This window comes from Pipistrellus kuhlii, unplaced genomic scaffold (assembly GCF_014108245.1).
Source record: "Pipistrellus kuhlii isolate mPipKuh1 unplaced genomic scaffold, mPipKuh1.p scaffold_m20_p_1, whole genome shotgun sequence".
NCBI classification, from domain to species: domain Eukaryota; kingdom Metazoa; phylum Chordata; class Mammalia; order Chiroptera; family Vespertilionidae; genus Pipistrellus; species Pipistrellus kuhlii.
Window position 1 is genome coordinate 137,954,432 of NW_023425404.1, and position 288,358 is coordinate 138,242,789.

A 288,358-nucleotide genomic window follows, 5' to 3' on the forward strand; every position below is an offset into this window, starting at 1 on the left:
TAAAAGCAGCTCTGGTAGGCATCAGCAGAAAAAAAGGATTTTGGTAAAGGATATTGGATAGCACTCAAAAATCTCTGGAAAGAAAGGAGAATCAGTGTTGGCAGCTATACAAATAGAAACCAAGTATAAAGCCAAGTTAATTCTATAGCGATACCACTGCCCAGACGCTGCATCTTTTTTTCTAAGACTTTGTTTTATAGAAATTTTAGGTTTACAACAAAAGTGAGAGGAAGGTACAGAAACTTCTCATACATCCTTTCCCCACTCATGCATAGCTCATTACCATCATCATTCACTGGAATAGTGCATTATAAAATTTTTTTTTTATTGATTTCAGAGAGAAAGGGAAAGGGAGATAGAAACATCAATGATGAGAAAGAATCACTGATCAGCTGCATCCTGCACACCCCATATGGGGATTGAGCCCACAACCTGGGCATATGCCTATGCCCTTGACCAGAATTGAACCCAGAACCCTTCAGACCGCAGGCCAATGCTCTCCACTGAGCCAAACCAGCTAGGGCAAGAATAGTACATTTTTAAACCAAGGATGAACCTACATTGTAACAGCATAATCACTCAAAATCCATATTTTAATTTAGGGTTTACTCTTAGTGTTGTACATTCTGTGGGTTTGGACAAATGTTTAATACACATTCTTGAATGATTGTTTGACTGGAAATACAATTTCATATTAATAGTCACTTTTTCTCAATACTTTAAAGCTATTACTATGGAGAGTGGCCACAGAGTTTGGACAGGTCCAAGCCTCGGACTAATGAGAGGGCACAGTTCTCTCATGGCAAAGCCAGGTGCAAGTCCTAGAATAGAGGGCAAAGCCCTCCACACAATTATAGCCAAAGTTGTAAGCTTGAACCTATGGATCGAACCTGTGGTTCCGCGTGGCTGAGTGATGTGGGCTTGATAGAGTTCAGGTGCATGTAATAGAGTAGATTCAAAACTCACAAGAATGTTGTAACCACACCCTTACTTTGCCTCATGGAATCTGGCTATAAAATAAAGACATGGCTTTCAGGCTGTGATGTTGTCACTAGCTCTCCATCAAAGAGGACAGTGTCCCACCCAGACCCAGCTTTTTTCTCTTGTCTGTCTTTTCTCAATCCTTCATTATCCATCCCCTCTTAGACTCACCGAACCTGGCTGAGCTGACTCAGCACAATTACTTTATTGCCTTCTTTTGCTTGCTGTTATTTGAGAGTTTAGTGTATAATGGCATGTACCCATTATTATAAAATCATACAGATTCAGCTCTGCTTCTCTGACTTCTATCAATCACTGAATTTTTATTTATTTATTTATTTATTTATTTATTTATTTATTTATTATTTATTTATTTTTTTAAAGAACAACGTTTATTGCTACCAGAAGCTTTTATCATCATCAGTACATGGCTTGTTCTGGCTGCAATACCTTCTTCAGACTGCACAGGGAGCTCAGATTACAGGAGTCATTAAGAGAAATATAGGTGGCTTGGGAGGCGAAGAATGACTTTCATCCAGAAAATCCTAATAGCTTAACATAAAACTAGGGAACTAAATTCAGCAATTATATGTCACAGACCCAATCAAAGAGCTGCCCCAACATCACGAGTCTCTCCTACTGGTTACAGAGTGAAAAGGAGGTGATAAATTACAAAAAAATAAAATCTAAATTTTAGTTGTTACATGTTTCTTTGATAAGTACCTAACCATACTTACCACAAATTTCTTATCTAAATGTCAAAAATGCTTAGCAAATCTAAGAGTATCCTAATTACATGACACTTTTAAATTTCAGTTTAAGATCATAAAAAATAAAAATAATTTTTCCCCCCAAATCCTAGAAACTGAAATGAGACAAACACAAAAATCAATGTGGCAAAGTGAGTCCTTTTTCTATCATCATCTCTGATTCATTTGGGGCAATTTTGCAATACCCTTTTCAGATTAATTTGAATTTGAATCATGGGTTAAATATGGCTGTCAATCTGAAATAATCTGTTCACTGAATTGCTAAAAAAATAATTTTTAGGGTTTCCTAATCAATGGAAGTCAGGCTAAAGATCTACATGAATAAAATTTATTAAATATTCAATAAAAAAGCAAGCAAAAGCAAGAGGAAAATTAAGTCAGGACATGGGATAGAGTTTGTTAGCTATAAATTTTGGAAATTAAAAAAGAAAAAAAAAACACAAAACTGAATTCGAACTTTAGTCACTGAACTTTTTATTGTCTTTATACTTTTGTCTTTCCAGAAAAATCATATAATCACAAGCGTACAATATGTAGTCTTTTCAGATTGTTTTCTTTCACTTAATAATATGCATTTAAGGTTCCTCTGTGTCTTTTCATGACTTGACAGCTAATATATTTTTAGTGCTGAATAATATTCCATTGACTGAATGTGCCACAATTTATCCATTCGCCTACTGAAGGGCATCTTTGTTGCTTTTAAGATTAGGCAATTATGAATAAAGATGCTATAAACATACATATGTAGGTTTTTGTGTGGACATAAGTTTTTAACTCTTGGGGGTAAATACCAAGGACCACGATAGCTGGATCATATGGAAGAATAAGTAAAGCTTTGTAAGAAATCACCGAACTTCCAAAAGTCTCCCAAACTGGCTATACCATATTGCATTCACACCAACAATGTATGAGAGTTCCTGTTGTTCAATATCCTCTCCATCATTGGTGTTGTCATTGTTTTGGAATTTGGTCATTCTAATATTTGCTGTAATAGTAACTTATTGTTTTACTTTCCAATTCCCTAATGACATACGATGTGGAGCATCTTTTCATATGCATATTTTCCATATGCATTTTTCTTTGGTGAGATATTTGTTCAGCTTTTTGGCCCATGTTTTAATCAGGTTGTTTGTTTTCTTATTATAGTTTTACATTTTTTATATATTTTGAATTAACACCCCTTTATCAGATGTGTCTTTTGTAAGTATTTTCTCCCAGTCTGTGGTTTATCCTCTTGAATTTTTTTAAATTTGATTTTTTCAAATATTATATTGCTAAAATACCATTTTTTTTTTTTTTTTTTTTTTTTTTTTAGCTAGTACTTGCATAAGATATCAGGTATCTTTATCTTTTGTTTTCTACTATTTTGTCTGGTCTTTTAGTTTAGCATATTGTTAGCAGCATAGAGCAGGATTTTGTTCTTTTATCTAACCTGTATAATAATCTCCACTGATTTTTACCATCTTATTTTATATTTTATATACCTATCATTCTTATTTGTTGCTTAAAAATTTTTATTCTACTTCCCTTGATCCATCAGTTTTCTACTCACTACTTTTTGTTGCTGAGTCACTTATTACTGATTATATATTCTGTTTTTTAGTTGTAAGTCTTATTTTTCAACATAATATTTAACTATAATTTGTTCTCACAGATTTTAAGTTATTTGGTGTTTCTATTCTTCTCCAAACATAAAAATGATCTTAGCATGCTTTATCCATTATTGTGCTCTTCAATCTTATGACTGTTTGATTTTTTTTTTTTTTTAGAAAACAGCAGTAAATTTTAATGTTTCAAATGCAAACATTAATCTATCAAGTAAAAATATAGATTTATAAAAGAGGAAACCAAAAAACCTTGACCTTTCTGATGTAAACCACTAACCACTGCTGACCCCAGCATAGCCTGAGGCTACAGTTACAGGCCTCGCCTCTCCCCCATGGCTCCCAGAATGTAGTGCCTGTCTTCAGGGACCTGCCCAGCCTCTGGCAGTAGGCTCTCTGTTGCAGAAGCTGAGTGGTAGAAACGAGAGGCAAGGAGGGCCATGGTGAGGTTGTGAGGGCAGGGAATCAGAAGCAGCAAGCAGGCCTCATTCTCCTGGAGTTTACATTCCAGGCAGCATATGCAGAGAGGGACTGACCTGGTTGGCCATAGTCAGGGGTGGTCCCCTGGAGACAGAGGGTGAATGAGCCTGAGTGGGGGACGTGGTAACTTGTATATACCCAGGCATAGTAGGGGAAGGGCAGTCAAGGTAAGTGGCCCACATAGGAGTTTTGGGGTGAGAGGCAAGACCAGCAGGGTCAAATCCGCCTGAGATAGTAGGTATGTGTGGGGTGGGGAGAACAGATGGATGCTGGCAGGGAGGAAGGTGTCTCGTCAGCCTTTCAAACAGTAAAGGCCATGGACTATGCAGGCAAGGCCATGGCAGGGAGACTGACACACAGCCCTGGCGCCTCTCCATAGCAACAGCCCAGAGAGACCCCCTGGAAGTCTGTCGGGAGCCCCTCTGTGGTGGAGCCCACAGGAGTGTACCTGTCCCAAGAGGGTGCTTCCATAAGTGGGGGAGAAGTGGGCAGGGCTGGCCAGGGCGTGTGACACTCAAAGCATCACATCAATTCATGACACCAGTGCTCCTTCCTCCTTCCCTAGACCCACATCCAGGCAGGTGCCTTCCGTGTGGTCATCAGTGCACTCTCACCAGGTGCACCCATGTTTGTCATGGGGGTGGATGAAAAGGACCATAATACGGTTTCCATGAAAATGGTCAGGCAACGGGCAACAACATCCAGAAGTGGGTGGGTGATGTACAGAGAACATGCCAGCCTAAGATGGGAAGGGATCTGATTCAGCCTCCCCACCCCAACCTCCATCCCCACTCCCCACTGGAGCTTCTTTCACATTCCTCTACTTTTCCCTCCCGAAGTCTTAACAGCCACCATGTTAACATTCTCCTAGAACTGTTAGAAATGCACAACTTCTGGAGAATATGCTTGGGGAGCTTCCCCCAGCTCCACCTCCAGTGCCACCTTCAGTCTGAAGGCATTCCCAGTGATCTTACTCATTCCCATTGTGACTTTTCACAAATCCAAGCCTGGGCAAGATCTGAGCATATCCCCAAAATGAGGTAAGGATGGAAAGGTGGATCTACTACTCACTTCAGACTTCCCTTGCTGTGTCAGCAATGCATCTTGCACCACCAGCTGCCTGGCCTCCCTTGCCAAGGTCATTCATGAGCGATCTGGGATTGTGGAAGGACTGATGGTGATTTGGAGAGAGGGCTGAGCAGGATGGATGGAGGGAACCTGAACCTCTTCCTCTCAGGATCTGCTTAGTGTGTGACTTTACTAGAAAGAGACTGGTTTCAGGAGGAAAGGCCCGCCAGTGGTGGAGTCTTTTAAAATACTGTGTAACTCTCAGGCAAGGATGGACCCTGGCATGCAGGTGCCCCTCCAGGAATCTGTGGTGACCCCATCACCCTCCACACCTGGCCCATCACTTCAGGCCTAAAATAAAGAGGCATAGGAACTTAGGAGCAGGAAGGCTTCACTTCAGCCCTCTTCTTCACCAAGACCACAGTCCATTCCTACACGGCCACCCAGGAGACGGTGGACGGGCCATCAAAGAAGGCCTGGTGAGACAAACCAGAACATCATCCCCGCTTCTACAGGGGCTGCCACGGCTGTGGGCAAAGTCATTCCAGACCTCAAAGGGTATGAGGGTGGGAAAGCTGCAACCAGGATGGGAGGCACAGCTTGGGAAGAACAGACAGGCCCCAATCCTTGAGGTATCTAATGAGAGGAAGACGGAGGTGAGGAATAAGACAGAGAAGTCCTTGGGTTCTGACTTCCGCCTCCATGTGGGACTGTCCAGGAAGCTGAAGGGAATGGTGTTCCGGGTGCCAACCCCACGAGTGTCTGTCATGGACCTGACCTGATCTGCCTCCTAGCTGGCCTACACATACTCAGCCATCAAGGATGCCATCAAAGCAGCAGCCAAGGGGCCAATGGCTGGCATGCTTGCCTACACCGAGAACGAGGTAGGGACTAAGGAGAAAAGACCGTGGGAGGAACCCTCTGGGGGGAGAGCGTGACCTCCCACTTGCCAAGGAACTGCTCACAGTGTATCAAGATAGCAACTGCGGGGCTGGAAAGTCATATCTCCTGCCTCAGCATCTTTGCACCTGCTGCTCCTCTGAACCGGAATGCTTTTCCCCCATGTGGCCATATACCTGTCCTCACCTCCTCCAGTTCTTTACTTCGGCCTCCCTCCTCAGCAAGATGTTCTTTTTGTGGCTCCTTTCTTCACCTGAAATTCCATTTCAGTCACTGTTGATCCTGCTATCACGTGACTCCAAGAAGGCAAGGATTTGGGGACTATCTTTTCACTTCCATAGCTCCAGCCATCTTCCCAGGGCTTGGCACGCAGCAGATGCTCAATACATGCTTTCTTAGAAACTCTGACACCCAGGTTGCCTCTGTGGACTTTGTTGGTGATGCCCACTCATCCATCTTGGATGCTAAAGCTGGCATCGTGCTCAACCACAACTTGGTGAAGCTCATTTCATCTGTGCCCGTGTCTCTGCGCTGTTCCCAGCAGGCTGGCCCCCATCTCTTCCCCCAGCAGGTGCACAAGGTTCCCCGGTTGATAGTCTAATTTTTTAAAACACAAAGTAGTGAGATTTTTTTACAGGCAGTACTAATTAAATTTTTTAATTAAATGTTAACATACCATTAAAAATGTCTCAGGTATTCCTGCTGGTTTTTCTTTCCTTACTGCTGAAAGTCATCCTTTATTTGTTCTTTTAATGAGAGTCCATAAGAAGTAAATTCTCTGAGTCTGTATATCTGAAAATATCGTTATTTTGACTCACTCTTTTAAAAAAATATATATATATTATTGATTTTTTACAGAGAGGAAGGGAGAGAGGTAGAGAGCTAGAAACGTCCATGAGAGAGAAACATCGACCAGCTGCCTCTTGCACACCCCCTGCCGGGGATGTGCCTGCAACCAATGTACATGCCTTTGACCGGAATCGAACCTGGGACCTTTCAGTCCGCAGACCAACGCTCTACCACTGAGCCAAACAGGTTTTAGCTTGACTCACTCTTGAATGATTGTTCAGCTGGACCTAAAATTTCAGGTTAACAATTGTTTTTCCTCAATGCTTTAAAGCTATTACTTGATTGTCTTCTGTTGACAATTATTGAGGAGAGGCCTACTATAGGTTAAAATGTGTTCCTTTACTCTTTGGTAGCTTTCAATACTTATTTTTCTTTATTCTTTATTTTTAAATTCAGGTTTATCAATGTATATTTTACATACAGTAAAGCTTACTCTTTTATGTGTACAGCTCAATAATGTAGAACATTTGCACTAACCCACAAAGTTCTTTCATGAATCTTGTTATTCAATTTCTCCCTCATCTCCAATCTCTGACAATGATCTGATTATTGTCTCTATTGATTTCCTTTTTCAGAATGATATATAAATGGAATCATACAGAATTTTGCATTAGATTTTTATGATCAATGTGATCATTTGAAGGTTTAACTATATTGCTGACTATATTAGTACTTTGTGTCTTTGTATTGATGGGTTGTATTCCATTGTATAGATGCTCCACAATTTGATTATTCATTCATTATTCCAGAGTTGATGAATATTTGTATTGTTTCCAATTTGGGGGCTATTATATATAGACTAGAGGCCTGGTGCACAAAATTCGTCCATGGGATGGAGGGGTGTCCCTCAGCCCAACCTGCACCGTCTCCAATCTGGGATTCATTGGGTGATGTCCAACTGCCAACCCACAGGGATTGGGCCTAAACAGGCAATTGAACATCCCTTTCATAATTCAGGTCTGCTGGGTCCCAACTGCTTGCCTTCCTGCCTTCCTGATTGCCCTTAAACGCTTCTGCCTGCCAGCCTGAGCACCCCCTAACCACTCCCCTGTCAGCCTGATCAATGCCTAACTGCTCCCCTGCCAGACCAATTGTCCCCAAATGCCCGCCCCTGAAACCCTAAACACCCCCAAATGCTCTCCCTTGCATATTCCCTCTTTATTAGATAGAGTTTTTTCTTTAGCATATTGGACAGTCCTAACTGGTTTGGCTCAGTGGATGGAGCATTGGCCTGTAGACCCAAGGGTCCCAGGTTCGATTCTGGTCAAGGGCATGTACCTTGGTTGGGGGCACATACCTAGTGAGGAGTGTGCAGGAGGCAGCTAATCAATGTTTCTCTCTCATAGATGTTTCTAGCTCTCTATCCTTTTCCCTTTCTTTCTGTAAAATAAATAAATAAATAAATAAATAAATAAATAAATAAATAAATAAAATATATATTAAAAAAAGAAACATTTAAAATTCCTCCATATCTGCCTGGCTGGTATGACTCAATGGTTGAGACCCAAGGCTACCACCACTGGAAGGGAATCGTACCCTGGGTAGGCTGAGACCCCAGCCCTGGCTGCCTCCACTAGCCTGAAGATTGTGGTGTGGGTGCATGGCCCTACTGGTCTGAGACCCCAGCCCAAGCTGTCACCACGGCCGGGGGGCGGGGGGCATGCAATGGGGGTGCTCGGCCCTACTGGCCTGAGACCCCAGCTGAAGATGTTGCCATGGCCAGGGGATTGCGTGGTGTTGGTGCATGGCCCCAGCCCAGGCTGCTGTGCCATGGGGGTGCATGGCCCTGCTGGCCTGAGACCCCAGTTGGGGCTGCAGCTGCTGATTGGTTGATCGCGCAGTGGGGGTGCACAGCCATGCTGGCCTGAGACCTTAGCTCAGGCTGCCGTCCCGGCCATGGTATAATGCAGCTTGGATGCTGGGCTCCGCTGGCCTGACACCCCAGCCCATGTTGCCCTTGCTGATTTGGTGCAACGCCCTGCAGGTCTGAGACCCCAGCCCAAGCTGCTGCTGCTGGCTGGGTTCACATCAGGTGCTGGCGCCTCCCAACTGGACACCCCGGGCTGCTGCCACTGGGCAGGGATTGCTCTGTGAGGGGCAGGTGCCTCCCAGCTAGATACCCTGAATTGCCGCCCCTGTGTGGACTTGGGGACTCCAGCAGGGCTAAGAGGGCTGGGCACCACCATCTTATGGCTATGGGAGCTGCCATTTTTGTCGCAGAGTGATGGTTAATTTGCATATTACTCTTTTATTAGATAGGATCTTCTATAAACATTCTCCTGCAGAAATTTGTGCAGATATATGCTTTCATTTTTTTTTTAGGTTAATATTCAGGAATTTGATTGCTGGTTCATGAGAAGCATTTGTTTCACTTTATAAAAAATTGCAAAGGTATTTTCCAAATTGGTTGTCCAATTTTACATTCTTATCAACAATGTAGGAGAGTTCTAGGTGTTCTTTGTACTTTAACCAATTAAAAGTATATTTTTAATCTTTATTATTATTGTGATCTAGATTTATGAGGACATATCTAGTATGAATTTATTTTCATTTTTTCTACATAGTGTTTAGAGTGTTCTTAATCTGAACATTTATATCTGTCTTGAAATTGGAAATTTCTCAGCTACTATTTTTTTCAAGGGCTGTTTTCTCCTTTATATTATGTTAGAATACTTATTAGATACACATTAAACTTTCACACTCTATTGCCTATTCTCTCTTTTTTAAAGAAATATTAACTCTTAGTTGACCAGTGTGGTTCAGTGGTTGAGCATTGATTTATGAACCAGCAGGTCACGTTTGATTCCTGGTCAGGGCACATGACCCAGTTACGGCTCAATCCCCAGTAAGGGGTGTGCAGGAAGCAGCCGATCAATGATTCTCTTTCATCATTGGTATTTCTATCTCTCTCCCCCTCATTCTTCTCTGAAATCAATAAAAATATATTTAAAAATTAAGTAAATAATATTAAATCTTACTCATCTATGTCTTTCTTTTTAAAGGAATCTCTTTGCCCCTAACTTCTATTTTGGGGAGAATTTCTCAATATTATGTTTAAGTGTGATAATTCTGAAGAAAATTATACCTTCATTTACATAAATGATTGCTAAAGAGTTATTTCAATATCTTTGTTAAGCAAAATCAGAAATGCATAAGCAGAAAACATGAGTGAGTGAGGTAGACATTTAAAAAATATCATAAAAATTAGGAGCCACTAAATGAGCCGAAACCAGTTTGGCTCACTGATAGAGCGTCGGTCTGTGGGACTGAAAGGTCCCAGGTTCGATTCCGTCAAGGCCATGTACATTAGTTGCAGGCACATCCTCGGTAGGGGGTGTGCAAGAGGCAGCTGGTTGATGTTTCTCTCTCACCGATGTTTCTAGCTCTCTATCTCTCTCCCTTCCTTCTCTCTATAAAATATCAATAAAATATATTTTTAAAAAAAGAAGCCACTAAATGAACAATTAATTTATCATGTAAATATTTATATGGAAAAATCATCTCAAATACAGTAAATGACAATCATTAAATTGCAAAATAGAGGACAATTTTGTGATATATTTGCTAAACAAAAGGCCAGTATCTAATATACAAAGAACTATTTTTAAAATTGGTTTGAGAGAAAGAGAAACATCAATTTGCTGTTTCATTTATTTATGCATTCATTGGTTGATTCTTGTGTGTGCCCTGACTAGGAATCGAACCTGAAATGTTGGCATTTCAAGATGATACTCTAACCAACTGAGCCATTTGGCCAAGGCACAAAGAACTCTTAAATCAACAAAACAACGGCAACCAACCAAATGGAAAAGTACAAGTGGGCAAAGACACAGAATAGTCAACAGAAATATGAATGGATACCAAGCATATAATTTTTTCTTTCACTTTGAGTATGTTTGATTTTATAACTCAGAAACAAAGTTTTAACGTAGGTTTTATACTAGGTAACTTGTAAGAGTCCTTCTTGTTCTAGCAAGGATTCTAAATTTTATAAGTACTATGTGAGATTGCTATTCATATCAATGCAAAAAGATAATATATCAGTATAAGTATTGAATAATGTATAAGAATTTTAACTACAGAGATCATCACAAGTTGTGATATCTTCTTAAATTCACAGAACTATCTTTTCCATTGGATACATTAAAATATAAAAACAAATATCACAGTGATTATAATCTACTAGTAATTCAGGAGGTAGACTAATTATCATATATTAACATTTTAAACTGTAAACCAAGATTAGAGCAAGGATAGTTTATACTGTTAGAAAACTACTTAAAATAAAAAATTATTTTTTCCATGCTAACTAGTCAATGAGAATATTACCATAGTGGTTTGGTAGGTATTCAAGAATTAAAATCTGGTAAAATGTTTTTAATAAGTTCTCCCTTCCTCATTTGCAATGTGCTTTGTTTTTTATGCAGTGGCATGATGCAAATGTTTCTCATGGGAACTTTTATGTACATAGTGATGAAAATATTCTCAAACCCCATGGGATTTATTATGAACATTAAACTTGCCTTAACATTTTTCAGGTTGGTACGGCCAAAATAGGGAGCTTTTAGTTTTATTACATTCATTAAGTCAAATGCTATCATAAAATAATACTTAAAAAGAAAACAAAACCAAGATAAGCAAAATAACTACAGTAATCAAATTTTATATGAGGGATATATTCTTGAAAGTAACTACTGCAGTCCCCCAAGAGAGATAATGCTTTAAAATTATAATGCAAATAATTTTACTTTCATGATCCTGAATTCCTTTTTTTGTGTTAGCATTTTGGCTTAAATTCTTGAACACAATTAATTTGATGTGCTTGTTTTGTAGATGTCCTTTCCCCAGAGGATGTTTTAGGATATTGCATCAGCTTGTGTTTCCCAGGTTCTCATATCTGAATTTGAAACCAGGCTCCCAAAGAGATTACTGTTAAGTGAGACCTCATTATTTTATATATGTTTTTTGTTTAATATCTACCCTAGGATTTGAATCTATTTATCATTATCCTTTTGCTAATCCTACATTTTCCATTATTGAAAGAAAAACATTTTAAAAAATTGCATACCTATTATATCAGAATTGTAACTGATTCTATCTTCATTGTAACTGTAATTAAAATATGATAATATTGACTTGAGGCTATCTATGCAATCATATATACATTATATTATTCCTTTTTCTTTATTTACATACTAAAATGATTGGAGTATTTTAGTACATAACTTTTCACAATTCTCTAATTAGACCTCAGCACCAAGAAATTACTCTCCTGTGGATGTTCCACTGATCCTATTTGTTCTGCAAAGAGATGCCGGTGTTTGTAGTCTTTGAATTGTCAATGATAATAGTAAGGTGGCATATTGCAGATGCTCTTCTCTCTCCTGCCCCACCTCTACCTGTGATTCCTTTGCTGTCTCCAAGTAGGAACCAGAAGGAGAGAGAAAATCTGCTCCTGGCCTACCTCATGTCTTTCTACTAAAACCCACAAGACCGGAAGGGGCAGACTCTGCCAACTTAATCCTCCTGACTGGATTGGTTCTTCCTACACACACTGTATAGGATGGCTTTTGAAATATTAAGGAGAGAAATCAATCAATTTAGAAAACCCTTTTGTCTCTTGCAAAACCTAGCTCTCTCAATACTCTCTTCCTAAAGAGATCAAGACAATCTGCTTTGAGACTTATAGCTCATCAAAGACCCCCTTCATTTTGCAGTATTTCTCCTACCTTCACATGATGAGTAAGCCTCACTGCTTGATTTTGAAAGTAAAAAAATGCAAAGGAATATGCTTTAATTGAGATATTAAAATGCAGATTTAGTATTTGTAAAATATGTTCCCTACTACATGAAAAGAGCACATCACAATCTGATCCTGATCTGCTTTATCATTTTGTCCTCATTCCCTACTAGGCTCCATCTGCTACACAAATCCTCTTCTTTTTATTTTTTCATTGGTTGATTTTGAGAGAGAGAGGAACATTGGTTTGTTGTTTCACTTATTTATGCACTCACTGGTTGATTAAATGTGCAACCATGGAGTATTGGGAAATGTTCTAACCAGCTGAGCCAGGGCCCACATATCCTATTCTTTAGGCACAATAAATTTCTTAGCATTTTCTGAACACAGCATATCCATGAATTAGCACAGCTGTTTATTTTACCTAGAATGTTCTTCTTCAGCTTACTCTCTTCTCTGCCTTGCAAAGTCTCTCTTATCTTTCCAGATTTGGCTCAAATGTCATCTCCCAGTGAAGATTCTATGTCCAACTTTTCTTTTTAATAATGTCATATCAATATGTAAATTTCACCACTGTAGCATGCATCATATTATAATTACTTCTTTACCACTAGATTGTTCAATACTTCAGTAGCAGAGGCAGAGTTAATTTAGATAGGAGAACAAATTTAGTGTTATATAAGAAACGGTTAGTAAATTCCTACAGTGATGTAATTCTGCCTTTAATTTGCCACATGAAAATGTGAAAACAACTCAGTAAGAAAGACCATTGCTTTATACATATAAATTTTCCTCATATTACCACTTTCCTATTTCTTTATACAAAGGATAAAGAATTTACATTATGGAAAAAATTGGTAATGTTTTAAAAATCCACAATTTTATTCAAACTTCGAAAAGAATTATAAACTAATATTTTTAAAATCCCACACATTGCATTCTTCATTAACAGCAATCAGAATGTTTTAGATAAAGTAAAATATTCTAGTCAAGTTTCAATGAATAAATACGATGAATTAGAGAAAGAAAAGATCAAGATAATAACCTGATTGATGTTTTTTGTACAATGTTAATTGTACAACTTAAAACATCAATTAACAAGAAAATAAAAGAGTTTTGCTTTATGAAAAGAAAGTCAGATACCAAGCTTGCAGAATTATACCCTATTGTCTTCCCTTCCTTTCTGTCCTTCATAAGCAAATAAGAGCAGGGCTTGTCTTAGGAAAAGGTCTGTGCATAAGAGTCATCACTCAAGGGAAGGCTATGTTCTCCAGCGAGTGACGCAGGAGCTTAGAGACCTTGCCTTTTCTTGAATGCCCTGTGCTGTTTTGTTCAACCAAAACGTTTTTTGCTTTAGCCATTCTCAGTGTAGCCTTTTGGTTATTATTTTCCTATTTGAGCTTCAGAATCTGAACATAATGTTTCTCTACCTTTGTAAAGCTCAGCAACTGTAAAAAAAAATATAACATTTTCATTCAGAGATGTGAGAACACGTCGGTGGGCATATTGAGGTTTTCACTTAGGTATATGCAATGGGTTAAATAGTGGTCCTCCAAATTCATGCCTACCTTGTTTCTCAGAATATAGTCTTATTTAGAAACAAGGTCATTGCTGGTGTTAGTTAAAGATCTTGAGGTAAGGATGCATTGGATTAGGGTGGGCTCTCAACCTAATAACAGGAGTCATCAGAGGAAGAGGCGAGGACACACAGAGGTGCACCTAGAAGGCTGAGGATGAAAACAGAGATCAGAGTGTTGCAGCTACAGTCTCATAACATCCAGGATTGCTGGGAGTCACCGGAAGCTGGAAGGGGTAAGCAAGGGTTCTTCCTTAGAGCATTGAGAGGGAGCATGACAGTACTGGCACCTTGATTTTGGATGAGAGAAAAAAAAAATTCTGTTGTTTTAAGCCACCAAGTTTGTGGTATTTTTATTTTGTTTACAATAGCTCTGGGAAACTAATGTTGTATAGTAGATGATTCTTAGTCTTTATCTTAGAAATCAGAGACATCAGGAGAAAAAGAGTACTTCGTTCTTTGAACTTTCCTATCACTGTTCACTACAATGTACTCCTATTTATTCTCCTATTGGTAGCCAATCTATGAAGGACTGCCCCCTGGGGAATTAAGGAGTCCTTGCAAAGTATCCCTGAAGCCCTTTTGAACTACATAGTATCTGAGAACTGAATAAATGGGTTTTCTCAAGTTTTACTAAACAGTTTTCAAAGACATGTAGGAACTATAGACACCTTCACTATGTACACTAGGGGAGCTTGTACACTGCACAACTCCAAGGGTAGCATTCAGATCAGTGTCAACATACAAAAGACCCAAGCAGTACACACTGTTAGCAGGCATAAGGTGGCTGTGATTCATGACATACAACTTTATCTAAAAGCAATATTGAGTTATTATGTACTCTTCTCCATCATTGGATATTTAAGTTATAACAACTATCCTGTAAGCAGCTATGACTTTCTTAAAAAGATGTCCTTAAATAAAAAAGATCATTTTTAAATTTTGCTGTATTGCCTGAGAGTCTCTTTTATCTTTCCTTCTCATTTGTTATCCAAACCAATCAGTTTCCAAACTTTGTCCGTTTATTCTTTATAATATACTAGAGGCCCGGTGCAGGAAGATTCCTGCAAAAAGGGCTTCCTGCAGCTGAAGCGGAGCAGAGAAGGGAGCGAAGCCCATTTAGGCCATCTCACCTCCCTCTCTTCTCTGCAGTTTCACTCCCTTCTGTAGCACTTGGCTTCCTTCTACACTGTCTCCAGTCTTCACTCCTCAGTGCTTGTGTATACAAATTAACCAGCATATTTGTTTGGTTAATTTGCATACTCGCTCTGATTGGCTGGTGGGCATAGTGGAATGATGGTCAATTTGAATGTTTCTCTTTTATTAGTGTAGATTTTAAAATATATTTTTATTGATTTCAGAGAAGGAAGGAGAGAGAAAGAGAGAGAGAGAGAGAGAGAGAGAGAGAGAGAGAGAGAGAGAGAAAGAGAAACATCAATGATGAAAAAGAATAACCAATTGGCTACCTCCTGCACACACCTTACTAGGGATTGAGCCTAAAAACTGGCATGTTCCCTGTCAGGGAATCAATCTGTGACCTCTTGGTTCATAAGTCAACACTCAACCACCGAGCCACACCGGCTGGACCTTCATTATATTTATTAAATCCTCTCTGCCTCTTCCTAACAACCACTTTACTTCAGTTGGTTAGAAGTTCTGGCTAGGCTATAACCAGATTTCTTTATCATCTTCTTTTCATCTTTTTGACTTCTGTTAATATGTGACAGAGTTGCAGATTAATCTTTGTAAAGATAATTTTTTATTATGTCAATCCTTTGATCAGGAAATTTCACTGACTTTCTTTTACTTATAAAATTAAATGCAAGTTTGACAGCCTTTCATTCAAACCTTGGTTTACTTATTCTATCTGATCTCTTTTCTCACCATTTCATATCACTGTTTTTTTTAAGGTTGATGAAATGACTTTATAATGGTATAAATAGCTGCAGTGAAAATTTGATTTCTCTCCATTGCTTCCCTCTTCATGTTTTGACTTATTGACACTTCAAAGAAAGTTCTGGAAGAAGAACATACATGAGGCATATAGAGAAAAAAAATATGGCCCAAAATTATGTTTTCAGCTTTAGAAACTTTGTTTTATAAAGGTACTTGAAAAGAAAAAAAATTAAATGCAATGTAATAATTGTAAATATTCTTTGTCAGTATGCTTTGTTTTTGTATTTATTTATTTATTTATTTATTTATTTATTTATTTATTTTAAGAGAGAAAGTAAGGGAGATGGATAGAGAGACAGAAACATTAATGAGAGAGGAACATTGATTGGCTGCCTACTACACATTTCCCACTAGGGATGGAGCCTGCAACCAGGCATGTGTTTCCTGAGAATCAAACAGGTGACCTCTTGGCTTATTGGTTGATGCTCAACCACTAAGCAACACCAGCTGGCATGATTACTATTAAGTAAACAATAGGCAATTAAAATTAGATTTAAAGAAACTTACAATCCATAGTCCAAATGTATGTATCTTAAATTTAAAAACCTATTTTTACAATGATAAAAACATTTTAATTTCCCATGTAATCATATTTCTGAAAGACATACAGCATTATTGTCACTTCCCAATAATTATGTCACCAACTAAAATTTTAGTCTTTCCTTTTACATCTCAGATAAAATAGATCTTTACTTATAAAGTGGTAGCCATCCTTCTGAGACTGGTTGAATATTAATTAAAGACCTATTGTCAATATTTCATATTTCTATGTTAATCGTGAGGTTTACTATATATGAAATAGTCATAGTACAGTATATCATTCATTACTCAATATATGAAACTTCAAACTTACAAAACTGATAAGAAACTTGTATATTACTTCAAGTTAAGAAAATTTTCCAAGAAATACACTGGCAGTCAGTCACCTGTCCACAAGGGTCCATTAGCACATTTTAAAAGCATAAGAGATAGGAGGATTCTATGTAGTATCTGGAAATATTCTGGCAAAACAGACATTCCTAAGGTTTTATCATGGAAGGAGATGATGAAAGGATAGAGCATGAAATAGGGAAGACGCTGCTAAAATTTGTCCAAATGTTCAATACCTAAAGGCAAAAAGAACTAATCTCTCCATGCAATGCCGGCCTGGAAAGCTATTATCTGACAGTGCACAGCAAACCGCAGGATGATCACCATAGCAATCTTTTCTTTCCTGAAAGCTTTTGACTCAGGCAACTGGAGGATTTGTTTTCCATGGTAATATCTCCAATTCTGTAATTAAAATATCAAATATGATTTAATCAAATTAGCTTTCAGACAGTTTTATAGGATCTCATCAGTCCTTAAATAGTAGGGTACCTGAATAATCATGTTAATAAGTCTTAATATAATTACTGAAGAAAACAATTGTATTTATCATTTTGTTGAAGCAAACCACATTTGTTAATTGGAGTTACAATGCCACTGACAATGGCTGAAGACAAAAACATATGCTGTTAGGCTGGTTCTGAGGATCTGTTTTTTTCCCTCCTCAGTGTTTACCCAATTGGAGCGGAAGAGAGCATAAAGGCCAAATGGGAATCTGACAGTTATGCAGCCAGAAGATGTCAACAAATCAGGACATTTTAACCTAGAAAATTCTGCTCAAAAATTGATGTTATATGTAAAGGAAAAAAAAAAAAGGTTAAAAAAAGCATGAATGAGTTTGGACATCAAAAAATTGACACATACACCTATGTACATTGTTTTATTCCTTGTGAAAATGCCAAGAATGTCATAACTTATTATTGGCTATTTGTTAACAGCTCAGGGTAACCTATCATAGTAGCAGAGATGAAAAGTACTCAACCCAAACCTAGATTTGAGAGATGGGAGTAATGGCTATGAAAGTGGGGTTTAAGAATGGGGGTGGGTGGGTGTGGAGAGATTAACCAAAGAATTTATATGCATGTTATGCATAACCCATGGACAGAGACAATAGTGTGGTGAAGGCCTGGGAAGGGGGGAAAATGGGAGTATCTGTAATACTTTCAACAACAAAGAGCCTATCTAATAAAGAGGGAATATGCTAATTGACCCTCACGCCATCAAAAAGATAGTGGCACCCACAGCCAATAAGGAGGTAATATGCTAATTGACTGCCACACCCTCAAAGATGGCGGTGCCCACAGTCACTAGATGGTGGCACCTAGTCCCCTCAGCCCCCAAGCCATCTAGGGCCAGCCCAAGGTGCAGGCAAGCCTTGGATGGTGCTGCCTAATCACCCAAGGCTGCCCGAGGCTCAAGTAGCCAGGGACAGCTGAGGCTTGCATTGCCAGCAGTGGCAGCAGCAGAGATGTGATGTGGGTGTCACCTTCCCCTGATCACCAGGTAGCCTCCCACCCCTGAGAGGGGCCAGGCCAGGCTGAGGGACCGCCCCCCGCTCTAGTGCATGAATTTTTATGCACTGGGCCTCTAGTAAATAAATAAGAATGGTGAAAATAAACCAACTATGAGGAGAAGGGTGGCTAACAGGAAGATAAGAAATTCTTATTTGCAAACGACGTATTTCCCCAAGTCAATCTGAAACACTATTCCCATATATTCTCTGGACTGTGTGGCACCAAAAATAGGTCTAATGAAGGCCAGTAAGAAAAAAATTACCAAACCATCTACTATTTTTGTAATTGTTATGTCTGTTGTATGATGTGAGTAAATTCTTCCAAGCAAGGCATGCATCCATTGCAGGGCATTTTGTTCTGTCAAAAATGTCCACAGAGACACTTGGCCCATGCAAAAAGATACTTTAAATTAGATCCTGTTCTAAGTGTCCATGGTCACATTTGGTCTTTGTCAAATGGTCCTTGATTTTGGTTCAGTCAAAAATGTCCACACTTAGAATATGTACCAGGGTTCAAATAGCCCATAACATTTATTTATGCTTTTGGTTTACAAGATTAACACATAGAATATATATTATGTTTCATTGGTTCAATAATTGTGTTGTGTCAGTATCGCCAATAATAACCCTTCTTGCCTCGTAGCCTAATGTAATGGCACGAGATTAGGTAGGTGTGGCCAGGGTTCAAATGCTGGAGAAGAGCAAGATTTATATCAACTGTGCAGACCCAGTATATCCATGGGTGTTTTGAACAGAACCAAATATCCAGGACCTTTTGGCGTGGACCAAACGCCTCTATGAACACTTTAAAGGGACCAAATCTTGCTAATTCATGAATCTGCTCAAAGAGCCCTAAAACATAAACTTCATAGCAATCTATAATTTCACAATAAAAGTATAACAACAAGGAGACATATGTAATACCTTAAACAATAAAGAATTTAAATTAAAAAAAATATAACAGCAAGAACAGCAAGCAGTTTTTAATTTTTAACTCTAAGTTAGATGCAATATAGTTATTGAGCATCTTAATGAAGTCAGTTCTATTAGATTTTACAATATTTTTTCACAACAGCATTTCCTAAGTGATGATGTTGCTTGCTTGCACTTGGAAGTTTGTGGAACTTTTGCCCGAGCCTCTTTTGCAGGCCTGGTTTGGATCCCAGTAATGCAGCTGATGGGGCACACAGGGTAAATCACATAAGACGGTTGCCTGCAGTGCTAAGAAGAATAGCAAGTGCAAATGGAGTCAGAGTACTGAGAATGGAATTCAGAAAAACTGCCCAGCTGGCGTGGCTCAGTGGCTGAACATTGACCTATGAACTAGGAGGTCACAGTTCAATTCCCAGTAAAGGACATATGCCTGAGTTACAGGCTCGATCTCCAGTGTGGGGCATGCAGGAGGCAGCTGATCAATGATACTCTCTCATCATTGATGTTTTTATCTCTCTCCATCTCCCTTGTTCTCTGAAATCAGCCAAAGTATATTTAAAAAAAGAAGCAAAAAACAAATCTGTTGTCATTTCCAAGAAGTAATCTTAGACCAGGAATGGGAGACCGGCCCAGGAAGTAGGAGTTCAAAGCCACTGATGTAGAGACTGCACATGGAGTGGCATTGATATTCTAGAAGACTTTATTTTCTTGCTTTACTTTAAATTATTGTTAATATTATAGAGAATACACTCATGAATAAAAATTTAATAACTTCATAGAGATATAAAATGAAATATAAAATATCCCGCCTCCCCTCACTTCTACTTTCACTCTCAGAGATAACCATTGTTAACAGTTTCTTATGGATACTTTGAGGAATTTTCTGCCATATCTTAGTACAGTTTCTACTTTTTAGAATTATTATCATATTTATTATGCAATTATATTAAAAATATATGTAAGAAAAGGAATATTTTTAAAAGGAAGGGATCCCCAAAGTAAATCTAAAAAACAGGCAAAGTTCTAAAAGTTAAGCACCTAAGTAAAAGGAATCATTCATTAGCAATCATTTTTTATTATGTTCAGTGAAAATTATAGTGAACAAATCAGTTAATTAGAACCAAATATAAAGAAAATAAATGTCCTTAAAGCAAACACACATGTGCCTTTCTAATTCTTTTAAGTAACAATGGAATTATATTATAAGCTGCTTTGATACTTAATTTTTTTTAACTAAAAATGTTTTTTGGAGCTATTTCCATGTGAGCCTATATAGATTTACCTTAAACTTTTTGAGTACTGCACAATTTCTATTATAGGAATTTGCTGTAATTTATGTAATCAGTCAAATTATATTTTGTTTAGTGAACCCTAAACAAAATGCTGAATTTTTACTATTTCAAACAATATAATACAAAGTAATTTTGTTTGTTTTTCATATTTGTACAAATATATTTGTATGTTCATTTCCTTTTAAATGCAATTTTGTATCAACTTAAACATTTTAATAGGCATGGAAAATTGTCCTCCAAAGAAATTTACATACATTAAAAGCAGAGGAATGTGTGTCTATTTCTTTAAATATTCACCATCATTGGGTGTTTCAACTTTTTAATCTTTGCTAATTTCCTAGGTAAAAAAGGTAGTATATCAATTTTTAAAAAGCCCTTTGAATTAATTACAATTGAAGTTGATTATTTTTTCATAAGATTCTTAGCTATTTCTGTTCTTTATTTTCTGTTAACATGAGATAGATCATATCAGTCTTCTCTCAAAACCTTCCTGTGGTTTTTCCAAAGTAAAGATCTGGTTCCTAACTTCCTCTCTGACTTACTAATAGGAACTAATTATTGATACTAATAGCTCGCTCTCTCTCTCTCTCTCTCTCTCTCTCTCTCTCTCTCTCTCTCTCTCTCTCCTTTTTCTCCTCTTCCTCCTCCTCCTCTGCTCCAACAAATGTGGTGTTCTTGGTTTTCCTCAAGCATGCTAGACATACTTATGTTTCAGGGCCTTTGCTTTTGCTGTTCTCTCTACCTGGAATCTCTTTCCTCAGTAGCAGCATGGCTCACTTATGGGTTGCTGTTCAAATGGCATCTTTTCAGAGCTCTTACCTTCCCACCATACTGAAAGTATACTTGTCTTCTCCCTGTTCTGCCTCTCTCTATCCAATTGTATAGCACTTGACCTGCTTGAGGCATTAGACAATGTCTAGAAACAATTCTGGTTATCACAACTGGAGAGGACGAGCTGCTGCTACTGCCATCTACTGGTTAGCTGTCAGAGACACTGTTAAACCTCCTGCGATGTACTGGACAACTCCCAATCCAAAGAATTAACTATCTGTTCCGAAATGTCAATACTGCAGAGGTTGAGATACTCTGCTATATATTTTTGTTGGTTTATTGTTAGTCAATCCTCTACTAGCAGGGGTGATATTAAAACTAACAACTGGAAGGGGCATGGGTACTGACCAGAATAGGCACAAGTTGTAAGCAACTAATATAGCCATACAAGGGCCTTCAGCTGAGTGTCAAGCCTTTTAACTAGAATTAAAACTCACGAAGAAGGCTTTTTTTTGTGCCTGCATAATTTTTTAAATAAAATATTTTAAAATGATTCTTAAGTCTATATTCTATGTCAATTTTTGTCTATTCTCTTTCTTTTTTAATGTAAATTTTTGTAGCATTTTATTTTTTTTTAATAATTCTTTATTCAGATTATTACAGTTGTTCCTCTTTTCCCCCCCATAGCTCCCCTCCACCCAGTCCCACCCCACTCCATGTCCTTACCTCCCCCCCCCCGCCCCATCCTCATCCATAGGTGTAAGATCTTTGTCTAATCTCTTCCTGCACCCCACACCCTTTTCCCCCCAAGAATTGTCAGTCCACTCCCTTTCTATGCCCATAATTCTATTATATTCACTAGTTTATTCTGTTCTTCAGATTTTGTATTCACTTGATTTTTAGATTCACTTGTTGATAGATATGTATTTGTTGTTCATAATTTTTATCTTTATATATTTCTTCCTCTTCTTAGAGAATAACCTTCAGCATTTCATATAATACTGGTTTGGTAGTGATGAACTTCTTTATTTTTTTCTTGTCTGTGAAGCTCTTTATCTGACCTTTAATTCTGAATGATAACTTTGCTGGGTAGAGTAATCTTGGGTGTAGGTTCTTGCTATTCATCACTTTGTATATTTCTTACCACTGCCTTCTGGCCTGCACAGTTTCTGTTGAGAAGTCAGCTGACAGTTGTATGGGTACTCCATTGTAGGTAACCACTTGTTTTTCTCTTGCTGCTTTTAATATTATTTCTTTGTCTTTTGCCTTTGGCATTTTATTATGATGTGTCTTGGTGTGGTCCTCTAGATTCCTCGTTTGGGATTCTCTGTGCTTCCTAGACTTGTAAGTCTATTTCTTTCACCAAGTAGGGGAAGTTTTCTGTCATTATTTCTTCAACTATGTCTTCAATATCTTGCTCTCTCTTGAAGTTGTCCCAGAGGTTCCTTACACTATTTTCATACTTTTGGATTCTTTTTTTGTTTTGCTTTTCCAGTTGGGTGTTTTTTGCTTCTTCATATTTCAAATCTTTGATTTGATTCTTGGGATCCTCTAGTTTGCTGTGGATCTCTGTATATCATTCTTTATTTCAGTCAGTGTATGCTTAATTTCTGATTGGTCCTTTCTCATATCCTTGAAGGTCTCATTAAATTTCTCAGAGGTTTCTAGAAGATTCTTGAGTAACCTTACAACCGTGGTTTTGAACTCTATATCCAGTATTTTGCTTTCATCCATTTTTTTCATGTTTCTTTTTTCTTTTTTTAATATATTTTATTGATTTTGTACAGAGAGGAAGGGAGAGAGATAGTTAGAAACATCAATGAGAGAGTCATCGATCAGCTGCCTCTTGCACACCCCCTACTGGGGATATGCCCGCAACCAAGGTACATGCCCTTGACCGGAATCAAACCTGGGACCTTTCAGTCCCCAAGCCGACGCTCTATCCATTGAGCCAAACCAATTTCGGCTCTTTCATGTTTCTTTGTCTCTGCATTTTGGCTGCTTCCTTGTGTTTGTTTCTATGTACTGGTTAGCTGCTAAGTCTCCCTGAGTTGATAGAGTGGCCTTGTGTGATTGGTGTCCTATAAGGCTCAGCCTCCCCAGTCACCTGAGGTGGACACTCTTGGTATACCTCTTTGTGGGCTGTTTGCACAGTATTGTACAATAGTTAACCCTTGATTGCTATTGATATAACTGGGAGGAATTGACTTCCAGACCAGTTGGCTGTGAGGAGCAGCTGTGTCTAAACTGAAAGATCTGTTTTGCAGGAGACACCCTTATGAGGCAGGACTTGCTTCTGTAGGCTTTGGTGCTCACTAAGGCTGCCCCTTGAGTGTATCTCTTATGGATGTGAAAGTTGTAATCTGATATGGTCTCACTCTGACCACTAAGTAAACTGCCTCTTGGATCTCTAAGGAGGTACAAGGTCAGCCACTGTCTGGGGCTGTCCAGCAGGAGCTTCAGAGACATCTGCAGATTCCTCCTCTTTGTATGGGGTTTGGAAGTGTCTAGATGAGGCCCAGCTGTGAAGCAAGGCCACTGCTGCTGCCAGGTAGTAGGCCTTCTTTTGGAAGCTATAGGGCTCTCTGACCCAGCTGCAGTTTATTTAGGAGAAAGAACAGGCCATTCAATGCAAAAGCCTCCATGAACAGCTTGGGTGGGGTTGTAAATTGGGTGGGGCGGGTTCTCTTGGAATCACCAGGGTAGAGCAAACAGTAATGGCTTCCCTGAACCTGAGAACCTTCTCTGCATCCCACACACTGTGTAAGCACAGTGATCTCTGTGAGCATCTCTAAGAGTAAGCTGCCTTCACATTCCTGTCCCGATGCCAGACAGTCTAGTTTCTCCCTATATGTGACTGGGTCCCCCAGAGTCTTGCCCGGAATTGGAGTTCAGAGCAAGCAGGAGCTTGTATCTCTCAGTTTCAAGAGCAGCACAACCAGGTGTCAGCACTTTCCACGCCTCTACACCTCTTACCGGTCTCAATGCGCTTTCTTCACCTCTCTGGTTGTGGAGTTTTCTACTTAGCCAGCTTTCCTGTGGTTTGGAGTGGTAGTTGTGCTGCTGTTTAGTTCTGGTTTTGATGTGGTTGTGAGAGGCAACAAGTATAGGTGATTACCTATGCCACCATCTTGGTTTCGCCCTCTTTTTTTTTTTTAATTGATTAGCAAGTGTTAATTTTATATTAAAGAAATTAGAATTTTATTGTCATTTGTTGAAATTTATTTTTTCTCCAGTTAATTCGTTATATTTAGTCTTGATTTGTAGTATTTTATTTTGTCTTGCAGGATTTCTTGGTTTTTATGTGATCGTAGATATTAATCCTTTTCTTAATGACTTCTGAATTTTCAACTTTCTTATAAAAAGTTACTACACTAAATTATAAAAAAAAGTCATTTTATCTTTTCTTTTAGTTCTTTTATGACTTAATTTTTCATTTATATATCTGGAATTTATTTTCAGATCTTTCTAAATTGCTAGTTTAGTTGTTCCAGCAGCATTTATTGAATAATTCATTTTCCTACAATAATTTTAAGGGATATATTTATTATATTCTAAATTCCTATTTGGGGGTTTATTTCTGAATTCTCTTTTAACAGACCTGTTTGTTTTTTGGCTAATAATAACATTCCTTAATATTGAAGCTTTACACATATGTATGCTGGTGGTCATGTTCCCTCCACATTCATCTTATTTTTAAAAAATTTTCTGGCTCTGCTCATACATTTATTTCTTTGATGAATTCTAGTATTATTTTTTCAAATTCAAAGAGGGAAAAAAGAAACCTCTTTGGATTTTTTTGAGCAATGGCATTGAATTAACATTAAATTTTGGGAGAATCTTTTTAAAAATATATTTTTATTTATTTTAAGGAGGAAGGGAGATGGTGAGAGAGATAGAAACATCAATGACGAGAGAGAATCATTGATCAGCTGCCTCCTGCACACTCCCTACTGGGGATCAAGCCTGCAACCCACACATGTGTTCTTGACCAGAATAGAACCAGAGATGCTTCCATCCACAGGCCTATGCTCTATCTACTAAACCAAACTGGCTAGGGCAAATTTTGGGAGAATATTTTTGTGTATTTTAAAATATGTTTTTATTGATTTTTTATTTTATTTTAAATATATTGTATTGATTTTGTACAGAGAGAAAGAGAGAGAGTTAGAGAGTTAGAAACATTGATGAGAGAGAGTCATCGATCAGCTGCCTCTTGCACACCTCCTACTGGGGATATGCCCGCAACCAAAGTACATGCCCTTGACAGGAATCGAACCAGGGACCCTTCAGTCCCCAAGCCAACGCTCTATCCATTGAGCCAAACCAATCTCGGCTGTTTTTATTGATTTTTTAGAGAAAGCATAAGGGAGAGGGAGTTAGAAACATTGATCTATTGCCTCCTTCACACCCCCTACTGGGGATCAAGTCCTCAAACTGAGCATGTGCCCTAACCAAGAACCTGCGAACTTTTGGTGCATGGGATGATACTCAACCAACTGAGCCACACCAGCCAGGGCTGTTTGTGTACCTTATTGAATCTTTCTATACCAGATCAAAGTATATATCCATTTACTTATATTTTTATATCCCCCAGTTTTCCAACAAATATATCTTAATGTTTTTAAATTTACTACTAAGTATTTTATTTTTAAAATCTGATTTTGAAAGGGAATGCTTTCATTTTGTTTTCAAAGTTACTTTTGTTCAAAGCTTGTTTTTTATAGTGTATCAGCCTCATAAGGAGTGAAAGTGTTTCTTCTTTTTTTAAGCACAGAGTTAAGACAAGCAATTTTAATTTCTGGGCTATATTTGGCCTTGTTGTTGTACCTGTACTGCATTGCCAGAGGAGCATCTATTTTCTGCTGCAAAAATGTCCTTTCCTATCCAGAGCTCTCAGCCCTGTAAGGTTTTAGCACAGTTAGTCCTCTCTTATTGCCACCTATCTTTTCTCAAACTGAAAATGGCTTTCTCTTATCACTCAGTCAACCTTGTGTCTCAGGATCTTTCTCAGTGAGCCAGATCCTGACTGTTCACATAATCACTTTGATATTGTTATAAATCTATATAGTTTTCTTTGGTTTATAAAAGTCTTCCCCTATATTTTGAGTTATTGGGTATTTAAAAATAACTACTTAAAAAAAAATATATATATATATATATATATATATATATATATATATATATATATATATATATATTTTTGACTTCAGAGAGGAAGGAAGAGGGAGAGATAGAGACATCGATGATGAGAGAGAATCACTGCTTGGCTGCCTCCTCATGCCCCTCCCTGGGGATCAGGCCTGTAGCCAGGCCATATGCCCTGACCAGGAATTGAATCATGACCTCCTGGTGCATAGATTGACACTTGATCACTGAGCTACATTGGTGTGGCACAAAAAATCACTACTATCACCAAACTTCTCTGTTTAATTTTTACATTCCATAAAAAATAATATAACTTTGATTTGCGTTTGCAATACTGTAGCTTATACTCAGAGACATGAGAGTACAGGGAAGCTTCCAAAACTCTAGGAGTGAGCAGAACTGAAAACACAACTGAATTTGTCAGCTTGCATACTTCATTCTCATATTAGCAGAAACAGGAATGTCTGCCTCCTGTGGCCTCCCCACAACAAATGGTCCAAAATGGTCAGTTCAGTTTCCAAAAAGAAGTGAGGAGAACAAAAAATCTTTCACGGCCTTTAGCACCAGAGATTTTGTTGTTGTTATTGTACTTGGTGTCTCTACTGAGTACCTGTACTGCATTGCCTGAGGAGCATCTATTTTTTGCTGTGATAATGTCCTTTCCTATCCAGAGCTCTCAGTCCTGTAAGGTTTTAGCACAGTTAGTCTCTGAGTTTATTCTTGAACACATTCAGCCATATTTCGCCACACTGATAGGATGCTAGGCCATTACTAAAATCTACTGGGGTAACTTCCTGCTTCTCTCATGTGCTTTGATCAAAGGTCCTTATTTTGCATATCTAGGTTTTTGAGTTGCTAGGTCTTAAACACAAATCACTAAGAGAGTTCTATTTCAAAGACCTTAGTGCTACTTTCCAATGAAAAATCTTGGACGGAACCACCTCAATCTATCAGTAAAATTTTAGCAATGTTTAGCCTCAAAAAGCAAGTTGTTCTGATCCTACTTCATGTTTTCCCAAGTGGCTTCTTCAGTATGTAAATTTCTCCATACCTTACTTGAGAGGCAAGCTCTGTATATCAAGAAGTCTTTCTCTTTTAAAAATATTTTTTTTTATTGATTTCAGAGAGGAAGGGAGAGGGAGAAAGAGATAAAAACATAAATGATGAGAGAGAATCATTGATCGGCTGCCTCCTGCATGCCCCCCACTGGGTTTCGACCCTGCAACCCAGGCATGTGCCCTTGACTGGAATCGAATCGGAGACCCTTCAGTCTGCAGGCCAGTGCTCTATCCACTGAGCCAAACCCGGTAGGGCCATATATACCAAGAAGTCTTGACAGAAAACATCAGGTTATGAGACTTACCCCAAGGGAACAGGTGCTTGAATATCTAACATAACAAAAAGCAAAGCAGAGATCTCCAAGGGAACTGGCTATAGATACCAAAACCAAGAAATTCTGCCAACTTCTCACTCGGTAATCTACATTCAGCCTCACCTGGACCCTGTTACATATGCAGGCTATCAGGAACCAAAGCAGGACAGAAGGAGGTATGAGTTTTGGGAGAGACAAATAGGAAAGTGAGGAGGTAATTGCCTAAAACAGTATATCTTTTTGGTATGTGGGTGGATCAGCCAGGTGCAAAAGACTAGAGAAAGAATGGCCACTGTCTAGATATAATGAGTCTAGTATGCAAGTTGTTAAAACAGTACACATAAGCTCTCTTATGATTAGAATGTGTCACTTCTTTTCAACCTTAACAGAATTATAAGTCTATCCCCACATTGCTTTAGGCCTCTCATTTACCAACACATTTAGACATCAGATAGACATAAATTAAAGTATATAATTCATGGTACATAAAAATCACAGAAATGCTTATTGATTCCTTAGTTAGGGTAATATATTTTAGCTGGTGCAGTCTTTTATCAATAAATCTTAATTGAATTTTCAAGTTAAAGCCTGCAGGGAAAATGTACTCTAGTTTTTGTGTGTGTGATTTTTTTTTAAGTTTCCAGAAACACTGAGCCCAAATGTTGTGAATGTTCCTTGACTAAATGTAATAGCGTCACTTTGCAACAAAGATGAATCAATTCTCTTAATTTGTTCAAATGAAAATTTTTCGCATATCATTTAAACTTTTCTGTAAAAGTAATTGGCTTTTCTTGTAAACTACATTTCAATCAGTAGAATATTACAGAATGTTAATCTTATTTTTTGAAATGCATTCTAAAATTTCAGCACTAAGTATTAAACCTTTACCTCTGTAATAAACAGAAAGATGACTTGATATATGAAGATGACTGTTCCCTCTAGGAAATTTTGCCAACATCCTTTTTTGTGGAAAATAAATAATGTGTGCCAGATACCTTAATGGCATAGAAGTTGTGGGAATTATCTCAAACTTTAAAAAAATAAAATATCATATTTTATCATTTTAACTTGAGGAAGACAATGGTAGGGCATTTACTTTGGAATTTTAGTTTTAAATGTCTATTTGTATGTAAAATGTTCAAAGTCAATGTGCAACTATTTTCCTGAGATTGGACTTCCACTCATAGGATCTGTCTTCATTGGGTTCCCTCAAAAACCAATTTAGAGACATGATTAAGCAAAAAAAGGAAGTTTATTAATAGGATATTGATTGACTCATAGAATTGTTGGGAGGCCTGGAGAACTAAATTTGATGCAAGGGTCCTAGGAACAATTCTGCAAACCACATGGCACAGTTGGCCAAAGAGGTAACTGCCCCCTGTGTTGCTGTCTTACAGAGCAGTTGAGAAGATGCTGCCAACTCCCAGATCCCATCTAGGCTATTTCTGTGCCAGGAACTTGACCTAGAAACCACGCACTGCTGTTGCTGTCATTTCAAGAAGCCTCTCATGCCAGCCAAAGTGGATTCTGACTGAAGCCTCCTTCCTCTCATTGCTTACTGGTCGAATTCTGGTCAGTGTGAGTCAGAGAAGCCATAGTCATTGTCATATCCCTAGCCTCAGTTACTTGAGAGGCTGAGAATTTTGTTTTCTACATTCTACCTTGTGGAAGCAAGGACTCTTAAAACTGGGAATATTCCAGTATGGTAAAGATGTTTTCAAAATGTGCTGTGTAGTCAGAAAACATGCAAAAAAATATCCATGTCCAATATAGAAAGCAACTTTATTTTACCTGGGAGGAAACTGCAAATCAGGAACTTTCAATGACATGTGTAATGTTACACAGCAAGAAAGGGTCAAGTTAGGCTGTCAATGCAGGTTTGTCTAACTCTAAATCCCATGCCCTTATTCACTACTATTTTTGTGTACACCAAAAACATATGAAGTACATTCTCTCATACATAGAATTTTAAAATAAGAACAGTCCTGCTGCTGTTATCAGAGGGTTTACAGTGTAGTTCAAATGAAACTACGTAGTGAGCATCTTCTGTTTCTACTCATCATCCCTTTCTCCTTCGGTAATGGCCAAGACTTTTTTTTGGAGCCATTCCTCTCCAGTTTCTATGGACCTTGTGGGACCATTGTCACAACATTCTCATTTCATCTTTCAGGAGTGAGCATACAAATTCAGCTAACCAACTCTTGACACCCCTTTGGCCGTGATGATTGGTACAGAGATGGGTTTGTTACTCAAGTTGTGCCAATAAGAATGCTTCCTAGGGCTTTACAATTAAAGTTGGTGTACAAGACATCTTCTGTTGTTGGCTGAATAATGCCCCCTAAATATGTTCATCTCTAGACCATCTGATTAAGGTAAAAGAGAGTTTGCAGACATGATTAAGCTCTTGAGATTATACTGAACTATCTGGATGTTGCATTTTGGGTGGGCCTAGTGTAATCATAAGTCATTTTAAGAGACAGCAAAAGATCAGAATGAATAGAAGGCAAAGTGACCATGGAAGTAGAGATTGGAGTGATGTGGCCACAAACAAGGCAATGTTGGCAGCTTCTAATAGCTGGAGGAGGCAAGGTAATTTGCTTGGATTCTCCAGAGAAACAGAAAATAATATGTAAAGAACTGCATTATGAGGAATGGGCTCATGTGGTTATGGAGGCTAAGAAGTCTCAAGATACTTAGTTGGCAAGCTAGAGAGACCCAGCAGAACAGATGGTATAAATTCCAGATTGAGTTCAAGTCTGAAGGCAGAAGAATACTGATGTCCATCTTGAAGCTAGGCGGAGAGGGGATTCTTTCTTACTTTGCCTTTTTGTTTTATCCAGGTCTTCAATGTACTGAAAGATGTTCATCTCTATTGGTGAGGCCAATGTGCTTTATTTAGTCTACAGATTCATGTTAATCTCATGCAGAAACACCCATACACAAGCACCCAGAATTAATATTTCACTAAATATTTGGGCACTCTGTGGCCTCGTCAAGTTGATGCACAAAATTAGCTATCACAGCAAGAATCAAATTACTATCTCCTGGAACCTCCAGAAGGAATTAGCCTTGACCACACTTTGATTTTAGTCCTGCAGAACTTATTTTGCATTCTGCCTTCCACCTTTAACAGAATAAATTTGTGTTTTTTTATTAAGCCTTTAAGGTTGTGGTAATTTGTTAAAACAGTGACAAGAAAACCAATACAAATTCCCCACTCCCCACGAAAGATGAGAGAAACAGAGAAAGAGACACAGAGAGATCAATAAAGATGATAAAGGTGACAATTGTGATGATGAAGTTTGAAAACCTGAATTCATTTGAGTCTAGGCCAGCCCCATTCCTGCGCATTGCAGTTATTTGGCCCACATATTTGCTTTGAGTATCAAATAATTTGTATTGTATTTCTACTGCCTACAACTGAAAGAGTCTTAAGAACACAATGTATCTACCTCATTTTCAAAGTTTTCAATTTGTGGAATATAAGGGAAATGTGAACATAGGGCAAACAAGTTTCTTCTCTTTCATGCACACAGAGAAAGTAGATTTCTTGAAGAATAAAGGATGTTTTCTAAATGCATTACTGCACATTAACTAATCACATTCATATGAAGACAATATTAAAGGTTAAAAAAAGTTAAAGAAAAGAAAGTAAGTCAATGTTTAATTTATTCAGCACTGAATATAAACTTGCTTATTATTTTTGGATAAAATAGCAAGCATTTAATGCCAATTATAAAAATACTCACAGGGCTCAGGCTGGTGTTGCTATTGGCCCTTGCATGGACGGGTCCTGAGTTCAATTCCCAATCAAGGGCATGTCCTCAGTTGCAGGTTTCTTCTCCATCCCTATCAGGGTGTATATAGGAGGCAACCAATTGATGTGTCTTTCTTACATCAAATTTTCTCTCTCCTTCCCCTCCCACTCTACCTTCCACTGTCTCTAAAAATCAATAGAAAAAATATCCTCAAGTGAAGATTAACAATAATGACCAAAATACTCAACATAGGGAATATAGTCAATAATATTGAAATAGCTATGAGAAGGTTCAGCATAGGGAATATAATCAATAATATTGAAATAACTATGTATGGTATCAGAGGGGTACCAGAATTATTGGGTGATCTTTTCATAAGATATATAAATGTCTAATCACTATGTTGTACACCTGAAACTAATATAATATTGTATGTCAACATAATTAAAAAATAAATTATAATTATTTTTTTTAAAATAAGTATTTAGCTTTTTAATTATTAAAAGTCATTGATTTAATGAGTGAAGTTGTTATCCTGGCCAAGTACCCATTAGTTTTTAGTTTAGGAGAATTAATTCCTCAGAATTATAGTCATGTGGAACTTAAAAAGGAGCAATAGCTAGATCTTTTGGCTTTATGATTGTAGCTCATTACACGAGTAGCATACACTTTTGCATAAGTCATTTTAGATAGTACAATTCTCCCCTGGTTAGGAAAGCATATATTACTTCAGTTACATGTGCAAAGGCAGTCAAACAAGAAGCATAGCTACTTATATACTCTGACAAAGTGATGGTTAGTCTATGTGGAAAATTCATCCTTATTTTCATTTTTGGGGAAGACACATGGAAAAAGGAAACATTCAGAGTTGAATCAGTTTTGGTAATCAAAGGGGTGAAAAATGTTGCAACTGGATTCCCTCTGGCATTTAGACATAGGGAAAAGGTGTCTTTAACTTGAATCCAATAGCAGTTTGAATGTTCATACCAATATTACCTTCATGGAATTTAATTGGTCTGGTGTTATATACCTTTTCATATTTGAGTACAGTTTGTCACATGCCTGACACTTTGCTAAGAACTTTGCACACATTATTTCATTTAATTGTTACAGCAACCCAATGGAATAGGTATTGCTGTTATTTTCATTTTATCAATAAAAAAAAGGAAGTGTTCAGAGATTAAGCATCTTTCCCAATGTCATACAAATAGTGGAAAAGGCAGGACACAATTGGACAGTCATATTCTACAACCTGTAGTTTTACTTCAGAGTCTACTCTCTAAACCAATAATATCAGATCAACTTTGACTTAAAATTATATATGCTACTTTCGTTTCATTTATATCCATTTAGTGTTTTTTCTACTTATGTTTTGAACATGTAAATCTTTATGGAAATACATGATTAACAGCTACCTTAATTAACAGTTTGTTAATTTAGAACTAAATGAGAAAAGATGATAAAGAAATTAACCCTGGGAAGAAATTATTTTTTCATGGAATAATTGGAAGAAAAACAGGACTGGAAATTTGTTTGATTTATGAAGCAGTATACCATATAACCCAACAATTTTGTACCTTACATATGACTAGCGGTCCTGCACGCAAATCTGTGTGGGAATAGCTAGTTGCCACTTGCCTCAGCTCTCTGCCCGCCCTCCTGCTGATCGGTCATTACACATCATGGCGTAATGACCACTCGCATATTACCTCTTTATTACATAGGATGAGTGCTTATGTTCATCAAGTAGATGTACAAAAATGGTCATAACAGCTTTACTCATAATCTCAATATTCTGGAAACAACTCAAATCTACATCAACATGACAGATAAAACAACTATAGTACATTTATAAAATGCAAATTATTCAGAAAACTGCCCCATGCAACAAATTGGATAAATATCACTACATATAAGAACATTTATATAAGGATCAAAAGCTGGAAAAACTAATTTATGGTTATTATGGTCGGGAAAATACTTAGGAGAGGCCTTGTGGAGCTTCCTAGACTGCTGGAAATACTCCTAGAGTGCTTGATGTAGGTGTGGCTACATGAGTAAATGCCCATGTGAACGTTCACTTACTTATAATAAAAAACACTTTCAGAAAAAATAGAAATTTAGAGAATTAATCAACAGTAGGTATGCATGAAAATAAATAAAAGGGAGTTCTTCAGTACAAAATAAATAGTCCTAGATCCTGGTTGGGTAGTTCAGTTGGTTAGAGCATCACTCCGAGATGCTACGGTTTCAGGTTTGATACCTGGTCGGGTCACATACAACAATTAACCAATGGATGCATAAATAAATGAAACAACAAACCTCTGTTTTTCTCTCTCCAATCAATCAGTCAATCAATCAAGAAATAATTCTAAATGAAAGCATGAAAATTCAGGAGGCAGTAAATAGCAACATAAAGGGTCAAATGTGGGTTAAAATTAAGTGTATAAAACACCGAGAGTAATGTCAAATGACATTTATAATATCTAGAATTAAAATAGTTGGCAGCAATAAGCACAAAAGGATGGAAAAAACAGTTAGAGTAAAAATGTTCTAAAGTTCTTGCATCCTTGCATTGTCTAGTAATTTGTAAAAGTACTAATTAATTTATAGTAGACTCTAATAAGTGATCAATGTATGCCATAAACTCCAGAAAAGTGATATCTAAGAAATATAATGCAAACCACAAAAGAGAACTACTATTTCCAGCGGTTATATTTTTAAAAAGTAAAAAGAAGCAGGTAAAATAATGTTAATAATATATTTTCTCACCTAATAATACATCTAAGATTTTATAAGTCAATATAAAAATTAATAATGAGGTTTTAAAAAATCATGTTGAGTCTTCAAAATTGGGTGAATATTTTACCGTTAGAGCACATTTCAATTTGGACTAGCCACATTTCAAATGCTCACATGTGGTTACTAGACAGTCCAGCTCTAATATAGTGGTTTTTAAGGGAGATTCCCCTCTCCCCTCCCTAGAATATATTTGATAATGTCTGAAGTTGTCATGATTGTGGGAGGGTGGGTGGTGCTATTGTTATCATCTGGGTAGAAGCCCTGGATGCTGCTAAACACTCTGTATTACACAGAGAATAGCACCCCCATCCCATAAAGAATTATTTAATCCATAATGTCAATTGTAATTTGGTTGAGAGACCCTGCTCTAGAGTAAAACCTTAAAATAATAATTTAAAAATATATAACTAATAAGCTAATGGTGGGGAGGGAAAGAATGAACAAAAATTTACTTGACTAATTTAAAAGAGCAAAAAAAATGGAAAGAAAAAAATAGAGAAAGGATGGGATAAGTAGAAAGCAAACAGTTGTATTAGTAAAATAGCATTAATTATAAGTGGAATAATATTCTAATTAAAGACTAGGATTGTCAGATGGGGACAAAGTCCCTACCTAAACGTTGCAAAGGAAACATTTTACATATCAGGATGCAGAAAAGTTGAAGGTAAAAGTAGCTGAAAAGTCTAGACCATGAAAACTCTAATCAAAATAAAACCAGTATAGCTATACTAATATTAAAATAGGTTTCAATGCAAGTGTATTACTAGAAGCAAAGAAAGATATTTCATAATGATACAAGTGTCTTCCATCAGAGTGTTAGAACTGATTGATTTAAAATGCCAGATGACATTATTTCACTGATATAAATCTTCCAGTGTCTCCCATTGACCTTGGATAAAGATCAAACTACAATTATGGCTGATAAGAGCCTTCATTAATCATCTGTTTTACTGCTAACATCTCAAGCAATTTCTTTCCTCACAATTTGTGCTTAGGAGTGTTGAAGAGCATGCAATTACTCAAAATTACCCTATTGTTTTATACTCTCTGTGCTTTTGCTCACATTGATCCCTTTTCCTGGAATGTTTTTCTTCATGAAAATCATCTGAAAAGGCTCTATTATCTTTCAAAATTGTATTATGTTATATTCCATCTAAACCTTTTCTGAATGACCTCCACATATAATTCTTCCTTCCTCTGTGTACCTCTATATCTCATAAACACTTAAATACTAGCTATAAAATTCATTTCTTATATTATTCTGCCTTTTCTGATAGTCAGCAGAAAGATATTAGGCCCTTATTAACTTTTGCTGAACTTAATTTATTTGTGTTGGTAGCTGCAGTAGTTTTGGAAAGATACTTGCTATAATCTTATCTAAAGTTTTTACCAATATATTTTGCCAATTAATATAGCCCTTTTAGGTTCAGATAAGATAACTTGTAATTTGTTTAAATAATTATTTCAATGAGCATTTTTAAACTAAAAATTTATTCCCTTGTCATTTTATTAATTTTAATACAGATAAATGGAGTCATGTGAGCAGTTACTACAATTAGTTGCGCCAGTAAAATGTCTGAGAAAGAACATCTATTTATATTGTTCTTTTATAGATTCCTTGATTCTTTTTCACAGCATTGTTAATTTTTCTAGACTGACTTTGTCAAATTGTAATGAGCACATGAATTAACTTGAAAAACTCATGTTTCCATATATTTATAAAAAGTATGAATCTATATTTTTTCTGATAATTTAGAGTAGAATTTTAGAAGTTATCCAATGTAGCCTTATCGACAAAGTGCAATGTTTAGAAAAAACTGCAATGCTTTAATTTTTGGATGCTATTCAGCTGATTCTACAGTTCTTTTTGCTAAACTAAGAAATTAAAATAGCCAAAGTACTTTCTTAAATGAATTGATTTATATAACCAGGCTAATGATGTTTTCATGATTTCAAAAGGGAGGAATTTCAGATTTGTGTTTAATCGACCAGTTAAGGATGAAACCTTTGAATCAAACTGCCTGGATCTAAAGTCAAGCTTTGGGACATCCTAAGTATATAATCCTATGCAATTTACTTACCTCCCATAAGGTGCAGTTATTTTTATATGTAAAATGCAGGTGATAATAATAAATTATTTTGAAGTTTAAATGACTTAATATAGATAAGATATTTAGCATGGTTCCTGCCACATAGTAAATGTCCAATGGAGATGAGCTAATACAAAGATATAGCTAAGTAAAATCAATAAATCATACAGTTAATCAAATGGGTTATTTTACATCATTTACCATGTATCTAAGTACTAATATTAAAGCTACCACTTAGTGAGCACTGTGTTAAATATTTTGTATGCATTACCCCCATTTAAATTCTATGATAATTTTGAGAGTTGACTATAATGTCCTTATTTCATAGAGAAGTTAACTGAGGCTCAGAGAGTATATGTCCAAAGTTATATATTAGTAAGAATATTTTGTCATGGTCATTTGAGCAGACTTTGAATATCAACGATATTTTGGTGCAGCCCATAAAAATAAATTTTTAAACTTTCTGTTTTTCCCACAAATGGAAATAGCTTTATTAAGCTCCTTTCCAATTAAACACACACACACACACACACACACACACACACACACACACAGACATTGAAAATAAAGCAATACAAAAAAGTATACTCATTCATATTCTTACCATTCAAGTATAAGTACTGTTAGTTATTATATTTAGTGAACATATAAAAAGCAGAAAGTAGTTGTTGCCTATTAAATATACATTCTTCCTCTACTACCATCAAAAATCCTAAATAGTCTTAATATCCATTCTCAACCAGGATTTCTTTATCACAAATGTATGTTATCTTATAGAATTTGCCATCTATCTGGGGAGAGGGTAAAACAAATACATAAAATATTAGAGAACAATCAGGAACTCATAATGAGATACCAACTAATGCTTTCTCTGGTTTTGTTTGTTTTGTTTTTAAGACTGTGTACAGATGACCATTTAACAGGAGCAACAACTGTTGACAAACAAGATTTTTGAACTATCTAAAGACATAGAGTTTGCAAGAGGGTTCTGGTCCAGGATGGAAGCTTTTGATCTCACCTCCTCCCACGGATACACCAAGTCTACAGCTATGCACAAAGCATTTTTCTCTGAAAGAAATCCAGAAATTGTCTGAGTGACTCCTATAGATTGGGAGAATGAAAAAATGCCCAAGTTGAACCCACTATAAACCCCACGACAAACCCCACTGCTGGCACAGTCACATATGATTAGGAAGAACTCACAACTCCCAGATTATCCCCGAGGAGTGAAGAGTTTGAATTTGACATCTAGCACTACATCTAGCAAAACTCCTACCTGAGGGACAGCACACCACTACACCCCCAGAACACCTAGTTCTGAAAGCCAGTGGAGCTTGTATCCACACAGCCACAGAGCCAGAGCAACCAGAGTAACAGTTCTTGGCAGGCTGGAAAGGACTCACTGTGGCCGTCCCCGCAGGACGCAGTGCAGAACTGGCAGACAGAAAAGCCCAGTTTCCATCTTGTCCTGTTTGCACATTTTAAAAGCAGCTGCCTGAAGGTCAGGCTCCTAATTCAGCACATGTGAAAATCTGAATGCTTTCACACTTCTTAATGACGTCGCTGTGTTTCAAATGTCAATATGTCATGGATTTTTCTGTATGTAGTTTAGTGACCTCTGCTGGCATACTTCAAAAGGTTATATTGCCGAAACCGGTTTGGCTCAGTGGATAGAGCGTCGGTCTGCGGACTGAAGGATCCCCAGGTTCGAATCCAGTCAAGGGCAGGTACTTTGGTTGCAGGCACATCTCTGGTGGTGGTGGTGGTCCGGGGGGGGGGGGGGGGGGGGGGGGGGGGGGACGGGTAATGTGTGTGTGTGTGTGTAGGAGGCAGCTGGTCGATGTTTCTCTCTCATCGATGTTTCTAGCTTTCTATCCCTCTCCTTTCCTCTCTGTAAAAAATCAATAATATATATATATTTTTTAAAGGTTATATTTCCAGGTACACACACAATAGTGCAGTAGAGGCCTGGGGTGAGGTGGAGCAGGGTAGTAGCGAGGAAATGGGGGACAGCTACAATACTCACAAAAATACATTTTAAATAAATAAGTAAATTTCTAATTTGTAAGTGGTGGGGAAAAGGTTGTATTTGCAGTGATTTTGAGACAAGATTATAAATACTCCCATCACATCTCTTCCCCTGGGACTCTGGAAGAAGGCCTTGCAGCTGTCTCATCAAAAAGAATGCAGTGAGACTGATGCAACAACTTCCAAGGCTCCGACAGAAAAGGCAACATGTTCTCTCTCTGTCTCGTTCTCACTCCCTTTCCCGCCCTCTCTTTGGACCCACTCACTTTGGAAGCCTGTGTCACACCTGAAGTATCACGATAAAAGACCACGTGGTAGAGAGATTACAAAAATGTGCCTGAGAATCCCAGGTGTTCCAGCCTCCCCAGCAGTTTTGAGTCTTCTCAAACCAGTCACCAGATGTGGGATCATGAGCAACCTTCAGAGGATTACAGCTCCAGCCACCACTTGACTGTCTCCACCCGGGAAGCCAAGAACCAAGAACCAACCCAAGAGAGAACAAACTAGCTCAGCCCAGTGAATACCCAGAACTATGAGAGATGATAATAAAATGATTGTTGATGTTCTAAGTCTTTACATTTGAGGGAAGTTTGTGGTACAGTGGTGGATAGCTGGAAATTTTATATATTAAAAAAATTTGTAACAATAGTACAGTTAAGAGATAGCTACAAAAAAATGGAAAGCTTTAAATGCTACATCTTAAAAATAATGGTAACCCAGACAGGTGAGTCACCATAGATGTTTAAGGTTGCTTTTGACTTCTTTTACTACATGGGTCCTTCAATGAAATTGGCACTGAAATTAAAGATAGCCTTGGAAGACACTGTATGGAAGCATCTTTTGAAAAATGAGAAGTAAAAGAGTTAGAAATGAAGTGTGTTGTTGTAAAGTTACACCAAGTGTGCCTGCCCGTCCTGGCTCCCCTTCCAACTTTCGGCCTCTGCCACCTCTGAGACAGCAAGAACAACTGCTCCTCTTCAGCCCATGCAGCGTGAAGACATGAAGACCTTTATGTTGATCCACTTTCACTTAATGAAGAGTAAATAATCATCATTCTATAGAGTTAATAACCGTACCTGTTGTGAATGTGTGTGCTGTTTCCATGTAAAAACCTGGGTCATCATCCTTGCCTAGTATTCATCTACCTTTTGCTTTCTCCACTTACCATTCAATGCTCTGACTGGGCACTGACGCATTTACTTTTGTTAAAGAACAAGGGCTTGCCTCTCTGTGTGCAGAGAAGCCAATACTATGACATCAGCTTTTGAGAAAAGAGAAGGCTTTTATTTGCAAGTCGACTGACAGGGAGACAGGATGCAGGATGCTGTCTCCCCAATGCAGGGTTCAGGGCAGGTTTAAGGGGTTTCAGCTTCCTGGACAATGTATCCTTCCCTCCTGAAAAGGATCTGGTGCTGAGTTTCTGGTCATTTCCAGGCCCTTTGGTTTCCCTGAAGGGAGCAGTAAAGGGTTCAAAATGTTACCCATTAAAGGTGTTCAACAGTGTTACTCTTAAGTGGTATATTCAAGGTTTAAACTTTGGTTCTGGGTCTTGTTAGAAATAGGATAGGACCAGTTTGAGCTGGTTCTGTACTTTGAGGTGTAGGAGTTATGTTTTAACTTTAAAAAAATCTTTATTGATTTTAGAGAGGAAGGGAGAAGGAGAGAGAGAGAAACATCAATGATGACAGAGAATCATTGATTGGCTGCCTCCTGCACACCCTCTATTAGGGATCAAGCCCACAATCCAGGCATGTCCCCTCACTAGAAGTCTAACTGTGACCCCCTGATTCATAAGTCAATGCTAAACCACTTATCCACACTGACAGGGCTATATTTTAACTTTAGATTGATTTCTCCTTGGACATAAATGTGAGCAATGGCAGAAGGGATCAGCAATTTGATAAGGGGTATTGTGCCCACCAGGATGTCTATGGAATAGATTCCACTTTTTCTGCTGCTATGGCTGAGTTGTAACTGTAGCCTGGGAGCTGTGGAAAGGTGCTGGTATGTCCCACAAAATACAGCCTTTAGATAAATATGCAGACAATCTTGGATGAACTTGTCCATAGTGGTCATGAAGTGATTGTTCTGACATCTTCTGCTTCCGTGTTTGCTGGTCCCAACAAATCATCTGCTATTAAATTTGAGATTTACCCTATATCTTCAATAAAAAATAATATCATGGTGTGTGTTTTCACGTACCTGACCAAATAAAGGGACATATGGTCTACCAAAAGACACATTTTGGATGTTTTTTTTTCTCTTCACGACGTGTTTTGGAAATTGTTTGATTTTATTGAAAAGCTCTGTAAAAATATCATTTTTAATAGGAAGCATAACAAAACTACAAGAATCATTCTTACAGATGCCATCATTCCCTGTGGTCAGTTGCTGGCTGACTTACTGAAAATACCTTTAGTGTAAGCTTTCTGCTTCCTTCCTGGTTAGACAATTGAAAAGTATAGTGCCCTAACAATATTGGCAGCCAAACCCAAAGTTTTCTTGTCTTCACTACAGTATCTCATTTGAGATCCCAAGATTTGACAGGTAGAGCATAAAAGAGAATTGCTTATTGCAGCAGTTGTTCTCTGCCATGCACCAAACCTGTACGAAATTCCAGGAAAGATGTCTCTATGAACATGGTTCTTGCCATCATAGCTGCCTATCAAAGTGATCTAAGAAAAAATGTACACTATTATTTAATAAACACCATGAATTTTGTATATTTAATAAATACCAAATAATTTCTATCACTTCTATCTAAAAACTGTTCATGTTAAATTACAGAATAGCCCATCCAGTGTGGTTCAGTTGGTTGAGCATTGTCCCATGCACCAGGAAGTCACCAGTTTGATTCCCACCCAGGGCACATGTCTGGGTTGCAGGCTTGGTCCCCAGTAGGAATGTGCAGGAGGCAAACAATCAATGTATCTCATCCATCAATGTTTCTATTTCTTTCTCATCTCCTTTCCTCTATCTGAAATCAATAAAAACATATATTTTTAAAAAATACAGAATAATTCTGTGAATATATAGGATATTCCTTATGGAAGAAAGAATCTATATACTGTAAATTGATATATCTTTAAGACATAAATAAAAAGAAATCATACTTTACTGAACTATTAAATGATTACTTTTTTTTTTTTTTACTGTAGTTTGATAAGGCCACAATTTATTCTTTAAGATTGTGGTGATCACAGTTCATAGTTGCTAAATAAATAATTATTTTTTGTGTTAATCCTCACCTGAGGATATTTTTCTATTAATTATGTTTCTTATAGAGAATGGAAGGGATGGGGAGAGGCAGAAAAAAAGAATCACATTAATGGGTTGCCTTCTGCAAAATAAACATATGGGACTACATCAAAATAAAAAGCTTCTGCACAGCAAAAGAAACCATCAACAAAATAACAAGAGAGTCCACTACGTGGGAGAAGATATTTGTCAATGATAGATCCGATAAGGGTTTAATCTCAAAATTTATAGGGAATTCATACAACTTAACAAAAGGAAGATAAACAATCCAATTAAAAAATAGGCAAAGGATCTAAATAGACATTTCTCCAAAGTAGACATACAGAAGGCCAAAAGGCATATGAAAAAATGCTCAATGTCACTAATCATCCGAAAGATGCAAATCAAAATGACAATGAGATATCACCTCACACCTGTCAGAATGGCTATCATCAACAAATTAACAAATGACAAGTGTTGGCGAGGATGCGGAGTAAAGGGAACCCTCCTTACCGCTGGTGGGAATGCAGACTGGAGCAGCCACTGTGGAGTTTCCTCAAAAAATTAAAAATGGAACTCCCATTTGACCCAGTGATCCCACTTCTAGGAATATATCATAAGAATTCAGAAACACCAATCAAAAAGAATATATGCACCCCTATGTTCACAGTGGTGCAATTTACAATAGCTAAGATTTGGAAACAGCCCAAGTGCCCATCAGCAAATGAGTGCATACAAAAGCAGTGATACATTTACACCATGGAATACTATGCAGCTGTAAAAAGGAAAGAACTCACCATTTGCAACAGCATGGGTGAACCTGGAGAGCATTATGCTAAGCAAAGTAAACCAGTCTGAGAAAGATAAGTATCACATGATCTCATTCATATGTGAAATTTAATGAAAACAAACAAACAAACAAACACTGATGAATAAAATAGATCCAGAGACATAGAAGTATGGAACAGACTGACGAATTTCAGAGAAGAGGCAGTATTAGGGGTGGATGGGAAGGGAGTAATTAACTGGGGAACTTATATGCATAACCCATGGACACAGACAATAGAGTGGTGAAGGCCTATTGGAGGCGGGGTGTGTGTGTGTGTGTGTGTGTGTGTGTGTGTGTGTGTCAATGGTGAAAAGAAACACAAAGTGGACATCTGTAATACTTGCAACAATTAATATAAGTTTCAAAAAACCTGTTTTGATCTTATATGCGGTTTAAACTTGATTACACTCACACTGACGAAAACATTTATTTATTTATTTATTTATTTATTTATTTATTTATTTATTTATTTTTAAAAAGAGGGTGTTAGGGCTGTGAAGGAGGAACGCATGGGGCCAAAGTGGTAAGAAAGTATAAATTTTGGGGCTAGATGATGCTGAGCCCCCAAATGGTGCCAGCATCCAGGCATTGGGAGTCAAAGGTTTTAAAGGACTACTATTGGAAGGCTTTTTCAGTGAAAATCTCTGGACAGGTCTAGATGCTGGGAAAGTCTGGAGAAGAAAGATAATAGTCTCAGCAAGTGGAACGTGGTGTAAGCAAAAGGGAATGTCAGTTGTGAAATGGTCTAACGGTCAGTTCCCAGGAGAGGGGGTATTGATTCAATTATTTGATCAGATCTAACAGAGAAGAGAGATTGGTTGCTTCCTGAGTTTGTCCTGACCTGAAAATGAACCCAAAACTTTAACCCAAAACTTGGGTATGTGCTCTGACTGGGAATGGGACCTGCCACCTTTTGGTGTATGGGACAAGGCTCTAACCAACCAAGTCACACTGGCCAGGGCTGATTAACACACTGAAAAATCCAGCATCTTGGATTCCTACTTCACAGACTTATGAGAATTAAGTGGCTCAAATTCATTGTTGAAAATAAACTGTATCCCTCAAACCTCTCTCCCCATTATCCAGTCAAGCAGTCAAGAATCAGACAAACAAGACCACTCCTCTTAAGCTCCCCCCCACCATAGGTTATGTCATTACTGAAGAAAATGGATCAGGAAGAACAAAGTACCCTGTTTCCCCCAAAATAAGACAGTGTCTTATATTAATTTTTGCTCCCAAAGATGCTCTAGGTCTTATTTTCAGGGGATGTCTTATTTTTCCATGAAGGATATGGTACACATTTATTGTTAAATGAAAATAAAGGAAATTTATTACCTGTATACGGTACCGTAGTACGGTAGTTGTCAACACAAACCAGACAAACTATGAATCCTACAGTATCAAGAATTTACTCATTTATTCAATGACAATCATTTCATCATCTTCTGGAACATCATCATAACTGTCATGCCCAGACTTCATGATCCCCAAGGACCACCAATGCAATAAACAAGAGAGCCTCTTCCATGCTAGCATGGGCTCTGTCCCACTCACAATGACCCCATGGCAGAAGAGAGCAAATTTCACCAAGCCCTGGGGTTTTACTCTGGTGGTGATGTCACTGCTTTGGCTGACCCTGATTGGGCTAGGGTCCAGTTAATGGAAGATAACTCCGCCCTGCCCCACAGTGGAATCAGGAGTTTTATCCTCGCCCTACCCTGTCCTCTCAATAACAATCCAATTCCTGAATTTCCTGGTGAATTTCTTGTGACTCTATTTCTTTCAGAATCAGTAGACCAAATCTCTCACATTTAGCAATAGCATTCTGAGACAGAGCCTAGGGAGGCCTTATTTTCGGGGGGATGCCTTATATTTCACTCAGAAGGAAATCTGTAAGTAGGTCTAATTTTCGGAGGATGTCTTATTTTTGGGGAAACACAGTAGGTGGTGGGAAAGGTCTGGGTTTCATTTATTCCTTCATTCTTAGGCCTAGTGTTCAAGCTTTGGACAATTTATCATTATGTCTTTTCTCTGTTTCCTAAGGACTTACCTGAGACTATAAGGCAGCACTGATGAGGCTCTGAAGCAGTGGATATATGCCCAGAGTTGAGAAATAATTCTTGCTCAGCTTTTCACAAAATGCAAGTGCTAGCTATTGTTTTTAGCTGCCAAGGACACCAGTCACATTACTGGCCAGTTTCCATCACACTTTTTTTCTAATGGCAAAAGCTTTTCTATCCCTGAGCATGAGGCCCAGCCCAGGTCAGTCACAACACTTCCCCCTCTGCTGAGGTAAGTCATGTGATCCAAGTCATACTATTTCACCAGATGGAGATAGCAAGGAAGGCCTTGCTATCTCAAGCTTTGGAATACTGAGAGTTAGAAGGCCAGTGAGCCTATTTCTTATCTTGTGGAGAACGTTTGTTTGTAGTGGGAGATAATAAAATCCCCAGAGAGATAGCAGAGATTAGAAATACAAAAAGATAGGGAGGAGAGGGGGAGAGAGAGAGAGAGAAAGAGAGAGAGAGAGAGAGAGAGAGAGAGAGAGAGAGAGAGAGAGAGAGAGAGGAAAAGAGAGAGGAATATATATATATATATATATATATATATATATATATATATATATGAGAGAGGGGAGAGAGAGAGGGAGAAGGGGGGAGGGAGAGGAAGAGGGAGAGAAGAGGGGAAGAGAGGGAGAGAGAGGGAGAGAGAGACATCAATTGCTGTTTCCAGGTCTGAGATTCTAAAAGCTGACACTCCTCAGCATGTTAGTTGATGAAAGATTCTGGGCAGGGAGTCTGCCTCCTCAGCTGGGTATCACACCTCACAATCTGGAGCGGATAGCAGCACCTTTCAGAGAGTGTCTTATGTAAACAGTTCCTGCAAACCCTCCCCCCCCTCCCCCCCCTTGTCTGTGGGCAATGTCCTCAGCTCACATCTCCCAGGAAAAGCAACTCTTTTCAGGTGCAAAGGAGTGTACTCTCAGGGGAGACATTCACTCAAGGGAACCAAATCTGTGGAAATTCAACTCCTGTCTACCAAGTGAACAATCTTTTACATAATTAAACAAAACCTCTCTTTTTATATTTATATTTGCCTTATAGTCACATAACAAAAAAATGCAAGAGCGTTATCAGAACAAAGGAGCTGTTTGTTATAAATTTGTTGCCAAAAACCATTGGTAGCTTTGATTTTTTAATTTTTTTTAAGTTCCTATTCTTCTAAACCGGGGTAGCAAGATTCAGCCCTTGCTCTAGGTCAAGGTATCTGTACCTTTCTTCCTCCTGGCAGTCTGTGCAAAAAGCTCTTCACAGCTTACCTGCTACAAATGGGGGAGATAAGGATATAATACCTTAATCAACAAAGAAATTAAAAACAAAACAAAACACAAATTGGAACCTAACCCATAGGGGCGGTAATGCAGGTGCCTTTCCTTCCCGCTTTGCTCCCAATATCACACTATTCTTCCTGTGCAGATCAGAAACCATGAATTGGGCTTGCCCTGTGAGGACTTAAAAAGGTAGACCTGAAACAAAGTAAAATGCCAGGGAAAGAAATAGAAATTGAATTGAATTAATCTGTCATGAATTGGGTTCAGAGTGCTGTGACTGATAATTGTGGCACATTCTTGGAGGCAGGACAGAGCCTTCTGAGAACAGGTTCACGGATAATGCAGATTAGGGCCCAATGCCATGCAAACAACTCTGTTTGGGTGTAGTATAAGCCCTTTGCATTTATGGCCCCGCCTATTCACGTTGCTGCCAAGTAACAGCTGCAATCTTGACCAACTCCGTTCAACATAAGTTTTCACAATAGGCCTCTCTTCCCTAGACCGGGCCCCACTCCTCTTTCTGTTTTGGGTATTAAAAGCATAAGGGGGAGTTTGATCTACAATATGACTAGATATTACACAAGATAGTTTTGGTATTATTTTCATTCCTATGGAGGGATGGACATTTAAAAGAAAGAGCAGTGATAATCATAGGTAGGATTGTGTTAGAAAAGATGAGCTGCAATAGGATGAAATTTCAACTAGAGAGTGAGAATTAATAGTTATCCAGCTGTTGAAGAGGCTAGAAGCAGACACTGGGGTTCAGTGAGATATCATAGGTCCCTCGCATGGTTAGGAATGTCTAGTCTAGGGCATTGAATTCTGCTACATCCTATATAATAAAGAGGTAATATGCAAATTGACTGTCACTCCAACACAAAAGATGGCCATCCCCATGTGGTCAAAGATGGTTGCCCCCAGGTGAACACAAGATGGCCTACAGGGGAGGCAGTTGGGAGAGACCAGGCCTGCAAAAGGGGGGCAATTGGGGGGAAACTAGGCCTGCAGGGGAGGGTAGTTGGTAAAGGGACCAGGCCTGCAGAGGAGGGTAGTTGGGGGGGACCAAGCCTCCAGGGGAGGGCAGTTAGGGGGAATCAGGCAAGCAGGGGAGGGCAGTTAGGGGGAACCAGGCAAGCAGGGGAGGGCAGTTAGGGGTGACTGGGCTGGCAGGGGAGGGCAGTTATGAGTGACAAGACTGGCAAGGGAGGGCAGTTAGGGGTGACCAAGCCTGCAGGGAAGGGCAGTTATGAGTGACCAGGCTGGCAAGGGAGGGCAATTAGGGGTGACTGGGTCACCAGGGGAGGGCAGTTGAAGGCAACTGGGCCTGCAGGGGAGGACAGTTAGGAGCAAACAGGCTAGTAGGGGGGGGCAGTTAGGGGCAATCATGCTGGCAAGGGAGGGCGGTTAGGGGTGACCAGGCCTGCAGGGGAGAGCAGTTGGGGATGACTGGGCCAGCAGGGGAGGGAAGTTGGGGGCTACCAGGCCTGTAGGGGAGGACAGTTAAGGGCGACCAGGCTGGCAGGGGAGGGCAGTTAGGGGTGACCAGGTTGGCAGGGGGGAAGGCGAAGTTAGGGGTAATTGGGTCTTCAGGGGAGCAGTTAGGCATTGATCAGGCTGGCCAGGGAGTGGTTAGGGGCAATGAGGCAGGCAGGCAAGTGGTTGGGAGCCAGCAGTGCTGGATTATGAGAGGGATGTCCGATAGGCTAAAAGGGCAGTCAGACCTTTCTCGAGGGGTCCCAGATTATAGAGGGTGCAGGCTGGACTGAGGGACACACACCACCCCCATCCCCATCCCCTGTGAACAAATTTCATGCACTGGGCCTCTAGTATGATTATATTAAATATTGTCATCTTGGAATCTCAGTTTGTCACTATTATAGATTGGCTCATATAACACTCATTCCCTGTCTTTTTCTTACCTAACTCTATTATAGCAGCTGTAAAACCTAAAAATTTAATTTCCCAGCCTCTCTTGAGACTAAAGTGCCCATGTGACATGATTCTGGCCAATGAGAGTAAACAGATGTGACCTGTGGTTTTGAGGCCTGGAAGCACTGACACCATTTAGTACAGTGTGGCAGCAAGGATTAGGATGATGAGAGCAAGATAAGGATGACAGACCACAAAAATAGAAAGAGCCTGGGTGTCCAGTGGCATTTCTGAGTCATAGCACTAGCCTGGAAGCTAGGCAGTAATTTTCTATTCTTTTAAGCCAGAGCTTCTCATCCTTTTCCATATCCTAGCACACACAGAAATGATAACAATTATATGCCACATGTAGGTAGATGGACGAAGCTGCTCAGTACTGGAGACAATCATTCACACCTTAAATACCTACTCCAAATATGAAATGATCACTATCTTAGCTTTTAACCATTTGAAACTCTCAGAGAATTTAGACGTAAACCACTTTTAGTTGAGGTTTTTCTTTCCCTGAAACTGAAAACATTCCTGACAGTCAAGTTTGAAAAAAGTCTTAGGAGCCTCATCCAAGGATATTTTTCCATTGATTTTTAGAGAGAGTAGAAGGGAAGGGGGGAGACATAGAGAAACATTGTGAGAGAGAGACATGTCCATTGGTTGCCTTCCCCACAAGCCTTGCAACCCAGGTACATGCCCTTGACCAGAATTAAACCTGGGACCCTTCACGTCCACAGGCAGCACGCTATTCACTGAGCCACACTAGCCAGAGCAAGGAGGGATGCTTAGATAACTGCAAGTTGTGACGTAAAAAGCAAATTGGCCTCTGTATGGTAAAAGTGGAAGTGTGGCATGAAAAGAGAAATTCTGTTAAAGGAGAGGAATTTTTGATGTAAAGAATCTGAGGATTGCTCATTAGGATAAGAAGATCAAAGTAATGGCTCTGCAGGTGGCTGGCTGATGGAATGGAGATGGAGGTCTGCAAGTCCAGGAGGGAAATAGGAACTAAGGGAACGGGAGCTAAGTTGCCTCAGGATGCAGAACATATTGACGTAGAGGGATGTATTGTAGGCTTGTGTATTGGAGGAGAAGGGAGAAATGGCTGCTAAATGAGAGCTATACTGCTGTGAAGTGGGGAGGGGACTTGGAATGAGGTTATATGCTTCAAATGATTAGATTGTTAGAGAAGGTCCTCACTTATTGTCAAGAAGTAGCATTGGGAATTCGGGAGAATAGCCTTGCCGTACTCCTATACCTCCCCCTTTAACTTTTCCCTTCTTCTGGGTAATTTAGATCAGGTTGTGGCACTGCAGATAAAATATATAGATGAATATATTTTTCTAAGCCTCCTTCCCTAATGACAAAGATTTTCTCCTTGACCAAACTATTCAGTCTCTGCTGAACTGTTTTGCAACTGTGCCTGACCTTTGCACTTTGGTGTTATTCTCAGCTTTGCCTAATTTTAGCAAGAATCCTGGTAAATCAGTTGAACTAGAATCTCTCATCTTCCATATCTGATTGTTCTCATCATTTAATTGCGTTTCTCATCTGCCATCATTCCCCAGCTGACATCTGATTATCCTGGCCTGCCTTTAGCAAGAATTCTGTTAGGATGGTTTGGCCAAAATCACCTCTTGTTTCCTCTAAGTAATGACCCTCATCCTGCCCCTTGGCTATAAATTCCCATTTGACTGTGCTGGATTTGAAGTTGAGACTACTCTCTCCCCTCTGCAAGACCCCACTGCAGTTTCCCTACACTCAGTGCCATGATCTCCCTTAATAGTCTGCACTACTGTCTTTACCAAGTGAGATAAATAATGTTTTCTTTAATAATTTGTGTAATATTTATTCCCTCACACTTATTAGGAATTAATAATCAGTAAATAATAATAATAATAATAATAATAATAGCCCTATATAATAAAAAGCTAATATGCAAATCAACTGAACTACAGAATGACCGGTTGCTATGATGCACACTGATCACCAGATACTCAATGCGGAAGCTGCCCCCTGGTGGTCAGTGCACTTTCACAGGGGGAGCACCGCTCAGCCAGAAGTTGGGCTCATGGCTGGCGAGCGAAGTGGCAGTGACAGGAGCCTCTCCTGTGCCTCTGCAGCAGCGCTAAGGACCCCTCAGCGGACATCTCCTAAAGGGTCCTGGTCTGTGAGAGGGTTCAGGCGGGGCTGAGGGACAAATGTCATCCACCAGGCCTCTAGTTATAAATAATTTAGGTATTACAGATTATTGAAATTGTAATGTACTAGATGTCTGATACCATTAAAAATAATCTACAATGCCAGGACCAGTTTGGCTCAGTGCATGGAGTGTCGGCCTGCGGACTGAAGGGTCCCGGGTTCGATTTTGGTCAAGGGCATGTACATTGGTTGCAGGCACATCCCCAGTGGGGGGGGTGCAGGAGGCAGCTGGTCGATGATTCTCTCTCATCGATGTTTCTCACTCTCTGTCCCTCTCTCTTCCTCTCTGTAAAAAAAAAAAAAAATCAATAAAATATATTTAAAAAAATAATCTACACTAATAAAAGAGAAACATGCAAATTGACCATCACTCTGCTACCCCCACCAGCCAATCAGAGTGAGTATGCAAACTAATCCAACAAAGATGGGCAATTAAGGAGATTATTTTATTTAAACAATTGCAATGGGGAGGAATGCTCAAAGGAAAGGGAGGGCCTGGGATTTTATAGAGGCAGATAAACAGTGGAGTCATCTGTCATAGGGGAGTTAGGAGGAAGGATGGAAGCATCTTGGAATGTGAGGGGCCAGGATTGTGCTTTCTGGTTAGCCATTTCCTGGAGTACAAAATGCAACAAGGCTTTCTTAACCATTGCTGTTCAAAGACTGAGCTCAGATAAAAGAATAAGAGAAATATATAAATGTAGCACTTAATGACAACTTTTTACTAAACTCTATGCCCATAATTCAAACTCTTTAACATGAATTAAAGACAAAACTGATTATTCTATGTGTTATCCTAAAATGAACTACTGTTAAATTTAAGGAGAATGAAAAAGTAGGATCATCCTCAGAGCTACATTTAAAAAAAAAATAAATATATTTTATTGATTTTGTACAGAGAGGAAGGGAGAGAGCTAGAGAGTTAGAAACATCAATGAGAGAGAGTCATCAATCAGCTGCCTCTTGCACACCCCCTACGGGGGATATGCCCGCAACCAAGGTACATGCCCTTGACCGGAATCGAACCCAGGACCCTTTAGTCCCCAAGCCGATGCTCTATCCATTGAGCCAAACCGGTTTCGGCCTCAGAGCTACATTTTAAGAGAAGCCAATATGTGATACATATCTATAAAATGCTTAAAGTTTTTAACAAGCTTCCCAATAAGCCGGTACAAAATGTCACCTGGGCAGAAATATGTGTATCTACCAACAGCTATGTGGCAATGGGTAGATACCTGGAGAACAAATACTTGGAGATAAGTATTGTTAATTAGGACCTCGCCCTGAGGTACCCTTTCCTCTCCTAGATTGTCTTTCTGGTTGTTATGCGCAGACTTCGTGATCCCCAAGGACCACCGGGGAGCCGAGTCCGATGCAATAAACAAAAGAGCCTTTTCCATGCTAGCATGGGCTCTGTCCCACTCATGCCAGCAGCATGTCGGAAGAGAGAGTGAATTTCGCCTAGTCCAGGGGTTTTACTCTGGTCAGTGGTGATGTCACTGCCTCGGCTAACCCTGATTGGTTGGGTGAGGGCTAGAGTCCAGCCACAGAATGGAGGATAACTCCGCCCTGCTCCACAGTGGAGTCAGGAGCCCATCCTCGCCCTGCCCTGCCCTCTCACTGGTCATTTGGGTAAGATCCTCCCCTGACTTTTTCTCTCCTGGTGTGTAGCTAGTCAAGCAGTAGAATTCTCTCCATGCTCCCCTTTCCCCCCCAGCCCCCCCCCTTCCATCCCTGTTGCTTTCCTCCCCACTCCCCCCACACACAGATACTTGGTGATACCTTGGTGAGACCAAGAAATCAGTGGAGACCTAGACCTTGAAAGGATACCCCTGGAAAACTGCTGAATATTCTATTGAGATCTTCCCCTGGGATCTCCCCTAAAATCTCCATTCTTAAAACCCTCAGGACAGGAGACCCAGTGGCCGGAGCCATCCCCCCAAGCAAGGTACCTGTCACCTTTAAACCGAACACCCCCCCTCCCCCACAACACACACACACACACACACACACACACACACACACACACACACACTATACCCCTAGAGAAGAACAGGGGGGCTGGAAAGAAAGCCATATCTGGTTTCCATAAAAGGGCAGGAGACATGGGACAGGCCCTGATTGGTCAGCCTGAAGAAGAAAGCAGTTAACTCCTTCCAAGAGGTTAAAGGAACTCTGGTGCTGACCAATCAGTGGAGATCACAGCCCTGGAAGAACACACCTGGAAAACTGCTGAATATTTTACGGAGCATCCCCTGAGACCTCCAGCTAAACTCCCTGAAGACAGTGCAGCTCTCTCTCCAGAGGACTCTGCCCCCCAGGCGCTATTTCTTCTGTTGCCTCTGTAACTTGTTTTCTGAGCCCATTTCCTCTACAGCTCACTTCTACCTCTGTGACTTTCTTAACAAACTTTCTCCTATAGTTTGAGTCTTGACTCTGAATTCTTTCCTAGCCAGACCTCAAGTACCAAGGTTGATGAACCAAGGTTCGTCTGACTCCTGGTGCTGTTTTCACCACTAACATAGCCATGCATTTAGCTTTTTCTTTACAGATATATTAGTAACTCTTCCACCTTGGAAACTGAAAGCCTGAGAAATGTATGTGCTAATATGGTTAGAATGATATTTTAGATAGATTTGTCAGGCTGCAGTGTGGGATTTAAGAAATACAAGACTGGATCAGGCAGACAAGCTAGAAGGGAGTTATTGAGATTTTCTAGGCAGGAGATAATGAATATCTGAACTAGAAGGCTGTACACGTGTGAAGCTGTGGTAGGCAGTTAGACAAATATAAGCAGAGCAAGGATGATGGGCTGGGCACCAAAGGTCACAGTAGAAAGCCCCAGATGCTTAGCAAAGGACTATAGGGTGGGACCTCACCCTCAGAGTGACCTTTCCTCCCCTAGCATATGCTGGTCATGTGGTTTGAACCCCTGACCTTTCTCCTCCCTAGAGATAACATATTGCCTCAATTGTATTCCAGCTCCAGGCCCAGAAAAGCAACAAAACCAGACCAGTGACCCCACAGCTGACCTCAGGACCAGCTGGGTTGGATAAGGATCCCCTGGAGAAACCAAGCAATCAGTAGTGATCTAGACCTTGAAAGAAAACACCTAGAAAGTTGCTGAATATTTTATTGAGATCTTTCCCTGGGAACTCCCCTAAAATCTCCATTTTTTAAAACCCTTAAGACAGGGGACCCAGTGGCAGGAGCAGGCCTAGCCTTTCTCATCCCCCTCCCCAGGCCCCCAGGCACAGCACCTTCCTCACTTCTAAACTTCAAGGGACCTTCTTTTACCGCTGTAGCTGTACTTGTTTCCTAAGCCCTTTTCTTCCACAAATTACTTATTATACCTCTGATTTTCCAAATAAATGTTCTCTTATTCTTTGAGTCTTGGCTCTGAATTCTCTCCTAGCCAGAACTCGAATTGCTAAACCAAGATCCTATCTGACCCCAAAGTCTAACACCTGGTGCCATTTCACCACACACAACAAAGCCAAAACAGGAAACATTTCTCTGCACCCTTACTGGAACTGGGTATTATTTTCTAAATCTGCTCATTTGATATTAGAACAATGTTATCTCAGTGTTTGGATTTCAATGTCTTTTTATTACTAATAAAAATAAAATTATCACTTTATTAATTATTTTGTTTACCTACCATTCAATTTTTAAATTTTAATTTTTCTTGCATAAAATACTTTAAATTTAAATGAATAAGAGATTTAAACTACCTAGAATTAACCAACAATGGTAATAGGGACATTTAAACATACAAAAACAAATAGCACCAGTTGAAAGTCAAAGCGATCCTATTTTACTTTAATGAAATGCAATCACTTTGTTCTGACCTTCAGCTTTGATTTACACAAAGTTGCCCGGGGACAAATAACTGACTCAGCATAGACCAAAACATTTGTGTTGTAAAAGAGTCCAAAAGGCTAATTCTAAATAAATTCATCCAGAATACAATCAGTTCCACGGTTCACAAAAATAATGTTTTTTACCTGTACATTCTTTCATTAATTTTTTTAAATATATTTTATTGATTTTATACAGAAAGGAAGGGAGAGAGATAGAGAGTTAGAAACATCGATGAGAGAGAGTCATCGATCAGCCGTCTCTTGCACACCCCCTACTGGGGATATGCCCGCAACCAAGGTACATGCCCTTGACCGGAATCGAACCCGGGACCCTTCAGTCCCCAAGCCGAAGCTCTATCCATTGAGCCAAACCAGTCCCGGCTCTTTCATTAATTTTTAAAAAATTATTTTCAATTACAGTTTACACTCAATATCTATATATAAAAAGCCAGCAACTTGAACACTGTAATGACTGGAATGACCGGTCACCATGACGCCCACTGTGGCCAGTGAACTCGCCTGATTGGGGTTGGGGCAGCTGGCCAACTTCCCATGGCCCCTCCCCCCAGCCAGTCCTGCTCCCAATCAAGGGTGGGGTGGCGAGCCAACCTCCCTCAGCTGGCCCCACCTCTGGTCATTCCCCCATAACGGAATAGGGGGTGGGACTGGCTGGCCAACCTCCTGCAGCCCTTTTCCCTGGCCTGCCTCATTCCCCAGGGGAACCTATCACCTTGATTAGCCCACAGCCCCTCCCCCCAGCCGGCACCCCTGTTAGCTCCCTTACCCAAATAGGGAGTGGGGATGGCCTGACAACCTCATGCAGCCCCTCACCAACCTGTCTCGACCCCAGACTCGCGCTAGGTCCCGCCCCCCCCAAAAGGGGCCGGGCTAGCCAGCCAACCACCCAAGGTCCCTCCACCTGGCTACAGGCCCCCAATCGGCCCCACCTCTCCATTTGAGGGTGTGGCCTGCCGACCCACAGCACCTCTCCCTGGCTGGCCCCATCCCGGATCAGCCCCACCACCCTGATTGGCCCTCAGATGTTATTGCAGTGATGTGCAGAAAAAATTTCTTTCCATAGACCCAAAGTTCTTACATTTCAAACTTAAATTGGAAAGATATATAAATGGCATATAAAAATCACTTTACAAATTATTTTGTCTGGAGTCATTTCTTCTCTTTCATTGCTCTCAAATACTTGTTGGTATGAAAATAATATGCAAGCCCTATGGCATGTAAAAAGAATTGTGCTTTTATCATATCTTAGCCTTCTAAGTTAAAAGTCACACATTCATCAGCAATCATTTTGAATTTTACTTCTTTTTTGTGTAAATAACAAAAATTAAACAGTTCGCTGAAGCTGGTTTGGCTCAGTGCACAGACCGTCGGCCTGCAGACTGAAAGGTCCCAGGTTCGATTCCGGTCAAGGGCATGTACCTTGGTTGCGGGTACATCCCCAGTAGGGGGTGTGCAGGAGGCAGCTGATGGATGTTTCTCTCTCATCGATGTTTCTAGCTCTCTATCCCTCTCCCTTCCTCTCTGTAAAAAAAATCAATAAAATATATTTTTAAAAAATTAAACAGTTCTTCTAAGAGATAGATGGTGCATTCAATGAAATGTTAATTTTCATTCTATGAGTTGTTTTAAAATATGTTGCTTTAAAATGAATCATGAATAGACTTTTGATCAATGCAGAAAAATTCATGCTTAGTTGAGCTTTCCTTAGCACATGTGAGAGTGACATTTGAATAATGGCTGTAATCAATATCTGAAATACCTTTATCCCCAGCATTGCCTTTAACATTTAAGATTGCTTGATAAACTGCAAAAATTGAAAACAAAACAAGAAACAAAATCCAACTTAAGCCTTATCCCAAGCAATGGGAAATTATTGAAGTCACAAAATTTAAGAAATTATAACAATTCTTTAAACTATCACTAATTGTACTGAAAGTGCTAGCCAGAGCAATCACTAATTGTACTGAAAGTGCTAGCCAGAGCAATTAGACCAAAAAAATAAAAAAAAAAAAAAAAAAAAAAAAAAATAAAAGACACCCAAATTGGAAAGGAAGAAGTAAAATTACCTCCTTTTATAGATTATATGATCTTATATGTAGAAAACTCTGAACATTTCACACACAAACATATTTTAACTATGAATGAATTCAGCAAAGTAGCAGGATACAATCTCAACACAAAAATCAGTTGCATTTCTATACACTAACAATGAACAATCTGAAAGTGAAATTTCAAGAACAATTCCATTTCTATCATATAAAAAAGAATAAAATACTTAGAAATTAAGTAAAAAGATGAGAGATTTGTACAATAAAAACTCGAAAACATTGCTGAAAGAAATTAGAGAAGAAAAATACATGGAAATACATTGCATGTTCATGGATTATACTAGCATGTCTATTGTAAAAATGTTAATATTACCCAAAGCAATTTATAGACTCAAACGAATCCCTTTCAAATTCCTAGCAATATTTTTGCAGTTTTAGAAAAACTCATTCTAATTCTATATAATAAAAGCCTAATATGCTAAGTGTCTGGGTGACTGGTCAGCTATTCAACTAATCAAAGGATAATGTGCTAATGATACTCTAAGGCTGCTCAACTTCTATGACATGCACTAACCACTTCGGGGCAGACGCTTTGATCAGTAGGTTAGCTTGCTACTGGGGTTCAGCCACATCCTGGAGCCCTCCCACAGTCCATCCCTAGCTGGCCAACCTCCTGCATCCCTCCCCAGCCCTGATAGTGCACTGGTGAGATCCCTCGACCTGGCCTGCACCCTCTTGCAATCCAGGACTCCTCAGGGGATGTCTGAGAGCTGGTTTCTGCCTAATCGCACAGGGGATCGGGCCAAAGCTATCAATCATATGGACATCCCTGAGGGCTCTTGGAATGCAAGAGGGCACATGCTGAGCTGAGGACCCTCCCCCCATGAGTGCACGAATTTCATGCACCAGGCCTCTAGTATTTATATAAACTCTCAAGATACTCCAAATAGTCAACATACTTTTGAAAAAGAAGAACAAAGCTGCTTGACTCACAGTTTCTGATTTCAAAACTTTTTATAAAGTAGCAGTAATCAAAACAGTTATAAAGACAGACATATTGATCAATGGAAAAGAATAGAGAGCCCAGAAATAAACCCTTTCTAATATGGCCAAATGGTTTTTGACAAGAGTAACAAGACCTTTAATATGAAAAGGACAGTCTTTTCAACAAATGGTGCTGGGAAAACAGAATATTCGCATGGAAAATAACAAAGTTGTACCCTATCTAAACACCATATACAAAACTTAAATAAACTGGACCAAAGACCTAAATTTAAGACTTAAAATAATAAAAATCTTAAAGAAAACGTATGACAAAAGTTTTGTATCATTGGATTTGGTATTGATTTCTTGGATATGACATAAAAGGCAGAGGAAAAAAATAAGTAATAGACACACTGCATTTTATGAAATTTAAAAAAATGTGCATCAAAAGACACTATTAACAGGGTTAAAAGACAACCCACAGAATAGAAAAATATATTTGCAAATCATATATCTGATAAGGGATTAAAATCCAGAACACACAGAGAAGTTCTAAAACAATAAAATAATAAAAAGTCAAACAACCTAATTAAAAAATGGGCAAGGACTTGAATAAACATTTCCCCAAGAAAAATACACATTTTCAACAACTCATGAACTAAAATTGAAGTGATACAAAGAGGATTAGCATGGTCCTGTGTAAGAATGACACACAAATTCATGAAGCAGTCCATATAAGAAAAACAGAAGCCAGTCATAAAGTACAAATAATGAATGATTCCACTTATATGAGGTACCTAGAGTAGTCAAAAATCATAGGCCCTGTCCAGTTGCTCAGTGGCTAGAGTGTTGGCCCTTAGACAAGAGTCTTGGGTTCAATTCCTGGTCAAGGGCATATACCTCAGTTGTAGGTTTGATCCTGGCCCTGGTCGGGGTGTGAGTGGGAGGCAATCAATCAATGTCTCTCTCATGTTGATGTTTCTCTCTCTCCCCTCTGACCTCTATTTCACTCCTACTAAAAATCAATGGAAAAAAATATCCTTGGGTGAGAATTAAAACAAAACAAAACAAAACATGGAAACAGAAAGTAGAATGTTGTTTTCAGGGACTGTGTAGAGAGAGAAATGGGGAATTAATGTTCAGTGGATATTCAATTTCAGTTTTACAAGACGAAAGATTTATAGAGATGGATGGTGGTGATGGTTGCACAATGTTCTGAAGATGTTTAATATCATTGAACTGTGTACATAGAAATATTAAGATAATAAATTTTGTTATGTGTAGTTTTACCACAATAAAAATAATTGAAAGTAAACCCACTTTAAGTAATAACTATTCCTAAAATTTCTCAAAGTTTTTTTTTTTTTTTTTTCCATCCTGAAACCATGTTTTGTTTTTTCCTAGCACCATACTGTCTAATATGGTTGGTATGACCTGAAGAAGTCCTATAGGAATGCTCTTTGCTACTTATCTCATAGAGGGGAAGCATGAAGAACATCTAATACTATTTGCCAAAGTTGGTTCTGGCAACTTGAAATGGATTCTGGTTCCCATTGCTGCAAGAACTAGAATCCTTGGTACCTTATAGATACTGACAGGGTACCAGGATATGCTACCCCCAAATATGACCCTTTGAGCACATAGATTATTTCAATCAAAAGGTTATTGCAAACCAAAAGATGCAGAACAATATAATAAATTTAATTTCTAAGGAGATAAATTAAATGTGGCAAAATAATTGCATCTGAGTAAAAGGTAAATGTAAGATTTTTTTTATACAGTCCTCTAACTTTTCTAGAGATTTAAATTAATTCAAAAAAATAAAAATGTATTACTAAAATTAATAACATTGACAACTTAAAAAAAATTTTAGAAAGCAGATGTAATTTCCATGAAGTGAGCAAGAATGGAAGAAGTCATTAAGCTAGGGATTGTCAGACTTTTTCTGAGCCAAATAGTATTTTAGGCTTTGCAGGCTTTATGATCTGTTGCAATTACTCAACTCTGCTGTTTTAGCTTGAAAGCAGTCATGAACAATATAAAAATAAAGGAATGAGGCTGTTACAATAAAACAGGCAAAGGATTGGATTTTGCCTGGGTGGACTATAGTTTGCCTACCCCTGTACCTATTAGTCTATAGTATGCTTGACACTAAGGATGTTGTCTCCTTATTTGTCTCTGTTTTTCTGGTAGTCCTATCCTATCTTGGCTCATGGCCTTTGTTTCTGAAGGTCTTCCTGCTATAGGTACTGCTTTTCTCTCTTTGTCCCCTCATGCTGGGTAACTATTAAAGTGGTTTTAATGACCTCTTGTAATCTTGATCAAATCACTTGCTACTTCTGTTCATAACCTTTTAGTTATTACCCTTAATTACTAATAATTACACCAGCTGTGACTACTTTGTAAGCTTGCTGTGAAAATCAGAAGAGCTTTAATATTATTTCAAGTGAAGGACCAAATTGACAGAAATTTCCATGAGGCCATAGGAAAGAATTTATTGTGCCATTTTGCTGGGAGCCCTGTTGGAATTTAGTTGTAATCCCTCTAGAGCGAATGATTTAAGAGTTTATTTTCCTTTACAATCTTATTATAAGTCCCTGACAAGAAAGAACTTGATAACATGGTTAAGAAAACAAAACAGAAGTGAAAGAAATTATAGAACATTAACAAATTCTCCCATATGCCTGATAACCTTTATGTTTATTCTCCCTGCCTCAAGATTTATTTGTCATTGATCAATTAGAAGTCATCTTCTTTTTCTCTTAATTGCCATGTTATTTTGACTATAGGTTGAATTATAATAGTTTCTGGGCATATAATTTCTATATTGATTTTCCCAATGGGAATAGTTCTGCCAGCAGGAAAAACATATTAATCCCTGTGTTTGCCTATATGAATCTCCTTTTACTCTACTTCTGTAGACAATTAATGCCCCCTTTTTATGGATATATTCTTTATTTAGCTATATTGTTGCAGAAGACAGGAGAAAACCAAGCAATGCTTAAAGAGGTGGAGTTATACTTTATTATACACTAGTGGACTCAGAGAAAAATGTCTTTCAAATCCTGAGCACAACATGGAGGAAGTTGTCCCTTTTTATGTCTTTTTCAGTCCTTTGTCTCCCAAATATGGGGTTTTCCAGTCTCCTTTGCAAGTTCTTAAAGAGCCCTATGTGTTGGGGCTTTGAGACCTCAACCAAAGGCCTGGCCTGGTGCCAGCACTGATAACTTCTTCTAGGGAATGCTTATGGCCTCTCTAAAATGGGAGTAAACAGCCTTGCAGGACCAGACAATTAAAGAGGCATTGACTAGATTCAGATTGCTAGCCCCCCCCAAGTCTCTTTTACCCCATCAATATTAATATATTATTAATAAAGTATAGTCAAATCTTACAGATTTGGCAGGAAGTCTGTTTTTATGGTGACTGCCAATAAATAAATTATAAATAAGTACATAGTTTAACACTTTAAGGATAATCTTATTTACCCAACAACCCAATTCTCATGAGATCACTCACTGCAACACTCTGTACTGACAATTGTAAATAAATAAGTTGATATTTTCTTATAGCTGCATTTGAGGTTGGTGGCATCAATAGCTATTCTGATTATGTAAGATGGTATTTTAGGAAATCTCTTAAGCATTACTACTCCTTGTAATTTCTTCACTTGAGCTTAGGTATCCTGCTATTGTATTTTTCCCATGTGCTCACGTTTGCGTTATTTCCATTGTGATAAACATCTGCATTCATCTTTATTTTCATTCTCTCCTATCTCAGAAGATAAAATGTCCCTACAACTGCCCAACCTATAACAATCTGGCTTCTGCCTATCCTCTACTTCCTTCACCCCATGAATGAAATTATCTTTACTATAGTTTTGATACCCAGTAAATTCTTTTTAATTTTAATTTTACTGAATCTCTCATTTATTTCTGATTGTTGTACAGGCACTTTTCAAAACTCTATCCTCTGTGATCTTGACATTATTTATTCTGATTCTAATCAAATATGCCTAACCAATTTTGTTATTTTTCCTTCACAGGCTCTTCCTCTTTTGCCTATAAATCTTTAATTTTGATTATTTCAGAGTGTCTTCCTGTCTAAAGGTCCTGCTTTTCTCTCTTTGTCCCTCATGTTGTATAAACATTAAAGTGGTTTTAATTACTTTTGTATGCTGACTTTTAAATCTCTATGTCAACCATTATCTCTCCTGAATTCATACTTTTGAAGACCAACCATGCAAATAATGTAATGTAATCATCACTTATATAACTAACTAGATACCAGTTCTCAAATATTGGTGATGTTTTGGGATTTTACACTATGGAAATAATTATTTTATTGACCAAACTTTAAATTTCTCAACCATTTGTATTAGGCATATTTTTTCATGTTAGAGATAGCTGCCACATAATCTTACTCTTTTGAATATTTTTTATTTCATTAGATATGTGGATTAAAAAGAGAAGAAAATTAGATACTTATTTTTAAATGTGTGAGGAATTAAATAAATATACAACTGTAGGTAGATACGTTACCTCAAGTTTCTCATTTCAATGTCCAGTATTCTTTTATGCATCTCTAGATATAACTATACTACAGATGTTCCTCTTTTAAGATTGAGATTATATCCTAACGAACCCATCAGAAGTTGAGAATATCATACATTAAAAATGTTTTTAATACACCCAACCTGCTAAACATCATAGCTGAGCCTCACTTACCTTAAAGTGCTCAGAACACTTACATTAGCATACAGTTGAGCAGTTACCTTGAGTTTAATCTCACAAGTAATTGCCTTCCTCTTCTCACCAGAAATAAGATATAAAGACAGGCATTTTGTTGACATGATGGCATAAGAAAACACATAATATAATATCCAAAAACTGGCAACACAGTACACTGTAGAGTATTGGTTGTTTACTCTCATGATTGTATGGCTGACTGGGAGCTGTGGCTTTAAACTGCTACCCAGCATGAGAGAGTATCATACTGCATTCTGTTAGCCCAGGAAATGATCAAAATTCAAATTAAAGTTTCTTCTGAATGCATATTGCTTTAGCAGTAATATAAAGTCAAAAAATCCTAAGTCAAACAATTATAAGTCAGGGACTGTCTTCAGTTTTATGTCAAATAAGCCTCTAAGTTAAAATATTTTGTCTGTAACAGAAACCCTAACTCATACTGGTTTAAACAATAAAGAAATTTATTATCCCACATATCAGTAATTCCAGAGGTAGAGTGGACCGCAGGGTTAGTCTCTTTACTGGCACAAAGACTTAATTTTGTTCCATCTTTAAATCTGCTTATGTCCTAGTAGGGGATATTCTATGATTGTCACTGTGATTTATTTTTAGGAATGCCATCAACATAATCATGCACATCTCCAAGTCAGTTGTAACCATTAGGTTCAGACAGCAGCACTCAAAGAAAAAGAGACACAATTTTGCCCTGTGGCTCTTTTGTAAAAATAATAAAATTTCCTCGGAACCAACTTTCCTAATACTATCACGATATATCACCACAAACCTAGTAGCTTATAGCAAACACTCATTTATTACTTCACAGTTCTGTAGGACAGAAGTCCAGGTGGGCTCTACCAATTCCTCTGCTTAAGGCTTCACAAAACTAAAGTCAATGTGAAGGCTGGGCTGGCCTTCTGACTGGGGGACTTGAGAGGAAAATCTACTTCCAAGCTCATTCAGGTTGTTTGCAAAATCCAGTTTTCTGTGGTTGTAAGACTGAGGTCACTGGTTCTTTGTTGGCTCTTAACTGCGTTTGATTTCAGCTCCTAGGCTGACTAGGTTCACCAAGGAGCCCACTTGAATCCTTCTCGATCTTCAAATCTCTCTGACCTTCCTTTCTCCCATCTTTCTCTTTTTAAGGGCTTGTGTGATTAGATTAGGCCTACCCTTTTTTGAAGCCCAACCAAGCAAATAATGTAATGTAATCATCAGGGTGATATCTATCATTTTCATAGGTTTCAGGGGTTAGGATATAACATTTTTTTTTTTTTTTTTTGGAGGGAGATAGCATTTTAGAATTATGCCTAAGATAGCCACAGTTGGGTCACACGCTCTTTCCTGAAAGAATCATTGTCAAGGGGGATGAATTTCCATAACGCTCTCATGAAGTCTTCTGGGATGGAATGACTGGGGGATAAACCACAATATATGTTATGTACTCACATTACAATGCTTCTTTGAGAATTGCCAAATGGGTTGCCATATTCTTTCTTTACTATATATGTTTTTCTTACAAAGAATACTATCTTATTATTAGTACTCTACTTTCCTCCTCATTTTCCATAATGTGTAATACATGTTGACTTGGATATTGGTTAAATATTATTTTGGGGGAAGAAAAAAAAGAGGCTTTTTGAAGAGAAGCCTAGCATTTGAGAACAAAAGGAATCTGTTTTTATTACCCTATCATGGTAAACAATCTTAAAAAGAGACAGCTGAGTAATTTGAGCTAATGGATCAAATTTAGAATTTCTTACAAATGTTTATGTAAAACATTTAGAATTATAACCACGAACAACTCTCTATTAGAAATCACTGCCTATTTAGCATTACCATTGATAAGGTATTTATAGACTCATTAACCTTCAAAGATCTACAGTATTGCTTTAAGAGTTCTTCTCCAGGAATTGTCTAACTGCTCTCTCCTCCTCAGCCCATCTTTTACCTCACTATAGTTTGTTGAAATGTAAGGGCAGTTTGGCTCTACAACATGTCACTACATTAATATCTAGTGTAGCTTGGGACAGTCTAGCTAATAACGTAGATGTCATTTTTTTTCCTCCCCTCCTTATATGTGGCCTTCCAGGGGTATTCCTTTTGCCCAAAATGATTTTATCTAAAGAGAACTTTTCACTCAGTAAGAGTACCTACTAGTAAGTGGAGATTCACCCTATTAGAATCTCTTAAACAAAGACCGACCACAGTTGATTGTACCATCTGGCCAGAGTGTGCACTCTGTAACTAGGCAAGAGTTCTCCGAGAATCCCAGCCAGGGGTTGGGAGATGATCCAGGTAAGGTGCACATTCTGCTTGTTTGGCTGATGTGCTGTCTTATATGCCAAGATATAGCTCAAGAGCTAATACACTTTATGAACTGTAAATAATTTCAGAAAATGAAGTTATAATGAAAACATTGGATAGATATGGTATTTTTGCTGTAAATATGGCATTTTTAGCAAGTAAAAGGTCATTTGGATGCTAAATCAGGTAGATTCTAATCATTTTCTATTGTTTCTAGATACATTTTTTTCATTGTTACATATGAGAAAACTAAGATCCTAATTGTGCATAATTTGCCTAAGGTAACCAATAAAGTAAGAAAAATTTATACTGTTGAATTTTTGGCTTGCCTACTTACCACATTTTAAATATGGATAATGAATGAAATCACCAGACAACTTTATTATGTTACAGAGTTTTATTGTATGTTAGTAATACTAGAGAAATGTTCATTTGATAGATATTAATGTCTAACTTCTATAAGTATTTGATGTATTTCACTGTAGAGAGTGCTATTTTCTTTGGGTTCCCTAAGTTATTCACCCAACACTGGAATTCTGATTACTCTTCATAAATAAGAACATAAAACATGTTATATTGGAAATATTATACTCTCAATAATTTTTATGGTTATATAATAGGTATAACTATTATTTAGGTATAACTATTTATAAAAACAAATTATTTTATTTGTGAATTGATAAAGGGATGAATGACTTTATTAGCATAAAATTGGTGAAATTGTGCCATCTAGTGTCCTTTAACAAAAAAACTGTATTAAAAAATTTTTTTTTTCTGTTCCCCAAATTTTAAATGTTACTGATTAAAAATGAGTCTAGGAAACTATTTTTCCAATTCCTAAGTATGAAAGATAAGCAATATGCCTACAAAATAAAAAAAAATAGGGCACATGTTACTGGAAGAGTGTAACAGAAGAAAATTGTAGCTAATCCCTAGAAATTAGTGTGTTCATTCCAAACATTTGTTTACTATATTTAGTATAACGTTTTCTAGGGAGTGTGTGTATTAATGGGAAGGAGAAATAAGAGAAGTATGAGACCAAAAAACACTAAATAATGAGATTCTTGGTGGCTGGTGATGAAATGAAGAGAAGATCTTCTTTTTCCCTTTCGGAACTGTTATTTCCTGAAATGTTGCAGATCAGTTACAGCTGACAGAATGTTCACCATCACAGAAAACTGTCACTCTGGCTTCTTTTTGCCTGCAGCAGGCACATGGAAGCAGCTACAGCACATGTGTCAAACACAAGGCCCGCGGGCCAAATCCGTCCCGCCAGGCCTTGCAATGTGGCCCGCACCGCGCTGTCATCACTGCACTCCGATGCGTTTCCATCACAATGACAGTTTATGACTGTTCAGTAAACCATTCGGCCCGCGATTTAGGCTGGATTTTAGATTTTGGCCCCTTCTCTGATTGAGTTCGACACCCCTAAGCTACAGCTTTGAGAAGGGCCATGGAAGGCAGGATCTTGAGGACTCTGGCTTCAAGATTGTGGTCCTCTTCCTTACCTTTCCCCTGTCTACCATATTGTCAACCTAGGCCCTATCCTGAGAATTGGGGAAAGTAGAGGTTTTTGTATGTGTGTGCATGCATGTTTTCATAAGAGGAAGAAGAGAGGAGTTGTGAGTTATGTTAGGGTAAATGGAAAATGTGAGGGAGAAGGTAGAGAAAATGAAAAATTATAGTTCAGTGTGCTGGCAGCAGAGATTAATTGACAGAAAGTTTTGAAGTTACTTTTATCTAGGTTTGGTCTTTTGTGACTTTGGCATTACCTGGTTACTTTTGACTACTTAATTTTCATACATTAAAAAAAAGGTGGGCATGGAAGAAAAATCAGATAAATACAGGTAGCTTTTAAAATAGTTAGTTTAAAATAGTTAGTGTGCAGAAACAAAATGATGTAACAAGTATCAATTCCTTTCACCACAAAACTTTAGGAAGAATTTCTGCAACTACCTACCTGTATATTGGGACATATGCAGGTCATTTGTATTAATTATTATGCCTGTTCAATTAGGCTAAAGATCTCTTTTATCTGGTAACCTTCACTTAACTGTTAATCACATATCATTTTGTGATTTGTATTATTTTCTTGAAAATTTTTGTATCTTGAATTGCTACTAATATTTTTAGGACCTGTGTCTACAACTATATATACAGTATATCCATATTTACATAAGTGTAAATGTTTTGCAGACCTCTCATGTTTTATTCATAGCGGGCAATTGATAAGTACTGGTTACCTGGTTTTCTGGATTCAGAGGAATTTTCTTTTATCCCAGTAAAAACATGTTATCAACAAATCTTATATATAGTACATCCATTGAAAGAAAGTATATTTCATAATTCTGAGATTTCACAAACGCTCATGTAACTTAAGGTATTTATTTTATTTTTCATTGTAAAAAAATACAGAACATAAAATTTAATACCTTAAACCAGTCAGTTCAGTAGTTTTAAGTACATCCATATTGTTGTGCAATGGAACTTTCTCATCTTGCCAGAGTGAAACTCTGTATCTATCAAACAGCAACTCCCCATTTCCCCTTCTACCAGTGCCTAGCAACTACCATTCTACTTTCTAAAATTTGACTACTTCAGATGCTTTATATATGTGATATCATACAGTATTTTATCTTTTGTGACTGGATTATTTCACTAAACATAATGTTCTCAAGTTCTATTCATGTTGTAGCATGTGATAGGATTTCATTTTTAAGGTTAAATAATATTTAAGGTAATTTTTAAAAAGTACTTACACTGGCCCAGATGGTGTAACTCAGTGGTTGAACATTGACCCATGAACCAAGAGGCCTCCAGTTGGATTCTTGGTCAGGGTACATGCTCAGGTTGCGGGCTTGATCCCCAGTAGGGTGCATGCAGGAGACAGCTGATCAATGTTTCTCTCACTGATGTTGCCAATTCTCTATCCCTCTCCTTTCCTCTCTCTCTCAAATCATATTAAAAATAATAAAATATTAATGAAAACATTTAAAAAGTACTTAGGCCCTAGCTGGTTTAACTCAGTGGATAGAGCATTGCCTGAGGACTGAAAGGTCCCAGGTTTGATTCCAGTCAAGGGCACATGCCTGGGTTGTGGGCTCAATTCCCAGGGTGCGATGTGCAGGAGGCAGCCGATCATTGATTCTCTCTCATCATTGATGTTTCTATCTCTCTCTCCCTCTCCCTTCCTCTCTGAAATCAACAAAAAGATTTTTTTAAAAAGTACTTAGATTGTAGCCAGCAGACTTATTTAATCAACTATAGGCCCAGTGCATGAAATTCTTGCACGGTAGGGTACCCAAGCCAAGCCAGCACTCAGGGCCAATCGGAGTCTCCTTGCTGCAGGCCAAGGCCTTCCTTTACTCTGCACTGCCCCCTGGTGGTCATCGCACATTATAGCGAGCTGTTGAACTCCTGAGGGGACAACTTGCATATTAGCCTTTTAATATATAGGATGTGAACTATAAATCAATTTAATATGGTCTACATATAAAACAGAAAAAAAACCCCACAGCTACATATATTTAATAAAGTGCTGTACAATGCTGAGGCAAAATTCCAACAATTAAACATCTTTTAAAGCTACAATAAGCTCTTTTGTGATGTTATGTAAGACAGTAGGTTTTAAAACTGTCATGTACCCTGCTTATGTGTCTCTGGATCTAGGGTGGTGAAGGCCTGGGGTTGGGTGTGCGGGCAGGCTGGTGATAGATCCTCCCTTTCTCCAACTGATGGACAGAGAATGACACAAACTCCACCTGCAGCCCGGACATTCCTGAGCACCTAACCAGGCACCTTATATGGACTGTACATTGAACCACCAATCCGCACCTGCCAAATACCCTAAGTCCCCAATTCCTAAGCCCCTAGGCCCCTAATCATGTGCCTTACATGAAACCACCAATCAGCATGTGCTGAATGCCCTAAGCCCCGTCCCTTCCTTTTCCTCCCCTCAAAAGGCGTGTTCACCCCCGCACGTGTGCTCTCTCTCCTTGGAAGGTAGCCTGGCAGGGGTGTTCTCCACCAATAAAGCCCGTGTCCTGGTATCCCAGTCTCCGGCCCCTCTGTTTCATCTTTCCGCTGGAAGGGCTAATGGGGGAAGAAACCTACTGGTTTAGGGGAGCGGACTGCACTTTCTTAATGCCTTTGCTTTGCTTTGTAAACAGCCATGAATCAATGTTGCTTTTGCCTGGCATCTAACAACAGAAGCAGCGTCTAGTTACCTGCACTTGTATTACTTGAGTTAGTTGGTGAGCTTATCCTCTCCTTTCCCCGCTCCCCGTTTCTTGTCACCAGACATCCTGGGTTTATCTAGCAGTTTCTTTCTTTCTTTTTTTCCTTTTTTTAAAAAAAAAATTTAAATTCTTTATTGTTTAAAATATTACATAAGTTTCCTTTTCCCCCATTAACCTCCCTGACCATGCCTTCCCCACCCCCATCCATTGATTATGCTCATAAGCATGCAAACAAGTCCTTTGGTTGATCTCTTACCCCCTCACCCCAACCTCCCCCCCCTCCTCACACACACTTCCCTCATAGGTTGGACAGTCTGTTTGATGCTTCTATATTTGTTCATCAGTTTATGTTGTTCATTATATTCCACATATAATGTGATATGCGGAATATAATGAATGAGTGAGGTCATGTGATATATATCTTCCTCTGACTGGCTTATTTCCTCTCTAGCACAGTTTCCATTACCGATGGGATCAAGTCCGGGGTGCTTCTCTGTGAGTGGAGGGGGCGGGGTTTGTAGTGTCTAGTAGGGGTCGGTGGTGAGCTTGGCAGAACCCAGGCTCTACCTTGCGCTAAGGCTTATCTTTTCATTCACAGTTTTTGCTAGTCCCTTCCATGTTGCCCTAATTCATTTATTGGGGAAATGCATCAGTCAAGTTAGCTCTAACTCTTTTACACTACCTGGTTTTCTAGAGCTTTTCTGAGAATCTGGGACCCACAGCAGTTGACCTAGAGAGCTCAGGGTGGGGCAAGTGGGCGGGCTCAGCGCTGTGCGCATGCTCCCTGGACACTGGGGGGTGGGGGGTTGAGCCTTCAGCCTTCCTCCGGGAACTTCCGGGCGGGGCCAGCGCCGGAAGCACAGGCCTGGAGACTAGGCCTTTAATCTCCCGCCAGGGCAGGGAGGGGAGCCACCGCGTTCAGCTGGTGGACAAGCGATTGTGTGAGATGTGTTAAGTCCGTCAGCTCCCCGCACGTTACCGCAGGGCAGAGATCTCCTCGGGAACCTCCGAACCCCGAGCAGCTGGGGGGGCAGCCTGTGCGGAGGTGCTGCCCGCTCCTCAGGCTGGGAGGCCTTCGCTCCGCTCCACACCTCCTCAGCCGCCCCGTTCCTACCCCCTTCCAGCCGCCCCGCCGCTATGTATGAGCGGGCTCCCCGCGTGCTCAGGTTCGCGGACGGCGGCAGCACCGAGGACCATGTGGGGCCCGGCTCCTACCAGGTGCCGTTCCCGAGGCAGCAGGCCACAGGTAAGGTGTGAGGAGAGGAGGCCTTCCGGAAGGCGCCGCACTGTCCTCCTGCTCCGCGCGGCTGTGCCTGGGAGGCCAGCGTGACCGCACCCCTTCCCAAGTGTCACGAAACACGAAGCAGGCAGGGCAACACCAGCCTTACTTTACAGGCGGGAACTGGTAAAGTCACCTGGCCCAGGTCACAGGGCCAGCCGGCACGTGGCGAGGCCTTCTGACTGCGGGGGCTGCCAGGTGTGCAGGTCAGAGGTGAGATTACGTCATTCTGCCAGGTGTGCAGGTCAGAGGTGAGATTACGTCATTCTGCCAGGTGTGCAGGTCAGAGGTGAGATTACATCATTCTCCCAGGTGTGCAGGTCAGAGGTGAGATTACATCATTCTCCCAGTTGTGCAGGTCAGAGGTGAGATTACGTCATTCTGCCAGGTGTGCAGGTCAGAGGTGAGATTACATCATTCTCCCAGTTGTGCAGGTCAGAAGTGAGATTACGTCCTTCTGCCAGGTGTGCAGGTCAGAGGAGATTACGTCATTCTGCCAGGTGTGCAGGTCAGAGGTGAGATTACATCATTCTCCCAGGTGTGCAGGTCAGAGGTGAGATTACGTCATTCTGCCAGGTGTGCAGGTCAGAGGTGAGATTACGTCATTCTCCCAGGTGTGCAGGTCAGAAGTGAGATTACGTCCTTCTGCCAGGTGTGCAGGTCAGAGGTGAGATTACGTCATTCTGCCAGGTGTGCAGGTCAGAGGTGAGATTACATCATTCTCCCAGGTGTGCAGGTCAGAGGTGAGATTACATCATTCTCCCAGGTGTGCAGGTCAGAGGTGAGATTACGTCATTCTGCCAGGTGTGCAGGTCAGAGGTGAGATTATGTCATTCTCCCAGGTGTGCAGGTCAGAAGTGAGATTACGTCCTTCTGCCAGGTGTGCAGGTCAGAGGTGAGATTATGTCATTCTCCCAGGTGTGCAGGTCAGAGGTGAGGTTGGGGTTGCCTGGCCCCACTGACCGGAGCAGTCTCCAAACGTACTTCCTACCGCCCGTCGTCTTCTCCCATTGTGACCCTGTCTGCTTCGCACACCTGCCCGCCCATTAGCTAGCGATAACATTTATTTACTAACATGTAACTTTTATATTTCTGTTTTTGCAGTATCATTTGAAGATGGTTCCACGTATTTTTTTCAGATAGACGCCTCTTGTATGAACACACCCATGTTCTCTTTGAGCATACTTAGTGAGAGTCCCTCTATTCCCCCATTCTGTGCAAAGCAAAGCTATACTCTTGAGAGATAAAGTGAGGATGGATAATTTAAATAATTATTCATTCTCCTCATTTGTTTGCAGTTAGTGAGTTTAGTAGGGGTTTTTATTAAATTAAATATTTTAATTTGCTTTCTGCTTTTCCTAATCTTCTGATTTTGTGGAGTTTAATACCATTAAAATTAAAGTCTTCCCCCCCCCCCTTTTTAATCTGTATTTTCCCTATTCCTACACTATGTCTGTATTTTTATTTTTTTATGTTTGTGGTTTTAAACAAATGCCAGGATCCATGACTCTGTGGATATGACTGATCAGATTAGTATATTAGGTTAATTTAGGTTTCTCTGGGTGGAGTACAGATTTGTCAATTGTCCTTGCTTTAATATTGAGTTTTAGTAGTTTTCAGCATCTGATTTAAATATCCTTGGAGCTTACCATGTCTGTCTTTAATGCATTTGAGTTAAAAACAATAGCTCCCTAATAATTTACTAGCTACCAATGATTACACTTATGGTTTTATTTTGGCACAACTGACCACTTTGTTTTTATTTTAAATGTTTTAAAATGGATTTTTAAAGAGGGAAGAAGGAAGGGGGAGAGATAGAAACATCAGTCGCTGTCCCTTGCACACCCCTACTGGGGACTGAGCCCACTACTCAAGCATGTGCCCTTACAGGGAGTCAAACTGGTGACTTCTTGGTTCATGGTTAGCACTCAATCACTGAGCCACACCAGTTAGAAACAGTACCTAACACATGCTGAGTCAGGGAATCCTTTTCTATTTCTAACCAACCCTTAAATTTTACATTTTTCTAAACACCTTTTAAGTGTTTATATACTGTACTTTCTATTCTTTGCTTGTTGCTTTTCTCTGTGTACTTTCTCATTTAAACCCATAGCTTTAACCACTATCCACATGCTGATTCTTCCCAAAAGAAAGTCTTTAGAGATATAGGTGATTTATATCTCTAAGGCGAGCTCTCTCCCTATCTTAAGTTCTCCGCATTGCCAGTTTCTGATTTGGACATCTCCACTTGGGTGGTTTCTGGCTATAAAATTCCAAGTGTTTGAACTCATCATTTTCCCCACCATTACTGGCTCCTTTAAAAAAAATTCCCTACCAGTCATTTATAAAATTTACTAGAGGCCTGGTGCACAAATTTGTGCATGGGGGGAGGAGGGGTTTGAGTTCACAAGCTGTCCTTTTATATATATAAAAGGCTAAGTGTCTGTCTGACCTGTTGCTATGACATGCGCTGGCCACCAGGTGGCAGACGCTCAACTCAGGAGCTGCCTCCTGGTAGTCAGTGCACTCCCACAGGGGGAGCACTGCTCAGCCAGAAGCTGGGCTCATGGCTGGCAAGTGCAGTGGCGATGGCGGGAGCCTCTCCTGCCTCCGCTGCAGAAGGGCGGTAAGGAGAGAGAAGTCCCAGACTGTAAGAGGGTGCAGGCTGGGCTGAGGGACACCCCTCCCCCCCCCCCCCAGTGCATGAAATTTTGTGCACTGGGCTTCTAGTTTTAAAATAAATGGCACCATGGACCTGGTGCTGAGAGACTAACACTCGGCTTCTCCCAAGTGGGATACAGGCCTCTCCACCACCCTAGAGCAACACCCCACCAAATCGCAGCCAATGCTTCTAAGACCCCCTGGCGCAAAATATAGCCCACAGCCCAGCCCAGCCCAGAAATGGTCACTGTGGGCACCAGGTAATGTCGTCACACAATAACGCCTGGCTTCCTCCTTCTAGTGACTAGTCTCCTTGGAGTTTCTTCAGCCCAGGAACAGGACTTGCTTTATAGCAAGTGGAAACATTATACACTTTAACCAAATGTCTGTGAAGGCTTTTCCCATGCCTCATCTCATTTGATCCTCACAGAAGTCCTGGAGTAGGTAGATAGGAGACTCAGTAGAATCGTATTTTCTTTTCATTAGCTGGAAAATGGAGATTTAAAAAGTTTAAAAACTTGACCCCACTGAAAAGAAGTAAGAAATGTCGGCATTTGAAATGACTTCAGATTTTCTCACTACACAGAATATAGTCAAACACTGCTACAGTTAAATATTTTACTCTTTTTTCTCCCTGCATGATCTACAAAAATAACCTGCTTTGTATTGCTAACAGTTACCTGAAGGAGAAGTTGGGGTGCTTCACAGGGCTGGAAAAAGTTTAGCTACGTCATAAAGCAGGTCTAAGTAAGCAGGTTTATTCTATATCTATAAAAGGCTAAGTTGACTGGCACATGCACATTACATATAAAACTCTCACTGGCTCAAATTGCACATGTGTTACAATCTGTCATTGTCGACTGTGAATTTGATTGACACTTCTATTATAGAGAAAGGGTGAATAGCAATATTAAAATATTTCTTCTAATTTTTTTTCAATGTGCATGAATCCATGCACCAGGACACTAGTATTATAATAGCTATGTATGGTGCCAGGTGGGTATCGGAAATACCAAGGGGAACACTTTGCAAAGTATATGAGTATCTAACCATTATACTGTACACCTTAAACTAATCCTATATAATAAAAGCCCAGCGACTGAACAGTTGAACAACCAGAACCACCAGTCAACTAGCTGGTAGCTATGAAGCGCACTGACCAAGACCTTGCTGCCTGTGCCCTGACAGCCCAGAATCTGCTTCACCTGCACCCCGGACCCTGACAGGAGGGAGGTGGGAGCCCGATTACTCATGGAATCGGCCACTGGTTAGCTTGCTTCAGGGGCAAACCTCCAGCAGTCCCTCCCCATGACAGTTCCTCCCCGTCCCGATTGGCCCCGATCACCAGCCAGGCTGAGCGACCCCACCCGTGCACGAATTCATGCACCAGGCTTCTAGCACAAAATAATATTAAATGTAAACTATAACTTAATAAAGGGTCAGGTACATTTTATAGAGTATGATGTATGAAGAGCAGCTGTGGGGACTTTATAGTACTTGTTACCTTGAATTACACAAGAGGAGAAGACCTGAGAGCAGTGGTTTTCAACTGGTGTGCCACAAGAGTTTTTAAAACACGCAATACCTTACTTTTTAGTCATGGGCACTGACTTCTCCTTTAGATTGTCAAGGTAAAAAACGTGACAAGTGCCATCACCACAATAGCTGACCTATTTGAGTGACTTAAAATTATAATTATACTCTTTTTCTTGTCAGATTGGCAAAATATATTTTTTGGTGTGTGTAGAATTTTAGTAATTAGTTTATATGTTCCATGAGCTGAAAAAAGGCTGAAAATTGCTGCTTTAGAGTCTTAGAACTTCAAAAGAAAGAAGCAAATACTCTTTGTTTTCAGCATTTCTCTTTCCTAATTACGGCTCTTTTTATTGTGGCCGTCAATCCTGCAATGTATTGTAAGATTTTCCTCAGGAAATTATTTTCACCCTAATTTTCAAACTTCATTGCCTTGGCTTTTGGCCATTTGATCAGGGAGACTTTTCTAGATTTGCAGCCTGAGAGAGGATTTGGCTGTTCTTATTTCAGGAGTGGGAGAGATAATGGATCTTCCAATTCCAGAGTAATGAGAGCTATTTCTGATTTTCTCACAATTATCTGAGAAGCAAGCTTATCTTATCTTATTAAAGCAAAATTTCCCAAGAGACAACTGGCCTGGTAAAATATGTTAAAAACATAATCCCTTTAATAATCTGACTGCTCCTGATATTATTGTGCTCAGAAGTATTTCATTGGTTTTGATTTACATAATAAATCGCACCTCACATTAGCTGTATATTAGTTATCTGTGTTGGTTCTATATTAGTTATCTAAACTGGATGACATCAGCCCCTAAATATATTCTTTCCCATTTTTCCCCCCTTTGGAGAGCAGTTAGCTTTATTTGCCACAGAAGCATGAGCTATCTGTGGTCTTGTACTTATGCCCAAGTGCTTATGCCAACAATAATGATTTTATTTTATTAGCTAATCAGAATTTAGAGAGATCATCTCAGAAAGTACAGTCTATTAAGTTTAAATAAACAATATTAATGTGATTGCTTAACATCGGTGATTTTCAACTTGTGCTGCAAGAATTTTTAAAACATGCTATATCTGACTATTTAGTCAGGAGCACTGACCTCTTCCCCTTTAGATTGTCAAATAAAAAAATGACAACAGCAACACAATAGCCATCCAGTGAATGAATCAAAATTATACCTATTTTTGTCAGATCTGCAAAAATATATACATATATTTCTTGGTGTACTGCATAATTTTAGTAATTACTTTATGTTTCCATGAGATGAAAAAGGTTGAAAATTGCTGCTCTCTATGCTCAAAGATCTACTTTTATGTTGAGAATATTCTTTTTTGTTTTTGTTTTGTGGTTATAGTTGTGGGATGGAACTTTTAATTACATGCTGCCCACCCTCTTTCTCAGAATGGATTGTTTTTATTGCTTCATGCCAGTTTGATTTATTTCCTGATGTTGGCACCTCAAACTCAATATATCCCAAACTAAATTTATTTCTTTTGATATCTTTTCCTCTTCTATATTCTTGATTTCTTCCTACCTGACAGTTTATCATTTGTAGTTTGTACTTTACATGCCAGTAGATTCATATGCCCCAAATAAAACTTGCCTTACACTTCACCAACTCTAATTCCCCAGAACTATCATCTCCTAAATTTTATACCATAATTATTAGCAGCACTGTTTGTAGTGTAATTATTTGCTTATTTGTCTGGCTTTCCCACTATTTGAGGTCAGGGTTTTAGCTTATTCATTGTTGTACCCTTACTGCCTCTCTTTGACATATAATAGAGTATTCAGTATTTTTGAATAAATAATTAAAGGTATAATTTAGAATAGCACCTACTAATTCATTATTTATTGTTTAATATGCAGGGCTGTATGATAGGATGACCAATCATCTTGGTTTATCTAGACATGTCCTGGTTTTGGCCCTAAAAGTCCTATTTCTTGGGTAAAATAGGACAGTATGTCACCCTAACTATAATTAGGTATAATCCTCATATGTAAAAAGCCAGGGGCTGTTACGACCAAAACAAATGGATGAATGACCGAACACAGGCTGCATGGGGTGACAAGGCTGGCAGGGGGGCTAGTGAGAATGACCAAATGACTGAACAGCAGGCTTTGTAGGGCGACCAGGCCAGCAGGGGGGGTTAGTGAGGGATGACCAAACGACTGAACAGCAGGCTGTGTGGGGCGACCAGGCCGGCAGGGGGCAGGGGCAGTTAGGGGTAACTAGGCTGGCAGGGGTGGTAGTAAGGGGCAACCAGACCTGCGGGGGTTGGCCTAAACCAGCAGTCAGACATCCCCTGAGGGTTCCTGGATTGGAGAGGGTGCAGGCTGGGCTGAGAGGAAACCGCGGCCCCCCCCCCACCCCCCCACCCCCCGCACTAATTTCATGCATCTCTCTATATAAAAGCCAAGCGGCCAGAACAACTGGAACTACTGGAATGACTGGTTGCCATGACATGCACTTCGGCTGGCCAACCTCCCATGGCCCCTCTGGCTCTGCTTGATTGGCACCCTTTGGGGCAATCCAACAGGACCCCATCCGTCCATGAATTAGTGCACTGGGCCTATAGTGCTATGAGTAAAACGGAAAAGTCCCTTCTCTCATGGAGATCATCAGTATAAACACTTTAATTTTCTTTTGGTTTTATTTCAACTCAATGTTTCATATAAACTGATAGCCCATCGATGAAAGATTCTAAATAATTACCTTTGGAAAACTTAAATGAAGATTTGATGAGTCTTGAATTTATGGGCTGTTGTGTATCTTGTTTTTGCATTTTTATATAAATTTCTGTATTTTGCATTTAATTTTACATTTGTCTAGGTAAATTCAGTTAGAATCTCTGCATGCTCAGATAACAACAGCCTCAGAACTATCATGAGCTTAGCTTTCTCCCATCCAAGTACTAACCAGGCCCGATCCTGCTTAGCTTCTGAGATCAGATGAGATCGGGCGTGTTCAGGGAGGTATGGCCGTAGACTTACCGTATTTTTCGGACCATAAGATGCTCCGGACCATAAGACGCACCAGTTTTTAGAGAAGGGAAATGAAGAAAAAAAGATTCTGAAACAAATAGTGTCCTAAAATATTTTATGTGCATTAAAACCCAACATCACAGTCATAAACACATGTAATCAACCCTGTAAAGTAAACAGCAGCATTTAGAACCATTTTAGAGCCGGGCAAGCACACAGAGACCACACAGAGCCAGGCAAGTAAAAAAACTTTTTTTTAAAAGTATATGTGTAGGCTATATTTGGACCATAAGATGCAGGGACTTTTTCCCCCCACTTCTGGGGGAAAAAAAGTGCGTCTTATGGTCCGAAAAATACGGTAGCTTTCTTATATTAGTTCTCACATATTAGTTCACATTAACTTAGTGCCTATATGAACTTAAATTAGATTAAATATACTTTTAATTGTGAGAGTAAAATATACTTTTAATTGTGAGAAATACTTATGAAGAAAATCATATAAATATAAACTTATGGCTTAAAAAGTGAATACTCAAGAAATAACATTACCAAAATTTCCTTTTTAATCATAATCTTTTTCCTTTCCCCATTAAGTAAATATTATTCTGATTTTTATGGCTATCACTTTCTTGCTTTTCTTTACAGATTACTAAATTATCTTGATGAAGTGACCCCTTTATCATAATGAAATGTCTCTCTTACTCCTGCTTTTCCTTGATTTTAATATAGTCAAAACAGATTTCATGGATTCATGGATGCATGGCATATTTTTCTCATCCTTTTATTTGAACTTGTGTCTTTATGTTTTAAGAGGGTCTCCTATAGACAGCATAAAATGGGGTCTTGCTTTTTTCTTTTAGTCTGATAATCTCTATCTTTTAATTGACATGTTTGGAATTCTTCCACTTAATTATCAATATTTTTACATTTAAATTTACTATCTTGCTATTTGTTTTCTATTCATCTTATCTATTATTTTTTTCTTCTTTTCCAACCTTTATTGAATGAGTTGAGTTTTGTGGTGGTTTTTTGTTTTTTGTTTTTTTTAATGATTCTGTGTTGTTGTTGTTTTTCAGTTAGTTTTTACCAGAGGATATTTTTTTCCATTGATTTTTTAAAAATTAAATTTATTGGGGTGACATTTGTCAACATGATCATATAGGTTTAGGTGTGAGTTTCTATGTTACAAGATCTGTATTCCATCGATTTTTAGGAAGAGTGGAAGGGAGGGAGGGGGAGAGAGCGAGAAACATTGATGTGAAAGTCACACATTATTTGCTTGCTTCCCATCCCCACCCCAAGCCTGCAACCCAGGTACATGCCCTTGGCCAGAATTCAATCCTTTGGTGCATGTGCTGATGTTCTAACCATTGGGTGACACCAGTCAGGGTTAAATGTTTCTGTTTTTGTCTTTGTCTTCACTATTGTTTTACCAGCTGTAATTCTTTGTTTTATTTTTTATTTTTAGTGGTTGCTCTAGGGTTTATAATGTCTGTTATCACAATCTACCTTCAAAAAATACTGTACCACTTTACATATTATTAACTCATTAACTCTTTTATTAACTCAAAAAAATTTTGTTGTTTATTTTATCCAGTGGCACTTTTCCTTTTAGAAGTTTGATTTGAATCTTTTAATGTAGTATCTCCCCTTTATCTATTCATCATGTTCATCTTTCTTGTACCTTGTTGAACATATGAAGAATACTTATGATACTGTACTTTAATGTTTATATGTGCTAACTCCATCTTCTCATTTCTAGATCTGTTTCTTTTCATTGACTCTTTTCCTGTTTACATGACTTATTTTCCTCCCACTTAGAAGAAGACTTTTTGGTAGTTTGCACTATTGACTTTATATAATCTATAGCTTAATTTTGTGTGCTATCTGTGTGTCTTGAATGAAACCTGTGTATTGTTCTCTAGTTTCTTACCGAGTTGGGATAGTTCTCTGATGTCCTGTGTTTTTCAGCTCTACTGAACAACGCTTGCCTTTTCAAAATGAGCATTGGCTTCCTTATAAGGATTTCTGTTCTTGTGGTCTTTGTTACTATCCAAGTGTTTTTGGTTTTTTTTTTCTCTTTGCTTTGGGACAGCCAATTCAAACCATCAAAGTTTTAACATCATCCATCAAGGTTTTCCTAATCATCTAAGCATAGTTGAAAAGTTCCCCTCGTTTGAGTTTCTAAGCATTTTGGCACATGATATATATTTTTTTAATTTAAAATTATTTTAGTTCTTTTCTTAATCTTTGACAGACTATTGCTTATAGGGTAAAGTCTATATTTTACTCACTTCTTTTATGTTGTAATACCTAACACAAGTAAGTAATATTTTATTTCAGTCATATTTTAATACACATGGGCCTCAAAAGAAACATTATTTCTAGTTTTAAAATCAATACCTTTTGATATTAGTCTGAGTTAGGGAGATATTAAACTATTCTAATTATCACCATAAAAAATTTCATACTATCCTTCAGTTTCTGTTAGTGTACAAGATTCTTACCAGTTTTGAGTCCTCACTTTCATTCTTTTATTTCCTGTTGACTATAGCTGCTCTCTCCCCTCCCCTTTCCGCCCCTCCCCTCTCCTCTCCAGTTAATCCCCACCAAACAATATTTTTCCTTTTTTTTTTTTTTTTAAAAAGAGAGAGTGGAAGGCAGGGGGAGAGACAGAAAGAGAGAAACATCCACATGAGATAAACACATTGAGTGGTTGTCTCCCACATGTGCCTGGAACCAGAGATTGAGCCCACAGCTGAGAGAAGTGCTCCTGATCAGAATCCAACCTGGGACCCTTCAGTCTATGGCTTTATGCTCTATCCACTGAGCCAAACTGGCTAGGGCTCCCATCTCTTCTTTAATATCTATGTTGCTTTAACTATACTAATTTTCTTGATACATTTCTTGAGATATTTATCAGTCTTTAAGCAGGCTAAGTCTGTCTACTGTCTACTAAGTTTGTCTAAGTTTATGATTGCTTTTACTGTGAAATTTGTAACTTTTATTTATAAACCTTTGGGGTGAGGCAATCCAACTATGGATCAAAGCAAGGGGACATTATTAATTACTTGTTATAAACTCACTTTAAGTTATTTCTACTTAGGCTGTCTCTATAAATTTATATATGTTATTCTCTACAAATAATAGATGCTGTTCCAAAATACAAAACAGTGGTCTTTGGAGGATGAAAATACTTTATCAGCTAAATATAACTGCCATTTTTATCTCAACCAAATATGCTTAGAAGAAAACAGACTTTTGTTTTTTATTTTCTTTAGGTATTTTTTCTGTTATTTAGCAAATCCAGGTTCTTATATTTAATATATAAGATAGATACACACACACACACACACACACACACACACACACACACACACACACACACCCCGGGTCTAGTAATAATTAATGTCGTTTTTAAACATTCGTTTAAAATCTTGCTTGGCATTGACTTGTATTGACATAACCTTCAAACACGTGGTATCTACAGAACGTGTGAAGTGCAATTAACAAGTTTTGCTGGAAAAAGTTCGTGTTTGGTTTGGTTTTTGTTGCAAAACTAGGGCTAAGAAGATGGCGGATGAAGAGCATATTCGGCACTGCATGCTTTACGAGTTCCAATTAGGAAGAAAAGCAAGTGAGGCTGCAAAAAACATCTGTAGTGCTCTTGGTCAAGATGCAGTTAGCGCCAGAAAATGCCAGCGTTGGTTTGAGAAATTTCGCGAGGGAAATTTTTCGTTAGATGATAAGAGTGGTCGAGGCCGTGTGTCCAATTTTGATCAAGAACAAGAAGCTCTTCAAGCTCTTTTGGTGCAAAATCCTCCAATTACCCAACAAGAGTTTGCGACAACTTTAAATTGTTCACAAAAAACAATTTCCAATCAATTGTGTGCACTTGGCAAAGTCCAAAAGTTTGGAAAATGGGTTCCTCATGAGTTGACCGACAACAACCGTAATCAAAGAGTCACAATTTGCAGTTCGCTCCTCTCTCGTCAAAACCGTTTGCCGTTTTTAGAGCAAATTGTTACCGGAGATGAAGAATGGGTGCTGTATGTTAATTTGAAAAGGCGGCCTCAATGGTTGGACAAAAATGAGACTCCGCAGCCCACGCCAAAACCTGACTTGCATGCGAAAAAAGTGATGTTGTGTGTTTGGTGGAATTTTAAAGGAATTCTTCATTATGAACTTTTACCATCTAACCAAACCATTACAAGTGCAGTGTATAGTGCCCAATTGGAAAGGTTAGCCCAAGCTTTAAGAGAAAAAGAACCCACGCTGATTAATCAGAAGGGCGTAATTCTTCACCACGATAACGCACGACCGCATACTGCAAGAATCACTGCTGAAAATCTGCGCCAGTTGGAATGGGAAGTTCTCCCTCAACCTGCATATTCTCCTGATATTGCCCCTTCCGATTACCATTTGTTTCGTTCTTTGCAAAACTTTCTTCTTGGAAAAAAATTTAATAATGAAGAATGCCTCAAAAATGCATTGACCGAATTTTTTGCATCAAAATCACAAGAATTTTACAACAGAGGGATTAAAATGCTTCCTGAGCATTGGGCACAAGTAGTAGAAAACAACGGCAGCTATATTGTTGATTAAATTTTGTTGTATTGTTTAAATAAATTCGATTTAAAAAAGTATTAGAAAACGACATTAATTATTACTAGACCTAATACACACACACACACACACACACACACACACACAAATACACAAATTCTGCTTTTACATTAGAATCTTTAAAATGCAACAACTTGCCGGAACTGGTTTGGCTCAGTGGATAGAGCATCGGTCTGCAGACTGAAAGGTCCCAGGTTCAATTCCAGTCAAGGGCATGTACCTTGAGTGTGGGCACATCCACAGTGGGGAGGTGTGCAGGAGGCAGCTGATTGATGTTTCTCTCTCATCAATGTTTCTAACTCTCTATCTCTCTTCCTCTCTGTGAAAAATCAATAAAATATATTAAAAAAAATAAAATTCAACAACTTCTGTAGCTAGCTGTTAATTCTGATAGAATAGTATCAACAGTTGAAGTTAATAATTGATTTTTATGCATTTTGAGTGCTTTTTCTCTGAAATAATTGAAATATTATCTGTCACTGATACGATTTTACTTTTATAGGTGGATATGCACCATTCCTTTCTTTGGTTGCGAGAAACACTGTTGCCCTTAACACTGAGGAAGCTATTCCAGGTCCAGCACACTATAATGTTTCTGAAAATCAGGTAAGTTTATAATAAATATTATAATTATTTAAGTTAATAAAATTATGCTTTCTTTCTTTAATAGACTGTCATGACAATTGTTTCCCCCCTCCCCCTTCATATTATCTCCTTTCTCCTTTTAATCTATATTTTGTAGTTAGAATAAGAGAAAGTAAATGTGTTTCAATGCTGGTTGAACATATTCTGTAAAGCCAGAGCTATTGAAACTGAATCACATGTCTCCTAATTCTATACAGTCTCAAGAGTGTTTGACAAGAGTATTTTTGATGTTTCATTCATGTTAAAAATACTCCTCTCATTATAATGAGAGGAGTATGCTAATTATCTATTGTGCCGTGAGGCGTAATGACCTACTGTGTAATGACCAGATCACGGATCTGCAGGAGGGTGGGGCAGCGAACCACAAGTGGGTGGTGGAGAGCTGCAGGAGGCGGAGAGCTACAGGAGCGGGGCAGGGCAGCAAGCTATGAGGAGGGCGCCTCAGGAGTGTGGACAGTGGGCAGAGAGCTACTGGTGCATGGATTCATATGCAGGGCTACTAGTATCTTTATATTCATGAACATCACCTTTTACTCTTTCCACACTTTGCCTTCATAAATAATGATTCCTAGCTGACCCCATGTTGGAGGCCCAGACGCAGTGGCAGAGGCCTTAACTTTTGCATTAGTCTCTCTGAGTTGATAATAGCAACCATTCTGTTAGTAGACTTTGGTTACAAGCAATAACATAGATTTTAAAGATAGATAGTAGGTTTATCATGAAAGATTTATAGGAAAGGAACTTAAGTAGCTAATATACACTTAAAGGAAGATTGAATAATTAAGTCTTAAGGCAGCATAAGACTAAGATAATTCTAGGTATTGCAGTCGTAGAAACTTCTGCAACTTTTAATAGGAAACTACCATTGGATATACTTATTTACGTTTTTTCTTTCCTTTCTCCTCCTCCTTCTCCCCCTTCTTTTTTTCCTTGCCCTCTTTCTCTTCCTTCTAATCTTCCCCTCCCAACCCCCACTACCTTTCTTCTTCTCCATCTTTATCTTTTATCTTCTTCTCCTCCTCCTCCTCCTCCTCCTCCTCTTACTTTTACTACTTCTGTTTTTTGTTGTTGTTTTTTTTTCTTCCTTTCATTTTTTTATGTGTGGCTCCAAAGAAAATTAAAATTCTCAGTAGGGAGAGTCTGATTGGTCCAGTTTCATTATGGAACAACACCTGTGGTTCCAGGGATAGGATATCCTGTGTTTGTAAGCTACTTTAAAACCACTAAGCCACAAACCCCCAAAACTCATAGACACAGATAACAGTGTGGTGATTACCAAAGGGGAATGGGGGAGGTAGAAGAAGATAAAGGGGGGATAAATGGTGACAGAAAGAGACTTGACTTTGAGTGGTGAACACACAATATGATATGCAGATAATATATTATGGAATTGTACACCTGAAACCTATAGAATTTTATTAACCAACTAGAGGCCTGGTGCACAAAATTTTTGCACGGTGGGTGAGTCCATCAGCCCGACCTGCACTCTCTCCAATCTGGAAGCCCTCAAAGGAGCCCTCTCCAGTCTGAGAGCCCTGACATCTTAGGCCCACTTCTCGTGGTTCTCTGCTTTCTGCAGGGCCTGGCTGCTCCATGCCTGCTGACCAGAGGCTCTCCACTGTCCAGAGGCCCTCTGTGTCCCACCCTGGATGCTCTGCGCCCACTGCCCAGAGGCCCTTCTTGCCTGGGGTGGAATGCTTGCCTCATTGCCGTGGCTGCCCGCTCTCAGTGGCCGCCCCCCACTCCCACCTCCCGAGGACTGGGGGACTCTGGCAGGGCTAAGGGGACTGAGCATTGCCATCTTTGTGATGGAGCGATGGTTAATTTGCATATTACTTTTTTTTTAGGATTTCACCCCAATAAATTCAATAAAATTAAAATACTAAAAACATTTAAAACCCCTACAAAACTATGGAAAGGGGGTGGGATTTGATTGTCTCAAGGCTGATGAATATGCTGTTATCTATCTATCTATCTATCTATCTATCTATCTATCTATCTATAAAAGCCTAAGTGACCGAATGACCAAATGACCAATCGTTAGACTGGTTGCTATGATGTGCACTGACCACCATGGGGCAGACGCTCAATGCAGGAGCTTCCTCCTGGTGGTCAGTGCACTCCCATAACAAGAGTGCTGCTCAGCTGACTAACCCATCCTGATGGCTCATCTGCCCGGTGGCAGCCACTCCCTCCCTCAGTAGTCCTACAGGTCCAATCTCTGGAGAATGGGCCAGGTACCACTGGACTGGCACTGCTGGCATGATCCCAACAGCACCACTGGCCTCCCGGAAATTAGCCTCAGGCACTGCAGCCGCTTCCCCTGCCTAGACACTTCACAAGGAAGAAATGATATAAAAGTGGCCATCCCCTTTCCTTTCCCCTTCCCTTTTCCCCTTTTTTCTTTCCCCTTTCCCTTTCCCCCATTTCCTTTTCCCTTTCCCCTTTCCATTTCCTTTCCTTTTGGCTTTCTTTCTGTCTGTCTTTCATCCTCATCAGAGGATATTCTTTCCCCATAGATTTTTAGAGAGTGGGTAGAGGGAGAGGGAGAGACAGAGACAGAGAAAGAGAAACATTGATGTGAGAGACACATCAATTGGTTGCCTTCCATACATACCCCAAACAGTCCTGGGGATTGAGCCTGCAACTGCACTACATACCCTTGACTGGAATCATACCTTGGACCCTTCAGTCCTTGGGGCAATGCTCTAAACACTTAGCCAAACCGGGTAGGTCCTTATATTGCTTTTTGCTTTATAGCATAAAGAGCCAGGAATGGTCAGCTTTCAATTCATTAGAACATATGTTGCTTCTCTCTGTCTTGAGAATGCTGGAGCTTAGAGGACAAAAAGCAAAACATTCAATAGTGGGTCATTAAATCTAATCATTAGAAGTGTCATTCCTACTTCCATGCCATGGCCCACAAACTAGCATATTAATGGATATGTGGGCTTTCTAGTTCTACCAACAGTTCCCTTATTAAAATTGATACATAATCCCAGTATTTTAAGAAGGAAATGTAGTAAAATACACAGTAGGTAGATTTTAAAGTTGTTAAAAATGACGTGTCAGGATGTTGAAATATTATTTTATGTTAATACTGATTTTAGTCAATTCCATGTGAGATAATATAAAATACAATCTAGATTAAAATTTACTCTATTTAATATTGGGTAAATTTCTTGGATTTAAAGAATAAGAAATTGGGAATTCTGCTTTTTTTATATAATGAGTGAACAAGAAAAAAGTTCTAGTAGTCTATTTTTCTTCTTAAAATTTTAAACAAATGCCAGAAGAAGATTGATTTCCTTGTTTATAAAATTATTTCTAATTTATTTACTTAATTGCTGTTGATTTTGGGTGGGGGTAGTTTTAGGCTAAACTCTTATAGAACTTTTAGAAGTTTAAAAAGTGGGCATTTATCACAATGTTTAAAAAATAAAGTTTATTTTATTTTAAATGAATGAATTAGTATTGTGACATAATTTGTAATGTGACATAGTTTACATAATTATTCTGTATATGAAACATAATTAAAGGGATAATATTATTGGAAATTAATGCAGGTATTTAACTTCTTTTTTTTAAAAACTTTTCTTTTGGAAGCATAGGTTGAAATGTTACTTTCTATCAGTAATACTTAGTAAATATTATTTAGGGACTTCAAATGACATTTTGAAAAACCTAAAATATGGGTTGTGGTTGTGAGGGCCTACCTGCAGTTAAAATACAAAATACCTCAAGCTTTATTAAGTAGAACATTTAAGTATTGAAACTGTGTGCCATAATTTGGTCTTCTGTGGTTATCTGTATCCCTTAAACTTACTTCACTTTGATTATGGGCATCATCACTATTCCAAAGTGGTGGGGAGGGGTGTGGAGGGAGGTTGGGTATACCTTTGCCTTTATAACTCTTGCCCTGTCATGGCAAAATCACTTTTCCTTTAGCATATTGAAAGCATGCTAATTTTTTTTGTTTTATTTTATTGCTTAAAGTATTACATATAGTATTATATATGTCTTCTTTTTCCCCCATTGACCCTCCCCCCAGCCACCCCCACTCCGTAGCACATGCTCACACCCCCCTACTGTCTGTGTCCATTGGTTATGCTTTTATAAATGCATGAAAGTCCTTGGGTTCATCTCTTACCCTGTAGAGTATTATGCTGAGTGAAATAAGCCAGTTAAAGAAAGATAAATATCACATGATCTCACTCATTTGTGGAATATAATGAAGCATGCTGAGTTTTTTGAAAGGAAGTTTGTTTAGTAGAAAAGAACATAAAGGAATTAAAATAAAGTGAGAAGAATCAAGTTTACAAAGTGCAGGCTTTTGATCCTTTAATAGATAATTAGCTCATTAAGTTACCTGCCTTGTTCTGTTCATATCCTCTTTCCTAGGATTCTTACTTCAAAGTGTCAGTACAAATTTCACTTAAGTTTTCTGGTCCTGTTCTTTTCCAGTTTCTGACCTATCTCTGCTTGATATGTACCATCTTGTTTTTGCTACATGAGAATGGTTCTAGATGTTCTCTTTTCTGGGTCTAGACTAGGGGTGTCGAACTCAATCAGAGAAGGGGCCAAAATCTAAAATCCAGCCTAAATCGCGGGCCGAATGGTTTACTGAACAGTCATAAACTGTCATTGTGATGGAAACGCAGCGGAGTGCAGTGATGACAGCGCGGTGCGGGCCACATTGCAAGGCCTGGCTGGACGGATTTGGCCCGCGGGCCTTGTGTTTGACACATGTGGTCTAGACAAATAGTTTCATAATTTTTATTATGTAGGCCTAGGAATAGATGTTCAAATTAGGTTTAATTTTTGATCTGAGAGATATCTCTCACTAGAGTGAGTGATAGGATATCACATATGATTCAGTACATGCTCTCCTCTTTCAGATAAGAATTGCCCCTATAGTGTTGGGGAGTTGCTGACAATATAACAATTCATCAAATAACTATAGTATTTAGACAAAAATCCGTACTTAAAAAGTAATAAGACCATTTTCTCAGAGGTTTTATATAAAATGCATAATCGGTCATATATTTTTGGGTCATTAATCTGACATATAGCAGTTCCTTTTGTAACCTCTTATAAAATCAGTAGAATTGGTAATTATGAAATATGAATAACCTGAAAATATTCTGGCTAATTTGTATCATAGTTAAAAAAAACCCCATTGTAGATCATTTTTAAAATCGTCTGTAAAAGTATTCAATGTAAATTTAAATTGCAGTTTGAGCTTTAAGATCATGGAGACCATAGTAATGGCTTTCAAATAATCAAAATTTGAGGAGGCCTTCTTTTTTAGTGTGATTTAACTTTTTATAAAACTTGTAATTTTTTGGCAGAATCATTAAAGTTTATTATAGATCTAATCTCTTTAAACATAGGAATTCTGACCTTATTAAAACAGCAATCAAATAGTGAATTGGCTATTTAAGAATATAATTGGCTCATTTTTTAAAAAAAAGACCTCTATTGTGTATTTCTTAAAGCCAAATAAGGCAAATAATATGCAAACTAGAAAAAAAGCTCAGTTAATAGTGATTGTGAACAACTGACATGTACATACCACGTGAAAAGATCTGTTGGGAAATCAGTGACTTAAAAAAAAATTGTATCTGATCAGTCAAATGCCAACCACTATTATGAATCATCTTTGGAGTGACTGCACTATGACTGTTTATAGAAACTGGTACAATGGAATTTTATCTGAATAAACTGGAATTAGCCAGTTGATAATTCTGATTCTGGAGAACACAGATATTAGGCATGGAAGACATTTCCTAGTGCCTTCTCTGCAATAATAAAAAAAAATTAAAATTAATCTGAGCATAAAATCTAGCAAGTGTCAGTACAGCTAAATAATTATCTTAGAAGATTTATTTTTTTCTTGCAGTATAAACAGAATTATTTTAGCTCGTTTCAGAGGTATAAATTCTTCATGAACCTGTTAGCATACACTCTTTAAAATAAATATTTTTATTGATTTCAGAAAGAAAGGGAGAGAGAGAGAGGGTAGAAACATCAGTGATGGAGAGAATTGTTGATCGGCTGCCTCCTGCACAACCCCCTACTGGGAATTGAGCTTGTAACCCTAGTATGTGCTTTGACCCAGAATCCAACTGTGACCTCCCAGTTCATGAATTTATGCTCCACCACTGAGCCACATTGGCTCGGCTATACACTCTTTATTTTTACTCCACAGCTTTGGAGACTCCTGTGTTTCTGATTCCTATTCTAAAACTGAGTTTTGCATTCTCTTAGAGTGCTCTGAGTAAATTTTAGTTTGAGTTTAGAGTTAAAACTGACAGCTATCATTGTCAATTTTCATCCTCTTTTTCTAGGACTATGTCTTCAATCAGGGGCCTTAACTTTCTCAGGTTGGGTTTAAAAGGTATTTGTTCATATAAACATGTACTTATCAAATAGCTATTAGTTATAAAGTGCTTTTATTTATTTCATTTTTTTCTCTTCGATTCAGTGTAATATAAAAGGAGGTAGTAGTCTACAAAATCGGGAGAAGCGTTTTAAGAAGTTTATTTCCCATGGTCCAGGACCGGCAAGCTATGGTCAGTCTTGTTCTGGAACCTTAGATGCCATGAAGAGAAAAGTACTAGAGGCTAAAGAGCATCTTCAATCAGTAGGTTGCAATTTTAAAGTAAGCTTCTCATGACATTTCTTTTAGTTAATGTAGAAAAGGTTCAGTGTTTTCTGTGATGTTTAGTGCATTTAAAAAGCAGTACTATAAAACTTAGCAGGCTTATTGGTATCCATATTATAGTTATTTATAGTTAATGAACACTTTGATTTTGTATACTTAAGTTTTTAATTGTATTGCCATCTGACTTCTTTTTTTGCTTTGAATAAATGTATTATCCATGGTGAACAGAAAGTAAGGAAGATTTTTAGAAACCATCTCTTTTTTTTAATATAATATATTTTATTGATTTTTTTACAGAGAAGAAGGGAGAGAGGGATAGAGAGATAGAAACATCGATGAGAGAGAAACATCGACCCGCTGCCTCCTGCACACCCCCCACTGGGGATGTGCCAGCAACCAATGTACATGCCCTTGACTGGAATCGAACCTGGGACTCCTTAGTCTGCAGACCGATGCTCTGTCCACTGAGCCAAACCGGTTTCGGTGTAGAAACCATCTTAATGGTTTACCTGTATATGTGTTTATATATGAAACTCTGTTCAAGTGGTTAATAAAATCAGTGAAATTTAAAACATGATTCCTGAAATAAAAAGCTTAACATTTAAATGGTAAAGATATATATAGGGAGCTATTAATGCAAGGTGAAATATGCACAGGTGCTAAGTGAATGACCGTGTAATTAAATGCCATAGGAATTTAAAGAAGGACTTCTGTATTTTGGGGAAGTATAGTTTATAGAGGATTTATAGAGGAATATGCATTTAGGCATGGAGAGCTAAGTGAGTGAAAATAGAGAAATGGGATCTTATGGAAGACAATGAGAAGATTATTTGACTGAAATGAGGAATTTGTGTAGGGGACTAGCAGGTAATATGTTTGAAAAGGTAAGTTGGTATTGTGTAAATGAATACTTTTTACACCAAAGGCCTACCTTTTTGAAATAAATAATATAATCTTTCAGATTTTGGTCATGGTACCTTTTGAGTGGTTCTGACTTCTCTTGCCATAATTTCTTCACATAACTCATGATTAATTAAATTTGAATTAACTTCCTGCTTGTTTAGGAGAATATATTTTAGGGTTCAATACTCAGTTGAATAATGCCAGTGCAATGGCAGTGAGATTAGTATACTAGAGGCCCGGTGCATGAAAGTTATGTACTCTAGGCAGGTGGGGCAGGCCCTCAGCCCAGCCTGTGCCCTCTTGCAGTCCAGGAGTCCTTGGGGGATGTTTAACTGAGTTGGTGCTGCCGTGGAGGTGGGAGAGGCTCCCTCCGCTCCCTCCACCGCTGCTGAGCTTGCCAGCCATGAGCCCGGTTTCTGGCTGAATGGTGCTTCCCTTGTGGGAGTGCACTGACCACCAGGGGGTAGCTCCTGCATTGGCATCTGACCTATGGTGGTCAGTGTGTGTCATAGCAACTGTTTGCTCTGTTGTTCAGTTGATTTCCATATTAGTCTTTTATTACGTAGGATTTAAATATCCTCTATTTCATGTGTGGAGACACGGAAATGTTTACTTACTCATGCAAGGATTTACCAGGCATTTTTTGAGTGGCTGTATCAGACATAAAGCCGGGCACTGATAATACATAGAATACAAATCATTGCTCCCTAAGCTCTATAATCTTAACAGGAAGATAATGAAAGAAATTCAGTACAAAAAAAATTGATAAAATGATATTTTAATAAACATATCTCTACTAGAGGGCCTAGTGTATGAAATTTGTACATTCGGGGATTCCTCAACCTGGCCCGTGCCCTCTCACAGTCTGGGAGCCCTCGGAGGGTGTCCCACCGCTGGCCAGGCATAAGTTGGAAGTCGGACATCCTTAGCACTACCGGGAAGGTAGGAGAGGCTCCTGCACTGCCCCTGTGCTTGCCAACCAGTTTTGAGTCTGGCTTCTGGCTGAGCGGCATTCCCCCTGTGGAAGCACATTGACCACTAGGAGGCAGCTCCTGCATTGAATATCTGCCCCTTGGTGATCAGTGTGTGTCATACTGACTGGTCATTCTGCCATTTAGTCGATTTGTACATCAGCCTTTTTTATTATATTTACTACAGGTCCAGTGCACAAAATTCATGCATAGGTGTGTGTGTGTGTCCCTCAGCCCAGCCTGCACCCTCTCCAATCTGGGACTCCTCAAGGGATGTCCAACTTCCCTCTCACAATCCAGGACTGCTGGCTCCCAACTGCTCACCTGTCTGCCTGCCTGCCTGATTGCCCCTAACTACTTCTGCCTGCCAGCCTGATCAGCACCTAACCACTCTCCTGCCAGCCTGATTGGTGCCTGTTTCCCTTCTAGCCTGTTTACCACTAACTGTCCTTCCCTGCAGCCCTGGGTCCCCTCTCCCCCTCCAACTGTGCTTCCCTGCAGGCCCAGTTGCCCCCAGCTTCCCTCCTCTGATGGGCCTGGTCACCCCTAACTGTCCTTCCCTTCAGGCTTGATCGCCATCAAACTGCCCTTCCTTGCAGGCCTGCTCCCTCCCAACTTCCCTTTCTTGCTGGCCATCTTGTGGCAGCCATCTTGTGTGTTGGAGTGATGGTCAATTTGCATATTACTCTTTTATTAGATAGGATAGAGGCCTCGTGCATGGGTGGGGGCCAGTTTGTTTGCCCTAAAGGATGTCCCAGATCAGGGTGGGGGTTCCCTTGGGACATGGGGCGGCCTGGGTGAGGGGCTTGTGGTGGTTTGCAGGCTGGCTATGTCCCAAGAGGAGGCTCTGGTATCTGGGATTTATTTATATTCTACAATTGAAACTTTATAGCCTTGAGTGGAGGCCTAGGCTGGTCAGGGTGTGTGGAAAGCTTGGCTTCCTCCATTACCAGGCAAACCCAAGCCTCCTGCTTGCTCCATGGCTGCAGCCATCTTGTTTGGGTTAATTTACATACTCGCTCCTGATTGAGTGGTGGGTGTGGCTTGTTGGTGTAGTGGAGGTACGGTCAATTTGCATATTACTCTTTTATTAGACAGGATAATAATAAAAGCATAATATGCAAATTGACTAAATAGCCAAATAGCAGAACTGCTCCGATGACCTTCCAGACAACCTTCCAGATGAAGCCAGAGCTGCAAGGGCCAAGGCAGCTAGGGCTGGCTGTGAGGGCTGAGGCATCTGGGGCTGTGCAGGCCTACTCTTTTTTTTTTTTTTTTTTAATATATTTTATTGATTTTTTCACAGAGAGGAAGAGAGAGAGAGAGATAGAAGCATCGATGAGAGAGTGTCATCGGTCAGCTGCCACCTGCACGCCCCTCACCGGGGATGTGCCCACAACCAAGGCACATGCATGCCCTTGATTGGAATCGACCCCAGGACCCTTCAGTCCGCAGGCCGATGCTGTATCCACTGAGCCAAACCAGTTTCGGCTGAAGGCCTACTCTTGCATGAATTTGTGCATCAGTCCTCTAGTCCTACCTAGAAATCCTATCTAATAAAAGAGTAATATGCAAATTGACCACCACTCCAACACACAAGATGGCCGCCCCCATGTGCACACAAGATGGCCACCACACGATAGCTAGAAGGGGAGGGCAGTTATGGGTGATCAGGCCAGCAGGGGAGGGCAGATGGGAGGGACCAGGCCTGCAAGGGAGGACAGTTGGGGGTGATCAGGCCTATAGGGAAGGGTAGTTAGGGGTGACTGGGCTGGCAGAGGAGGGCAGTTGGGAGCAACCAGGCCTGCAGGGAAGAACAGTTTGGGGGGACCAGGCTGGCTGAGGAGGGCAGTTAGGGGCAATTGGGCTGGTAAAGGAGCAGTTAGGCATTGATCAGGCTGGCAGGGAGTGATTAGGGGGTGATTAGGCTGGCAGACAGAAGCAGTTAGGGGCAATCAGGCAGGCAGACAGGTGAGCAGTTAGGAACCAGCAGTCCTATATTGTGAGAAGGATATCCAATTGCCTGTTTAAACATCCCTTGAGGGGTCCCAGATTGTAGAGGGTGCAGGCTGTATTGAGGGACACAGCCTCCCCTTCTCCCCCCCCGTGCACAAATTTCATGCACTAGGCCTCTAGTAGAATTTCTAAAAGGCTTATATGTGATGTATCCCTGCGGGAGTTTGACTGGGAGACCAGGAGTTCTATTGCTTGCTATGACATTCGCTGCCACCAGAGGTTAGCACAGATTGAAGGAAAGCCCTGGACAGAAGTTGGAAGGCACTGATTGGCCCTGATTGCTGACTAGGTCTAGGGACCCTACCTGTGCACAAATTTGTGCACTGGGCCTCCAATACAATAAAATGTTTAGTAATAGCCCAAAGAAGAGAGTTTTTGGAGGGATTACCGATATCACAGTTGAAAAGCATCTTGAAGAATCCACTAAGTATTTAAAAAGAATTGTAGCCGAAACTGGTTTGGCTCAAAGGACAGAGCGTCAGCCTGCGGACTGAAGGGTCCCAGGTTCGATTCCAGTCAAGGGCATGTAACGTGGTTGTGGGCACATGCCTAGTAGGGGGTGTGCAAGAGGCACCTGATTGATGATTCTCTCTCATCGATGTTTCTAACTCTCTATCCCTCTCTCTTCCTCTCTGTAAAAATTCAATAAAATATATTTAAATAAATAAATAAATAAATGCTTAAAAAAGGTAAAAAAAAAATAAATAAATAAAAAGAATTGTAAAAAAAACCTTACTCTGGCAGCGAAAAAAACACATGAATAAAAATATTGTATTTAATGACATGTTATGTTCTGAGAAGAACAAAATTCTTTGGAATAATTGGTATACAGGACCTAAAGGATAGTAGCAGGAGGAGGTAGGGGCTGTATTTTGGAAAGTATTAACATTATGCAAATAAGTTTTGAAAGTAGTGAGTAGAGGGGAAGCTATTTAGTATTTTCCTGTTTTAATTTGGTAATTAGTCTCAATAAGTAAAACATCTCCCGAAACCGGTTTGGCTCAATGGATAGAGTGTCGGCCTGGGGACTGAAAGGTCCCGGGTTTGATTCCCGTCAAGGGCATATACCTTGGTTGCGGGCACATCCCCAGTAGGGGGTGTGCAAGAGGCAGTTGATCGATGAGTCTTGCTCATCGATGTTTCTAACTCTCTATCCCTCTCTCTTCCTCTCTATAAAAAATCAAAATATATTTAAAAAGAAAATATGTAAAAAATCTTTCACCTGCTAGTGATATCATACTAGGTCCAGCATACTTAATAGTTGTCTCTAATGATAAAAAAAAAAAAAAAAAAATTCAACCAGTGACAGTATTTTTATAACATTATATATTGGGCATGTGCGTACAAACTATAAAATTAATTAATTAATTAACTTAATAACTTATATTTATTTATTATAGAGCAGTGGTTGGCAAACTCATTAGTCAACAGAGCCAAATATTAACAGTACAATGATTGGTATTTCTTTTGAGAGCCAAATTTTTTAAACTTAAACTTCTTCTAATGCCACTTCAAAATAGACTCACCCAGGCCATGGTATAATATTTTGTGGAAGAGCCACACTCAAGGGGCCAAAGAGCTGCATGTGGCTCTCAAGCCTCAGTTTGCTGACCACTGTTATAGAAGATTAATAGATTCTTAATAAGGAATTTTCCAGATAGCGAAATGACTTAAATGCCTGTATTTTGATATATTTTATAGTAGTATTTTTTTCTTTGTCCTCTTTTTTTTTTTTTTTCTTGCTAGTCCTCTTCTGAGGATATTTTCCCACTGATTTTAGAAAGGGGGAGAGACAGATAGAGGGAACCATTAATATGAGGGATGCATTGATTGGTTGCCTCCTGCATGCATCCTGACTCAGACTGGGGATCAAGCCTGCAACTGAGATATGTTCTCTTGACCAAAATCTAACCCAGGACCATTCAGTCTACAAGTCAATGCTCTATCTACTGAGCCAAACTAGCCAGGGCATATAAGATATTTTTTATTAAAGAAAAATTTGAAAGATGCATAATTACCCTAAAACTCCTGACTCGAATATTAATATTGGTATTTTTTGCATAGTTTCTTTCAGTATTAAATCATGTATGTATATCACTTTATACACATATATAATTTCACATAATTTACATACCTGTAGTCATAGATTCAATTTCATATTTTATATTTTTATTTCCTTTTAGCATTATGTCATAGACTTTTCTCTTATTACACAATCTCCACAATTAGGATATTAATAAAGGGTACCAATAATATGGATATAAGTCAGGAGCTGGGAAGGAATGAAATCAGGAAATGTTACAGAAAATATTGTTTGTTTTTGCATAGCAGATACTACCGGTATGATAGCATGGCACAGTAATATTGATTGTTGATGTGACTATAGTAATGAATGCCTCTTTTTATTACTTGCTTTACTAAGCAAGATAAATGAGCTGAGAAAGAGACACCTTGTCTCTGAAGGTGGTTTTAGTAGTAATGGTATATATCATCTTGGTTTATATTGATAAAGTGAGACTTGAATTCATCCCCTGAAATTACCTTTATAGGACCAGTATTTTTGGTTTAACAGTTGCCTTTTAGTAAATTTAAAAAAAACCTATATTTTATTGATTTTTTTACATAGAGGAAGGGAGAGGGATAGTCAAAAACATCAATGAGAGAGAAACATCCATCAACTGCCTCCTGCACACCCCCTACTGGGTATGTGCCTGCAACCAAGGTACATGCCCTTGACCAGAATCGAACCTGGGACCTTTCAATCTGCAGGCCGATGCTCTATCCACTGAGCCAAACTGGTTTCGGCTGCCTTGTAGTAAATTTTAATATTTGATTCTTCATTCCTTCTCTTCTTGTCCTCTTGCTTTGAATAAATAATATACATTATTTTATTTTATTTACAGAAAATTTCAAAGTTACCTTCAGTTTTCAGAATGATTGTTCCTTCAATTCCTTCTTATGGACCGTCATATGGTTATCATCTTAATGAGGATGGCAGTATTAAAAAACATCTTCCACCTGCTAGTGATATCACACTAGGTCCAGCATACTATAAACCTCAATTTGTAAGTTAAAGCATTTAATATTGACAATTGGGAAATTACTTATAATTATGCATATTTAGTTAATGTAATACTAATTGCTGTCACAAATAGATTCCCAAACTTAGTGACTTAATACATCAGAAATCCTTTTTTCCTCTCAATAATAAGGGCAATCTTTGTTAAGAGATTTTCCTCTAGGTAAAGATTGAAAGACATAGGTTAATTCCATTTGTGTTACTGTCATCTTCTGAGACCTTGTTGTCTTCTGCATCCAGCTGGCAGAGGGAAAAGAAGATGGAGGACTGCTAGTGGAAAGATTTTTGTAGGCCAGACATGAGAGTTGAAGCTCTGTCACATAGACACACTTAAATACCAAAGGAATCTGGGACCTATATAGTATAGGAAAAAGAGGAAATATTAGAAGTCTCTGCTATAATGTATAATCATGTACAATACATAGATATTATTTTCCTGAATTTGAAAGTGAAAAAAAAATCCTACCTAATAAAAGTGTAATATGCAAATTGACCATACCTCCACTACATCCACCAGCCATGCCCACCAGCCAATCAGAGCAAGTATGCAAATAAACCAAGCAAGATGGCTACAGCCACAGAGAGCAGGAGGGAGGCTTGGGTTTCCCAGGCAATGGAGGAACCCAAGCTTTCCACCTGCCCTTGCTGGCCTAGGCCTCCACTCAAGACTACAAAGTTTCAATTATAGAAGGATAATAAACTCCAAACAGAAATTGCTGTGGGCCATGGAGTAAGCAGGAGGCTTTGCTCTGCTCCAGGCTACAAAGTTTCAATTGTAGAAGGTAAATAAATCCTAGATACCAGGGTCTCCTCTTGGGTTGCCAGGGGGCGTAGCCGGCCTGCAAACCACCACAGGCCCCTTGCTCAGACCACTCCATGCCCCAATGCAACCCCCACCCTGATCTGGCAAACCATCTGGCCCCCACTCATGCACCAGGCCTCTATTCTATCTAATAAAAGAGTAATATGCAGATTGACCATCACTCCAACACACAATATGGCTGCCCCCGTGTGGTCAAAGATCCTGCCCCTATGTGGACACAAGATGGCCATCATAAGATGGTCAGCAGGGGAGGGCAGTTGGGAGGTACCAAGCCTGCAAAATAGTACAAACATAATAACAGATATCATGTACACTTCATAACATATAAAACATAACATTTTGTCACATTTGAATTAGATATATGTTAAAATAAATATATTATTAAAATTATTTACCTATCCAATTTCCCTCTCTTCATTCTTCTCCTTTTGTTAAAGTAAACACTAAATCTTTATTATATGCATAGATAACTTATATGGTTTAAAACATATAAGTAAAAGATATCATCTGGTATATAGTTGGCTTTTTCACTTAATGTTATATTTCCTAGGTTTAACCATATATATGTATTAGATCCAATTCATTCATTGTTTCCAGTTAACTTCTTTTAAAAAAATAATTTATATTTTTAAATAGTATTGGATTGATAGATTAATACAAAGAATTCTCATATGCCATTCACTCAGATGCGGCAGTTAATACTTTATCGCATTTGCTATGTCATTTTTTCTCCCTATATATTTATTATTTTTATTAGAGTGTATGTTTAAGGCATGATGCTCCTTTACACCTAAATACTTCACTGTAAATTTTCAGAGAACAAGACATTCTTTTTTATAACCAGGATACAATTATCAAAAACCAAAACTTTCATATAATACTATTATCTAATTTATAGATCTTTTTGAAAATCTTGCTGTGATCTGTTAAAAAAATTTTTTTGGTCCAGAGGCCAATCTGATAGTACATCATGCCACTTTAGATTCCTTTCAATTGGAGCAGCTCTTTAGTCTTTCTTTGTGTTTTGCAACCTTGACTTTTTGAAGAGTACAGGCTATTTATTTTGTAGACTGTGTCTCAATTTTGGGTTTGTGTGTATTTTTTCATGATTAGAATATATTTTGGCAGGAATACTATAGAAGTGATGTATGTTTCTCAAAGCATGACATAAAAAGTACAGGATGTCATTTATCCTGTAATTGATAATGTTAACTTAAAGTGGTGTCTTCCATTTTTTATTTAATGTAGTTACTAATATTTTAGAGGAATTACTCTAAGAATAAGTATGCATTATGTTCTTCACCAAACTCTCACTAGTTTTATCTCCGTTGATGATGCTTGAATTGGTTTTACTGTGATGTTTATCAAATGGTGATTTTCTACTCCATCTTTTTCACATTTGTTTTTTGACACTTTATTGTGTAAAGAAGAACTTTATCTTCTTTCTCATTTATATCAGTATAGACTCAGAATTCCTGTTTTACTAAAAGGGTTATAATTTATTGCTCGTTATTTATACTGAGATTAAATTACCTCAGATTTGACCCTTGGGAGCCCTTTCAAACTGCTTCTTGCATTTTTTTTTTTTTTATATATTTCCATCATTTTTTTGAGCATTTCCTCACCTTTTGGTACTGTAAGACATTTCAGGTACACCTCATTTCTCACTTTCTCTCCTCCAACCCCCAATCCCAAACTTGGAAGTAGTCATTCCTTAAAGAAGCCCTACTTCCACTTAGTGGAAATGATATTCAAACACAGTCAGTGCACTAGATACATTCATTGCTACTGGGTTACATTGTTTCTAGGCCTCCTCAGGGGACAAAATTAGAAATATATACTTATTTCTTCTCTGTCTGTTAAAACTGTGAGTTTGTACTGATACCTCCAATTCTAAGCCAATCCTATAAATTTATTCTACTTTTCTCCGTGTTGGAACTCCCTTCTCCTGTAGTGAAAAATCTGGCAACCATTATTCTCAGTATATTTGCTTAATCCTAAAAAAATCTGAAAGTAGTTACAGAATTGCTAACCCATCACTGCTAAAAACAGATGTAAGAAGGTACAAAGCTTTTACCTTATAGCTCTATACAAGCAGGAAGTGAAGGCTAAGGCACAACCTTTAAACTGCTTCCTTGAGTAGTGAAGGTGTGCCTCAACACATGCACAGAGCACGTCTGCAAAGGTGGGAAATTTATTGGTTCAAAGCATTTAACTTTTCAACTATTACCTGGCTGACTACTCAGCTATCCTGTCTGAGACTTACGTGGACACACATGATGAATACAGAATTTAAAGAATTGGTCCAGGAAAATTACTAAACAAACAAATAAACCTCTTGGGGTGAGGGAGAGTTGCCACACACTCTCATTTAAAATGTTCAGTATTTAACAAAAATTATGTAAGGAACAATGACAAAAATAATGGTTTAAACACTTTTCTCATTACTCTTAAAATATCTCAAAATGTTGTTCTTGCTTTAAAATTATATTTTTATTTAGATTATTTATTTATTTTGGAATCATATGTCATCTATTAGAAGACCAGCATAATGCCTCCAAGGATCCCCAAATGTACAAAACCTTTTCACAGCCCTAGCAGTTGTAGCTCAGTTGCTTGGGGGATATTCCATGCACCAAAAGGTTCCTGGTTCAATTCCCAGTCAGGCTACATGCCCAGGTTGTGGGGGTCATGACGGAGATTGATGTTTCTTTCTCTGTCTCTCTCCTTCTCCCTTACTTTCTCTCTAAAAAGCAGTAACAAATCTTAGGGAAAAAATCAAAACCTTTTTACATATGGATAAATCTTACTTTGACATTTAACATTTGATTTAATTCTGGCTAAGTTACTATTAATAGAAGATCAAAATAAGAAAATTTATCCCACAATTTTAATAAATCCAGTTTACTTGACAACTTATTTTAGTAATTATTGAGTCAATCCATCTTGCATTTATTAGCCTAAATATCTAGATTTGTTTTAAGAAAACATATTATGTAAAAACATAGATTTATATTTAAGTTAAACACGAAGTTCTTAATATTCAAGAAGATTCAACAAAGTTTAATTTGAATTGAATTGTGATATTTTCTGAAATCTCCATCTTGAATTTGAGGGAAATGGGAATTTAAGGTGGTAAAGCTCAGAAGCTGAAGGCTATATTTTCTTATTTTTCTTGCAGAAAAAATCCCCCAGGTTTCTCACAGACTACTGTGAAGGTGGTAATAGAGTAATGTTAATTCAAATCTTATGCAAATATATATATATATATATATATATATATATATATATATATATATATATATATGTATGTGTATATGTATATGTATATATATATGTATATAAAAGGCTAAATATATAAAGTGTCTCCTTGGAAGTTCAATCACTCGCTATGACATGTGCTGACCACCAGGGGACAGCGGTGGGGAGTTGAGGAAGAGAAAAGGGAGATGTGGGGGGGTGGGGGAGGGGGGAATTGCATGCTGGTGGTATGTGGGTGGTGAAGGAAGGAGGCAGGGAAGCAGGGAACCTGATCAGCCCTGATCGCCTGCCAGGCCTAGGGATTCTACCCATGCACGAATTTTATGCACTGGACTTCTTGTTTCTGATAATACCTTTTTTTTTTTTTTAAGCTGTGGGCTTTGTTTCCAGATGTGAATATTAATAGAAAATTAAGAAAATAATACAATAAGTGGATAATTATTGTTTTTTCTCTGGGCTGGTGAATAGCATCTACTGAAGGAATCTTATATAGCTTAAATATAGAAGCAATTCTGAAATTGAGAGTTGTATAAGGCTCTAGCCAATAAGTGATTTTTGGCTATGTTTAATATATAAAGAGAAATTTTATGTGTAAATTATTTTGTATAACATTTTGAGTTATAGAATTTAGTCTTCCTCTCTGTGTGTTTTAGAAGAGACCAGATAATCATTACACATTTATTTTTCAGAGTTAGATTTCACAAGCAGAGTTTGCAGTTGGAATTATGACACTGACATATTTGCTAATGATAACATGCTGGGAGCTACCTGTGTGCTGCAACAGTGGAAAGCAGTCCATTAGTGTTTAAATTGATGCACTTTGGGACTTTATATTCTTCCTAAGGTCTATTTCCATACTTAATTATGGAAATGACTTGGGGGAAAAGTCACATAGCCACTTCATTTATTTCATTGTCATTGAGAGTGTCAGTTAGTAATTCTTCTTCAAGTTATGTTACAACGTTCACTTAAAATAATGCAGCCCCATGCTGAGTTTGCTTCAGTTAAGACATATTTTATTTGCTAATGATTTTCCAAGTTGACAATGACCTTGGAGTTGGTATTGTCAACACTTCTTGACATAAAGAGAGTATGATTTAGAGTTAAGAGTGCATCAACTTACTTTTCATTTTCTGTTTCTATTTTAAAAAGGCTTTTGAATTATATTTTAGATGGGAACATTTATCTGAGTATACTGCAAGGTTAGTGAGTTAAGTGCTTCCTTCTTCTCATGGTTTAAATAAAACCAATTTTAGTATATGCATAGGGAAGGAATCTGCTAATGTCTTAAATGGTGTGTGTATATGTATGCTTAATCTTTCCTCGTATGATTACCTAAAGAATTGTTAACACCTGAACCACAAAATCACAACAATGTGAATTATTGAAGAAAACTTCTTGGGCATAATTTTGCTCAAGGTCTTGAATTGCTGTGTCAAAAGAACTAATATAAATTATAATGTAAAAGATGATTTATTAAAGTGCTCTGTTTTAAGATATTCTTTTTAAAGTAATTTATAGTAAATCAATATATTAGATACAAGGGGCCTGGTGCACGAACTTCATGCACTGGTGGTGGGGGGTTCCTCAGCCCAACCTTTCCCCTCTCACATACGGGGAGCCCTCAGGCAATGTCCTACTGATGGCTTAGGCCCCCTCCCCCTGGGGAATGGGCCTAAGCCTCAGTCTGGCCTCCCTTTGTGGGAGGCACCCGGGCTGATCAGGAGAAGGCACCAGCCCCATCATCCCACTGCTGCAGCCACTGCCAGTCACCACAGCCACCAAGGTGTTTTCATCAACACGGATTCCAGTCCCTTCACCAAGAAAAAATGACAACTTTCTTTAGGCATTTTCAAGATGTGTCTTTCATAGGATATTCCTTCTTTCCTTCTTTTTTTCCTCCCTCCCTCCCTCCCTCCCTCCCTCCCTCCCTCCCTCCCTCCCTCTCTCCTTCCCTCTCTCCCTCCCTCCCTCCCTCCCTTCCTTCCTTCCTTCCTCACCTGAGGATATGTTCCCACTGACTTTTTGAGAATGTGGAAGAGAAAGGGAAAGACAGAGAGAAACATCAAAGTGAGAGGAACACTTTGATTGATTGCTTCCTGCATGAGCCCTGATCTGAGCCCCAGCCAGGGAGAAGCCTGCTACCTAAGTATATGCCCTTGTACAGAATCGAACTCAGACCCTGCTGATGGCAGGCTGAGGCATTATCCACTAAGTCAAACCAGCTAGGGCAGGATATGACATTTCTTAGCCCTCTAGCAGTGGTGAAAACACCCTAGATCTCCTTTTTAGATTCTTATTACCACCCAAGTTACTAAGAATATTACCAGTAGCATATAGGTAACTTAGCCAATGTGCAGTCAGAAAAGGTGTTTCCTCTATAGTTCACACCAATCGTGGGCTGGGCCCTGCCCAGGCCTAAAGCCTCTGGCCGAAGCTTTAGGCCTAGGAAGAGGCTCTCCAGCTCCCTCTGGTCACAGGCTCCACTCCTGCCCACTGCCCAGGCCAAAAGCCTGCGTGGGAGGCTTTCAGCCTTGGGCAGGAGCGGACCCCCAGCTCCCTCTGATCCATCGCAGGCTCTGTTCCTGCCCCCTTGTTCTGATCACAGGCTTGGCCCTGTCCAGGAGCCCCCTAGCTCAGGCCCTTCCCAGGCTGCTCTGGGACCACAAGGCCTTACCTCACAGTGACCTGGGTGCCAGGATGTTCCTGGGACAAAGGCACTAGGCACCTGTGTATGCAAATTAACCTCCATATTTTTTGGGTTAATTTGCATACTCACTCTGATTGGCAATGGGTATAGCGAATGTACGGTCAATTTACATGTTTGTCTATTATTAGGTAACATGCTTTGCCTGAAATATATCAAATATCCTATATAATAAAACCCTAATATGCAAATAGACTGAATGGTGGAATGACTGATTGCCATTATGTGCACTGACCACCAGGGGGTAGATGCTCAATTCAGGAGTTACCCCCTGGTGCTCAGTGCACTCCTACAGAGGGAGCGCGGCTCAGCCAGAAGCTGGGCTCACAGCTGGTGAGTGCAGTGGCAGTGGCAAAAGCCTCTGCTGCCTCCGTGGCAGTGCTAAGGAGCATTGAGCTGGCTTCTGTTTGGCGAGTGCAGCGGTGGTGGTGGGAGCCTTTCCCGCCTCTGTGCCAGCACTAAGGACCTCTCAGGGGATGTCCAACTGCCAGCTTAAAAGTTGGACGTCCCCTGAGGGGTCCTGGACATGAGAGGGCACAGGCCAGGCTGAGGGACTCTCCCCCCCCCCCCCCCCAATGCATGAATGTTTGTGCACCGGGCCTCTAGTCTAATATATCTAACACTAGAGGCCCAATGCACAAAATTCATGCAAGAGTAGGCCTTCCTTCCCCCGGCTCCTGGCACCGGCTTCCCTCTGACACCCGGGACTCTGGCTTTCCTCTAGCCACCGGCAGGCACCCGGGACCTGGGCTTCCCTCACAGCCCTGGCTTCGTCCAGAAGGTCGTCTGATCTAATTAGCATGTTACACTTTTATTATTATAGATGGCTACATTATAGTAGCCACAGTTTTGCATTTGTGTATTTCACTAGTGTTTATGCCTAAAATTGGCACAATTATAAAATCTGCTTCATTTCTAAATAAAAAGAAAGTACAACACAAATGAGAAATTTTGTTCTTTCTGCCATCAAAACTGTATATGTTACTTTGAAATCCATGGCTATATTAGGTAATTCCATTTGAAAGATGGCCTAGATGTCAAACACTTACTTTAACAAAAGAAAATATTGTGAGCCTCCATATTCTTTTACAGAAACTCTATAGGGTGCAGCAGTCTTTGAAGTTACCACTGAACCAAACGACCAGGTTGCTTTTCAGCTATTCTAGTGGATGCCCTGGTTTCTTTTCATTGATTTCAGAGAGGAAGGAAGAGGGAGAGAAAGATAGAGAGGGCTCTACTACCACCTGCTGCTCTGCTGGACACTCAGGCTGAGCAGTTTTTCTTTGCTGCTCTGCTAATTGTTACAGCTTTTGTTTCTGCACTCCAAACCCAAAGGCTTTGGATGATCTGCCTTATTTCCTTTTGTGTTATAATCAGGAGTGTCAAAGCCATATATCCTATGTGTTTAGATATTGGTGGGATGCCTCTTTCAATTTTTATTCATAGCTCTGTTTCTTCTAGGATTGACAAGGTTCTAGACTGGCAATTGTGTTATCAACCGGACAACCTACTTATAGTAATAGCAATGCCACTACTACTAATAGTGCAACTAATAGCACCCCTATTACTACTACTAGTGCTTTATAGGTTGTACTTCATAGTGTGTTAAAGCTAAACGTCCATAGTGAAGAGGGGAAAATGCTTTTTTGCTGTTTGTGTTACAATTTATTGGCAGGGATATGTATATCAATAATCTAAGTGTATTTAAAAAATGTTTTCATTGATTTCAGAGAGGAAGGAAGAGGGAGAGAAAGATAGAAACATCAATGATGAGAGAGAATCATTGAATGGCTGCCTATGCACACTCCCTATTGGGATTGAGCCAACAACCTGGACATGTGCTCTGACCAGGAAACACTCTGTGACCTCCTGGTTTATAGGTCGGTGCTCAACAACTGAACCACACTGGCCAGACTAATCTAAGCATATTGAGACCACTTACAGTGTTGGAAATATTCCTAGTGGAAATAAGGATTAATACTTCCTATTTATGTAACAAGTTTTCCCAGGCTTCATTAGATTGTAATATAGAGTCACAGTTATGTTCATAACTCAAATATATGTTTGTTGTCTACTATTGAGGTAGCTTTCTGCAAAGTTCCCCTTTTCAGGTGTTTTTGGAAGTTCTCTGGGGTTGTCTCAACCATACTCCTGAACAAGTCTGTTTCCACTGAGGCAGCTATTGCTCCTCCAGACATGTCAGTCTCCTGCCAGATGGAGCTCTCTGCTGGGCATTTCCACCGGTGCACTTGATCACAACTAAAGTTGCGTGTTGAGCTAGAAGTTGGAGGGATAATGCTGCTCTTCCTTTGCATTAATCTCTGTTAGAGTGGTCTACAAGTCATACTGATCTTTACTGGTGTTTTTATGAAACAGGTCTTCTAGATTTTTCTCATAGACCCTTTGCACACTATGGGACACAGGTGTAAATCCAGTAGGGGCTGTCTGTTAGGAGGCAAATACATTTAACAGAAAAGACTCAGTATTTGGCATTGCTACTCTTGCAACTAAGATTTTCTTGCTGGGTGAGGGACATCATGATTACCTTCTTCCCATAGGATTAGATTTCACATTCATCTTCTGGTTGGATTGCTCTATTTGTTCACCAGACATTCCAAAACATGTCTGAATCTTACTTGGATATAGCTGGTAACTGTTTCTCTCAGCTCAAACATCCCCTTAAGCAAGGAATGAGCAAGGGGATTTACTAAAATCAAAGTAGGGGAAAGCTTTAGAAAACTGTCATTTTGTTTCTCTATGAGATTGCATCTATGAAAAAAGAATCAACAAAGTTCCATTTCACTTCATGCAAATATCAAAGTTCTGTCAGAGTTTGTGTGGGCCCCTGTTTAATTCTTTAACATCAGGAGGGTGTAGAAGGGAAAGTTCAGTTTTATTATGTTTGCATTTTATAATATCAGAAGGCTTGTTCTTAGTGGTACATTCTAGAAAGTAAAAGGCATTTTGACCTTGTAGGGAATTTTAGTGCCACGTCAGCTTCTTTTTGGATTTTGTTTAGCATCCGAAAGCTTTCTGGAATGGTACCTTTCTAACTAGAAAGTCTGTCTTCATTAGGTGCTCATAGCAGTGCTTCAGATTTATTTTAACCATTCATGCCAAAAATAGAGTGGATATTAGTTAGCATTCCCTTTTACTTCATGTAATGGCACTGGTGCAAATCTCCAAGGGCATTAGTAGTTTTGAGAATTGCTCCCTACTCACTGCCCAAAAGTCCATCCTTATTTCCAGTTTTTGTCTTTCTGGGGACATTAATACGGTGCAGTTGAGGTTCTTTTCACATTCAGTGAGGTTTCTCTTCTGGTTCTAGTCTCTGCTGTGCTATTATATATTTCACAGAAATTCCTCAGAGTTTTGGAGAATGTGAATAATACCTTCTCTTAGTCTGTAGCACTGATAATTTGTATCTTATTTTATACTAGATGGCCCTTGCAGGAAGATTCCTGCAATAGGGCTTCCTGCTGTGGTCTCCACCGCCCCGCCTGCTTCCCTCTCTTCTCCCCGCCCCGCTTGCTTGCTTCTCTGCAGCTTCGCTCCTTTCTGCAGTACTTGGCTTCTTACTAGGCTGTCTTCAGTCTTTGCTTTGGCCTCAATGTGCAAATTAACTGCCATCTTGGTTTGGTTAATTTGCATACTTGGCCTGATTGACTGATGGGCATGGCTTGTGGTATAGTGAAGGAGCGGTCAATTTGCATGTTTCTCTTATCAGAGAGGATACTTCTTTTGAAAATTTGGTGAGAGCAGGGCAGATATAATTTAAAACTAGAATTATTATAAATATTGCTATTTGTTTTTATTTGTTACAGTAATAGAGAGAGATTAGCTCTACTATACTAGAATAGTAACAGTTACCTAAGAAAATTTAAGTATATGTTATGGGAATTTTATTCAGTATCATATATGTCAACTATTTTAATAATTCAAGCTCCTTTTAAAACTATTTTTATAAATGTGAATTAAAAGTAAGGTAAATATACTTGAAGTCACCTTTTACTATCAGTTTAAACAATTGAGTTTTAAAAATATTCTTAAATGATTGCTCAAAATATAAAGTATTAGGTCAACAGAAGAGAATTGTTGTAAAAAAAAAGCTACTGTATTTGTATTATATTTTGTTATTTCATTTTTTTTATTGAAACCAGGTGCTTTAACTTCTCTAAAGTGAAATTTTTAATGGGTCATATGTAATTTTTAAAAATAAATCTTTATTGTTCCGATTATTACAGGTGTTTCTCTTGTTTTTGTCCCCCTTAGCTCCCCTCTGATTCCCCAGCCCACCCCATGCCCTTACACCTGCTACTGTCTTCATCCATAGGTGTAAGATTTTTGTCCGATCTCCTTCCACACCCCTTAGACCTCCTTCCCCCTGAGAATTGTCAGTCCACTCCTTTTCTGTCTCTGATTCTGTTCTTCAGACTTTTTATTCACTTGATTTTTAGGTTCACTTGTTGGTAGGTATGTATTAGATGTCTTTTTGTTGTTCATAATTTTATCTTTACCTTTTTCTTCTTCTTCCTCTTCTTAAAGAATACCCTTCAGCATTTCATGTAATTCTGGTTTAGTGGTGATGAACTCCTTTAGCTTTTTCTTGTCTGTGAAGCTCTTTGTCTTACCTTCAATTCTGAAGGATAGCTTTGCTTGGTGGAGCAATCTTGGTTGTAGGTTCTTGGTGTTCATCACTTTGAATATTTCTTGCCACTCCCTTCTGGTCTGCATAGTTTCTGTTGAGAAATCAGCTGACATTCGTATGGGTACTCCTTTGTAGGTAACTAACTGTTTTTCTCTTGTTGCTTTCAAGATTCTTTCTTTGTCTTTTGCTCTTAGCATTTTAATTATGATGTGTCTTGGTGTGATCCTTTTTGGATTCCTCTTGTTTGGGTTCTGTGTGCTTCCTGAACTTGTAAGTCTATTTCACCAGGTAGGGAAAGTTTTTTGTCATTATTTCTTCTAATAGGTTTTCAATATTTTTCTCTCTCTCTTCTGGCACCCCAAAAATTCGGATGTTGGTATGCTTGAAATTGTCCCAGAGGCTGCTTACACTATCTTCATATTTTTGGATCATTTTTTCTTTTTGTTTTTCTGGTTAGATGTTTTTTGTTTCCTCAAATTTCAGATCTTTGGTTTGATTCTTGGAGTACATTGATCTACAGTAGAGTTTCTGTGTATTCTTTATTTCTGACAGTGTATGCTTAATTTCTGACTGGTCCTTTTTCATTTTTTTGTCATTCTCATTAAGGTCTTTGAAGGTCTAATCAAGTTTCTCAGCAGTTTTTAGAAAATTCTTGAGTAACCTTATAAATGTGGTCCTGAACTCTATTTCATCCTGTAGTTTGCTTTCCTCCATTTTTTTCATTTGTGACATGTTTCTGGGCATTTTGGCTGCTTCCCTGTGTTGATGGAATGGCTTTGTGTGGTAGGTGACCCACAGGGGCCAGTAGCTCAGCCTCCCCAATCACCCAAGGTGGATGGTCTTGGTACACTCTTTTGTGGGCTGAATGCAAAGTCTTGTTGTAGTTAAGCTTTGATTGCTATTAGTACACTGGGAGGAATTGACCTCTAGGCCAATTGGCTGTGGGCAACCGCTGTTTTTATAATGGGAGAACTGCTGGGCTGGAGACACGCTTATGGTGCAGGACTTGTTTCAGTGGGGCTTTGGTGCTCACTGTGTCTGCCTCTTGTGTCACTTATGGATGTGAGGAGTTGAAATCTGGTATCCCTCACTGACCACTAGGTATACTGGCTTCTGGATCTCCAATGGGGTGTAGATCAGCTATTGTCTGAGGCCACCCTACAGGAGCTATAGGGAGAACTACAGTTTTTTCTCCTCTTTGCTTGAGATTTGGAGGTTTTGGAGCTGTCTGAACTGGGTTGCAAATTTGCTAGGTTAAGCTGTGGTAGGGAAGGCTATTCATATACAAAAGCCGCTGCTTGGAGCTTGGGTGGGTTTGTAGGTTGTGCGGGGCGAGGTCTCAGGGCATCATCGGGCTAGGTTGTTGCAAACAGCGATGGCTGCCAGCCTGCTGTCCCTGTGCCTCTGACTGAGTACCCGTGTCTAGCACCCCAGCACAGCAAGCATTTATTCCTGCGCTCAGCTCTGCAAGCAAGCCACCCTCACTTTCAGACCTGATGGCAGACAGACCAGCTTCTCCCTGTAGGAGTTTGGCTCCCACACGTCTCCCCAGAAACTGGATTTTAGAGAAATCGGGAGCTTGTCTCCCTTTGAGTTGAAGAAAGCAATGCCTGTTGCCAGCTGGGATCTGCCGCCAGTCCAGATCGCATACGCCTCCGTTACCTCAGCTTTTCAGCATTTGTGCACTGAATGGTCTTTTCTCTTTCCTTCTAGTTATAGAAATTCCACTCAACTAGCTTTCCTCTGGTTCTGGGTGATAGATGTTTTGTCTTTTGTTTGTAGTTTTGAAATTGTCATGCAAGGCAGCAGTTTAGGTATTTACCTATGCAGCCATCTTGGGTTCTCCTTATATGTAATTTTAATATCTATTTTAGTGGATGTAAAAGAAAGATAATTGTTGATTCCTTATGTCATAAACAATTCCTTTGACATTAAAAGACTGATCATTACCTCAAGCAATAATAATAAAATGAAATGGTGGTGATGTTTAATTTATTGTCATATATCTGTTATTCTGAAAACTTTCCATAAATATGTTAGAGTTTTAAATACCAGGTAATTTAAAGTTATTTAATGCCCTGTTTCCCCGAAAATAAGACAGTGTCTTATATTAATTTTTTCTCCCAAAGTTGCGGTAGGTCTTATTTTCAGGGGATGTCTTATCTTTCCATGCACTAGGTCTTATTTTCGGAGGATGTCTTATTTTTGGGGAAACACGGTATATATTGGTGATATTTTAATTTCAATTGGATTTCTTGAAATTAATATTATTTCTATTCAATTAATGTCATTTTAAATAGAATTTCCCATTCCCTAAATCCTAAATCCTACAATTCTGCCACTGTTCCTTTTTTTTTTTTTTTTTTTAATGAATGTATGCCAAGAGCAAAACTGTTCTTATCGCTTGAGGTCATGCTAAAATGAGAGGCACTTCTCTAGAAATCCTGGCTGACTTAGGTGTGGGATAAGCATTGCAGTAATAACTTACCTTGAGATCTTTCATTTACCAATAAACCCCTTTGTCTAAGGTTATCTTTGGTTTAGCTTTAGACTTAAATAAAGTTAAGTATTTTTAAGTGACTTATTTAAACTATGTCTCATATTCACTTTTTTTTTTTAATAGGGTTTTTCCAATGCAACTTTAAAATACAAAGGAATAGATTTTGGCAAATCTTTGGGAAGACTAAAGTTACCTGTAAAGTCAGGGCCTGGTCCTGGAGAGTATGATATAGTTCAGTAAGTAAAAAAAAAAAAAAAAAAAAAAAAAAAGTATGCCTTTAATATAGTTTTTACTATAAAGTATTCTTTTTCTTAATTTAAATTATTGTTTAAAGTATTACATGTCTCCTTTTTCCCCCCGTTGACCTGTCTCCAGCCGCTCCCACTCCCAGCATATGCCCTCACCCCCCTACTGTCTGTGTCCATTGGTTATGCTTATATGAATGCATACAAGTCCTTTGATTGATCTCTTACCTCCACTCCACCCCCACCTATCCCTGCTTTCCTTTTGAGGTTGGACAATCTGTTCGATGCTTCTATTTTTGTTCATCAGTTTATGTTGTTGATTATTTTCCACAAATAAGTGAGGACATGTGATATTTACCTTTCTCTGGCTTATTTCACTTAGCAAAATGCTCTCCAATCCAGTTATGCTGTTGCAAATGATAAGAATTCCTTCTTTTTACAGCAGCATAGTATTCTATTGTGTAGATGTATCACATTTTTTTAATCCACTCATCTACTGATAGGTACTTAGGCTGTTTGTAAATCTTAACTATTATAAATTGTACTGCTATGACATTAAAGTATTTCTAATAATTTAGACTAGCTTATGCTGCTATAAAGGGAAAATCAGTACAAAATCTCCAGGAAGTATTATATTGTGGAATAACCTATACAAAAACTATTGCTTTTTTGTGAGCCAGATGCTGTGCTATCCTGCTTTACATGTTTCACCTCATTTAATGGTCACCAGTTTCTAGTAGTTACTATTGATATATGTATTTTATTAGTGAGAAATACAAGGATTGAAGAGGAAAAATAACATATTCAAGATCATGTAGCTATTAAGGCCTGTTCGATTGATTATATAGCCCATGTATCTAAGTGCTAAAATATACTGTCTTTCATTATAAAACAGACAAACGATCAGAGAAAATATAAAATAAGTTGACCTTGGATTTTTCATTTTGTCCCTGCTTCTGGTTTATTCTTCTGACTATGTGATATATTTGGAAGGCATTCTCAGTGTGGATCAGAGGCATAACAATAGGTTGAGGCAATATTAATGAAATTGAACTAGGAATAAAATTTCTGATATAATAGCTTTGTTTTTATTTTCTCCTACTTTTACAGTAAGGCCTTAAACAACGATCCATGGAAGACCAAATTGAGTAACCATTACCATATTGTACTCAGAATCTAGACCGTTTTTTTTTATCATTAATTTTTTAACAACAGGGTTCAGATTATCTGCATGATACTTTCTCTCATAGAATAAATTTTCTCACAAGACGTCTCACAGCGATTATCCCATTCATTTGTTAGATTGATTCAGACACATCTATATCCCACTGGTAGATATAGCTTAGACTCCTGTAAGATACCCCAGCTACTGTTTATTCATTGAACAAGCATTGTGTGGATTCTGGCTACGTGCTAGTACTAAACTTAGTAACTGAGAAAAAAGAATAGAACATGGTCCTTGTTTTCGGGAACTTATACTCTACTGTCCTTTTCACTCTTGTAATATTGGATATACACTTTGTATTTTTATTTTTTTAGTAGTTACACTAGAACTTTAACATGTATATTTAGCCTAATGCGGTCTAAACGTAATATCTTTGTCATTCTTCCAAAGAAAACAAAGTCTATCAAATGCTTTAACCCTGCTCGTTCCCTTGACACACATTTTTGTTATTTAGTATTCGAATCATATCACCATCTTCTTTTATTGTGGTTGGTTTGCTTATCTATTTCTTTATCTCATGCCTGCCACTTTTATTGAGGTTTAATTGACATAAAACAAAATTAACCTTTTTGAAAGTAGTGGTTCTATGGTAATTGTCTTCCATTCATTCTATTACACTTTTTAAAAAAATATATATTTTATTGATTTTTTACAGAGAGGAAGGGAGAGAGATAAAGAGCTAGAAATGTCGATGAGAGAGAAACATCGACCAGCTGCCTCTTGCACACCCCCTACTGGGGATGTGCCCACAACCAACGTACATGCCCCTGACTGGAATTGAACCTGGGACCTTTCAGTCCACAAGCTGATGCTCTATTCACTGAGCCAAACCAGTTTCGGCTCTATTACACTTTTGACTAAACATCAGGCATAATCAGGACTCTATCTGGTCATGTTATTCTGACTTTATATGTAGTATTTAAAAAATATATATATATGTATTGATTAATTTCAGAGAGGAAGAGAGAGGAGGAGAGAGAGGAACATCAATGATGAGATCATTGACTGTCAGCCTCCTGCATGATCCACACTGGGGATCAAGCCCTCATGCATGTGCCCTGTCTGGGGATCAAACCATGACCTCCTGGTTCATAGGTCAGTACTCAACCACTTAGCCATGCCAGCCAGGTTATATGGTGGTATTTTTAGAACAGCTTTTTTCACTTCTTCAGCCTTATCCCACTTCCATTTTCCTTCCATTTTTTACTTTTATTTGATCTTCGTTATTTCCAGTTTTTTCTCTTCTTCTATGTGTATTTTTACTTTTGCTCTTAAGAATTTATCTGTACTGATTGCATTCCAGATTATAGTTATTATCATTTCCATAACTGGTTTTTGGTTTTGCTGCTTTCACTGTATATTTTATATGAAGTTGTCTTGGTTTCTTCTGGCAGCTGAAATTTTCTACCTTTTTAAAAAAAACTTTTGTTTTATTGGATCACGTCAGAATTATTCTGGGAGATTTGATACAGTATAAAGTGAAGATTCTTGACCACTGTAAATGGAAAGATGAACTCATAGGTTTCTGTTTGGGAAAGACAGACCTAAGTGATATGTGACTCTTTTGATCCCTCAAATATAAATTTATTATCTGTAAAAGTATTTGAAGTTTTGAAAACAAATCCATTTATTAAAAATTGTATTAAAAAACATAAAGTCAGCCTTTAATAGTGAACTGAGATGTTAAATGCATAAAATATAGCAATGTCAAATAGTTGTTTTTATGTTTTTCTATTACCTGCTTTTCATTCTGTTTATGTTCTGGATAGTTCACTGGATATGTTTCATATCTAACTTTAAAAATTCTGTTTAAGAAATAGAAGAAAATAGCAGTATAGTCAGTATAGCCTATAATATAATGCTTATTACAGCTAACAGTTATTGGGTACTTATTATGGGTATGTAAGGCACTAAACACTTCATAAATATTATCTACTTTAATCATTACAATCTTGAGAATTGTTTACTGCTATTCCCAATTAGATGGAGAGTCTGTCTGACCCTTAGAGAAGTTAAGTGATTTGTTTAAGGTCACAGAGTTAGTAGATAGCAATGCTATGATTCCCATCAGGTTGTCTGACCTCAAACTTTGGGCACTTAATCACTGCTTAGTTTTTAATCTTTTTTGAGGTTGTGTACATTTCAGTGATAATAAGCTTCCCTTTCATTTTCAGAGATCTTTCTTTATGTTTATTTCTTGATTGTTTTATGATATAAATAGCATAGGGCTATTTCCCCTATTATTTTAGTAATAATTAAAATGCTAAAGCATTTGAAATTTTAAAGAATTTTAATGATAAATAGAATATATAGGAATTTTTTGGTAGCTTTTTATTTAAATTCCTGACACATCCTATTTTATTTTTGGAGTCATTATTACAATAGGTTTATTTATTTATTTATTTTTTAATTTTTAATTTAATTTTATTTTTTTAATATATTTTATTGATTTTGTACAGAGAGGAAGGGAGAGAGATAGAGAGTCAGAAACATCGATGAGAGAGAGTCATCGATCAGCTGCCTCCTGCACACCCCCTACTGGGGATATGCCCGCAACCAAGGTACATGCCCTTGACCGGAATCGAACCCGGGACCCTTCAGTCCCCAAGCCGACGCTCTATCCGTTGAGCCAAACCGGTCTCGACTAGAATAGGTATATTATAATGATCTGAATTGAAAAATGCAGAACTATTTACCAAAATAAATAAATGCATTTTACAAAGTATAGAATATATTGGCCTGTCACACCCAGATAAATTTATTATTGCATACTTTTTAAGCAGAAAATGTTGGTGTAAAATATTCTGTTGGTTTATATAACTATATATTTGAATTTGAGAACTCAATATCTTTCTTAAATTTTTAAAGGAAAAAGACATATTATGAAAATATTAACATCAAGAAAGATCAACCAAAAAATTATTTATTACATCTCCCACGACTTTATGAAGTAATAATAATTCAGGAGGCAAAAAGGGTAAGTTGAAAAGTAGCTGTTTCATCTACTTTCTAGTTCTCTGATAACTTCATTGAATCTTATTATGACAAGGTTAAAGTACTCTTAGATCTACTGTATCTAGTTATCACTCAGTGAATATTGTGGAAGAAACTGTATTTAAAATATCTGTCAAGTTATCACTGTCTCTGCTAAAACACCTCTTATATTGATAATTAAAAAAACCAAAGCCTCTCCAACCCTAAGTTTTTTGTTTGTTTCAGTAAGGCCACTGTTTCTAACAATTTTCTTTACAAACTGACCTAAATTTACTTTCCTGCTCACTACCTATTTATTCTTTCTTTTCCTATGACTTCTTTTCAGTCTCTTTTTATTTTTTCTAGTAAGGATTAATGTTCTAAATATCTTTGAATATCTCGTTATTTAACTTCATGGTAACTTATTTTTCTTTGAAGTTATCAATGGGTCTTCTTATGTTTGTGAATCTCTCTTTTAAAAAAGCATATCATACTAGAACTAAACACAATATTCTCATGTATTCTGATTAGTAGCCAGTAAGATTTTCATCTTCCTTGTTCTGGATAGTGTGTTTATTAATATAAAACCCAACATTCCATTAAATACATTTTTTGTAGCTATGTTTCGGTTTACTCATTTAGAACTTGTAGGCAAATAATACCCCAAATTATCCTCTTTTCAATATATTATTATATTTAAACTTAAAAACTTGAAGATTATAGGACAACATTTTATTTATTTTTTATTTTTAAAAAATATATTTTTATTGATTTTTTACAGAGAGGAAGGGAGAGAGATAGAGAGCTAGAAATGTCAATGAGAGAGAAACACCGATCAGCTGCCTCTTGCACACCCCCTACCGGGGATGTGCCTGCAACCAACGTACATGCCCCTGACGGGAATTGAACCTGGGACCTTTCAGTCCGCAGACCAACGCTCTACCACTGAGCCAAACCGGTTTCAGCTAGGATAACATTTTAAAAATGGATTCATTTAGAGTAATGAGAAATGATTTTTAGTTGAAAAATCAATGTTAAAATTCTATTAAGAATTTTCCGTGCATTTGATTTCTTTGGTCTTCCCCTAAATATAAATCAGCAATTAAAATATTATTTATAGAAGTATTAGAAAAACATAACAAAATAATGTAGTATAATTGTTTTCATAGAATAACAATTATAAATTTCCAACAGAATAAAAAGTATAAATTTAGAATCATGAGAGATGCTGGTCTGTAGTTTTCTTTACTTGTAATTTCTTTGTCTAGTATTGGTATTGGGTAATGCTTGTCTCATAGAGAATAAATTAAGAAGTATTCTGCTTCTATCCTCTGAAAGAGATTATAAATATCTTCCTCAAATGTTTGGTAAATTCACTAATGAACCCATCTGGCCCTGGATTTGGAAAGTTATTAATTATTAATTCAATCTTTAATAAACATAGGCCTATTCAGATCATCTTGTTTCTTTTTGTGTGAGTTTGGCAGATTGAGTTTTTCAAGGAATTTGTCCATTTAATCTAGATTATCAAATGTATGGGCATAGTGTTATTTATAGTATTAACTGATTATTGTTTTAATGTCCACGGGAACTGTAGTGATGCCCTCTTCTTCATTTCTGATATTAGTAACTTGTCCTTGTTTTTTCTTAGTTTGTTTGGTTAGAAAGTTATAGATTTTATTAATTTTTTTAAAGAACAAGATTTTGCCTTTATTCATTGCCTCTATTCATTTCTTATTTTCAATTTCATTGTTTTTCTGCTCTAATTCTTATTACCGTATTTTTCGGACCATAAGACGCACCGGACCATAAGACGCACCAGTTTTTAGAGAAGGGAAATGAAGAAAAAAAGATTCTGAAACAAATAGTGTCCTAAAATATTTTATGTGCATTAAAACCCAACATCACAGTCATAAACACATGTAATCAACCCTGTAAAGTAAACAGCAGCATTTAGAACCATTTTACAGCCGGGCAAGCACACAGAGACCACACAGAGCCGGGCAAGTAAAAAAACTTTTTTTTTTTAAAGTATATGTGTAGGCTATATTTGGACCATAAGATGCAGGGACTTTTCCCCCCCACTTCTGGGGGGAAAAAAAGTGCGTCTTATGGTCCGAAAAATACGGTATTTCTTTTCTTCTGAAACAGTGTGGTGATAGCTAGAGGGAGGGGGGCAAAGGCTGGGTGGAAGTGGGCAAAGAGGGGGAAAATGGGAGGCATCTGTAATAGTGTAAAAAATAAATAAAAAAATAAATTCAGCTGATGCTCTGAAATTAATTATGGCACACAAAAATTAATTATAAGTAGTAATCTCTTGAAACTGTTTTAGAATACTCTTTATTTATATGGAACCCATTGCTCTTTCTGTTGTTACCTTGGATCTCACCCAGATTTCTGGCTTCTACTGACCCTTCATAATTCTCTTTTTGGCTTACTATAGTTCAGCTACCTTCTACGGTTCTCATATCTTTATAAAGTTCTTCCTCTGAACCCTCTAGTTCTGGCTAATTCAGGGCAATTTCTTCCTTTTATCTTCCTATAAGGGGGAAATTACCACACATGTTAGATGAGGGGATGTAATGTTTTTAGATTTGTTTCTCAATGTAGTTTTTCCCCCCATGTTATTTAGTGTGCATCAAAATTCACCACTTTTTAAAGTTACAAGTTTGCCTTTAAAGACAATCAGCTTTATTAAGATACCAGAGTCCTGGAACATGAAATTCGTGCATGGGTAGGGTCCCTAGGCCTGGCTGGTGATCAGGGCTGATTGGGGTCTTCTGGCTGCTGGCTGCCCCCTCCCTTCTTTCTGCACCACCCTCTGGTGGTCAGCGCATGAACTGGTCATAGCGAGAGAGAGAACTCCCGGTCTCACTCCTGCAGGAATACTCTCTCTGCATGTTAGCCTTTTCTATATATATAGATAATTCATATATCATATGCATCCATTTAAAATACGCAATTTAGAGTTATGCAACAATCACCACAATCAATTTAGACTATTTAACTCACCCCAATTAGCAGTAATTCCCATATCCCCTAATCATCACAGCTCTAGGCAATCACTAATCTCCTTTTTGATTTTGTAGATTTGCCTATCTGGACATTTTATATAAATGGAATCATACATTACTTGTCCTTTCTGACTGGCTTATTTTACTTGGCATAATTTTTTTCATGTTGTAACACATATCAATATTATATTTCTTTTTATGGCTGAATACTATTTTATTGTATGGATTACCACGTTTTGTTTATCCATTTATTGATTGATGGTCATTTAGATTGTTTACACTTTTTGGCCAAGAATAAAAATAATTAGTATACTAATATGCTAACTAAAAGCATAAGAATAATGAGCAGAAGAATAATGATGCTTTGAATATTAGTTTACAATGTATTCATTTCTCTTGAATATATATCTGGGATTGAGACTGCTGGGTAATATCATAACTCCTATGTTTAACTTTTTGTGGAACTGTTTTATAAGGCAGTTAAGTCTGCCAAAGTCTGAAGGTTCCAGTTCCTCCACATCTTTGAAACACTTGCTATATTTTATCTTTTTGATAGCCATTCTGGTATGTGTGAAGTCACATATCATTGTGATTTTGATTTGAAGTTCCCAGAGACTAATGACATTGAATACCCTTTCATGCACTTATTGGCCCTTTATATATCTTCTTTAGAAATATGTCTAGTCAGATTCTTTGCCCATTTTAAAGTTGGATTGTCTTTTTATTATTGATGTGCCAGAGTTCTGTAGGATTGATTTTCTTTTGTCTGAACTTATAACTAATTTGAATAACATTATTTGTTACATATGGAATTTAAAGAGTTATGCAACAATCCCCAATTAAACCATTCTTGGAGGACAAGAATCTTTCATTCTGCCGAAACCGGTTTGGCTCAATGGATAGAGTAGGGGTGTCGAACTCAATCAGAGAAGGGGCCAAAATCTAAAATCCAGCCTAAATTGCGGGCCGAATGGTTTACTGAACAGTCATAAACTGTCATTGTTATGGAAACGCAGCGGAGTGCAGTGATGACAGCGCGGTGTGGGCCACATTGCAAGGCCTGGCGGGACGGATTTGGCCCGCGGGCCTTGTGTTTGACACATGTGGGATAGAGCATTGGCCTGCGTACTGAAAGGTCCCAGGTTCGATTCCGGTCAAGGACATGCACCTTGGTTGCGGGCACATCCCCAGTAGGGGGTGTGCAAGAGGCAGCTGATTGATGATTCTTGCTCATCGATGTTTCTAACTCTCTGTCCCTCTCTCTTCCTCTCTGTAAAAAATCAATAAAATATATATTTTTTTAAAAAAGAACCTTTCATTCTGCTTGTTTTTTTATATAACTGTAGTTAGTGGAGTAGATACATAAGTTTTACTAATGCTTTTGTAATTAATTGACTACAGATCTGAAAAATGAGTTTAATTTTAAAATTTGAATTTAAAGAAAGAATTTGTAGGTTTTTGCTTTCCTCCCATTTATCCTATTGACTAAAAAGAATAAATTTAACTACTATATTCTAGGGTCTTTGGATTTAAGCATTTCCTGGTAATATAACAATATATAAGATATAATAGCATGAATATAATACTTTAATGCATGGTTGTGAGTTTTTAAATTTATTATTCTTGAGTTCTACTTAATTCTATTTTATACACAATATTGTTTCAATACATCTTTTGAATATATCATGACTTCCACTCTACTGTGAACTTTTATTAAAAAATATTTTTTATTCAATCTGAATATTTTTCATAGGAATATATCTTGCCATTGACAATAAAAACTTGTTTTAATATCTTCCTTAATATTAATAAAGTCTTTAATTAAAAAAAGTTTAACACTTGTTCCAATTTAAATTCTTTGATGTAGTAATGTAAAATTTATGAAACTTATTATCTGTTAAAAAAAATATAACACAATTTCATTATATGGCACCAATTCTTCAGATCTTTATTGACATAAAACCTTATTCATTCATTCATTTCCCATATTCATTAAGATAAATGTTTAAGTATTACGTGGCAGGGTATGACAATTTGCCTTGTAATTCTTCTGAGCAAACCTAAATTGCAAATTTTAATTTTTTGGAAGTTCTGCCAAACAGATATAATTTGGAGCTATGTATTTTAAAATATTACTTAAATTCTGGTTGCAAACAAAATTATAGAGCTGTTATATTTTTTTATTTATACTATAAATTTATTAAAATTGTTAGAATTTTAAAAGTTATAATTTAAAGGTTTAATTTAGGCACAATCAGGTGATAGGAAGATGGTGACTGGCAGGACGGCAGTGAGGAAGAAAGTGTGAGTGAAGGAGCAAAAGAGGAATGTGTAGAATGTGGTGTGTGTGTGTGTGTGTGTTAAGGACAGTTAGATCCTGCAGGACTTATGGGGTCTGGCGGACCAGGTGGTCTTAGACTGCAAGACCCTGCTGCCCTGCAAGCATTCCCAGGCAGCTGGCGCTGGCACAGAAACCACACCATCTTGAAGGGCAGAACTGCTATGACTGGGAACCCAGCCACACCACTACCCAGACTGGCCTCAGATGAAAACCAAGATACTACAGCCACTCTGGACAAAGACCTGCTACCACAGCTGCAGACGTATGGAAACCAAGACTCCAGCCACCCAGGCCACAGATTCCTGTGAGTCACAGAGCATGTCTTCATCCCACTGGCCCACTGCAGCAGCATAGGACCCATGCAACCTGTGTTGTGTGAGCAGGCCTCCCACTGACACAGGGTGGCTATGTAACCCAGCCCCCTAGCAAGTCCATGACTCTGATTCTCGGGCACACACTTGTAGGGACTCTGATTTTTTACATGGAGGCACCCAGCTGACCTGTGGGGGCTGAACTGAGTGCACATGACTCTGATTCTTGCCGCATGCATGCAGGGACTCTGAATCTAGGAGTGCATGCGAGACCCCCACTGACCCAAGGTGATCAAACCAAGTGCCCGTGACTCTGATTCACAGTGCACATGCACAGGGACTCTGATTCTCAGCAACACATGTGGGGAGTATGATTCTCGGTGTGTGCACAGGGCCCTAGCTAACCTGAGGCAGCCACATCAAGTTACAGGACCCTTATTCTTGATGCACACACACCTTGGGGCACTGTGGCTGACTCATAGCAGCTGTGCCACGCACCCCTGAGAGGGCCGACTCTCAAGTGGATGGACTCTCAGCATGTGCAGCTCCCACTGACCCAGGGAAACCACAACTTTCAGTGCCTGAGCTTTTCATTGATGCTCAGGTGCCACAATGTATGTGCCTCAGGCCCCTGTAACTTGAAGCTTAGACCTTTTGGTGATAACAAAACTGGAGAGACAATGAAACAATCCCCAAAGGCAAGTAAAGGAGGAATCAGCAAGAGGGGAACTAAATGAAATGGAGGCATGAAATATGTCAGAAAAATAATTCAGAGTAATGGTCATACAGTTCATAAACTGGATGGATGAGAAAATCAACAACCTATGCAAGAATAAGGAAGAAATAAAAAGTGATATAGCTATAATCAAAAGCACAATGAAAGGTTTCCACAGTAGAATAATAGGAGAAGGGCAGGACGAAATTAGTGAGTTGGAAGATAAGTAGAGAAAAAAAGCCCAAACTGAACAGCAACTGGAGAAAAAATTAGAAAGCAGGAGGAGAGCCTAAGCGAAGCTTTGGAACAACATAATAAGAAGTAACATGTGTATAATAGGGGTGCCAGAAGGACAAGAAGAGTAGCAAGGATTAGAGAATATATTTGAAGAAATAATGACAGAAAACTTCCCGAATATGTGGAAGAAAAAAGTCACATATGCACAGAGAGTCCCAAAGAAGATGAACCCCAAAAGACCCACACCAAGACACATCATCAGTATCATAGCAAATGTAAATGACAAAGAGAGAATCTTAAAGGCTGCAAGAGAGAGACAGAGTTATCTACAATGAATCTCATCATAAATCAGATTATCAAATGATTTATCAACAGAAACACATAAGGCCAGAGTGAATGAAATGAAGTACACAAAATGATGCAAGACAAGGAACTTAACCCAAGAATACTCTATTCAGCAAAATTATTCAAAATCTAAGGGGAGGAAACAAAGATGGCAGCATGGGTAAACATCTGAACCTCCTGCCTCACACAACCACTTTAAAACTACAACTAAAAGACAAAATGGGTATCATCCAGAACCATGGGAAGGCTGCCTGAGTGGAAATTCTACAACTAGGAGGAAAGAGAAAAGCACATTCAGACTCAGAGGAGGAGCAAAGGTGCAGAAGTGAAGTACAGAAGTACGAAGGTGTGCACACAGAAAGGGCTGGCAACTGAGTACACTGTTCTCTTTTTCAATTGGGAGGGAAACACAAGCTCTCAACTGCTCTGAACTCCAGTTCCAGGTGGGACTCTAGGGACCCAGAATCATATGGGGAGAAATTGGACTGTCTGGCATTGGACGGGACTCCAGGGCGGCTTTCTATCAAAAGTGCTTGAAGTGATAGTTGTTCCTGAATAGTGCTGTGGGACACAGAGACACAGGACCTCTTTCAGGCAGGGCTGACGATCAGCATTGTTGTTTGCTCCACACCGGTGTTTTCCTGAGACCCACCCCACATAATTTGTGCACAGAGGCTTTTGCATATGAATGGCCTGGCCCTTTGAAATCTGAAACCTAACGTACTGAAGCTGGGTCAAAAAGGCCCAGAGCCTCCAAAAGAAGACTCAAGGCTCAACAGCATTGCTTCATATCTGAGCCTCCTCTAGGCATCTACAAACCCCAAACAAAGAAAGGGAATCTGCAGATATCTCTGTAGTTTCTGCACAGTGGCTTCTCTCCTTGGAGATCCAAAAGCCAATGTACCCAGTGGTCAGAGAGAGACCATACAAGCTACAACTATTCAGATCCATAAGAGACACACTCAGGGTGCAGACTCAATAAGCACCAAAGCCCCACTGAAGCAAGTCTTGCCCCATATAGGTGTCTCCAGCACAGAAGTTCTCCCATCATAGACACAACTGATCCTCACAACGAGTTGGCCTGGATGTCAATTCCTCCCAGTGATATCAACAACAACCAAGGCTTAACTACAATAAGAATGTGCACACAGCCCACACAGGGGTGCACCAAGAATTTCCACCTAATTAGGGAGGGTGAGCCACTGGGCCCTATAGGACATCTAGCACACAAAGCCACACTATCAACTCAGGGAAGAAGCCAAAATGTGGAGACAAATACAATAAATGGGTCACAAACGAGAAATGGAGGAAAGCAAACTACTGGATATAGAGTTCAAAACCATGGTTATAAGGTTACTCAAGAATTTTCTAGAAAAGGCTGATAAATTTAGTGAGATCCTTGAGTATATGAAAAAGAACCAACTAGAAATTAAGCATATACTGACTGAAATAAAGAATAATATACAGAGATCCAACAGCAGACTATGGGAATCCTAAGAATCAAGTCAAAGATTTGAAATATGAAGAAGCAAAAAAACACCCAACCAGAAAAGCAAAAAGCAAAAAGAATCCAAAAATATGAAGATAGTGTAAGCAGCCTCTGGGACATCTTTAAGCATACCAACATTCGAATTATGTTTGTGTCAGAAGAAGAGAGAGCAAGATACTGAGAACTTATTTAAAGAAATAATGACAGGAAACTTTCCCTACCTCGTGAAAGAAATAGACTTACAAGTACAGGAAGCACACTGAACCCCAAACAAAAGGAATCCAAAGAGGATCAGACCAAGACATCATAATTAAAATGCTAAGAGCAAAAGACAGAGAGAATCTTGAAAGCAGCAAGAGAATAACAGTTAGTTACCCATATGAATGTCAACTGATATCTCAACAGAAACTATGCAGGCCAGAAGAGAGTGGCAAGAAATATTCAAAGTGATGAACACCAAGAACCTACAACCAAGATTACTCTACCCAGCAAAGCTATCATTCAGAATTTAAGGTCAGATAAAGAGCTTCACATATAAGAAAAAGCTAAAGGAGTTCATCACCACCAAACCAGTATTATATGAAATGCTGAAGGGTATTCTTTAAGAAGAGAAAGAAGAAGAAAAAGGTAAAGAGAAAAACTATGAACAATGAAGTGACAACAAACACATATCTATCAATAAGTGAATCTAAAAATTAAGTGAATAAAAAGTCTGATGAACATAATAAACTGGTGAATATAATAGAATCATGGCATAGAAAGGGAGTGGACTGACAATTCTCAGGGGAAAGGGGTGTGAGGATACTGGACCAAAATTATAAATTATGGATGAGGATAGTGGGGGGGAAATAAGGATGGAAGGTGGGGTGGGAACTGGGTGGAGAGGAGCTATGGGGGATAAAAGGAACAACTGTAAAAATCTGAACAATAAAGATTTATTAGTAAAGAAAAATTGAAGGGGTAATCAGGAGATTCACAGACAAAAAAAAAAAGGCTAAGGGAGTTTATCACTACCAAGCCAGCAATGTAAGAAATGCTAAAGAGACTGTTGTACAAAGAAGAAATAGAAAGGGAGGAAGGAACACAGGCATAAAGAATATAAATGGCTACAAACAAGTACCTATCTATAATAATAAAAGTGTAATATGCTAATTAGACTGGACAGCCAAATAACCTTTTAGACGTCTTTCCAGATGTCCTTCCAGAACACCCATGGTGGTGGGGGCTGAGGCAGAGGTGATTAGGGGTGATTAGGTACACAGGCAGAATGCTTAGGGGTAATGAAGCAGCAGGTGATGGTTAGGGGCGATGAAGCAGGTGAGTAGTTAGGGGCAATCACACAGGCAGGCAGGGTGGTTAGGGGCGATAAGGCAGATAGGCTAGTGGTTAGGGGCAATCAGGCAGGCAGGCAGGCGAATGTTTAGGGAAAACAAGCAAGCAGGCAGAGGTGGTTAGGGACAATTAAGTGAGCAAGTGAGTGGTTAGGGGCAAACAGGCAGATAGGTGAGTGGTTAGGATTGATTAGGCAGGCTGACAGAGGTTAGAGGAGATCAGGCAGAGGGGTTAGGGGTGATGAGGCAGGCAGGTGAGTGGTTAGGGGTGACTAGGCAGACAAGCAGGCCAGAAGTTAGGAGCCAGAGGTCCTGGATTGTGAGAAGGCTGTCCGACTGCCAGTTTAGGCCCAAACCCTGTGGGATCCCTGTGGGTTCAGGCCTAAACCAGCAGTCATACATCCCCTGAAGGGTCCTGGATTGCAAGTGGGTCTAAGCTGGGCTGAGAGACCCTTTCCCATGCACAAATCTTGTGCACCAGGCCTCTAGTCAGTAATAACATTAAATGTAAATGGACTGAATGCTCCAATCAAAGATATAAAGTGACTGAATGGCTAAGGAAACATGACCCATATATATGCTGTCTACAAGAGAACTACCTCAGAATAAGGGACTCACACAGACTGAAAGTGAAGGGATGGAAAAACATCTTTCAGGCAAATTGAAATGAAAGAAAAAACAAAACTGGGGTAGCAATATTTATACCTGACAAAATAGACCTCCAAGTGAAGGTCATAACAAGAGACAAGGAAGGCCATCAGGGGCCTTCATCATAATTTTAAAGGAATTGATACAACAAGAGGATATAACTCTGGTAAACATATATGTACTCAATGCAGGAGCACCCAAATATGTAAAAGAATTTCTGATATTGGGGAAGAAATTGACAGCAATACAATCACAGTAAGAGACTTTAATACCCCATTAACATCATTGGATAAATCTTCTAGTAAAAAAATCAACAAAGAATCAGAAATCCTAAAAGACTCACTAGAACAGATGGACTTAATTGACATCTTCAGAACATTCCACCCCAAAACTACAGAATATACATTCTTCTCAAGTGTGCATGGAACATTTTCAAAGATAGACTACATATTGGGTCACAGGCAAAGTTTCTCCAAATTCAAGAAGATTGAAATCATTTCAAGCATCTTCTCAGATAACAATGGCATAATATTAGAAATAAAATACAAAAAAATGTTCACAAAAATTCAAACACTTGGAGGCTAAATAATAAACAGTGATTGGGTTACCAAAGACATCAAAGAAGAAATTAAAAAAAATGTATTCTGGAAACGAATGACATTAAAAACACAACAATCCAAAATCTATGGAACACAGTGAAAGCAGTCCTGAGAGGGAAATTCATAGTATTACAGGCCTACCTCAAAAACAAAACAAAACAAACCAACCAACCAAACAAACAAAAAAAAACCCAAGAAAAACTGGTAATAAACAATCTAACTCTGCACCTTGAAGAATTAGAAAGAGAGCAACAAGAAAAGCCAGCATGAGCAGAAGGAAGAACAGAGCAGAAATATAATGACATAGAGGCCCAAAAAACAAAACAAACAACCAACAAAAACAAAACAAAACAAAACAAAAGATCAATGAAACCAAGTGCTGGTTCTTTAAAAGGATAAACAAGATTGATGAACCTCTAGCCAGGCTTATTAAGAAGTAATGAGAAAGGACCCCAATAAACAAAATCAGAAATGAAAGAGGCAAAATAACAACAGACCCCATAGAAATACAAACAATCGTAAAAAAAAAAAAATAGTATGAGCAACTCTAGTCCAACAAACTGGTCAACCTAGAAGAAATGGACATGTTCCTAGAAAAATATGACATCCAAAACTCAATTAGGAAGAATAAAAAAATGTGAATTGGCCAGTAAGTATGGAGGAAATTGAAACAGTAATAATATAAAAACAACAACCTTCCAATAAACAAAAGCCTTGGACCCAATGGCCTCACAGGAGAGTTTTATCAAGCATTCAAAGAAGAACTAAATTCTGTACTCCTCAGACTATTCTAAAAAATTCAAGAGGAAGGCACATTTCTAAGCTCTTTCTATGAAGTCAGAATAGAATGCCAAAACCGGATAAAGACAATACAAATAAAGAGAATTATAGGCCATTATCGCTCATGAACATAGATGCCAAAATTCTCAACAACATCTTAGCAAATCAGATCCAGCATTACATTAGAAAGAGCATACACCATGACCAAATAGGATTTATTCTGGGGATGTAAGGATGGTACAATATCTGCAAATCGATATTATGTGATACATCACATAAACAACTCGAGAGACAAAAATCACAGTCATATCAGTTGAAGCAGAAAAAGCATTTGACAAAATCCAACAACCTTTCTTGATAAAAACTCTCAGCAAAGTGGGAATAGAAGGATCATACCTCAACATAATAAAAGCCATATAAGACAAACCTACAGCCAACATTCTCAATGGGCAAAAACTAAAACTATCTCTAAGAACAAGACGGGATGCCACTTTCTTTTTTTTTCTTTTTCTTTTTCTTTTATTTATTTATTTTTTAAAATCAATCTTTATTGTTCATATTATAACAAAGATTCCTCATTTCTTCCCCCCTCCACCAGGTTCCCACCCCACCCTCAGACCCCTCCCCATCCCCCATTGTCCTCATCCATAGGTGCACAGTTTATGTTCAGTCTCTTCCTCCCTTCCTTTCCCCGATAGTAAATCCCTTTTCAGATAGTAAATCAGTTACTTAGCATTTTCTCATATCAATAATACCTTCACATGCCCAATGATACACTTCACACAAAAGACATTTCCAAATAGGTCAACCAGCCTCATCCAGGCCCCACCCAAGGCACTCACAGATCAACACCCCAGTGCTATACTAACTCAACACATCCAGATCTAAGCCTTCATCGTTTGATTCAGCAGACCCTCAAGTTCCCACAAAAGTTTCCGGCCATGTCTGAGAGGCAGCCGTGGGGCAGGGGCAGGCGAGGAGTGAGCTGTTCCAGGCCTGGCTGCTCCGGGCCTGGCCTCTGTTGCTCTGGTTTGTTCCACAACCAGCTGCTCTGGGTCTGGTCACTGCCGCTCCTGACCTAGTTGCTCTGGACTTGGCTGCTGCTGCTCCGGGCCTGGCCGCACCCGACCCGGCTGCTCCGGGCCTGAGGGATGCCACTTTCACCACTCCTGTTCAACAGAGTACTGGAGTACTAGCCATAGCAATCAGACAAGAAGAAGAAATAAAAGGTATCCAAATTGGAAAAGAAGGAAAACTGTCATTATTCGCAGATGAAATGATATATTGTACATAGAAAACCCTAAAGACTCTCAAAAAACTATTAGAATTAATAAATGAATTTGACAATGTAACATGATACAAAATTAACACCCAGAAATCCATGGCTTTTTATTCACCAATAATGAACTCACAGAAAGAGAAACTAAAAAAAAAAAAAAAAGCACATTTACCATTGAAACAAAAAATTAAGATACCTAAGAATAAATTTAACCAAGGAGGTAAAGGACCTAAACTCAGAAAATTACAGGACACTGAGAAAATAGATAGAGGAAAACATAAACAAATGGAAGAATATACTATGTTCATGGATTGGTAGAATCAACATCATTAAAATGCCATTACTACCCAAAGCAATCTATAAATTTAATGCAATCCCCATTAAAATACCAAAGACCTAGAATAAACTCTCCAAAAATTCACCTGGAATAAAAAAATGACCCTGAGTAGCTGCAGCAATCTTGAGAAAGAAGTACAAGGTTGGAGGGATCATAATACCAGATAACAAGATATACTACAAAGCCACTGTTCTCAAAACTGCCTGGTACTGGCGCAAGAACAGACATACAGACAGACATACAGACCAGTGGAACAAACAGAAAACCCAGAAATCAACCCAAGCTATTATGCTCAATTCATATTTGACAAAGGAGGGAAGAGCATACAATGGAGTTAAAACAGTCTCTTCAATAAATGGTGTTGGGAAAATTGGATAGCTACATGAAAAAAAAAAAAGAAAAAGAAAAGAAAAAAAAGAAACTAACCAACTTACACCATACACAAAAATAAACTCAAAATGGATAAAAGACTTATGGTAAACATAAGAAGGGAAACCATAATAATCTTAGGAGAAGACATAGGCAACAAAATAGCGGACATTTGTTGTAGCAATATCTTTACTGAAACAGCTCCCAGGGTAATGGGAACTAAGGAGAAAAGAAACAAATGGGACTACATCAAAATGAAAGGCTTCTGCACAGCAAAAGAAACCACCAACAAAACAACAAGAAAGTCCACTGCATGGGAGAACATATTTGCAATTGCTATTACAAATAAGGATTTACTCTCCAGATTTATAGGGAACTCATACAACTTAACAAAAGGAAGATAAACGAAAGGAAGAAAAAATGGGCAAAGGACCTAAGTAGACACTTTTTGAAAGAGGACATACAGAATGCCAAGAGACATGAAAACATGTTCAAAGTCACTAATCATCTGAGAGATGCAAATCAAAACAACAATTCTCACACCTGTCAGAATGGTTATCATCAACAAATCAACAAATGACAAGTGCTCGCAAGGATGTGGAGAAAAAGGGGCTCTGGTGCACTACTGGTGAGAATGCAGATTGGTACAGCTACTGTGGAAAACAGTATGGTGTCCTCAAAAAATTAAAAATGGAACTTTCATTTGATCCAATAATCCCACTTCTAGGACTATATCCCAAAAGACTAGAAACACCAATCAGAAAGGATATATGCACCCCTATGTTCATAGCAGCACAATTTACAATAGCTAAGATTTGGAAATAGCCTAAGTGCCCATTAGCAGACGAGTGGATTAGAAAACTCTCGTACATCTACCCAATGGAATACTGTGCTGCTATAAAAAAGAAAGAACTCTTACCATTTGTAACAACATGGATGGACCTGGAGAGCATTATGGTAAATGGAATAAGCCAGTCAGAGAAAGATAAATATCACATGATCTCACTCATTTGTGGAATATAATGAACATTACAATCTCATGAACAAAAATAGATATAGAGACAAGGAATAATTGATCAGACTGTAAAACTTTAGCAGGGAGGCAGGGGCAGGATGGGGCAAGGAGGGGGAGTTAAGAGATTAAAGTACTTGTATGCATGCATTATAAGCCTAACCAATGGACACAGACACTAGGGAGGTGAGGTCATATGCCAGGAGGTGGGGAGGCTGGCAGAGGTCAATGGCAGAAAAAGGAGACATAAGTACTACTATTTGTAATACTTTAATTCCTAAATTAAAGTGTGTGTGTGTGTGTAATTTATAAACTAGGCTTTGTCCTTAATTAGTAGATTGCTTAAATATAATTTACTAATCTTAAGTGGTTCTCAATTAGAAAGGCATTATTTCATGTAAGTAAAAATATGCTAAAATGATTGATAACAAGGACGTAAGAGATAGAACTAATATATATCCTTTTGTGATTATTTTTTGAAGCCTGCCATTGCACTATTAATGATTTTGTCTATGACTGAGTTGTCCCATTATTTCTGATGCAAAAATGTTCCCATTTTACTTTTCATTGCTAGTCTTCACTATTTATTAAATTACCCCTTTTGTTTGCCATTATAACAGGTAGTTGGCAATTTATTGCAGTTAGTAATGATGAGTAGTACAAAGCTTCTTGAATCAAGAAGTTAACACTTTAGTGGAAGGTACAAATAAGTAAACAATGAAATGACAATATTCAAATAAAGTATTCTGAAACTTCAGAAGAGAAACTCATGGATTCGGTTTAGTGGATGATAGAAGTCAAGAAAGGATAGCAAAGTATGTTTAAATTGTGTTTTGAAGGATGTGTAGGTAATTTTTGTGAGATGGGTAGAAAACTACAGGTAAAGAGGATGTGAAAAGCCATAAATATTTGAGAAAAAGTTTTTATTTTTATCTATTGGTGATGATGAACCAGTGAATGTTTTAAGCCGGAGATTCACAGTTTTAAAATTTTAGAAAAAACATCACAGTTATATGGAGAAGGGAGTGAGGAAGAAGTCATGAGGTGATACCTAGTGATTCATACAGTGATTGCCTGTATTAAGGTAGTGAAATGAGGTTGGAAGTGAGGGGGAGGTGACATTTGAAGGTCAGCATTGATTTTTGCCTAGTAATTAATTTGATGTGAGAGGATGAGTGGGAAGGATGGGGAGGATGTATTAAGGATGACTCCTGGATTTCTCACTTAGAATACCATGAAATAGTATAGAGAGTTGGATAGAGAAAATATAAAAACTTTGCCACACTGTGTGTGTGCGTGTGTGTGTGTGTGTGTGTGTGTGTGTGTGTGTATGTGTAATACTGAGGAATCAGATTATTTTAAACATATGTTTGTTATATAGGCAGAAATGTTTTGAAGATAATCAGAAATTGAGAAAAATGTTGACTGGATATTTAGGAATTAATTTTTGGGTTAAATTACATAATTAAAATAAGTGAGGATGGAGCCTGGAGATTGACTTTTTTTTTTCTTTTTTTAATGAGTATTCCCCTAATGCATTGTTTGGTTAGTAAATACTATATAAGCAAATAGGAATTGAATGAAGATAGCAGGTATTTGATTATGAAAAAACCCCACAATAATATTTTTGCCTATGAGATATTACCTTTTTCTTTCTTTTTTAAAAAATTCCTTACCCAAAGATATGTGGTTTTTTAAAATTGATTTTAGAGAGGAAGGGAATGACGCTCCTATGGGGTATTTCTTATACTTCCAGGTATCTTTTACTTTTTCCTGAAACAATTTGGACTGTTTCATGTATCCATACTAGCTGGATAAATGACCCCTGTGTAAGTGATGTGTTTCTATAAAACAAGGAATGGTTATGAAATCAGAGACCTCACTTTCAACTTTGAAGTATAGAAAAAATATCATGGGATTATGAATTAGAAAATATGGATGTGAAATTTTGCTTCATCTCTCATTATTAAGTGTGGATATTGAAAAGTAACAATTTCTATAGAGGTTTTATTGATAAAATGGGAGTTATGACAATTTCTATTTCACAGGATGATATAAGAAATTAGAGGCCTGGTGCATGAAATTTGTGCATGGGGGAGTGTCCCTCAGCCAAGCCTGCACCCTCTTTAATCTGGGATCCCACTCACAATCTAGGACAGCTGGCCCCCAATTGCTCACCTGCCTGTCTTCCTTGATTGCTCCTAACTGCTTCTGCCTGCCAGCCTGATCATCCCCTAACCACTCCCCTGCCAGCCTAATTGCCCCCAACTGCCCTCCCCTGCAGGCCTGGTTCCCCCCAACTGCCCTTCCTTGCTGACCCTGTCACTTCTAATTGCCTCCCCTGCCAGCCTCATCACCACTAACTGCTCTCCCCTGCTGGTCTATTTCCCCCCCTCCCCCCCCCCAAACTGCCCTCCTCTATAGGCCTGAGTCATCCCAAACTGCTCTCCCCTGCAGGCCATCTTGTGGCAGCCATCTTGTGTCCACATGGGGGCATCCATCTTTGACCACATGGGGGCATCCATTTTGTGTGTTAGAGTGATAGTCAGTTTGCATATTACTCTTTTATTAGGTAGGATGGAACAATGCATGTGAAAGCACCCATTTCATTGAAAGTATTACATATATTAATTGTTTCTAGTAAATAGCCACAGAAGCAGCCACATGTAATTTGTGTTTGTACACTGTTTTTGAGAATAAAAATTGTGCTACATCATTGCCTTTATAAGAATATAACTGGTGTATTTCATAATATGATTATCTTGCTGTTCTATTTATTTTAATTTATTTGAGTGGTCTTATTCTTTTCCTCTTCTAAAAAGTTCTCATGGAATTTTTATCGAATATTTTAGATTTGTTAGCCTAAAGGAACACCTTTTTCTCTCTAAAAATAACTATTGGGATGGTGTGTCTATGTATGTATAACATTGTGCATATGTTCACATTTGAATTGTAACTTTTAAGGATGCAGGTCATCTCAATGAAATTCAATCATGGTTTCCATTCCAGAAAACTTATTTGCTATAAGAATAAATTGTCCATTTGTGATTGAAGCAACCATTGGTTGTCTAAATCTCCATATAGAAAATAAAATTTGATAGTTTATAAACTATAAAAACTTCTCCAAACTTAATATAATTACTTTAAATAATATTTTCATAACTTTATGCATAAATGTGCATATTTTAAAAAATATGATTCCACTTTTTTACTGTATATACTTTTTTATGTGTATGAATTTTTTCTAAGTAAAAATTTATGGCTGCATTGGATTTTCTTTAAGAGTTTAAGTAGAACTTAATTTTATTCTGGAAAAAAAAACAAAAAAAACAGCTGTATAAACTATAATTCTTGAGTCTCACCCACAGCATCTTTTAGAAAATTAAAATGACCATTTCTATACATTTTTTATATAAAAATATAAATATATATATAAATATTTCACAAATTGGTTTTTGTAAACATTCTGTTGAACTATGGAGTGAAATAATTTTTATTTCAAAGCAGATATTGACAATAATATTTTAAAAAGTATTTTTTAAATTTTAAGGAGATTTTAACATTTTAAGGAGATTGATATTTGTGACAAAGTTACATATAAATGTACCTGAAGAGTTTTATGACATAGAAAAATATTACCTTTTGTGTTTCATATACAGCATTGCTGCATCATAATATGGAGGTATCTTGTGAGTCAGTGAGTGGAGAAATTTAGGAGGAATTAATTTTTCAATAGTGCTAGCAAGTTTATTTTTAAAGTCTGAGTCTAATAAGAGTAGTATTTTGTAAGAATTGATAAAGACAAGTAGTAAAGAGTGAGTTTATAAGAAAAAGCGAAAGCCATGTCCTGTTAAGACTAATGAGTATGTGAAATACTCATTTTTGCTTTCAAACTAGACCCTTTATTTGGATGATCAATCAGTCACCAGTGGCAGGTAGTGACCATTAGGTGGATTCATTAACACCCTGCAGCCCGCATGTACAGGGTGACTCACATCTGTCTTCATTAGAAGTTTCCTACTTGCCAGTACTGAACAGATGGGTCATTATTGCCAACACTGCCCCGTGGGCCTACCTGGAGGACACACAAAGTCATCCTATACAGGACACATAGCCACAATTACCTAGTAGGCTATGAGCAAAATATTTTGAGTACTGGTGATATATTAAAATATTTTTAACCAGAAGCTGCCCACGTAGATTTGTATTTGTAAAAAATTTATACAAAGTATTATTTTAGAGAGGGAAGTTATTTAAATATATATGTATAACTATTCTGAACACCTGTAAAAGCCAGGATGTAATTGAGTTGTAAATTAGGCATAAGTTGATGATAAATTTTCTTTTAGATTATTTAAATTTGATAGTATGCTGAAAGACTTTAGTAAAAAAAAAATAATGTGTAATAGATATGGTCATTATTGATGATGTTTTACATAACAAGTAAAATGTATATTTCCTTCCATTAATCTAATAGAGTTCAAATAAGATTATACCTTCTAACATATGACATTAAATTCCAAGTTTAAAATAGCAAAAGCTTACCGATCTATATATTTAATCCATCTAGATTTACTTAAATTACTTTTACTTAAAAGGAAATTTACATTCTTGTCAATTTTAGTATTGAATTATATTTAAAGACTGTCTCTTTATTTCAGTGGCAGCAAGTACTTTTGTAAGGGTAGATAAATTACATTTGTTGTAATATCCTGGGTGTAAATGATGGGAAGATATTGACTGTGCACATTTAACTTTGCATTCCTGCTTCCCTTTTTTACCTTCTGAGGTGTCTCTGTTCATTAACATTTAGATTCTTCTCAATGGTGAATATGCAAGCCTACCTATATGTAGACAGGTTACTTTTCATATAATGCTGTAAAGCCATATTTTAAATCTAGTGCTCTTTGTTTAGAAATCTGGAAGCTAAGGTCCTGAGGAATTAGAGGAATTAATTTTTTCCTTAAATGTGACAACTGCCTAGTGATGAAAGTAAGTTTCTAAGAGAAATACATTATGAGGGCTACTAAATGATAATAAAGTAATCTATACTAATAAAAGCCTTTGTATCATCACAAGATGGCTGCTCCATGTTGTTATAAGATGGCCGCCCCCATGTAATCGTAAGATGGCCACCACAAGATGGCCACCCCATGTCATCACAAGCCTACCTATATGTAGATGGCCACCATAAGATGGCCAATAGGGGAGGGCAGTTGTGGGCAACCGGGCCTGCAGGGGAGGTCAGTTGGGGAGATCAGGCTAGCAGGGGAGGGCAGTTAGGGGGGACCAGGCCAGCAGGGAGAGCAGTTGGGGGTGATCGGGCTGGCAGGCAGAAGTGGTTAGGGGCAATTAGGCAGGCCAGTGGCTAGGAGCCAGCAGTCCTGTATTGTGAGAGAGATGTCCGATCCCTGAGATTGGGCCTAACTGGTGGTCAGACATCCCCTGAGGGGTCCCAGATTGGAGAGGGTGCAGACTGGGCTGAGGGACACCCCTCCAGTGCATGAATTTTGTGCACCTGGCCTCTAGTAATAATAATAATAATAATAATAATAATAATAATAATAATAAGCCTTTCCTTTATAATATTCTTTGAAAATATCTTTTGCCTAGGAAATCAAATGAGGGTACACTAGAAACACAGTGCCCCACTTTTTGTTAAAAAGTATATGTTTTCTTCATGAGTATTTTTCTTTTAGTGATCAACTTGTTTACATTTGGGGAGAGAAACAAAGATTTTTGTTTTTAAAGATTATATTTATTTTTTATTTATTACTTTTGGAGAAAGAGAGGAAAAGAGAAAGAGAAAAATCAATTTGTTGTTTCACTTATTTATGTATTCATTATTGGGTTCTTATATGTGCCCTGACCTGAGATTGAACCCTGACTTGGCATATCTGAATAATGCTCTTACTAATTGAGCTATCCACCTAGGGCCTTGAAGGATTGTATCTGAGATGACATGACATTGAAGCTCTGTGTATGAGATAAGGTTTTTTCATTTTCACCCTGGTTCAGTTGGTTGGACTCATTTCCTGTATACCAAAAGGTTGTGGGTTTGATTCCAGGTCAGGGTATTTAACTAAACTGTGGATTCAATCCCTGGTCTGGGTGTGTATGGGAGGCAACCGTTTGATGTTTCTCTCTCACATCAGTATTTCTCTCTCTCTCAAAACAATAAACATATGCTCAAGTGAAAATAAAAAAAAATATTTCAATAAAATTGTCCTTGTATTAAGTTTTAAGTTTTCAAGGAGCACAGAAAATAAAGGAATTAAAAAAATGTTGAGGGGCATATGTACAATGTCTTCTACCATTGTGACTCTCATTGCAATAGCTAAAACTTACAGAAGGATACTAGACCAACATGAAAACCTTTAGTCTTCTGTATTCGTTTGCGAGGGTGACCATAATAAAATACTAGAGTGGATGGCTTAAACAACGGAAGTTATTTTCTCACAATTCTGGAATTGGAAGTCCAAGATCACGGAGTTTGCAGTTCTGGTTTCCTCTAAGAACGGTATTCGTGGCTTACAGATACATGTTCACCTTCTTGCTGTGTCAACACATGGCTTTTTCTTTGTGCACGTGCATCCCTGGTAGCTCTTCCTCTTCTTTTTTTTTTCTTTTTTTAAAATATAATTTATTGATCCACAGAGAGGAAGGGAGGGAGACAGAGAGCCAGAAACATCGATGAGAGAGTAACATCGACCAGCTGCCTCTTGCACACCCCCACCGGGGATGTGCCCGTAACCAAGGCACATGCCCCTGACCAGAATCAAACCCGGGACCCCCCAGTCTGCAGACAGATGCTCCATCACTGAGCCAAACTGGCCCCGGCTCTTCCTCTTCTTATAAGGACACAAGTCCACTTGGATCAGGGCTCCACCTTTAGGATGTCATTTAACTTTCATTATGTTTTAAAGTTCCTATTTGCTCAAATATAGTCACACTGGGGTTTATGCTTCAACATATAAATTTTTTGGGGACACAATTCAGTCCATAGCCTTCTGTGAGAGTAGAAACATTTAATATTGGTGAATTTTGCTTTTTAACTTTATAAAGTGTGTTTTAATGTATATGCATTAAATAGGACTATTTAAAAAATATATTTTATTGATTTTTCACAGAGAGGAAGGAAGAGAGATAGAGAGTTAGAAACATCAATGAGAGAGATACATCAACCAGCTGCCTCCTGCACACCCCCACTGGGGATGTGCCAGCAACCAATGTACATGCCCTTGACCGGAATCGAACCCGGGACCCTTCAATCCGCTGGCTGACGCTCTATCCACTGAGCCAAACCGGTTTCGACAAAAAAGGACTATTTTTTAATTAAGAAAGTATAATTGTATCCTTTCTTCAACATACAGTAAAATTATAATTAGGGATGAGAATAGGTTTTCTAAATACACCCATTAAATTTGAAGTGATCTTTAGAGTTACTACTGATATTTGCAACTTTTATATCAAATGTCTTTCAATATTATACTGTTAGCAGTGAACATGAGGATTGACTAGATTGCAATGACAGTTTTAGGAAGACATGAACTTTGAAATACCCATAACTGCTTTTAATGCCAAAAAGTACACATGGCCAATCTCAACATTTGTTTCAATGATTCTAAAATCTATGAATTTTAAAAACTGTGTTTATAAACATCTTCTTATCTTCTTACTTGAATGTGTCTTCAGATGTTCATATGGAAACAAAAATCGACATTTTCAATTGTGATATAAAATATAATCTAGAAAAAGTAAGCTGTTTATTAGATTAAGGCTATATCAATTTTAATAAAAATTTAAGACTTCTCTCTTATTAAACTGTCTTTCGAGTTTTTAGTTCTTACCTTCAGTTTTTCATGTTGTATTATTTGAATGTTTTACCATTCTTTTATTTCTTTAATACCTTTTAAAATTGTATAGTCTTTACTTCTTGAAGATTTTGTAAGTGCCCTCAAGGGTTTCAAACTTTATAGTTAAATTCTCAGGAAGAGAAAAGTTTTTTGTGTTGTTCTGAAGGATAGAGGTGCTTCTTTTCATAATCTACAGAACACATTCCAATTATTGAGGCTGGGTTTTATTATTACATGAGTAATTTTCTTTTCATTTAATAGTATTTAGTCACATGTATTGGTGTCTTAAGAATAGTGAAGAATTCTGTTTCTTACTATGCTGGAGTAGACTGTACCAGCTATAATTATCCTGCTGAGAGCAATTGTAGAAACTGGATAAATTTTGTGATTTTCAAATGGTTGAAGGCAACAGAGAGCAACCAAAGGAGATAGGACCTAAGGGATAAATATTCCATAGAGAAAGATAAATGAGTTGAGATTAATCTGAAATTCTCTGGACATTTTTACATTAAGGCATTTTTAAAAAAATTGTAAGAGGAATGGAAAGAAAGGCTGAGGTGTCAAGCAGAAATAGCTGGTAAAATCTTTCATCATTCCTAAAAGGTTGGAAAATTAAAAAAATTGAAATTCAGGAACAAGGTAGTTAAGGCTTGCGGAAGCCAAGAGTATTGAATAAAGGGAACCACAGGAAAGTAATGCTGCATTCTGTGCTGTTTTCCTGCAGGTTTTGTTGATTTGTACGATGCGCAGGCAGGAAGCCAAGAATCCCAGTAGAAAGTGGCAGCTAAACATACCTGATTTAGAAGCTTCAGAGGGACAGAAAATAGAGATGAAGTACTACCCAGAATAGGGGACCTGGAGGACACTTCAGAGTTTTGGGAATAAGAGCAAACAGGAAATAGATTAGCTTCCACAGAGATTTAAACTCAGTATTAAAATTTCTCAGTCCTTTATTGGCCCAAGACGATCTACCTCTATTTAATTATAAGATACAAGAACATTAAATTATCTCTGGAAGAAGATAACATCATTCAGAGTTTATACATTTTTCCATATAGGATGTATAGCATTCCGTTGCAATGCAAGAATATTGTACATCAGATCCCATAGTTGATCAAGGTATTTGATTTTCAGACTCAAAATTTTTGTGATTAAAATGCATACACATTGTGGACAGATCACAAGAATTCTTGTGTTTCCTGTTCTAAAGCTTGTGACCAATCACGAGACTTTTTAAAAGATATATTAGCTTGTAAGAACATGTAATGAATAACTTCAAAATGCAATGTGTATTTAATTTTAAAGTGTGCCTTTAACATTTATGTAAAGTGTTTTTTGTACTTGTTCAATAGAAACTTATCTGGCCACTGGGTAAAGCTAGCAATAAAACTACCAGTCCACAATGTGTTAAGAATAAGAAATGAGCTAGATAATTTAACAGAAAACCAAGTTTATAAAAAAAATCAAATGCAGATTTTAGGACTAAAAATATAATACATGAAATTTAAAACTCAGTTGATAGATTTCACAGATTAGAAGTAAGAAACCTTTTTGTCATTTTATTAATTCTAAAGTAGAAGAGTAGTAAATTTGGGAGATAGTTCAGTAAAAAATATTTATAATTTAAAACACAATTAAAATATAGAAGACACATGAAAGAGTACAAGAGACATGTGAACATACATATAATTGCTGTCCCAGAGTAGAGAAAAAAAGAGAATCGGGCAGAAGCAGTGTGAAGAAATACGGGATGAGATTTTTCCCAAAGTGAAAAAAGACATCATCCCACAGATTTAAGAATCTCTACAAACTTGAAGCAAGAATAAACACTAAGTAAACTACATCAAAGCACAATAGGTTAAAATTGTTGAAAACTAAGTACAAAAGAAGAATTCTTAAATATGGACAGAGCAGAAGACATTGTATCTGCAATGGAGCAAAAATAAGCCCCAGGTTATTATTTAACAAAAATAACTGGAAATCAGAAGACAATGGAATTATATTTTTAAAGTTATAAAAGAAAATAGCTGCTAACTTATCATTTTATATCCAGAGAAAATATTTTTTAAAAATGGAGATGAAGTAAACATATTTTCATTATCAATTACATTTTGATAAAATAATCAAGATTTATATCAGGCAAAGTAATTTTAGCAAATAGGTTACCTTTGAGTCAGTGAGTAGTGGGATAAAAGATCATATTATAATATACATACATAGACTCTTAGCACTACATAATCAAAATAAAAATTGTTTAGGGGAGCAGATATCTGAGGGTTTGAAAAAGCTTTACCAGTTATTCTGATATTCCTGTCTTTTGCCTCTATTTTAGAAGTTGATAATCTCTGTTTTAGGCAGTGAATTATGTGTTCACCTTTCAAATTTTACTTGAATATATTTGCATTGTATTGCAAGGAAGCAACAGTTATTTATAATATGCATTTTCAAGTTTTGGTTTGTATTTTATTCTTAATTTTATTGTTAGTTTATGTTATTAGTTATTTATTGAATTATGAACATTGTAGAATATTTTAAATGAGTACTAAATATATATTTACATTATAAAATAAGAAAATTGTAGCCTAATATCTGTCATGTATGAATACTTAATACAAATTAGTTGAATCAGAGTCTGATATTAGATTCTATGAGTAAATTACAAAAAAGTAAAATAAATTATTTGAAAATATGTGTTATAACTTTAATGTATAAGAAAGGAAAAGTGGAAAAAATTCTAACACTTCTTTTATTCAGCAGTATAAATTATGTGATCATAGTAAGAAATCTGGAAAAAAGTATAACCAGCTTCTTAAACAGCACAAAAAAATAAAGGAGTGAATGAATAAATAAATAATAAAAATATGAACAATAACCATATTTTCTCTAGGGATCTTAACTACCTGCTTCTCATATAGTATTCGCTCTCTACAGCAGTCTTTTGAGATAATAATTATTATATATATTTGAAAATAAGATCACTTGAGATAAGGAGGATTATAGTTTATCCAACATCACATGACTGGTATGTAATAGAACTGATGTCAAGTGTGTAGGCAGTTTCTACACAGTAGTATGGTGATGGCTGATTGATTGACTTGCTACTCTTCCATAGAGTCATCATATAAGGAGACAATGAGTACATGGGTTTAGGCAGTTTAATGCTTGTAGTAATAGTAACATCTTAGCTATGATCCCTGATCTCCTAGCCCCAGAGGTCAAAGAGAAAAGGGCTAGGTGTTGGTAGAATTTAATCTTATGTGAGAGCTGTGGCAAACTTACCCATCCTTACCTCCAGAGAAAGAGAGATTATCTTCATTAACTTAGAATAGAGCAATTCTAACCTAGAAAGGAGTGGTAGGCATTTTAATCTTTATTACTCTTAAAGGTCTCCGGGAGAGGAACAGCATATTTCTGTATTTACTTCCTGGGAATGTAAATAAGTTTGCTCCAGAAGTCACTGTGTTCATCTTTCCAGGGCCATCTGCTCATACAAATCTTGAAAGGATAGTCCTGGAGGCATTGACTGTTAATGCCTAGTTGTGTGGAAATGTGAGATGTGGAAAATTGTCTCCCAACAGCTAGATTTCAATCTTTCTTCTGGTAAACTCCAAATGTTAGTAGCCATCAAATTTCGTGCTTTTTTTTTTTCTTTTTTTTTTTCCCCCCCCTGCTAAGAGAGGATTACAATTTACTGCTTTTACTTTAAGCATCTGTCCATGAAACTTTTACTATGATATCCCAGCAAACTAAAATAACTGATCAAGGATATGCTGACTACAGCAAGTCCATGATGACAGATAAGGAGAAGGCAAAATTTTACAAAAACATACATAAGAATTATAATAACTTCTTAGAACTATTTATCATGGCAGAAGAATTCAGATATCAGTTATTTCTGAGAGAATTACTACTCAATAGCTAGAAATACTTAAATTTAAACAATTCAATTGTTTAAGGAATACTTTTAATATTTTTTGGAAAATTTATGTATGTAGAACACTCAATTATCTTATGATGAAAAATGGTTACAATGAAAGTGTTTAAAAAAATGGTGATTAATACACCTATATAATTGACCAATTATAGTAGAATGAACAAGCATTCATGTATTTTTAAAAATATTTTTTAAAACATGTGTTTATTTTCCTATTTATATTCTGAAATGCAGTAGCAAGTAGAGGTTGTTTTGGTACTTATCCTCCCACACAGAACTTTTGGAATTCATTGTTTGTGTCTGGATCCAGAAAACCCACATACATGTTTAAGGGGAAAATGGATAATTTTCTTGACCTCAGTAAATTTTTATATTACCACGAAACTCAGAAACTATTCAGATTAAAGACAAATTTTAAAATATTTGTGCTTCATTTAATAATTTACTCAACATATATTTAATTAGCTTCTACTATATGCCAGGTACTCTGCTAACCTCTGAAGCAAAAGTTCATGTAGGCTCTCACCTCATGGAGCCTAAGGGGAAGACTCTCCTTTAGGAATGAGGTCTGAGGTGAGATGTGAAGGAGAACATAAATTAGAGGAAGAGGTAAGGGAAGTTCATTCTAGGCAGAGGGAACCTCAAGGGCTCTGTGGTGGCAAGGGGCAGAGGATAGTCAAGCATAGCCTGGATGTTTCCTGTTATACTTATAGATGAGGAAATATAGAAAATATTATGAATTACTTTGTGAAATCAACATCTTATTGTGGATTTAAGATTAGGTTAGAGCATACCATCAGAAAAACTTTTATAAGAGTAGTGAAAATCTGGATATGGTTGCTTTTAAGATATAAAATGTTTAACTTTTTATAGTTGACATTGTCTTCCTTTTCTGCTCCCCAAACTCCATGAAGCCACATAATATTTTTGATACTATTGGCTGAAAGATGATTAAGACATAAACTTACTTTTATATCAGAAATACACATGGCTTCTAGATGTAGTATAATAAGTAATACTATTCAAACTATTAAATCATTTAGTTATTTTTAATAGCTAAATTATTGTGGTCATCTCATTGGCTTGAAATTTTCTTTAAAATTAAATATTATAGGAACTATATAAATGAGTTTACTTTATGTCAAAGTAATTTATATTTAGTGTTTTTAATTGTGGAATTCAAACTTTTACCAAGCACTTGTCTAAGATACAATTCCAGATTGCTTTCTGAAAAAAAATTCCTCCCTCTCTCTATATGATAACCAAATAACTATTTTAAATTTCCTTTTGTGTGTTTTTATATGAGGAGAATAGATTTCTAAAAAGGAGAGGTATGAGAAGGAAACATTCTCAGTGTTTTGCTAAAATTGAATCTTGAGCCTTCTGACATCCATAAATGCTAAAATCTTAGAAAATGTAATTTTTTCATGTTTCTGAATACATATTTTACATTTAATAAAATAACCATAACTGATATTGATTGTCAGAAATAATAAGCTTGTGAATAAATAAAGCAGTCACTTGTAAAGTTATAGGTAGAAAGAATGAGATAGGCAATTTGATTACATGTTATTCACTTAATAGTGAAGGTGATTTATGGATATTACATTTTCTTGACTCATGAATGGTAACATTAATAGTTGGTCTAGTAGAAAAAGGATATATCTGCTGCCATTTTTGCTGTCTTTTATCAGTGTTGCTACAGATGAAGACGTATTTTCTTGTTAGATATGGATAAAGGAATGGGACATAAGCTCTTTTCCAAATGGAATAAATATTGAAGTGTGGCTTTCTCTTTAAATTTTGACAAATAACTTCTGCATTAAGATATACCATATATCCAGATTCAATTTGTCTTTTGTGAGAGCCAGGTTGAATTGCATTTTCCACCAAATGCGTAATAAAAAAATTTAGGCAGTAAAATTATTTAAATATGTACATAGGTGATATATTTGATTATATTGAAAATAATATATTTTTATTGATAAAACAAATTTCCCTCAGCTTTGATAGCTCTATATTTGATACATATTGTTTTACTTCTAAGTATCTAAAGACTTTGAAGTCTCAAATTGTTGAGTTATGTTTAAGTCCAGTAGAGAACATTACATAAAATGACCTCTCTACTCAACAAAAAACATTATACTCTAGTACTTTATTAAACTGCATATAGATATTCAAATCAAAACATGGATACATATACTTGCAATTACCCTGATAAAGTTGCAGCTATAAAGCATATAGCTTAAACATAGAGTGTAATAGTCAAAGGCAATGTCATAACTAATAGTGGTCTTCTGAGTACATCTGTATTTAAACTCTGTTGCCTTATTGATTAAATAGCAGGAATAGTCTCAATATTGGGGCAGTTATTTAGGCACAGTATCTCTGTGTCATTGAAATGAAAGATTGGAGGTGAAGGAGTCTCTGACTTAGTAAATTCTTGAATGGAATGATTCAAGTATGTATTTGTTTTTTTTTGCTTGCTCCTTATAGATATATGCTTTTCATATTAGATGACGGTAAACAAACTCAAACAGTCTTAAATAGAAGGGAATTTACTGGTACATTTTAGAGTAGGTTTCAGTTTCTCTTTCAAGCTCAAATGATGTCTCCAGGACCTGGTTTCTCTTTTTGCTTCACAGATAGGATTTTCCTAATAGTGACAAGAAGGCTTTTGCTATTAATAGCTTACAGTCTCTTGTTCAAGTACACTAAGAAAAGAGTATCACTGTTCCTGGATAATTAAAAAAAAAGTCCATTTTGAATAATCTATTGGTGTGTGATGTTTACTTGCCATATTTTAAATTATTATATACATTAAGGTCAGTTTCTGAGCCATTTCGATTGTTCATACAGCTAACATAGGGAAGAGAGGTTGTGGAAGAATTTATTAAAAATTGTTATTAGAACTTCTTTGAAAACAGTGTTATTTCAGAGAATGGATGTGTTAGTTTGTCCATGTGGTTATTAGATAATTGTTTAAAAACACTTGTAATAATGTTTATAAGAATTGTACCTTCTTGGTACAAATGAAACTTTTTTAAGTGAAAAAACAACAACAATTGTATTAACTGGCTATAAGTGGATTAGAAAAAGATTTTATTTAAAATTTTTAACTAATAACTGGATTCCTTATAAAATATTTTTTAATTCTAAGAGATTTTTAAAATAATTCTCTTAGCTCTTCTACATATATAATCTTTGTAATCAAAATAATAATTTGTCTTTTGTCTTTGTCAGCATTATTTTTGGTTTGCTGTTTTGCTGCCTTGCACAGAAATTGCAACAATATGTCATTATAATGGTGGTATCTGACATCCTATTTTGTCCTTTAAGCATGACATTGACTTTTATCTAGCTTAACATTAATATTCTTTATAATTTTATAGTATCTATTATAACTGGTTTTATAATATTTTTCAATTTGGAAAATGTGTTTAATGCTTTTTGTTATTTAATGATTGGTATAGAAAAATGAGGTCATCATATGCTAGATCTTACTAAACCTACTGACATAATAGATTTGTTGAGAGATTTTCTTATAGTAAGCCATTTTTGAATTTTTCAGGGATGGTAGACAAATCTCCTAATATACTATTAAATCAATTTTGCATATATGTTCTCACAGAACATCTCCCTGACTACATTTTCCTAGTAGAGACTGCCTCTTATTTATGAATGCATTAATGTTATAGGATGTCCATCCTTTAAATACAATACAAAATTTTCACAAAATGATTTGCAGGAAAAGTCTTTAGGCACATTTTAAAGTACAATTTTGGCAGAATATAAAATTCACTTGTAGATGTTCTGTAAGGTACACTGAGTTATCAGTGAAAGGATGTTCATCTTCAATGTCCTAGGGCTAAGACAAGCTTCATAATATTAAAACATGCAGAGCAACTGTTTGTTAATATCTGTATGAATTGTTTGATTATCAGGAAGCTATGTTTTAACAGTTTACATCTTAAACATAGTTTGTTAACTATATAGGTATTTTATAGGGATTTAGTTACATTTTCCATTAACACTTATTTGCCTGCCTGGCAAGATTTTCCATTAAACACTTATTTGCCTGCCTGGCCCCAGTAGACATTTAAATTTTTTATCCTTGTGAGTGTAATATCAATTAATATTATATGGATCCTTTAGTTTTATTTAAGATTTATTAACCTTTACATTATTTCATTTGGATGTGTTCAATTGACTGTGCATTATTTATTAAGCATTATTATTTCTTTTTCCTTTAAAAAGAAGAATTTGGGTTGCAAAAACAGGAAGAATATAATTATATTTAGTAACTTTGTACAGAAGTTTATGTTGCATTTCACAGCAATAAATGCTAATGAACTCTGAAGATTTATATAGTACTAATTTATCAAAATAGGCATTATAAATCTTGATGACTACTAGATAATCCACCATACAGAGTACAATAATTACAGGGAAACTATATAAACTGTTTATTATTTTACTTGGTGAAATTTTTGAGCATAAACTTTTATGTACTTTCTTATAATTTAGTGAGACTTTTCAGGATAGCCACATTACTCATACTCTAGCTCAAAACTGGGCAGTGTAGCCTCAGGTACTATATTAAATTTTTGACTCAGCTGAATTACTAAAACCAGTATTATTATGAACAATTATTCCAGCAGATATAGTAGGGAATCTAGGTAGCTTTTTGTCAGCTTTACTCACTTTCATGTTGGAATGGTCAAAACTGCATAAACCAATCCTATACTCCAATGCAGTGGTTCTCAATCCTTCTAATGCTGTGGCCTTTTAATACAGTTCCTCATGTTGTGGTGACCCTGCTAGCGGTTCTCAACCTGTCCCAACCCATAGGTTGAGAACTGCTGCTGTAGAGCCTAAGACCATTGGAAAATACAGATATTTACATTACAAATCATTTAATAATAGCAAAATTACAGTTCTGAAGTAGCAACAAAAATAATTTTGTGGTTGGGGGTCACCACAACATGAGGAACTGTATTAAAGGGTCATAGCATTAGAAAGTTTGAGAACCACTGCTCCAATGCAACAAAACACAATCAAACCTAGTAGCTTAAATTTGAATTCTGCCTCTCTTGATATACTTTGATAGATTTACAAGGAAAAGCCACTTTTGTATTATATTTCTGTTATGGAACAAATGGTAAATTAACTTGCATATCATTTATTCTACTAAGTGCTTACTGTCACTTATTTAATTTTCTCATTTTACTGGTGTATAACCTAAGTGCTTTATCTATGATCCAGTGGCACTTGTAATGCTATCATTGGTTAATACAAAGTTTTTTCAAATGTTTTTTGTTCACTTAAAAGTTTTCCTTACCATATTTATTTGATTTACTTTTACTTAAAATTTTTTAAAAAATATATATTTTATTGATTTTGTACAGAGAGGAAGGGAGAGAGATAGAGAGTTAGAAACATCGATGAGAGAGAGTCATCGATCAGCTGCCTCTTGCACACCCCCTACTGGGGATATGCCTGCAACCAAGGTATTATACATGCCCTTGACTGGAATCGAACCTGGGACCTTTCAGTCCCCAAGCCGACGTTCTATCCATTGAGCCAAACCGGCCTCGGCTACTTCTACTTAAATTTAATGTTTGTTTTAATAATGTAGAATATGTTTGTTTCCAAAGATCAGAAACAAAGAATGCATTATGTTTTCTAAATGAGCTAAAATTTATGTTGTAGCTGTGAAAATGGCTCTGTCTAATCAATCATGATTGAGTCACTCAAAGAGTTAACTATATCTGGGATATACTTATTAAATATATTTAATTTTAAACCAAAAGCTATTTTTTATTAAGATTTTAGTGCCATGAATAACCATATAGCAAAATTAAGTTGGTATAAGAATACTGAAAATATTTTAAGGTGAAAACTTTCATTTTGAGTTGTTTATAAATTTGTTTTTTATCATAAGATGACATAATCAAAAAAGAATGTTGAATATTATTTGTTTTTAGGAATTAGAATAGATACATTTGAATTAGCTCAGGAAAATGGAACAATCATCAGTTGTACCATAATATTCAATCTAGATATTAGCTGAGGAATATAGTAAATAATCTCAAAATTGTTATAATAAAGTCTAAAGATTAGAATGAACCATAAATCCATGAGCCATTAAAAAGTTAGTGCTAAGAATATAGTATTAAAACCAGTATACGAAGAATCACATACATATCACATAATATTCTTAGTTCTTTCTCTTCTTTCTCTATGCAATTTCCCCAGAAATCACTTAGTTGCATGACGTCAGGTACCACCTATATGTACTGATCATTTTCAAATACACATCACTTCCAGTGTGTGCTTATACCTTGAACCCTCCTCTGAGCTTTAATTTTCCACGAATTAATTTCTATAAGGCATCTCCATCTTGATGTTTTATACATACTACAAAACTAACATTTTTAAAATGAACTAGTCTTTTTCCTAACTCTGCTGTGGCTTTTATTTTATTTGTTTGACAGTTACTTATATTCATTAGCCAGGACTGTGTTACATAGCCACACCTATTTGGCAGACGGCTGTCATAAGAGAGGTTGGTAATTGGGATTGTGCAGGCAGCCAATACTGTGTCTCAACTAGTTATAGGCTATGTTGCTTTTGGAAATAATTTACTTTCTTTTGCACCACAGTTTTCTTATCTGTGAATTGAAATAGTGTCTGGCAAGTGGTAGGTGTTTTATAAATGTTAACTGTCTTTCTGTCACCTCTTGCTGCATAGCCAATAACCCTAAAATGCAGTGCCTTAAAATAATAATTTGTTATTTTTAATGATTGTACTAATAGTGGCCGGTGGGGATTGATTGCTAAAGAAGACTCAGGCCCCAAATGCTTAGCTGCAGAAAAAAGAATACAAATAGCAACAACATTAAAATGAGAATATTCTTTACAATCAAAGGCTACCAGAATTCCAGGAGTGAGCTCTAATTGTCTTCCTGTTCTAAGGCCATACCAGGACATACTTCCTGTCTCGAATCAGGAACCACTGACTCATGCATGGACATGTTTTGTACTTCAGAACCAGGAACTATGTAAAATGGAGTCTTGGCAGGGTTTCTTATCTCTTGCTGGTCACTTAGGAATATCCTATTACATAACCAGCACCAGCAGTAGAGCCCTGCAGGAGTCCCACCAAGGCCAAGTACAATCATCAGCCTCATTGCTCTCAGTGAACGATATGCATGAGCTGATACAAACCACTCTGAAACTCAGGGGAGCCCTAATGCAAAGCAAGACTGTTCATTGGTAGTTTCATAACTTGGCCAGGGATCAGCACCTTCTAGATATTTTAGCAAAACAGCTCACATCAATTCCAGACCTAGTGGAATTAACCTTCACCACACAGTCATTCTCTGCGTTCAGTAGACTCAGGTAGTTTTTCTGATCCACGTGGTATCAGCTGGGGTCACTCATGTGGCTGCATTCCAGAGTGTCCAAGACATTTCATTCATATGTGTGGAATCTTAGCTGATTGGCTGTAATGGCTGTAATGAAGCTGGCTGGACTTGCGTGGAGGCTCAAGACTCTATGAGTATAAATGGGAACATGTCATGCCCTGTAAGGCTTAGGTTTAGAAGGGTCACTATGTAACCTACACTGTATTTTCTGTGTCAAAATAAGTCACAAGACCAGTCCAAATTCAAAGGAAAGGAAATGGAATAAGGCATGGATTTACAGGAATAGGAGGAATTTTTGGTGTTTTCTTTGTAGACTATTCTTCATGACTATTATTCACAATTATTATTACAGCCACAGTTATTCTTTAGTCAAAGAATGTAAGGAGGTATTATATGTCTGGACTTCCAAAATAGCCTCCTTTAGCTGGTATCCCTACTCCCAATCCTATTTCCATTTCTTTTTCTTCCAAATCCACAGCCTTGATGTATTGGGACAATGTTCTAACCAACTGAACTACCTGGCCAGGACAGAAATAATCAGTGTGGTGGTCAGACATCTGAGATCAAGATGTTGGCATCACCCTATTTACATAACAGCTTTATCAATTTTACCTTAATAAGGTGATGCCAACAAGAAAGCCAGTTCAAATTACAGTACCTTGAAAAGTCCAGGAGTATCAATTACTCTGGAAGGTAGCAGATGGGACTGAAAAACATCAGGATTGGTGATAATCTGGCTGAGAAGCAGAGTCTCTTGTAGTATGGCATTTTCCCATCCCCACCGTAGGACAAGATGTGAGGTCTGTTGGTTGAGAAATTAAATGAATCATTGGACTTGAGGACACTGATATAGAAGAGGAAATAAGTGATTTAACAAACATGGAGGGTATTTCTAGACTTCAGATTGGTGTTTCTAAATACTGTTCACCAGTAAAAGAATCAAAGCACCTTAAAGAAATGGCTGATTCCAGCTCTAGAGCAGGAATTGTATATGATGCACTTGAAGCATCTTTTTATACCAGAGAGCAGAAAAGGTATGAAAGACTACTAAGGTCATGTAAAAAGGATTCAGAAATTCATTCAAACAGGTTCTCAATGATCAAAATGGGATAATTTCAGCATCAGTGAGTAATATTATAAAATGTTTATATAATTCAAATACATTAAATGCCAAGAGTCAAAAATTTAAATTTAAAAAATTTATTGATTAGTGTTGTAAGGTCTAAGAATCCAATTTTGAAACTGATAAATAGGAGAGGGGGAAAAACCTTATGCTTTTCCTAAATGAACTGAGCCTTAGGGTTACTAAGTAGTTGATGAAGGAAGTGCTATTTCAGCCAGTAAATGAGAGAGAATTTTAGAATTATATAATCATTTTGGAATTCCTAATGAATTACTAGATATATTCAGTAATCATCTATGACTGCTAGCATTGTAAAATGAGAATCAGCTATTATATGTGCCTCCTGGTAGAAGTATGCAGCCTCACCAATGAGGTAATATTGCCCCCTTTCCCTGAAGAAAATTGAATTAGAACCTGATCAACTTATTATACTATTATACTGCTAGTTTATATTATACTGCTAGTTTATAGGAAGTATTATATTATATTGCTAGTTTATAGGAAGTATTAGGAATGGACACATAGATAGTCGATTAGGAAAATAAAAAGTCTGGGAAACTCTAAAGAAATTCCACAAAAAACTTAGCTTCCTCACCAAATAAATTAAAAGGAAAGAAGTGATGGAGAAAAAACTTATAGATAACCAGAAGCTTAAAAACATTTAATCATTTGTAAGAATGAACTTTTAACAGGGCTTTGATTGAAACAAATGTATAACATTTCTATATTATTATAGCTATGTTTAATATATACCAATTTATGAGGCAGTCATAAAATTTGAACTCTGAATAATAAAGAGTCAAATCATTATTGATTTTTTTAGAGGTAGAAAAATGGTTTTATGGTTATGTTAAAATGGTTTTGTGGTATAATCATTATTTTTTGGTGATACATTCTGAAGTATTTATTGATGAAATTATATTATATTTTGGATTTGCTTCCTACATCGGTTGGATATGAGTGGAGAAATATTGACCCTGTATAATGGGTATATAGGAATTTTTATACTATTCTGCTGGGAACCAATTCCAACATGTAATAATTACAAGAGTTTCATCAAACAGTTGGTGAAGCTTGAGGGGGGAGCTCAACAAGGCTGAGCCACATATGTAGTTTACCTGTTGGAACGCGAAAAAGCATCTCTCTCAAACCTGAATAGGATAATCATTAACTGCCAGACAGCTCAGGGCTTCTTAATCTGCATGTTATTGCCTCCTGTTGGCCAAACACCTGAACAGCTGTAGGCTATTCCCCAAACTGACAATGCTTCAGTAAACCCTACCCTTTGTAGGGGTGTCGAACTCAATCAGAGAAGGGGCCAAAATCTAAAATCCAGCCTAAATCTCGGGCCGAATGGTTTACTGAACAGTCATAAACTGTCATAGTGATGGAAACGCAGCGGAGTGCAATGATGACAGCGCGGTGCGGGCCACATTGCAAGGCCTGGCGGGCCGGATTTGGCCCGCGGGCCTTGTGTTTGACACATGTGCAATACCCTTTGAAGTGTATTATCTCCACCTTGCCTTGGGAAAAATTTTGTTAATAAATAACATGGGGTCCTGAGTCAAGGGGTAGTCTTTAGCTCCTTTAGGTGAAACTTCTCTGACACCCAATGCCTTTCAAAATTATCTTTCGTCCTTGGACTTCTTATTGAATCTACATGCAGCTTCTTTCTCCAGATTGCTGACCCCTTTGTAATGCTGGGACAAGAACCCCGGCATATTCTTTATTTTTCTCTATATGTTTTTAATTTTTCATCATTTAAAAGTAAGACAAGAAGAAAATGGAGAGTTTAATTAAAAGTTTACTAGTATATACAGAATGGGGAGATAGTTCTAGGTATCTTTCCTATTCATCTAAATTGTGAACCAACTTGAGAAAAGACTGATATGTGGGGGATGGCCAATACCAAGGTGAGTTGTGATTCCATCACAGCATAATGAAGTCAATAGGTCTTAAGTAGAATTTTTCCTGAAATTTGAGGGAACAATGGAAGTTATACAATCAGTGAAAAGTTATTGCACTTGGATGAAGCCCAGCTGTGAGTTTTAAACTGGTTTAGGCCTCAAGACTGATTAAATATTAGAAGCAACCAGGAAGCTTTAGAAAACATTTCTTTTTTAAAATTTAATAATGCCCAGACCTAATTTCCATTGGCTTTTATTTAAATTAAATTAAATTAAATGAGACACTCTTCTATTATTTTTTGTTGTTGTTAATACTCATCTAATGATATTTTTTCCATTGATTTGTAAAGAGAGTGGAAGGGAGAGGGGAAAGACAAAGAGAGAGAAACACTGATGTGAGAGAGACACATCGATTGGTTGCCTTCCAAATAAGCCCAGGATTGAGCCTTCAACTAAAGTATGTGACCTTCATTGAAATCAAACACAAGACCCTCCAGTCCACAAGCTGTCACTCTATCTACTGAGCCAAACTGCCTGGGGAGACACTATTATTTTGAAAAGCTCCCAGATGACTCTCTTGTGCAGAACCATTAATCTAGTGTAAGCTTTAAAAAAAAAAGAGCCTGTGCTTACTTTGCAAATAATAGCCATTTTAGTAGTTTCAACATTTTTAAAAGATGCTTTACTGATTTTAGAGAGAGAGGCAGGGAGAGGGAGAGATAGAAACTGACTGGCTGCCTCCTCCAGGCCCCCTACTGGGGGTGAAGCCCAAAACTCAGGCATGTGCTCTGACGGGGAATTAAACCAACAACCTTTCCGTGCACAGAATGATACCCAACCAGCTGAGCCACACTGACCAGGATGTCATTTTTGCTTTTATGAAAAAGAAGTTCCCCTAGACTATATTCACTTATCTCATTATTTACACTTAATTTCCCCCTATAATCTATTAGTAATGACCACTTATACAATTGTTAAAAACAGTAGAAAACTAATCCCAGCATGTCAGTAGTTGGTTATTTTTTATCATACCTGCCTATATAGGGAGAAGATAGAGCATATATCATCATGCTATAACAATCAAGAAAATAGGTTAACATTGTCTTTGAAGTTATGCTCTATCCATATTTCTACATTTGATACTTATTTTATAAAACACAAAATTATGCAGAAGTTTCTTTTCTCCTAAATTTAACTTTCTACATGTTCAGATACAAACAATCTCACATTCAGTAGCCAAAATGCATCTTTTCTATCAGCCACCAAATAATGGCATGGATTTGTTTGAGACAAGATAACATGGACCTTTGCATGAATTTTTACAATCTATTTATAAAAAGAGGTACTTCTGTATAAGAATTTCTCCTAAAGAACTCTTTTCAAATTATTGCTGTCTTTAAAATGTGTGCTTTAAGACATTTTACTGAATTAGGAATGGCTAATGCTCCTATTTGGATACACATTATTTCCCAAAGGAACAAATCTCTAAATTCTAAAGATATAGCAATGAATAAAACAAAAAGAAAAATAACTGCCTTCAAGCTCACAACATGGAAGAAAATTGTATCCCATATAATAAAAGCCTAGGTGTCACGATGTCCTTGTGTGACATCATCACAAGATTGCAGCCATAAGATGGCCAGCAGGGCAAGGCAGTAGAGGGGGGATCAGGCCAGCAGGGGAGAGCAGTTGGGGGCGATCAGGCCTGCAGGGGAGCAGTTAGACATCAATCAGGCTGGCAGGGGAGCTGTTAGGAGATGATCAGGCTGGCAGGCAGGAGCAGTTAGGGGCAATCAGGCAGGCAGGCAGGTGAGCAGTTAGGAGACAGCAGTTCCGATTGTGAGAGGGATGTCTGACTGCTGGTTTAGGCCCAATCCCTGTGGGTCCCAAAGGATCCCAGATTGGAGTGGGTGCGTGCACTGGGCCTCTAGTTTTTAATTGTAAAAAAATGGTTAGGTTAATAAACAGGTAGGAGAGGGGACAGGACTTGTTTGGGGAAGGCAATGACATTTTAGATTGGACTGGAAAGGACACATTGAGAAATTGATCTTGATTAGTGACTTGATTGAAATGGAGTGAACCCTGGAGTTATCCAAGAGGATGGCAAGTGCACAGGTCCTGAGAGAGATAAATGCTGGGTATTCTTGAGAACTGAAGAGGGAGAGTAGTAGGAGATGAGTTTAGATTAACATTTGTGTACCTGGGGATGAAATTCATATCATACTAAGGACCTTGGTTTTTGCTTCAAATCAGATTGGAAATCATTGGATGGGTTAAGAAGGGAAGTGGTGCAATTTGACTCAGGGTCTTAACTGGATTGATCACTAGCTATTGTTTTGAAAATACTCTGAAAGTGCACAAGGGTAGAAGCAGGGTGGGCAGTTAGGAAGATTTCATGATAATCTAGGTAAGAGATGGTGCATGGATCAGAGTGGTTTTTGTGGAGGTGGAAAAGAGTGGTTAGATTTGGGCATATTATAGATAGAGGTGACAGGATTTGCTGATAGAATTTTATTATATATTCAACTTATGAGCTAAGTATTTAATTCATAAGTAAAGGATTTGAATCTAACTTCTTTATAATAGGAAAGATACTATTTTAAGATAATTAAAATATTTGATGATGAATAAATAGAACTTTTTAATATATATTTAAACTATATTACTAAGATAATACAAACTCAATTCCAGTGTTTATTAAGTTTTTTTTATTGTCAAATATCTAGTAAAAAGTTTAATATCTTACATCTTCTAACATTTGTTGTTAAAATATATTCTGACATTTATTTGCTGATACAGAGCAGTCTATTAATTAACAAAGATTTGAAATACAGTAAAATATTTTTTTCAGAGCAGATTGTATACATTTAAATGGAAGAAAATTGGGAGCCACTTTTATTCATTGTAATGTTTAATTGTGTGAAGAGCTGATATTTTTTTCTGAGCTGTATCAGTAGAGGGCAGTAAAGTTTCAAGTAGTGTGTTTTTAGGTTCCTAGGAAGCTTTGATACGGAAAATTTCTTTTTTTTCGGTGTGTGTATGTGTGTTTTCTCTTAAGAAGTTTGTTCTGGCTTTCCTTTTAATGAAATGCTACAGTAATATCTTATAGAAATTCGCTTAAAAACCCTGTAGCTTTGGTTCAGATGTTTAGCTAACTGTTCCCTTACGTGCTATAAATGCTTTCTTAATGAGAACATGTATTTTTTTTTTCTTTTTATAATGATTAAGGGAGTACCAGGGCCTGGAAGATATGACATTAAAAGTCAATTTGAGAAGACTAAAAGTGTGACACCAAATGTAAATGATGCATCACATGCTTTTCTTTCTCAATCTCAGGTAATGGTCTATAGTCATTTTCATAAGTTGAGTATAATAGGCATAATGTGAAGTCAGCAACAAATCCAATGATGTTCAGGGAGATTATAAAAAGGGAAGGGATATTTAAGCAAATTGGAAACACACAAGGCCTGAGCAAATCATATTACCAAAAGATGTGGGTAAAATGAAATGAAATAACATGATAACATTAGCAATAATATGCAAAGATGAATATTTGAATTGAAACCATCTATTAAACATTTTCTATTATGCAAATCTGCATATGTGATCATTCAGTTTGGCTTGTAAGAGTTTTTAGTCTGAGTTTTTAAATGTACTTTGCCAATGAGGGCAGGCAGTGCTAACGTGTAATCTGTGAGGACATGCATTTCTTTCAGAGAAGGTTCTGAAGGCTCTCTCTGGAGCCAGGCCATAGGTCATATCACCAACTGTCACTGCTGCCTTTGTTAATGATGCTGCAGTCTATTTCACAGTAATCAGCTCACATTCTGCAAGGTATATACTGAAGAGACTTGAAGATATTAAGATATTTCTAAGGCAAGAACATTACAATACTAGCAAATCTTTATAATGCAGAAGCTTGTAGATCAATGTAGTTGCAGCATTTAACCAACTGTACTATGTACAGCTGATTATCTTATTTAACTTGGGAACATTATTAACCTTCAGATTACTGTAGGTGACTGCTTTGATTTCATTGTATTTAAGAGGCACCTCCTAGTAGATAAGTAGAGAGATTGCAGGTATATTTTAGAGATATGATTAACATTTTAATTTATTTTATTTAAAGAAAATCTTTATTTTTGAAGGCATTACATATGTAACCCTTATTCCGCCCCCCCCCCCCAGCCCATCTCTGCCCCCTCATCCCAGGCCTTCACCACCCTATTGTCTATGTCCATGGATTATGCATTCAAGTTCTTTGATGATCTTTATCCACCTCTGTCTTTCCTCTGAGATTCAGCAGTCTGTTCCATTCTTCTATGTCTCTGAATTTGTATTTTAATGGGTTAGATGCTGTGGTGAAGAATCAAGGACAGATACCAGGTTTCTACCTTAGGCAACTTGATGGTACTTAAGGTAACTACATAAAATGAATGTGTGGGAATAGGACATTATGCATGTATATACCTTTGATTAAAAAACACACATGTATTTTTAAAAATTAATTTCAGAGAGAAAGGGAGAGGGAAATAGAAACATCAATGATGTGAAAGAACTGTTGATCGGTTGCCTCCTGCATGCCCCATACTGGGGATCAAGCCTACAATCTGGGCATGTGCCCAGACCAGGAATCCAACCCTGACCTGGTTTATGGATTGATGCTCAGCTACTGAGCCACACTGGCCAGGCCCATTGTATTTCATTGTATACTCTAAACCACATTGAAGGTGGGAAAAAAGAAAGAATATCCAGGTAACCATAGTATTTGACTACATCAGTCTTGGCTAGTGTGAAATGGGTATATAACTTTTCACCAAATGGTTATATATATATATATATATATATATATATATATATATATATATATATTTGTGTGTGAGAGAGATAAAGAGGGAAGAAATGGACAAACAAACATAGAGAAGGAGATAGAAACAGAGATGTTACTGGGCAGATAGTGAGACTTGTGTTCTTATCTTCTTGGAGGAAAGATTTCAATTAAGAGACCAAGTGTAGAAAAACAAGCAAGAATATATTGGCTGCAGCAGAAATATACTTATGAGAGTGAAATAAGGAAGAGCACAGAAGAAGCAACAGGAGAGCCTAGGCTGGGCTTCTTTGGCTCACTGGGAAGTCACGGAAAAGGGGTCCTTGGAGACTCAGGGGGTTAGCCCAGGAAGAGCCGTTGCCACTCATTGCTCCTCTGATTGCAAGTCTAATGGGATCTCGTAGTGGTTAGGGGAAGAAGAGCAGAATGGCACTGGTATACTCTCTGGAGGAAAAGTGCCCTGAGACTTAGTTTTCAGGGGTTTTAAAGGCTTGGCATTTAGGGGAGGTCTTAGGAGAGACTCAACAGAATATTTATCGGCTTTATGCTGATATACCAAAATGAGGTTTAGTCTCTTAATTTCTCTGTTCTTGGGTGTGGTTGGCAAATGGCACTAATTAGATTTCTGTATGTCTCTCTGAATATGGCGATTAAGCTATTTACCCTCTGATTAGGGAGAAGAAGTGCAAGCCATTTACTCTTAAGTGTCCCTGGTTTAGGGAAGCAAGGATTTACTAGGTGGCTGCAAACTGCTGTTTTACTATCTATCTTAGTTTTCTTATTCTGCTTGTCTGGATTTTTCCTATCTTCTTACTGTTCTATAACATTACAGAGATAGTAGGTAAACAAAAAATAGCAAATGGAATGGTATGCTAATAGATGAATCTGGGTCAAACTATCTAGAATCTCATATTGAGCTGATTTCCTTTAAAAAGTCTACCTGGCATAGTAAAGTACATAATGCATCGCCATATTAATATATAGATGACTTTATTAAAAGCCATATGTTTTATGTTTAATAGGTACCAGATCTTAATTCATCTACATTTTCTTCACTCCATTAGGAAACAAATTAAGCTCTAGATATTAAATTATTGAGAAGGAAGCATTTAACTCACAAAGTATCAAAAGGTACTGTAGTTTCTCATTGGCATATTTTCCCATTCTTCACTAGAGATTTGTACCCATGAAATCAACTACCTCTGCTCCTGGCACATATAATGAAATTCAAACTACTTTCAAGCCCTTGAAAAAAATATCATATTCGAAAAAAATCCCATTTGGTCAAAGTGCTACTCGATTTCCACAGGACTCCAACACAGAGGAAATACCAGGTTAGCAATTAGTCCATGTATTAAAACTGTTCAGCTTTATGTAACTTAATATTCTTAACAAGATGGATGCTTTTTAAAACATTAAATATACACAAGAACAGATAGATAAAAATAACATAATTTTTCATTTCAACATGTCACACATTTTATTTGTAATTTTCTATTATTTTCCTTTATATGGTGAATTTCCTAGTTTTCTCTTGGTGGATATATATAACATCAGCTATGTGGTCACTGTCAGTAATATAACTTAGATTACTCAGTTTTGTTAAAATTCTATTTTGGGGATATCCAATCACATATTCTAGTATTTGTTGTGGGTATTCTAGTATACAGAGCTAAGATTATAACACCAAAATAACATATAGTGGTGAACATATAGTCATCTGTTGCTGCATAACAAACTTAGTGGCTTAATATAAAAAGACTGTTTTATTATATCTATGTCCTGTGAGATAGTTGGACAGAACTCATATGGTACTTACTCAGAGTGGGTGCATAGCTCCAGCACTGCTGCCCCAAGTAGTTGGTCCTTTAACATGGTAGCTCAGGGCACCACTGACCTTGCAGGATTCGGCAAGGCCTCCTATAACATACCCTCAGAAGCCCCAGGACACCACTTCTGTCACATTCTGTAAGTCAACTAAGTCACTTAGGGCAGTACATACTGAACAGAAGGATATGAAGCTTCATCTCTTAATGACAAGAGTTAGCAAAGAATTTTTGGCCATCTTTAACCCATTTCAGACTACCTTCTGGCCACAAAATATTTATATTTTTCCCACATGCATTTTCAAGGCCACCAAAGTCTCATGAATTATGGTATAATCTTGAAATCCAGGATCTTGTTATTTGAGTCAGATATGGTACAAATGAGGATTCTTGGGCATGGTATTCAGATCAGCTTCTTGGACTCCTCTCTATCAGAAGAGCTGTGAACTAAAGGTGCAAGTTAGGAGCTCCTCTCATTCAACACAAGTGGTGGGAGGGAAATAGGATAATCATAATTGACACTCCTATTCAAAAAGGAGGGGAAATTGGAGGCACACAGCAGTCATAGGCTTATAGCAGTTAGAAATCCAACCAGGGGTAAGTTGCCATTTCCTCGATTAGATAGATCCCAGTGGGTTCTCAAAATTATTTTCCATAGTCTTTTGTTCTACTTCTTGGTTTCATCCTTTGAATCATCCTTTCTTTCTATAAGAAATAGGTAATGTTTGCATCTGGGGCTTTCTTAGCCTGCTTCCTGCACATATTTGCCTTTTTTTCTGAACGTTACCAGTGGAGAAATTTGGATGATGGCAGGAATGAAACATATTAGCATTTAGATTTTCTGAGAGTTGGCACAACAAATTTTGGTAGATTTTTGGGGACTAGACTTTAGAATTGAAATATTTAAAAGATTGGGAAGAGTTTATGGTCAGTTTCCTTGAGAAAAACATTATATATATTAACAAAAGGATAGTGTATTTGATCATATAAAATGATTTGATCACATTTAATCCAGAAGGAATCTAAAGTACTATCTAGCCATGTGCTACTCAAAGTGTCCCTTTGTCAACTGTTTTCTGCCTACAGTGAGAAAGGAGATGTACCAGAATGTATGTCAACAATTTTCCCATGGAAAAGAATATTTACAAAATGCTTAGTAAAATATTCAGTTTACAATTAGTTGTAAGCTCCTTTTATTGTAGATTACTCTTGAACAGGCAGCAGTCCACAGACCACATTTCGAATAAAGCTGAAGTCAATTCCTATTATCTTGAGATAAGAACTTGAAGCCCAGAAAAACAAAAGAGATTAAGTAATCTCATACCTATTTAGTTACAGAGCCAATTTTGTAGAATCCAGGTAACATGAGTATAATGAAGTCACCTGTTCTTTCAAGTGTATCATATTTTATGCATATTGCTTCTCACTGGAACTGATTTAAAAATAATGAATTATAAAACACATACAAGTACATATTTTTTAAAAAATACATTTTTATTGATTTCAGAGAGGAAGCGAGAGGGAAAGATAGAAACATCAATGATGAGAGAGAACCATTGATTGGCTGCTTCCTTCACGCTCCACACTGGGGATCAAGTCTGCAACCTCAGCATGTACCCTGACCAGGAAATGAACCGTGATCTCCTGGTTCTCGATTGACGCTCAACCACTGACCCACACCAGGTGGGCTACAAATAAGTATTTTTTTATCTGTGGTTGAGAATACACATATGTGGAAGACTGACTTAAACACAGATTTTCATCTGCGTGGGTTTCAGTGTCCTTAACCCCTGCATTGGATCAACTGTATTTGTTTCAAATATTTGAATGTTTTGATAAAAACTTTTTCAGTGACATGAAAATTGTTTGTATTATTTGAATTAAAAAAGAGAAATTTTATTCTCTTAGATTACCACTGAATAAAAAATTCCTGGTTATAAATATGCTCTAGAAGCTAAAAGGCAAGGCATTAAAATAGTTGCTGTGATAGGAAGATTAGATGATAGGTAATTTATTTTTCCAAATTGATTTTAATGTTGCTACATCAACTTTTGTAAGAACCTAAACTGCAACAAGCCTACTTTTCAGTACTTTTTGCCATCAAGAACGTCTTTCTTTCTTCCTTTCTTCTTTGAGGAGTTACAATTTACATAATAAAATAACTCATTTTAAGTGTACAATTTGATGAATTTTGGTAAATGTATATAGTCAAGTAACTACTACTGCAATCAAGGTTTGAAACATATCCATAATTCAAGTTCTCTCAATACCCCTTTGCAGTTAATCTCCATTCCCGCTTCTGGCCCCCAGGCAATCGTTTTGGTCATTATGATTTTGCATTTTTTTGGAATTTTATATAAATAGAATCATCTAAAATTGAAGATTTACATCTGTCTTCTTTCACTTAGTATGATTTTTTGGAGGCTCATTTGTGTTCATGCATTTATCTTCCCTTTTTATTGCTGAATAGTTTTCCATTGTTTGGGTATAGCATGTTTTGTTTATTATTTATTCACTAGCTGATGGACATTTGGGTAGCTTTTATTTTTATTGAGAATGAACCTAGGAGTAGAATTTCTGGGTCATATGGAATGTATATATTTAACTTCTTAAGAATCTGACAGATTTTTTTTCAAAGTGGCATATCATTTTGCATTCTGCTAGCAATATAAGAGAATTCTCTCTAAAAATTAAAAGCATGTTTATTCTTATATATTATATTTTTCACAATCTTAGGTCCTGGGTCTTATAATATTCTAAATGATACTGTCATTGACAACTCTAGCAAAACATGCTTAAAGAAACAGAGCAAAAGTGCATTTGGGTCTTCTGCTCCTCGAACATTCTTCTGGGATCAGAAAAAAGCTTTTACTACTCCTGGACCTGCTGCTTATCAGGTAACACATGAATGCCAAAATAAAATTTCTTATATCTAATTAATACCAATAATTTAGGGTTAAAAATTACATGTGATATAAGTGAGTCATCATTATAAGTCATATGATTATTGAAATTATTATACAGTGAATTATGATATAAGAATAATAGTTCATTTTCCCTAACCAGTTTGGCTCAGTGCAGAGCATTGGCCCAAGGAGTGAAGGGTCCCAAGTTTGATTCTGGTCATGAGCACATATTTTGCTCCATCCTCAGTTGCATGTGCAGAAGGCAACCAATCAATGTGTCTCTTTCACATCGATCAATGTTTCTCTCTGTGTGTCTCTCCCCCTCTCTTTCACTCTCTCTAAAAATCAATGTAACAATATCTTCGGGTAAGGGAGAACCCAAGATGGAGGTGTAGGTAAACACACCTAAACTGCTGCTATGCACAAAAATTTCAGAACTACAACTAAAAGACAAAACATTTATTACCCAGAGCCATGGGTGGGCTGTCTGAGTGGAAATTGTACAACCAGACAGAAAGAGAGGAGAGCATTCAGTGCACAAACACTAAAAAACTGAGGTACGGGGGTGTGTTATACAGGCTGGCGGCAGATTCAAACTGGCGGCGGACCCCGGCTTGTGGCAGGCGTTGCTGTCTTCAACCCAAAGGGGAGACACACGAGACCCAAATTCCTACCGCCAGAAGCTGGACTGTCTGCCATCAGGTCTGAAAGTGAGGGTGGCTTGCTTGCAGAGATGTGCACAGGATAATTGTTTGCTGTGCTAGGGTGCGAGATGCGGTGGGATACGGTGGAGAGGCAGAGATGGCTCACTGCCAGCCATCTCTGTTTGCCACCCCCTAGCCTAGTGATGCCCTGAGACTCTGCCCCGCACAATCTACAAACACACCCAAACTCCAAGCAGTGGCTTTTGCATAAGAATGGCCTTCACTATCACTGCTAACTTGCAAACCTGTTCAGTCAGCTCCATAATCTACAAATCCCAAGCAAGGAGGAGAGGACTGTAGTTCTTGCTGTAGCTCCTGCAGAGCTAACTCAGACAGTAGCTGACCTGCACCCCATTGGAGATCCAGAGGCCAGTGTACCTACTGGTCAGTGTGAGACACCAGATTTCAGCCTCTCACATCCATAAGTGACACATTCAAGAGTCAGACTCAGTGAACACCAAAGCCCAACTGAAACAAGTCCTGCACCATGAGAGTGTCTCTAGCATAGCAGTTCTTCCATTATAAAACAGTGGGTCCCCACAGCCAATTGGCCTGGAGGACAATTCCTTCTAGGGTACCAACATCAATCAAGGCTTAACTACTCCAAACTTTGTACTCAGACCACAAAAGAGTGTACCAAGACTGTCCACCTCGGGTGATTGGGGAGGCTGAACTACTGGCCCCTGTGGGTCACTTACCACACAAAGCCGCTCTATCAACATAGGGAAGCAGTCAAAATGCAGAGACACAGAGGCATGTCGCAAAAGGGGGCAATGGAGGAAAACAAACTATAGGATGACATGGAGTTCAGAACCATATTTATAAGGTTATTCAAGAATCTTCTAAAAACTGCTGAGAAACTTGATGAGACCTTCAAGGACCTTAATGAGAATGCCCCCCCCCCCCCCACAAAAAAAAGGAAAAGGACCAGTCAGAAATTAAGAATACAATGTCTAAAATAAAGAATTTACAGAAACTCAACTGTAGTTTAACATACCCCAAGAATCAAACCAAAGATCTTAAATATGAGGAAACAAAAAAACACCAAACAAGAAAAACAAAAAGAAAAAAGGATCCAAAAATATGAAGATAATGTAAGGAGCTTCTGGGACAACTTTAAGTGGACCAACATCCGAAAATTTGGGGTGTCAGAAGAAGAGAGAGAGCAAAATATTAAAAACCTATTAGAAGAAATAATGACAGAAAACTTTCCCCACCTGGTGAAAGAAATAGACTTACAAGTTCAGGAAATATACAGAACCCCAAACAAGAGGAATCCAAAGAGGACCACAGTAACACACATCATAATTAAAATGCCAAGGGCAAAATACAAAGAGAATCTTACAAACAGCAAGAGAAAAACAGTTAGTTACCTACAAGAGAGCACCTATACGAATGTCAGCTGATTTCTCAACAGAAACTATGCAGGCCAGAAGGGAGTGACAAGAAATATTCAAAGTGATGAACACCAAGAACCTACAACCAAGATTGCTCCACCAAGCAAAGCTATCATTCAGAATTGAAGCTAAGACAAAGAGCTTCACAGACAAGAAAAAGCTAAAGTAGTTCATCACTACCAAACCAGAATTATATTAAATGCTAAAGAATAGTGTCGACGAAGAAGAAGAAGAAAAAAAGTAAAGATAAAAATTATGAACAACAAAAGACATCAAATACATACCTACCAACAAGTGAATCTAAAAATCAAGTGAATAAAAAATCTGAAGAACAGAATGGACTAATGAATATAATGGAATCAGGGACATAGAAATGGAGTGGACTGACAATTCTCAGGGGTTCTGAGGGATGTGGGAAGAGATTGGACAAAAGTCTTACACCTATGGATGAAGACAGTAGTGGGGGGTAAGGACATGGGGTGGGGTGAGGAATCAGGTGGAGGGGAGCTATAGGGGGGGAAAAAAGAGGAACACCTGTAATAATCTGAATAATAAATATTTATTTAAAAAATATCTTCAGGTGAAAAAGAATATTTGTTAATTTGGTTCACAGCTATGTTTGTAAATTTTTAAAAACAATTTATCTTATTCTGTAACTCTTTGAGGTATATATATTTCTTTAAATGCTTATCTTTATTTTGAGATTATTCTATCTGATTCTTACATTTTATATCAACCATTGTTTTGTATCTTATGAGGGGATTAAAAGAGAGAAAATAATGTTGAAAGTGATATGAAGATGATTAATCAAAACCTTAATGCATTACTTAAGTGTTTGATGCCAACATGACTGCATATGCAACCCTGCATGTGGTATAATGATGGCATTAATATCATTGAAACCTCTTTGTAATAAATTTCTGACTAATGAAACATGACATTTAAAAATTGACTTCAAATGTCCAATTATCTTACTTAGATGTATATATTCAAGAAGAGTAAAACTTTGTTTCAGTATATTTAAATGTTTAAGAATTCATATATCTTTTCAAGATTACCTCCACTGATGCAGGTTGCCATGCTAGATTCATTTGCAGAAATATGATCTCCCTGATATGGTTAACACATATTTTGAACATTCAGAATGTTAAATTTTTGAGTATTGTCATCATTATTTTATAAAAGTATAAACAAATGGTCCTTTTGTTGGCATTTTTTAAAGGTTAAACAATAGTTCCTTTGTTTATTATATATATGGGGAGAGACACTTTTCCATCACATAAATTTAAAATTAGTTATTAAATAACATTTATATTAGTGTTATTGCAAGTGCACAGGGAACAAATATGGCAACTCTAACAAGTTCATATAAGTTAAAATGACATTGGTAGAAAAATAGGGAAAAAGAAAAAGAGTAGAAAGAGAGAAGACCAGAGATGTGAGAATAAATATAAAGAGATAATGAGAAGAGATAAAGTGAGATAATGAGAAGAGGTCTCATGTTGAAAAGTTTGAGGAGGTACAGAGTACCCTCTATAAAAAAACTATAGCAGAAGCATGTAGAAAAAATTGCCACTATGGTAAGGAACTGCTGATTCTTCCATGAAGAAGCAATCCAAGGAAGAAATCTATTTTCCTTTTATTATTATTATTATTGTTGTTGTTGTTGTTTAAAGTATTACATATAGTAGTACATATATCTATATATCTCCTTTTTTTTTGTATTCCTCCAGTTTCCCCCACCCCCTGTTGCATGCCTTGCACAAACCCTTGAGCACCTCTCAATTTCTGAGCCCAACAGAGAGCCATTTGTCAAAGCACAAATACAGATTGCAGATTCCCAGGATTGGAATTGGGATAATAGCTTAAAATCTGGTGCATGTCATCCCTTTGATTACTTTGCATCTATTTGCATATTTAAGTTTATAGTTGAACTTCGACATAATATTCTAGACAAATCCATAATTCTGCCTATTACTGTACACTTCACCTGTCCCTTATATAACAAAAGTTTTTTTGTTTTGAAAAATGAGGAGACACAAGTTTCCAACAAAGGTCATCCACATCTCTGGGAAATTTTAGTCATAGTCCATTTAAATATTTTGCTATTTAAATAGTGATATAAATTATTGATTTAGTTTAAAATTTTTACCTAAATATTAAATTATACATTATTAATGTATTATAAAACTTTTAAAAAGTAAAAAAGAGGAGAAGAGGGAAGATCAAAATAGTACACACATAGTCTGGCCAGCGTGGCTCAGTGGTTGAGCGTTGACTTATGAACCACGTCATGGTTTGATTCCTGGTCAGAGCACATGCCTGGATTGCAGGCTTGATCCCCAATGTTGGGCGTGCAGGAGGCAGACTATCAGTGATTCTCTCTCATCATTGATGTTTCTATCTCTCCCTTCCTCTCTGAAGTCAATAAAAATTTATTTAAAGTAAATAAAAGGAGTAGCAGGGCTTTCAGAAATTTAGAGATTCATTATGCTTAGAAGAGTAGTGTTTAATTTCCATGCAATTGGCTTTTTTCCTAATTATTATTGATTTCAGGCTCACTTCCATTACAAAAATAGATTAAACTCAATTATTTCAATTAATTAAAAATGTAAGTTTTTTAATGAATCAGCATGTGATCACTTTTTATGTGTGTATGTGAAGGAATGACCCATCATCACTTTGAGATATCTACAGAATTCTCCTTAATGTATTAAAATATCCTTAACGGGCATAGTATTTTAGATGCTAGCTCTCTCAGTATCGTGAGGTAGAACTCATGAGCAACTGCAGATTTTACTTTATTTGAAACAGCCTGATTATAACTGACAATCATTTTCAAGTGTTTTGAAATCTATTTTTATGAATCAAAATATGATTTTTTTTCCAGCAGGAAAGTTACTTCTGATAAAAAAAGATAGGACCAGGCCAACATGGTTCAGTGATTAAGTATTGACATATGAGCCAGGTGGTCATGGTTTGATTCCTGGTCAGGGCACATGATTGGGTTGTGGGCTTGATCCCCAGTGTGTACATGTAGGAGGCAGCTGATAGATGGTTCTCTCTCATTATTGATGTTTCTATCTCTCTCCTCCTTTTCTCTCTCTGAAATCAATAAAAACATATTATCAAAAAAGATGGGCATAAAATAGAGCTTAATAATTTTTTTTCTCAATCTTGAAAAAGCCTTTTATGAATATCATTATTCAAAAATGCCTTTTTAAAAATCTTAATTTCACTTTAGACCACTTTCTCACATATTTAATTAACAGCATTGCTATTAGGTTGGTTTTTACAGATTATTTATTTCATTTGTTTTTTAATCCTCACCCAAGGATATTTTTTCCATGAACTTCTAGAGAGAGTGGAAGGAAGGGAGAAGGTGAAGAGAGAGAGAAACATTGATGTGAAAGAGACACATTAATTAGGTGTCTCCCCCATGCACCCTATTAGGGAACCTGCAACCAAGGTATGTGCCCTTGACTGGGAATGGAACCTGTGAACCTTTGATACCTGGGGTCTAAACTCTGAGCCATGCTGGCTGGGCTGATTATTTATTTCTTAAAGGTAAGGATTCTGTCTTCATTGTTGCTCTTCATGGTTTGGCATCAGGATAGGAACATAGTAGGTTTTCAGTATATACCTTTACATTTAAGGAAGAATATAAATCAGAGGCTACTTCTTTATCCTATGAGCAGTATCTTTAGAACATTTTACAAGGAAAGATGGTGGTAGTTATGAAATATTTAATGAACTAAAAATACATGAAATCTTAAATTGTATAGGGTCTAAAGAAACATGACGTTGTCTACATAAAAATTGAGGAGTGATTTTTATCTTCTATGTTGTGCCTTGCACCTCACCTAGTTGCGTTCTTTTTGTGCCTAGAATTTCTGAAATCCAAGACTGTTTGAGGTTATTTTTACCTTCTGTATCACTATAGATTGCTCAATGTATTTTTATTCAAATATGAATATACCTTTTAAATCTTAAATTTATTTATTTAAAAATGTATATTTATTTTTCATGTTTTGAATTTTTCAGGTGAGATAAGTCATGCTTTTATGTAAAAATAGCAAACAATATGAATGTCATTAATTGTTTGCCAGTGTTGAACTTTTGTTCAGATTTTTCTAATTTGTCCTATTTCCAAAATCCTTTCCTGACCTAGAACTTTATTCCTGGTGACCTATTCCATCTACACTTTCTTTAGGGTTAGTTAAGTGTGCTAATTTTTTAATAGTGATGGTGAGCCAGCAGCACTGTGGTTTTTATTTGGCTCCAGAGACTTAAGGTTAGTTGTGTTTGTCTTAAAAGAAATTTCTAGGAATATATGAATTTGCTCTCAGTTAAAGGTTACTTAAAAAACTCTGTAGAGGAGACACTAAGATGGGAGCATAGGTAAACACCTGAACTTGCTACTGCACACAACCACTTCAAAACTTCAACTAAAAGACAAAATGGACATAATCCAGAGCCACAAGAAGGCTGGCTAAGTGGAAATTCTACAACCAGAAGGGAAGAGAAAAGCACACTGAGTTTCAGAGGAGCTGAGGAAGTAAAGTTCAGAGGTACTGAGACACATGCATGTGTGGAAAGGGCTGGCAACTGAGTAGGTGACTGGCTTTTTCAATCTGCAGGGAGACACAAGTTTGTGACTGCTCTGAACTCCAGTTCCGGGCAAGACTCTGGGGACACAGACTTATAGAGGGAGAAATTGTACTGTCTGGTAGCTGGCAGAACTCAAGGGCGGCTTTTTCCTCAGAGGTGCTTGCAGTGATTACCGCAGGACACTGGGACTCAGGGGCCTCTTAGGACATGGCTGATAGGAAACTATTGCTGTTTTCTCCACCCGGAAACTCTGCCCCATCCAAGCTGAGTGCAGAGGCTTTTGCATATGAATAGCCTGGTCCTTTGAAATCTAAATTTACCTAACAAACGGCAGCTGAGTCAGAAAGACCCAGAACATCCAAAAGAAGGCCCAACACCCCACAGCAGCTTGCATGGCTTCACAGCTGGGCCTCATCTGGGCACCTCCAAAACCCAATCAAAGAAGAGGAATCTGCAGATTTCTCTGTAGCTCCTGCTGGGTGGCCTCAGGCAGAGGCTAAATTTTCACCTCCTCAGAAATCCAAGAGCCAGTGTACCCAGCGGTCAGAGTAGGACTATCCAGATTACAACTCCTCAGACCCATACGAGACACACTCAGAGGGCAGACTGAGTGAGCACCAAAACCCCACTGAAGCAAGTCTTGCCCCACAAGGGTGTCTCCAGCACAGAAGTTTTCCCATCTTAGACATAGCTGATACTCACAACCAGTTGGCCTGGAGGTCAATTTCTCCCAGTGACACCAAAAACAATCAAGGCTTAACTATAACAAGACTGTGCACACAGCTCAAAAAGGGGTACACCAAGAGTGTCCACCTCAGGTTACTGGAGAGGCTGAGCCACTGGGCCCTATAGGACACCTAGCACACAAAGCCCCTCTATCAACTCAGGGAAACAGCCAAAATGTGGAGACAAAGAAATGGGTCACAAATGAAAGAGATGGAGGAAAGCAAACTACTGGATATAGAGTTCAAAACCAGTTATAAGGTTTTTCAAGAATTTTATAGAAAAGGCCAATAAATTTAGTGAGACCCTTGAATATATAAAAAAGGACCAATCAGAAATTAAGCATACACTGACTGAAATTAAAAATAATATACAGAGATTCAACAGCAGACTATAGGAACCTAAGAATCAAGTCAAAGATTTGAAATACAAAGAAGCAAAAAACATACAACTGGAAAAGCAAAAAGATAAAAGAATCTAGAAATATGAAGATAGTGTAAGAAGCTTCTGGGACAACTCAGGCATACCAACATCCGAATTACGTTTGTGCCAGAAGAATGGAGAAAGCAAGATACTGAGAACTTATTAGAAGAAATAATGACAGAACACTTCTCTTACCTGGTGAAAGAAATGGACTTACAAGTCCAGGAAGCGCAGAGTACCCCAAACAAGAGGAATCCAAAAAGGACCACACCAAGACACATCATAATTAAAATGCCAAGAACCAAAGACAAAGAGAGAATCTTAAAAGCAGCAAGAGAAAAACAGTTACCTACAAGGGAGCACCCATAGGAATGTCAGCTGATTTCTCAACAGAAACTATGCAGGGCAAAAGGGAGTGGCAAGAAATATTCAAAGTGCTGAATAGCAAGAACCTATAACCAAGATTACTCTATGCAGCAAAACTATCATGTAGAATTGAAGGTCAGATAAAAAGCTTCATAGATAATAAAAAATCTAAAGGAGTTTATCACCACCAAAACAGTATTATATGAAATGCTGAAGGGTATTCTTTAAGAAGAGGAAGAAGAAGAAAAAAGTAAAGACAAAAATTATGAACAACAAATACATATCTATCAACGGGAATGAAAAATTCAAGCAAATAAAAAATCTGATGAACAGAATAAACTGGTAAATATAATAGAATCAGGGCTATAGAAATGGAGTGGACTGACAATCCTAAAGAGGGAAAGGATGGTGGGGGGTTCTGAAAGAGATTCTACAAAAATCATACACCTATGGATGAGGACAGTGGTGGGTGTAAGGGCATGGGGTGGGGTAGGAACCAGGAGGAGGGGAGCTATGGGGTAAGGGGGAAGAGGAACAACTGTAATAATCTGAACAGTAAAGATTTAAAAAAAACCTCTATAGACGGTGGTTTTTTTATTTTATTTTTTTAATCTTTTTTTTGCTTGTTGTTAGCAAGCATTTGAGTATATTCACTTCAGATAAATAATTTTAAAGAAATGATTATCTTGTAGGTGTGGATCTAGATCTCATAATTATCAATTTTGGAGATTTTATTTTTGGTACCTGTTCTGAATGTACAGATTTGATTTGAGCTTGAACATTTTCAGGATTTGCATTTATAATTTTGTTATTTTTGATTAAAAGAACATTCAAAATCAGGAAGCAACCTAAAAATTATATTATTGTAAATGTTAAAATGTGTATTCAACTTGCTCATTTAAATTTGCTTACTAAATTTAAAATATTCACACTTAAACTCAAATTTAGCATGAGATTGTATAGAAAAATTTGTTTTTTATGTATGCACTAGACATTTTAAAATTTGTAACCCATTGATTCTGATATTTGTTACATTTAAAAACATGATAATGCCCCTATATTGAATGGGGATACTTATTTAATTCATCATATGTAGGTGTATGGTGGTGTATTAATGACCCTTGGGTATTACCCATTATCATGCACTGTAATCAATTGAGAGTAAAGCAACACTCCCAACATTACATCATCAAAGCTGTTCTATAATTCAAAGACACTGTAGATCACCTGTGTCAAACACAAGGCCCGCGGGCCAAATCTGTCCCGCCAGGCCTTGCAATGTGGCCCGCACCGCGCTGTCATCACTGCACTCCACTGCGTTTCCATCACAATGACAGTTTATGACTGTTCAGTAAACCATTTGGCCCTCGATTTAGGCTGGATTTTAGATTTTGGCCCCTTCTCTGATTGAGTTCGACACCCATACAGTGTAGATCATTCATGTCTACAGCCCATCCTCTTCCTTGACTTTAGACATATGTCCAACTGCCTATCTGATATCTTCACTTGAATTTCTAATTGGTATTTTTAATTTTAATGCATCAAAACCCAATTAAGTCTTGTCACATTTTTATTTCCTGTAATTTCAGATGAATAGCATATAAGCTTTGTAAATCACAACTCAAATGATTAATTTAGGCAAACAATGTTTTTGAAGGTGGCAAACTTTGAGCTGGTTCTTAAAGTTAATTTTGTGGATTGAGAAAGATTAAGAAAAAGACACATTTGTTAACTTCCCAAGATAACTATTTAGCCTCTTTTATTTCTCATTTCTGTTTCTGTCATGACTATTTGGATTTTCTTTGAAACTTAAGTTGCACAAATTCTCTTATTTTTAACATGATTGTAAAGTATCTGTTGTGTTGTCAGTATTCTTAGAATGTAGATACATATACAGTGATATCACTGTGGATTTATTTTGCTAAAAGAGTTATTTATTAGAAACTATTAGCTCCTTTAATCTTTATCTTAAAGATGCCCCTTTCCTCTTTAGAACTATATTATTGGATCTTTATTACAAATAGATTTCTCCTTTGGTACATTCCTACAGGTCTCTAAGGCTCTTTTAAGATCTATTTCTCCCTGTTCTGGTTTGATAATTTTTTTTGATCTTCAAGTTTGATGATTCTTTTCTTTGTCACCTTCATTATGCCATTTAGCTCATCTGGTGAAGTTTAAAAAAAATTGTCATTGTATTTTCTATTCTGAAATTGTCATTTTTTTTGGTATATTGTAGATTCTTACTAAGGGTTTCTAATATTCCATCCTATTGTATATAATAAAATCATAGTATGCAAAATTTTCCCCTCAATTGGGAGTTCATCAGGGAGTTTGACCTGGCGGTTGGCTGTCCAGGGGAAGGGAGGAAATACCCAGCCAGCAGTTGGCAACTGCTAAGGACCCTACCAGTGCACCAATTTTGTGCACTGGGCCTCTAGTGTTGGATAAATGAGCATATGTGTGAGCAAGGGAGTGAATGGACACATTGGTGGACTCCTCCTGATGATGAAGCCCTGTAGTCTCTGCCCAGTCTTTTTGGGCATTCTAAACCTAATGAACTATAATTTAGATTCTGAGTTTCCATGAGGATCATGGGAAACACAGAGGGAAACAGTGGCTGAGACTGAATGTCTGCACTGAGAAAATAAGGACTATTAGAAGGCTGGTGCCCTGGCTCCTCACCACTCACTGACTGGATTAACTCACACAAACCCTGTGCCTGCTCTGGACCTCTTAAAATGGAGGGTGAAAGCTTGCAAGTGCTCTTATTAATAGTTGGAAGGTAATTTTTTTCCTAGATTCTGGAGGGAAAGATAGGCTTCATCTAAGGAAGTTTTCCTGACTGAATTCCTTTTCTTTTTCTTCCTGTATCAGATGAGATGTGGTTTTGGCCATATTTCATAAGGGCTCAGGGCAGCAGGAGAGGCTGTTTATGATGGAAACAAGCTCTTCTCCCTACAACCCAGCAGCTAGAGTGTGGGGGCTTAGGTCTGTCCAGCTCATACAACTGTCATTCCCAGAGGGAAAGGAGAGACTTTACTCCACTTGGAGGAGAAAGACAAAAATCCTGATATCCGCATAAATGCATTTCCCCTTCAAGCCAGCTCAAGTCTCTGCTTTATGCTTTATGCTTTTGAAAAACCTCAGACATCCCCTCCTTGGCCCCTAGCACATCTATAATCCATAACTCTTTGGGTTATTCTTATTGTGATTCTTCCACACATCTGTAGACTCCCTGAGGGCAGGTCCAAGCCTGTCTCATTTATGAATCCACCTCTAGTATTTGGTTATGTGCCCTGCACATAGTAGACACTCATCAATGTTTGTGAAGTGAATATATGACTTGCTGTGTGGCCTTAGGCAAGTCTCTTTGATTCTCTGGGCTTTGGTTTCTCCATCTGAAAACAAAGTTGATAGATGGTCTGTGAGAGCCCTGAACCCTCATAGAAAATACTGGGAGATGGCCAGATTGTCATAGGATGGTGGCCCTGAGGACTTGAGCACTCCTCATTACCCAAGGTCCCCTCTGGCACCTCTCCTTTCCACGGAGCGCGTGCATACAACCTATGAGATTTTGAATGGCTCTTTTAGAAATTTTCAGAAGCATCTCCTAATTATAATAGCAAGTAGAGGAAGCTCAGCATGGCCAAGCCTCACCACCTGTACAAGATGGAAAAGTTCTGGGAAAGTCATTGCTCAGAGGCCACTCTGACTTGCCCAACGAGAGGCAGGCAGGAACCATGTCTGAACTATGTGTGCTGGCAAGGAAACCAGCCCAGACTTGACATAGCCTGGGCATTAGGAACTAGTTTATTATAGTTGCTTGTTGGTGCTTTGTATGATATCTGCTTTAAAATTCTTGTCAGATAATTCAAGCATCTTTTCCATTTTGGTGTTTTCATCTATAGATTATCTTTTCTCATTTGAAAATCTCGAATCTTTTCAAATCTTGAATCTTTTCGAATCTTTTCAAATAATACTGAAAATGTCTGGATCGTGTCCCAGACATTTTCAGTATTATTGATTCAGCTTTTCCTGAGCAGGATGCAAGGGTGATTTCTTTATCGAGCTTTGTTGAGCTTTGTCCAGATGGATTCAAAGAATGAAGACGAAAAGGGTGGCCATTAATTGGAAGCAAGTATAGAATCCCACGTAGGGAAAGAGTTCCAAGGGGTAAACCATCAAGCTCTTTTTTGCTAAGGCTTATAAAGGCTGTAGTTCTTTGTTTCTTTATACTGCCTTCTAATTGGTCACTCTTTTTTTTTTTAAATTTTATTGATTTTTTACAGAGAGGAAGAGAGAGGAATAGAGAGTTTTAGCAGTCAGTCAACTTATTTGGGTTTAGAGCACATATCCTACACCGTTTTTGTGTTCAAATGTCAATTTAGTCTTTAAAATCTTTACACTTTTATTCTGTTCTGTTCTGGTTTTATGCAACCTAGCAATCAATTTGAAACCTGGACAGTATTCCACATGATATTTCAGTTCTCAGAGCTTTTGCTTTGTTGATTCTGGTTTAACCCATGACCCACTTGGGAATATACCAGGACTTTATACACAGATTTAAACAATCCCTTTCTTCAGTTCATTCTTTTCTAGACATGTCCTGCCCTCTAGGCTCTGCCGCACCAGGTGGGGAGAAGTATCATTTAGATCACATGTGTCAAACACAAGGCCCGAGGGCCAAATCCGTCCCGCCAGGCCTTGCAATGTGGCCCGCACCGCGCTGTCATCACTGCACTCCGCTGCGTTTCCATCACAATGACAGTTTATGACTGTTCAGTAAACCATTCGGCCCGCGATTTAGGCTGGATTTTAGATTTTGGCCCTTTCTCTGATTGAGTTCGACACCCCTAATTTAGATGAACAATAAGGCTCCACCTCACAATCTCCAGAATACCTGGCGTGGTGAGGTGAAGGGGAGGACTGGCAGGGTATAGATTCTATCGATATTAAGGTGTTTCTGTTGAGGAGAGTGAATGTAGTCAAGTCCTACAGGAATTTCTTTTTCCTGGTTCTTTGGCTAGTTAAAATAGGTTTTCCCTAAGGCATTTTTTTCTTTTTCTGTGTCAACTGGCATTTCCAGGGTGTGGGTTACTCTTGTGTTTAGGCTAGGATATGTAAGAGAAGAAAAAACAAGTTAGGAATAAATTGCCCCAGGTCTTCCTTTGAGTCCTGAGGTGCTTAGTCTACTTTATTTTCTTTACTCTTCAGGGTCTTCTGTCACTGTATTTGATCCAAGGTTTTACTGTATGTACTAATTTTCAGGATCAGAGTGAAATGTGCTTGTTTTATTTTGTCCAGAACTTAAAGCCTCCTATTTAATTTTATGTCTTTCTGTCTGTCTGTCTGTCTATCTATCTACCTATCTATCTATCTATCTATTACTATCTATTATTAAATATATTTTTATTGATTTTAGAGAGGAAGAGAAAGGGACAGAGAGAATCGTTGATTGGCTACCTACTGCACGCCCCAAATGGGGATCAAGCCTGTTGCTTGGACATGTGCCCTGATTGGGAATTCAAATATGACCTCCTGGGTCATAGGTCAATGCTTAACTAATAAGCCATGCTGCCTGACAAAATTCACACTTTTTAGAGAGCTGCTTTCTGTATTCAATCTATGGTTTTTAGTTGGGCTGTGTTTACTCAATCTTAACTGGAGCTACAACTCCAGTGCTAAGATACAAGTATCTTTAGAAAAAAAATTATTTTCAGATTATTTGTTCTAGTATTTAGAAGTACATTGTGCATATTTACCTTTATATTCAGTGATCTTGCTTAATTCACTTATTCATTCTAATAGTTTATATGTAGTTTATTTTAGATAATTTGCATACAAAACTGTATAATATATGGAAAATTACTTTGTAATCCCTATGTATTTTGTGATGATAATGATGATGATGATTACCATGCTTTAGTGTAGTGACACTGGCACCTGGAGAATGTTGAATAAAAGTGGTGAGAATGAACATCTTTATTTTGGTTCTGGGAGAATATTTTAATTGTTCCCTATATTGTAAATATGAAGACTAATTAAAATAATTTTATTTAAATCTAAGTTGCAAAGAGCTTATATTGGGAATATGTATTGAATATTAATATTTTACATCTATTTGGGTATTCATGGTTTTTTTCTTTATTATCTTTATGTAGTAAATTAGATTGATTGCTTTCTTAATAACTCATTTTTTGCACATAATTGAGTAACATCGCATCTGTTTTGATATATTATACTTTTATACGCTACAGCACCCCAATTGCTAATATTTTATTAGGGACTTTGTTTCTGTGTTCATGGGATAGATTAGTCCTTAATTTTCTTTTTAGCAATTTCATTGTCATGTTTTGATATCACAGTTATGGTCACTTAATAACTTAATTTGATGTGTAGCCTTTTTTTCCTATTTTCTGGAAGAATTTGTATAAGTTCTGTGATTTTTTCCTTAAATGTTTCTTTAATTCCCTGGTGAAACCCAGAATATAATTTTTTTTAGATAGTTTTTAATAATAGATTGAATTCTTTTATTCTATTTAAGGAATCTTTGTATATTTTTTGTGCCAGTTTTTTCTCATTTTATCTAAATTTCAAATATATTAGCATAAAATTGTTCATATATCATCTAATATTTCTAAATATCCCTAGAATATATAATTGATGTCTGCTTTTTTATTCCTTATATGTTTGTTTAATCTTTTTTGTTGATGCATCTTGCTAGATAGTGTACCATTTCTATCAATTTTTACAAATTATCATTTTGTGGCTTTTTTGATTTTCTATTCTACATTTATTGTTCTTACTATCTTTATTTTTTCCACTTTTTTGAGGTTGAATTTGCTTTTCTTTTTCTAGATTCTTAATTTGATGTTTAGATATTTGATTTTGAATATTCTTTTTCACTATAAATTTCACTTTAAGCCATATGTTAGCTGCATTCCACACATTTTGAATATCATATTTTCATTATTATTTAATTTAAAATATTTTGTAATTTGTACTGTAATTTGTTATTTAAGCCCAGGGATTTTTAAAATAATTTTAGTAGAGGCCCAGTGCATGAATTCATGCAAATTATTACAAGTAGATCATAGATGGAAAGGAAATACTTGTTTGGGAGTCTGTAAGGTGATTGCTAATCTTATTTACTTAAAAATTCTTTTAGAATCAGTTTCAATTTATTGTATGTTGAATAGGTTTAGAAATTAGGTACACTGAATAGATTTTTATGTAATTTTAGAAGCATCTTTGTGTGTGTGTGTGTGTGTGTGTGTGTGTGTGAATTTCCATAGCTCTTGATATACTTGGAAGTCTGCGGTAGGCCCAAGAAATTTTTAAAAATATTTTTACATTTTTTGAAAATAGAAGCTATTCAGAGAAAACAGCTTTATGTAATAATATACTATCCTTAAATGGGAAAAAGATGGGGTAGGAGAAGACTGTTGTTTATAAAAAACAGTTACTGTCTTCTTGAATACCTCAAGTGAATTAAAATCCAAACTGGTACTCATATGTAAAGTGGAACTAGTTAAATTTCATGGTGTTTTCAATGAGTTATTACAAGTTTTCTTTTTAAAAAAAATGTACTTTTTATTGATTTCAGAGAGGAAAAGAAGAGAGAGAGAAACATCAATGATGAGAGAGAATCATTGATTGGCTGCCTCCTGCACGCCTTCTACTGGGGAATCCAGCCCTTAACCTGGGCATGTGCCCTTGACCAGAATTGAACTCTGGATACTTCAGTCTGTAGGCCAGTGCTTTATCCACTGAGCCAAACCAGCTAGGGCACAAGAGGTTTTCTTGAGATATGTCAAATTATTATTAACATAACTTATTTTCCTTTATTTCTAAATAATTTTCCAACTATTTGCTTGAATTGTTTTAGCACCTGGAGAGGGAAGATTTAAATTTTGTCAGATCAAGGATTTCTTTCTTTATTTACTGACTGTCCTAAGTTGTTTATTAGGTAAAAATTTTACAAACATTACTTACCACTAATATGGTTTCTTTTGTAGTACAGAAACTTTTTATTTTAATGTAGTCTCATTTTTTTTTATTTTATTCTTAGTCTCCATTGCCCTAAGAGTTGTGTCAGTACAGATATTGCTATGACATTATGTCTGCTATTTTGATGTCTGTGGAGTTTTATAGGGTTTTTATGGTTTCTATCTTACATTCAAGTCCTTTAGCCATTTTGAGTTTAATTTCGTGATCTAGTTTTATTTTTTTGCATGTATCTGACCAAATTTCTCAGGACTACTTATTGAAGAGACTTTCTTGACTCCATTGTATGCTCTTGCCTCCTTTGTCAAATATTAATTGAGCATAACTGCTTGTGTTGATTTCTGGGTTCTAGGTTCTGTTTCATTGGTCTATATGTCTGTTCTTGTGCCAGTACCAGTCAGTTTTGAGAACAGTGGCTTGGTAATATAGCTTGATATCTGGTATTGTGATCCCACCAACTTTGTTCTTCTTTCTCTGTATTACTGTGGCTATTCGGAGTTTTTTATTTTTATTCCAGATGAATATTTAGAGAGGTTGTTCTAGATCTTTGAAGTATGCCATTGGTATTTTCATGGGTGTTGCATTAAAACTGTAGATTGCTTTGGGTAGTATGGACATTTTAATGATGTTAATTCTACCAATCCTTGAACATGGTATGTTCTTCCATTTGTTTATATTCTTCCTCTATCTCTTCTTTTAATGTCCCTTAGTTTTTCGAGTCCTGGTCTTTTGTTATATTTATTTCTAGGTATCTTAAGTTTCTTAATGCAGTGGTAAATGGTATTATTATTTATTTTTTGGTTCTCTTTCTGTGAGTTCATTATTGGTGTATAAAAAGGCCATAGATTTCTGGATGTTAATTTTATATCTTGCTACATTGCCAAATTTATTTATTAGGGCTAGTAGTTTTTTTGATGGAGTCTTTGGGGTTTTCTATGTATAGTATCATGTCATCTGTGAATGACAGTTTTACTTCTTTTCCAATTCAGATGCCTTTTTTTTCTTCTTCTTGTCTGATTACTATAGCTATTAGCATCCTATGACTATTGCTCTGAATTCTTTCTCTGACATATTGCTTGCCTCTATTTTGTTTACTTACTTTTCTGAAGATTCCTTCTTTTCTTTCATATGGGGGCTGTTTCTTTGTCTCCCCATGTTCACTCCTCTCAGGGTGTGTGGTTATGTAGCTCTGTCTCTCTTTTGTTGACTCTCTCCTCGTGATCTCTGACCTTTCTGTCCATGCATTGTCTCACCAGCTGTGTTTAATTTGCCAATTTCAGTTGTATGTTATTTGATTCAGCTGTTCCTTCTATCTGCTCTGTGAGAAGGCACAGGTCCCATCCGTGTATTCGGTGCCACATTGTCTCCCCCAGGACAAACATTTTAGGTGCCTGCGGCAAGGGAGGCTGGATTATCAGTGTTCGTGGGTTCCAAGCTGAGGCAGCTGGTCCCTGGGTGATGTGATTATAGGGCCTTGGGAGGTATCTGAGGTCTCCCCAGTTGGTGGTAAGGGTGGGCTTTGGATCACAGTTGCTCTCCTCTTCAAGATGGTGTGGTCTCTGCCCTTCTTTTCTTTATGTAGATGATATGCCTAGGTCAGTGGTCAGCAAACTCATTAGTCAACAGACCCAAATATCGACAGTATAATGATTGAAATTTCTTTTGAGAGCCAAAGTTTTTAAACTTGAATTTCTTTTAACGTCACTTCTTCAAAATAGACTCGCCCAGGCCATGGTATTTTGTAGAAGAGCCACATTCAATGGGCCAAAGAGCCGCATGTGGCTCATGAGCCATGGTTTTTTGACCACTGGCCTAGGGGTGTGTATGTGTGTGTGTGGTTTAGTGTCTGACACTGATTTTGAGGAATTTTTCAGTCTTTATTATTTCAAATATTTCTTCAGATCCTTTCGCTGTTTCTTTTTTTGATATTCCCATGATACATACATTAGATCTTTTGTAGTTTCCCCAGAGTCTTGGATATTCTGGGTTTTTTTTGTTGTTGTTTGTTTTTTGTCTTTATACTTTTCAGTTTGTGAGCATTCTGTTGCTATATCCTCTAACATATATATATATATATATATATTTTTTTTTTTAATTTATTTTTTTATTATTTTTTTATTTTTTACTTTGCTTTGTTTAATCTACCAGTAAGCTCTTCAATGTAATTTCTGTTGCAATGTGTTTTGTTGCTATAATTTATGTTTGTTTTTTTCCTTAGGATTTTCATCTTCCTGATTAAATTGCATAGCTGTTCTTAGGCATTTATTTTATCCATTAGAGACTTTAGCATACTGATAATTATTGTTTTAAATTCCTGGTATAATAATTTATAACATTTACTGCCATGTCTGGTTCTGATGTTTGCTTTATTTCTTTAAATTGTGTATGTGTCTTATCTTTTGACATACCTTGCTACTTTTCTTTACATACAACACTGTGTACTGGGTTAAGGAAACTGCTGGAAATAGGCCATAGTCATGTGGTGTGAGATGTGGAGGGGAGGGGAAGCATTCTATATCCCATTGATCAGCCCTCAGTAGTTTAGTGACCTATGCTTCTGGGCTGTGAATTTCCCAGGTGTTTCTCATATTTCTCTTTTTCCTGAGGAGGGACAAGATGGTAGAGTGGGAACTGGAACTGGCTATTTCCTTTCCTCAGGTCAGTGAAGCTCTGATAATACCTCAGAAGGTTAGGCTATTGAGTAGTTTCTCCTGAGCAGGCCTTGTTAAGAAGAACAGAGTGCTCTGGCATATTTTAAAATGTTTCTCCCCTATCCCCTTTGGGAAGCCCAAAGGGATTTTCCTCTGCTATTTACTATGGGAATCTGCTGCAGATCTTAAATCACAACACTGTGGGGCCCTTCTGTGACTGGGTCTCCCTGGAGTTTTTAGCTCTCAGAGTTGTCTGCACTGACATATTTTACTCTTATATGTATTTAAATTATTCACAATTTATCCAATTTTATCAATTCTATTTTATCCTATTTCTTCTCTAATCTTAATACTGCTGCTACAGCCTTACACTGGGATCTTGTTCAGTTATGTTTTGGGACATTTTTGTTCTTTTGGAGATAAACTAACAATCCTTGCCTTCTCATAATCTTTTTTCTTTAGCTCTACATGGATGATATATTTTCCAATAAAATTCTCATTAGCTATCTCACCTTTTCTGATCTTCCCTTTTACAGTCCTAATACTCTCAAGCCTTTGGATTCCTCTTATTTACAGATCTTTGCTCTCCTTTTATATTAGAAAAGCAATTTAAAACTTCACACTTATTATTAAATAAGTAGTTCCTGTTAGGGAAATTGATTTCATGTAATAGAAGTAGTATAAAAAGTTTTGCTAAAATGAATGAATGATTAAACAAAATAACAAGTTCTTAACCTACAATGACAAAAAAAGCAGATCAGTGGCTGTCCACAGATGAAGACGGTGAGCAGGGATTAAAATGGCACAATAAAACTTTCGGGATGATGGGTATAATATTGCCTTCATTATTGTGGTGGTTTCATAAGTGTATACATATGTCAAAATTATGAAGTAATATATTTTAAATATGCAAAGTTTTGTTTGTTAATTATAACTCAGTAAAGTTGTTAAAGTAAAAAAGAATATCACCTGTATATGAGGTAAATTTTTTCTATCATTGAAATCATTCCTTTTTATCACCTTGTTTTCCTCCTCTGTTTGATTGCCTAAGGAAGGCATGTCTTTCTCAAAATCCTTCAGATACCTTTCTCCTGGGAATCTCTTCTAAATAAAAAAGATATTTTGCTATCTAAGCCTGTAAACTAAGTTTTCCCTTAAGTATATAGAGTATAAAATTTGTACTGCACAGAGGGAACTATATGGCGAGGGTGGGCGTAAAGGGGAGAGATCAACCAAAGGACTTGTATACATGCATATAAGCCTAACAAGTGGACACAGACACTAGGGGGGTGAGGGCATGAGAGGGAGGGTGGGGAGACAATGGGGGGATAAAGACACATATATAATACCTTAATCAGTAAAGAAAAAAATAAAAATAAAAAGTCCTGATCTGTTTTGGCGCAGTGGATAGAGCATTGGTCTGTGGACTGAAGGGTCCCGGATTTAATTCCAGTCAAGGGCATGTACCTTGGTTTCAGGCACATCTCCAGTAGGGGTTGTGTAGGAGGCGGCTATTTGATGTTTCTCACTTTTCAATGTTTCTAACTCTCTTCTTCTCCTCTCTGTAAAAAATCAACAAAACATTTTTTTAAAAAGAATGCCATTAATTAAAAAAAAGAAATTAAAAAAATTAGTGTCTAACAATTATAGTTGTTTTTCATTATGCTATCTTTAAAATAATCTGGTCACTCCAAAAATTACTACATTTAAATTAACAAATTCCTATTTTTTTCTGTATTACCTAGTTTTATAGAATATTCATATTAGTGACCCTCTACTGTTTTTGTTTTTTTTTAATTTAGTAGAGTTCAGTGAGAGAATTTAAAAGAAAATGAATAGAGGATGGGAAAATACAAATTATTTTATTTTAGATTTGAAAATAATTTAATTTCTAAATAATTTTAAAGAATATTCTTTAGAAATAAGAATTAGTTTTTGCCTGTTGATCTTGTAGTAGGCTCTTAGTTTAAGGGTAGAGTTGAGATATAAACTAGCAGTCACATGTTTTTCTATTACTACTCTTAGGATAAAAAAGAGAGGAGAAATTTGGGGCTATCATCATTTTCCCAAATTGCTGTTACAATTCTCTCAAAGCTTCTGAGATACTCTAAAGATTGAATACACTGGCCTTTCTTAAAATACATGAACTTGCCATGAGCTTGCCATGAGTGCTACTCCATCTTTCCATAGGGTATTACCACTCCAATCACATAATTTCTACAACCCAGCAAAGAGCTAGGACAGCCTGTCTACTGCCAAGATGCTCATGTTGCAACTACCAAGGATTACCTGCTTTGTTTCCATTTTGATGATGACTTTTAACCATGTACCCACATTGCTGTTTTTGAGGAAAGCAGTCTTATGTATTTGGTCAAGGACAAGTTAGAAGCATGTCTCAGTACCTGAGCATCCCCAATTCTACTTATGTGACTCTATTCCTTCTTGTTGTTCCATGAGGTAATACATTGCAAGTGAATTTATTCAATATCTGGACCCAAGATCCTGCTTCCTCCTACCATTTACTTCCATGAGTAATCTTTTTTCTCAGTGCTCTGTTTGTCTATAGTTTGTTTGGTAAAAGGATATCCCGAGCTTAAAAGTGCGCATCGCATTATTATTAAATTAATTTTAAATAGCTAGAGATTTTAATCAGAATTTTTAAAGATAAAGATTTGACCCAGTTTCCTTAAAATAGAGTTTATAATGTGCTTGCTTGCTTATTTATTCATACATTTATTCACTTCTTTTAGCAAAACCTGTGATAGTTCTATTACATTGACTTCCCAAATAGGAACTATTTGTCTAATAACGAGTGTAAAGTTTTAAATTGTTACAATCCATAATATTTGGATATTCTTTTTATGTTGGAAGAAACTGTTCAAAAGCTACAATTTTACAAGTGAAACTAGTTGTAGTAAATAGTTGTGTGAAATATAAGTCAATTGAAATAAAAATATTGTGGAAAAAGTCTCTAGCCTGAAATTAAATTGCACTTTACAATTCTCTGTGCAGTATAAAGCTACTTTTTAGTGATTCTTCCATCACTTTTAGACTTATTAGAGGCCCAGTGCATTAATTCGTACATGAGTGGGGTCCATTGGCCTGGCTGGCAATTGATGCCTATCAGGGACTGGCTGAGGAGAGAGACCCCAGAAGGTTGGTCAGCCAGTCCCCCGATTGGGACCTAATCAGGGGTGCCAGCTGGCAGAAGGAGTAGGACTGCGGGAGGTTGGCTGACCAAGGAGAGGGATCATGGGAGATTATTCAGTTGTGGGGAGAAACCACAGGTTGGCCAGCCAGTCCTCTGATCTGGTCCAACTAGGGTGCTGGCAGGCCAGGAGGAAGGGCTGCTGTAGGTTGGCTGGCCAAAGGGTAAAGGGGTCACAAGAGATTGGATGGCTGGGACCCACACTGGGACTGATCAGGGGATTGGCAGGGCAGAATCTCAAAATACATTTATCATTCTTGACTTGGACATAAAACCAACACTGCAGCTGGAGACTGAGGACTAATTTGAATCAGGGATTGTGTAAAAACAGATTGAAGCAGTCTATTATTAATTTACTCACGAAACCACAACCTCATAGGCCAGGAGGTCAGGAAAGATGCTGTCTTATGCACTTGATGTAAATGAAAATGTTTTCCAGACCAAATGGCATCATCATGTATGTAAATTGGCCAAGTCTTTATTTAGATGACTGTCTTCTATTAATTACCTTCCTGGTAAAGGTTAAGATTGTAGGTACTATAGGTATAATTTGTAGTGTCAATCAAATAATCCTATGTAATAAAAGCATAGTATGCAAATTGTCCTCTCCATCAGAGTTCTTCCAGGAGTTCTACCAGAGGTTAGGGGCAGAGTTGGCAAAGGGAAGGGAGGGAGGCCCTGGCCGGTGGCAGTAGCAGGTAGCTGGGTAAAGGAAGGGAGTATCGGCCAGCCAGTGGTGGCTGGCGGATGGGGGCAGCCGGCAGCCACAAGGGACCCTACCAGTGTACGAATTTTGTGCACTGGGCCTCTAGTTGAGATGATAAAGTATACTTTTCTCGTTTTGATCTTGTGTTGTTTATATCACACATCAGTTTTTATTTTATTTTATAAGACCCAGTGTGAATATCAGGTAATAAATCTCTATATTAATTAAAAAACTATTAAGACTATTCATAACAAATTGAAGTGGCTTGCAATTTTAAAGATAGATATATTTAATAGATGTGTTCTTATATCTGAATTGCTTAGCAGCTTTTTTTTTAATATATTTTATTGATTTTGTACAGAGAGGAAGGGAGAGAGATAGAGAGTTAGAAACATTGATGAGAGAGAGTCATCGATCAGCTGCCTCTTGCACACCCCCTACTGGGGATATCCCACAACCAAGGTACATGCCCTTGACCGGAATCGAACCCGGGACCCTTCAGTCCCCAAGCCGACGCTCTATCCATTGAGCCAAACCGGTCTCAGCTGCTTAGCAGCTTTAATAGAGTCTTTGCCTAAGTATTTTTTAAGTTTTGCTGCTTTATTTTAGTCTCCTGAGTCCTCTCAACCAATTTAACATCTGTAAACTTAGTAAAAGTAAAACAGTGCTCTTTATAAATTAGAAAACGATGGGAGTTTGGGAAGATTTTGGGGATTCATTGTATAATCTAGATTGAGAAATTTAACTTCTACATACTATAATTACTTTTGAATTATTAAATAATGCAATCTTTTGTTTGTATGATTAATATGCTTTAAAAGTATAATTTTGTGATATTTTGTGAGACTATAATTTAATATAGATGTGAATTTAATTGTGAAAATATAATTTAATTAATATACAATAACCTAAAGTTCAAATATTTTTATTAAAGGTTCTTTTTATTTAGGCAAGAATAGTTGAAAAGAATTTTTTGTAGTAGAATCATGGACTGACTTTATCCAGACTTTAGTGCCATTATTAAAAAACTAAAATCAAATATAATGGCTATAAATAGAGGACCATTTTTAGGTGTATGGTTTTAAATTCATTTAATATTTCTATGTTGGAAACGCTTTTTGCCATATTTAATGAAAATAAGCATGATGTTATAACAGTTTGTATTTGAATTATGCTATTATCTTCACTAGTATTGAAATGAGAGAAATTCAAATAACAACTAGTAGGTTAATCTAATCTAATCTAATCTAATCTAATCTAATAAAGAGGGAATATGCAAATTGACCATCACGCCATAACAGTCAACATGGCTGTGCCCAGAGTGGAGGCCAAGTTCCCGTAACAATCAGCAGGGATTTGAGGCTGCGTGGTGCTGGTCTGGGACAGGGGACCTGAGGCTGTGCCCCAGGCTTGGTGGAGCTTGACAGGGCACCTCAGGCCACACCCCCACCCAGCACTGGCCCAGGGCACCTCAGGCCACACCCCCACCCAGCACTGGCCCAGGGGACCTCAGTCCATGCCCCTGCCCTGGCTTTGGGCCAGGAGACCTGAGGCTGTGCTCCATGCCCCAGCGCCAGGCCGTGGGACCTAAGGCCATGCACCCTTCCTGGCATGGTTTGACAGCAGACCTCAGGCTGTGCCCCCTGCCCAGGGGGTTGATGGAGGACCTGAGGCCATGCCCCCTCCCCCCCGGTGGGGCTTGACGTGGGCCTTATGGTGTACCCATGCACTGGCCCAGGCTGGGGGACCCCAGACCACACACCTTGCCCTAGGCCAGGGAATCTGAGGCTGTGCTCCCTGGCACACCTCAAGGCACACCCCTCACTCCGGGATGGGGGAACCTCAGGCCGTGCCCCATCCCCCAACCCCAGCACCGGACTAGGCGACCTGAGGTACTCCACCCCAACCAGCAGGGCTTGACAGGGATGGGGTCGGCCAGGTCTGGATTTAGCCCAATGGGGGTGGGTCTGGCCAGGTCTGGGTCTCACATGATTTCAAGGTGCACGTGGGTATGTGGGAACTTGACTCTGGTTCCCATGGCACGCCCCAGATCCTGGCAGGAGGAAGATTTTTGTATACATTTTACTAATGTTCTTTAATCTCTGACACTTCTATTATAGAGAAAGGGCAAACAGCAATATTAAAATATTTCCTCTAATTAATTCCCTTTTAATGTGCACAAATTGTGTGCACCGGGTCATTAGTATTTTATATATATAACATTGCTCACCTGAATCAGAAACTGGCATAGGCCTTCAGTAGATGTTCTTTCTTTTTTTGAGGGTACCCTTGTTTTCTCTGTGATATTGCATTAGGAACAGAATTCGTAACAGTTTAGTAGCCTTATTCCCAAATAAGTGAATATTAAATACAATGAGTATTAGTGTATAATTGCTTTGAGAGTTGAAAGTAGAACTCAAGGATTTGACTATAGCCTTCTGGAAAGAGTCCATGAAGAAGATATGCTTATATCCATGTTTTCATTCATTGATCTCCATGAATACAGTGAAGATGGAGTAAGATAACGTTTTTTCATCTTTATATGAAATATTAATTGCCTTGTAAGCTAATTGCATTATGCCCATTTTGGACTTCTTTATAATACTTAAGGTCAAATTTTTTACTAGGACAATGTTTTATAAGTTTTGGCCTCCATTAAAATCATAATGACTTGAATTTTTGTTGGTATACTTTTTTAAAAAAATAACTAATTTATTTAAAAAAATTAGTGTTGCCAAATTTTGTGAATGGTACCAGTCTATATTGTCCTCTAGTTTTCAGATATGACTGTTTTATTATAGATCCTTTTGTGATGCATTCATTCATTAATCACTCTCTCAGTGGTATTGACATGACAATCATGATAAAACTGATCTGTGCCACGTTCCCACATTTGGTGGGAAACAGTTACCATGGTAACTTACTAGGAGCACTGGGACAGTTTTCTTGGGCTGAGAGACACTAGAAAAAGATTAGCTAGAACAGACTATTTTTTTGAGGAAATGAGGCCATGAATTTGATATTTTGTACTTAGAAGATATACCTAACCAAAAAATGATAAATATTTTCTGAGATATTCTAAGGGGAAAACATTTTGAAGTAAAGTAAATTTAAAGTAATTTAAATTAAAAAATATAGTATTAAATATTGTGAAGGCAGAGGAAACAATTCCATCAGTGTAAAAAAAATTAAGATTACTTAATAATTACTACTTTAACTGTCCTCTTATTTTCTACTGTATTTCAAATCAATATATATATTTAAGATCACCCAAGGATATTTTTTCCATTGATTTTTATGAGAAAGTGGAAGGGACAGAGAGAGACAGAGAGAAACACCAATGTGATTGCCAGAACTGAGGTACATTGACCAGAATTGAACCTGGGATCCTTTAGTCCACAGGCTGAAGCTGTATCCACTGAGCCAAACTGGCTAGGCCAAATAAATAGATTCTTTAAAATTTCAACTTCCATTTTTTAGTTGTTGTTATGGCAAGGATTACTTGAACTACTTGGAAGAATAAAATACCAAATCTCCTATAGCTTGCATGTTAGTGGGAAAATTGAAAAATATGTGCAATTTTGCAGTAAATAATGATAGACACTCTGATAGAAGTAAATGTAGGCAGACTGCCTATCCCAGCCTGAGGAGGTTCAGCAGTGTTTAATCTGAGTCCTAAAGGTTGAGTGAACTGAATTAAAAGGAGGATATTCCATGCAGTGTTCAACATGTACAAAGGCCCCTTTGCTTTGCAACTTTTTGGAACAAAAATAATGCAGATTATTTATATTTATAAGTGTGAGGAGATTGTGGTGAGTGAACAGGCCAGAAAACAAATACTATCAATATATCAAACAAGGGTCTTATATGGCCATGCATAGGAGTTAGAACTTTAGTTAGTAGGCAGTGAGTTTTAAGTGATGTTTTTAAACAGAGGAATGACAAAAATAGAGTCAAAGTTTAGAAAGATTATTCTTACATTCATGTAGAGAATGAGCTGGAGTGGGTTTCACAGGATTCAACCTGACCAGTAAGGAAACATATTAGATTTCTACAACTGCTATAACAAATTACCACAAATTTAGCATCTTAAAATCACACCTATTTATTATTTCACAGTTTCTTATGGACTGAAGACCAGATGCAGCATGGCTTAGCTGGGTCTTTGCTTAGGATTTCATAAGACAAAACCAAGCTGTTTATAGAGCCATGTTTCTTTCAGAGGTTCTGGAGAATAATCTGTTTTCAAGCATATTCCGGTTGTTAACACAAAAGAAGGTGAAAGGATTAGCTAAATAAATAAATAAATGAATAAATAAATAAATAAATAAATAAAAATAAAGTATAACCCATAGAAACATAACAGTGTAGTGTTGGCCAGATAGAAGAAGAAAGCTAGGGGCAGGGTGGAGGTAGGCAAAGAGGAAAGGGAAATAGGAACATCTGTAATAGTGTAAACAATAAAAAAGAAGTAAAAAAAAAAAAAAGAATTTAGTGCTTTGCAGGTATATGGTGAAGTTCCTGTTTTCTTGTTGTCAGCCAGAAGAGCCTCTATTATCTTCTTAAGATCAGAAGCATTCCCTTTCTTGTGACCTACTCCATCTTTCTGATGTGTGTTTTGGATTTCTTAGGACATATTCCTAGAAGAGGGATTACTGGGTCAAATGGGAATTCCATTTTTAATTTTTTGAAGAAACTTTATATTGTTTTCTGCAGTGGCTGTACCAGTCTGCATTCCCACCAACAGTGTACTAGATGTTCTCCACATCTTCTCCAATATCTATTGATTTTTTGATGATAGCCATTCTGACAGGTGTGAGATGATACCTCATGGTTATTTTAATTTGTGTCTCTCTGATGACTAGTGACTTTGAGCATTTTTTCATATGTCTCTTGGCCTTCTGCATGTCCACTTTGGAGAAGTGTCTATTTAGGTTATTTGCCCATTTGTAAATTGGATTGTTGGTCTTAAAAAAGGACATTTTAAACTGTCAGCATTAAAATTAGGTTAACAAAAATGGCTGGCATTTTAAAAAATTGATAACTGAAGTCTTGGTAGGTGTATTTTGCATTTATTTTAAAGTATTTTGTAGAGTCATCCCTGCCCCTCAACTTGAACATACTCTTTTTTTTTTTTTTTTTTTTTTTTTTTAAATCCCTGAAGGCTTTTCTTCCTGGCATTTAAAAATGCCAGAACAATATTGCACTGTAGTTCATGTGGGTAATTTGCATTTTTATAAATTCTATATCTAGTGATGTCAACTCTTCGCCTACCTCATACATGGTCATAATTTCTTAACCACCAAGATTATTTTTACTATAAGAGCATTTGATTTTTGGGATTCCCTAATGTTCCAGGTATACTGTAATAGATCCTGAACTAGAAATCAGGAATCTTGATTCTCTTCTCAAGGCTTCTTTTCAATACAGTGCTGCTTCCAAAGGAAAATATATCGACATTTTTGCTGAGGAATGAAGACAATATTCTTTCACCTGTACTATTCCTTATTTGATTGGGCACACTGTCTGTCTTTACTAGGTGCTCTTTTGCTATTCCAGTCCCCCCCCCCCTTTTTTTTAAATTTGTTTTTATTGATTTTAGAGAAAAAAGGAAGGAAGAGGGAGAGAGAGAGAGACAGAAACATTGATGAGAGAGCAACATCATTGATGGAGTCCTTAACTCCAGCATGCGCCCTGACCAGTAATCAGACCTATGACTTTTTGGTGCATGGGACGATGCTCACACTCTGAGCCACACCAGCCCAGCACACTCCCCACCCTCCTTAATTATAGCTACAGAAATAGAGGTTCTGAAGCCATTGAAACAAATGCCAAAGATCTTTCATGAAAACATTTTATCTAAATGCTACTGTAACCTAGTTCACAATTTTTCTCTCTTTTTTTTTCTGGCTTATTTTTAAACTAAAGAGACCACAGGAATCTCTTTGTAGAAAGTAAACACATGCAAGCTCTTTTGAAATATTATTTAAATAGTAATAATGAAAAGTAAAAATGATATTTTATGCATTTATTATTTTATCTCCTCAAAGTTTTTAAAAACTTTTTTGTTGTTATTTCTCATCCAAGTATATTTTTCCATTGATTTTTAGAGAGAGTGGAAAGGAGGGGGGGAGACACAGAGAAACATTGATGTGAGACACATCAATTGGTTGCCTCCCACACTCTGGGGCAGGGGATTGAGCAAACCCAGGACCCTTCAGTTTGCTGGACAGTGCTCTGTGCACTGAGCCAAACTGGCTAGGGCTTTAAAAACTTTTAAAATATATTTTAAAGCTCACATGCAGTAAGATATTCTTAACTTTTAAATTGTGTGTGATGATTAGTCTGGGATTGATGTTCAAAGAAAGTAAAACATTTCCCTAAACTGTAGAGAACAAAGAAGACAGCATGTAATTTAATGATAAATATCTCTGAGGACTTTCTAATTATCTTTTAATATGGTGTTCATATTTAGAAAATTAATTTACCCATTTTTATGGTCCCACGTTCAAATTTGGAAATATGCTTTTAAGACATCATTGCTTAATTATAACAGAAGCATTAACAAAGTAGATTTAAAAAAATCTGAATTTGCACATTTGAGCATTTCACTAGGGTTTAAGACCTTTTCTAGACCTTTGATTTGCTGTGTGCAAAAGTAAAAAAAAAAAAAATCACCTTTTAAACATTTGCCAACAATTTCCTAATGTGCATTGTAAATACATGATTACATCTGTTTCTTTATATGAGTCTCACAGTGCACACTTAGGGAGCTTTCTTTCTACTGGTATCCAATTGATTTAATTATGCAAGTCCCACTAATGTGCTAATTGGAAGACAGACGTTTTAGCATTGCCTGAAATTAGATTACATTCATGGAACCATATTATTTGGATGGCTTGCCATAGTGAAATAGATGAACTGTGTTGCAGCTGAATTTTTAATTAAGTTAACTTTTTACTTTCATTCCTATGTGGTTTATTTATTTTGCATATAAGATTGTTTTTCATTGTGCCCTTTGTTTTAATTTTTCAGTTGTCACTGTTTTTCGAATGTGCCACATCTCAAATATTTTAATAACATTTTGTAGTATAGTTACAAGCCTGAGAAATGAAAGATAAAACAGTTTTGATATGAAGACTTACTGCTGAGAAATAGCAGTAAGAAAAATTACATATTAGAGCCCAATTGTGGCTTAAAATATTTTACCTTATAAGTTCTTAATATATATACACTATTATACATCCTGTTTCCTATATTAGCTTATCTAAGTTCATGGTTCTGATTTTAATAAAACACTATTATGATCTTGTTATGTCGCAGTCACTCTGATAGCAGTTGGGCACAAAGATAACTAGGATCTTTCCTCTGGAGGAACTTCATCCAAGAATAGTATTAATGTCTTTTAAAAAATTGAGGAATGCACTAACTGGTTTGGCTCCGTGGCTAGAGCGTCAGGCTGTAGACTGAAGGGTCCCAGGTTTGATTCAGGTCAAGGGCATGTACCTTGGTTGCGAGCACACCCCCAATAGGGGGTGTGCAGGAGGCAGCTGATTGATGTTTCTCTCTATCCTTCTCCCTTCCTCTCTGTAAATAAATAAATAAATAAATAAATAAATAAAAATTTAAAATATTTTTTAAAAATTGAGGAACATTTTCTGTTTATTTTCATATTGCCTGGAATGACTCCTTCCCCCCCCCCCCATTTAAATGATTATTCTACCTAATTTGATATTACGATGGATTCCCCATTTTTTCTTCATATTTTCACCTTAAAAGTCATTAGACTCTCATCTTTTTTTTAGGCCAGGATTTTCTTAGACCAGGATTTCAGAGGCTTTTTGGCCTTTTGAGAAAAATATTTTAAAAATGGATATAATTGCAAAATAAATATATAAAGAGATAATAATGTATAATAACTTTGAAAAGCAATTTAGCAGTTTCTTCAAAAGTTCCAAATTTTAAAATTTGCCTACTGTCGACCTAAATGTTCTGCTCTGAGGTATTTATTCAAGAGAAATGAAAGGTTGGTATGACAGTGTTTATGGCAATATTATTAATCAAAACCATTATTATTAAGCAAAACTGGAGACAATATAACTGTTTTTTAAAGATAATCTTTTATTGGATATTCTGTTGCTTCATTATATACATCTAGGTGTGTATTTATTTTTTACTTATCCTCATTGGAATTTGATTCAGTAACCTAAATCTGAGAATTAGTATTTCATTTATATTAGAAAAATGTCAGCCATGACCTTTGTAGATAGGATCTCTCCAAAATTCTTTCAATTAACTCTTTGTGGAATTCCTATTAGATGCATTTGGGGAATTCTTATTCATTTCCTGTTTGTTAAAATTTTCATCTAGTTATCTCTTTAGTATTTGGGGTGATTTCTTCAGTGCTATCTTCCAGTACACTAATTCTCTTCTTAGCTGTTTATCAGTTTTATCTATTGTTCTGCTACTACATGTAACAAAAGCCCCATTACAGTGCTGACCAAACAAAAATTTGTTTTTACCACATAGCGTGGCATCTGAAAGTTGGCAGCCCAGGGCTGATGCCTCAAGTTCTTCCTATTTTCTATTCCTCCAAACTTAATATATGGTTAATTCTGTGATTGCCTCATGATAGCAAAATGGAAGCTTCCTTGCATTCTTTCTGTTTGCTTTACAAACATTAATGGAAAATAATACTTTTATACTTTCAAATATCTTGCCTATAATTATAAAAATGGTGACAGTGTAACTTGATATTATAACAGATTTTCAATGAATACTTAAGTCAACTACTTAAAATATGAAATTAAATATTGTCAGGACATTAAATTAATTCATATATACCCATTATTAAGTAACATGTTATAAAGATGTTTTTGACTCACTTATTGAATTTTAGTTCCTCTAGCTATACCTCTCAGTATACATTAACTATTAATACACAGTTGTTCTCATCTTATCTAATAAAAGAGTAATATGCAAATTGACTCTCCAAGATACAAGATAGCCTCCCACAGTGGTCAAAGATGGCTGCCCTCATGTGGACACAAGATGGCCACCACAAGATGGTCTGCAGGGAAGAGCAGTTGTGGGCAATAAGGGGTGACCAGGCCAGCAAGGGAGGGCAGTTGCGGGGGGGTGGAGGGGACTCAGGCCTGCAGGGGAGGGCATTTGGGGGGGGACCAGGTCTGCAGGATAGGGCAATTGGGGGTAGGGAGGAGACAAGGCCTGAAAGGGAGGGCAGTTGTGGGCAATCAGGTCAGCAGGGAGGGGAGTTAGAGGTGACCAGGCTGGCAGGGAGGAAAGTTAGGGGCAATTGGGCAGGTTGGGGAGCAGTTAGGCATAGATCAAGCTGGCAGGGGTGTGGCTAGGGGGTGATCAGGCTGGCAGGCAGTTAGGGGCAGTCAGGTAGAGGCAGGTGAGCGGCTGGGAGCCAGAAGGCCTGGATTGTAAGAGGGATGTCGACTATTACTCTTGTGATAAATTTTGTATATGGCACAGTTTACCTTAAACTAGGGATATTATTCTGGATTATCTAAGTGGGTCCAATAGTAAACCCTTAAGAGTAGAGAACTTTCTCCAACTGGGGACAAGAAGAAGCCAAATAAATTAGAATTCTGGCGGACTGAGTAGGTTGTTGCTGTTTTGAAGATGGAGACAAACACTGAATAGAAATTTGGAGGTCTCTAAGCAGAGAGAGGCCCTCAGTTAATAGTCAGTATGGAAATAAGGACTTGCCATAGCTTCAAGGAAATGGCTTTTGCCAACAACCCAAGTTAGTTTGGTAGTAGATTATTCCCCTGAGTTTCCATCCAGGTTAAGAGCACAGCATGATTTACACTTTGATTTTAAGCTTGTGGTTCCCTGAGAATAGAACCCAGCCATGCCTGCCCCAGACTTCTAAGCTACAGAACTGTGAGCTAATAAATGGGCATAATTTTAAATCACTGTGTGGTCATTTGTTACACAGTAATAGAAAACCAATATATTGGTCCTTATTTTTTCCATACTAAATTTATTTAATTTCCCAAAGAAATAATTTGATTTAATCTGTTCAAATGAATCTCTTTTAAATTTAACAGATAGAATACAGAGCATGCATTCTGATTTCAACTTACACTTAACATTTTCCAGTTCATCCCAATGTAATTTGATTATCTTATTATTTCATCCATAAAAAACTATTGTATAATTATATTATGAGCACTTTTTGATGCTTAGGAACATCTTTAAATGATATAACCACTGACTAATGTGACAACACCTTTTGAACTACATGAGTGCTGACAATGCAGATAGTCTGAGAAGTAAATGTCTTTATTAACTATTGATTTAAATCAAAGCAGGAACAATATTTCATACTTAATACTACAGAGAATAAAGCATATTCATAAAATCTAGAGTAAGAAATATAGTGCATTGATTATTAGACTTTTCAGCAACATTGCAGGTAATATTTAAGAAGGTCACATTGTGCTATTGTTTGATTAGAGCATCCTTGCATTGTCAAGTGGCACCACACATCAACTTTCATTTGTATTGTCTAGGTTTTAACAGTATACATTAAAAATGATCAATATAAAAACATTATTTAATTTGCCTTTAAAGGATCAAATTTTCATAGATCTTAGATAATATTATATTATTTGGCCTAAAATCCTTTCCAAGTGTAGTATGTTTTGTGATATTAAATTAAATATTTTGCTTGGAAAAAGAGAAAGGTAAGGCATTAGTTCTTAACTAACTTTTGGAAAGAAGGAGAGGAGGAATCAAGAATAATAAGGAAACTAGGAATATTGAAAATTGAGCACCTTCTTTTCATTTTGAAAAATATTTAAATTGGTTAACCAAAATGAAAGCTTTAGAAATATTTTGAAAACCTTATCTCTAAATCCAGTGTATTGTTTATAAATATAAGGTATCCCAAAAATGTATACACACTTGGAGTTATTACAAAGTCAGTGTTTATTAATATACAGTTCATTTAAAAAGTTTAAAGAATCTACAGAAATGAGTAATTTTTTTTGGTCAATGCCTGTTCTCAAACTGATGACTGTTCTGGCCCAGGCACTGCCGATAATGTGGAGCAATGGAAATCATAAACATCCAGAATCACTGCTTGTTATTTGTGCGCCCTCAGTTTGTCAACTGTTGCCAGTTTTTGTACCATAAACTTTACCTTTTATTTATCCCCATAAAAGAGTCTAGTGAATAAGTTTTCTTTGTTCAAATCTTAGTCTGGGCTCACCCATTATTTTAAATCAGTTAAACCTGAAAAAGGAGTGAAAATTAAGTAAGTTATCAGCTGTTAAAGTATGTATACATTTTTTAAACATCCAGTAAATTACTATTATTCAAAATGTGTATACATTTAACTTAAAACGGATGCAGATTAACCTTTACTATGGAAAGACTGGAACACAGTTGATTTTTGCCTGCCCTTTCTGCAAGAGCGTTTGGGGAATATTCCTGGTGAGTTCTGCACCCCTTAAGAATTGCTTCTTAGTGATATTCTTGTGAGTATAAACCTGATGGCTTTCAGAGATAGGTGTTGTGGGAGTTTTTCCCTGTGGTAGGAATCTTGGTCAATTTCCAGTAAATATTTAAATTTTATTATTTTGATTATTGATCATTGACTTTTATTTATTGGTTAACTTTATTTGTTTAAATTCGACAGATCATGCCCTTTTCTCTTTTCCATTGTAGAATTTAATTTTTTTTCTTATTGCTTTCTAAGAGATATTCATGTTCTACAGAGAAAATTTTGTTAAAAACAACTATACTACTACTAAGAATCATTGATTACTAATTGGGAACTTATTGTTTCTAAATTTTTTGCAATAATCATGTCATATGAAAGTTTTAAATTTTTATTTATAGGATCCTTATCATCTTAAAAGTAGTTAAATAAATATACTTATATTCTTGTTATGTTATTTTTTCACTTGTCATTTTATTTTATTTTATTTTTTAATATATTTTCATTGATTTCAGAGAGGAAGGGAGAGGGAGAGAGAAAGATGGAAACATCAACAATAAGAGAGAATTATTGATCGGCTGCCTCCTGCATGCCCCTACTGGGGATCGAGCCTGCAACCCAGGCATGTACCCTTGACTGAAATCGATTCTGGGATTCTTGGGCTCAGTGGATAGAACAGGCCAATGCTCTGTCCACTGAGCCAAAGCAGATAGGGCCACATGCCATTTTAAATCTTGGGTTTAGGAAATATTTAAAACTTATGGAGAAAGAGAATAACAAATCAAAGACTTTCACATTCATCATCGTGCTCTATCAAACTCACATGCAGCTATACATTTTTAAATATCAAACTGGGTAAAACAATCTAAACATAGTATATATAACATAGATTTTATAGCTTTCTTTTAACCCTACTCACTATTGAATTGAGTGATAGGTGATCATCTAATATATATATATATTTTTCGTATAATACATATCTATGTAATACATATCTATGTAATACATATATATATTACATATATATATATATATATATATATATATGTATAGTATAATCAATTTTCAATGTCTAGTAGGAATTCATATAGAGAAAGGGAGAACTTTTTTTCTGCCAAGGGCCATTTGGATATTTATAATATACGTGGGCCATTCAAAATGATCATCTTAAAAATTAGCCTATCTTTGGACAAACATTTAACTCACCCTTAATGCCTTGGCAGGGCCAGACCAAATGATTCACAGGCCTCATGTGGTCCACAGCCAACATTTCCCACTCCTGATCTAGAATAACTAGATTACTTTCATCACCCCACCCTTAGCCCCCAGCCTATTTTTCCCACTTTGAACTCAAAGAGTTCATGAAAAACTACAGCACTAAGTACTATTATAAGAATATTTTCTCTCTATCCATGACTACAATGTTTTGCTTTTGTGTTGGGGTCTTCCTACAATGCATGATCTGTGCCTTATTCTCCTTTTCTCTATTAGTTATATTTATAATCTGAGAGTGACAGGTTTTTAAGAGTTGTAGAAATATAAATTGATTACTTTCCCTGTAAAACAAATTAAATTGATTAAAGATTTAAATGTTCAATTAAAGATAAATTTGGATTAAAAATAGTCTTTAATTTCAGAGGACTTTTTGGATAAAGCATAAAACAGGGGAACTATAAAGGAAATGTCAGGTAAATTTGCCTTCAAAGAGGTAAATACTCTTCCATAGAAAAACTAAATATTACTCTAAAATACTTCACTACAAATAAACAGAACTCTGAAAATGTTAAACCATAAAACAAATGCTATAAATAAGTGACAAGAGATAAATTATAATCTAGGAATAATATTTTAAATACATATGGAAGACCATGGCCATTTTCTTAATACAGAAGAATTTATAAAACAAAGAAAAACAATGAAGCACTCAATTAGAAAATGAGCTGTAGATTGTTAATATAGATATGAAAAGATGCTCATATTAACTTGAAACAAAATAAAATTTAAAGGTGGAATTACGTTTTCTTATTTAAAACATTTTTAAGCCCAGGTGGCATGGCTCAGTGGTTGAGCATTGACCTATCGACCTATGAACCTGGAGGTCACAGTCAGAGCATATGCCTGGGTTGTGGGCTTGATTCCCAGAGTGGGACATGCAGGAGGTAACAGATCAAGGCTTCTTTCTTATCATTGATGTTTCTGTCTCCCCCTTCTCCCTTTCCTCTCAATAAAAATATATTTTATAAAAAGATTTTAATTTTAATTTTATTTATTTATTTATTTATTTATTTACGTATTTAAAAAATCTTTATTCTTGAGAGTATTACAGATATCTTTCCCTTTTTCTCCATTGCCCGGCTCCACCCTGTTCTTGCCACACCCCAGGCCTTCACCACCCTCTTGTCTGTGTCCATAGGCCATGCATATATGCATACTAGTGTTCCAGTGCATGGATTCGTGCACATTGAAAGGAAATTAATTATCAATAGAAGAAATATTTTAATATTGCTATTCACGTCTTGCTAATGAAAAGAAAATAGGATTCTACCGTGTCTCCTATCTACCTACTCCAGGACTTCTGTGAGGATCAAATGAGATGAGGCATGGGAAAGCACTTCACAAATATTTGGTTAAACTGTAAAATGTTTGCACCTGGCTATAAATCACGTAGGATTCCTGGGCTGAAGAAACTCCCAAGGATGCTAGTCGCTGGGAAGAAGAAGCCGGGCTTTGCTATGTGATGTCATTACTGGGTGCCACAGCCACTGTTTCTGGGCTGGGCTGGGCTGTGGGCCACATTTTGCACCATGGGGATCTTGGCAGTGTTGGCTGCGATTTGGTGCCCTGTCACTCTGGGGTGGTGGTGGGGCCTGTGTCCCACTTGGGGGAAGCCAAGTGTTGGTTTGTCGGTGCCAGGTTGCCAGGTCCATATTGCCATTTATTTTTAAATGGCCTGTTGCTAGGGAGAGGAAGCCAGGTGTTGCTATGAGATGTTATCACCCGGTGCCTATGGAGTGACAGTTTTCAGGCTGGGCTGGGCTGTGGGCTGCATTTTGCACCATGGGGTCTTGACAGCGTTGAGTTGGCTGTGATTTGGTGGGCTGTCATTCCAGGGTGGTGAGGGGTCCAGTGTCCCACTTGGAGGAAGCTGAGTGTTGGTTTGTTGACACCAGGTGCATGGTGCCATTTATTTTTAAATGACCAGTGTGCATCAATGGCAGCTCCTGCATTGAGTGTTTGCCCCCTGGTGATCAGTGTGGTCATAGCTACTGGTCACATGAACAGACACTTAGCCTTTATTTATATAGATAAGTTCTTGATTAATCTCTTCTTACCCCTTTCCTTCCCCCAATACCCTCTGAAATTTATCGGTCTGTTCTATGTTTCCATGGCTCTGGTTCTATTTTATTCATTAGATTCCACATATAAGTGAGATCATGTGATATTTGTCGAAATTACTTTTGAAAGTACTACAATATAATTATTTTTAGATTATGAATGATATCTTGAGATAAGCAAATAGTCCATGGGCTTTTCCGTCATTCTAGACCAGAAAAGGCATTCTCCAAAAAGGAGTTACACAGAAACCAGGGGCGTGGAGGTCTAATATCTATCTGTGGTGGCTTCATTAGGTATCAACTTGGCTAGACTGAGTTACATTTCCCAGAATTTCTCTTCCTGGATGTTTCCAGTAAGGAGAGGCCACAAGAGGATGTGGGAGGTTTGGTGGGCAGCAGCCACTTTGTATCTCACCATGTTGCTGCTGACTCACCTCAATGGTGGGAGGTAGAAGCTAGACCCACAACTGCATTATCTTCCCTTGGATTCTCCAACTCCTGGGCCAGGTACATGTGTTCAATTCCATGATAAAGGGCCCCAGCTGTCCATACCACCAAAGTCAGAGGCAACAAGAACTGACACAGGCCCTGACTGGTTTGGCTCAGTGGATAGAGCATTGGTTTACGGACTGAAGGGTCCCAGGTTCGATTCCGGTCAAGGGCATGTGCCTTGGTTGTAGGCACATTCCCAGTGGGGGGTTTGCAAGAGGCAGCTGATCGATGTTTCTCTCTCATTGATGTTTCTAACTATCTCTCTCCCTCTCTGTAAAAAATCAGTAATTTTTTAATTTTTTTAAAAACTGACACAGGTTTCAGTCTATCTTATGGAACTAGCTCATGCTTATGGATTCTCCTCTCACAATACTTCCATGTTTCCTTCACACACATAAACACACACACGAAAAATTCACTCAGAGAAGCAGAACTTCTGTATGTACATGTGTGCATACACATGTATATGTATGTATATATGTGAATATATGTACAGCCTGTGGCTCTGCTTCTCTGACATCTGTCTATGTCACACTGTTGAGGCTTGGCTTAGACTTGTTACTGTTTTTGTTGTTGAAATCCATTCCTCATTTAATTGCGGGTGATCTGGACTAGTGAAAGTGCCCCTGTAGTGGTTTCCAGCACCTCCCCTGAGTCATTAGTTTAAAAGAGCTGCAGTTGTGAAATTCGGGGAGCTCTCCAAGGCTCTTTCATTACCTTCTCTACCATCCTCTTCTCTATTAGTGTCTGTCTGTTGACCAGTCTACTTAATATCTACAGAAAGGAGATTATGCTTAGGAGAATGCCTAAAGAAACAGCAGCTTCATTTATTCCACTGTGGCCCATCCTAGGATGATACAGGCTGAGAAGTGGCCATGGGCTTGCGCCCAGTCAGTCCTGATGCTGGTTCTAGTCCTGATGGGGGATGGGCACGCAGGGGATGTGTCTGCAGGGGAGGCTTATGCTGTCACAGCTGTGCTTGTCAGCCATCAGCCGTGAGCCCAGCGTCTGACACCCGTTGGTCAGCTGAGCAGTGCCCCTGCTGTGGGAGTGCACTGACCACAGTTTTATATATATTTATATGTGTGTGTGTGTGTGTGTGTATGTGTGTGTGTGTGTGTGATTTACACATGTCCCTTTAGAGAAGAAAATTCATAATACAATTTTTTCAGTGGTCAGTTCTGAGAACTTGCTCTAAAATGTGAAAATCAAATTATGCTCAGTATAAAAAGATTTTTAAAAGGCAGTGCTCAGTGTTAGCAAGGGTAGAGGAAATAGATAGACTATTTGGATAAAACCTTTCTGAAACAACTTGGTAAATTCAACCAAAGGTTAAAATGCACATATCCCTTGCCGTAACAATTAAAATTTTTAGGAATTTATATTATTGACATTTGCACAGAAGCTTATAAAATATACATGTGTCTTCATTTACTGTGTAATTGTTTTTAACAATGCAAAAGTGGAAATAAGCCAAATGCTCATGGTTAAAGACTGGTTTCAGTAACAGTAGCATAATATAGGATTTATCTTGTCAGGCAGGACTGTGCAGGTTGGTAGGAGAGGGACTTCCTTTTTCTGTTTTCTGTTTTAAATGTTTACAATGAGAATATTATTTAAAATGCATGAGTGTAGTGTTAGGAAGGAAAATAGAGCAATAACTGTTTGCATCAAATATGATCTATACTGGCCTGGTAGTGCATGTGGTATTGGTCCTGGGTGTTTCAGCCAGGAACAGGCAGTGGAGGCAGGATGCAGTGTCTCCCCTCTTTCAGAGCTACTTGATATTATCTATTTCAGGTAAACAGATTGTTTTATGCCAGCTTTCCATTTCTATTTAGGACTTTATGATTTAAGTTATCGCATATTCTTCTCCACTTATGAGTTGTTGGCTTTTGTTGTTCATTTATTTTATATGTATTTTTTACTTTTTATATTTGTCCTGAATACTCTCACAGATTTTGAGTGGCTTTATGAGATATATGAAAGAAATGCTTTCTAACCTGAAAGCATGGACATTTCTTTTTTCTCTTACACTTGTCTTCTTTTTCACATGCTTCTGTGCATGCTTCATTGACTTTGCCTTTTATTATACTGGCATTAATATGGAGTATAGATTTTAAAAATCAGAAATTTAGTTGTCTGAAGGTAGTTATATCTTTAAGGTATTGAAAGTGTGTTTTATAAAACCAGAACTTGGGTCTAGAAAAATTACGTCTCCTTTTATATACTGAAATGTAGATTCCAAGTAACTATAGCAGAGGCATTTTAAATTGTTCAATAAATAATACTTTTAAAAAGAATTGATTCATCCTCCTGAAATACATAGAAAAGCATTAAAATAATTTTTTTAGCATGACATGTCTTCCATAATGTTAATAAATGATAGAGGACTTCCTGCTGTTTTATTTTTCATGTCTAATAAAGATATTAATTAAATTATGTTTGTTTCATAATCAAGTTACAATTCCATGTCAGTCTTTGTGCATTTAATCATTTGAAACAGATATAGTGATATTTTTCTAATGCTTATTCTAAAATTAATTTATTTCTGACATTGAGGAATATAATACTTTCAAACAGTACTTTTAGTAGCTGTTTTTGGAAAATCAAATGCCACCCACATATCTGAGCTATTAATAATGAGGTATGGCCTTAGTCGGTTTGTCTCAGTGGATAGAGCATCAGCCTGCAGACTGAAGGGTCTAGAGTTTGATTTTGGTCAGGGGCACATGCCTGGGTTGTGAGCTCGATCCCTGGTAATGGGTATGCAGGAGGCAGCCAGTCAGTGATTCTCTCTCATCACTGGTGTTTCTATCTCTCTTTCCTTCTTCCTTTCTTCTGAGATCAATAAAAATATATATTTAAAAATAATAATGAAGTATGATAATAGCTAACATTTAAGTAGCTCTCATCTGTGTGCCTGGCACTCTGTGTTGCACCTATATGAACTCATTTAATCTTTTCAATAACAATAGGAGGTGGGAGCTATTACTATTCTATGCATATTGCCACTGAGACTATTGAGGCATAAAATATACGCAGGGCATATGGTTAGCAAAACTTCTGAGCCAGAGCCAGAACCTAGGTTACACAGCTTCAGTGTCTTTATCACAGTTGGACACCAATGCCAGTGCTTAGTAAAAACTTGGTACATTTTTATTGTTCAGCTGACAGACCAATGCTAAAATAGTGTTGCACTTGAAAACATAATCTTTTAAATAGTATTTTATTTATCATACTGAAAGGAACAGTATAGCAATTCTTCATAGGAAGAGAAAGAAAGAAGTAAGGATATTAACATTTTTATTTTAGATGATCATTATCTTTATTCTTCAGGGAGGTAAAAATATGTCAGATGTTTTTAGATGGCTATAACCTTTAGCCATATAAAAATAATTATAGCACATTGAAGTTCTTTCATCTAGTGTTTTATTCTGCTTCTTTATCTATTCCAGCGATTTTCAATGTGTGTTCTGTGGCAGGCGCACTGATGTGCCACAAGAATTTTTTAAAATATGCAATATGCAATAATTGGCTATTCAGTTAGGAACACTGGCCTCTTTTCCCTTAGATTTTAAAATAAAAAATGATCTTCCAAAATTTTAATGTATTTTTGGTGCACAGAATTTTAGTAGTTTGTGTGTGCCAAGAGATGAAAAAGGTTGAAAATCCAATGATCTATTTAACGAACAAGTATTTAGTGTCACTAAAAATGTGCTATTAAACTTTACATTAAATATACACTAACTTGAATAATTCTTTAGTGTTGCATAAGCATTATAAATCTGGAAGAAGACGGCAGACTTAAAATATATTTTATTCAGCAGAAAATATATAGAAACATTAGGGAAGAATAATTAGGTTTCCTACATTTCAAATGTATAATTTGCCCTTTGCTTTTGAGGTCTATAATCTACTGTATGTGTCATAAATGGAAAAGAGTTATTTGCCTGAGTGGTTAACATTACCAGAACCTCCTGTCTCTGTCTACACAATGTTCATTTCCTCCTGTTCCACACCTTCTTTGTCTTAATCACCTTGCTTTCTCTCTCCTCCTTTTATCATCTTCATAGTCTATTCTTTCTTGTCATCACTTCTGTTCTCTCTGTCTAGGTATAATCATAACCATTTTAGGTAATAAGGATGCTAATATATTTATAGCTTACAGAAAATAAGCCTGGACCGTTCTACCCACACTTAGCTTATTATCAATGAGGCATCTTCCAAATATAAATAGTTCTATGACTTGCCTCACTGACAATCTCACAGGAACATAAGAAAAGAGAAAGATACCTCTCCTGTACAGTGACCCATTAAATATTTCTGAACATGACCTTCAGCATAGATCATAGTGGGAATGTGTTGGATGAGTAGGTGAGATCCTTGAGACTAATATAAAGCTATGGATATGACTCAGTAATTTTGATTTCAAGTTCTGTGGTATTTCAGTATCACTACCTTGAAATGATCCCTCTTTTTATGCAAGGGATAATTCTTGCCTTACTGAACTTAAGTAGGTGAAATTAAGGGTCATTTGATTTCAAAGTTTGAACATAAATTGATTTGAGTATTCCTTGTAGATATTTCTCTAGAATTAATGAATAATTTTCACAATGCTATGACTCAAAGTCACAGATCTCTCACAAATCACATTCAAAATTTACCTCTTCTAAATCTTCTAAGTTTATCAAGATGATTGTAGTGTGTTATTTAAATGTCCAATTGGCTCTGGGAGCAATTATATATACAATATATATATTCATATATACATATATATATATATATATATGAATAACTTACATTAACTTTCTTCTTTTTCACATTAAACTTAGAAAAGAATTAACTTTTGGATTTGTATTGAGTTGGTAAAACTGAAGAAATTATCTTATGTCAATTAGAGTTATTATAACTGGCAATAATCTATGCTTTTTTTCTGCTTCAGTAGCATAAGCATTTACAGGAAGAGAAAGGTTATGTAGGCCATTTCTGTTCACGTGTTTTACTTTAATCTGCTGAGCTATACATTTTTTTTCCTGTAAAACCAATGTCAGAGTAGGTCATGGAGAGCCCAAGCATCAAATTTAAAGTCACCTTTTTGATAGCAAAGAGAAAGAAGTGCATCTCACATAAAATATTAACCAAACTGAACTTCTTGGAGACCCATGGTAATGATTTTGTGAAAATTAGTCCTTGATCACTTTGTGTGGATATACCCATTCTTATACATTATTGCTGAGATTACAAATGATAATTCTCTTTATTAGAAACAGGAACATTTTTTAGGGAAGTCTTTTACACAACACACATTTTATATAGAAAAAAATGCTTATATGTGAGAAAAATTTAAGCACCATTGGGGTTGAAAATATTTTCAAGACATAGTGTGAGCCTTAATATTATGGAGAAACTCAGTGAAAAGGCTAAACAAAGCAGGAAATATTTAAGGTAGACAGATAATGATAGATTCATTTACTCCTTTGTTAACTCATAGATCCACTTTATGATTAAAAAGAATTCATTGATCACTCCCTGCATGCAAGGCACTTGCCTTCTCTGAATATACAATAATGAACAAAATATTGTAGATGATTTCTGAACCCTCAAGGATTTACATTCCTCTGGGGATGGATGATATTAATTAAATAATTAGAGGCTTGTTTAATTGCAAGTGTAACAACTTTTTGTAAAGTTAAAAGCAGTGTATTCTGAAACCATATGGCAGGAGACCTGCCAGAACTAAATGAATTCAGGGAAGATTTGAGACCCAAAGTATGAGCAAGAATTAAACAATGAAGCCAATAAACCATAGGTCAAAATAGCTTTTAATGGAGATTTTTAAAGTCATGGGTAGTATTATAGAACTGAGTTAGGTTTTTCTAGAACTGAGTTAGGTTTTTTTTTTCTCCAATAGTTTTAGTGCCCTCAAAAACAGAGAACTATGAGTGAGATTACTACTTGCCTACCCTATATGTATTCTCCTTTTCTCCCTTTCTAGCAGAACCCAGTTTTATTTAGGAAAACAACATTCCCAGGTAAATCAACTGCTTTTTCGAGGTTCCCTTATCGGAATAAGGTGGTTATTTGACAGAGTCTTAATGAATGCAAAGAGAACAAAACTTATCAGATTGGACTTCTAGGAAAGTTCCTCAGAGAAGGCTGTTTTAACTGTTAAGCACAATTTTTACCTTTGACCTTGCTCTTCGTTTCTGAAATGTTCAATATCTTGAGAACATAAGGATAGGGTCATTATCTAAGTCTGGTGCAACAGAAAGCAGGAAAGAGCCTAGATCCTAGTGTTATGTGGAGCCCCTGCACTCCTGGGTTGCTACCATTAATTTTCTTTAATTTGTGAGTATAAAAGGAAATTTAACCTGCAAATATGTTGGGTAAATAGAGTCTTATCTGAGGAAACACTGCTTCTCAGATAACTTTTTTCTTTCTTCCTGCTTTTGTGTTGACAAAGTAAGAAATAAATGTTCAAATAAATATGGTATGTTTGCTTAATGTGCTAGTCACATGTTTATGTGTTTATGTAAACAATGAGTAAAGAAGAATTAAAAAGTGAAGGATGTCTCTTCTAGCTAGGATGATAAAAAATGCTTCCTGGAGCCACTTCAGTCCACCTGGCATGTAAGTGGTTCCAACTTCTCTGCAAGTTGGCAGCCGCTAGCCCTAGTGGCCCAGGCTGGGAGGCTCATTCTGGAGGCCCACGTGGTAATGGGCTCTGCAATACGTCGATGGATGCAGGCTGAGCTTGGTTGGAAGCAGAGGTCTGCTGTGGATCTAAGAAATACCACATGGAGTAATGTTGATTCCAATTTGGCCAGAGGATACTGGAGAAGATGAGGTGATCTAAAGAAAAAGGTTTAGAAACTCAAGTGCAAGGAGTCACAGAACATACTAAAGTTCAAGTAAAAATAACCACCTGGGACTTGGAACTGCAACCAATAATGAAGACAACTGCTTTACCCATTAGGATTGTTGTAATCAGCTTCTGCCTAAACTGAACACTTGCCATGGACTGGAAACAGCAGTCTCCTCCTCAGACAACAAGGAAAATAAATCTTTCAGTCTTGAAGAAAAGTCCAAAGTCTTCAGAAATTGTTTTCATTAAATGAATGTCACAAAAGGGAAGGATCTATCACCTCGGAGCAAAACAGATCTTGGCTGCATTTTGGGGAAAAGACAGAGTAAGAAGACTCCTGGGGGTGCTTTCATCCTGCCACTCCAGATGCCTTCCCTATCCAGGAGCCTTTGCAAAGCAGACAGCAGAGCTAAAGAACCTGGCCTGGTCATGGTTTCAGGGCCTGACCTTCCAGACACCCAAATTGGAAAGGAAAAGGGGAAAGAAAAGAAAGAGGCAAAATACCCAACCCAAGAGAAAGAAAATGAGAGACCAGGTTGAGCAGCAGCTCGGAAACTCTCACTGGGACAAGAATTCTTCTGCTTCTGCTGAGGATGGAGAGGATTGCATGTAGCCCTTGATGACCAGGACTTACCACCAAAACCCTCAAAAAGGTAGAGGAAAGGAAAAGCTACAAAAGCAATAGATGCTATGTTAGATGAAACACCAGTGGAAACAAAAGGAGAAAAAGAAGAAAGGCTTTCAATAAATTTTGTTGAGCCAGGGCCTTTTAACCTCTCAGACACAACGGTATTGCCAAGTGAACTCCGTTGGCCTCAAATAAGAGCAAAGTTCACCAAAAAGAGTTTGTGCACATCTTTTATCATGCTAATGGATCACTGAGTCTTATTCAATTGTGACATTTTCTCCCAAATCGTATTCCCAGAAGAACTTTTAACACATAAGTGCCTAGTCAATCCCCAGCGACTGACACTATACTTTCCATCGGAAGACAAAACAGGCTGGGTGCTTAACATGTTAAATATCTATTTATATAAAAGCCTAAGTGACCAGTCGACCATTTGATCAATTGGTAGCTATTATGTGCACTGGCCACCAGGGTTAGCTTGCTGCTGGGGTCCAGCTGATTGGGACTGGGTGAGATGTGCCAAACACCCCCTGGAGCCCTCCTGCAGTCCCTTCTCAGTTGGCCAACCTCCTGTGGTCCCTCCCCAACTGGTTGGCCTTGATCAGCCCCATTGGGATTGGGCCAGATATGCTCTGGAGCCTTCCCCGGGTCCCAGTCATGAACTGGTGGGGACCTGGATTGTGAAATGGTGCAGGCTAGGCTGAGGGACCCCACCAATGCATGAATTTGTGCACCGGGCCTCTAGTCTCTCTATTTAAGAGCCCAGGGGTTTAGCCGACCATCTGGCCTGTAGCTATGACACGCACTGTCCATCAGTGGGCAGATGCTCAACACAGAAGTTGCCATGACACGCACTGATCATTCTATCTAATAAAGAGGGAATATGCTAATTGATCCTCATACCATTGCAAAGATGGCGGCACCCACAGCCAATAAAGAGGGACTATGATAATTGACTTCCTTGCTCTCAAAGATGGTGGTGCCTACAGCCACAAGGTGACGGCGCCCAGTCCCCTCAGCCCTGACAGTGCAGCAGGTGGGGCTGGCCACTCCACGTGCCTACCTCTGGAGTCCCCAATTCCCTTAGCCCCCCAGCTGCCCAGGGACAGTCCAAGCTGCAGGCAAGTCTCAGATGGTGGCTGCCCAGCCACCCAGGGCTACCTGAGGCTCAGGTAACCAGGGTTGGCCAAGGCTTACACTGCTGTTAGTGGCAGCAGCAGAGGTGTGATGGAGCATCACCTTCCCCTGATTGCCGGGTTGCCTCATGCCCCTGAGGGTTCCCAGACTGTGAGAGGGGGCAGGCTGGACTGAGGGACTTCTTCTCCAGTGCATGACTTTTCATGCACTAGGCCTGTAGTTTAAAAATAAATGGCACCATGGACCTGCCACTGACAAACCAATTCTTGGCTTCCCCCAAATGGGATATGGGCCCTGCCACCACCCTGGAGCAACACCCCACCAAATCTCAGTGAATGTTGCCAAGACCACATGACGCAAAATGCAGCCCACAGCCTATCACAGCCTGGAAATGGTCACTGTGGGTGCTGGATAATGATGTCACATAGCAATGCCCGGCTTTCTATCCCTAGCAACTAGCCTCCTTGGAGTTTCTTCAGCCCAGGAACCTGACTTGCTTTATAGCCAGGTGCAAACATTTTACAGGTTTTACATGCTTCATCTCATTTGATGCTTATAGAAGTCATGGAGTAGTAAGATAGAAGACTAGGTAGAATCCTATTTTCTTTTCATTAGCTGGAAAATGGAGATTTATAAAGTTTAGAACCTTGATCCAACTGAAACGAAGAAAGAAATGGAGGACTTTGAAAATGACTTCAGGTTTTCTTACTGTGCAGTATATAGTCAAATACTGCTGCAGTTCAATATTTTACCCTTATTCTCCCTGTGTGATCTACAATAATAATCTGCTTTGTGTTGATAGTCACTGCTGTGTTGCTAACAATTATCTGAAAGAGAAGTTGGGGTACTTCACTGGGCTGGAAAAAGTTTAGCTAAATCAGAAAGCAGGTCTAATTAAGCAAGTTTATATATATATAAAAGGCTAAGTTGACTCATGCATGTGCAATACATATAAAAGTCTCTTTGGCAGCAATTGCACGTGTGTGTTCTGATCTGTCATTGTTGACTGTGAATTTGGTTGACACTTCTATTATAGAGAAAGGTCGAATAGTGATATTAAAATATTTCTTCTAATTTCCTTTCAATGTGCATGAATCCATGCACTGGGACACTAGTGTGTGTGTGTGTGTGTGTGTGTGTGTGTGTGTGTGTGTGACACACTGAGTGGCCAGATTATTATAATTATATATATATATATATATATATATATATAAGGCCTGGTGCATGAATTCATGCATGGGTGGGGTCTGGTCAGCCTGACAAGGGGGAGGGACATGGGCAGTTTGCTGGCCTGCCTGTTGGTCGAACTGGTTGAGGGGACAATTTTAATATTAGCCTTTTATTATATAGGATACACTGAATGGCCAGATTATTATGTGTTGAGAGATAATAACAATCTAGCTACTCAGTGTTTGTGTGTACACACACACACACACACACACACACACACAAACATAAAATCTAATAAAGACAGAATATGCAAATTGATCCTCACACCATCACAAAGATGGCCATGCCTATAGCCACAAGATGGCGGTGCCCAGTCCCCTCAGCCTGGGACCTGGAGTTCCTGATCCTTTCAACTCCTCTTGTGGGTCCAGCCATGCTGCTTGCCCACTGCTGGAGTCCCTAGTCCTTTCAGCCCTGCCAGGGGGGTTGCAGTCATTTGAGTTTCTGTGGCCCCTGGACCATGCTCAGCCACTGAGCCATGCCAGCTGGGCCCAGAAGAAATTTTTAATGGTCCAAATCATAGCTCTCATAAACAAATTTTTTTTATACTCAGAAAAAAATAAAGATGCTTCATAGAAGAGGTTTCACTTGAACTAGGTTTTACAATTGTGTATTTACCTTCTATTTTTCATAGGCACTTGGGAGCTAATGAACATTTCTAGCAGATTCCTGTTATGTTTTAGTATAATAACTTATTTGCTATTGAGATTCCAATGGTTTAAGACTTGATGAGCTGAACATTAGGAGGCAGTTAGTCCAGTTGTCAAGTAGTATGTTAGAGCTCATGCAGGATATTTTTGGTAAATAGTATTTTAGAAACAATACTAGTTTGTGTGTGTGTGTGTGTGTGTGTGTGTGTGTGATAAATAGTATTTTAGAGTCCATTCCAAGATTTTTTTTTTTTTTTTGGTAGTAAAGACAGGGTTAAGGTGAGAGTGGGAACAAACGATAATTAATGATTCTTAGATATGATAGGGAAAGGTAAAGAAAAGTAAAAGCCAGCTTTCTATTTTTAGGCGTGGCTAAATAAGGAATTACTGTAGGCAAGTGAGAGGAATAGGTGGTTGGGTAATGGGGGAAGGGAAATAATGAGTTTTATTTTAAAGCTATGTGAGGATAATGAAGTGGAATGTCCAGCAAAAACTGGAAATTTGTGATTTAAGCCTGAATTTTATAATGTTATATTGGAGAAACTAGTTGAAATCAATGGTTTTATTGCTTACATGATTTTATCCATCAGCACTTTTTTGCTATTCTTTATTGAGCATTAAGGTATCATGATTAGCTGAAAATTCTAGTTCTGTTAATAAAACAGCCTTAGGATAAAGGACCTTTTTCACTATGCCAGGAAGATATGGAAAATAAAATCAATATTTTTCTTTTTGCCTATCACAGTTAACATTGTCATATCTGTAATAAATTATTTTTTTTCTTAAATAACACCTACTCTTTCCTAAGTCATATAATTAAAGAGGCATATTTTTAGAACAATTAAGATTGAGAATGCTAAAAAATAGCAAAGGTAACATATTTGTAATTATAATTTGCAATTTATAAAATAAAGATAATTGAATTATTACCTGGAATACCTTTATTTTCTATAAAGCCTAAATTAAGCATATTGGATAAGCATATTGGTAAATTGATTTAATCAAAGTTTTTTTCATATTCAGGCAAAATTTCACTACATGTATGGCTTCTAAATTTTTTCACCATATATATTTGATTAAAGACTTTGATTCAAAGCTTGATTGAGAGTTTCGTTGAAATATTCTAATGTTAATTCACTGATAGGTCAAGCTTTCTTATAAAAATGCTAAATGGCTTTTTAATAATTATATATTTGGGATGTTAAAATTTTAGACTAGAATATACTTAACTATAAAATAACAGCTAGGACAAGTACCTTCAAAAGTGATTAAAATTTGTTTTAGTTTAAAAAATGTGTTTTTAATATTTTATGCTATCCAACATTATATTTACACTAGAGGCCCGGTGCATGAAATTTGTGCAATCTCTTCAATCCAGCAGTTGGACATCCTGCTCACAACTGCTTACTTGCCTGCTTGCCTGATTGCTCCTAACCACTTCTGCCTACTAGCCTGATTACTCATAACCACTTCCCTGCCAGCCTGATCAATGCCTAACTGCTCCCCTGCTGGCCTGATAATCCCAACTGCCCTCCCTTGCCAGCCTGGTCACCCCTAACTTTCCTCCCCTGCAGGCCTGGTTCTCTCCTCCCACAACTGTCCTCCCTCCCCTGAAGGCCTGATCACCCCAAACTGTCTTCCCCTGCAGGCCTGATTGTCCCCAGCTTCCCTCATCTGCAGACCTGGTCCCCCCCAACTGCCCTCCCCTGCTGGCCTGATTGCCCACAACTACCCTTCTCTGCCAGCCATCTTGTGGTGGCCATCTTGTGACCACATGGTTGTGGCCATCTTGTGCGAGGGTATGACAGTCATTTTGCAAATTACCTCTTTATTATATAGGAGATATATATATATATTGATATATATATATATATTGATATATATATATATTGATATATATATATATCAATATATCAATATATATATATATATATATATATATATATATATAAAACATTTATTATGTATTTAGAAATATAAGAAACAGAAATAGAAGAACATTTATTTTATAACTTGAAATAGTTCTGGTTGAACTGCCTAGTATTTTAACTCTCATGCAGTATATGAATTTCTGTTGGTTGGATATCCAACATACAATCGGTTGGATAGCTATTCTATCTATGTTGCTGTGGGCTAGTCCTGTGAGAATTGTCTCCTAAGTTCTGCAAGACAGAGTCTATTCTGCCTTTGTGGCTCTGCGCCCTCTTTTATGTTGCTCTTTGGAGTTTCTTTTGTTGAGGTTTCTGTTTCTCTTTCTCTTCCTCCCTGCACGTTTTATCCTTTACTAGTATTCAGCTTTATTCTTTAGCTTCCTACCCTCTTCATGTTTAAAACTTGTCAAATATCATGGGGAGGGATTTGGGATGGGAATGGGGGGATGAGGACAATTATGTAATACCATAATCAATAAAATAAAAAAATAATAAAAAAAATAAAAGTTGTCAAATATCTTGAAGAAGAGGCTTGTATTTATCACCAGTATTTTCTTTAGTGTGACTTGACTGTTAGGTATCACTAGACTATAGATTTTACTTTGTATCTCCAGCCCAGACTTCTGTCTTTTGCTTGCTCTAGTACTCAGCAAATTCTTTTTTTAAAATGTTTTCGTTGATTTTAGAGAGGTGAAGAGATAGGGATAGAGAAAGATAAACATTAATGATTAAGAAACATGGATTGGCTGCCGCCTGCATACCCTCTACTGGGGATCAAGTCCACAACCTGGGCATGCACCCTGACCAGGAATCGAACCAGCGACCTCTTGTTGTACAGGTTAATGCTCAACCACTGAGCCACCCCGGCCAAGAGCAAATTCTTAATAGTAAAGAGCAGTCTTCTTTTGGGGTCCTTTTGTCTTCAGTTTTTCATGTTAGACTATGTTACCTAAAAAATTTCATTTATATTTGCTTTAAAATATTTTTAAAAAATGGCTTGTGTGCCAGCAGCCAAATCCATCAGTCCTATCTAGGAGTGACAATGGGAGAAGGAATGGTTGGTGATACCAGCCTGGGTGTTAAGGGAAGTAGGAACAATAATAACTTCTGTTAAGAAAATTAAAATGTATAATAGAGACAATCAAGTACTTTGCCAAGCTTTCCCAAATACTAGTCTAAGTATATTGTGACTCATGATTTCTTTGTGCCTTTGTACTCTTTTCCACTTTCACATACCATAAAAGCAGCCCCCAAACATCCAAAATTCATCTTTGGAGCTAATGCTAATATTGCTTATCCTCAGCCTACCATTACTAAGTATATTGTTGATGTAGGCAAGAAGGAAACAGCTGCTGGCATTTCTTAAGTGACTTACTGATTGTAGCATTTGGCATTTGACATAGGATTTAAACCAGAAATGTGTGATTTAAGTAAAAATCTACTCTGCAGTCATGATCAGCACTCTTACTATATTTAGTAATTTTTTTTGAAGTGAATGATTGTATTGTTGGCCTATGCTTGAGGATGAGAGGGATGTGACAAACAAAAGTAAGTATCTTTTATAAAATATGGCTCCTAGATGGACTACAAAAGTATGCTTTCTCAGTAGCCGAATTTGTTTAATATTTCCCTATCAGCCCCAATACTGATAGTTTAGTCTTTTCCCCTCCCAATTAAATTAGCTTTTGTGGAATAGTAAGGTTAGCTAACTTTTATAGAATCAGGTACCACTGTAAGTATTTTACTTGTTTTAACTCACTTAATCCTCACATCAACCTTTATATCCAAGATTTGCTTTACATATTTAGGTCTATCAATGTTTGCAAGGTTATATCCTCTTGTCGGATCACTCCCTTTATCCTTAGTGTCCTTTGTCTCTTATAACAGACTTTTTTTAAAAGTCTGTTTTGTCAGATATATCTGTTGCTATCCCACCTTCTCCCAGAAATGAATTAAAAGTTAAAAACTTTGGTGTTTAAACATAATACAGATGAATATATATGTTATATATAACTTGTTATATTTTAAAATAATTTGAGTAAAATGAGTTTTAAAAAGTTATCACTGAGATACTTAGATAATGGTTTACAGAAATTAATTGTGCAACAAATTTATGATATTTTATACTTAATTTTGTTTAGAATTACTATTCTACTTATCAATATGCATGTGGTTTATGTTGATTAAAATATTAATATAACTGCAGAGAATATAAAGAGCCATAAATGATGAAAGGGGAAGTCTTTTAACTTAATTGGGTCTATTAAAAATGAAATAAGATGTCTCATTTGTAGAATAATTAAAGTGTGCTCACATAGAAAAATAAAGCAGAAATAGTTTTGCGGCTTATGAAACAATAATCATTGTTCTCATTCTTATGTGGAATTTGGTTTTCATTCTGAAGTTTATATATGAGAATTTGATCTATATTTTGAAGTCAATTTTATCTTGAGAAAAATGGGTCTATAGTAAATTTCATAGTTCTGTTTATTTTTACCTGTTTTTTTTTTACAAATAAATTTACACTTTTATTATGAAGGCACAGGTTTATGGATTTGCTTTTAAAGTTATATTTTTAATAATTAATTAAAGAAAATTTTTAATTTTTTTTACTTATACCATTGCTTAGTAATGGTATAAGTAAAAAAAATTTATGGTGTATTTTATTTTATTTTTTAAAATTAAATTTATTGGGGGTGACATTGGTTAATAAAGTCATACAAGTTTCTTGTGTATAATTCTACAATATATCATCTGTATTTGTCTTGAATATTTTCTATATAAGATACATTTATACTCATTCATTGTAATTCTTTTCAGGATATTTCATCACTAGGCAGCTGTAATATTAAAAAGTCATATGTGATGTCCCAAGTTCAACATAGATATATGCTACCTTATGGTTTTGTGCATAAAATAAAATATACCTCCTTTCATAACACAACTCCTGAGGACCTGGACAAAATAACTGATGGACCAGACAAGTAAGATTGTATTTTTAAAACTATGGGGGGAAAATCTAGGATTTCCAGATTAAAACAGACTATTGTCAACACATAATCATAGTAACTATGCCTCTTTTAATTGTGTAGGACAAAAACAAAAACAAACAAACAAACAAACCCTTTTTACTACTATTCAGGGAAAAACGTTCTGTTTTTCAAGTGTAAGATTAGTCTTGTGTCTTGTGTTTCTTAATTTTACCAAACACTATTTTGGCAATTTTCTTAAGCTAATAAAGTTATCCTCTATTGGGGAAAACACCAAAATTCTCAGAATGCTAGAGTTGTTAGAGGAGAACAGTACTTAACCATGGTTTGGAACATCATTCGTGTAATACATACACATTATGCCAGAGTCCTGGACTATTTTAATTTCTCTTAAATATCAAGAAAGCAGCTATATAAAATGGTACATTTATTTGGGGAGTTAAAATTGCAAAATATACAGCCAACATTATAACTGATGGGCAAAAACTAAAAGCATATCCCTTAAGATCATGAACAATAGGGATTTCTGCTTTTACCACTTTTACTCAACATAGTATTGGAAGTTTTAGCCATAGTAATCAGACAAGAAGAAATAAAAGACATCAAATTGGAAAGGAAGAAGTAAAATTGTCATTTTTCACAGATGACATGATGTTGTAGAAGATTCCACCATAAAACTACTTTCCTATATAATAAAAAGGTAATATGCAAACTGACCCTAATGGTGGAATGACTGGAATGACCAGTCCCTATGTGCACACTGACCACCAGGGGGCACACGCTCAATGCAGGAGCTGCCTCCTGGTGGTCAGTGCGCTCCCACCAAGGGAGCTCCATTCAAACATAAGCCGGGCTGACGCTGCAAGTGCAGCGGCGGTGGCAGGAGCCTCTCTGGCCTCCTCCACAGCACTAAGGATGTCCGACCATGGGCAGCAGGCCTAAGCCATCAGTTGGACATCCCCTGAGGGCTCCTGAACTGCAGAGGGATGTCTGATTGCCAGCTTAGGCCTGATCCCCTGGTGAGTGGGTCTAAGCCAGCAGGTGGACATCCCCCAGGGGCCCTGGATTTTGAGAGGGCACAGGCTGGGTTGAGGGACCCCTCCGAGTGCACAAATTTTCATGCACTGCACCTTTAGTATCTAATAAATGAATTTGACAAAGTTGTAGGATACAAAACTAACATTCAGAAATCAGTGACCTTTTCATACACCAATAAGAAAATAGAAAACAATCGTTTTTAAAAAAAATATATATATATATATTATTGATTTTTCTTACAGAGAGGAAGGGAAAGAGATAGAGAGCTAGAAACGTCGATGAGAGAGAAACATCAACCAGCTGCCTCTTGCACACCCCCTACCAGGGTTGTGCCCGCAACTAATGTACATGCCCTTGACCAGAATCGAACCTGGGACCTTTCAGTCCGCAGACTGATGCTCTACCGCTGAGCCAAACCGGTTTCGGCCAGAAAACAATCTTATTTACTATTGCAACAACAAGAAAATAAGGTACCTAGGAATAAATTTAACCAAGGAGGTAAAAGACCTGTAACTTGAAAAACTATAGGAAATTGAAGAAAGGAATTAAGGAAGATACAATAAGTTGAAACATATGCCATGTTCATGGATAAGAAAATTAACATAATTAAAATATTCCTATTTCCCAGAGCTAACACTAGCTTCTGAAAGAATTTGGGAGAGGGGAATATCTTTATTATTAGTTGAAAGTCAAAGACACAGTGACTGTCAAAATCATACAATTGTAGATAAAGTAGCCAGTTTGCTAAATGAAAAGAGTTTATCACATTGGTTAAATTAATAATATTGTTACCTTGCATCTTAAGGTAGCCTATACATCAAAGAAATGATAGCAGAAGTCCTACATGCTTCTATAACCAGCAAATTACAAAAATATATGGACTTCTAAAGCTATTCCCTGATGCCATGATACATGAAATTTGATTTCCTCTGACATGTACAGATATTGTAATAAGTATAGAATTATTCATTGTTTATAATTTAATCTGCTATCTTAAGGTATGCAGTCTAAAATATGTTTGAAACACATATTAAAAAAGTGATCAGAGCCAATTTGATTAATATCCATGTTTCATTTTGGTAATTTAAGATTAAATTCCATTTATCTTAATTTTGTTACATTGATACAATCAAGATATTCTGGCATGTTATCAACTTTCTCGATTCTTTATTTTTATTGTTTTTTACTTAGATTAGGTTTTTATTTAAAAAATATATATATTTTATTGATTTTTCACAGAGAGGAAGGGAGAGGGATAGATAGCTAGAAACATCGATGAGAGAGAATCGTCGACCAGCTGCCTCCTGCACACCCCCCACTGGGGATGTGCCTACAGCCAATGTACATGCCCTTGACCGGAATTAAACTGGGGATCCTTCAGTCCGCAGACCAACACTCTGTCCACTCAGCCAAACCGGTTTCGGCAGATTAGGTTTTTGTTTTTTTTATGATGAATATGTCAAAGAATTCTTGATTCTTTTTATATACATTAATATGGTTCTCTGCTTTAAAATGAGATTAGCTGATCTAACTTTTGCTGGGGACACCTATTATAATATGTCTTTTGACTTAAAAAAAATTATTATAGCCTTAGCCGGTTTGGCCAGTGGATAGTGTTGGTGTGTGGAGCAAAGGGTCCCGGGTTTGATTATGGTCAAGGGCAAGTATCTTCGTTGCAGGTTTCTCCTTGGCCCAGGCCCTGGTCAGGTCTCAAGCAGGAGGCAACCAATTAATGTTTCTCCTGCTTCGATATTCTTTTCTTTCTGTCTCTCTCCCACTCTTCCTAAACATCTGTGGAAAAATATTCTAGGGTGAGGATTAACAAAATAATTAATAAATTAAAATTATTATAGTCCTGGCCTAGAATGTCGGCCTTTGTAAGCGAAGTCTCAATTTGATTTCGGTCAAGTGTAAGTCAAGGATATGTACCTGGGTTGCAGGTTCAACCCCCAGCTTGGTCAGGGGTATGCGGCAATCAATCGATGGGGTCTCTCTCACAGAAATGTTTTTTACCCCTCTTCCCCCTCTCTTCTTCCCTCCCCCTCCTTTCCATTCTCTCTGAATTTAATGGAAAAGTATTCTCAGGTAAGGATTAAAAAATTATAGAATCAAAAGATACAGTGATAATAGTTTTATTGGTTATATGCTTTGCATTAATGTTTATCCTGTGAATTATATCCATTCATTTAATATTTTCTTAGAAATATGGGAAAAGTGTGTTTATTTAACCTATTATTTGTCATTTAAACATTGTAATTTTGTTTTACTTTAATACCAGTGAAAAGAACCTTCTTGAGTTATATATTAAATTCTTTATAAGTCAGATAAATTATTTTCTGTTAATATATATATATATATATATATATAACATAAGTAAAACTATAAAATTGTTTAAATTTATAGATCTTGGTATGCATGTTTGTTACTTGTCACATATTACTAAGAAGAATTTAGTGCCTTTATAGAATTTAAATAACATATATATTATTATATTTTTACCTATAAATTGAAAATTGGCAAAATAAAATTGATTACTGGATAACTTACATTTGTAGATAAGTGTAAGAACTGAGGTTGATAAATGATACATTGTGTTACAAGGTTGATTGGTATATGAATAATATTCTCATGGGACTTACAAACTTATAGGACATTCATTCAATCACAACATTTTATAGCCTTGTATTTATTTCAAATTGTTTTAGAACCTTTATTAATAATATATAAATTGTTTTCTTTTATTCATAAATCATTATTTGGCTGCATATACTTAACAAAGATAAACTCATTTTTAATAGTCTAAATTAAAGAGGTAAATAGTATATTTACAATCAGTATACTATAAACCATTAAGTATTGTATAATCAATAAACCACATTAGAATGACTTAATGAAGAAATTATTAAATGAGGTATATCACATTATAAAGCAATCTACTCTTATTACACCAAGTTTTAATCCATGGATATATAATGATTTTATGATTGATTTAGCTTGAGTAAAGTAAAATTGCAAAGTGGAAAAAGATTTAAACATTACTTTTTATTTCTCATATTGACCCGTTTTTGAAAATTAAAAGTGAAATGCTTAGCAAACTTAAAAAGAAAATGAAGAAAAATATTGAAGAGTATGAAAAATTGAAACTCTTATACATCATGGCAGAAGTATAAATTGATATCAGCAATTCTCAAGGACAGGCTGGCATAATGTTTTAAATAGACATGCCATTTAACCCCAGAATTCTACTTCTGGGATTACCCTAAGAATAATGAATTCTATGCCTCCAATTTAAGCACTCATGATACTCATTATAAAGTCTCTCTATATAAAAGCCCAGTGACCAGTAAGGAGTGAGCAGGCAGGCAGTTAGGAGTGAGCAGGTAGGTGGTAAGGAGCAAGCAGATAGGTGATTAGGAGCCAGCAGGTGGGCAGTTAGGAGGAACGGGACCTGGATTGCGAGAGGGTGCAGGTCGGGTTGAGGGACAACCCCTCCCCACATGCATGAATCTTGTCCACTAGGCCTCCAGTATTAGTAATGAAAAGCTTAAAATGTCTTAAATGAAAGAAAAATGGGTTTTAGTTAATTTTGATACATCAGCTGAATAGAATACTATGAAATATTTTAAAATAGTATATATTTTTTAGGTCTGATAACAAGATAGGATTCATTTGATTAATCATTTAGGAAATGTGCACTGAGAGCCTTTTATGTATTAAAAAAAGTCTTATGCTCTACCTCACACATGTCAAACACAAGGCCCGCGGGCCAAATCCGGCCCGCCAGGCCTTGCAATGTGGCCCGCATCGCGCTGTCATCACTGCACTCCGCTGCGTTCCATCACAATGACGCTTGGTGACATAGGAGGCTTGTGATCTTGCTGGCCGCCTTGCCGGCCGGCCGCCATACTTGCTATCTATTACGCATGCGCATAGATAACAAGTCACGCGAGATTCAGGAGGCGTGACCTATAGTCCGGCATGCGATGTGGTTGTGCGGGTGGCAGAGCAGAGGAGAGAGTGAGTGTGCGGGCATAAAAAATACACAGCAGAAGCTGCTATCTGTACCCAGCCAGGCATTTATTGACTGACTTTTTTTTTCTCCACTCCATCTGCCAAATCAAGCTATCCCTGTGCAGTTTTCAACTTTTTCCTTCTAACGCAGATTTCCAATAAACTACATCTTTTACTGCCAATATTGATCCCAAAATGTCCAGGAAAAGAAAAGTTGACGGTGAAGGCAGACAATTTAATGACAAATGGGAAAATGAATACATGTTTGTGCTTAGAGAGGGCAAACCAGTGTGTATATTGTGTTATGAGACAGTGTCGGTGATGAAAGAGTACAATATACGTCGTCATTTTGACACCAAACATAATGTTAAGTATGGCAAATATACTTTGGAAGAAAAGCATAAAATTGTTAAAGAACTAAAAGGCAAACTACAATCACAGCAGCAAATGTTTACAAAGGCTACAGCGAAAAATGATGCTGCAGTGAAAGCAAGCTTTATAGTGGCTGAAGAAATTGCCCATACTTCAAGGTGTTTCTCAGAGGATGCCTTTTTGAAGCAATGCATGCTAAAAGTGTGTGAGCAAGTATGTCCAGACCAGATACAGAGTTTTCAAAATGTCAGTTTGTCAAGAAACACCATTGCAGATAGAGTTCAAGAACTCTCAGGAAATCTATCATCACAGCTGGCCGAACAGGCATGCAGTTATCTGCTTTTTCACTTGCTATCGATGAAAGCACAGACAACACTGATACAGCGCAGCAGTCCATCTTTATATGTGCTACGAAGACCGACCTCTCTGTCACTGAGGAACTTTTGGATGTAGCTGCCATGCATGGGACGACGACTGGTAGAGATATATTTGAGGCTGTGGAGAAGTCTATAAATAATTTTAAATTACCCTGGGAAAAGTTGGTGGGGCTAACTACCAATGGCGCACCTTCAATGTGCGGAGAAAAGAAAGGCTTGGTTGGACTAATGAAGGAAAGAATGCAAAAAAGTCACTGCCACACACCCTTGATTACTTATCATTGCATTATCCACCAAGAGGCTATGTGTGGAAAAGTTCTGGACATGAATGACATAATGACCACAGTCATTAAAACTATTAACTTTATACGGGCACGTGGCCTGAATCATTTCCAGTTCCAGCAGTTTTTACAGGAGGTGGGTGCAGAGCATGGAGACGTGCCATACCACACAGAAGTAAGATGGCTGAGCAAGAGCGCAGTCCTCAAAAGATTTTTTGAGCTCAGAGAACAAATTGCTCTTTTCATGGAAAGTAAAGGAAAGCCCTTGCCTGAACTGTCGGATCCCGCCTGGCTATGTGATTTTGCTATGATGTGTGACATATGCGAGCATCTCGCCCAACTGAATCTGAAGCTGCAGGGACGCAAACAAGTCATCACGAAGATGTCTGACATGATCACAGCATTCCAGCGTAAACTTCAACTATAGAAGTCCCAACTGGAATAGGACAATCTTGCCCACTTTCCCGTTTGTTTGAGTATCTCAACCACTATTTCTGGTACTTTTCCTTGCAGTCTGGCTACCAAAGTTAGCCGTTTACTGAGTGAATTTGAGCGGCGCTTCTCTGACTTTAGAACACAGCACTCAGGCTTTGACATCTTTGCCAATCCTTTTACAGTTGATGTCAACAATGTGCCCCATCACCTTCAGATGGAGATAATCGAGCTTCAGTCTGACAGTGGCCTGAAATCAAGGTTTCAGGATGTTGAAATTGAGGACTTCTACCCTCTACTGCCCCCTGACTCAATGCCAGAGCTCCGACTTCATGCTGCCCGTATTCTATCCATGTTCGGGAGCACCTGTCTTTGTGAACAGATGTTTTCAATAATGAATCTGAACAAAAACAAGCACAGATCACGCATTACCGATGACAACCTCCATGCTGTTTTGCGGTTGCTACAGCCCAAGAAATAAAACCGAACATTGACTCATTGATCCGGGGAAAACGGTGTCAGACATCTAGCCAGAAAACAAAATAATGAGCATTTTAGGTACATTCCAATATTACTGTTTTGCTTGATACCAATATTACTGTTTTGCTTGATAGCATGTGAGTTGGTTAACAGCACTGTTAAGGAAAAGATTGTTCCACTCATTTTAAATTCACATTTCTGGTTAACATTGTCAGTTTATGACTGTTCAGTAAACCATTCGGCCCGCGATTTAGGCTGGATTTTAGATTTTGGCCCCTTCTCTGATTGAGTTCGACACCCCTACTCTACCTAATGAGCTAGTTGGGCATTTTCTCTTAGTGTTAAGCACTGTTCCAGGGACTTGTGAAACAACAGTGAACAAAATAGTGTAAACATTATTGTTTCATAGAGCTTAATTTCAGGTGTAAGGGACATTTAATAAATGAATGAAACTATGGTTCAATAGTTTGATACAAGGAAAAAAGAAAAGGTGGGAAGGATGAAGGGAAGAAAAATACCAGGTAGTTATAAATGTTATGGAAAAAGATTAGGAGTTCACAGTGGATAGTGACTCAGTTTTAAATAATGTTATCAGAGAAGGCATTACTGAGGAAATAATGTTAGTAACCACCTTAGGTTTATTAAATATTTTATTTTGTTTTTCAGTTTTTAGCTGATTTTCTCTTTATGAACATACACTGTGTATAGTATAATAAGTACAGGTTATTTTAAGATTTTTAAATGAAGAAAACAAAGTATAAGCATACGTTTTATTAACACCAAGTATTTGAATGATAGACTTAGCAAAGCATATCAAATAAAGCAACACTTGTAGGCTTCATATAGAAAGTATAGATCATTTCTCATGAAAATAACATCATGATTTCTACATCACATTCCCATAGGAAATTATTTTAGGAAAAACTAGAATTTATATATATTAGTTAAACATATCTCATGAAGGTAGTGCTCATCTTTTTAATGAACATAAGCAATACCTTTGATATAAAAATTCAGTGTGAAATTCTATTTTCTCAGTGGCTTGTAGTATTATAGCTTCAGAAATACTATAGAGTTTATTAGAATGCAGTTCATCTCTCTTGATGAGTACTGTTAATCTATTGTAAACAAGCAGTAATTTTGTTTTATTTCTTTATAGCTTTCAGAAATGCTTCTGAATTGTTAAAATGCAAGGTAATCTGAATATAGGCAAACATATATTTAAAGCTCCTAGCAAAGTCTGTGACATAGTAAGTGCTCAATAAATATCTTTTTTTTCTCTTCATCTCTTTTGTGCTGTTTTTACTTTGACTCTACATAGCTATGTTCTAGAAAAGATGTTTTTAATAGGATACAGGAGTTTAAGTAGAAGCTGGGGGACAGAGAGGAAGTTAGTACAGGAAAGATAGGATGGTTGCTTGGAAAAGGTGATAGTGGTGAAAGGATTAAGAGAGGGATATATTTGAAGGTAGAGGTAACATAATTCTATAACAGATTATATACAAAATGAGGGAAAGATGGCTCCACAGCTTTCCACTTAAGTGACTGGTATTGCAGGGACGACTGTTGGGGAGGACTTGTTAGGGATAACGTGGAGTGGGAGATATGCTCTGTTTTGGACATGTTACATGAAACAGTCTATTTGAATTTTAAATTGTAATTTTGATATCGGATTACAAACTTTAGGAATAAGATTGGGGCTGAAAATGAAAAAAAAATAGGTAAAAATCAAATATAGATGACATTAAATTCACAAGACTGAGTGTAGAAAATCTAGGAAAGCAGGAATAAAAGAAACTAGGACTGAGCTCTTGGGCATTATAACTTTCAGCAGCAGTTATTATCAGGAGGAGGAATTAATAGATGTATGTTTTGTTGTATAGTTTTTCTTTAAAACATTTTTTAACTGTCAAAATCAATTAGTGTGTTAGTGAACTGAAAAATGCATATAACCCAATTCATTATACAATTCATTTCACAAAATAATTATGAGCAACCACTTAGACACACTGGATTAAAATTACTTTTATGTTTTCTAATTATAAAAATAAATGTAGAACAGATTATGAACATGATTTAACTTATTAAAACATTTCTGTGTGTTCAAAGAAAATATTTAGAGAATAGTTTTAAGTCTGTTTAAAAACTAGTATAAAACATTCAAGTAGTAATAAAAGACCTGAAGAATCAAGACTCAGAATATAACAGCCTTCAGTATTTCTTTGAATTTAGGCCAAGTAAAGATTTAGTAATAATATGAGAAAATATGTATTATACACACACACACACACACACACACACACACACACACACATATATATAAAAGGTAATTTAAGATTCATCTTTGCATTCTCAATAATTGCCATGTCTTGCCGAGACCTGTTTGGCTCAATGGATACAGCGTCGGCTTGGGGACTGAAGGGTCCCGGGTTCGATTCCGGTCAAGGGCATGTACCTTGGTTGCGGGCATAACCCCAGTAGGGGGTGTGTAAGAGGCAGCTGATCGATGACTCTCTCTCATCGATGTTTCTACCTCTCAATCTCTCTCCCTTCCTCTCTGTACAAAATCAATAAAAATATATTAAAAAAAAATAATTGCCATGTCTTATCATTAGAAAGATTAATTGGTGTCTTTTTAACTTTTGACCGTATATTTAACTAGTTAGGAATGTGATGTGTTGGCATTGTCTTTTTCAACCTTGATTAATTTTCCAATTTATTAACTTATGTTTATATAAAATAAATGAAAAACAAATTTATAATTTGTTGGTGATTCATAGTGTTTTTAAAATATGTTTTTATTGATTTCAGAGAGAAAGGGAGAGGGAGAGAGAGATAGAAACATCAATGACGAGAGAGAATCATTGATTGGCTGCTTCCTGCATGGCTCCTATTGGGATTGAGCCTGCAACATGAGCATGTGCCTTTGACTGGAATGGAACCTGGGTCCCTTTAGTCTACAGGCCAACACTTTATCCACTGAGCCAAACTAGCTAGGGCCATAGTTTAAAAAATAAATAAAATGATTTTAAGACTTTGTTTTAAGCAATAAAACTGTTTTCATTTCCTGTAATAATTTTTATAAAGAATAGCCTTCTCAAACATTTTATATAAATATTTCATATAAATGTAAAATTTTATATAAATGTTTATATAAACAGCATAATATCCAAATTATGGCATTTATCACAGGGTATTGTCATTATGCCATGCACATACACTTCATTTAGGATTCATTAATTCAACACAGACTCATTGAATAACCTTGTGTGCCAAGCACTGTGGGCAGCTTGAAGACAGGTCTATGTCTGTTCACCTTGTTTCCCGGGAGCCTAGCACAAGGGAGGACTTTAGGAAATATCATATTAGTGCATAAATGCATATTCAGATAATTTTTACCTCCCTATTCCTTTAATATGAGCATTAGCCTTATTCCTAATGTGACCAATGTAGTCCTTACATATGGGCAACAACAAGCTTATCTTTGATTAATTCACAAACTAGGACCAAAAACTTTAATTCATGTGCTGTTTTTATTTATTTTTTTTAAATAAATCTTTATTGTTCATATTATTACAAATGTTCCTCATTTCCCCTCCTCCATTGCTCCCCTCCACCAGGTTCCCACCCCACCGTCTGCCCTTTTTCCACCCCCCATTGTCCTCACCCATAGGTGCACAGTTTATGTTCAGTCTCTTCCCACACCCCCAATCCCCTTTTCCCAAGAATCATCAGTTCACTCCCCTTTCATACCTCTGATTCTATTATATTCACCAGTTAATATTGTTCATCAGATTTTTTAATTCCCTTGGTTTTTAGATTCACTTGTTGATGGTTACGTATTTGTTGTTCATAATTTTCATCTTTATTTTCTTCCTCTTCCTAAAGAACCCCCTTCAGCAATTCATATAATTTTGGTTTGGCGGTGATGAACTCCTTTAGCTTTTTTTTATTTTTTATTTTTTATTATTAGTGAAGCTCTTTATCTGGCCTTTGATTCTGAGTGATAGCTTTGCTGGGTAGAGTATTTTTGGCTATAGGTTCTTGCTATTCATCACCTTGAATATTTCTTGCCATTCTCATCTGGCCTGCATGGTTTCTGTTGAGAAATCAGCTGACAATAGTATGGGTGCTCCTTATAAGTAACTACCTGCTTTTTTTTCTTGCTGCTTTTAATATTCTCTCTTTGTCTTTTGCTCTTGAAATTTTAATTATGATGTGTCTTGGTGTGGTCCTCTTTGGATTCCTTTTGTTTGGGGTTCTGTGTGCTTCCTGGACTTTTAAGTCTAATTTTTTCACCAGGTGGGGGAAGTTTTCTGTCACCATTTCTTTCAGTATGTTTTTGGTATCTTGCTCTCTCTCTTCTTCTGGAACCTCCATAATTCTGATGTTGGTTCTCTTGAAGTTGTCCCAGAGATTACTTACATTATCTTCAACTTTCTGGATTCTCTTGTCTTCTTGCTTCTGTGGAGGAGTTTCTTCTGGCTCTTTATATTCCAAATCTTTGACTTGATTCTTGCGACCTTCCATTCTGTTTTTAGGATTCTGTATAATATTTTTTTTATTTCAGACAATGTATTCTTTATTTCTAGTTGATCCCTTATTATTTCTTCTTGATCCCTTATTATATCTAGTTGATCCCTTTTATTTTATCTCGTTCATTTTATCGGCCTTTTCTAGGAAATTCTTGAAAAACCTTATAAGCGTGGTTTTGAACTCTATATCCAGTCGCTTTTTGTCCTCCATTTCTTTCATTTGTGATCTGTTTCCTTGTCTCAGCATTTTTGCATCTTTTCTGAGTTGGTATCCTTAAAAGTCTCTGTGTTCAGCTTGGATAGGGCAGAGTTTCAGGGTGGAGCCTACAGCCTTGGCTTCCGTCAGCCCCGCCCTATGAGGCTCCTGAGTTTCAGTGTCCTTCAGTACTCACTGCAAGCACGCCCCTCTGAGAGAAAAGTGCCCTCGAATTTCGCCCACTACCAAACAGTCTAGGCTCTCCCCCAATGAGCCCAGAACTGGGGTTCAGTTCAGTTGGAAGTGGGGTTGGAAGTGGGGTTCAGAGCAGTCCGGAGCTTATGTCTCCTTTCTGCTAGGGCAATCCAGCGACACAGTCAATCGTGTGTTCTCTGCGTGCAATGTGCATCCCTCCAGTACTTTTTTTCGCTGCTCCCCTGTTTCTGCTTTACAGCGTAGGCTTCCTCCATATGAGCCTGGGTCCCCAGGGTCTAGCCTAGAACTGGGGTTCAGTGCAGTAGGAACTGGGGCTCAGCACAGTCCGGAGCTTTTGTCTCCTTCCCACTAGGGCAATCTAGCAGTAGAGTCAACAGTCCGTCCTCTGTGCACAATATGCACGCCTCCTGAACTGCCTTGTGCAACTCCCCTGATTTTCCGCCTTACAGCCCAGACTCCCTCCTTATGTGTCTAGGTCTCCAGGGTCTCACCCAGAACTGGGGTTCAGTGCTGTCGGAACTGGGGTTCAGCACAGTCTGGAGTTTTTATCTCCTTCCTGCTAGAGAAAGCCAGCCAGGCACTCAGCCGCCCCTCCTCTCAGGCTCTGTCCTCTCAGCGCACATAACGTGTCTCAGTACCTTAGGCTTTTATAGCTCCTCTGATTTTCCTTCTGGTTTTCTCTTTCCTTCTCATTGTAGAATTTCCAGTCAGTCGACTTTCTTGTAGTTCTGGGTAATGTCCATTTTGTATTTTAGTTGTATTTTATTGAAATTGTGTGAGGCTGCAGTTAAGTATTTACCTATGCCTCCATCTTGGTTTATCTTGTGTTGTTTTTATTTGTTTTAAAAATTAAGTTTTGTTTGGTCTTTGGCTATACATACAAATAGTCTTTTTAAGAATTATTGTTCGTGGCATTTTGTGGGTCTAAACATTGTAACATCACACATTACTAGTATATTGTTTCTTATTGCTGCATAACAAATTGCCACAAACTCAATAGCTTAAATCAACAGCCATATAATAGCACACAAGTCTGAAGATCGAAAGTCTAGGCAGCTCTGTGAGGGTCTGCTTACCTTCTCAAAAGGTTGAAGTCAAGGTGTTGATGAGGCTGAACTCTTCTCTTAAGGTTCTAAGGCAAAATCTGTTTTTAAGTTCATTCAGATTGTTGGCTGATATAAGTTCTTTGAGGTTTTAGAGTAGAGTCCCTGTTTCATTGCTGACCGTCAGCTGGTGGGCCTCTCTGAGCTCCTCAAGGCTGCCTGTGTTCCTTGGCACACAGCTTCCTCATTCTCAGGCTAGCAAAGGCATATCAAAATTCTCTCAGACTTCAAACCTCTGACCAGCACAGGGACGGACTTTGGGAAATATTGAATGTAACTAGCCAAAGAAAACTTGACATTAAAAGGAATCACCTGGCTGAGTCATTTTTATTGAGATAACTTACACATTTTAAGATAAATTGGCTGGCACTTCAATTATATCTACAAAAATCCCTTCATAGTAGTAGTCTGAATAGTGGTTGATTGGATAACTGGGGATGGGAACTCTTTAGAGTGGTATCTTTAGAATTCTGCTTATCCTAATCAGCTTACTCAATTACAGTGAACACATGCTATCATCTGTTACCAAAATCTACTTCTATGATCAGTGCTTTCTTCTTTCAGTCTTATTATAGTTCTAGTTTTTATGTATAGAGGACTTTTATCTTGCCTTTATGAGTTGAGTATTTTTAATATTTTAAACATTATTCAACAAATTTCCATTGATTTGGAAATCATATTCATTTTTTTGGTGGTTGCATCCTTGACTTATCAAAGTCAAGCAACAACTGATATTTTTACTTTATTCCTGCATAATGCAAGAATGCTAGTGTATTCTAATTCTATTTACACTTTTCCCTCATTTTCTGCCATTATTTTCATGTATTTTGATTCATTGCCACCTTAAACTCAAAGACATTATTATTATTTTATTCATTCACACATTTATGATTTCATTGCTCTGTTTTTTATTTTGTTTTTGTCATTTAAGATGCCAGTTCTAATCATTTACTTAATTTTTTCATTGCTCTGTTTCTTTGTTTTTCCATTCAAGATGCCATCTCCAATCATTTACCTTCTGTCTGAAATAAGCTGTTTAGTGTTGCTTTTAGAGTGGATCTGCTAGTGGAGAATTCTCTGTACTTTTTGTGTGCATCTGAAATATTTAAGTATATATTTTTTGGTTAAATTCTGTCTTGGTCAACACATTTAAAATAATTTAATTGTATTTTGGCATCCAACATTCCTGTGTAGAATTCAGAAACATCTAAATATTGGCTTTTAGAAGTACTATATTTGTTCTCAACTAACCTTACCTTGATTTTTTAACAATTTACTATTTTGTACCTAGGTCTGGTTTTCTGTATATTCATCCTAAGAGATTTATACAGTGCTCTTTGATTTCGTGCCTTGATGTCTTTTGCCTGTTTTGGAGAGTTCTGTCATTATATTTCAAATAGCGCATATTTTTTACTTTATTCCCTCATCCTCTTTTTTCTCATGTTTGTTTTTCTTTTAGTGTTTCCTCTTTTTCAACTCTAATTAAACATATTATTATTTCATATTCTATGACAACCTCTTCTTTATTTCCCTTTTTTTCATTTACCCAGGCATCCTATAGATATTTTATTTAAAATTTTCTTCAAATTCACTAACTCCTCCTTCTGGGTCTATTCTGCTGTTTGAATAATCTAACATTCTTAATTTTATTATTATATACTTATTTCTGCTATTTGCAGTAAGAATAGCTATAAATTGTTAACATTTTGATGCAGTTTAATTGAGAGTATTGTTTACTCATAATGCTGATCATGTCAAAAGGATTTAACAATAATTTTGCAGATAGGGTTGTGATATATAAAAGAAATAAAATAATTTTTTTTTCTCTCTCAGGAGTTTAAAGGCTAAAATGGAAACTAGTTTGGGAGAGGAAATATTAAATATATATAAAGAAAATTTATATATTATGTTTAAATTAGCCAGTGAATATATTTAGTTATTTGATAACGAAAGTACAAGATTGGTGAAAATCTGAATTATATTATTTTCCACAAATTAAACCAATGGAAGAAAATAAAAGCTAAGTATAGTATCATCTATATTATAGAGGATTGGATAAATGTATTTTTTATATCACAGATTATCTAGTAATGATAGAAAAAATACATAATTTATTTTTTACTAGCTTACCAGCTTATTATAGGAGGATATAACCAGGAATAACCAGATGGGAGAGATACCTAGGGCGAGGGAATGAGGAGAGGGAAGGGGGAGCTGCCTTACCCTCACTCAGCGTGCACTCTCCTTGCATCTCCAGATGTTCATCAGTCCTGAAGCTCTCCAAGCCTGGTCCTTTTGTATTTTTAGGGATACTTCATTACTTAGTCTTAATGGATTAAATCATTAGCCACCCCAGGCTTGATTTAACCTCTAGCCCCTCTCCTGTCCCTGAAAGTTCCAGTTCTCTAATCACTTAGTTTACCCCACTGGCAACCAGCCCCTGTCTTAAGGTGTGGTCCAAAAGCCAACTCATTAGCATAATAAAAGACACATTTGTTGCTCTTATAGAATATTTGACATAATACAGAGAATTAAGTCAATGGGATATCTATAATGATAAAATCATAATATGCTAATTAGACTGGATGTCCTTCCAGACAACCTTCCAGGTGAAGCCAGGGCAGCGAGGGAAGCCCAGGTCCTGGGTGCCAGAGGGAAGCTGGTGCTGGCAGCCGGGGAAAGAAAGGCCTACTCTTGTTTGAATTTCATGCATTGAGCCTCTAGTTCTTTCCTTCTTTCTTTCTTTCGTTCGTTCTTTCTTTCTTTCTTTCTTTCTTTCTTTCTTTCTTTCTTTCTTTCTTTCTTTTTTTAACTTTATTGATTATGGTATCACATTATCAATTGTCCTCATCCCCCCATTCCCATCCCAAACCCCTCCCCACATATGTCCCCACCCTCTTGTGATCCGTGATCACTGGTTAGGCTTATATGCATGCACACAAGTCCTTCGGTTGATCTCTCCCCCTTACCTCCACCCTGAAGAATCATACAGTTTATTCTACTTCAGTTCATTTTTTTAATGTGAATTAACTCATACATTATTTAAGAATAGGACAAAGAAGTTGTCTTGGTTCATCTGCAATTAAAAATATTTTTATTGATTTCAGAAAAGAAGGGAGAAGTAGAGAAAGATAGAAATATAAATGATGAGAGAGAATTATCAATCAGCTGCCTCCTGCAGACCTCCTACTGAGGATTGAGCCTTCAACCAGGGAATGTGGCCCTGACTGGGAATCAAACCCTGACCTTCTGGTTCATAGGTTGATATGCCAACTATTGAGCTATGCTAGTTGGGAAAAATGCAATTATTTTGAGACTACCAAAAGTAAGCTTTCTTATGCTTTAACATAGAGACTTAGTAATATATGATAAGATATTAGGAAAAATAAGCAAAAAATTGCACAGTTGTGCCTTCTTAATGTTTATGGTTATTGACCTGCTATACTTGTCACCATGTTAAAGTTTTGAGGAAGCTAAGATAATATAAAGAGCCAAGACTTTTCTCTTTGTATTAATCCCCACCCCAAAACCTTACCCCTTCACCCCCTTGATTCATAGTCTTTACCTCAGATCAGCTTTTTATTATTAATGAAACTAGATTTTGTTAGGTGTGAATTCCCTCAAGGACCTAGTGCTTGATAAATTAATAAGCATAACTTCTATAGTTAAAGACTATAAAGAATGGGATGATGCTAAGTGTAGATTTAACTGTACTCTTTTTAATGAATTGGAACAATATTAGTACATACAAGATAAAATTGGTCATCTGGTTGAGTTTGGTGGTATTAAATACTACATTCATTATCTTCTGCAACCATTACCACTATTCATCTTTAAAATTCTTTTCATTTTTAAATCAAAATCCATCCTCCTCCATAATAATATAAGTGTAATATGCTAATTAGACCAGACATCATTCCAGCTGACCTTCCAGATGAAGCCAGGGCTCCAGCCGCGGAATCAAGGCAGCCGCTATGGCTGTGAGGGAGGGATCCAGGCAGCCTCCAGGGCTGTGAAGGCTTACTCTTGCACGAATTTTGTGCATCAGGCCTCTAATTAAACAATGGCTCCCCATTGTTCCTCACCCCAGTTCTTACAAACCTGAGGATGAATGAAGGGCCCATCATGCTTTGGAGAAAGTAAAAAAGAATGTGAGACCACCCCCATATTGCCTTCCCTAGTATATACTATGGGGAAGTGAATCATAAAGGAGACAGTAAAAGCAACACATTTTGGGGGGTGGGGGTTAATATGAGCTTCTTTTTATTGTTATTTAAATTCTGAGTAGCACCACCTATTTCACCAACCAAACTACTACCCTAGATTCATGTCTGATTTATATATTCACCATAGCTCTATAATGTTGGTTGAATGAAATCTAAATGTACCAGGCACAAGTTGTGCTAGTCCTTGAAATAGCACAACTAAAATACGACTTCAGTATTTTTTGAGAATGATGTGATATTAGCATTAGGGTTAGGGGAGAGGTGTAGGAAGGAGAGGGAAGGGAAGTAGGAAGAGATTTTTTTTTTATTTTTTTTTTACCTGATAGCAAAGTGTAGAAATGTGTGTTTGTGGGAGAGGAGGATGTTCCTTCTAGGTCCAGGAAATGTAATAATAGATTTAGGAGAATCAAAGGATGAAATGTCATTAACTAAATACCAGGAAGGCAAAATTAAGAGAAAAGGGGAAGATATGAAATCTGAAAATTGTGATTATTTTTGAAGATTTTTTCTTTTTATATGTAAATATTATATATTTTATAGTAAAAAATTATGATTTTGCAGCTGCTATCAATAGTTTAATATCCTAGGAATTAGAAAAACCTAGTTTTAATTTAATAATTTTCATGTAGCATAGTGTTACAGTTTAATACATGAGAAATATGTTTCAGTCACATCTAATATTCTTTTTAAACAAGTCATGTCTAATTTTGTACAGCACATCCTCTTTGGAAATGCTATACTGTTATTCTAAAATTGAATTAAAATTCAAACACTTGGAACACAGTAAAAGAACTCTTTTTATATTAGAAGGTACAATAAAAGTTTTAAAATAGTTTAGAGTAGGATAGTTTAGACATAAAATATATCTAGGCAATGCTACAAATTTATTAAAACTCAACACTATTGTGAATAGTGTTATACAGTAGCTTTACAGAAAGCTCAGAGTATGCAATTTGTTATGCCTGGTAGAACTGCATTTCAATTAAAACACTTAGCAATTCCCTTGTTCTTTTTGAAATATTTTGAAACCCATTAGTGTGTCAGTGGCTTGGCATTGCTCTCTAATTGCAATAGATTTCAAGTGATAAAAATTGATTTTTTTTTGGTAGCGTACTTTGTAGAGTCAGCATTGGTACCTGAATACATTACATTACAGTTCCCTTCAAACATTATTCTATGTTACAAAGTTTTATTGTCTGAACTTGAGTTTATATGTGCAATTTATTCTTCACTACAGAATGATTAGTATTTCGAGGAAATGTGATAAAATGTGGAATTCTAAGAAATGTTGAGATATTAAAAAATATATTTTAAAAGCAATTTTTTATACATAAAGCTAAGTTATACCAACATAGGTTCAATATATTTACCTCTTAGCATTTTGGGAATCACAGATTTAATTTTTATTATACTAGTAAATTTATCACAAAGCAATAACAGAAATCAAATTTATATTTCCAGGAAACAATGAAGCCTTATTGCTTTATCTACTAATTATGATTAACAAGCTCATACACTTTTTAAAATAAAAAAACACATTTATTAACATTAAAGGGTAGGAGGGAATAAATGTTAAAAGGGGTCAAATATATAATGGTGAAAGAAGATTTAACTTCCAATGGTGGGCACACAATGCAATATACACATGGTGTTTTGTACACTTGAAACCTCTATAATCTTATTAGCCAATGTCACCCCAATAAATTAAATTAATTAATACTATTATAAAGTACGCAATTATTAGTTTGATCTCAATTCATTTTTATAAGGTAAACAACCCATATAACCCATGTAATCATCATTAAATGAAGAAATAGACTATTACAATCATCTTTAATCCCTCCTTTTATTCTCTCCTGGTAACTGCAACTGACCCAAAGAAACCCATATACTTGCTCTGTCATCACTGGTTTATTTATACTATTTTAGTGCTTTTATGAATAGTGTTTCAGTGAACATTCTTGTAGCTTTTTTTCTTTCTTTTTTTTTGTACACGTAAGTATACATTTCTCTTGATTATAAACTAGAAGTTGAATTTCTGGGTAGTAGTACCTGTAGATGTTCAGTTTTATGATCTTGCTCAACAGTTTTATTTTCCCAAGTAGATGTAATGATTTATATTTCCAACAGTAATGTAGGAGAGTTAGAATTGCTCTGCCATCTTACTAACACTTGATATTGTCAGTCTTTTAGCCATTTTGGTTTAGGAGTATTCTATTAAGCTTTAATGTGCACATTCTTGATGACTAATGAAGTTTAATACTTTTTCACGTCTTTTTGGCCATTTGGATATCTTCTTGTAAAGTGCCTTTTTATGTCTCTTGTCTATCTACTTATCTAAGTTCTTTTTATAGAAATTTTGTTTTGCTTTTTACATTTAGCTCTATAATATTACCTCAAAGAATGTTGCACATATATTTATGAATAAGGTTATCTTGATCTACCTACTGTCCATTTTTTGAAATCTGTTAAGAATTGATTTGTAGCCTAACACTTAGTATTTCTTAAAAATCTTTCATTTACATTTGAAAATAATGTATATTTGCCAGTCGTTGGAAAATGCTTTATGGATGTCAGCTATATTAAGCTTATTAATTGAATTTTTTTCTATCTTCTATATCTTGCTTAATGTATTATTTTGAGTGGTGTGTCTAAAACTACCACATATAATGGTGCATTTTACTATTATTCCACATGGTCTATTTAATTTTTACTTAGTATTTGAGTAAATACTACTAGGTGACTATAAATTATAGCCTTCTGTTGAACTGAACATTTTATCATGTTATAATGCTTCTCTTTATCTCTGTTCATGCTTTTAGTTATATCAACCTTTTTTTTTTTTTTTAAATTTTGTCTGGTGAGTCATTCTTCATCTTTTTACTTTCAACTATTCTCTGACCATGCTTTTAGTGGGTCCCTTTTGTTTCTAACATATTCAGGAAATACACTGATTTTGTTTTGATTATGCCAGATTACAAAATCTCTTTTCTGTTGTTTTCTACTTTACTGCATTTCTTTTCTTTTTTCTTTGTGCCTCTTTTGGACATAACTTAGAGCATTTCTAATACCCTTTACTCCCAACCCTTTTTCTTCTCTTTTTTATTTATTGGTTTGGAATCTATGTACTATATTTTTGCCTTTTAGTCAAAATCCTTGGTGTTGCTACATGCATACTTAATTTAATAAAGTTTATATATTTTTTCAAGATCTTTGCTCTCCTGAACAATGCTTTACACTTGTTTACTTTTTTTAACCTTATAAATTGTCTTATGCAATAAATTGCTGTTTAGATTAAACCATATTTATTATTTTCTTCATTTCTTTCTTCATCTCAACATTCCTTATAGGGCTATTTTCTTTATTCTTAAAGTATATTTTTTTAGAAATTCCTTTAGTGACAGACTTTTACTGATAAATTCTCTTAATCTTAATTCACTTATTCAAATTAATACATAAACTACTATATGTAAAAATCTTTGCTTCATGAATCTAAAATTCTAGGCAGGGAGATAGGTAATAAATAAGATAAAAGTAAACGATATTAAAAGTATATTACATTGTGTAGCAGAAAAAAATAAAGTAGAAAAATGTGATAGAAGAATTTATATAGGGTAGTCAAGGAAGGCCTTCCTGGGAAGGTGAATTTTGAATCAAGACCAAAAAAAAACAGAGAATATCTAATGAAAAGGCATTACAGATAAAGGGAATAGATTCTACAAGAGGACACGGCAAATTCAAGATAGAACAGAAATCCAGGGAACCTACAGCAGAAATAATTATTTGGAGATTAGTAGATGTGCCTGCCCAAAGATATAATGTACATTCAGTTGATACAGGGCTTGGTAGGTCATGCTTCCAGTGAGATGGAAGGTATTAGAGGTTTTGAATTAACCATTGATTTTATCTGTTTTAGCAGGTTTACTGTGCACATTTTGGATTTCAGAGAGGAAGGGAGAGGGTGAGAGAGATAGAAACATCAATGATGAGAGAGAATTATTGATGGGCTGCACACTGGGGATTGAGCTTTAGCCTGGACATGTGCTCTGATGGGGAATCAATCAGTGACCTCCTGGTTCATAGGTCAATGCTCAACCAGAGAGCCACTCCAGCCATGCTACCATGCAAAGGAGTAGAAATAATTAATATTTTTGTGAGAGATGATGGTGTCTTCATAGAGTTGGTTGGCAGTGTGGGTGATGAGATGTTTTACAGTCCATGTATATTTTGAAGGCAAAGCTAATAGCATATATCAGTAGTTCCGATGCAGACTGTCAGACAAAGGAGAAGCCAAGAATAACTTAGAGGTTTAAGCCCAAAGAACTATGATGGGAGATTTGCCTTTAACTGAGATGGAGACAAATGTAAGACAGGATGATTCTGGAGAAATGATCAGGGGCATAATTTTAACAAGTAACTTTAAAAATATTGAAATGTCTTAATCTCATTCTATTATTGTCATATATGGTAGTTTTGCTTTCAGTATCATTTTGTTATTTAATTTCTCTTAGTTCTCTAAAGAGTCATTCCATTGAATTCAAATTTTATTGTCATTCCTGACAATTCAATCATCAAATTGTTATCTCTTTAATATGTAATCTGTCCTTTCTACCTGTTTTTGAGATCTCTGTATTTCATATTACTTAGTGATTTGTATCTCATACTGGTATTCTTCTGTCAATGTGGTTTCTTTTTTTCTTCTGTTGTAATCATTAAAGAATTATTCTTTGCTGTTAATTTGCATTAATTTGAATAGGTATGATTTGGTTTATTTGTTTGCTTGGTTTATTTGTTCTGCTTGGATCTAGCTTTGTCTTCTCAATCTGAGTTCATATGCCTTTCTCTCATTCTCAAATATTCCTAGCAATTATTTCTTCTCATACTGCCTCCATAGCCTTCTCCTATTCTATTTTTCTATTTCTATTTCTATTCCATTCCATTTTCTAGCTAATGTTGGAAATTCTGGCCTCTTTAAAATTACTTTAAAAATAAAGTGATGGCCAGATCACTTTATTTTACTTTCAGTATCTTCTAACTCTTTTATATGCTAAGCCTGACTGTCACTAAATTTATTGTTACTGTTGCTCAGGAGATATTTCCAACTATTTAGTGACTCTAGCAATTTTAGAGTTGATATTATATCTCTGCACACTATGACAGTATTGCAAGCTATTTATTAATTACTGCTATAATGTCTCTGGAGAAGTTCTATTTTGTTATATACATTTTACACAATTAGCAAAGCAGTACTTTTTCTATAAACATTGTGAGTGATAAGAATTTAATTTAATTTTTAAAGGTTGGTATTGATAAACGAAGTTGTAGATTAGTGTACATGTCTATTTAAGAAATGAAATTCACACATAAGGTACATCATGAAATATATATTTTCAAAAAACAGTCTCAGGCTGCTGTAAATTAACATCACATTGTAAATAGTTTTTATATTATCCTACCTAATAAAAGAGTAATATGTAAAATAACCATCACTCCACTCAAGCCATCCCCACCAGCCATGCCCATCAGACAATCAGAGCGAATATGCAAATTAACCCTAACCAAGATCACTGCAGCCACAGAGAGCAGTTGAGAGGCTTGGATTTCAATAGAGGAGGCTTTCCACACATCCTGGCCAGCCTAGGCCTGCACTCAAGGATACAAAGTTTCAATTATAGAAGATAAATCCCAAGAAAAATGACAGCAGCCACCGAGCTGGAAAGAGCAGGCTAGGGTTGCCCCCGACAACGGAGGAAGCAAAGCTTTCCACCTGCCCTTGCTGGCCTAAGCCTACACTCAAGGCTACAAAGTTTCAGTTATAGAAGATATATAAAACCAAACAGAAATGGTGACAGCCTGAGGGAGCAGGAGGCTTGGCTCCACTCCAGGCTACAAAGATTCAATTGTAGAAGACAAATAAATTCCAGATACCAGGGCCTCTGCTTGGGTTGCTAGGGGGCATAGCCAGCCTGCAAACCACCTCAGACCCCTCACGCAGGCCACCCCATGCCCCAAGGGAACCCCACCCTGATCCAGGACACCCTTCAGGACAAATCAGCTGGCCCCCACCCATGCACCAGGCCTCTATCCTATCTAATCCTATCTAATAAAAGAGTAATATGCAGATTGACCACTGCAACACACAAGATGGCTGCCCCCATGTGGACACAAGATGGCCAGAACAAGATGGCCAGCAGGGTAGGGCAGTTGAGAGGGACCAGGCCTGCAAGGGAGGGCAGTTGGAGGCGATTGACCCGCATGGGAGGGCAGTTAGGGGTGACCAGGCTGGCAGAGGAGGGAAGTTGGGGCCTATCAAGCTGGCAGGGAAGCAATTAGACATCAATCAGACTGGCATGGGAGTGGTTAGGGGGTGATTAGGCTGGCAGGCAGAAGTGGTTAAGGGAAATCAGGAAGGCAGGCAAGTGAGCAGTTGGGAGCCAGCAGTCTGGGATTGTGAGAGGGATGTCCTACTGCCCTCGAGGGGTCCCAGATTGGAGAGGGTGCAGGCTGGGCTGAGGAACACACTCTCCCCAATCCGTGCATGAATTTTGTGCACAGGGCCTTCAATTATCTTGATAATTTGACAACACTTCTATTTATGTAACTTATAATCCTGATAATACAAGTATCGAAGTTACCTAATCTATCTTAATCGAATATAAATAATTGATTGCTATTTTTGTAAATGATTTGGAAGAGAAACTATTAGCTTGAGACTTGAATATGATATAAACTATATTTTTCAGAGATTATTTGTATACTATAGTATTTTTCACTTTGAAAACTTTAAAATTGCATTCAGTACTAAGCGGGGAAAAATGGTGTTACATAAAATCATAGCAACAGTATAATGTATGAAGTAGAATTAATAGTTGTACTCATAACCATTTTTATTACTAGTGGCCCAGTGCACAAAATTCATGCACATTAAAAGGGGATTAATTAGAGGAAACATTTTAATATTGCTATTTGCCCTTTCTCTATTATAGAAGAGTCAGAGAAGAAAGAAAATTAGTAAAATGTATATGAAAATCTCTCTCCTGTCAGAGTCTGGGGCACACCATGGGACCTAGTGTCAAGTCCCCACCCACCACCTGCACTCACTTCGAAAACGCAGGAGACCCAGATGCAGCCTACCCCACCCACATTGGGTGAGACCCTGACCTGGCCAGTCCCACCCCAGTCAAGTCCCTCTGGGCAACGGGCACAGCCTCAGGTTCCCCAGCCTGCTACAGGTCAGGAGCACAGACTCAGGTCCCCCATCAAGCCACACTGGGCAGTGGACACGACCTCAGGTCACCTGGCCTGGTGCTGGGGCAGGAGGTGTAGCCTGTGGTCCCTTGTCAAGCCCCACCAGGCAGAGGGCACAGGTCTGAGGTTCCCCAGCCTGGTGCTGGGTTGAGGGTGTGTGTCTTGAGGTGCCCTGTCAAGCCCTGCCAAGTGGGAGCCGGGGCCTGAGATTCTCTTTCAAGCCCTACCAGGCAGGGGGCACAGCCTGGGGTTCCCATCAAGCCCTGCCGGGCAGATGGCACAGCCTGAGGTCTCCCAGCCCAGCACTGGGGTAGGGGGGCACAGCCTGAGGTCCCCGCCCCGGCCAGGCGCCATGCAGCCTCAGATCCTTGCTGTTTGGTCATGATGTTAAAGTGTCCTGGCTAATTTGCATATTCCTCTAATATATAGATAGATAAATGGAATCCATTCTTCAGCATAGCCTCCTGAACTGTATTTTCCAGTCAAGCTATTTTGAAAAGATTAAATTAAATTTATTGCAGGGCCCATGCTTTTAGAGACCATAGGAAAAAGTTCATACAGATAGTTTTCTATATCACTGCAACTTATCAGAATAGTTTTCATACCTCAACCACAAGATTTTATTAAATACGAATTGAAGTGAACTTATGTCAGTAAGAAATAATGAAAATACATCTTCAAATGTCAGTTTTGCTTTTTCAGAGTAGAAATTTAAACTGTACTTCATATTACTGAGAGAGTATGCAAAAGTTTTGTTGAATTTGAGTAGCTACTATATTCAGAATATTATGAATATTGAATAACTAACCATCATAAATCATAGGTTTTGTAGATAGAATAATGCCTTCACACCTGCACCCTACCCCTCCAAAGTACCTATTCTTTAATATCAGAGTCTGTGAATGAATATCTGTTAATGGCAAAGGACTTTTAACACATGAAATTAAAGGTTGCCAATCAGGTGACGTTAAATTAGGGAAACTATCTTAGGTTATTAAGATAACTATCGGGGCCAATTTAATCATGAGGACATTTAAAATTGAAAGAAAATGGCAGAAAAGTCAGTGAAAAATGCAACAGGGTTGGAAAAAGAAGTTAAAATGTGGGAAGGATTTCATTCCCCCTTGTTGACAGTGAAGATGTAGTAAGTGCTTGACTAAAATAATGTATTCAGCCTCATGAAGCTGAGAATGACCCCGAGCCACCAGCTAGCAAGGAGATGGGGGATCCTCCATCTGCATGGAACTGAATTCTGAAAAACGTCTGAATGTTTTTTGAAATGGATTCTCTTCAACAGAATTCAGAAAGCAAAGTAGCTCTGCAAGCACTTAGATTTTGGTCTTGTGTAGCAGCGGCAAATAAACGAGCCACTACCACTAGATTTCTGACCTAAAGAACTGTGAGACAATAAATTTATGTTATTTTAACCAAATTTGTGATAATATCACATAGCATCAAAGAAAACTAATACAGTGGGCAATACATTTTATTCTAAAATAAGAACCTCTATGAAGAACAGAAATATTATCATATAAAATAAATTTAAATGAGAGTGAAAATATCTTTTTTTTTTTTTTAATGTTATCCCGACGTTCCTTTCTATCTTCTTACACTTATTTTGTTTGTGACCTTTTTCTTTCTTTCTTAAAACAATGACTGTGCTGGAAAAAGGCACAGTCTAGGAGGTGTGGTGAACTTATAAGCACTGAAAAACTATTTAAAAAAATTAAAGAGTAGTCTAGTTTCATTGTTTTGCGTCTGGCTTTCCAATTTTTCCAGCACCATTTATTGAAGAGGCTTTCTTTTCTGCATTGTATGGTTTTGGCTCCTTTGTAAAAACATTATTTGCCCATATACAAGTGGGTTTGTTTTGTGTTTGTCAGTTCTTTTCTGTTAGTTTGTTTTTCTGCCAATTTCATACTGTTTTGATTATCGTTGCTCTGTAGTATAATTTAAAGTCACCTAAAGTTTATCCCACTTGTACGAAAATTAACTCAAAATGAATCAAAGGTCTAAATATAAGATCTGAAACAACAAATTACATAGATGAAAACAGGTAGTAAACTTATGGACCTTAGTCATACAGAAGATTTTAGTAATTTATAATTTAATCCCAAAAACAAGGGAAGTAAAAGCAAAAATAAATGAAATGGACTATATCAAACTAAAAAGCTTCTGCACAACAGAAGAAACTGCCAAGAAAACAAAAGGCAACCAACCAAATGGGAGAAGATATATTTTGTATATTAACCCCAACAAAAGGTTAATATCCAAAATGTATGAAGAACTCATACAGCCCTGGCTGGTTTGGCAGACTGAAAGGTCCCAGGTTCAATTCTGGTCAAGGGCATGTACCTTGGTTGCGGGCACATCCCCACTAGGGGGTGTGCAAGAGGCAGCTGATTGATGATTCTCTCTCATAGATGTTTCTAACCCTCTATTCCTCTCTCTTCCTCTCTGTAAAAAATCAATAAAAATATATATTAAAAAAAGAAAGAAATCATAACATATGAATTGATATAATAATGAATTGATGATGAGGAGGACATTATGCTAACTGAAAAAAGCCCGAAAGTGAAAGATAAATACCATATGATGTCACGAGTGGAATTTAAAAATAATTTGAATTTATGGAACCAAATTGTAGAAAGGTAGTTTTCAGGGAGAGAAGGGAGGGTAGAGGTTGGTCAAAGAGTGCAAACTTTCAGTCATAAGATGAATTAAGTTCGGGGGAATCTAATGCACAGCTTGGTGATAATCCTAACTAATAAAGAGGGAATATGTAAATTGACTGTCATTCCATCACAAATATGGCGGCACCCACAGGGGAGGCTGGGCTTTCGTAACACAAGATGAGTGCACCCACAGTGGAGGCTGAGTTCCTGTAACAAGCCTTAAAGAGCAATCAAAAGGGAACTGAGGCTGCGTAGCACTGGGCAATTGGAGCTTGACTGGGGAACTGAGGCTGTGCCCCCCACTGGGCAGGGCTTGATGAGCGACCGCAGGCCATGGCCCCCTCCCCCCCACTCCGGCACCACCGGTGGATCTGAGGTTCCGCCCCCCAACCAGGGCCAGGCCAGGGGACCTGAGGCTGCAATACACGCCCTCCCCACCCCCACCCCCGCCGGAAGCGGGGAATTGATGGGTTATCTCCCCCACCCAGCAAGGCTTGACAGGGGACCTCAAAGTGTGCCCCCCTTCCTGGCCTGGGCTGGGGGACCTCAGGCCGTGTCCCCCACCCAGCGGGGCTTGACAGGGGACATCAGGTCATGCCCCCTGCCCAGCAGGGCTTGACGGGGGACTTCAGGCCACACCGCCTGCCCTGGTGCTAGGCTGAGAGACTTCAGGCCATCCTCTCTGTCCCAGCCCTGGGCCAGGGGACCTGAGGCTGCTCCCCCAACCCAGCGGGGCTTGACTGGGACCTGAGGCTGCGTCCCCCTCCTGGCACCAGGCCAGAGGATCTGAGGCAGCACCCTCCACCTGGTGGCGGGGCTTGACAAGTGTGGGGCTGGCAGGGTCTGTATCTCGCCCAATGGGGGTGGGGCCAGCTATGTCTGGGTCTTGCGCAATTTTGAGGTGCTGCCAGTGGGCGGGGACTTGACAATGGGTCCCACAGCATGTCCCAGACTCTGACAGGAGCAAGATTTTCATATACATTTTACTAATTTTCTTTCATCTCTAACACTTCTTATTATAGAGAAAGGGCAAATAGCAATATTACAATATTTCCTCTAATTAATCCCGTTTTAATGTGCATGAATTTTGTGTACCAGGCAACTAGTATTTAATAATACTCTATTATATACTAGCAAGTTGCTAAGAGAGTAAATCTTAAATGTTCTCACCACACCAGGAAAAAAAGGTAACTATTTGAGGTGATATGTGTGCTAATTACCTTGATTATTATAATCATTTTACAATGTACACATATATCAAACCATAATGTTGTACACTTTAAATATATATTTTTATTTATTAATTATACTTCATTAAAGCAATAATGTTAGATAATAGAGTTTCTGCAGCAATGGGCCTAGGAAATTTAGCTGGTTGGGAAATAGAACACATTTGATTGAAGTCTGGTGCTGAGCACCATATCACTAACTAAATTCTTTTGAAGCTTAGTTCTTTTTACAGGGATGGAAATTCAGTTCTGTGATAAAAATAGATCCATTTTCTTCCTCCACTAAACTTTCTCCAGGTAAAAGCAACTGAATCACAAAGGAGGTGGGGGCTAGAGTCTGGGTAATGCAATATAAATCTTCACTTTTCCAAATCCAGCAAATGTATATCGTACTGTGATACTCTTATCTAAGTGGAATACCCTGGGGCCTAGGCAGTATGGAATGTCAGACAGCAGCATATAATGCACTTAGAAATATATGTTACAACAAAAGCGAAGTTGGAAGCACTTATTCATTAAAAAACCTTTAATTCTCTAATGTATTGGTTCACTTTGTCACTTTAATGTTTTATGCTTCATAGATAAAAATTGCAGCCACATTTTTCTAAGTTTAGGTTGAAAATATCATCTGAAACACCAGTTACTGTATTTTATACTATCCAACAGAAGAAGTGCTAGAGAGAGAAATATACTTTCCCTAAAATTTTTCCACTTACATATTACCCTGCATTTTAAAAAAATTTATCTTTATTATTGAAAGTACTAGACGCCAGTGCACAAATTCATGCACAGGTGCTGTCCAGGTCCTCCCTTCCCCAGCTGCTGACTACTGGCTAGGGCCTTTCTTCATTCTGTACCACCCCTGGTGATCAGCACATATCATAGCAAGTGATCGGAATCCTGGTTGGTCAAACTCCTGAGGAGAAACTGCATATTAAGCTTTTATATAGAGAGATTATAGATGTTCTCTTTTTTTCTCCATTGACCCCTTGTAGCCCATACCCTCCCCTTCCAAACTTCGTCTTGACCACACTATTGTCTGTATCCATGGGTTATGCATATATGCATTTTAGTTCTTTAGTTAATCTCTCCCATCCACCCACCCACTTCCATCTTCCCTTTGAGATTTGACAGTCTATTCTATGTTTCTATGTTTCTGGATTCATTTTATTCATCAGTTTATTTTCCTAATATTCTACATTTAAGTGAGATTATATACTTGTCTTTCTCTGACTGACTTATTTCACTTAGCATGATACTCTCCAGGTCCTTCCATTCTATCTCAAAGGATAGGAGGTAATTCTTTTTTACTATTGCATAGCATTTCATGGTGTAAATATACCACATCTATCCACTTATCTTCTGATAGGCACTTGGACTGTTTCCAGATCTTAGCTATTGTAAATTGTGCTGCTGTGAACAAAAATAGCCAAAGCCCTGGCCTGTGTGACTCGGTTGATTGGAGCATAGCCCTATACACTGAAAAGTAGTGGTTTTGATTCCCAAACATACCCAAGTTTCAGGTTTGGTTGCATATATGAGGCAACCAGTAGATGTTTCTCTTTCCTCTCTCCCTCTCTCCCTCCCTCCCTCCCTCCCTCCCTCCCTCCCTCCCTTCCTCTCTCCTTGCCTCCCTCCCTCCCTTCCTCTTTTCCTCTCTCTCTCTCTCTCTCTCTCTCTCTCTCTCTCTCTCTCTCTCTCTCTCTCTCCCCCCCCCCCTGTGTGTGTGTGTGTGTGTGTGTGTGTGTGTGTGTGTGTGTGTCTTTCTCTCATCAATAAACATATCCTTGGGTGAGGATTTAAAAAACAAAATGGGAAAAGGCCCTGAATAGACACTTCTCCAAAAGGGACATGCAAATTAAAGGCACAGTGAGATATCACCTCATACTTGTTAGAATGGCTACCATCAATAATTCAACAAACACATGATCATGAGGATGTGGATAAAAGGGAACTCTTGTGTGCTCCAGTGGGAATGCAGACTAGTACAGCCACTGTGGAAAACAGCATGGAGTTTCCTCAAAAAATAAAAAATGGAACTGCCTTTTGAACCAGCTATTCTACTTCTGGGATTATCTCCTAAAAATCCCCAAAACACTATTTTGAAAGAATATATGCACCACTGTGTTCACCGCAGCATTATTTACAATAGCCAAGATCTGGAAGCAGTCCATGTGCCCATTAGTAAATGAATGGATAAAAAAACAGTGGTACATTTACACAAAGGAAAACTATGTAGCCATAAAAAAGAAGTAAGTCTTACCTTTTGAAAAATATGGATAGATCTGGAAATTGTTATGCTAAGTGAAGTAAACCAGTCCAGAAAAAGAAAAATACTATATAAACTCACTTATATGTAGAATCTAACGAACAAAATAAACTGGCAAACAAAATAGCAACAGAGGCATGGATACAAGCAGCAGATTGACAGCTGTCTGAGGGGAGAGGGGAGAGGGGGACTGGATGAAAGAAGGTGATGGGATTAGCCAAAGAACATCTGTGCATGCATAATCCATAGACACAGACAACACTGCGGTGATGGCCAGAGGGGAGGGGTGGTGGGAGCTGGGTGGAGGTGAGCAAAGAGGGGGAAAGGGAATATCTGTGATAGTGTCAACAATAAAATAATGTAAAAAAAAAAGGCTTCAATTTTCAATAGGAAATGCATATGAAACAAGTAGGGTAACTGAGGATAATGCAGTTGCTGTGGATCCATCTCAAAGACTTTAGGAATCCTACATATTGACAAGAAAACAGTAATTTTGAGATAAATAAACATAATTTTGAAAGTAAGCAAACAAGCAAATACAATAATACTAATATAATTATACTACTTGTATTTTAAAAGATATATTTTTGTTATCTAGACAGGTAATAGCAAATGAGTTTGTAGAACCTCTTTTTTTCAAATGCAAGGTATTTTCTTTTCACTTTGATCAGTAATTTCAAAAGCATCTCAGGCAGAGTTCATTAAGAAATATTTTTATAAATGAGTAGAGACCTTCTGCATGAAATTCGTGCTAGGGGCTTGGCCCTCACAGCCCTGGCTTCATCTAGAAAGTCCTTTGGAAGAGCATCAGGTCTAATTAGCATTTTATGCTTTTATTAGTATAGATTGTCCTTTTGAAGCAATACAGAAAGATTGAGTTAGAATAATTTTATTAGAATTTATAGATGTAATTCACATAAGACTTCTCATCATTTCCTCTTTGTTGTTTAGCTTTGCTATTTTTTGTTTTGAAAAAGAACATATTCTCTCATAATGTTCTTATGCTTTAGTAGTTCTTATAATTGATTGAATGAACTGACCTATGAAAGCCCAATTTTCCTTTCTTATATAGCCCTCTTTTCTATTTATTAAGGTTAATATTATAAATACCGTTATTGAGATATCTCAGTTGCTTTTTGTGGTACAAAGTTCAAATATAAGCATTTGGAGGGAGAAAGTTAATCATATTTGCAAAATGGCTTAATGTACTAGTCTGTATGCATTTCATCAAATGTTTTGTTAGAAATATTTATAAAATTAACTCGCGTTACTGGACAATCTTGCTACATGTTAGGATAAAGTTATAAACAGGGATGTGTGACATGAACTAACAAAATATTCATGAATACTTTATGGTAGGTAAGTGTGTAACTCGTGAGCTGTTAAATCAGATGTATTTGATAGGGACCTTGGTCACAGTTGATGGAATGCCTTGTCATGATGAAGAATTGAACAAATTGATTTTATCAGTTTTAGTCATCTTTGATCAAAATGAAAGAAAAAGAGAGATGACTCTTGTGAATTTTATCTATGCAAGATAAAGGCTTTGGACACATCTTTAAATTATATTTCATGGAATTGTAAAATCCTTAAGGTAGACTGGACTGTATATATCATCTGCTTACTAATATGATGTGAGAGCCCAAGGGTTAAAGGATATTCAAACCATTACATAGTTTGTGAGAGAGAGCCAAAATTAAAGTCTAATTTTCCCCATATTTAGTTTGATGGCCTTTCTTTCTCAGTATAGACTTTGTGGGGGGGAAACTACACACATGCACACACACACACACATACATACTTTTTGGCAATGTATTTTGGTGTCTTAATTTCTCTAGTAATTTTCCCTTACATAGAATATCACAACATTGCTATAGTAAAGTAAACATAGTTTCTTAAATCTTCAATAGTAAAATGTTATTATCAGACATAATTGGCACAGACAGTTTAAAAGTGAATCAAGAAAACCTGTTTCAGAAAAAGTAGCAGACAGTCTTTTAGTGAAAATGGAATTTCTGACACATAGAAAATTACCCAAATTGTGGAGCTATACTACCATGTTTGACCTAAATTTATGCTATTAAATTTTAATTTTGCAAATAAGGAATCTGCCAAAGATAGCTCATACAATCTTCATCTTTGGCTGATAGCTTCTATTGAATAAAAGCAGAAAATTAACATATAGTAATTTGATGTCTTAGGTTGGTACTCCATCAAAGGCATAATATGAAAAATAAAGGAGAATGAATAACAATTTAAGAGTGATAAATTGTATCCTAGTTAAAGCAAGTATTAGGGCCAATAGTATTTAATCTAAGTTATAATAGAGAAGTTAACCAATCATATATTTTTAGTCAACACAAAGATAGGGGTTAACAATACATGTTACATATCACTGTGAAACAAATCAAGGAGTAGCTTTTATATGCAGGAAGAAGCAAGAAACTGAAAGCTTATTGATTTTGCAATCTTTTCTCTGGTTTCCTATTATTGATAACTCACGACACCTGGTCTACTAATGTGGCTGGGAAAATTGTGTGTGGGACCAGGGAAATGCATTGGAATTGAAATTTTTTGCCACAATTTTTTGCTGCCTAGAGAGACATGATTAAATTGCCCTCTAGCATGCATATATATATTTCAGAGGGAGAGGGAAAGGGAGAGGGAAAAAGAGAAAGAAACAGAAACATCAGTGATGTGAGAGAATCATTCATAGGCTGCCTTCTGCATGCCTCCTACTGGGGATTGAGCTCACAACCCAGGCATGTACCCTTAAGTGGAATTGAACCAAGGACCCTTTATTATACAGGCTAATGTTCTACCTACTGAGCCAAACCATCTAGGGCCTGACTTAGTTTTTTAAGTAGGATCTGAATAGCGCCTTTCCATTAAATGTAAAAAGAGGAAACTATTTTGTGATATAATTTCGGCTAAAAATTTTCAGGGAGAAAAACCTATATAGACAGTTATTACTATTTAATTACAAACTATAAACTGAAGGGTCAGCAGTGCTTTTCCTTTGACTAAATGGGAACATCTATTTTTACATTTTTGTGGAGTTATTCCTGCATCAGATTTCCAGAGTGAAGTGCATTGTGATCATCTTCTACACATTATTTACTGAGCTCATGTATAGTGATGGAATTAAGCCTAATGACCTAACCTTATACTCATATAACACTTAATATTTTTCAAAATACTGAAAAAAACTTTAAGTCTTAAAATAAATTAACAAAAAGAAGAACCAGTGCAAAATTCTAGGATTGTTGTCATGCACTCCACTGCCTTTTATAGTTTTAGAGTTTTACCTCTCTGAATATCACTACAATTTAAAAAAACACACACACACAAAACACACAATAATAAAGCCTGTCCACTGTGGCTCAGTGGTTGAGCATCAACGTATGAACCATTCCCAGTTGGGGCATATGCCCAGATTTCTGGCTTGATCTCTAGTGTGGGGCGTGCAAGAGGCAGCCAACTGATGATTTTCTCTCATCATTGATGTTTCTATCTCTCTCTCCCGCTCCCTTCCTCTCTGAACTCAATAAAAATATATTTTAAAAGAATAATGAAGATACTGTTCATAGAAAATCCTAAAGACTCCATCAAAATTTATTAGATTTAATAAGTGAATTTGGCAATGTAGCAGGATACAAAATTAACACCAACAAATCTATGGCGTTTCTATACACCAATAGTGAACTTACAGAAAGAGAGACTAAAAAAGCAATCCATTTACCATTGCACCAAAAAAATTAAGATACCTAGGAATAAACTTAACTAAGGAGGTAAAAGACCTGTACTCAGAAAACTAAAGGACACTAAAAAAAGAGATAGAGGAAGACATAAAATGATATAAGAACATACAGTGTTCATTGATAAACATACAGTTTATCAAGGATAGATAAACTCAACATCATTAAAATGCACGTACTACTCAAAACAATTTATAGATTCTATGCATTCCCCATTAAAATATCAATAGCATATTTCAAAGATCTAGAACAAACTCTCCAAAAATTCATCTGGAATAAAATAAGATCACGAATAGCTGCAGCAATCCTAAGAAAGAAGAACAAAGTAGGAGAGATCTCAGTACCAAATATCAAGCTGTATTACAAAGCCACTGTTCTCAAAACTGCCTGGTACTGGCACAAGAACAGACATATAGAATAGAGAACCCAGAAATTGAACCAAACCACTATGTTCAGTTAATATTTGACAAAGGAGGCAAGAGCATACACTGGAGTCAAGACAGTCTCTTCAATAAATGGTGTTGGGAAAATTGGACAGATACTTGCAAAAAAATGAAACTAGACCACCAATTTATAACATCCACAAAAGTAAACTCAAAATGGATAAAGAACTAAACAGACAGGAAACCATAAAAATACTAGAGGAATTTACAGGCAGCAAAATCTCAGACATAGGTCAAAGCTATTTCTTCACCGACACAGCTCCTAGGGCAATGGAAACAAAAGAGAAAATAAATAAATGGGACTATATCAAAATAAAAAGCTTTTGCACAGCAAAAGAAACCATCAACAAAACAAGAAAGCCCACTGCATGGGAGGACATATTTGCCAATGTTATCACCGGTAAGGGTTTAATCTCCAACATTTACAGGGAACTCATACAACTTAACAAAAGGAAGACAAACAACCCAATCAAAAAATGGGCAATGGACCTAAATAGATACTTTTTAAAAGAAGACATGAGGAAGGCCAAGAGACGTATGAAAACATGCTCAAAGTCACTGATATCTGAGAGATGCAAATCAAAATGATGATGAGATACCATCTCACACCTGTTAGAATGGCTATCATGAACAAATCAACAAATGACAAGTGCTTGTGAGGATGTAGAGAAAAAGGAGCCCTCATGCACTGCTGGTGGGAATGCAAACTGGTACAGCCACTGTGGAGAACAGTATGGAGTTTCCTCAAAAAACTAAAAATGGAACTTGCATTTGACCTAGTAATTCCACTTCTAGGAATATATCCCAAGAATCTCGAAACACCAATCAAAAAGGATATTTGTACTCCTATGTTTATAGTGACACAATTTACAATAGCTAAGATTTGTGAACAGCCTAAGTCCCCATCAGCAGATTAGTGAATTAAAAAGCTGTGATAAATTTACACAATGCAATACTATGCTGCAGGGGAAAAAAAAATTACCATTTGCAGCAGCGTGGATGGAACTGGAGAGCATTATGCTAAGCAAAATAAGCCAGTCAGAGAAAGATAAATGATCTCACTCATTTATGGAATATAACAAACAACATAAGCTGATGAATAAAAACAGATCCAGAGACAGAAAAGCATCGATCAGAACTTCAAACCTCAGAGGGAAGTTAGGGGAGGATGGGGGTATGTGTGAGAGATCAACCAAAAAACTTGTATGCATGCATATAAGCCTAATCAATGGACACAGACATCAGGGGGTTGGGGCATGAGTTGGGGTGGGGGAGACAGTGGGAGGATAAGTACATGTATGTAATACCTTAATCAATAAAAAAATAAACAGTAATGAAGAACATTATCTTTTGGAGATATTTCAGAGATAATCTATGTTTGATTGCTCTAGTTAATGTATTAATTTCAGGGGTCTTCAAACTACGGCCCGTGGGCCACATGCGGCCCGCAGAGGAGTCTGATCCGGCCCGCCAGGTTTTTTGGGCAGTGAGCGCAGCCGAGGTGTTACAGTAGGAATTAGTAGTTCATATAGTCCGGCCCTCCAGCTCTCTGAGGGACCGTGATCTGGCCCCCACTTTAAAAAGTTTGAGGACGCCTGATTCTAATAAAAGGGTAATATGCTAATTAGACCAGGTCAGCCAGCCATCTTTCGAATATCCAACTTCCTTCCAGACAAAGCCATGGTAGTGAGGGCTGAGACAGAGACTGTTAAGGGTGATCCAGTTGGCAGTGGCGGGCAGTTGGGGTTGAGATCAGGCTGGAAGGGGAGGGCCATTGGGGGCAAGATCAGGCCTGCAGGGGTGGGCACCTTGGGGCTTGATCAGGCTGGCGGGGGGGGGGGGGGGGCAGTTAGGGGCAGTCAGTTGACAGGGGAGGGCCGTTGGGGGCAAGCTCAGGCTGGCAGGGAAGGGAAGTTGGGGGCAACCAGGCTGGCAGGAGAGGGAAATTGGGTGTGATATCAGGCCTGAAGGGGAGGGCAGTTGGGGACAAGATCAGGCTGTCTGGGAGGGAAGTTGGGGGCAACCAGGCTGGCAGGGGATGAAAGTTGGGTGTGAGATCAGGTTGGCAGGGGAAGGTAGTTGGGGGCGAGATCGGGCTGGCAATGGAGGGCAGTTAGGGGTGATTAGTCATGCAAAGGTGGTTAGGGACAAGATCAGGACAGCAGGGGAGAGCATTTTGGGATTAGCAGGCAGGCAGAGGGGTTAGGGACAATCAGGCAGGCAGGCAGAGGCAGTTAGGGGTGATCAGGCAGGCTGACAGGTGAGAAGTTAGGAGCCAGTGGTCCCAGATTGCGAGAGGCTTGTCTGATTGGAGAGGGTTCAGGCTGGACTGAGGGACCCTCCCCCATGCACAAATTTCATGCACTGGGCCACTAGTATTTACACAACTCATACAGAGTGATGTCCCTTTTCTGGTAAGGCTGGTGATGGGTTCATTCCTTAAGGCTGGAGGTGGAAAACAGAGTGCCTGTCTCTAGAACACCAGAGATGACTGTGTAAGGAAACAAGCACCTGAGTTGAATTTTGAAGCTGAGTTCAATAATCTATCAGCTAAAGACCAAGTGAATCCAAAGAAATATTAATTCTTATAAGTATTAAACAACAATAACTGAGGACAAAGAGTGAGGGTTAAAAGTTGAGCATAACCTGGATTTGTCTAAATAATTTTCTGGAATCGGTGTATTTTTGCTGGGTTGATTCTTGTGAGAGATACAAGGCGATATATCTAGTTAAATGGGAAGTAGATATACTCACAAAAAACTTTATCCACATTTTATGCATTGCTATAATGAAGGACTCTATTAAATGACTTGGTAAAGTCTGGCTACCCTATATTTATAGCTCACTATTCCACAGAATAGCAAACTGAGAAGTACTGATCTCTGGTTTATAGGGTCTACCCTGTTCCATTTAGAAAAAAAACAATTGAAATTACTTTAAACCATTTCCACCTCCTCACACCTCTCAACATTCTTTACACTTTCTCATAGATCACTGTGATGCTCCCATAATCTAACTTTAAAGTGGTCTCACTTTCCTGCTCTATAATACATCTAAAACAGTAGACTTGACTTTCTTAAATTTGGATTTCTGAGCAGATGGGTTTATTCTCATTTGGATTTCTATTCCCCTTATTATCAATCCATTTCCTCCCTTTCAATTACCCAATATATGCCAAGCTAAGATAAAGCCAGGTTAGTGTTGGAGCAACTTAGAACTGAGAGTTCTGTTTCTAGTGAGTGGTGGTATACTGCAAATAGTCACCAGGTGTAAATGTTTGTATGTTATCTATGTATATATTTTAAAAATTATAAACATAACTTAAAACATTTTTAGAAGGTGCAACTCTTGTCTTAGCCTGACTGATTTATTATTTTGGGTAGGATGACTGTATTATATTACTAATATAAGTGCCTTAGAGAGTGAAAGAGTCTCTATAAATAATGTTCAGACAAAACGCTTTATAAAGTACGTAATATTGTCCTGGTGAAACTGCAACATTTGGTCACCCTACTTGTAGATTCTATATTTGTCCTCAGTTACAGGTCATTTTATAAAGCTTTGGCATGAAACCTAGTAAGATATATAATAGATAAGTGCAGCATTAATTGGAATTTAAATATACTTAAAAATTTTATTTAAAAAATAGTCTCAGTGCTCAAAATTCATGCATGGCGGGGAGGTCCCTCAGCCCAGTCTACACCCTCTCCAATCTGGGACCCATCAGGAGACATCCTTTTCATAATCCAGGATTGCTGGCTCCTTACCACTTGCTTGCCTGCCTGATTGCCCTCAACTGCTTCTGCTTGCTAGCCTAATTGCCCCCTAACCACTCCCTTGCTGGCCTGATTGATGCCCAACAGCTCCCCTGCCAACAGATCGCCCCCAATGCCCTCCCCTGCTGGCCCAATCACCCCTAACTGCCCTCCCCTGCCAGCCTGGTCACCCCTAACTGCCCTTCCCGTAGGCTTGATCACCCCTGAATGCCCTCCCCTGCTGGCCATCTTGTGGTGGCCATCTTGTAATGACATGGGGCAGCCATCTTGCAATGATGTGAGGGAGTTGTGGGAAGATACCAGGGCCACCTAGGCTTTTATTAGTATAGATCCTTGCCATTGGATTGTAATAATTTCTTGTTTTACAGAATTTTAGCCTATCTTTGTATGTAAATGGTTAGTTTATTTTTTTGTAAAACTTAAGGTTCAGGAGTTAGGACAGCATGTTTAAATTTACCTCTTATCACGGATATGCTAGATAAGTAACTAACCCTATATAGCTAATTATATGCTAATGTTTATTTCATTCTTGGGGCAAAAGGCTCTTTTTATATTATAGTATTAAGATTTATATCCAGTTTTTTGAAAATATAATCAGTTATTATATTTACAGTTAGGTCATCTGAATGTAAAAATTGAGAGAACATCGGCAAGATTTAATTATGAAGCTTTGAATATATGAGAAAACAGATTTATTAACACTTATGCAAAAAAACAGAATGTTCTTTTTTAGCCACATAATTTTAGTAATAATATCTTTTCATAATCTGATAATGATCACTAAGGAAATAAAAATATTTCACAAGAAATTCAAGTTAGAATACTTGAAGAACATATTTAATCATGAATTTAATGTAAAATATTTTGTAAGTAGGAGAGAGGCAGTAGCTTTGATTTTCTTTTTCATTGCTGTTGTAAAATAAGATTTTTCTCTTCATAGTTATTTTCTCCTGAAGCATTTTAACTACATGCTTCTCATAATTAAAGTAAGTGTACATATTTGTTAATGGTGAGCACATCTACAAGGCAAATAAGATCATTTTCATATTTCATAGGGAAAAAGCTTCCAATTAGGCCAAACCTATAATTTTTTTAGCCCTCCCCATTAATATTCTCCTGTCCCTTCTGTTATCAGCTTCTAGTTGTATGGGCAAAACAGGTCTGAATCTAATGTTCCTATAAAGATTGGTCACTAGGGAACAGCATAGAATGTGCTTATCTCAAAAGACAAATGTGTTAATCCTACTCTGTTAAGAAGGAGGAAGATAAATCTGACAATGAAAAAATGAGAGGAGTCATTTTGTTTCTGTGGGGGTTAAAAGACCTTTAGAAATATGCATTTCTTTCACAGTAAGAAAAGGGAAAGAAATCTGCTACCACTAAATATGTTGTTAGACACTAGCTACACTGAATGCAAATTTAAATTCATCTTTAAAACATTCGAAGCTTCTGCACAACAACAAAACAGAGTGAAAAAGGCAACCTATGAAATGGGATAAAATATTTATAAACCATATATCCGCTAAAAGATTAATCTCCAAAATACATAAGAACTCCAACAACTCAGTAGCAAGAGAATTAATAACTTGATTAAATATGGGATAATGACCTAAAGAGACAGTACCTCAAAAACAAAACAAAAACAAACAAAAAAAACATATACTTCGCAAACAGGAATATGAGAAAATTCTCTGTATCCCTCCTCATCGGGAAATGAAAATCAAAACCACAGTAAGATATCACCTCACACCTGTCAGCATGGTTATTCTTTTTTTTTTTTTTTTAATGTATTTTATTGATTTTTTACAGAGAGAAAGGGAGAGAGAGTTAGAAACATTGATGAGAGAGAAATATCAATTAGCTGCCTCCTGCACACAACCCCACTGGGGCTGTACCCACAATCAAGGTACATGCCCTTGACCAGAATCGAACCCGGGTTCCTTGAGTCCACAGACCGACGCTCTATCCACTGAGCCAAACCAGTCAGGGCAGCATGGCTATTCTTTTTCTTTCTTTCTCTTTAAAAAAATATATTTTATTGATTTTTTACAGAGAAGAGAGAGGGATAGAGAACTAGAAACATCTATGAGAGAGAATTATTGATCAGCTGCCTCCTGCAAACCCCCTATTGAGGATGTGCCCGCAACCAACGTACATGCCCTTGATCGGAATCGAACCTGGGGCCTTTCAGTTCGCAGGCCTATGCTCTATCCACTGAGCCAAACCGGTTTTGGCAGCATGGCTATTCTTAAAAAAAATAAAAATAAAAAAAAATAAGACAATCAGGGTTGATAAGAATGTGGAAAAATTGGCACCCTTGCATACTATTGGTCTGAAAGCAAAATGGTACAGCTGCTGTAGAAAATAATATGGAAGTTCTTTAAAAAATTAAAAATAGATCTACCATATAATCCAGCAACCCAGCTTCTTGGCTATTTATCCAAAAGAATTGAAATCAAAAGCTCAAAGAGATCTTAGTGCTTACATGGTCATTACATATCTTTCACAATAGCAAGATGTAAAAACAACCTAAATGGTTGTCAAGAGATGAATGGATAAAGAAAATATTGTGCATATATACAATAGAATACCATTCAGCTTTAAAGAAGAAAGAAATTCCATAATACGGAACCTTGAGAGCATTAAGCTAAGTGAAATAAGCCAGGCACAGAAAGACAAATACTGTATGTTTTAACTTATATAAGGTACCTAAAATAGTCAGATTTCATGGAATCAGAGCTGAATGGTGGTTTCCTGGGACTGGGGACAAAAATAGGGAGTTAATAATTAATGACATAAAGTTTCAGTTAAGCAAGATGAATATGTCCTAGAGATTTGCTTTACAACATTGTATTTTTATGGTCAATGATAACATATTGTACATTTAAAATTTTATAAAGAGAGTGGATTTCATGTTAAGTATTCTTACCACAATAAAATGAAATTTAAAAAATAACCTTCAAAAATTGAAAGTAGAAACTTTAAAATCTCAGGGACATTGAACTGACACAAGTTCTATCATAAGGCCTGGCCTATACATATGCATTTTTAATTAAATTGCATGTTTTCCTAAATTGAACTTGAAGCAGCCATGTATATTAGTTAATTCACCTAATAGCAAAATCAGCCACAAACAGTGGTTTGAAATAACTGCGAGGTGATCCAGAATTTTTAATACAAGTTTCAGGAAGATAAAAGCCTCAGGGTACAATGTAAGGAGGAAAAAAACCCCACCATTTCCACTTCTTCAAAGAGATTTTTCTTGTTCTTTCTTAATTAGAGGGCAAATGTGGTCTATTTTTATTGTTTCCTCACTGACTGCAATGGACGGAATAATGCCCCCACCCCCCAAAGATGTCTAGGTCCTAATCCTCAGAATCTTTGATTATGTTTCTTACACAAAACACCAGAAACTGGATACTTAAAAACAACAGAAATTTGGTGTCTCACAGCTCAGGAAGCAAGAAGTCCTCATAAAGGTATTGGCAGGGGGCCAAGATCCCTTTCAAACCTGTAGGAGAATTCTTCATTGTCTCTTCTAGCATCTGGTATTCTTGGGCTTGTGGATGCATTGCAGTGAAAATTAAGAAATCACCCACCCTTTTGTGTTCCAGGTAAAGACAAATGACAAGACCACCTTGTCCTCACATCCTCTGATATAAGACCAATCTTTGTCATAACACTTGTGGATGACTCTCATTTTCCTGCCTCTATAAAGCTTTAGGTCCCCTTCCTTTTATATGTTTCTCATGAATTTATGCAATAGCCTGAACAAAACATCTCCTTAATTGTCTGATGTGTTTTGTCTTTCTCATCAGCAAATTATTAAATGTAAATAGAATTTTTCCAAATCTTTTGCAATATTATTTGCTAGCAGGTATATTATCTTCAGCTTTCTTACTAAATCCTTTTTCTGTTTTTTGCACATAAAATATCCTTGTTTCTTTTATTTATTAGGATCTTCATCCCTTTACTATCTAGAATGCCAGAGCCATATATCTTTTAACAGAGTCCTTTATCTCTCTCTTTTTTCTTTACACTTTCCTTGCATATCATGTCTACAGCAGGCATGAGGCCATTTGGATATTTATAACATCATTTCAGGGCCATACAAAATTATCAACTTAAAAATTTTCCTGCTATATTTGGTTAAACATTTAATTAACTCACCACTAATCCCTTGGCAGGGCCAGACCAAATGATTTCATGGGCCTTATGTTCCCCACTCCTGGTTTAGGGCATCTCTATTCTCACAGAAATGACTTTAAAATGCTTTGATAAACTTAGTCATTCTTCTTTTTTAAATTTTATTTTTCAATTATAGTTTACATTAAATACTATTTTGTATCATTTTCAGGTGTACAGCATCATGGTTAGACAATAGATTCTTTACAAAGTGATGCCCTGATATTTCAATTACCCACCTGACACCAGGCTTAGTTATCACAATATTATTGATTATATTCCCTATGCTGTACTTTACATCCCAGTGACTATTGTGTAACTACCAACTTATGTCTTTATCCCTTAACCTTTTTCACTGAGCTCCAAAACCCTATCCCCACTGCCAACCATTAGTCTGTTCTCTGTATCTAAGGATCTGTATCTGTTTTGTTAGTTTTATATTGTTCCTTAGATTCCACATATTAGTAAAACCATATGGCATTTGTCTTTTTCTGAGTGACTTATTTCACTTAGCATAATACACTAAAAGCCCCTTCATGCTATTGCAAATGGTAAGATTCCATTCATTTTATGCGTAATATTCAATTGCATTTTTTTATACACTCACCTATTGATAAAATGTGGATTGCTTCCATATCTTGGCTATTATAAACAACACTGCAACGAACACATATTATTTTGAATTAGTGTTTGGGGTTTCTTCAGATATATACCCAGAAGGAGAATCAATGGGCCATAATGTTGTTCTATTTTCAACTTTTAAAAACCCTTCATATTGTTTTCCATAGTGGCTGCATGAGTCATAAGTCTGTATTTCTACCAATAGTACATAAGGGTTTCCTTTACTCCACATCCTCACCAACACTTGTTGTTTATTGATTTCACAGCCATTTTGATTCAACTCCTGGATAGCAGTGCTTCTGGATTGATCTCCAGGTCTATAGGTCCTCTCTAGCTAGTGTTTAGATTTTGTTTTTCCTGTGGCACTTAATACTAGTTTGGGGGAGTGGGTTGCCCCAGAGTTGGTTCTCTGATTGTTATTCCCTGCTCTTATTTCCAGGTTCCACAAAAACAATTTCCCCCCACAGTCTCTTAGAATATCCCCAATTGGGTGATCCTATGTATTGGGCTTAGTAATAAAAAGCAAGGATTGAAAGAGAGAGAGAAAGAGAGGGGGAGAGAAAGAGAGGGGGGAGGGAAGGAGAGAGAGAGAGAGAGAGAGAGAGAGAGAGAGAGAGAGAGAGAGAGAGAGAGAGAGGGAGAGGGAGAGAGAGGGAGAGAGAGAAAGTGTGTGAACTCCAGCACTGCATGCAAGTCTGTGCAGTCTTTTTTCCCCTTGGGTCTAGGAAGCTGCTACACTTTTAAAATTTTTAGGCTGTCGCTCAGCTGTGGGTTGCTTTTTAGAGTTCCCTTCTGTTAGCAGCTCTGCAGACCCCCTTCCACATTCGTGGATCACACCAGCCCCAACCGCCACGGATTTTTCTGGGTGCAGACTTCCCCAGGTCCTCCAGCGTCTGCCATGCACGTTTCTCTCTCCTGCCTGGATCACAGACCTAACACTATTCCAGGCAAAATCTGACCTTCTTGTGAGGGGGTGCACAGCTCCTCTTAATCTGCATGCTTGCACCACTCGGATTCCCAGCTGCTCACTGGGTACTGCAGTTGTAGATTCCTGGGATTTTCAGGCTTCTGATAACATCCACTTTCCCCTTCAAGATGGTGTGGTCTCCGCTTCAGAGCTGGTTGTTCTGGAAGGGAACCCAGCAGCAGTGGGTACTACCCATTCAGGGGAACCTTGTCCAGCAGTCCTCCACTGTCTCCTAAAGTATAGCTGTCCCTCATCTCACCAACAAACACTCCCCATGCAACCACACACTCTCCCTTTGTTCTCTCACTCACACACTATCTTGCAGTCTGCCATCCCATTGGCAGCCATCTTCCCTTTTCTCACAGTATAACATTTTAATCCCCATTAAAAAGACTGAATTCAGAGAACCTAAAGCTTGACTTTCTCCTTCAAATGATGTATGAAATTAAAAATTATAGCAATTTTAATTAATATTATTTAAAGGTTTATGTTTTATTTCATTAGCAATATTTATCAACAACTTTGTTATGTAGGATTGTTCTTCATTGGAAGTTATTGTCAGGGAAATTAAGTGTCTTTCTCTTAAACTTATATGTAAACTAGAGGTCCACTGTATGAAATTCATGCACTGGGGGAGGGGGGATACCCATCCTGTATCCTCTCCAATTGGGACCCTTCAGGGGATGTCCAACTGCCTGTTTAGGCCGGACCCCTGTGGGCCTAAACAGACAGTCATCCCTTTCGAAATCCAGGACTGCTGGCTCCCAACTGCTCACCTGCCTGCCTGATTGCCCCTTACTGCTTCTGCCTGCCAGCCTGATCACACCCTAACCATTCCCCTGCCAGTTTGATCGATGCCTTACTGCTCCCTTGCCAGCCTGATCGTCTCCAACTTTCCTCCCCTGACAGCCTGGTTTCTCCCAAATACCCTCCCCTGCATATTCCCTTTTTATTAGATAGGGTTTTTTCTTTAATATTGGACAGCCCTAACTGGTTTGGCTAGATGGATAGAGCATCGACCTGCAGACTCAAGGGTCCCAGGTTTGATTCTGGTCAAGGGCATGTACCTTGGTTGGGGGCACATAGCCAGCGGGAAGTGTGCAGGAGGCAGCTAATTGGTGTTTCTAATGTCATAGATATTTCTAGCTCTCTATCTCTTTTCCTTCCTCTCTGTAAAAAAATCAATAATATATATATATATATATATATATATATATATATATATATATATTTTTTTTTTTTAAGAAACATTTAAGATTCCTAGAAAATAATAGGATTATTTTCTAGCTCCTTCCTGTAGCAAAGATATCTGCCTGCTGGTGTGACTCTGTGGTTTAAGACCCCAGGCTGCTGCCTCTGGGAGGGGATCAGGCCATGGGGAGTGAATTTGTTTTTTGTTTTTTATAAAGTGTCAGGAGGGCCCCTGAGCAGCATTCCTCCAAGCTGCTTACTCTGAAGGCTTTTAGCGACAGTCCTCCCTGAGACTGAGGGACTCCGGTGGGGCTGAGAGGACTGGGTGCTGCCATCTTAAGGCTATTGGCATCACCATTTTGTCACAGAGTGATGGTTAATTTACATATTACTCTTTTATTAGATAGGATCGGAGCTAGTATAATACCAATGATATAGTCACAGATGTTAATCTCACAATGTATCAACCTATTGACTTCTACCTACAATCCTGTTAAATTAATACTAAAAAATGTAAGGAAAACACACACTGCATAGACACAGGATGAACCAACTAACCACTGATAATGCATGGGTACATTTGTCTAGAAATTGGTATTTTAAGCTAGTGGAGATTTTAGTCTCATTGTATACCAAGTTGTTAATATTAATCAGAATTCCATTGTTTAGTTTTAGGGATATATATGTATTGTACATGGTAAGTTTAGGAGTAAATATAGAAAGTGTTAACTGAATTCTGAGAGATATTGAGTTCCTTAAAGAATATTTCAAGAGGGACTTACTTTGGAAAGTGTTTACTCTTCTTATAACCACAAACCTGAGTTATATTGTCATGGAGCAGAGCAGTAACCTAATTGTCAACTAGAGCACCTTATCCTAATGTTAGGGATAATACAATAAAATGAGAAAAATGCACTGTGCATTTGGGGTTGAAGTAAGCTTAATTAGGAAAGGAATTGCTCATAATTAACTTCATTTTGGGAGAAGGTCAGGTTAGAGTTTTGAAAGAACTTTTGTTATTATAAAAATATGAAATGATGAGATGATGAAGAGATGTGCTTGAATTATAAATAAAAGACCGGTACCAAGTTTTTAATGTCATGGATACTACATGCCATATTGCTGAAGACGATGTAAATAAAGAGAGTGTCTGTGAATTCGTGTTCTCATATGTTTCACCTGGTATTTTCACGGCTTAGAGAAAAGTTCAGGAGTCTCAAGATGGTAAGGTGCATTCCAATAATGGCTCTTACAGATGATTGCTTTGGCTTACAATCAGCAATTCCTTGCTGCCTTGATTATTTTCTAGCTCCTTCCTGTAGCAAAGATGAGTGCTTCTGAACCCTAGCTTCAAAAAGACTGCAGCAGTACACTTGTCTATTAGCGTTCCAAGCATGTCCTCTAACAAAATACTATACCTGTAATCAGAGTATAATGTATAAAATGCTGAATAACATTCTACCTGAATTACTGGTACCTGGAAAGCAACGTAACAGTTCAGAGAGGGAAAAGTATGCTTATACTGCATGCTTATAAGCTGTTTGGCAATGTGATGAGCACACAGAAATTTAACAAGTTATATGTATATTTAAAATAATGTTTTTGACATCTTTTAATGTTCTGCTATAATTTTTCTTCTAATGAAGAAAAAGAGGAAAATAGAAACAGTGGAAATGCCACTAAGCTTCTTGCAATGATAGGAGGAAACAAGGAATTGAGGAAATTCCTCCTATGACAAACTTATTTCTTCTCGAAATAGGAGACAAAAAATCATTTTCTCAAAGGTATAGGGAGTTGGGACAATCTATAAAGAATGTAAGAGGGAATATTTTGCTTGCACTTTTAATAACTGTCTAATTATTTTTCAATAATAAAACATCACAATATGCCAGGACACAGCATGTTATTGAATGTGATTCATTTATGTTCTTCAAGAGATGGGAAGATCTGAAATAACTCTTATGGGAAGAGAGGGAGGAGAGAAAGGGAGAAAGAAAATCACAAAAAATAAATAATAATAACCAGAGGTAAAGATAAAAGAGAATGTAGGGAAGATGGGGTTAAGAAACATCTGATTAGAAACAATCAGAAATATACTCAGGCAATGTTGTTTAGTTCAGCCGGAGCCACAGATTTGAAGGGCAAGCCTATGTCATGGTCAGGTTTTCATTGTTCTTGTGAATTCCATCATGAATATTTATTTTACATCTTTAGAGCATATCTCTCTGGCTCTGTTTCCTAAGACTTTCATCCAAGGAATTTATAAATTTAAAACTAGAAACATGGTTTGAAATAAAGATAGGATGGATTTCACACATCTTTCATAGAGGATCATTTCTAAGAATATAAACTCAGAAAGAGCTTTGAACTGCTCTGAAGCATAAGCAGCGAGCCCAGAAAATATAAATAAATATAAATATCTAGCTGATCTTTATATTTAAAATATATTGGTTTATTAAATTTAGGTACATACAGTAGCACTCTATTCTAGAGGTCCAAATCTTTTCTAAACATATCAAATAAAGATGAAGAGAAATGAAGGCAATATAGGGCATATTTTTATTTATTTTTTTATTAAGGAAATGGACAATTTATATTACTAGAAAAAAGACAATGCAGTGTTTTTGTAGAAAATAGACTTATGTCAGAGTATATAAAGATAACTCAGTTGTAGAGAAGATATTGATAAATTCTTACAATAGAAAAGAATAGTAGAGCATGCAGTATAAGCTAACTTTTCCCTCTCTGAACTGTTATGTTGCTTTCCAGGTACCAGTAATTCAGGTAGAATGTTATTCAGCATTTTATACATTACACTCTGATTACAGTTATAGTATTTTGTTAATGGACACGTTAGGTCGCTAATAGACAGATGTACTGCTGCAGTCTTTTCGAAGCTAGGGTTCAGGAATTTGGAGAATAGCTGTGCATAAATGGATAGAGACTAGACAAGAAATAAAATTTGGAAGGCATCTTGGGGGAGTCAGACTAAACCTTAGCTTTAATGACTAAGCTTTCTGAATCTCCGAACCTATGGCTTTTTATTAACACATTTTGCTCTTTAGCAAAGCAGTTATACATATCAGAGGTAAGGTTTGGTAAACAATAAAGGATTATCAGGTTAGGGGAATTGCCCTCAGCTGTTTGGCAGCAGGTAATAATATCCAGATCTTCAGCCCTGCTGAAGTTGTCCAACAGCCTTCACACTTGGATTTCTCACATTTATTATGCTAACTACTGTCTTGAGCCTCCAACAACATACCATTCTCCCTAGATTTTAAAATAATTTTATACTTTAGAAGTTGTAAGTAAAGACTCATACTTCCTTAGTATTATATAAATGAAAATGATAAAAGAGAAAAAGTATACATTTCCCCCTAAAAACTTATCACACAGAATATTTTTGAAGTATAAAGATAAGCAGAAACCTTGAATTAACTTCTTTTTTGTTTTTTTGTTTATTTATTTATTTATTTATTTATTTATTTATTTATTTATTTTTGCTTAATTTGCCCTCACTAACTTCAGTCACCCATTCATTTTCGAGTGATGTTTCCAAAATTATGGTCATCGAAACTAGCCACAGGATATTCCTGTGTCATAAATGTGGTAAATAGATTTCTAAATCTATTTCTCACCTGCTGACATTTATGGCCTTGAGTATGGCTCTATGTTAACAGACAGGGAGAATAGGATGAATGTACAGATGGGATGAATGTACAGTTGGGCAGATGGGAATAGGGGTCTGTAGGAATCTTCTTTGATTGCTTTAATGTTCAAAGTGATGTAGAAAGTACTGAAATTGGCTGAGAATGAAGATATATTGGAAAATTTAAAAGAAAGTTGTGAAATGGTCATTTATGAGTGGGAGACTACATAGACAGACAGGAATAGTATGGTTGAATGGAAGCATTGAGAGTCCATAGATGTGGGAATTAGATATCTGAGTCTGGAAACTGGAAGAGAAGTCTGAACTGTATATATAAATTTAGGAATTAAGAACCCATCTGATGAGGAGTGAAATTAGGCAAGATAATGAAGTGAATGCCAGGAATCTGTCTCTCCACCTAGATAACAGTTCTGTGGGCAGGAAGGAAAACTCCTGTTTTGGAATCCTGGAATTTGTTTGAACCTTCCAGCATCAGGGGAAAAGCTTGGCTGGTGAATTGATGTTAATATCGTCCATTTCATCCTTAAATGTGGTAGTGACTTCCCCTGAACCACCCCATCCCATGGCGTGCAGCTGTGGAAATGGCAACCCATGTTTCTTTCTTGGGTTGCTGGAACCGACTGGGCAACAGGACCATGTTTTGCAAATATTGGGGCTGTGTGTTGTGATTTTATGTTGTTTCTGATAATTTGGTTCACACAGAAAGGCAAGTCACCACCTTTTTAATCCCCACTGACTAAAGCAGCTTTAGGAAATGTGTAAGAACAGCACCTGGTTATTTATTTATTTATTTTAGTTTTTACATTCAAAAACAAAGGCCAGTTGGCTTTCTCAGGGAAAGATTCAGGCTCAGAAATGACCAGAAGAGGCTATAAGCTATCTCCTGTGTTCAGGAACAAAAAGGCTTACCAATATCTCTCAAAGTGATCTACAGACTCAATGTATCTGTATCAAAATTCTAACAGCCTTTATCACAGAATTGCAAAAGCCAATACTCAGATTAATAAGGAATTACAAGAGATCCAGACTAGCCAAAAGAATTTATTGAAGAAGAATAAAGTTCAAGGACTCACATTTCTTGACTTTCAAACTTATAACAAAGCTACAGTAATTAAAATAGTACATTAGTGGCAATGGAGAGACACTTAGTTCAATGAAATAGGGATTTCAGAATGAAACCCTCACATATACGACCATTCAATAGGTAAAAATATAGTCTTTTCCAACAAATAGCGCTGGGAAAACTAAATATCTACATGAAAAATAATGAAGTTAGACCTTTACCTTGCAATGTAGATAAAAATTCAGTCACAGTATGTTAAAGAAGAGCAAAATCTAGGCCTAGCTGGTTTGGCTCAGTGGATAGAGCATCAGCTTGTAGACTGAAGAGTCCCAGATTCAATTCGGGCCAAGGGCATATGCCTGGGTTATGGGCTTGATCCCCAGTAGGGGATGTGCAGGAGGCAGCTCATCGATGATTCTCTATCTCCATTGATGTTATAAGGTCCCAGCTGAGAGTTTTGTGACACAGAAGCAAGACATGGAATCCAGGCCATTGAAAAGGGGGGAGGTTTTAATCTGCGCTTCCCTCCCAGGGGAAGCTCGCTGGTCCGAGGGTGGGCCAGGGAAGTTCGCCACGCAAAAAAGCGGCTTAGGTACTTCTTTTATACAGCTGTTTAAGGAGGGGAGGGCGGAGGGCATGAGAGGTGTGGAATTTCTACCTCAGACCAGGGGTCTAGGAAGGCCTTAGGAAGGTGCCAGCTAGCCAGCTATCTTTGTCACCATCCATCTTGCAGATGCTTGCATTGGTTCGGCTCTGGGCTTCCCCCCCTGCCTTGACCGACTGAACAGATGTTTCTATCTCTCTTTCCCTCTCCCTTCCTCTTTGAAATCAATAAATATAATATTTTTAAAAAGAAAGAAAATTACTTTAAAAAAAATAGCTAAATCTATAAATCTCTTACAAGAAAGTATTGAGGAAAATCTTCATGGTATTTAATATGGTAATAACTTCATTGCTATAAATAAAAAATATAGGTAACAAAAGAAAACAGATAAATGAACTTCATTAAATTTAAAAAATTTGTAAATCTCTTGAGATAGTATATAATTTGCAAATATTTTTAATTTGTATTGTTTATGCTTTAATTTGTTGTTGTTGCCACTTTTTAAAGAATAATTTTATTGTTGCTGCCATTTTACCCCACTTTGTCCCCTCCTTCCAGCTCCTACTCCTCTTCTCCAGATCTTTACCATCCTATTGCCCATTTCCATTGGCTATGAATTTAAGTATATGCTGCAAACTTTATAGCCAGGGTTCAGGAACTGAAGAAGGGGGCACACACAAATGAAAACAGTAGATAAGAAATACGAATTTAGAATGTATGGTGGCCAGGTGGAAAACTCTCTCTAGTGGAGAAGCTCACTGAAACTGGGTCCCATTTACTTTTTTCACTTGAATACACATTTGCCCTTTAAGAATGCATACAGACATATCAAAGGTAAAGTTTGGTTAACAGTAAAAGGATAATCAGGTTAGGGAATTGGCTTCAGTCATTGAGCCCACAGCAGGGCAATATTATGCTGATTTTCAGCCCTGCTGAATGGCAAAGTCCATTGGCCTTCCAATGGGCCTTTTTGCATTAATGCTAACTACTGTTGGTTTTAGCCTCTGGCAGTATATAAGTTTTTGGTTTACCTCTTCTTGTCCCCTTAACCCTACATCTAGGTAAATTCGTCTGTTCCAGGCCTCCCAGTTTCAGGTCTTATTTTGTTGGTCAATTCATTTTGTTCATTAAATTTTATAAATAAGTGAGATGTGTGGTATTTGTTTTTCTCAGATTGGCTTATTTCAGTTAGCATAATATTTTCCAGGTCCATCCGTGCTGTCCCAAAGGTAAGAGATCCCTCTTTTTTAAAATATAAATAGCTGCATAGCACCCTATAGTGTAAGTGTCCCATAGCTTTTTTATCCATTCATCTACTAATAGCACTTGGGCTGTTTCAAAATCTTAGCTGTTATAAACAATGCTTCTATGAACATAGGGGTGCATATATTCTTTCTGATTGGTGTTTTGGGTTTTTTAGGATATATTCTAAGAAAAGGAATCACTGGGTTAAATGGAAGTTCCATTTTTAATCTTTTGAGGAAACTCCATACTGTGTTCCATGGTGGCTGCACCAATGTGCATTCCCACCAGCAGTGCACTAATGTTCCCTTTTCTCCACATCCTTACCAACACTGTTGTTCGTTGATTTTTTTTTTTTTTTGATTGCCATTCTGACAGATGTGAGGTGATTTCTCATTGTGGTTTTAATTTGAATTTCTCTGATGATAAGTAACTTTGAGCATTTTGCTTTTATGATAGTATTCTTCTATGAAAAAAAAATTGATTTTAATGAATTCCATTTATCTATTTTATCCCTTAAAAATTAAAAACAAAACAAAAATAAATAATTTTTTTTTTTAAATGGGCAAAGTTAAATAGAAATTTCTTCTGGGTAAAACAACAGGCGGCCAATAAGCACATGAAAAGATGCTCAACATCATGAATATTTGCATTTTATTACCTGCTGCTGACCCAATGGCCTAAAGCAAACTCTCCTAAACATGATAATATTACTATTTACTAAACATTACCATTGATATGTCTATTTGCATTCCTAAAAGGCAATTGTGTATTCTAGTAAATAAAAGCAGCTGGCAATGGAGACTCAGTGGAACTCAACTACTACAGTTAAGCTTTTCTTGGCTTCCCCCATAATTCCAAATCAATATTTCTTGTCTTGTGTTTTAATTTGCACGTCAGCTCTTTCTCCAAGTCTTTGCACACGAAGGCCAAGATGGCCATGGCTTTGAACAATAGTCCAGGGTAATAATGCAGGCTAAATTTGAGAAAATGTGTAGTGGTATGGACATGCAAATTGGTGTAAAGCTAGATTTTAAATGGTCTTGAATATCAGAGTGAAGAGTTGGAGTATTTTCCTCCATTGAATTGGGAGCCAGTACTATAGAACAGGTGATGTGATATAATCACTATTTTAGGAAGGCAAATGAGCAGTAATATGTTGGGCTGATTAAACTAAAGTCAGAAAATATTAAGCCAGAAATTTAAGGAAATCATTTTTCTCATCCTATATCTTATGTGACTATCTCTGTGACTTTGGGGAAGTCACTTAACCTCTTTAAGCTTCAGACTTCTCATTTGTAAAACAAAGAGATTGACTATATCATTACGATGGAATAACAAAGCCATTTAGAGACTTCTAAAGCACACTTAGGATCTGCTGGTACTTTAGTAAAATATAAATGGAAGAAACACACCTTGATATAGAAACATGTCAAATAAGAAGTCAGTCTCACTGAAATAAGTGAGGGGAAGAGAAGTGAGAGATGGAATTAGACACAATACGTGAGAACTAGGCTGTGAGTTATCTTGCTCACATGAGAGAACAGTTGATAGAATCACACACATGCCTACATTGTCAGGCAGTTGAACCCTCACTGAAAGCCATTTAACTCAGAATTTCTTGTCATGTGAGCAAAATAATTACCCATTTGTGTAAGCCACTTAGGTGACAAAATCATTCCTGATAACAGTGCTCAGTTTAATGGCTGTTGCAGGCAAGTGCCTAAAGCATGTGGGCAAATATGGTTATGTGTGGGTCTCAAGACTAAGCAACCCCATTTAGTTAGAGGATGACAGAACTTTAAAAGTAATGAGTAAAACTTCCAATGGACATAGTAATGAGAAGATGAAATGGGGTTATTTTAGGAACATGAGTTAGTTCACCATTACTATGAAAATTTGTGAAATATTTTAGTTATGCCCAGAATTGAGGCTGCTGTGCCCTTTGCCATACAAAGTAAATAAACGTTTAGAAAGGTTGCAACAATCCCTTCAGTATAATAATTTTTTTAAGTCCTTGAGATCCTTTCTTTTTATCCTGCTAATTGTCATGGATAGCTTTATCATTTAGATGATTAGATTTTGAATATTAACTTGTCTCACACCTATTAAGTTTGAACACAACCGTAACCTAGGACTTTGCTTTTTTATATGTGCTATATGGCTGAAGAAAATCTAGCTCTCAATACTTATCTTTGTGGATAAGGTTTTACACCTTCCGTTTCTGCCAATATGAACATACTGGAGAATTTCAACTAGATTAGATGATCACATTGCAAATATATTGTAGAGGGGATCTAATTGGGTAAAGCCTGGAACAAATAATTTCATAGTATTTTTAGCTATAAAAATATATGGATAGCTTAGCCAGTGTGGCTTAACAGATGAGCATTGACCCAGAAGGCTATCAGTTTGATTCTATCCCACACCATTCCTCTCTCTCTAAAAAATCAATGAAAATATTTTTAAAAATCTGTGAACATCTGTATGAATATCATTTTGAAACCGGAAAATTGAACTGGAACTCGTGGTGTTCCCCTGGGCAGGATGGTTCCCGGGCTCTTGTCTGGTGGCATGTAAAAATGAAACCACGGACGAAAGTTGGTATAATAAAAGCTGGAAATTTACAGAAAAACAAGCACAGACTCACACGTGGGGAGGAGGAAAGAATCCCCCTCCTAGTAAGTCTCTTATTTTCCAGGAGTTATAAAGGCTACAGTTCTTTGTGCCTTGACATGCCCTCTGATTGGTCACTATCCCCTCTGATTTGGTCACTATAGCAACTTCAGAGCTCAAACCTCAGGTGAGGTACCTGAGGCGCTCCTCTTCTTCTTCCTTATTGTTTCCTATTCCATTTGGGTTTTCCTCTTCCCTCTCTGAGCAAGGGACTTCCTTTCCTGTATTCTGTAAGTATATACCTTCTGCAGCTCCCAGATTCCTTACTCTATGGAAACGCTCTGGAGCCCTGTGTTTTCTCCAGGGACCCCTTAACTTCTAAAATTTCCTAACCCTGCCTATTTCACCCATAAAAACTCCTTTCAATTTCTGCCAAGTTGTTATATATAGCTTTGTTTTAAAACATTTTTAAGGTGTCCTTGAATTTAATTTGATGAAGATAAAAGTTGATACTATTTTATGTGTGACAACATAATAAAACATATTGAAGGCTTAATGGTAAAGCAATGATATCTGTATAATTCTCATGACTATGTTCATTTCATAACATTTTAATCAGCTACACTTCATCTATCATTATCAAATGACCATCTGTATAAAGAAAACAAAATCTGTTTGTAAAGATTATAATGTTATATAGAAATGGGCAATTCAAGAACTTTTAGAGGAAAAGATGAGGTTCTTAAGCCCAAAGGATAAATTGAGTCAAATGTCTGTCACAGTCTCATACTACGTCTTATTTAGAAGGTTAGAAATCCAGATGTTAAGATTAACATTTTATATTTTCAAACAAGTATTGAATTTAATGTTATCGAGATAATGCTCATTTTGTTAGTCTTAACAACTGTATGGCTCAGAGATACATTTTGTAAAGAGAAAATCCGCACATATGATAAAAACTTTCCCAAGTTTTCTTAACTGATTTTAATCTAGATTCATTGAAGAATATAATCTCAATTATTGAATAATATGGATTCTTTATTTGTCCAAGATTTTTGTAAATTCTAGTAGAACACATTGTATTTTGCTATAGATATTAAGATAACAGCTTTTCTGACATTTCTTGTGACAATACAAACTTTACTAAAGATATTTTATAAAAATGTTTAATAAGAGGTGTCAAGCTATGATATTTTATAATTATAGCTTAATTAAACAGACTTTTGAAAACCTGAGACGAGTTCATGAAATCAATAGAGTAAGCAGAAAATTGAAGAGAAAAAACCCTTCAGTTTTATGAAATATCTTTTGTATAAACATTAACATATAATTTCATAGATTGATTTTAAATGGAATAAATAAATTTTCTATAAATCCTTTTCTTAGATATATGATTTATTGTACTAATTCAGGACATTTTTATTTGTACAATTGTATTTTTATTTTGTGCAGTCATCTCTGAATACGAAGGTAAGGTGACTTAAATTGGACTGAAAGCAGTTCTGGTTTAGGCCCTATTTTTGATTAGTCAATACAAGTTCATAAGTTATATCATGAGCATTTTCTGAAATTTCTTATTAAAACACTGGTAGCTTGTTTTTAGATGGAATAAATAGGCAGTTTTTTAAAGAACTATTTCTGGAAGTATCAACTCAGCATAACTAAGACTAAAAATCTCATTGCCACATTTAAAAGCACTGAATTTCTTGTTCACATGAGAAAAAGATGGCAAAGAAGAAGGAATTCACTGTAGTCTTCCATTTGAACCTAAAATTAGTTTTAAGCTGAATGCACTAATAATCAGCTCAAACAACCAAAACTATTAAATTATTAAATTAAAATCGAACTATTCTATAAATGTTTAATAAAACCAAAACAATACTTGTGGACATTTATATACACGAATAAAAGGATACTATCATTCCTCTTATCTATTCTCCATCAATTAAAGAACCACTTCCTTTCAAGATAAAACCACATAATAACTACCTATGGGCTTATCTTTGTTAGAGATTATCCTACACTCCCAAGAATAGTACATATTACATAGTCTGAGTATATAGATAAATTGTCAAGTTTATAGGAAATCATGTTACATAAAGATTTAAAGAATACCATCATCACAGAAGCCATTTCACCCCCCCCCCCCAGTGAACAGTTAGTTCCAATTATAGTCTAGAAAATTACCTTGATCTTTAGTGTGTATGAATTATTAACATTAATTATGAATGGAAATAAACAAACTCTGTGATCCTGAAGAATTTTCTAAATAAAAGAAAATGTAGGTAATCCCAAATGACCAAGGTGGAGGCGTCGAGGTGAGGTAGCTGAGGTCTGGTAGTTGCCATCACATTCTATCAATCCAAAAAGGTCTTCTCCAAGGCCCATTATAGGAGGAGCACAAAGCAACAAGGCCTCTCCCAGCTCACCCTACCTGACTCATTGGGTGGTACTGCCAGCAGTGTCTGGTTGTAGGGGACAGTGCTGGGGTTCCACCGGCTCAGAACCCCATGGCCCACCACAGAGGTTATGCCCTGAGATTAAGGTGACCTGGTCATGATGGACTCCCACCTTCTCAGGGAATACAGGGCATTTTCAAGTGCCCCACAGAGATCAAAGAAACCATAGCATTGCAAGAGAAACTAAAAAACTTAAGGTTGAGTGCCACCCACTGAAAAACAAGAGAAAGACTTCCTATCAATTGTACCAAATAGAGAAGTGCCATTCTTAAGGGGGAAAAAAGCAGATTTCATTCCCATACATGCATAGGCAGAGAAAGAATCCATCAAATACCATGAATGACCAATATAGCAAGGTAGCTTAGAAAGGAAATTAAAATAAGTCTCAGGAAAATAAATGTCAAGACATGCAAATATGTGATTTCTTTATTCACTTATTTACATTTATTTTTATTGTTGAGAGTATTACAGATGTCCCCCCATGGCTTCCCTCCACCCAGCTTCTGCCTTACACTAGAATTCACAATTGCAATACTGAATAAAACTCATTGATATACAAGAATACACAGATGGGCAGTTTAATGAACTCCAAAATAAAATCAATGAACAAATGGAATTCTTTACTAAATAAATCAAAAATTAATAAAAAGAAATGAATAGGAATTCTGGAACTGAAGAACTCAATAAAAGAGATAAAGAATGAACTAGTGAGGTTAGGAAATAGAGCTAAGCAGATGGAAGGAAGAATTAGTGATACTGAAGATAGAAATATAGAAATGATACAAATGGAAGAAGAGAGAAACTTAAGAGTAAAAAATAAAAAAGGATTCTATGCGAAGTATCTACATCAAAAAGAGCAAAATAAGAATAATGAGTATAGGAGAAGGAGAAAGGATGAGGAAGCAAGGAGGCTATTCAAACATAGTTCACAAGAACTTCCCAAACTTGTGGAAAGAGCTGGGTCTCTGAATCTAAAAAGGAAAAAATAAAACAAAACAAAAAAACAAACAAAAAACCACCACCAACAACAAAAAAACACCACCACCATCACCACCACCACCAAAAAACCCACCTAATTATATCAATTCAAAAAAGGCCTTCACCAAAGCACATTATATTAAAACTGTAAACAATTAGTGACAAAGAAATGTCAAGGCAGCCTGGAAAAAGAAAATGATAACATAAAAAAACAAAACAAAAAACATTAAATTATCATTGGATTTGTCAGTAGAAACCCTACAAGTTATGAGAATTGGAATCAAATATACAAGCTACTGAAAGAGAAATACCAGCCAAGAATAATATGTACAGTGGTATTATTCTTTAGATAAGAAGGAGAAATAAAGACTTTTTTCAGATATACATATACTACCATAAGACCTCCATTAGAGGAAATAGAAATGATACAAAACTGTGAGTAAGGTGACTTACAGAGAAAACCAGGAAATTGTAACTCTTAAAAAAAAAACACATAAAAGGGAAAGAATAATGTCTGAAAATGAAAGGGGAATGGAGATAAGATGTATTCAGAAGAAAAAGGACTATGTACATGAATGACAAAGAACAATATATCAAAACCACATAACACTCATTAATGTATATGCACCCAATCAGGGAGGACCAAAATATATAGAGCAACTAGTAGCAGAATTAAAGGGAGAAACTCACAAAAACACAATTCCAGTAGGAGACCTAAATACCCTATTGACAGCTCTGGCCAGATCTTCCTAACAAAAAATTAATTAGGAAATATTGACCTTTAATGGACATAATAGACATTTATAGAACCTTTCATCCCAAAACATCAGATTATACATTATTCTCTAAAGCACATGGAACATTTTAAAGGATAGACCATATGCTAGGACACAAAACTAGCTTCAACAAATTTAAAAAGATTGAAATTATACCAAGGATATAATGTGTTGAAATTGGAAATCAACTGCAAAAAGAAAATAGGGAAAACCAAAAACATGTGGAGATTAAATAAAATGCTACTAAGGAACAACTGGCTCAAAGAAGAAATAAAATGAGCGATCAAAAGATACATCAAGACTAGAGAGAATGGCAATAAAACATATCAAACCTTTTGGGGTGCAGCAAACACAGTAATAAGAGGGAAGTTTATATCATTACAGGCCTATATCAAGAAACAAGGAAAATACCAAATAAAGAAGCTAATATTACATCTTGAAGAACTAGAAAAACAAGAACAAATGCAGTTCTAAGTAAGTAGAAGGAAGAAAATAATAAAAATAACACAATTAAATGAAATAGAGAACAAAAAAGACAATACAAAAATTATGCAACCAAGAGTTGGTTCTTGGAAAAAGATTAATAACATTGATAAAAGTCTGTCTAGAGTCACTAGGGAAAACACTCAAAAAATCAGAAATGAGAAAGATGTTACAACAGATACCACATATATATAAAAGATCAACAAGAATACTGTAGAAGATTATATGCCACCAACTCAATAACCCTGAAGAAATGGATATGTTTTTAGAATATATATATAACTTTCTTAGATTGAATCACTTAGAAATGCAAAATCTAAACAAACTGATTAACAGTGTGAATTTGAAACAATCATCAAAACCTCCCTAAAAGTAAAAGTGTAGGACCAGATAGCTTCACTACTGCATTCTATCATACTAGAGGCCTGGTGCACAAAATTTGTGCCCTTAGGGGTTGGAGGTCCCTCAGCTTGGCCTGTATCCTCTTTTTGTCTGGGAGCCCTGAGGGGATGTCCAGCTGAAGGCTTAGGCTCACTTTTTCATCATAATTTTTCTATCCCTTTACTTTCAGTCAGTGTATGTTTTTTAATCTGAAGTGAGTCTTTTGTAAACAGCATATATGTAAGAATCATATTTTCTTGTAAATTCATTTATCACATGTAATTGGATAGGAGTATTTAATCCATTTAAAATTACTTTTAAGCAAGCATTTTACCCTCTGGCCTTGTGCAGCATTTGCCAGGTCCCAGGGCAGCTCCTGGCAGTGGGTATGCTACAGGAATTATAGATCCTCAAAGATGATAATAGTGGAGAAGATGAAGAAACTATGGAAATTGTCTTCTCAGAAAGAGAGGAAACAAAACCACAGGTGACAAAAAGTACTTTTCCTCCACAAGGAAGATTGAATAACTATATTACAGATGGAGTTTTGCTTTTTATTCTATGGTTTGCAATCTGGTGAATCTCAAGCCCTGGCCATTACCCTGATGAAAATTTATTTGGACTATTCACTGTATTTTTTTGTTCCCTAATTGGGGGTGGGGGGAACTTTTGGAAGTCATTAGAATACCTTCAATGCCTCCCACTTCCACCTATTCTTGGGATGTTATTGGCTGGTTTTACCATTAGGAATGCTCCATATACTAGTGATTGCTTCCATATTAGTAATGAATAGTCTTCAACTTTAAGGAATACTGCCCTTACCCTTATCCAAATAAAAGCTGAACTTGGACTCAATCCACAGGCTTTGAAGCATTTGAAGAGAGTTTGTTTAATATTGTCTATGGTCCATGCCTCCCAGAGGCATGTTCAACTGCAGTTATTTCCCACTTCCTTATGAATTTTCCCTGGGAATGGAGTTTTCTTTTAGGTTTTGTGGTAGGTTCTGTCTCTCCTGCTGTTATTGTCCCTTCCATGCTACAATACATTTGCAAGAAGAAGGATATGGTACTGAGAAAGGCATTCCAACCTTACTAATAGCTGCTAGCAGTTTGATTGACATCATGGCTATCACTGGATTCAGTACATTCATGAGCGTAGACTTCTCCACACGTGGCATACTTCATAATTAACTAACTTCTTTTCAGACCCTAATAATTGGTGTGCTACTAGGAACATTTTGGGGAATTTTTCTTTGATATTTTCCAAGTGAAGATCAGATAAATCTTCCAATGAAGAGAGCATACCTTATTTTGGGTTTGTGTGTTTCTGCCTTCTTAGTCAGCAATAGCTTCGGTATACATGGAGCTAGAGGATTATGCACACTAATATTGACTTTCATTGGAATGAATTGGACCACATATAAGATTGGAGGACAAAAATTATTGCATTTGCATGGGATATTTTTCAATCCCTTCTTTTTGGTTTGTTTGGATTGGACATACCTATTGCAGCTCTTAAATCATGCTATTGGTATTTCTATTGCTAGTATGAATTTGGCATTATTGGTTTGAATTTCTTTTATATGTTTTCTTAATGTCTTTTGCTGGTTTTAATTTTAGGGAGAAAATATTTATTGTTCTCTCACGGATACCCAAAACTATAGTCCAGGGTGTGTTAGGTCCTCTGGCTCTAGAAACTCCAATAATCAGCTCACCCCACTCGGAACCGTATTTGAAGGGTGTGATGATAATAGCATTTTTAGCGATCTTGATCACAGCTCCAAATGGAGCTCTGCTTATTAATATACTGAGGCCCAGATTACTTGAAGGCCATGATCCAAACAAACAAACAACAACAATAAAACCGGAATTGTCATAAAAATAAATAAAATAATTTCGACAGGTATGTATTTATTTCTATTTTATTATTCATATGTTTTACCTTCTTCTTCTTAAAGAAGACCATTTAACATTTATGGTAACACTAGTTTGTTATTGGTGAAATCCTTTTGACTTTTTTTTTTTTTTTTTTTTTTTTTTTTTTTGTCTAGGAAGCTCTTTATGTGTCCTTTGATTCTAAATAATAGCTTGGCTGGGTATTCTTGGTTATAGATCTCTGATTTTCATCACTTTGAATATTTCATGCCAATCCTTTCTGCCCTGAAATATTTCTGTTTAGAAATCAGCTGACGGTTTTATGGGAGCTCCTTTGTAGGTAACTAACTGCTCTTCTCTTGCTACTTTTAAGATTCTCTTTGTCTTTAACTTTTGACATTTTAATTATGATGTGTCTTGTTGTGGGCTTCCTTGGATTCATCTTCTTTGGATTTCTCTGCACTTCCTGGATTTGTGTGTCTTTTTCCTTCTCCAGATTAAAGAAGTTTTCAGCCATTATTTCTTAAAATAGGTTCTTAATCACTTGTTCTCCCTTTTCTCTCTCTGGTACCTATATGGTGTGGGTGTTGGTATACTTGAAGTTGTCCCAAAAGTACCTTACACTATCCTCACTTTTGGGGATTAACTTTTATTTTTGCTGTCTGATTGGGTGTTTCTTTGCTTCCTTATGTACCAAATCAATGATTTGATTCTTGGTTTCACCTACTCTACTGTTGATTCCCTGTACATTATTTTTTATTTCGTTAGTGTATCCTTTGTTTACGACTGGTTCTTTTTTATGTTATTGAGGTCCTCACTAAGGTCCTTGAGCATCCTTACAACCAGTATTTCCAACTCTATATCTACCAGATTGCTTATCTCCATTTTATTTAGTTCTTTTTCTGAAGTTTTGTTCTATTCTTTCATTTGGGACATGCTTCTTTGCATCCTCATTTTGGCTGCCTCTCTGCTTTTTTTGTTTCTATGTATTAGGTAGAGCTGATACATCTCCTAGGCTTGGCAGCATTGCCTAATGTAGTATATGTCCTGGAGGGTCCAATGGAAAAGCTTCCATGTACACCCCAGTTGAGAACTTGAGGTTTGCCCCTCATGTGGGCTATACACCCTTCTGTTGTAATTGAGTCTTGATTGCTCTTGGTCCATCAATTTGCTCAGGCTGATCAGCTTCCAGGACTGGCTTTGATCACTGACCACCTACCTGCGATCACCTTAGAGGATCAGCTGTGCATGGGTACACCACACAAAACAAGACTTATTGAAGTAGGGCTCTGGTAGCCACTCCTTGTGTGTGTCATTTATGGAGGTGGTTGGATGATGGTGCCTCAACATGGTCTGAAGTTTTCTACTGGGTGCACTGGCTCTGGGGTTTCCTAGAAGGTCCAGACCAATATCAGCCACTGACTGGGGCCACCAGGCATAAGTTAGAAAGTGATCTGTGGATGGCTACTTCTTGTGCTGAGCTTGGAGATACCCTAGCAAGGCCAAGCTGTGAACCAAGGCTGGCTTCTGCTATTGCCAGTCATGGGTCCACTTAGTGAGAGGTATGGGGCTAGCTGAGGCCAGATGCTGCTTGTCTGAGAGATTTTTGGAAAATCTGAAGATGGAGCCAGGTTATTCCTATGATAAAGCTACTGGAAATAGCTTGAGTGGGCCTTAACGTTGTGTGGGGCAAACAGTCTGAGCCATATTAACAGAATTTCAGATATGGCACCTGTCTGCTAGCTCTGAGGGTAATGTGCTCATAAAAGGTAGCCTCTACAAGCACCCCTGTCTGGTAGAAGGTTGGCCCTCTAGCTTTCACCCTCATGACATTAATTCAGTTCCTCCCCATGTCTTTCATGCCTTTCAAGCTGCTGCCTTTGAGCTGGAACTCAAGAGGTAGTGTGAGTCCAAATAAGTCCATATGTAGGCCCTTTAAGAGTAACTGCCTGGGACTCCAGCAGTCTCAGCTTCAATCCATACCGGTTTTTATAGTCACATGTTATGGGACTTCTGTTCCTGGCACTGAAACCCTGAGCTGAGGGATGGGAGAGTTCATCCTCAGAGGGGAACTGCACAGCCCAAATATCCCTCCAGATCATTACCCACCATGCACTGGGAGTGGGATCAGCCCTTTCTCATCTCTGCCACTCCTACCAGGTTTGATGTGGCCTCTTCTTTAATTTTATAGTTGTAGGACTTCCATTCAGCTTGAATTTAGGAGGTTCTGAATGAGGGTTGTTATGTTGTGTAGCTGTAATTTTGATGTGGTTGTGGGAGGAGGTGAGCACCACCTATATCTATGTCTGACAGGTGAATATTTTATAATCTTGGAAGAAACAAACATTTCTTAGAGAGGACACTGAAAACACTAACTAAAAACATAAAATTTCAAAATTTTAAAAACTTCAGTTCATTTTAATACCATTAAGAAAACACATAGACTAGCCCCAGAATGGGAGAATAAGTAAATTAAACTTTGTTCATAATAATACATAAGAAAGTACAATAAAAATAATATTGCCCCTGCCAGTATGGCTCAGTGGATAGAGTGTCAGCCTGTGTTCTGAAGGGTCCCAGGTTCCAGTCAGGTCAATTAGTGTACCTAGGCTGCAGACTCCATCCCTGGCCCTGGCCAGGGCACATGTGGGTATGTGGGAGACAACCAATGGATTTGTCTGTCACATCAATATTTCTCTGTCTCTGTTTCTTCCTCTCTCTTTCACTCTCTAAAAATCAAAGGAAAAATTAACCTCGGGTGAGGATTTTTAAAAATTCCATTTATGGTATAATATGTAAAACACTTGAATTCCAAGCAGGAACTTGTAATGATGAAATAAATGTGGGGTGGAAAACTGGAAATTTATACTTTATACTTCATTGTGCATAGATTATAATAAATATGACAACAATTTCTAATTTGATAAAAATATTTTAATGAAAGACTAATGAATATTTCTAGGATATTTTAAATAACATTTTAAAATGGGATTGTCAATTCAAGGAAATGTGCCTTTGTTTTTAGTTTGTTGACTTTTGTTAATAGTGCATTTTTATCTTTGATTTGTTAGCGGATATTCAAACAAACCTTCATAAAAAGGTTAAGAATACTGGAATGAAAATTAGACCATGAGCAGCCCCGAATAGCATAACAAGAAACATAACCTTAAAAAATGTCCTGAAGATGTATCCTTCTGCTGCAGATAAGATACATACCCCTATGATTGTTGAAACTGCACTTTGTAACACAGGGTAGCCTAGCATATACAACGCCTCAATTGCTTTGTCATTTGCTGAGGGCATAGAACTGGAAACAAATGCATAGCAAATGTGTGCAGAAAAATCAAAAGAAAACCCTATACAAATGACAAGATTAATCATGGATATGGAATCAAGATTGACATGCCAGAATGCCATGAAACCCGTTACTCCTACAATCACAGAACCAATAGCAAAAGTTACCCACAAGGAACACAGTGGATGAGGAATTAACAATACGGAAACAATAAACATAGCTACTGATGCAACAATGACATTTCGAACAGTGTTTTCTATTATTGCAGTGAACTGATCAAAATATATGAATGCTGGGTTATACACCATTAGGGGAATTTCACAATTTTTGGCCAACTGTCGGAGCTGGATTAACATCTTTTTCTTATTGGTTGAAGTAGAAATACGTATGCTTTGAACGAAGGCCCGGGAAGAAGTGATTTCATGTGATGATGAAATATTAACATCATACTTAAAATGAGGAAAATCCAAAAAAAACCTGGAAATACTGTTCATAAAAGTATTCTTATCATTTATATCTTGGTTTTTATCTTTCATATATTGCACATATTCTCGTAACCAAAACTCGGTAAGTGTTTTTTCTACATAGCCATTTTTTTCAAAATCTGCCAGACATCGTTCCAATTTTTGCCTAGCATCTTTATCCCAGTAGTCAAAAGTTTCCGTAACAATAACCATAATCTTGGGACCGTAAAGTGAAAAATAACCTTCTTCTGCATCAAAATACGGTGTAATGTAGGAATCATCACTTGCCAAATTTCGAGGGTCTAAACCTTCCTGCACATAGAAACATCCCCATATACTACTTGTCAGGTACAACAGGTACAGAAGCACTACAAAAAACTTGGTCTTCTTGTATGTGAGAAAAGGGCCAAAATAATCTCTAAAGAACAAATTCATTGGATGAATATCAGCTTCCTGTTCATCTGGGAGAGAATCAAATGGGAGACAGCAGCATCTTTTTAAAGCGGAACATTTCTCGTTAGGCGCATTTGGCTTTTTTAACCAACGTAGACAGGCTACTTCTCTAGTACCATCCAGGGCCATAAATGCTCCAAAACAGGTGATGTTATACAAATAACAGAAGAACAAGGTTGTTCCTGTATAGATGCAAAAGTACTGTATAGATCTGAAGGAGGTCATAATCCCTGTGTAGAAGGCCAGGATGTTAGTGGCAGAGGTGATTGTAATAGACACTGCCACTTTTGAATAGGTCCTGGACATACGATGTCTTATGCTATCCACGAGTTTGGTCTTCTGCCAGCCGGAAATCATAACAAACATGTCATCAACCCCAACACCTGTTAAAAAAAAAAGGAACAACCTTCATAAAAATTAATTTTTATTAAAAAATTAAACAGATCTCCCTGGCCCATGTGGCTCAGTTGTTTGAGCATAATCCCATGCACCTAGAGGTCACTGGTTTGATTCCCTGTCAGGGCACATGCCTAGGTTATGGGCTGATCCCCAGTAGGAGCCATGCAGGAGGTGATGGATCAATGTTGTGCTCTCACATCTCTCTCTCTCTCTCTCTCTCTCTCTCTCTCTCTCTCTCTCTCTCTCTCTCTCTCTCTCTCTCTCTCTCTCCCCCGCCATTCTTCCCTTCCTCTCTCTCTTCCTCTCTCTCTCTCTCTCCCTCTCCCTTCCTCTCTGTCTAAAAATCAATAACAACTTATTTTAAAAACGCAAAGAGATCAATGCAAACCATTTTATCTTCCATTTCTTTCAGGTCTTATTTACCTTGCCCAATCTGTGCTTTGATCTATGTCTCTCATTGCCTCTGAATCCACAACAGAAATCATCACTCCTTCTTCTGCAATAGCTCTGTGTTTCATACATACTCCTATTCTTTGGACATAGCACAATATATTCTACTCCTAATCTTCATTTGAAGTTGTTTCAATGATGAATCAGGAAACCTGGTTGACTGGTTGTTAGTGGGAGCAGGGTTAGCAATGCATCTTTGTTCTGCTAGACTACTTGAGAAACCATTTTCTCTCCTAAGTCATTTCATACTAATGCACAAACACAATGAGCAATCATTCTGTTGCTTAAAATATAAGCTGGATTTACCTGTTCTACAGTTAGCATCTAGCTATCAATGTGGTATGATTTGAGAGGCACCACATAGTTTATAGACACACACACACACACACACACACACACACACACACACACACACACACAGTTTCCCTGCTATCTGTTTTCTATAGACAGGATGCTCTCATTCCTTCACTTTCCCAGTTTAAGGTCTTTTCTCATTAAAAGAAAGTACTCTTAATATCGGATTTATATTCCAAAATAAATCTCAAGGGTCCTTTACATATTAATGCCTAGTAGGTGATTAGTTCTTTTCTACATTGACATTTCATTATTCTTTTGGAATAAAGCAGACTTTGAAATTGTCATTAAAGATTGGGAAAGGAGGACTACAAAGAAGAAAGGGGGTTAGAAAGAACAGCATAGCATGCTGCAGATACATTTTACCTCCTCACGCTTTCTACTAGAGTAATGATACAATCAGTACTTTGAACTAAAATGCTAATCTTAAATTATATTTGGGGGGATCATCTTTATGGATTGCATGGATTACAATGGAGATTGCAACTTTGCCTCTAATTCAGATGTTCTATGGGTATGATGATGGTAGGAGTATCTAAATTAAAATAACCAAGAATGAACTCACTGATATTTATTAGATATCTAAAATCTGGTATTTGCCCAACCACCATGGCTCAGTAGTTGAGCACTGACTTCTGAAACAGGAGGTCACAGTTTAATACCTGGTCAGAGCACATGTCTGGGTTGCAGGCCTGATCATCCATGGGGAGTGTGCAGGAAGCAGCCAATCAATGATTCTTTCTCATCATTGATGTTTCTATCTCACTCTCCCTTGTTCTCTGAAATTAATAAAAAAATATATAAAAAGCGAAAACCAACAAACTAGTTTTATTATTTATAGAACATTGTTAAGAAATTATCCACATATAGTGTTTGAGTTGCTGCAATCACAAACACTCACACACACATACACTCCTATGTACACACACACTATACAAAAAATGGTTTATGTTAAGTCAGGATACACAGTTAACTTATTTGTTGCTGTGGGGAACACTGAGTGGTTAAATGTGAGTGTATAGGAAGAAGGTTTGCACTAAAGAGCTCGAATAAATAAGCTGACATCCAGTTTATAGCTAATCCACTATCTCCCACAGGAAACCAAATATTATTTCTTGTAAGTTGCTTATTTTCCAAAAATAAACACCTTTGTTTTTTCATGCTTACTCTAAAACAAACTCTGAAATTACAGAGAAATACAAATAAATAATTTAAATGACTGTAATTCCAACCTTGGGATAATTCCTGCTAATATTTTGGTGTTGACCCATTCAGAATTTGCTCTGTGCAAATATACAGATATAATTGTACCACTTAATTCCAAACATTTCATTTCATAACTAGTATTGTTTCATTTACTATTTCGTGAAGTATAATATTTCATTTTTCATTTAATGTGTCTACTTCTTTTTAAAGACTGAAAATGATTTCAAAATTTTAATATGCTATATTTGAATTGACCAATCCCATCTTGATATAGGATTAGTTTTTTTCTCTCATATTTTCCTATTCTAAATGATACCAAAGTGAACATGTTCTACTTTTCAAGCAATTGTTTAATTAATAGGACAAATTCCAAGCAGTGGAATTGATAGATCAAAGATATTCACTTTTAAATATTTTTTAAAATATATTTTGTTGATTACAGAGGAGTAAGGGAGAGGGAGAAAGAAATAGAGATATCAATGATGAGAGAGAATCATTGATTGGCTGCCTTCTACACACCATCTACTGGGGATCTAGCCTACAACCCATGCTTGTGCTCCGACTATAGATCGAACCATGACCTACCTCCTGGTTCACAGGTTGATGCTCAACAACTGAGTCACACTGGCAGGGCTCCTTTTAAATTTTAAGTATTTTTTATTTGTTGCAAAGTTGTACTGAAAGAAAGAGTGTCCCAATTTAAAACTTCCCCCAGCAGAATATGCATGCTCATTTGTACATAATTTTACCAAAAACTTCAATCCTACTAATTTTTATTAATCTAATAAGAAAATGAGGTATCTCACTTTTGGTTCAATTTGAATCCCTTAATTAATGGAGAAATCAAATATTTTTACTTATATTTTCAATCTTGGTGTGTATGTGTGTGTACAGTCTGTTCATGTTCCTTGCATTTCCATTTGGGGTGGCTTGCTTTTTTCATCTCTAAAAATACATAATAAAATTTTATTTTCTTGTTTCTGGCACCTCATTTTGGATCTTGTAGAGCCACTTACACATAATTATTTTGCTTAATGTAAAATAAGCTCTTTTCTTAGGTATCCTACACCCCCACATACTCAGTGTGTAGTTTCTTTTGTTCTACTCACCTAGAACAAGAAATGGTGCATTTTTAATTATGATCACAAATGGCACCCCCAAGTGCAACATCAGGCCAAAGCCGCTCAACACTGCCAAGGCAGTCGGAATCACTCCAAAAATTGCAACAAACATTTTGTTTTGTACACAGTTACACCTGTAAATTTGGAGGGAAAAATCATAGAATTTGTGGTGGCACTGAAATTCCATCAATTCATAACAGTTTTCACTTAGACATGTATTTAGAAACCTCTTGGGCAATAATTCCCACACCTTTCTGCTGGATACATTTAAATTCCAGTCATAATGCAAGGGGGTGGGGGACAGAGGAAGCAGAAAAGTTCGAAATCTGTACTTTTATTAAACTTCCCAGGGTGATTTTTATTTATTGACTAGAGGCATGGTACACACACGAAATTCATGCATGGGGGTTGGGGGGGGGGGGGTTGTCCCTCAGCCCAGCCTGCACCCTCTTCAATCTGGGACCCCTCGAGGGATGTCCAACTGTCTGAACCAGGGGCCTGTGGTGCTTTGCAGGCCAGCCACTCCCCCTGGGGACCCAAGCCGAGGCCCTGGTATCTGGAATTTATTTACCTTCTACAATTGACACTTTGTAGCCTGGAGCAGAGCCAAGCCTCCTGCTCGTGCCATGGCCAGCAGCCGTTTCTGTTTGGATTTGTTTACCTTCTATAATGGAAACTTAATAGCCTTGAGTGGAGGCTTAGGCCTGCAAGGGCAGGTGGAAAGCTTGGCTTCTTCAATTGCCTGGGAAACCCAAGCCTCCCTCCTTCTCTCTGTGGCCACAGCCATTTGGTTGGGATTAATTTGCATACTTTCTCTGATTGGCTGGTGGGCATGGCTTGTGGGTATAGCAGAGGTATGGTCAATTTGTATATTACTCTTTTATTAGATAAGATAGAAAGAAGGGATGCTGTCATTATTTGAATGTTAACTTTTCTAGTTTTCAAATGTAGGCTCTCTCTTCTATTAAAGATATCTAAAGGCAGGTATCAGTCATTTGTTTTGAAGCAGTTAACCAAGTAAAATATAAAACCATTTATGATTTTCCAACAACAACAAAAACAGACCTTGGTTGTGTGATTCAAAACAAATTTTTTTTTTTCATTTAGTAGCAATTTTTCTACAGCTCACTTCACTAGTAGAGGAGAATTATGAAAATATGTTAGAAGGAGCCTTTGTATATTCTTTGTTAACCACAATATACACTGAATGGCCAGATTATTATCTCTGAAAGCATAATAATCTGGCCACTCAGTGTATATCCTCTAACCTAATAATAGAGTAATATGCAAATTAATCATCACTCTGCTACACCAGCCATGCCCACCAGCCAATCAGAGTAAGTATGCAAATTAACACAACAAAGATTGCGGTTAATTTGCATACGTGGAGGGAGCTATGGGAGGAGAAAAAGAGGAACATCTGTAATAATCTGAACAATAAAGATTTAATTTTAAAAAAAGAAAGTGAAGAGATAATTCATAGAGTGAGTGGTGGAATCATATATCTTTCTGGTAAGGTTTAATATATAAAATATATAAAGTATTCATCAATAACAGGACTCAACAACAGAAGGACAAATGACCACATTAAAAATGAGTATAGTCTTTGAATAGACATTTCTCCAAAGACGATGTACAAATGGCCAATAAACACATCAAAAGATATTTATCATTAGTAAGTAGGGAATTGTGAGTCCAAACCACAATGAGATAATATTGAGCAACTACTTGAATGGCTATAACCCATAAAACAGAAAATGACAAGTTTGGCGAGGAAGTGGAGATGTTGCTGGTGGGATATTAAAGGTGTTTTCTGTGGAAAACAGTTTAGCAGTTCTTTAAGAACCTAACCTGGAATTATCACACACTATCAATTCTACTTCAAGATATATAATGAAAAAGAATTGAAAATGAGTACAAATGGACATTTGTATTCTAATGTTCACTGAATTGAAAATAAGTACAAATGGACATTTGTATACTAATGTTCATTGAAGCATTATTCATAATAGCCAAAAGGTAGAAATATTTCCAAGTGCCCATCAAAAGACAAGTGGCTAAATAAAATACATACAATGGAATATTATTTAGCAACAAAAAGAAGTAAAGTTGTGATACATATTACAACATGGATGAACACTGAAAACATTGTGCTAAGTGAGGTAAACCAGGGACAAAAGGACAATTTTTATATGATCCCACTTATATGAATCTCTAGAATAGACAAATTCACAGAGACATAGTGTTTGAAGGTTCACCAGGGCTGGGAGGAGGCAATGGGGTGTTATTGCTTAATATGTACAGCATTTCTACTCATAGTAATGGAAAATATTTCGGAACAGATAATTGAACCAATTGCACAGGTGTCTGACTATTATCAATATAACTGAATTGTAAACTCAAAATGGTTAAAATGACATTTTATATTATATATGTTTTACCACAATAAATTAAAAAATCATTTATAAAAACAAACATTATACCTGAAGCATGATGCGATTGAAAATAATATGATTAGAAAATAAGCCACATAAAATAAAGGGATCACCGTCTTTGAAGTTGCCTCAAATTCCAGTTGTCTAGAAAGTGTTGTAAAGTAGACCACCTGCCACAGAAATGTACTCAGATGAATAACTCTTAATTACAATATTTGTGAATGAGTTACAAACACTATTAAAACACTCTAGTTTATTGATGAAAAAATATTCAAATTCATTAAAAGATCAAAACACATGAATTATCATTTTAGAATAAAGAATATAGATTTGCTTCTTTCCCCAAATTTCTGGCATGCTCTCTAAAGTTTCTTACAAAAATCCAAAGTTTAAAATTTCTGAAAATACAAAATCTAGATTTTACATAAAACCTTGAAATCCTATATAAAACCATAATATGTAAATCAACTGAGAGACAACAACTGAGCCACTATGATGTGCACTACCACCAGGAGGCAGATGCTCAAATCAGGACCTGCATTCTGGTGGTCAGAGTGCTCCCACAGGGGGAGTGCTGATCAGCCAGAAGCTGGGCTATGGAAAGCAAGAGCAGAGGTGGTGGCGGGAGCCTCTCCTGCCTCAGCTGCAGGTGGACAGAAGGAGCTAGGAGTGCCTGGCTGTGAGAGCCCGGACAGCGAGAAGGATATCTGAGTGCCAGTTTAGGCCCAATCTCTGAGATGTCCCGAACTGTGAGAGCACACAGACCGGGCTAAGGGACTCCCATCTCCCTATGCACAAATTTCGTGCATCGGGTCTCTAGTTATTAATAATTAAAGATCTTGCCAAAACCAGTTTGGCTCAGTGGATAGAGCATCAGCTTGTGGACTGAAAGGTCCCATGTTCGATTCTGGTCAAGGGCATGTACTTTGGTTGCAGGCACATCCCCAGTGCGGGTTGTGCAGGAGGCAGCTGATCAATGTTTCTCTCTCATCGATGTTTCTAACTATCTCTCTCCCTTCCTCTCTGTAAAAAAAAACACACAATAAAATATATATTTTAAAAAATAATAAATAATTAAAGATCTTGTGGCTTTTTCTAAAATTTTATTGGATTGTTGTATTTTACTATTTAATTGAATATTTCAGAGGCTTTCAAAGGCTTTTCCCAATGGGTGTCTCACTTTTACCAAGCTATTCAGAAGTAGGTTTGCTGAACAATTATCATGTTTCTGGCACTATGATATATTAAAAAAAGAAGAAGAAGAAGAAGAAGAAGAAGCAGCAGCAGCAGCAGAAACAGCTGAGCTAGATATCATTTTCAGTAAAACTATGGAACATTTGCTTGAAGTTTGTTTGTTTGTTATTTTTTATTCCAGTGAACTTCAAACAAATTTTAGGGGGCTCCTGGAAACTGCAAAGACTTTAACTAAAAGTAAGAATTTCTAATTAATTTGGCTAGAAAACCCATCCCCAAAACTAAGCCTGAAGATCAATGTCTGTACTGAACAGACCTACCATGAGGATGTAGCATTTGTCTTTTCCACCCGAATATTTACAAGGAACTAAGATTTGTGGCATTCTTCAGGGTGTTAAAGAAAGTTGGACTAAGTGCCAAATACAGTAGCACGTGACCAGCTTCAAATCAAGGTCTCCTTCAATCAGGGAGTGCTATTGCCATCTATGGATCTATGGTCCTTGGAACAAGTCTTCTTACCCTCCCACTTTCCCCTGGCCTCCCTGTCAACCCCAGCTGCCACGTACCTGGATCGTCTTCAAGGCCAAACTCTCTACAAGATTGCTAAATTCATCCAGGAAATGTACCATCCACCTCTTGCTATGTTCACTACTCCCTTTCTCTTGGGTTTTCAGGTAATATTGCAGCCGCATGGCTTTGGCCTCCACGAGTAAATGGTTTGCTCCCACCCGGTTGCCTAAGATGGTACCACCAAGGGTGCCGGCCAGGGAGACAGGCTGGCCCCTTAGGGTGTAGATGGGGAAGGTGATGCTCTGTAGGTTAAGCTTCTTGTTCAACTGCCAGGCGAACAGGAGGGGGTTGGAGGGCACACACATGCCCTGGTTCTTAGCACACGCCTGACTGAAGAGGATCTGGGATCCGTCTTCTTGGGTGGCATTCAGAGCCCGCACCGCACTGTCTAGTCTGCTAACTTCTGACAAGATTTCTTCTTCCAGCAAGGAGGCTGAGTGGGCCACCACTAGAATAGAAGCAAAATAGACCTCAGTGGCCATCCTGAAGACGGAGAAGTGAAAAGAGTCATCACTGGTGAAATGCTGC

The 288,358-nt window shown here is 37.3% G+C and overlaps 2 protein-coding genes, 2 non-coding genes and 2 pseudogenes across 4 annotated transcripts in view; 4 read left to right on the plus strand and 2 right to left on the minus strand.

Moving 5' to 3' along the window:
- Window positions 1-6,608, plus strand: part of LOC118721691 — a 14,522-nt pseudogene extending 7,914 nt beyond the window's left edge.
- A 50,956-nt stretch (window positions 6,609-57,564) lies between these two features.
- LOC118710209 lies at window positions 57,565-57,667 on the plus strand. The gene has a single exon (XR_004985333.1). It is a non-coding gene; the product is annotated as a U6 spliceosomal RNA (small nuclear RNA).
- Window positions 57,668-65,086: 7,419 nt separating this feature from the next.
- Window positions 65,087-65,216, minus strand: LOC118710346. The gene has a single exon (XR_004985385.1). It is a non-coding gene; the product is annotated as a small nucleolar RNA SNORA16B/SNORA16A family (small nucleolar RNA).
- Window positions 65,217-69,262: 4,046 nt separating this feature from the next.
- STPG2 (sperm tail PG-rich repeat containing 2) lies at window positions 69,263-214,112 on the plus strand. Its single transcript, XM_036443056.2, has 8 exons — window positions 69,263-69,457; window positions 81,801-81,904; window positions 95,404-95,565; window positions 109,642-109,754; window positions 113,857-113,965; window positions 157,021-157,180; window positions 160,409-160,569; window positions 213,945-214,112. Exons 1-8 carry the CDS (start codon window positions 69,349-69,351, stop codon window positions 214,110-214,112), a joined length of 1,086 nt encoding a protein of 361 aa, XP_036298949.1. The 5' UTR covers window positions 69,263-69,348.
- A 60,483-nt stretch (window positions 214,113-274,595) lies between these two features.
- Window positions 274,596-275,857, plus strand: LOC118721804 (annotated as a pseudogene).
- Window positions 275,858-278,963: 3,106 nt separating this feature from the next.
- Window positions 278,964-288,358, minus strand: part of LOC118721918 (patched domain-containing protein 3) — a 14,265-nt gene continuing 4,870 nt past the window's right edge. The window contains exons 3-6 of the mRNA XM_036443216.2: window positions 287,827-288,358; window positions 286,115-286,236; window positions 283,620-283,765; window positions 278,964-280,484 (exon numbers count right to left, since the gene is read on the minus strand). The exon at window positions 287,827-288,358 is cut by the window's right edge and continues 719 nt beyond it. Of these exons, the coding sequence (XP_036299109.1) occupies window positions 278,980-280,484; window positions 283,620-283,765; window positions 286,115-286,236; window positions 287,827-288,358 (2,305 nt within the window). The 3' untranslated portion in view covers window positions 278,964-278,979. The remainder of the gene's footprint in view (window positions 280,485-283,619; window positions 283,766-286,114; window positions 286,237-287,826) is intronic.

What these genes read in the sequence shown, in the direction of transcription:
- STPG2 (XM_036443056.2), top strand. Translation starts at nt 69,349, where the DNA reads ATGTATGAGCGGGCTCCCCGCGTGCTCAGGTTCGCGGACGGCGGCAGC. An exon ending in CCCGAGGCAGCAGGCCACAG is followed by an intron (nt 69,458 to 81,800) that starts GTAAGGTGTGAG and finishes TTACTTTTATAG; the next exon opens with GTGGATATGCACCATTCCTT. An exon ending in ATAATGTTTCTGAAAATCAG is followed by an intron (nt 81,905 to 95,403) that starts GTAAGTTTATAA and finishes TTTTATTTACAG; the next exon opens with AAAATTTCAAAGTTACCTTC.